Raw genomic sequence first — 230493 nt, 5'->3', positions numbered from 1 at the left:
ATAATTTTCCGACGAGTCCTGCATCATACAGCTAATTAGTCAGTAATATGATTCATAAGTAATTTTGCACGATAGATGGTAATGACGTTGAACGAGTCATTATAATTTGTACATACAGTTACATTCTGAACAATTCTAATTACTCATGTGAGTTAGTAATTCCCAACCATATACTTTTACATTTTACATTTATAGAAATTCTTCTACAGACTAAAAAAGTTTCAAGGAGAAACTTTCTCATTTTATCATCAAATTTTACTTTTACATCTGTCAGACATTTTATATCACTGGGTAAATGACGAAAAATTTTTGTTCCGGCATTGTGCATCCCTTTTTGTGCTAAAGACAATTGTAATGTGGAGTAATGAATGTCATTTTTCCTTCTGGTAGTTACTTTTCAACTGTAGTGGTTTATTTACAACAAACTTCATGAGGGAATAAATATACCACGAAGCAGTACTCAGAATGCCGAACTTCTTAAATAGAAGTCTATAAGATGATTGTGGGTGAGCATCACATATTATTCTCACAACACGTCTTTAGAGTAATGAAGACTTCATTTCTGAAGGATGAATTATCCAAGAACATTATTCCATATGACATTATTGAATGGAAATAGGCAAAAAACGTCAACTTATTAATTTGTCTCTCCCCAAGTTTTGCAATGATTCTAAAGGCAAAAGTGGCTGAAGTGAGTTTTTTATGAGTTCCAAAATGTGATTTTTCCAATTTAAATTCTCATCAATATGGACTCCAAAAAAGTTTGAAGTTTCCGCCTTATTTATTATTTCCTCACTGTGTGTTCAACTTGTCATTGGTGTAGCACCTCTATATGTGCAGTACTGAGTATGTTGAGCCTTTTTAAAATTGAGGGCGAAAGCAAGATATTAATGCTAATACAAGACAAAATAAAGAAACAAAATATGTTAATGAGAGAGGCAATCGGTGTTGACAAGAGATTAGGAGTAACTTTGACATTTATGCTGACAGGCAGATCTTTCGAATGCTGGAAGTATTGTTCTGTAATGTCAGAATACACAATCAGTAAAATTCTATAGAAACCTGTGCAGCAGTTATATCTGTTTGGCAAGGTTTTGTTCAGGCACTTAACGTAAATCCTTTATTTATTTTATTTTTTGTATGGAAATAGTTTGGGGAACTGACTTACTTTTCTCTCACCTCTTGGCTCTGAGCACTATGGGACTTAACTACTCCGGTCATCAGTCCCCTAGAACTTAGAACTACTTAAACCTAACTAACCTAAAGACATCACACACATCCATGCCCAAGGCAGGATTCGAACCTGCGACTGTAGCAGTCACGCGGTTCCGGACTGCACGCCTAGAACCGCTAGACCACCGCGGCTGGCTCTCACCTCTTACTAGTCACTGTAGATATATGACCTTTTTTTTCAAGCGGAAGTAGTTTTTGCAGACTGATATGTAATTCACCAATCTATATTATATTTTCAAATTAATAACGTTAGCAGTGTCATAGAGAATCCATAACTGACCATCCTCAAATTCTACATACCATGAGGACCCTCGCACTATTATTTCAAAAGCTGCTTGAAAAATTAAACTTGATGTAGGATATGCATGAAGGTGAACTGGAAACATAAACAATGTACCAGGTGGGTGGATCATGAATCTCTGTCAACATGTGAAAGGAGAATACTGTTGAACCATAAATACTACACCTCACACCTTCAGTAAGTATTGATAATACTGACACTATTTTGAGGACTATCAATACTGCTTATCAATATTCCTAATACTACTGACAACACGTCAATACGCGCCCTTTGACAATAAATTCATTGACAGTTTGACAGTATTATTGAATGAGTGTGGGTTCCTTTTTTATGCAGCATTCAACATGATGGAAAGTGAAATTATTTGTATGGGAGTTGCACACATTATAGTTGAATAGCTTATAGTGAATTCAGTGAAGAAAAAACGGACCTCAGATGTCAGATATGGAAATGGGCATCTTGAAGGAATTGTTTGGGAGCATCAAATATGCTAATAACGGGGCATCTAAAGAGGAAGAGATTTTTAGAATGAGTACAATCAATTTTGAAATATTTGGGAGACATATTTATTGGTCTGTACAAACGTCTAAGGTAAGACTGTGAGATGCAGATCCCAACAAACATACACTACCCCCCCCCCCCCCTCCAACAAATAGGAATCCTGGATTTAAAAATTCTGAGAAATAGAGTGGACTATATATGAAGTGATGAAGAAACAGTCAGTCTTGCTTGCAGTAATATATTTATTATTTATTTACCAGTGACGAATTTCACCTGATTCGGGCATTTTCACAATGGCTGACTATAAGGTGGTGTTAGGCACATAGGATACCAAGCATACAGAACATCATAGCAAATAACTGCCAAGCATCCTTGTTAAGTTACACTATGCAGTCAAATGAATGCAAAACAGTGATTACCCCGGACATGAGCAACTACACATTTGACAAGTTTGCGTGGCGGCAGATCTATGTAGGCCTAATTCTGTGGTTCATTCGCTGGATTATGTCCCATGCCTCAAGAATGATACTGTGCAATGTTGTTAGACTCTTGACGAAGATAATTATTTATGGGACTTTATGTATACAAGGTATTCAATATTTAGCCAATGTGAAGATCCCTTAGCGACGTGAAGAGCGTTAGTTGCAAATAAATAATAAATATATCCCTGCAAACAAGACTGACTGTTTCTTCATCATTGATGTACCATCCCTTCCATGTGTTGGGAAACGTTTTATAAATAGAACGATCATGTTCTGCAGTTACATTGTCAGTTAAAATATACATATTTTTTTAGATTAACCATACCTTATGAAACATCTCTTCTTTTCATTATTCTTAGAGGAAAATCGAGTGTAGGGCAAGAGAGAATTTTAAAATAGAGTGATAGAATGCTGTTCCTTCCCAACCCAAAATCGCCAGACAGATAATCCCGAATTTATACTCAACGTAGCTGTAATTCTGCATATATATAAGACTTTTCGCGTGCTTCACTGAAAATAGAGGTCAACTGGCAATTATAATGAGACTGTAAAACCACCTGTGATTCACTATCCGTTTTTCAAGACTCCTCAATTAATTGATAACCTTTACGAACCACTTAGAAGGGTCGATATTGAGAAGGCTACGCTTACAGTCAAAATGTGCTTAATTCATTAGACAAAAAAAAATGCAGGCAACTGGTATATTTTGTGATCTGTCAAAGGTATTTGACTGTATAAATCGCAATATCCTTTTAAGTAAATTAGTATATTGTTGCATAACAGGAAATACTACAAAATGGTTCAAATCTTAAATCTCTAACAGGAAACATAGGGTGTTATTAGGAAAGAGACATGTCTTAAGCTATCAGGCATCATCCAACTGGGAACTAATTACATGTGGGGTCCCACAAGGTTCCATTTTAGGGCCCCTGCTTTTTCTTGTGTATATTAATGACCTTTCATCAGTAACATTACCAGATGCAAAGTTCGTTTTGTTTGCCGATGATACAAACATTGCAATAAATAGCAAATGAAGTGTAGTCTTAGTAAGATCGGCAAATAAAATAATTGTGGACATTAATCTCTGCTTCCTAGCCAATTATTTGTCACTAAACTTTGAAAAAACAGACTACATGCAGTTCAGAAATTGTAAGGGGTGCCCCACGAGTATATGCCTAACATACATTACAAGCAGATAGAAGAAGCAGACAGTGTTACATTCTTGGGATTACGGCTTGATAATAAATTCAAGCACACCACAGACACGCTGAAGCCTCTTAACAAATCTCTATTTGCAATGCGAATTCTGTCAGGCATAGGGGATATAAAAATGAAAAAGTTGGCATGCTATGCTTACTTTCCTTCCATAATGTCATATGGGATTATCTTTTCATGCAATTCATCAAGCCAAGCTTAAGTTCTCCAGACACAAAAACGTGCAGTAAGAGTTATATGTGGTGTGAATTCAAGAATATCCTGCAGAAGTCTGTTTAGGGGACTAGGGATACTAACTACTGCTCCCCAATATTTTTATTCCTTAATGAAATTTGTCATTAAAAATACAACGCTTTTTCTAACCAACAACTTAATTCATGGAAACAGTACTAGAAATAAGAATAATCTTCACAAGGATTTAAAGTCACTTACTCTTGTACAAACAGTAGTGTATTATTCAGGAACACACATTTTCAATAACTTACTAGCGGCCATAAAAAGCTTAACAACCAACAACTCCTACACCATTGATGAATTTCTCAGTAGAACCCAGTGATTTGTACATACATATGAGTACAGTATTACTTCTGCACCTTTTCAGTGCAGTACTGTATTCATTGTATTGTAAATAAGTGTGTGTGTGTTACGGAATTTGAAAGGTGCTCTACTTTATTGCATGGTGTCGATTCTCCGACCATTGTCTGTGAGCTTCAGCAACTGCCGATAGATGGATCTACTCTTATTCTGCTCTGCTTTGTGGCAACTGGGTAGATCTAGAATCGTCTGTTTATGTACATGCAAAAAATGAGATAAGTCTTCAAATAAGCAAATAAATAGTTCTTAAATGACAAATTGTTCTTAAACACTGCAATAAGAATATCATTCTAGTGTTCAGCAACTTTTTATAATCTCTTTTAATACAATGACATAACATTGTCTGAAGTCACAGAATGAATGAAGAAGTGTTGAAACTGAGAGTGTGAACTTGCTGAGGTTCATATTACTGCAGGACAGTAATTACTGTAAATATATAATGATAATAATTTCTTGCTTTAATGTTTGAGCGTAAATATTACCTTGAAATGGAAATTTACTAGTGGCTTTAAAGGTTGAAAACAACTCCTAATACCCACTAGAATCTTATGTGAATAAAAGGGTTCGTATTGCCACTATGATTTAGTAATGACTATTTTTCTCAGTAGTACAAATTTTGTTTACTAAATTAAGATCTGCATTGGCGATATAGATGTATATTTGCAGCAACTGTGTTCTACCAGCACCTTGACTAACTCGAACTGAAAATAAAAACAAAGCTGAACTGTTGACCCAAAAATTCTGCTTTATGGTGTACCTTCAGTGTGTTATAGGCAAAAATTTAGAAATAGTGCTTTTCAGAATAAAATATGTATATTATGGCAACTCCAGCTGCCTGATATCCGAATGTTACTTGTAATTTAATGCTAGTTGGCATGGCTCCTTGCATACTTGTATTAGTCTGTTGTACGGAGTCAGAAATATTGCTCAAAAAGATTCCGAAATTGATTTTTCCTTCAAAAATGATTTCGAATGAAACCTAATCCTCATCAGATAACTGTCTTATTAGCATATCTGTTATTCCCAAACAATTCCTACTAGATGCCAATTTCAGCTTGTCTCCAATTATACAGACGTTTAACATATTCAGCACATTTCATTTTTAGTTTGTTATTAACACACAAGAAGTACCCAGTTCCATTACTTTCTATTTTTTGTACATTCAATGACAGTATGTTGTTTGTTGTAATTGATTTTATTCTGTAGTGATGATCACTTCATATAATCAAAATATCAGGTTCAGTTGTACTGTACGTATTTATTTCACAATATATCGCATTAGTCATATGGCATTATCAATGTAACCAGTGGTATATATTCTCTTCCACTGTAAATAATTGTAGAAAAGGTTGAATAGCAAGTATACTGTTTCTGACCTACTAATTTTATTTATTTCAGCCTAGTTTTTATCTTATTGGGCATCTTCCTGAAGATAGACCAATAAGCCAAAAATTAGTTTGAAATAAACTAAACTCAGTAGAACAAAAACAGTGTACTTGCTATTCAATCTTAAATATGGAATTTTTCTACCAAGAAGTAATGGAAGTAGCCATAAATAAAATTGTAGCTAATGTGTGATCGTTCTGTGAGATTATAAATACTGTTCCTGACTAATTTTACAAAATTATTTTGCAACTGTATTTTATAATTATTCACTTACTATCATTACTGTCAAATGATGATGTAGTTTCGAGTAAGTACTGTCACCTGTTCTCTTGTTATTGTGCATAATTGTGTTGTTAACTTTCATTCGATTCTATTTTTCAGTTGTTTGGATTAATTGCATGATCTTTAATTTCAGCTTTGTACTAAGGGTTTTGACATTGCTTGTAATGATAACACAGTCGACTCACGCACTCGGGAGATGTTTACATGCTTACGTTCATCGCGGAGCAGCCGTGTCTAGGAAGTGAGTTGTACACAGCAAGCTGTCTCTGCTCGCCATTCTTCCACCAACGGTCAGGAGATAGATTTTGATCAGTGCTCTTTGATTTGGGCTTGAACTTTACATAAGGCAGACCATCTGTGTCATGACTTTCGCACAGTTCGGTGAGGATTTAGTATATTGCTACTACCAGTGTGAGCAACCTATTTTATTTATTAAGAAGCTGTAGCTTTAACGTAATTTACTGTTTTGTTGAAGTGCAGACAATTTGGAAAAAAAAGAAATTGAGGTAACACAGTAAATGTGTAATAATACATTGGTTCGATAAAAGGTAGTGGCAACACTGTTATAATTCATATCAGATTTTATTAACAGACATTCACCATATTAATTGTCCTTAGTATAATCGCCCCCATCTCGATCGTATTCCTCCACACAGCTGAAAGACTTCATACACTGACAGCATGTTCATCTCTGTAGATATCTCATGAGGACCACCACATAGCACTGATTATGTCTTCTGTTGCATTGTGCATGCCACAAAGAGGTTCCTTTGTTTTGTTGAACATACTGTAATAGCACATACCCATATCAGTTGAGTACGGTGGATGTTCCAGCATCTCTAATCTCAACATAACCAGGAGCTCCTGTGCGGGGTTTGCTGTGTGGCATCATGGATTAATGGTGATGGGATGCTGTGGCAGAACGCACCATCGCTTTCATCTCAGAATGGGACCAAGGTGTTGCTGCAAGAAATTGCAGTAGTAGGTTGTAGTAACAATCTCCACGTGAAGTGCAATGTGATGTAGGATTAACATATAGGTATTTCAAGCTATAATAACCATCACTTTTGTACCAGCTGGTTCACGGCGCACGTTCTGTGGGTGAGGAGAGGGCGTTTCCAATCATTGGACTGCTGCTTTAATCGCAGATTATACGACAATTCTGTAGTGACAATTCTTCCAAGGATGTCTTCATCTTCCTGTAGTTGCGATTAAGCAATTCCTCTGCAAGCAAATTGTGCTTTTTGGCCACTTGCCACTTCAGTTTTGATCCACACATGTTGTTCGTGTTTCTTAACAATACTGATAGGGCGCTTGAACTCGCCTTGCGCTATTTCAGACAGTACTCACTGCAGCTGACTCGAACATAGTCGCTGCCTCTCACAGCAATACTTAAACTGATCTTTTGCTATCAGCTACAGACAAAGAGCTTGCCAGTTCATGCACACCTTTCACTAACGGCACTATTGCCACTACTTTGTATTCAAACTTTGTATAACTGAGATGGTTTTCATTAATAATTAGCAGAAATGGACTTATTTTCTACAGTCTATAAGAGAAGCGATACAACAAAGTCTAATCTATTTCTCAATGCAAGATAATCCTTCAAAGGTCTTGCAAATTTAGGTGGGAATATTTACATAGTTTGGACTATTTTAAGAGGTTCATTTTGTAAATCTTGTCAGCTAAATTCAAAATTTCCATCTGGAGTAAAGATGTAGGAGGAATTGCGTATTTCTCAATTTTTGATGTTCTGAGAAAATTGACTTACACGAACTTTCACTATCTTTGTTGAGCAGACATGGAGGACATTTAAGACCAACTTTTGTGAGTAGTTGTTAAACAAAGATAGTGAAAGAACACAGAACATCTTAAAATCGAGAAACAAATTCTTCCTCCTCCATCTTTGCTTAAGATGGAAAATTTACACATAGTTGACAAGTCATATAAAATGCACCTCATAGAAGAGTTCGAAATATTAAAAATTCTTACCTACATTCCAAAGATTTATTGAACAATAATCTTGCACTGAAATATAGCTACAATTTCGATTGTATTCCATCTCTTCTAAAACAATGAAAATTAGTCTGTTTCTTTTATAAATTAATATCAACAGTAACTTAAGTGGAATTATTTGTCATGCTTTTCATATGTATTATATATAAGCTCTTTCATATACCTTAGTTATACTTCATGTATTCTCTTATATGGGGTATCCCTCCCAAGAGACTTCAGGCGCACTTTCACTAGTGTTTCGGCAGATACACACAATTTAAGTTTTTGCAATGTGTAGTTGGAGTCAGCCCAACAACTATTGCTCATCTGTCCACCACGTGATGCCTATTGGCGGTTTGCTTCCTAATACAAACAATATACAGTATAGCTTGGTGTTGTCCGTGAGTTACCACAATAGTTCTGTCATGGATGTAGTATTTTACTTATTTATTTAGTCGTCTTCAGATCATTCAGTACAACAGTAGTCGACATGACAGACACAGTACATAATACATACATAAAAACATATACAAAGTACTGCACAAAATAGAACAACTTTAAGCGAGGATAGGCAGGAAGTCGGCATACATAGACTGGTCTTCTTAGTCAACAGAAAAATTATAAACTACAGTTGTGTCTACAGTGTCGAGCAATGGATGGATAACTTGGAGCATGTTTATCATGGGCATCAAACTGCCCCTTCCTACAACTTGATAACTGATGTATGAGGAATCGACACTGGAGATTATATTTCAGCAAATGTCTGTAAAAGATCACATCTGCCACGACTGAAAAACTATAGTGTTAGTAACAAAATTACATAGCTTAACATGAACAGCCTGATATACCAAAGTTCTGTAGTAACTTCTAAAGCCACACTATTTCCCATTCCATTAAGTGATGCTTATAGTTTCAGTTCAGTCACAGACAATCATTTGTAGAATACAGCGAAAATTCTGTAATGAATCTACTCACTGTTGAGAGGAATGTCGTTACATGTATTGCCAAATGCATTGATTTTGACAGACATCATTTTCAGCATTTATTGCATTAATGTGGCATTTACACCCTGTAACATCATGCATTCTGAGAAATGATAAGTTCCCAAAGGTACATATATCACATTGTAACAACCGAAATAAAATGTTCGAACATACCTACGTTCTGTATTTTAATTAAAAAAACCTACCTGTTACCAACTGTTTGTCTAAAATGGTGAGCCATATGCTTGTGACTATTACAGCAACATCTGTCACAAAGCGAAAAAAGTGGTCCAACTGAAACATTCATATTTCGTTACATAGAACAAGAATATGTAATAAAAATGGGGGTTCCTATTTAAAAAAACGCAGTTGATATCCGTTTGACCTATGGCAGCGCCATCTAGCGGGCCAACCATACTGCCATCTGGTTTCCCCCTTCAAGCTAGACAAGTTTCATTCTTTATAGTTTTTTTCGTTTGACGCTTGTTTCGTTAAGTAATTTGGCCTGGTAACAGTAAATGTACCATCCTATATATATGTATATATCACTATTTATTTCAATCAAAAACATTCCAACACATGTACCAGGTGCAGCACAACATATATGGGGGCCACACTGCCTTCCTGTTTCCTTCCAGTAAACAGAAATGTATTATATTGCTTTCCAGCTTCCTTGAAATAATCAGTCGAGTTATGTAGCTATCAGATGTTTTGTTCAATTCGCTATAAATTAATCAGAAAATAAAAAAATCTTAAAATGAATATCAAGTGAAGGTCAGATGTTATGAAAGAGTGGGAACAAAAAACAAGCAGTATCTAGCTTGTCTGGGTGGCCCTCTGAACGGGTAGAGAAACTTTCGATTTACATAACTGTTTGAAATGATACCACAAATGCTGTTGTAATGTTGAAGAGCCAAGACTTTGCATATACATTAATTTTTTAAAGATAATTATGTGCAAACATATCGAAACCTTCCAGTGGAAAATAGGGTAGCACACGCAAACATATACATGCACTTATGCTGTGATGATGTGCACATATACGCACTATATATATATATATATATATATATATATATATATATATATATATATAGTGCGTATATGTGCACATCATATATATATATATATATATATATATATATATATATATATATAGTTGGCCGTTGAATGGCGCTAGCTGCGCAGCATTTGTGCACCGCCGCCGTCAGTGTCAGCCAGTTTGCCGTGGCATACGGAGCTCCATCGCAGTCTTTAACACTGCTAGCATGCCGCGACAGCGTGGACGTGAACTGTATGTGCAGTTGACGGACTTTGAGCGAGGGCGTATAGTGGGCATGCGGGAGGCCGGTTGGACATACCGCCGAATTGCTCAACACGTGGGGCTTGAGGTCTCCACAGTACATCGATGTTGTCGCCAGTGGTCGGCGGAAGGTGCACGTGCCCGTCGACCTGGAACCGGACCGCAGCGACGCACGGATGCACGCCAAGACCGTAGGATCCTACGCAGTGCCGTAGGGGACTGCACCACCACTTCCCAGCAAATTAGGGACACTGTTGCTCCTGGGGTATCGGCGAGGACCATTCGCAACCGTCTCCATGAAGCTGGGCTACGGTCCCTCACACCATTAGGCCGTCTTCCGCTCACGCCCCAACATCGTGCAGCCCGCCTCCAGTGGTGTCGCGACAGGCGTGAATGGAGGGACGAATGGAGACGTGTCGTCTTCAGCGATGAGAGTCGCTTCTGCCTTGGTGCCAATGATGGTCGTATGCGTGTTTGGCGCCGTGCAGGTGAGCGCCACAATCAGGACTGCATACGACCGAGGCACACAGGGCCAACACCCGGCATCATGGTGTGGGGAGCGATCTCCTACACTGGCCGTACACCTCTGGTGATCGTCAAGGGGACACTGAATAGTGCACGGTACATCCAAACCGTCATCGAACCCACTGTTCTACCATTCCTAGACCGGCAAGGGAACTTGCTGTTCCAACAGGACAGTGCACGTCCACATGTATCCCGTGCCACCCAACGTGCTCTAGAAGGTGTAAGTCAACTACCCTGGCCAGCAAGATCTCCGGATCTGTCCCCCATTGAGCATGTTTGGGACTGGATGAAGCGTCGTCTCACGCGGTCTGCACGTCCAGCACGAACGCTGGTCCAACTGAGGCGCCAGGTGGAAATGGCATGGCAAGCCGTTCCACAGGACTACATCCAGCATCTCTACGATCGTCTCCATGGGAGAATAGCAGCCTGCATTGCTGCGAAAGGTGGATATACACTGTACTAGTGCCGACATTGTGCATGCTCTGTTGCCTGTGTCTATGTGCCTGTGGTTCTGTCAGTGTGATCATGTGATGTATCTGACCCCAGGAATGTGTCAATAAAGTTTCCCCTACCTGGGACAATGAATTCATGGTGTTCTTATTTCAATTTCCAGGAGTGTATATATATGCACAAAACAAATTTCAACGACAGCACAAATATGCTACTCCAGTGTCTCCACATCTGGAATGGGCTCTCCATACACAGTACTTTTGAGATGGCCCCATAACCAGAAATCGCAAATGTTGAGATCTAGTGATGGAGCTAGACATGCAACTGGATCCCCTCGTCAGATCCATCAACCAGATATAACACAATTTAGATGCATCTGGAGGTTACTGGAGAAGTGTGCTGGAACAGCCACATAACGCTTCGAATTATCAATGGCACTTCTTCCAGCTTGGGAGGCAAAGTCACTCATGAGAAACGCTGATAACTCTGGCCTGTTAGACGACATGGAAAGAAGAGGTAACGGCCGATGCATGGTCCAGCTGCAAGGCTGGGAATTCCATTGTGATGCTGTATCGATCAAGGGTATACACTGGGAGTACCAAAGATGGTGGACTTTGCGAAACCTTAATGGCAGACATTTCACAGTTTGTATACAAATTAATAGTAGCCAGATGAATTGCGATACCTCAAAAAGAAACATGTACATAATTTTTATATGCTTGTCGATTCTGATGGTGTAATCAGATTTTCAATACCTTTATTAGTTTAAAGTTTAGTATCTGAGAGTAAATTATACAAGTAACACCCAGCAACGAATTTTCGAAATTAAACGCTTCATCCGATTAGGTCGATCGCCATGTCTTTAGAAAGCTATTAGTGTAAACCTAAATTGGTATGAATAACAGGTGTGTAACTTGAATAGTACATGAGTTATGGGAGGTCAAAGTGGCTGATTACTACCGATCGCGTCAGGCCATAAATACTCCACAGTTACACGAAAACACTGCTTATATATATATATATATATATATATATATATATATATATATATATATATATATATATATATATATTGATCTATGTCTTTGTTTATATCTGATATGTACTATTCATGAAGAAATTGGATAAATATTTACTACATTTTAGAAAGCACAGAGACATTAGGCTACTGGCCTATGTTTTGTTGCTATGCTTTGAAATATTTTTATTTAATTTGTTTATATATTTAATAATGGATGTTAGACTGTGTTTATGGTCCAGCTGTAGTAATATTTATTTAATTTCAAGTTATTTAAATGTAAATCCAGTATTTCTATGTGTTTCAATACGTTTGTGAGTCCACATTGGCTTGGAGACATGGACGGAGCGCTCTAGCCAATCACAGCGCTCGTTACTAAGGGAGACGTGTGGACGTTTGGGAGGAGCATTGTTTCCAGAGAGGACATGGGGCAGTTCTGGAAGGTACGGTACAGGACACAGGAGTACTGGACGCAACGACGTGAAGGCACACGGTCGCGAGAGAGACAGGGAGTGTGGTGCAGTTTGCGTTTGGTCGTGAGAGATGGAAATACTTCGGATTGTGGACTTGTGAACTTGTGAGATTTCCGAGGTTTCTACAGTGAAGACGTAGTATGCGTATAGAAGTGAGTATTTCGTGAGCTGTGTTGTCGTTTATAACTAATTACGTGCAGTAGGAATCTATTGTATCCTTGTTATTCAACTCATATTTTATTTAATTGCTGGACTATCAACACCAATAAGTGTTCTGTAGAATTACTGCTTTCTCAAAAGTACTTCTACTGTCGTACTCATCATTTAAAATCGTTAAAATAATACCTGCAAATTGTGTTTATTAAAATCTTTCATTTATAAATTTATATGTTACATTCATAATTCGCAATTGCCGAGTGATAGGAACCTTTGACCATTCGATTCATGTGTGTATTCATATTTTATACTGTAGACTCAGTAGTATTTGGCTTGTAATGTGGCAACTACTTATTCCAGTCCCTAGACAACGAAACCAGCCAAAACTTTTAGTATTTCGACTCTGAGTCTGTGGGCGCGTAGTTGAAGGCCACCACACCATTTCATTTTATATAATTTGAATATCCGCAATTAGGGGCTCGTCTGGGATTTGTGCCCTGCAAAGTGGTAATTCCTTTGCTCTCTGTTATTCAGCATATTATGCGAAATGTAAAAAATCTTTGCAAAACCAGTAGAGATTTCTGTAGAGTGAACCTCTCACAAAACACCCTGTGAGATCGATTTTTTTCCGATAATAAGTGTCTGTAAACAGTGAAATTTCGCAGTAATTTTTACAACTAACATATGCTATCCATAGAGGTCCTAATCGATCACATTAAAGGCAATTTGCGTGGGTGCTCAGAGTCTAAATAAGTTGAGTGTAGGGAACAGTAGCGGTTAGCGCGCTTAACGGACAGTGGTATCGGAGATGGTTGGAACATGAGGTAACCGGCAGCAGCTACAACTACATCAGGCGACTTCTCGAGTGGCGGATGCAGACCAACTGCAGTACCACAACAGCTTCTTCGAGTACTCCAGGGCAGTCTTCAATGTCGACTTCCACTACAACCGACGGAATCACCATGCCTGCGCAAATAGAGAGATAGTGCCCTCTGCAGTTCAAGCTCCACTTATAGGTCTCACGAATATAAAACAGTTACATAGTATGTGTAATTCTCAAAACGGAAGTGAGCCAGTTAGTCCGAAATCTGAGCGCGAAAGTGTAACTAGTAGGAATTCAGGCAAGGGGAATGAACGTGGGGGAGATATAATGTCTCAGCTAATGCGAGTGATCCAGGGAATGGCAAATAATATCAGTACAATTCGAACAGATATGGGTACAATGCGAACTGAAATAGGTTCCGCTTTGAAAGAGGAAGTTGAAATAACTATGGGTATCCTTGAAAGGCAATTCATTATAAATTAAAATGTGTCCGAGTGGATATGGGAAAAATAACAGATGAAGTTGTAATAGTAAAATCTAAAATTGAAGCAATGGAGGAAGATCTTGGGGTAAAAATGGATGAGATACAGACGGAGCTTGGGGGCAAGGTAAGTGACTTGATAAAAGAGCAAGATGCTTATGAAAGCGATATAAATTTAGCAATTAGTGACTTTGACAATCGTGTAGGTGAGGGGGAGAAAGAAGTGCGCAAAATTAGAGATAAAATAGAGTCCAGTATCACTAGGGAAAATGAATTTAAAAAACAAATGCAACGGATAAAAAGTTATTTAAATTCGTTAGCTTTCCAACAGGCCACCTCGGTTATAAATATCCCTTGGGCAAAATACCGGATCTGTGAAATGTTACATAGATGACAGAAGACATCACCCAGTAAATTTCTTGGCTGCGTGTAGGAACGCTTTTGTTCACGGTATGTCGGACGAAGCGAAAATAAGATACATTAATCGGCATTTGGAGGGAGACCCACAGTCTTGGGCAAATGTTAGATGTAGTTCGTGCGAATGGTATGAAGAGTACCACAGGGGTTCTGCACATTATCTCACAGATGACTGTTATGAAAGCTGAAGATACCCTTTCATGTCTACGTCTATGTGATTACTCTGCTATTCACAATTAAGTGCCTGGCAGAGGGTTCAAGAACTACCTTCAAGCTGTCTCTCTACCTTTCTACTCTCGAAAGACACGTGGGAAAAACGAACACCTAAATTTTTCTGTGCAAGCCCCGATTTCTCCTATTTTATCGTGATGATCATTTCTCCCTATGTAGGTGGGTGCCAACAGAATGTTTTCGCAACCGAAGGCGAAAACTGGTGATTGAAATTTCATGAGAAGATCTCGTCGCAACGAAAAACGACTTTGTTTTAATGATTGCCACTCCAATACAAAACGAGCTGCCCTTCTTTGTACTTTTTCGATGTCTTCTGTCAGTCCCACCTGATGCGAATCCCACACCGCACAGCAATACTCCACAATAGGGTGGACAAGTGTGGCGTAAGCAGTCTCTTTAGTAGACCTGTTGCACCTTCTAAGTGTTTTGGCAATGAATCGCAGTCTATGGTTTGCTTTACCCACAATATTACCTTTGTGATCGTTCCAATTTAGGTTATTTGTTATTATAATCCCTAAGTATTTAGCTGAATTTACAGCCTTCAGATTCATGTGACTTATCGCATAATCAAAAATTAGCTAATTTCTTTTAGTACTCATGTGAATAACTTCACACTTTTCTTTATTCTGGGTCAATTGCGTCTTTTCACACCATACAGATATCTTATCTAAATCATTTTCCACGTCGTTTTGATCATCTGATGACTTTACAAGATGGAAAATGACAGCATCATATGCAAAAAATCTAAGACAGCTACTCAGATTGTCTCCTATGTCGTTAATATAGATCAGGAACAACAGAGGGCCTATAACACTTCCTTGTGGAACGCCGGATATTACTCCTGTTTTACTCAATGATTTCCGTATGTTACTACGAACTGTGACCTTTCTGTAAAGGTGGCGTAATCTATAAATAGGATGGGTGACACAAACCCCGGAATTGTGGTTGCCTGGTGAAGAAACCAGTGACAAAACTGCATCCTACGTGGAAAGTCTGTCACTACTAAGTCCTGAAACCGCTGTCATAAGGGTAGTAACAATTGTCATGGAGTATGCTCCACACAGTCATCTACCATACCCTGTCTAGTGGGCCAACTGCCTGGTTCTGACAAGGCAGTCGCCTTCCACACATTTCCCTCCAAATCTAGTGCTCGAACATTTCAGGTACTGGAATGAGATTTTCACTCTGCAGTAGAGTGTGCGCTGATATGAAACTTCCTGGCAGATGGCAGATGGTAGAGCACTTGCCCGAGAAAGGCAAAGGTCCCGAGGTCGAGTCTCGGTCCGGCACACAGTTTTAATCTGCCAGGAAGTTTAATTTCAGGTACTCCTTTATGATTTTCTGCTTCCTGAAACGACCCTGTCTCAGACAAACGGCGAAATACTGTTGCAGACATTGAATGCTGTGTTGTCGGTAGGGATAGAAATCCTGATATAACCTTCTGCCTGCCGCACGTTGTCAATTGCCTTTCTGTAAGTAAACACCATGTTGGCAAGCTCTCGCTCTCGATTTGAATATGAAACCAATGCGTACAACGCTGTATCACATCTGTTACAAAATGAGTCAGCAAGAGAAGTGAATTGGACACAGCAGTACAAATTACGATGGTAAGTCAGTTATTACCCGTAAAGTAGTTATAAATTTTTATCGTAATGAAGTAGGAAACTTACAAGAACATCATTTTCTGACAGTCTCATTGCATTTCAACGCACTTGGTCAATCGTTGTATAAACGTCCTGATGTCCTTATAAAAGAAGGTTCTCGGTTGAGCTGCGACCAAGAACTGCGTCGCTTCTTTCACTGATTCGTCCAAGGCAAATCGACGGCCCCTAAATGCCTGTTTGAGTGGACCACACAAGTGTTAGTCAGAAGGGGGAATATCGGGACTATATGGAGGATGATTCAGTACTTCGAATTTGAGTTTCTGGAGCGATTCAGCAGTCTGGGCAGCAGTATGCGGACGGGCATTGTCATGCAACAACACAACACCTTTTCACAGCAATCCTTGGCGTTTGCTTCGAATTGCAAGCTTTAGCCTGGCAGTAAGCATCTCACTGTAACGTACAATGTTTAATGTTGTGCCCCTTTCCCTGTAATGTTCCAGTACTGGACCTTGTCTAAAAAAAAACCGTAAGCATCAGTTTTCCTGCAATTTGGATGTTGCCATTCCATACTCTGTTGTTTACTCCCCAGCTCGTAATGATGGATACATGTTTCGTCAGCAGTAATGATCCTGTCTAAGGTGGTGTTCCTCTCGTTACCGTAGCGATCCAAATGTTTTTTGCAGATGTCTTTGCACGTTTGTTTATGCAACTGTGTGAGTTGTTTTGGGACCCATCTTGAACAGATTTTTTGAAACCCAAGTCTGTTGTAGATGATTTCGCGGGCAGTACCGTTACTAATTTGCAGACAATGTGCCACTTCATCAACTCTATCTAAGAGAATCATTTCACGTGAACACTCAATGGTTTCTTCATTTGTGGCAGTAAACAGTCGTCCGGATCCTTCATTGTGCATAACACTTGTGAGACCACGTCTGAATTTTTCAATCCATTCTTAGACACTCCGTTGTGGTAAAACACTGTTCCCGTACTGTACCGAAAGTCTTCGATGAATTTCGGCACCTGATACACCGTCCCACCACAAAAAACGGATGACTGGACTTTGCTCTTCTTTGTTGCAAATAGACAGCGGAGCAGCCATGATTAACAGCATGGCAGCGATAATGGCACTAACCTAGGAGCTTGAAAATTGCAAAGATATAATAACAAATAAACAAAGCATGTGTTGTTGTCAACCTAAAAAGACAGTACTACCAGAATAAACAAAAATATAACTAAATATCGGATAATAATTGACTTACCCTTGTACGATGGCAGGAAAGGGGGCTAGGGTATGATGTATGAGGAATGGTACAACCCTCTAGGAGGAAGTAGTGCACACTGTAACTGATGCTGCATGGTACAACATGTATTAGACCACAGTCCATGTAACAAAGTACAATTGAATAAATGGTCTCTAGCATGGAACCATGCATTTCAGAACGTAAGCTCATTAGACCTTTTTTGGTCTGTATCCTCCAATCAATCAAATCCTACGGTTTGTACACAGTGGAAAATACACATTGTATATATGGTATATTTCTAACAGGCGCAGGTGCATTTTCTATGGCTTTCCAGTAGTTATTTGAAATTTGGTTTTGCGTTGTACACAATCCTCACACAAATAATATTCAACACATCTCTTATTACAAATAAAATGAATTTTAGAGTGCAATTTTTTCCCAGATTCTATAGAGGGGTCCCAGATTAGTCTAATGCGGTATTTGTTTTATCGACATGTATTAACAAGGAGTGTAAAACTCGAAGAATAGCGACTAGTCTGGCAGCAACTCAGTAGTTCTGCATACTTGGCAGTAGCAGTCACCATGGATCAGGACAGTGCTGTCGCTGCTCAATGCTTGTTATTATTCGATTTTTACTATCCCTGTTAACAGGTGCCTAAAAGAATAATCTGGGACCGCTTTCTTGAAGGGCATGGAAAACTATGCTTTCAAAATTATTTTGTTTGTGATGAGGAAAGCAAATTGATGTTTTCTATCGACATTGAGCGTTTCATGAAAGACATGATGATCATGTGGGCTAACTACAGCTAAACAATACAAACACGAAATTACAAATACCTGCTGGAACACCAGAAAAAATGCGCCTGACGACTCTTAGGAGAGATACTCTGTATATACATGGGGTGAAGCAAAACAGCATCGACATACTTTCAGAAGTGGTTGTATTTACCAAAACATAAAAAAGTTTAGTAAACATGGCCTTTAAAATATACACCTTAAGAGCTATGTGCACTTGTTCACTTTTGATAGTGCAAAAGAAACTTAAGCTATATGTTTGTCATATTTTGAAGGTGGTAGTGTGGACCAATGCAAGAAAAAATTCTTTTGACTATGGGCTAAAGGTGCAAACCTGAAGAAACATGAGCAGTAGAAGAGATGTGTTTAACATTAGCGAAGATGAAATAGTGCTCATCGATCTCAAATTATGATCTTTAGTGCCAATGTTTACTGGAAGTTTGTTTCTTCAGTTGACCCATTCTACACCCTTCAAAATATTGAAAGCAAAATGTTCAATAGAAGAGGTATATCTCACTGTACCAAAGACAAACTCTTAAGGCATGCATATTTGAGCACTTGTTTACCAGAACGTCTTCCTTGTTTTGGCCCATACTACCAATGCTGAAAATTAACCAGTGGAGTTCATCATACACTCCGGGAAATTGAAATAAGAACACCGTGAATTCATTGTCCCAGGAAGGGGAAACTTTATTGACACATTCCTGGGGTCAGATACATCACATGAACACACTGACAGAACCACAGGCACATAGACACAGGCAACAGAGCATGCACAATGTCGGCACTAGTACAGTGTATATCCACCTTTCGCAGCAATGCAGGCTGCTATTCTCCCATGGAGACGATCGTAGAGATGCTGGATGTAGTCCTGTGGAACGGCTTGCCATGCCATTTCCACCTGGCGCCTCAGTTGGACCAGCGTTCGTGCTGGACGTGCAGATCGCGTGAGACGACGCTTCATCCAGTCCCAAACATGCTCAATGGGGGACAGATCCGGAGATCTTGCTGGCCAGGGTAGTTGACTTACACCTTCTAGAGCACGTTGGGTGGCACGGGATACATGTGGACGTGCACTGTCCTGTTGGAACAGCAAGTTCCCTTGCCGGTCTAGGAATGGTAGAACAATGGGTTCGATGACGGTTTGGATGTACCGTGCACTATTCAGTGTCCCCTCGACGATCACCAGAGGTGTACGGCCAGTGTAGGAGATCGCTCCCCACACCATGATGCCGGGTGTTGGCCCTGTGTGCCTCGGTCGTATGCAGTCCTGATTGTGGCGCTCACCTGCACGGCGCCAAACACGCATATGACCATCATTGGCACCAAGACAGAGGCGACTCTCATCGCTGAAGACGACACGTCTCCATTCGTCCCTCCATTCACGCCTGTCGCGACACCACTGGAGGCGGGCTGCACGATGTTGGGGCGTGAGCGGAAGACGGCCTAACGGTGTGCGGGACCGTAGCCCAGCTTCATGGAGACGGTTGCGAATGGTCCTCGCCGATACCCCAGGAGCAACAGTGTCCATAATTTGCTGGGAAGTGGCGGTGCGGTCCCCTACGGCACTGCGTACGATCCTACGGTCTTGGCGTGCATCCGTGCGTCGCTGCGGTCCGGTCCCAGGTCGACGGGCACGTGCACCTTCCGCCGACCACTGGCGACAACATCGATGTACTGTGGAGACCTCAAGCCCCACGTGTTGAGCAATTCGGCGGTATGTCCACCCGGCCTCCCGCATGCCCACTATACGCCCTCGCTCAAAGTCCGTCAACTGCACATACGGTTCACGTCCACGCTGTCGCGGCATGCTAGCAGTGTTAAAGACTGCGATGGAGCTCCGTATGCCACAGCAAACTGGCTGACACTGACGGCGGCGGTGCACAAATGCTGCGCAGCTAGCGCCATTCGACGGCCAACACCGCGGTCCCTGGTGTGTCCGCTGTGCCGTGCGTGTTATCATTGCTTATACAGCCCTCTCGCAGTGTCCGGAGCAAGTATGGTGGGTCTGACACACCGGTGTCAATGTGTTCTTTTTTCCATTTCCAGGAGTGTAGATATATACAAACATTAATAAAAAACTCCGCACCCTTGAGGAGTTACCCGAATTGGACCAAAATCAGTATGTATGATCTAAATGTACAGAAAATGGGTGATTGATTCAAGAAAAAGTGTTTCACTTATTGAACAATTCAATAACATGTTGTTCCACCTCTGGTCCTTATGCAAGCAGTTATTCAGCTTGGTTTTGATTGTTAGAGTTTCTGGATGTCCTCCTGAGGAATATCATGCCAAATTCTATCCAATTTTCTCGTTAGAGCGCCAGAATGCCTTGCTGATTGAAGGACCATGTCCATAAGGCTCCAAAATTTCTCAACTGGGGCAAGATCTGACGATCTTGCTGGCCAAGGTGGTATTTGGCAATCATGTAGACAAGCAGTAGAACCTCTCCACATCTGTGGGCAGGCATTATCTTGCTGAAATGTGAGCACCGGATGGGTAGCCATGAAGGACCACAAACAGGATGTAGACTTTCGTCTATCTAAGAGTGTGTGGTAAGGGTGCCGTAGATCACAAACAAAGGGATCCTGCTATCAAATGAAATGGCTCCCCAGACCATCACTTCTTGCTGTCGGGCTGTATGGTCAGGTTGGTATCTCACTACTGTTGGGGGCGTCTCCAGACACGTCTTCGGGCTACAATCTCATTGACTGTAGTAGAACTGTCTTCAGTGATGAGTCCCACTTCGAATTAAGCCGCGACAAACACAAAAGGCGTGTCTTTTGTTGCAGTGGGATACCAACCTGGCTGTCGCCTTCGACATGGTCCAACAAGCTGGAGTGATAATCTATCATTTCATTTCATAGCAGGACGCTTTTGGTTGTCATATTTTGTACCCTTACAGCACAGCAGTATGTAGACGATATCTTACACCCTCTTTTGATGCCCTTCATGACAATCCATCCTGTGCTTAAATTTCAGCAAAATAATGCCCATGTACAGATAGTTTTAGTTTCTACTGATTGTCTTTGTGCTTGCCAAATACTATCTTGCCCAGTAAGGTCGTTAGATCTCTTCCCTACTGAGAACGTATGGTGCACTATGGGCAGGTTCCAGCAACCAACTCGAGGTTTTGATGATCTAATGAGCCAGATGGATAGAATGTGGCATCAAACAATTCTGTCAGTCAATTACAAACCAAATAACTGCTTAAATGAGAACCAGAGATGTACCAATGAGCAGATGACTTACTCAATTTGAGAAGCTATTTTACTTCAATAAATCATCCAATTTTTTCTGAAATTGTGATCATTTGCTTGTTTCTTCATGTATGTCACATCTACCAATTTTCTATCCATTTTGGTAATTCCATCTTGTGTGACAGGTTTTTTTGTTAGAGAGTGTGTACAAGATCTCCCAGAAATGCTAAAACGAACTCTAGGGGAGATGAGGCTCACCATAAGGACTAGAAATTGCATAGATACCCAAAAATTTCGTTATTGTACTGTAAAAATGGACTCAGCCCAAACCACTACCGCTCATTATGTGTTTCATGCAACGCACATTACAGACGGAAGTGTTGGTTTGTTTCCCGGTAAAAAAAATGTTTTGAAAGCGAAATTTCATGCCCCCATTCAACAGAGCTTGTACAGTACTCGTTTAACTGATGTTTATAATAAATAACATTACAATGAGAAGAATAAACAGTACTACATAAGCTACTTACATGTTGCCCTGGTCCAGACTGACTGCTACCACCATGGTCAGTGCTGCTCATTTGCTGGTAGAGTACAGGCCATTTTTCGTATTTTCATGTTTCTGTTAATAAACATCAGTAAAACGAATATCACACTAAACTACCTTCAGATCACTCTACATAATGGGTATGTAAAATTAACTTTAAAAAGAATTCAGTCTATAACTAGAAAGAAAACAAACGAAATGTAAAGCGTTTGTTTTGGCTGAATGAAGCTACATATTGCGAAAGCGAAATGGCAAATATCTGTCAAAACACTTGAGGAACTACATGAGATGGCTCTTAGACGTTGACACTAAGCTAAGAGTAGTCAGGCGCATTTTCTCTGGTGTTTTGGCATATATGTGCAATTTACTTTTTGTGATGTGGTATCTGGAGTCACACCAAACAAATACTACTCATTACATCTTCCACGCAGCGCCCTGGTCATTGGGAAGCGTCCATTTGTTTGCCATTAAGGAAAAAATGGTTTTGAAATTATAATTTTATGTCCCCATTCGACAGGGTCCTCGCAAATTAATGTAGTACATAGTGGCATAGCAAACATGACTGGCACGCATGGGGATAACACTTTATAAGCACCCCTCCCTTTTTTACATATAGTAAAATAGTATAAACATTTAGTCTTAATAACAAGATAATACAAACAATATTAGACTGTAGTACAAACATCAAAAATTTATAAAATACTGTTAATATCCACTAAGTATCTACACTTTTACAAAATACTGTACTTGTTTTGATGTAAATAAGTGCGCATTCTCTGCTTTGGTCTTAAATTTGGGACAGAAATCTATTTAAAAAATGGATGATTGGATGCAGAAATGTGACTGTGTCTGTCGAAAACTCTATCATCTAGAGTTAGTGAACAAGATATTTTAGAGATTTATATGAATTAAATTATAAAACATACAGTTTTTAAACTATGTATATATATGTTAATACAACTAAGTACTAAGTATACATTTTTCTTACTTTTGTTGATGCTAATTTATCAATTACTCCAAAAACGACGATCATTTCTAATTTTTCAGTACTAAGTGAATATTTTGAGCATACTGGGCATGTTTTCAATGCACAACATATTACAAATTAATTATATTATGTCAAATTTACAAAGAATTTGTAAAAAGATTTTTTATGAGATAAAAAATTTTTATAAGATAAAACTCTTCTCTTATGAAAAACCTTTATTGCAAACTTTCTTTATAAATGTAGTATAATATAATTAATTTAATTAATTCATAGAATTGTTATACATTAAATATTAACACTACAGACAAAAATCCAACCCAATTTTAGCACACAGAATGAACAGACTGAAATAAAATTTTAACAGACGATAATGAGAATTTTGAGTGCACCAAAATTAATTTAAGAAATTCATTTTAGTGGTTCAAATTCAGTGGAGGATACGCATCCTCCATGAGATTATTGAATAAATTGAGTTTAATATTTTATGTTTTATTCTTTGTTGGATGGTCACCCAACACTAAATTATCACGAAAAAAATCATAGCAGAAATTCCAGATTATGAAATTCATTACTATTTTTTTTAAGTTGCTTCACTAATTTATATCTCAGTTTAATATCCCCTCCTTCAAAAAGCTGATAATCCTAACTGCTAAGCAATTTCGTATATGTCTGGTAAAATAATTATAAATCCATTATTCAGTTCCAAGTAGGTTTTATCTCCTTGTATAGTATTCAAATGTTCTAAACCGGTAGTATTATATAAAAAATTACTTGTGGATGACTAATCTTTCTTAACAAGTTAGTACTATTAGTGTTGCTGAGCTCCAACAGTAAGGGTTCCATTTATGTAGAATAAAAGTTTAATAAAACATAAAAACTGTATGGTACTCAAACATGATTTTTTAGAACTATTCTTTTATCAGAATGATATGAGTGTTCTTTCTTAACTGTTTTGTTTACTAAAGTTCTGGTATTTGCATCTATTGTTATTTTGTTGTTCTCTAATTATATCTTTTCTTTCCATTGATCCTCATATTATCTTACCATAGATTCGCCATTCAGCTTTTGAATATACTTATAGTTTAATGTGCATTCCTTTATTTTCATCTATGTATTTTTTGAAATTCTCAAAATAATAACTTTCAGGTCCAGTTGAACCCCAATGTGTAATCCAGGTACGGCAGGCGATGTTTTTCGTCGCCCTTAACGTCGTTCGTCTCCTATCAATTGTTCACTTACCTGAATGTGGTTTCCTTACGACGTCCTTTCACTCTCCAGCAGTAGATGCTAGGTTGTGTAAAGCAGCATTGATGAAACCACCACTTAATAGCTACTACACAGAGTCCACATAACTCAAGTTGCGAATCAGTTCCTGTAAGTTCATTTTAACAAATTTCGGGTGGTGGGAAAATGCAGTTCACCTGCAGTAAGGCTTCAGAAATTTTAGAAAAGTGGTTTTTATTCTTAAGGAAGCACATAAATGTGCTATCAATTCCGAATTTACTATTTTAACTGCTCTACTATTCCCATCTCACAGTCTGTGCTAAATGTTCTCACATACAAAAAATGAATATCTACCAGTCTGACCCAATTAATGTTCGATCTGACAGTCACTGACCCACTACTATAGCGAGTTGAAACTTCGGTCGTATCAGTGATCTTTAAAGTTAGAAGTGCTCGCCCAAGTATTCCATAAAGTGTGCGGAATACACTGAATTTTATCACATGCTGTTAACACAACAATCAATTAAACAAGTTGTCCTCAAAATGTTGTAACTTAAACTGAGTCACGAAACTTCCTATCAGCGATGAACCCGAGAGTTCTACATTATACAAGTTATTTTTTCGGTGACATTCAGCATGATGTTACACATACTAAGGTTGACGAGCGACTCTCTCGATGCCACCCCACTCTCTGCCTATCTCCCTTTCTGTGCATGCGAACAGCTTAATTCTGATTGGCTGATGGGTCTGAATAGAGCAATCAGAATTATCCTTCCATATCATTCTCAGGGCAAAACTTGTTTCAGCCAAGTACTAATCAGAAAGTCATTGACATTATTCGAATATGAATTTCTAATATAATTAATAAAATAGACTGAAATATAAAATAATCATTAACTTAATTTACAAACTAATTCCACTTCCGACTTCTATTCTGACTGCTCGCTTACAAAATCAAGTACACATTGATATACATCATCAGCTTCATGGTTACAACACGATTTTCCCATGATTCAATTTTATCATATTTTACATAAAATAATATTTCATTTTTATGTATGTCCCACAGACACTCTCTCATTCATTCCTATGAACACACTCAACAAAATAATAAGCAGTTAATAAATTTGATTTTTTATGCTACAAAATGCAGAGTAATTAAAGTTTTGAAAAAAAAATCCAGTTGAATAATTTTGTAACCGATAACACTGTTATAACTTTGGATTTTAATAAAAGACAAACTGATATTGTTCCTAACTGAGTTTTGAAACATAAGTGTCGGTTTTTGGACATTTAAAAAAATTTCTCAATCTCCAGAACCGTAAGTGATAAATGTATTAAATTTTTCCATATCATCCTTTACATAATAACAAAAAATTGTGTACCAACTTTAAGCAAATTCGGATAATATTTACTATAGCTTATTTAGTTTCTTAGGTTGTATGAATTTACATTCCTACGAGATGGTACTGGAGACCGTTCTCACTGCCGGTAGTGTCAGATGTGCTGTGACCCTTAGCAGCGACACAATTCTACTGCCACTGTGACACACAGCTGCTTGCTATAGTGCAATAAATGTTATCTTGTAATAACATACAACATTATAAGGTCTTCAATAATTCATCAGTCCATTCACCTAGCATACAACCTGTATTTTCACCATTATCAAAATATACTACATTGTATGTATCAAAACAGCTTTTTCTACCTTACCTAACATATTATATAACCAGAGTCTTGCATTTGATGTAGTGAATGCTGCTATCAAAATATTTGTAGCTGTGTTATTTTCCACATAATAATCCTTGAAACTGAACTTCATCTGAACCATACTGTCATTAATAGAATATATATCCATGTTATCTAATCGATCATCCAACGCTATCTCATTAAATTGTTATAAATCTTTAACATAATCAGTTTTACACATATTTTGTCACTCTCCAAATATTTCCCATGATGAATTTAGGTATATCTTAGCAACAGTTGTTCTAGTGGATTTTCTTTTATCTTATCAAGATTACCTCAATACTTATTTTCTCTTTTAAATACTTTATATACATTGTATCAGTTTCAAGCTTATAGGTGCTAGTTTCTAATTTTATATTCATAAACTCTTTCATTTTAGTTGTAAAATTTCACAAATGGTAGCTACCTACAATTTTATATCCTTTTTCTATACATTTATGTACTTCATCTGTTGTACATGTTCCAATAAAAATTCTTTCATCGTCACTGTGATTACTTTTATTTATTCTCTCTCCTGCACATTTTACACACAAAGGAAACAACAGTTTTTCATACAGGTAAAACAGTAAAACAAGATGATACAATCCACCAGAGGCCACTGCTATATATATTATAAGCCCATAGCATATTTTAGAATAGCATAATCCGATACATTTTCGTTGAATGACCTGTAGGATAATAATTATAATATTGTTCAATTGGTTAGAGACTACACAAATCAATATTTTTGTCTTAGTACTATTCTATTCCTGAATTTTAAAAGAAGCAAAACAATTCAAAAAATGGGATACATACCAATTATTGCCATCAATTCATAAACAGGGAGAATATAAAATTAAAAATGAAATGAAATACATGTATTAAGGTCAAATACCTCACTTGGAAAATATGAACAAAATTAAGGATGAGCACATAAATTTACATGAAATAATTGATAATGCTTCAATAAGAGTATAAGAAAAAACAGGAGTAGATCACATATTACCTGGTGTTGTTCCAGAAACACTCAATCCTAATTTAAGACCAGATTTTCGACTTTTAAAATTATTTCATGAAAACTTTTAATATAATTATTATGTCATTAGAACACAACAAAACACTGACAAAGGCAATTGTATAGAATCAAAGATATACATTGAGATTGTGAAGAAATGTTAAAACTTATTTATAATCCTAATTCAGTAAATCTGTACCAAAGAAATAAAGAAACTTCAAGAATTTTTGTTAGCATAATTATTCCAATAGTTTAAATGATTATTCACATGAGAAATTGATTAATGGTGTAATTGGTTTTTATCAAAATTGTATCATAACACAAAAATAATAACAACACTTGTAGATACTGAACAAGAAGAATGATCAGCTGATCATTTATCAATACAGCCTTTTGAAAAATTTGATTACATTTTATTTGATGACTTTGCACAGATAAAAATTAAGAACAACCCTTATCTTCAGAAAGATCTATTATTTCATACATTCTATTATTTTTTGTATTAATGATTCACACAAATTTTGACTGCTTAAAATTTTTTCACCTGAACTTTATATTTCATAATAAAACCCTGAGACAACACTTGATCACTTTATATACTATCTCAACACATTTTGTATTGAAATTGTCTCGTAAAATATTCTGATAAATTGTGAAACTGTGATTCATTCTCCTCATTTATCTAATTTGCAATTCTTTCATAATGTTTTGGGATAGTCATTGTCTATCCAATATTTTATACCAATCTATTTTTTTATGAAATTCTATGATAAAATGTTAACTTAATATTGATTTCCCTGATACATTAATCCAATTAATTTAATCTTCTACTTCTCTCATCAACTCTCTACTTAATTTTTAATCATGTGGTTCATATGACCAATTTAATTAATTCTAAAATTCTCTTATAAAGTTTTCTGATTTTTTTTATAGATTTGTTAAAGTTTACTTTATCTGGCAATTCTGTTCTATAATCTTCAGAGAATCTCTGATACAGTGATACAGCTATAACCAGTATACTTTATCTAGATATTCTCTCACAAACTCTTGACGTAATTTTTGATACCATGATATATTACTCCAAACCAATTTAAATTGTCTCACATAAACTTCAGATAATTTTTCTTTCATTCATACGTCCAATCAGATTCAGTAAATGGATTTTCGTTTTTAATATGATCAACAACCGTACCTGCACATGTTACATTTATTAATACAATTCATGTAATGGCTCAAAAATTTAAATTTGCTCATATAAGTCATGTAACTAAGTTTAGCTTTTACTTGATTCAGCTCATTATTATCTTTATTGTTAATACTAGTATTCTCAATGTTAGAATAATAAAAATATTGATGTTAATATTATGTCTGTTATTGATTTTTGAGATCATTAAGTTGTTTTGTAAGCTTAGACTAATCTCTCATTCCTGTTTGTTTTGCTCTACCTTTAAATTTTCTTACTTTTAGGCTCTCCTTTTATATTATTTATTTTTTATAAGCCAATATAATTCGGTATATTTCCAGAAGAGACACGTTTGGAAAAATGTGTTACTTACCAATGATATTTTATATTTTATTCGTTGGGGGTTAACCAATAATACTGGTCCATTGTACGTATTGCTAGGCACTGAAAAACTGCCTAGCAATATGGACAATGGACTAGTATTATTGGTTAACCCACAATGAATAATAGAAATATCTTTAAATAAGTGTAATTTTGACTGCACTGAGACAAACAGATAAAAATAAATTAATGGTTAATCTTACTAAAGGACTACTTGGGAATAGGGTGGAAAACAAATGTTAACTCTGTTTTCTAAAGTTCATAGACTATATATATTACTTCTCCATTTAGACTGTGTAAATAATTCACATTCTTGTCCATCTAAGTTATATCTGAATGAGGATACATCATCATGAGGATAAAAAATGTATAGAAAATGTGAAAGTTTTATTTTCTCATTCTTATTGTATGATATATTTATATAAAAAAATTTATTATAGAAGTAATAAATCTAAAAAAATTGATTTTTATTAAATGGTGCCAACTTCAAGTACATCTGCACAAGCTGTCACACTACTAATGAATATATTTCAGAATAACAACAGGTTGTTTACGACAGTAAAGAAGTGTTTTTGACAATTGATCAAGAGGATAATCTATGGTTTAATGCTAAGGATGTAACAGGAATATTGGAATTTGCCAATTCTAGAAAACCAATCAGAGAGCATGTAAGAGAAAAAAATCAAAGAATCTATGATAATATGGATAGGAACGAATCGTTACCCCATTCAAATATGCAGCCACACACTATATTAATTAATTTACCAGGGTTATATTCATTAATTATCAAATCAAAAATGAGATTAGTTGAACAATTTTTAGATTGTGATTATGTAGAACTTTTTCCATTAAGTAGAAACATGGTCAGAATAAACTGCAAGCAACAATTGACAATTTACAAGAACAATTTGAAGATTTAAACATTCATAAAAAAATTTCTATGTGTGTGCTGGAGAAATCAAAAGAAGAAATTAAGAACTTAAAAAGTTGTAGAACAAAATTATGTGTTATGTGTAATTGAATATAGACATCCAAGTAATGAACAAATTGTAAGAATACCACATAATCCTAACTCGATTAACTTGTACAATAAAAGGAAAGCACAATTGAATCAAATAATGGATAAACTGAGCGACAGCTTTTACAAGATATAGGATATCTTTACAAAATAATGTTGTCCTTATTAACTCAAATATTTTGTCAATGGCAACCATTAAACATATAGTTGGTTGGTTGGTTGGTTGGTTTGTGGGATTAAAGGGACCAGACTGCAACAGTCATCGGCCCCTTTTTCCAAAAACTTAAAACCACCCAAAGAGAATAAAAACGAACAGCAGGAAAAATGTCAGATGACACAGGACAAGAAATACTCCGACAGAGATCAGACAAAGCAAGTTAAAATCACACAGAGTGTGACAGTGGTTGGCCAACCGTAGAGAAAAAAAAGGAAAAGCCAACCACCGAGAACACATTAAAAACACAGTTTAAAATCAGAGGCCAAAAGCCAGAATCAACACTAAAAAACATAAACACTCAGATTGAATGATAAAAACCCCCTGCCCGAATAAAATGCAAAACTAAGTCCGCCATGGCAGAGTCCTCTGTTAAAAGGGCAGGGAGCGTATCAAGCAGCGCTAACGTCTGCCTGAGCACAGCTAAAAGGCGCCACTCCAACAAAATGTGAACCACAGATAAAACGGAGCCGCAGCGTCATAGAGGTGGGTCCTCACGGTGCAATAAGTGTCCGTGCGTCAGCCGAGTGTGCCCAATGTGCAGCCGGCAGAGGACAACAGACTCCTGGCGGGAGACCTGCATGGACGACCTCCACTCGGTCGTCGTCGCCTTGATAGTGTGAAGTTAGTTTGGCATGGGCAGTTTGCGCCATTCAGTGCCCCAGAGGTCGGAAATTTTGCGACGTAATAGTGCCCGCAAATCAGTCGCCAGGAGGCCAATGTCCAGAGATGATGTACTGGTGGCCTCTTTCGCCAGGTGGTCAACATTTTCATTGCCGGGTATCCCAACATGGCCTACATCTACATCTACATGACTACTCTGCAATTCACATTTAAGTGCTTGGCAGAGGGTTCATCGAACCACAATCATACTATCTCTCTACTATTCCACTCCCGAACAGCGAGCGGGAAAAACGAACACCTAAACCTTTCTGTTCGAGCTCTGATTTCTCTTATTTTATTTTGATGATCATTCCTACCTATGTAGGTTGGGCTCAACAAAATATTTTCGCATTCGGAAGAGAAAGTTGGTGACTGAAATTTCGTAAAAAGGTCTCGCCGCGACGAAAAACGTCTATGCTGTAATGACTTCCATCCCAACTCGTGTATCATATCTGCCACACTCTCTCCCCTATAACGCGATAATACAAAACGAGCTGCCCTTCTTTGCACCCTCTCGATGTCCTCCGTCAATCCCACCTGGTAAGGATCCCACACCGCGCAGCAATATTCTAACAGAGGACGAACGAGTGTAGTGTAAGCTGTCTCTTTAGTGGACTTGTTGCATCTTCTAAGTGTCCTGCCAATGAAACGCAACCTTTGGCTCGCCTTCCCGACAATATTATCTATGTGGTCCTTCCAACTGAAGTTGTTTGTAATTTTAACACCCAGGTACTTAGTTGAATTGACAGCCTTGAGAATTGTACTATTTATCGAGTAATCGAATTCCAACGGATTTCTTTTGGAACTCATGTGGATCATCTCACACTTTTCGTTATTTAGCGTCAACTGCCACCTGACACACCATACAGCAATCTTTTCTAAATCGCTTTGCAGCTGATACTGGTCTTCGGATGACCTTACTAGACGGTAAATTACAGCATCATCTGCGAACAACCTAAGAGAACTGCTCAGATTGTCACCCAGGTCATTTATATAGATCAGGAACAGTAGAGGTCCCAGGACGCTTCCCTGGGGAACACCTGATATCACTTCAGTTTTACTCGATGATTTGCCGTCTATTACTACGAACTGCGACCTTCCTGACAGGAAATCACGAATCCAGTCGCACAACTGAGACGATACCCCATAGCTCCGCAGCTTGATTAGAAGTTGCTTGTGAGGAACGGTGTCAAAAGCTTTCCGGAAATCTAGAAATACGGAATCAACTTGAGATCCCCTGTCGATAGCGGCCATTACTTCGTGCGAATAAAGAGCTAGCTGCGTTGCACAAGAGCGATGTTTTCTGAAGCCATGCTGATTACGTGTCAATAGATCGTTCCCTTCGAGGTGATTCATAATGTTTGAATACAGTATATGCTCCAAAACCCTACTGCAAACCGACGTCAATGATATAGGTCTGTAGTTAAATGGATTACTCCTACTACCCTTCTTGAACACTGGTGCGACCTGCGCAATTTTCCAATCTGTAGGTACAGATCTATCGGTGAGCGAGCGGTTGTATATGAGTGCTAAGTAGGGAGCTATAGTATCAGCGTAATCTGAAAGGAACCTAATCGGTATACAATCTGGACCTGAAGACTTGCCCGTATCAAGCGATTTGAGTTGCTTCGCAACCCCTAAGGTATCTACTTCTAAGAAACTCATGCTAGCAGATGTTCGTGTTTCAAATTCTGGAATATTCCATTCGTCTTCCCTGGTGAAGGAATTTCGGAAAACTGCGTTCAATAACTCCGCTTTAGCGGCGCAGTCGTCGATAACAGTACCATCGGCACTGCGCAGCGAAGGTATTGACTGCGTCTTGCCGCTTGTGTACTTTACATACGACCAGAATTTCTTCGGATTTTCTACCAAATTTCGAGACAATGTTTCGTTGTGGAACCTATTAAAGGCATCTCGCATCGAAGTACGTGCCAAATTTCGCGCGTCTGTAAATTTTAGCCCATCTTCAGGATTTCGCGTTCTTCTGAACTTCGCATGCTTTTTCCGTTGCCTCTGCAACAGCGTTCGGACCTTTTTTGTGTACCACGGGGGATCCGTTCCATCTCTTACCAATTTATGAGGTATGAATATCTCAATTGCTGTTGCTACTATATCTTTGAATTTGAGCCACATCTCGTCTACATTCGCATAGTCAGTTCGGAAGGAATGGAAATTGTCTTTTAGGAAGGCTTCTAGTGGTACTTTATCAGCTTTTTTAAATAAAATTATTTTGCGTTTGTTTCTGATGGATTTGGAAGAAATGGTATTGAGCCTAGCTACAATGACCTTGTGATCACTAATCCCTGTATCAGTCATGATGCTCTCTATCAGCTCTGGATTGTTTGTGGCCAAGAGGTCAAGTGTGTTTTCGCAACCATTTACAATTCGCGTGGGTTCGTGGACTAACTGCTCTAAATAATTTTCGGAGAATGCATTAAGGACAATCTCGGAAGACGTTTTGTGCCTACCACCGGTTTTGAACAAGTATTTTTGCCAACATACCGAGGGTAGGTTGAAGTCCCCACCAACTATAACCGTATGAGTGGGGTATTTATTTGTTACGAGACTCAAACTTTCTCTGAACTGTTCCGCAACTGTATCATCGGAGTCTGGGGGTCGGTAGAAGGAGCCAATTATTAACTTAATTCGGCTGTTAAGTATAACCTCCACCCACACCAATTCGCACAGAGTATCTACTTCGACTTCACTACAAGATAAACCACTACTGACAGACACCAACACTCCACCACCAATTCTGCCTAATCTATCTTTCCTGAACACCGTCTGAGACTTCGTAAAAATTTCTGCAGAACTTATTTCAGGCTTTAGCCAGCTTTCTGTACCTATAACGATATCCGCTTCTGTGCTTTCTATTAGCGCTTGAAGCTCAGGGACTTTTCCAGCACAACTACAACAGTTTACAACTATAATTCCGACTGTTCCTTGATCCAAGCACGTCCTGTAATTGCCAAGCACCCTTTGACATTGCAGCCCATCCCGCACTTTCCCGAGGCCTTCTAACCTAAAAAACCGCCCAGTCCACGCCACACAGCCTCCGCTACCCGTGTAGCCGCCAGCTGAGTGTAGTGAACTCCTGACCTATTCAGCGGAACCCGAAACCCCACCACCCTATGGCGCAAGTCAAGGAATCTGCAGCCAATACGGTCGCAAAACCGTCTGAGCCTCTGATTCAGACCCTCCACCCGGCTCTGCACCAAAGGTCCGCAGTCGGTTCTGTCAACGATGCTGCAGATGGTGAGCTCTGCCTTCATCTCGTAAGCAAGACCGGCAGCCTTCACCAAATCAGATAGCCGCTGGAATCCAGAGAGAATTTCCTCAGATCCAAAGCGACACACGTCATTAGTGCCGACATGTGCCACCACCTGCAGCTGGCTGCACCCTGTGCTCTTCATGGCATCCGGAAGGACCCTTTCCACATCAGGAATGACTCCTCCCGGAATGCACACGGAGTGCACACTGGATTTCTTCCCCTCCTTAGCCGCCATATCCCTAAGGGGCCCCATTACGCGCCTAACATTGGAGCTCCCAACTACCAGTAAGCCCAACCTCTGCGATTGCCCGGACCTTGAAGGCTGAGAATGATCCTCTGAAACAGGGCAGGCAGCTGCATCTGGCTCAGCCAGAGACAGTGCCTGAAACCGGTTTGTCAGACGCACCGGGGAGGCTTTCTGGTCAGCTTCCGGGGACGCCTTTCGCTGCCTGCCACGCCTTGGAACGACCTCCCAATCAACCACAGGCGAGGGCTCAGCTCCACTGCGGGCAGCAACCGGGGCAACCACAGCGGCAGACCGATCTGGGGACAGACGGGATGAGGTTGACATCCCCGTGATACCCGAGTCCGGCTCCCCACAGTGGTGCCCATTGGCAACAGCCTCAAGCTGCGCGACCGAAGTCAGCGCCGATTGCAGCTGTGAGCGAAGGGATGCCAAGTCAGCCCTCATCCGAACACAGCAATCGCAGTCCCTGTCCATTCTAATCGATGTTTAACAACAGTTACTGAAACACGAGTCGGTGCCTAGATAACGCAAGCGGAACACGCAAAGAATGTATCAACTAACCTGTACAAATGCCTAACGACTGCGCTACAATCTGCTGAATTTACGATTACAGTAACTAATCTCGAAATTGCACCTCCTATACGAAACTCACACGCAATTTAAATAAGAATCTACGAAGTAAACACTAAAGCACGATGCTTCAACTGACCAATACTATAATACGCCCTAAATATATGAATTAAACAATGCAAGTACCCAAAAACACGCAAAGAAATTAAACTATGTAACAAATAAGAAGCTAGGGTTATACGGCTTGCTGCTGCAGCTGCTTATCCAACGGCGGCAGGGAGCACACTGACTGGCCAACCGACTCTGGCCGTTCACAACAAAAACAGAAGACAGACGACTACGCAAATTTGCACTATTCAGGTACTAAGGCGCGATGCTACAACCCTCAAATACTATAATACGCCCGAAATATACGAATTAAACAATGCAAGTACCCAAAAACACGCAAAGAAATTAAACTATGTAACAAATAAGAAGCTAGGGTTATACGGCTTGCTGCTGCAGCTGCTTATCCAACGGCGGCAGGGAGCACACTGACTGGCCAACCGACTCTGGCCGTTCACAACAAAAACAGAAGACAGACGACTACGCAAATTTGCACTATTCAGGTACTAAGGCGCGATGCTACAACCCTCAAATACTATTATACGCCCGAAATATACGAATTAAACAATGCAAGTACCCAAAAACACGCAAAGAAATTAAACTATGTAACAAATAAGAAGCTAGGGTTATACGGCTTGCTGCTGCAGCTGCTTATCCAACGGCGGCAGGGAGCACACTGACTGGCCAACCGACTCTGGCCGTTCACAACAAAAACAGAAGACAGACGACTACGCAAATTTGCACTATTCAGGTACTAAGGCGCGATGCTACAACCCTCAAATACTATTATACGCCCGAAATATACGAATTAAACAATGCAAGTACCCAAAAACACGCAAAGAAATTAAACTATGTAACAAATAAGAAGCTAGGGTTATACGGCATGCTGCTGCAGCTGCTTATCCAACGGCGGCAGGGAGCACACTGCCTAAGGGTCCACACAAAGACCACAGAGCGGCCGCAACGGGCAAGAGTATGCAGGGACACCTGGATTGCCATTACCAGACGAGAACGAGGGAAACACTGGTCGAGAGCTCGTAAACCGCTCAGGGAATCGCTACATGTGATGTACTGGTGGCCTCTTTCGCCAGCTGGTCAACATTTTCATTGGCGGGTATCCCAACATGGCCTAAGGGTCCACACAAAGACCACAGAGCGGCCGCAACGGGCAAGAGTATGCAGGGACACCTGGATTGCCATCACCAGACGAGAACGAGGGAAACACTGGTCGAGAGCTCGTAAACCGCTCAGGGAATCGCTACAGATAACGAAGGACTCACCTGAGCAGGAGCAGATATACTCTAGGGCTCGAAAGATGGCGACCAGCTCAGCAGTGTAAACGCTGCAGCCAGCCGGCAAGGAACGTTGCTCGGAATGGTCCCCTAAAGTTAGCGCATAACTGAAATGACAAGCAACCATCGTGCCGTCAATGTAAACAATGCCAGAGCCCTGATACGTTGCGAGGATGGTAAGAAAGTGGCGGCGGAAGGCGTTCGGAGGGACTGAGTCCTTTGGGCCCTGTTACAGTTCCAGCTGAAGGCGTGGGCGAGGCAGGCACCATGGAGGTGTATGCAGAGGTGCCTGGAAAGGAGGCGGAAGAGGTAAAGCCCCAAGCCCGGAGAGAAGCTCTCAGACGCGGACCGCGATCGTACATCCAGCCCTGGGCCGACGTTCTGGAAGATGGATGTGCGACTGTGGGAATAGTAGCCGATAGTTAGGATGCCCGGGCAAGCTGAAAATATGGGCAGCATAAGCGGCCAGCAAACGTTGGCGCCGTAACCGCAGTGGAGGAACACCTGCCTCCAGTAGTATGCTGTCCACAGGGCTGGTACGGAAAGCACCAAAGGCAAGGCGTATCCCGCTGTGGAGGATTGGGTTCAGCACCCGCAACGCAGATGGGGATGCTGAGCCATAAGCCAGGCTCCCATAAACCAGATGGGACTGGATTAACGCCTGGTAGAGCCAGAACAGGGTAGATCGGTCCTCGCCCCAGCGGGTGTGGCTCAAGCATCTCTGAGCATTTAGATGCCGCCAACACGTCTGTTTAAGCTGCCGAATATGAGGCAGCCAAGTCAACCAGGCATCAAAAACTACACCCTAAACCTGTGGGTCTCCACCACAGCAAGACGTTCGTCGTCAAGATAAAGCCACGGCTCAGGATGGACTGTTCGGCGCCGGCAGAAATGCATAACGTGGGTCTTGGCAGCCGAAAACTGAAAACCATCCGCTACAGCCCAAGACTCCGCCTTGCGGATAGCGCCCTGTAGCTGACACTCAGCAGTTGCAATGCCAGTAGAGCTGTAGTAAATGCAGAAGTCGTCAGCATACAGAGAGGCGGAGACAGAATTTCACACCGCTGCAGCGAGCCCATTTATTGCGATTAAAAACAGGCAGACACTGAGGACAGATCCTTGTGGTACCCCGTTCTCCTGGACTCTGTAGGAACTATAAGAGGCCGCGACTTGCACACGGAAGGTACGATACGACAGAAAATTTCGGATAAAGATCGGCAGAGGGCCTCAAAGACCCCATCCATGAAGAGTAGAAAGTATATGATGACGCCATGTCGTATTGTACGCCTTCCGCACGTCGAAAAAGACAGCGACCAGGTGCTGACGGCGGGCAATGGCAGTACGGATGGCCGACTCCAGACTCACCAGATTGTCGGTGGTGGTGCGGCCTTTATGGAACCCACCCTGAGACGGAGCCAGAAGGCCCCAAGACTCCAGTACCCAGTTCAAGCACTGGCTCACCATCTGTTCGAGAAGCTTGTAAAGAACGTTGGTGAGGCTAATGGGGCGGTAGCTGTCCACCTCCAGAGAGTTCTTGCCCGGTTTCAAAAAGAGGATGACAATGCTTTCCCGCCATTGCGACGGAAACTCACCCTCGACCCAGAGACGGTTGTAATGATCGAGGAGGCGTCACTTGCAGTCCACTGAAAGGTGTTTCAGCATCTGACAGTGGATGCGATCTGACCCAAGAGCGGTATCAGGGCAAGCGGCAAGGGCACTGTGAAATTCCCACTCACTGAATAGAGCATTGTAGGATTCAGAATGGTGGGTGCGAAAAGAAAGGCTCCGACGTTCCATCTGTTCTTTAATGGAGCGGAAGGCCAGTGGGTAATTGGAAGAAGCGGAACTCGAGCAAAATGCTCTGCCAAGCTGTTGGCAATTACGTCGGTGTCTGTACAAACTGCTCCGTTCAGTGAGAGCGCAGGGACGCTGACAGGGGTCCGATAGCCATAGACGCGTCGGATCTTGGCCCAGGCCTGCGATGGAGAGACATGGAGGCCAATGGTGGACACATACCGCTTCGATTACTCTTGCTTGCTGTGGCGGATAAGGCGGTGGGCCCGCGCACGCAGCTGTTTGAAGGTAATGAGGATGTCGCTTGTGACGCTGTAGCTCCCGCCGGAGATCTTTAATCGCCTCAGCGATCTCAGGCGACCACCAAGGCACAGTCCGCCGCCGAGGGGACCCAGAAGAACGGGCAATGGCAGATTCGGCGGCAGTAACGATGCCGGTGATGACCGATTGAACCACCGCATCAGTCTCATCACTAGAGAGAGGCTCAATGGCGGCAGTGGAGGAAAACAAGTCCCAGTGAGCCTTATTCATGGCCCACCTACAAGGCTGCCCAGACGACTGACGCTGTGGCAGTGACAGAAAGATCGGAAAGTGGTCACTACCACACAGGTCGTCATGCACACTCCAGTCGACAGACTGTAAGAGGCTAGGGTTGCAGATCGAAAGATCGATGGCAGAGTACGTGCCATGCACCATGCTGAAGTGTGTGAAGGAACCATCATTTAAAAGCGAAAGATCGAGCTGTGCCAATAAATGCTCAATGGTGGCGCCTCGACCTGTCGCCACCGACCCACTGCACAGAGGGTTATGGGTGTTGAAGTCGCCCAGTAACAGGAAAGGGGGAAGCAATTGGGCTATCAGCGCAGCCAGGACATGCTGCGCAACATCATCATCCGGTGGAAGGTAAAGACTGCAGATGGTAACAGCCTGTGGCGTCCGCACCTGAACAGCGACAACCTCTAAATGTGTTTGTAGAGGGACAGACTCGCTGTGAAGAGAGTTAAGGACATAGATGCAGACGCCACCAGACATCCTTTCATAAGCTGCCTGATTCTTATAATAACCCCAATAGCCAGGGAGGGCGGGGGTTCGCATTGCTGGAAACCAAGTTTCCTGAATAGCAATGCAGAAGAGTTGTCGGAGCTCAGCTAGATGGTGGAAAAAACCGCTGCAGTTCCACTGGAGTACGAAATTGTCCATGGCTGAGAAGGTGTGAAGGGACTAGGAAGGCAATTTACGCCGTTTGTTTACTTGCTGCCCCCAATTCAGAACCCGCACGAATGACATCCATGGCGTCTGAGGGACCGGCGAGAGCCAGGTCTGCAGCAGACGCCAGAATATCGACCTCGTCCTCAGACTCTGAGCTTGTTGGAAGCGGTGGAACGGGTGCCACCGCAATGTCGGGGTTCTTGAGTACCTTTTTCTTTTAAAGCTCTGCCTTCGGTGGTTCAGGCTGGGAGGGCTTCACTGGGTCAGTCTCAGGGACGGACGACGACTGTGAGGCCTTACGACCACGGACCGGTGGCTGTTTGAGCCACTTGCGACTGTCTGCTTTTGTACCGGTCGGAACTTGCGAAGGGAGGTCCCCAAGGGACCCCTTCCTGGCGAGAGGAGCCGAAGAAGTCGTACACTTCTCCAGCTGGGAAGGGGGAACTGATGTCCCCGATGGTTGGGGGAGCATTGCTCCTGAAGTAGATGGAGCAGGAGCAACAGGGAGTGTAGTACCCTCCCACCATCAAGGGGGCAGGTGTGGTTCTCTGGCTCTGAGAGCTAACTGTCTGTGGTGCAGCTATAGGAACTGTAACAGGAGCGACAATGGTGGCATAAGTGGACATCATTCGTACTGGATGCAGTAGTTCAAACTTACGCTGAGTCTGAGTGTAGGTCAGCCTATCCAGGGTCCTGTATTCTATTATTTTCCGCTCCTTCTGGAGAATCTTACAGTCTGGCGAGCAAGGGGGATGGTGCTCCCCACAGTTGACACAGATGGGAGGCAGGGCAGATGGAGTATCAGGATAGGATGGTCGACCACAATCGCGACATACGAGGCTGTGAGCACAGCGAGAAGACATATGGCCGAACTTCCAACACTTGAAGCACCACATCGGGGGAGGGATATATGGCTTGACATCACAACGGTATACCATCACCTTGACCTTCTCAGGTAACGTGTCACCCTCGAAGGCCAAGATGAAGGCACCGGTGGCAACTTGGTGATCCTCGGACCCCGGTGGACGCACCGGACGAAATGGACCCCTCGTCGCTGTTAGTTGGCCCGCAGCTCATCATCAGACTGTAAAAGGAGATCTCTGTGAAAAAGAATTCCCTGGATCATATTTAAGCTTTTATGTGGGGTGATAGTAACAGAAACATCCCCCAGATTCGTACAAGCGAGCAAGGCTCGTGACTGGGCAGAGGATGCTGTTTTTGTTAAGACTTACTCTGACCGCATTTTGGACAAGCCCCCCACCTCCCCGAACTTGTCCTCTAAATGTTCTACAAAGAAATGAGGCTTCACAGACACAAACGATTCCGCGTCAGCTGTGGTACAGACGAGATACCGGGGCGAATACTTTCGCTCTCATTCATAGCCTTTCGTTCCTCCCATGGTGTGGCCAGGGAGGGGAACGTTTTGCTGTCATACACATTAGCCTTAAAGTGAGCTTTGGAACGCTTACAGACTGCTGACGGCTGGCCACCAGCGAGAGATGTTGTACCACGCTTCATTGCGGGTCATCCGCCCTGATGCCACCTACTCCGACCAAGGCCCCTCCTCATGGGTGCCACCCAGCCACAGCAAAGGCCACCTGGCAGGACGGCCATTGCCGGGAGTCCCGATGCCCCAGGGAGATGGGCATCTACTCCTTGGCATAAGTGGGGAGTTAACGGCCCAGGCATCAGTAGAGCAATCCCTGTGTTGTGAGGGGGCTACAACCGAAAGGGTACATGGCAGCCCCACCACAACGGACTGGCCTATCGTGCTGGATTTTAGGTGACATGTCGTCCATGGTTTTCATCTGTGCAGAAACTGGCACTGCTGATCATATGGAGGAAAGTACACGCAGGAACAGATACACGCCCAAGAGATGGAGAGCGGGCAGGACTGCAATGCAACGACGAATAAGCTGGCGAAAGTTCTCAATGCAAGATGGACACAATGCACCAAGTAAGGCGGCCTTCCCCAATTGGCTCGCTCTTGAGAAAAATTTTGAGATTTGGAGGTCAAACCCGACAGGGGACCATCACATAAGGCCGAAACGTTTGAGACTCCTTTTAGCCGCCTTTTACGACAGGCAGGAATACCGCGGGCCTATTCTAACCCCTGAACCCGCAGGGGGGTATTAAACATATAGTTGATCGCCTTTATTCCTTAAAACTTCCTGAAGTGGATATACAACTGGATATTGTGTCTTCTGTAGTTTGACGTTTTATTCCATGGATGTTACAAAAATAATGAGGAGGGAGAAAGAGACAGAGGAGAGAGAGGGGAGAGCAAAAGAGAGAGAGAGAGAGAGAGAGAGAGAGAGAGAGACACACTATACTGTCAGTGAAGACTCTGACACTATTACACTGTTGCATGTCTAGCATGGTAATCATAGGAATACGATAAAGGAGATCAGGACCTGTACAAAAAGAACAATTGGATGTTTACAGACTGTCATTTGGTATCGATGAAATGTATGTGTTTTTATCCAGAATTTCTTCGTATAGTCCATGTATACTGTGCATTCTTGTCAATTTTCTCCTGTAGTTAGTGTGCTGTTTTCTTCGTCGTGATAGCTCTCTATCTAGTCTGTGAGAGCTACATGACCAGACAGGGTTCTAACTACCGAAGAGGCCTGTCAGAACATAAAGGGATTTCGAAAGAATTGGCAAGTGTCTGTGACTTTACTGGGGGTATCAGTTCCTCCTGCTCCGAACAACGCAAGTTATCATGCAAGAATGTATGTAACTTAAAAGATTCAAAGGGTCTTTAATTGTAATTGCGCCCTTTATTCCTAGACAAATACATGGCGATGTGGCAGGAGGTGTTCACTGCTGGGAAACTGTGGAAGGCCATCTGAAACGACACTGAGGTGGTGTGAGTATGGACTTACCATAATTTTTCAGTCGCTGTTCACCTATAAATAATAGTCACGCTACTCGCCTGGAATGTTATGGTGTTGGAACATTACATTACTGTGGTCAGTGTTCCAGCATATGCAAAGAAAACGACTGCCCATTTGTAAGGGTGGTACAGATTTAAAGTGGGAAACTGTGATTTCAAAGTGTCGATAGCTGTAAGGGGTACGAAAGATTTTACATGGAAAATTATATCCAGTCATAACGAGGATATAGATTTTCGTGGGAAATTGATATTTCCAGAGCCACAGTCGTCAGGAGGAGGTGTTTCCGAAATTTCGTTCATTGTCGAATGCCACCAGATTAGTTCTGCAATCATAATATTGAACTGTAATGAAACTGTTAAATATGTGGCTGCTTGGCTTGTGGGCTGCATAGTGGAGGAAGCTGACTGTCAAACGAATGGACATTTCTGCCATAAGGCACGAGCCACTGCTGAGCCTCCTCAACCAATCAGTTGGGCAATGGTGATACAGTTGACCTAAATGTGACAACCGCTGGGCAGGTGAATAGCGAACTAATACTCCGTATGTGTTTGGCAGGCTTCGTGATGGTGTATGTTGCAAGTGTTCTCCGATTTCTACTTGAAATTTGACAAGATTCAATATGGCAAGTGTTTGCAGTGGACAATTATTCCCCATCCATGTAAACTGACCGGTTGACTACTTGTACTCGTATTCTACACATTTCACATCTTTATTTGGTTGAGAGAACATAGATTGTTTGCATTGAAGTGATGAAACACAGGGGAAAGAGACATTTTCTCAGTCTCTGGATGTAAGAAACTCATATGATTATGTGTATTAACTGCTTAATTAACTATGGACAGTACAAGGATGATCTAGAATCTGTTATATCAATGACATCGGTATTCATTTAAAAAAATATGGATGGAACCACCAGTTTTCTCTATTTTCGAGCTTTCACATAAAAATATTTGCCGACAAGATAACTTTCTAGTTACTCATTGATTTGCAGCACATCCCACATAATGGCCTCACTAAAATTTTGTCTTTCTAGAGATATAAATTGCCCTGTATATTCGCGGAATTATACGGTGCAAGCGATCGATGGCACACTGCTGTGTGGTTGATATCGAGCACATTCGCCTAAATGGTATGATATTCAGACAAACCATGTGGAAATACATGAAACTTTTGAAAGTTTTCATATGCTACTCTATGATTTCAGCACAAAAGCGTCACAATTACGTCGTTTTTTGGCATGTAAAATCGGATATTGCAGCTGATATTGGTTTCGAGACAGCTAAGTTAATTCGCGGTTGATGAAACATTTACCATCGACAGAGCTCAGAAAGTAAATGTTCTTGTATGCCCAGAGCTTAGAGATGGTCACAGCAAGCAAGCCGACCAGAAACAGTACCGTTAGCGGACGCCTTTGTCCCAGGAGAACCAGCCTAACTTTTATACACCAGTTTGGAGAGCGGCCGCTACCCGCGGAAGGCGCTCTGATCGCACAGCAGGTCAGCGTGCATGGGAGATGTTGTCTCGTGAGCACTAGCCATGGTAGATGACCAACCGACCTCGTAGGGAAATCTAGTGCTGCGACTACATATTGTGCATATGTTTGTGTTTTTGGAGGAGGAACAGATAAATTTTTCACGACCCGTCGACAATGAGGTAGTTAGGCATGGAGCACCAGCTCAGATTAGGGAATGATGGGGAAGGAAGTCAGCCATGCTCTTTCAAAGGACCATCCCAGTATGTGATTTAGTGAAATCACGGAAAACATGGAACTTAGAACCACTGCCAAGGAAGCTCGATTGCAACTACAGAGGGCTACGACCTACCGCCCACCAGCTTGGAAAGGAGTTGTTAAAGCTTTACCTGCAGGTCATGACGTGGAATGGACAACTTGGAAGTCCGTGAATAGACTGAGATCTGGAGTTGGAAGATAAAAAGTTAACTTGACAGGATGAGGATACACTGATCCAAACGATATTCAGTGTGACAGTGGAGAAGAACAGACAGTTTGGCACATGCTTCGGTGTTGATTGTGCCCAGTACCTGTACAGAAGATGATCTTCAACAAGCAACAGAAAATGAACTGAAAGTGGCCAAGTATATGGTCAAAAGTAATTTAATCATAACTCTTAAAAATATATGTACATGTACCTGTATGTTTCTGATAAGAGAATAAAAAAATGGCAAACTTAAATCAGGATGGCCAGATGTGGGTTTGAAACGTGGTCCTCCTGAATGTGAGCTGTAATTGGTCACCCTCCTACAACATATAACCCCCTGTCTAACTGAATGAACTTCATATGATTTTGTTTATGATGTGCTAAGGTTTGGGCTAAAATATGAGAAAAGAAATCAATTCGTTAGTACTCTGTATGTACAGTTAAAATTATTCTTCTTTTAAAAATATTTAAAATTACAAAATATCTCTCATCTTTAAAATTCATTTTATTAATTGGTCAATCTAAGAGTAATTATTAAATTTACTTCTGGACTCACTTATAAAATAATGATATAACTTGGAGATTTTTCTTTTGTCATGAAATTTTGTAAACTCTTTTGCTTTGTAAACTTTTTAGAATATAGTTAGCACTGCAGAATGTTAGTAGTTGTGGGTATGCCTCTGATGGAAGTAGACGAATTTCTAATCTTGTCAATAACACTGTGAATTCATGTTCTGAAGTGTTGTTGTAAAGTCATTGTGATAGAAAAGATTGGGATAAAGTAAAAAGACATTCATAACAACAGGCAAATATTCATGAGTGATTTAGTTCAACAAGAACCCGCAACATTATAAAAATAACAGAATCGAGAATGTACCCTAGATGGAGGACTTGAAGCCAACAACAAACAAGATAATGAAGATAAGTAAAATTTTTTTCCTTTGTGTATCTTACCCCTCTCGAAGCTTTTGAAAATAATGAAGAGACGAAGAGGATTTTAGTGGTGACATGTGGGAGGGTAAGTTAGCAGAGTCCAGTGTACTAACCACTGCGCAACCTTACTTGGTTATCTTTTTGGAATCTGTGTGTTTGTGGTGTATGTATGAGAGTGTGGCAGTCGATAGTAATATGCAGGATGCAGAAGTGATGATTTTGTACGGTGCAGGATACGAATTGTGTTTACTACAACGACATGGTACGGTGGTACTATTGTTTGTGGTGATACAGCCTGGTTGGAGATCGGTTTCACGCTGAAAAATTCCAGCTTTCCTCGATAGTAGCAGAGCCATGCAATTGATGAAGCTTCTTTGCCCATAGTTTGCCTTTGAAATTCTCTTAATTTATCTGTCTAGAGAAAGTGGGGGACAGTGCTCCCCCACCAGCAGCAGTAATTTGGCAAGTAAATTCAGAAAGAACCAATCAGCATGTTCCATTCGTAAGAAATTCCATGACTTCAGAGAGCCACAAGACGTCCTTTGTGGTGGCATAGGAGTCTCTACAGACTGGTTCGAACAAGACTGGAGCAGAATAAGGTATCTAATGTGACACCAGACATTCATGCGATGTCTTCTTTGTTCGAGTGGCCAGAGACCGGACCAGGCAGATCAGCCTCCTCTGGTTCGGACAGGTGGGATTTGTTCTCCACCCGCCATCTTGGCTTCAGAACCAGGTGTTATAGGCGATCGAAAATTCCACACATTTTTCTCGTCTGTTGGACAACGCATCGAATTCTAGAAGAATCTTTTAGACATCTGATCTACTGTGTGTCTTTGTTTTTTCACTATTGTGGGCGTTCGAACTCTTAGATATACTATCTTTCTGATTTTCCTGTCTGAGCCTAGAAACTAGTATGCTGGTGAAGAAAATAAAAAATAATTGCCGTAACATCCCTGACTCTGGCAGCAAATATAAGGTAAGCCTACTCAGCATTTCAGAGAGTTGATTAACACCACAGCAGCTGCAGGACTCAGAATTTTTTTTCTCTCTGACAGTGAATTCAAACAAGCAGCTAAAACTCAAAAATGGTGAGTGTTCATTTAGAGTTACAGAGATATTAATTTATTTATTTCGAGTTGCAGGTGAAGGGAGTGTTTGAGTCTGCCTGCTACTACACTGGTATGGAAAATGAAAGCAACCAACTGTTGTTTCCCTGCCCTGTGTCTAATTCACTATATAATCATACAGACTGTTAACAGATGTCCATACAATAATGTTCTGCATGGAAGATGGTATTTCAGGCAGCAGAAAACCACACCAATGATGATGTCAGAGTACATATCAAACGGAGTAGTGTTTGTCAGGTAGGCATACATCCACAATCACTGTGTACACAGCCACCGATTGTGCAACATGGCACAGAGAAGACGTCTAGCAGATACTCTGTGGTGGAGGGCCATGGGAAGAGTGGAAGCAGGGCAATCCCAACCACATGTGAATCACTCTGTTGTTTCTCAGTTGTGATGAAAGTTTATACAGACCGAATATGTATCCAGAGGACAAGGACCAGGCCAACGTCCTGTGACATTGGTAATAGAGGACAGTTATTTGGCTGTAGGGGCACAACAGTACCACCTTAGTACTGCACAGCAACCATCATCAGACCTCACAGCATCTACTGTTGTATCAACACAATCGGTGTGGAGAAGCTTTTGACAGAGTGGCCTTTATTGTAAGAGACCTGTTGTATGTGTGCCTCTGATGTTTCTGCACAGGAGGGAACGTCTAGAGTGGAGTCGTCAACATGCCACCTGAACAGTTGAATAGTGTGCCAATGTTCTTCCCACGGATGTGTCCCAATTTGGTCTGGAGAGTGTTTAACTGCTGTGACGAGATCTTGGGACCTCATGCATGGCGTTGCAAGGTGCTGTGCCCCCAGACTTCATACTGATGGAGGATAGTGCTCGACTTCTACAGAGCAAGTGGTTGTTTATGTTCTGCATTCTTCTCGTTGTTCCTACTTTCTATCACTTGTTTCGAATGGTACAGTGAATTTCTTTCCAGCAGGATAATACCAGTCATGTGACATCGTCAGTTTCGAGCTGTATTGTGATTTTAGCAATAAATAAGCTGCTTGGTATCTATCCTTGCAAATTGTTGAATTGAATAATATTCTGCATTGCCTTGGTTCCTGCATATTGTTTGAATAAATAATGTGTCTGAAAATTATTTACACAATATTCCAATGTCTTAAATTATTCAATGAAATGTGATTGTCGATAATTAGCCTACTGTCATGAGACGCTCCCAGTCCAATAGTCCATCACTGACTGAGTGATTTTCCTACTATTTCCAGGGGTGGTGTGATAGGTGAGGGGGGGGTGAGTGATGTCATAGGAGCGGGAGGTGAGGTACGTTTGTGGAGATAACCCAATTGCCCTATTTTGACGTTAAAATTTGAATTTTCAGCCATTTTTTCTGGGTATGGGGAGACGAAGAGGAGGGGTTGGGCAGGAATTTTCTAGGGGATTGGGGGGAAAGGGGCACATGCCGGATGGGGAAAAGCCATGACATCATCAGGGGATGGGGTAATTAATTGATCACATAATTGATTTGCATAATTAAATTCATATCAAAAGTGCCCACGTTTCTCCTTTGCGCTACTACTCATTCATTTCCTGGTTAGTGCTTTGAGATGTTCCTGTTTCTATCATGTCGCTTCGAAGGTCTGAATGTTCACTTCAAGATTTACTGTTAAATAACTAAACTGCCTGTTTGTCGTCAGATCCATAAAATACGATTGGAAGAAAAGCTAACATAAAGATGCATGCTCCCATCAACACCTGTTCTGTCATCTCACAGAAAATGATGTCTGGGGTGTAATAACAATACTGAAGAATAGTCTTGGATATGAAAATAAGTGACAGAATGAATTGTCCTCTCTCTCAGTCTTATGCCTTGCTATTTGTTGGAGATTAGTGTTTAATATCTCGCCAACAGTGATGTCATTAGAGACAGAACAATGAAATTGGGGAAGAATAGAGAAGGAAATCAGCCATGACCTTTTATAGGAACTGTTATAGCATTTGTTTTAAGTTATTTAGGGAAATTCTCGAAAATCTGAATCAGGATGGCCAGACAAGGGTTTGAATCACCATCCTCTCCCATGTGAGCCAATTGTGCTAGGTACTGCACCACCTCACTTGGTCTGCTATTTCTTCCTGATATGTAGGGTATGCCGGCCACTAGCGGAAAATGCATACACAACCAATATCTTAGCGTAATGTGGTTATCTTCGAAGGCCTCTCTCTATAACATGGAAAAGGGGCTCTCTCCAGTTGCTAGAGTCATCTCCCAACCTCATTTCGGCTACTGGGCAGAACTAGGTTGTAAAATACACAGTAGCCTGCTCCCCACGTCCTATGGCTGGCTTTGGGGTCCTGACTTCCATAGAGACAACACATGAGGCTCCACCCTGAGATGATGGCAACTGGTCACTTTTTTCGCTGTATTCTCTGCTTTGTCACAAATCAAGTGAGGTGTGCCTTTCCACGCAGACCGCAATCATCCAGAAAACAAGGCAGTTCAGCACCACATTAAACATAAAGGAAAGACACTAGAGAGAGCTCAGTATGTACAGTAACTGTGACCCAGTATATTTTAACAAAAACATCAGTATTGAAATCCACACCTTTAATACCATCCAGTTACTGACTCCTCTTCATACTAAATGAAGAAGGTTTGCAAAATTTCTTGCCACGTTTCAAACGAATTCTAAATCATTATTGAAGCAATTGCCACTTCTTTAATTAATGATAAACAATATTCTTCTCTCAGCACCCTTGCTATCAAATAATAGAAAATGTTTTGTGGTACACATGATGTTTCCTTCTCAAACCATTTCTCACTCTGTACCTTATCACAAAAAGACTGAATTGGACAGGGATTTAATGTATAGACTTGTGAGACGTGCATCTACCTTGCACTTCTTTCACTTACTTACGATTTACAGCATTATAGTCATATTATTACATATTATTATCGTTACTAATATGGCAGTATCATGCTTGCTAGTCTGCTGATTTTTTTCGCTACGACAGCATAATGAAACTTGAGAGAGGATTGGAGCAAGGTACTTTTATTTTATTTTCATAATCACTAGTCTCCATCAGCTAGCCATATTGGCTTTCCTTTTCCCGGACTTACCTTTGAGCTTGGAAGCATAGACTGGTAGTCTGAATGACTTGGAGAAGGTAAGGTAGTCTTTCTTCTTCTTCTTCTTCTTCTTCTTCTTCTAAGTAGTAAACCAACCTAAAACCTAGTTTCTCCTGCACATTTGGCTCTGTATAGAGGCCTCCCTGACGACTCTCTGACTAAATTCTATCCAATCACGAGTCACTCAGCCAAGTCAGGAATGTCTGCTTGAACGGTAGCTAGTTCGGCGACAGATCCGTGCCCCCTGATTTGCCAGCGAAAAGTGCGCCGATTCCCATCCCCTCAAGGCCCAGCTCCGATGGAGCAACGGCCAGTAGGCGGTTAGCAGTCGTGGGGAGTCGGTGGCGAGATCTAGAAGAAGGCAGTTGCAAGCTGGTAAGCATGCGTGCTCTTGCTAGGTTCAGAAGTTGGTTTACTTGCGACTACATATTAAAGCTTTAGGTGATCTTTAATTTCAGGAAGATTTGCCCCTCATTGCTTTTACTTCTTCCTCATTTTGCAATATTGTTCTTGGTTCGGCGTCAGAGCTTGGTCGGGTGCAGTATGCAAAGTACACGTGGGACTCTCAGTCACCACGTTCGGTATAATTCAAACCACCTCGTAACTACTTTGCCTTCAGCGAATGTATTTCCTTCTCCAATGGTATTAGTGAACATTTCATAACAGCCTTTGTGTGTTTGGTTTTCTCTTCTTTGTCGCCCATGTGTGAACACGTGACGAGTGGTTCTGCACACGATATCTAAACTAAACCAGAAGTAGCATGGCCCGCTTTTCTTGTTATTTGCACTCGTAAATCAAGGTGTTGCAGAATGAGTGTTATGAATTATAGTAGTTTACGGACGGGAGGTCGCTTTAATAACGCGCATCCACAAGTAGTATTATTCTTCATTTGTACAAGTGTAATTTCGATTTAAAATAAATTGTTGTCCTTTTAATCCGACTTTCAATGAAAAATGTTAACCCCATTTATAGAGATATCAAGGAAATGCTAGCATTGCAAGGCCCCCTACTGAAAATGCTTCTCTTAAGATTATAAAATTAATTGTAAAGACAATGAGTAGTTTTTGTTTGATCGTGGTGGATTTTTCTTATGCAGTCAGATAGACGATCCTAGCGCCAGGCCATAACTCTTTCTGATGCCTCGACAACTATTGCATGTGGTGATCTGTATGAAATTCAACCCCAGTCCTCCCTTCTAGATCAGAGAAAGTCACACTGATAAAGCGGTTGTAAGCAAAATCCACGTTATGTGGTGAAAGGGGAGGCCCTGCATTCCTGATCCCTTATATTGGAGCAAAGCACCTCTTTTAGATTGTGTGTTGACAGCATCTGCTCGAAGAGTCTCTGAAAGATCAAGATTGAGAAGCATAGTGAGATCACTTTCCATTATTATCCATATACATAAATGATCTAATGGACAGGGTGAGCAGAAATCTGCAGCTGTTTGCTGATGATACTGTGGTGTATGTAGAGGTATCGTCGTTGTTGAGTGACTATAGGATACAAGATGACTAAATTTCTAGTTGGTGTGATGAATGGTAGCTAGCTATAAATGCAGAACACTACGTGTTGATGCTGACATGTAGGATATACAATCCCATAATGTTTGAATACAGCTTAGTAATGAGCTTCCTGAGAGAGTCAGGACGATAAAATATCTAGGTGCACTGTTGCAAAGTGATATGAAATGGAATAAGCATGTAAGGACTACAGTGGGAAAGGCGAATGGTCGTCTTTTGTTTATTGGGAGAGTTTAAGGAAATGTGGCTCATCATTTGAGTACTGTTCGAATTTCTGGGATCCTCACTAGGTCGGATTACAGGAAGATATCTAAGGCTGTTATATTCATTACCAATACATTCGATCAACATATAGGTATTACAGAGATGCTTTGGGAATTCAAATGAAAAAGGCGACGTTCTTTCCTAGGAAAATTGTTGGGAAATTTTAGAGAACTGGCATTTGAAGCTGACTGCAGAACGACCCTACTGCCGCCATGTACATTTCGCAACAGGGCCATCAACATTAGAGAAATTAGGGCTCATACGGAGGGATATGGACAGTTGTTTTTCCCTCGCTCTATTTCCGAGTGGAACAAAAAAGTAAATGGGCAGTAGTGGTACAACATATGCTCAGACTTGTTCGATATTATGGGTTTCATAGTATATATGTAGATGTAGACTACTCTAATTTCACGTTCAGTTTTACCATTCTGCTGAGGTGGATATGGTGAATTAGTTTCATAGCTCGCCTTCTTGTAATAATTATGAAGTTGATCATTAAGAAACTCTGACCCATTTTCAATCTTAATAGCTGTAAGTCTGTTCCATGTCTGCCCTTGCAACAACACTCACAATAACAAAATGATTGGTTCCCCTTTAGAATGTATATGGCATCCTTCCATATAGAGCACCCATGAATAAATTCTCATGGAGCAAGGGAAAGATCTGAAAATTTGTTTAAATCCCTTCACCATGTTGATGTGTCGCACAAAACAACTTGATTAAGCATTTGATTTCGAATTTGGAATCGGACTGCGGTCCACATTTTATTCAAATTGTCGAAGTTTACATTCCAATTCCTTTGTGCTACAACTGGGCTGGGTCAAATGATGGTCAATTTGCAGCCATCCACTGTGGCTGAGCAGTTCTAGGCCCTTCAGTCGGGAACCGCGCTGTTGCTACGGTCGCAGGTTCAAATCCTGCCTAGGGTATGAATGTGTGTGATGTCCTTAGGTTAGATAGGTTTGCGTAGGTTTAAGTCTAAGGGACTGATGATCTCAGATGTTAAGTCCCATAGTGCTTATAGCCATTTGAACAATTTTTTGCTCAATTTGCTTGTTCAACATTTTCTATAACATCAATATATTGTAACACTAAGCCATACCGTACCTAGGGCAAAAGTCATGCAGAACAGTTACTACTTTCTCGTAGAATTCATCGAAATGACAGGTCATTAAAAAATCTCGCAGCAAAATCACCTCCAAAAAATCAGAAAAGCAATAACATTAATTTAAAACGTCTATAACAAAAAATCCATGTTAAGACAGACAAAAATTCGGCACTACAAGACAGTCGTAAAACCAACAGTCCTCTAAGCAAGTGAAACTCTTAACAGAAAATGCAAATTTTAAGAGATCAGTAAAGGAGGGGGAAAGATCATTAGGAAAATATTAGGGGCAACACATACCCAAGATGGTTAAGGCTACAAACATTCAAACTAAAAGTTTTCAAACATCGATACTGACATTCCGAAAAAACAAATGAAATTCCATGGTATCTCAACAGAGTACAAGATAAGTGATTGACAAAAAGCATAACAGTCTCTGTAACATCACTTAAGAACTCAACAGCTTGGCTGAACTAAATTAGAAAGGTCCTCCAAAGCCCAAACTTAAGACCAACAGACATTTTAGACAAAGACATCTTTAGCCATGAAGTAGAGAAATGGGAAGTTGCATCAGAACAAGCAAACCAAAACAATAGAGAACAAAGTGCTGAGAAGAAAGTAAACAAGTATTGTCAGAAGGAATGAAAGCTTATTGCAACAACAAGAAGAAATTAAAGAAATGCTGTTCTATAAGATTTTGGGAGAACTGCTGGATACCTGTTACTTGCTGGTATGATATTTCGTCAATGAGTCTTCTGCCCATCTTTAAGTGAATACTGAGGGGCTATACACTAAGCTCCACTATCTAATATTCCATCAGCACATGCTTCATGTCCTGGTTGGCACTGTGCATATATTACTTCAGCATTAATTGACATCTTCCTTTTCTTGAGAGAATTAGTTACTAATAATAAAAAACAAAAAAAGCTTATAAATCTTCAGCATTTTAGTCATACTTACAAATTAATTTGCAATGTGTATGAAAAATGATTTATACCATATTATTATGATTTATTGCGCAATGAGGTATGGAATATGAAACTAACTAACCACCTATTTTAGCATATGAAACTAACCACCTAATTTCAGTATAGACAACTGAATTAGCTTCTGCTTTGATGCGACCTAATAACTTCGCTAGTGGTTTAAACATTGAAAACCATGCTCTGTGTGGAGTCATGTATTTTGCTATAGCACTATCATAAAGCCAAACATTAACACAATTTGTTGCTAAAGTGAGTCTAATTTCTACAGTTAGATCACTTTTCGTTTTAATAGATCCATACCAAAGAGATTCTCCAGGTTTTAGAACATGTCAGAAAAGCAAGAATTCACTATAAATATATACAAAGACGAACAAATATGTTAATGTAATTTAATAGATTCCAATTTAAATCGTCCTCATGGATGTGGTATAAATCAAAAAATCTTAAACAGATATTCATTTATCCACTGATAGATAACTTGTTACAAAACACATAAATGTTCAATACAGTAAGGCCAGAATGATACACGCATTATGTTATAGTATTAGCAACCTATACATATCAGTTGGTTATACTTAGCAATTCGTCAATGGGGCAGAAGGAGTTGGCCACCAATAAATACTTTACACTCCTCTCAAACAGAACTTTATTAGTGGTTAAACTTATTGTGGCTGTTGTTAAGATATTGAGAATGTGTGTTACTGAATAAACACTATCTATCACTACCAGCTTTGTTTGAAGAGCTCTGCCTTGATAGCATAAACTGTACAATTCACAGTTATTAATTTCGGATTTTGCCATTTTCAGATCTGTTACAAACAAAAATTCAGTGGAGTAACCTATTAAGTTCAATTAGTGGAAGCAAAATCTATAACAGACCAGGTAATACATAAGAAAAATAAATAAATATTTGTATGATTAACACCTATGCATGCCAATCACACATACCACAAAATATTCCGATTTAGGTATCAACAACAAAATCTATATTTCTAGGTACATATTAAGTGCTGGTGATGACCTGGATGTGTGAGTGTTCATACAAATAACTGGGGCCAGTAGGAGGCAATATGGCTTGGATACATAATTAATGAGTATTGTAAGTTCAATACTTAAAATGCAGTGTGCACAGTGATTAATTAAAATAAAGTGCCATATCATGATTGCAGATTCATTCACTTACTTGACGTTTCCAGTTGATATATATGGACCAAACTAAGTGACATTAAATAACTGTGAAGATTTTTCTCATTTCTAGTATTGGTTGCATTAACTGAGCGGTTAGTTTAAAAATGAGATATATTGTTACTAACAAATTTTTCCATTAGGAAAAGTGTATTGGAATGCAGTAGTTAGTATTCCAATTTCCTAAGCAGGCTTCTGCAGGATGTTCTTCAGTATACATAACAAATAATCCATAGTAAACGTTTTTGGACCCATATACCTTTAGCTTGGCTTGATGAGTTACCCCAGAAAAGAATCCCATATGACGTTATGGAATGAAAGCAGGCATTCTGTGCTAGTTTTTTTTCATGATATGGTCCTCTCAGTTGAATTTATTATCGAGTTCTTCTATTTATTTGTTGTCATATTTTGTGTGTATACTTGTGGGAAATCTCTTACACGTTCTAAACTGTATGTAGTATATTTTTTCAAAGTCTAGTGACAAGTAACTATTTAGGAATCATTTATTAGCACTATGCAGTCCGGCAACACCATAGTTATGTAGTGCGCGAAATAGCGGTCAACGGACGGCGACACAACAGAGGTATGGTACGCGAAATAGCGGCCAACGGCTGGTGACACCATAGTGATGTCGTGTGCATAATATAGCGCAGTGGCCAGCGACAGGACTTTAGTATATTTTGCATTCGGTTCGTGCTTTGTTTAGCTAACAATAAATTACACAGGTCAACAAGATTTTTGTTTGTATAAGTACTTCTGCCCTTCCATCATGGTAGACGAAAGAGACGATACGATTATTTACGATGAATGCGCGGACGTCTTGTCTGATGTTCCAGACGACTTGACCAATTGGGAAGAACACATTGGATATAAAAAAAAGAAAGTGAAGCAGAATCACTGGAAAATAGTGAAATAAGTCCAAGAAGAATTCGGCGACCTCTACAGTTGTCAACTGATTCGGGTGAATCAGACGAAGAAGACAGTGGACAGTGGTCAGACTTTGATTTACCAAGGACCAATAATAAATCTGAAGGATCTCAGGGTCCAAACAATTTTCCCAAAGATACATACCATGTCGAGAATGTCGTAGAATTATATATTGGGAACGATCTATTTGAATTTATTAGCAATGAAACCAACAAGTACACAGTCAAAATTGTAATAGAATGAAACTGAATTTTAAAAAATGCCAAATTTGTCTAACTTATGGGACCTGAACTTAGAAAATGGTTTGGGCTCGCTTTCCTTATGGGATTTGTAAAAAAAAGCGAGGATCAATGATTACTGGTCTACGGATCTGTTGATAGACACACTGATATTTTGCAAAACGATGTCCCGCAACAGATTGAGACAAACATTATTATGTCTGCATTTTCCCCAACAACAACAATAAACCTGATAATGCCGACCAGCTTTTCGAAGTGCGATTCATAATTGATTATTTTTCCAAGAATTTTAAAGAAACCTTTAATTCAAGTCAAAACATCTCCGTTGATGAAGGAATGATACCATGGTGTGGACAGTTCAATTTTAAAATTTACAATCCGTCGAAAATTGCAAAATATGGCATACTGAATCGGATGCTGTGAGATTCAAGTATGGGATACATTCTCTCACTGAAGATGTATTCCGGCGCTGGAAACCCATTAGCAAAAACAGTGATGGAACTATTGACGCCTTCTTATGGAAAGTGGCATCACCTATACATAGATAATTATAATAATAGTGTAGAACTTGCCGAGAAGTTACTTGAAAAGAAAAGTCGAGTTTGTGAAACGATACACAAAATAGAGGATTTCCGGAAAAATTAAAATGCGCAAGTCACTGTATTTGAAACGTGTCATCGACGGGAAGGTGAAGTACTCGTACAGCCATGCAAAGCTTAGAAAACTAGAACGATATGAATGATATCTACAATACATAATGCCACTCTCACACTCAAAGAAAATGTAGTGTGGCGATACCTGTAAGACACCGCTAGCCCACGCCTCTCGCTGTGTGCGTTTAACCCCATTTCAATGACGCGCCAAGCGCGCGCCCAGCGGCTGTACGATTAATTAAATAATCGGCGTGCTAATCACAGTTGAAATCTCTGGTCCAGAGGGACGTGAAGAGGCTGTGGTCCAGAGAGAGAGTAGAGTCAGTCGAGTCTTGTTCAGTCTTAAGAGTCAGTCGAGCTAGAAAGTGTCTTGTGAAACGATCATTCTGTGGATAATATTAGTGTGATGATTTCTTTTATATGTGTTGTGTTGTCTTCCTCGATGAATAAAAAAAAATATATAGGTAAAATAAATTTTTGTGATGTCCATCAATAAGTTCATTCCAGTAAAAATAGAACCACTTCCCTTCACCTTTATTCACCCTTTTTTCTTTCTTTCCTTCCAACAAAACAAAAAATTACCACCCTCCTTTTTTTTTTTAATTCCGGACATCACACTGGCGGCCGTTTACAGGACGCCAATCTTCGGATTTTACTGGAATGAACTTAACAAGGGCAAATTAAAGTAAAATCATACGTGTAGTAATATTTATTGTCTTGTACATTGGCTAAAAAACTGTAATTTTCTCTTTCATGCCCAATATGAAAACGAGAGCTAACGTTGTTTCAAGATTAACAAGATTTCTGCAAGCTTCAACGCAGCGCGGTGAGTAGTGCAAAAGCATTTGTTCTGCTATGCCATTATCCAGCGTGCGCCTCCCGCCTATGCTAACTTTTATTCCCATTTCCCATGCCTTTCCCTAAACAAGAATCATACCCTTTGTCAATGGAATTTCTATTATTGTAACATTGAAATTCAACAGTAAGATATGCAGAAGTCATTGTTATGAGTCAATCCTGTTTGTTACGTCATGTCACCACTTTCAGATTAGCTACGCGAATACGGTTACAACCACAATAATAATTCAGACATTTTTGGAAATTCTAACAAGTAATAGTTATTACCGACTAACTATTTAAATTTTATTTATCTTTTGTACTTTGCAAGCCATCGCCATTCTGGGTGTACTATTTGTATATTTCACGTTTGTTAATTATTGGCAAAAATGGAACAACAGCAACAGCAAACTGATAACGGTGATGCTACTGTATCATCAGCATCCCCTTTCCTAGGCTTTTCCAGCCCAGAATCTATGGAATTTACTGCAGGTGTATCACATCAAATAATACTAAGTAACAAAAGTAATTCATCAGGTGACACACCCAATAATCCTGACCCTATGGAAAACGATAGTAGACGTGTCCAACTAGGGATTTCCCACTCCGATCCTAATTTGCACAACTCTAGTGAAAGGAACAATGATCCAAACATTGATCCGAATCAGTACGGAATTTTAATACAACTTCTTACGCGAAGTATGGATAGCATCCTAAATGAAAGGTTTGATAAACTAGACACTAGATTTGATAAACAGGAGCAGAGTACAAAAGAATTAAACAGCAAAATCGATCAGTTGTCTTCTGAGGTAACATCTACTCTGGAAAAACAGGCTAACCAAATCTCAGAACTTAATTCAAAAACGACACAATTGACCGAAAGTTTCAACGAATTGTCATGTCGTGTAAACACTCACGAAAATTCCTTTGTTAAATATCGAACAGTGACAAATTCCGAAATGCAGTCATGTAAAACCAAGTTGGATCAGGTCACGAACGCTCAGGCTCAGGTCAATGATCTAGTTCAGAATTTCGTGCAAAATCAAACCACCTCACAAAATAAAATTTCGATGGATATCGAAGGTATTACTCAACAAGTTAGCGTAGTATGCTTACAACAATTAGAAGTGAAAGAAAAAATTTCCCATTTGGAGGAAAAACACAATCGCTTTCTTTAGAGTGTAACGCAAACATTGCAGAAAAATTAGTGCACGAATGTGGTATTTGCAACAAGCTCATTGAGCAAAGGGTAGAAACCGCTACAAAAGAGATTTTACACCAGGTCATGTCGCAGGTGCAAACCGAGACCAACACTTTAAAAAACCAAATTTCTCAGTTATTAATTCCCGATTCTAACGTAGTTACTGTTCCGCCTACAACCCCACTCACAACGAGTTCACCGCCTAATTTCACTGTGCAGTTTGTTCCACAGTCTAACAGCGAATCACTTGCGAGCGAAAAACATCAAACAGAGCCGCTCTCAGTGATCGCACAAAACAGCAATTCTCAACCACCCTTGTGCCATGAAGTTTCGCCAGGGAACAATAATTCAGGCCCTATAGTGCCTGCCGGTATTGTTGACGGTAACATGATTAAACATGCCTATTTTCCAACGTTCAGTTCCGATGATACCCAAGCGGTGCACCCGATTGTTTTTATTAGGTCTTTTGACGGAATGTTTCCGCACAACTGGTCAGATGCGGAAAAGATTTTTTTTGTAAGTAATCTGTTGAGGGGGCGAGCATCCAGATGGGGAGCTGAAATAAAAAGGCAAAATTTAACTTTCAAGCAATTTGAAGAGGCTTTTCTGCAGGAATTCTGGTCAGAACATGAGCAAAAACAACTTCGACGTGAAGTTCACAATCCCGAACCATACAACCCTCGTAAAGAAACTTTGCGTCAATATTTTGAAAGATACCTGGACAAAACACTTTATTGGTCAAAACCGGCCGATCTTGCCGATGTGATTAACACCTTAAAAAGTCATTTACCCCTGCATTACCGGACACAATTAATTGGTGTTCCGGAAACTAACATCAAGAAATTTCTAGATTATTTGAATGAAGTAGACCTTGTGTTTAGAGGAGATTCAGGGAACACTCCACATATTTATAATGCTAATTCCAACTCTCGCCAAAACAATTGCCATAATTTCAATCAAAATAACAACAGCGGTAACATGTGGAATGCAAACCCACTTCCTCAAAATCAGGGGCAAAAATCACAACAGCCCAACTTCACACAATATTCGCAGCAATCCTGCGATCCCCGATTCCAAAATTCCAACAATTACAACAGTTTTGGTAATGGTCAATTTTACCGAAAAAGTAATAGTAATGGCAACAGACGCAATGGTAGTTTCAACAACAATCAGTACTCCAGAGGCAACAACAACCGTAACCGAAACAACAACAATCAAAACAGACGTCAGGATGGAAGATACAACCCTGGTTATTTTGAGAGAAATTCGCCATATCAGTAGAATAATTCAAATTGTCAAAATTCTAGAGTCAGTTATCCACCCCCGCAGTGGGGAAACCCGAACTATACACCACACAACTACAATTATATGTTTCCGAATGCACGACACTTTGTACCAACAAACAATGCTAATAATCAGGACTGCGGTAATCAAACTCCACCGAATACCAAACATGTCCATGAACAAAGGATAAATATTATTGAGGTAAGTGATGACCAAAATGCGTCGCCTAATAACGCGGCGGAAAACATGAGCAGACCGGCGTAAGCGCCCAACCCCCGGTCGAGAACGTGAGCACGGGCGCAAATAATCTTGCAAATTTGTTTTTGAGATTCCAAGACGGACACACTATGGAACATGACCTTCTTGCCGAGAATAATAAGTCTAGTAATAACGACAAAGTAAAGGTAACGGTTCAGGCAACTGCTGTTTTATCGTTAGAGAAATCCATTGTAGAAGTGTTATTCGACACTGGAGCGTCAGCAAGCGTGATTTCTAGTTCCCTGTACTTGGATCTAGATAAGGTTCTAAACTTCCGACGTTTCCAGTGCAGAACTGCCGAATCATCGGTGCCACTGGAAACAAATCAAAAAATGTCAAATTACAAGCTCTTCTAACTTTTGTTGTTTCCAACGTGCATGTTCGTTATCATTTCCTTGTTGTGGATAATTTAACAGTTCCATGTCTTTTCGGCATCGATTTCTTAAATCAGTATCGAGCAGTGATTGACTTAGGGAATGGTATCTGTCAATTGACGGTTGAAAAGCAAAGAATTTTGATACCTTTATCTAAAACAATTAATAACAACAATTCTTATCGGGACGTACGTCACTTGAAAGTACAATCTGTGCCCATCACTAATTTTTCTATGACAAACAATTGCAATTCTTCTTACAATGCTGATAGTAAAACTCTGTGGGAAAAGTGTGCCGAAGCCTACCATCTAACTGATTTGCAAAAACAGAATCTGTTTCACCTTCTTCAACAATTTTCAGTAGTCTTTCAAGATAAACCTGGTATCATACGTGGGTATGTGTACAAGATGGATGTCAAACCCCACCTAACGTTTTGTCGTACACACTATAATATACCGTGGTCTAAAAAACCAGCGGTTATGCAGGAAATTAACAGAATGCTACGTTGGAAAATCATAGAAAATTCGCACTCGCCGTACTGCAACCCTTCGTTGTCAGTTTCGAAACCCGATGGAAGCGTGCGTCTTGTTCTCGATGCACGCGAAATCAACAAAATTATTATACCGGTAAATACTCGCCCTGTAAGTCTGGACGAACAACTCCTGAAATTTCACAACGCCAAATTTCTGACTAATATCGACCTACGATCGTCCTACTACCAGGTTCTTCTACATCCTGAATCACGTAAATATACCGCATTTTTGTGCGAAGGACGATCATACCAATTCCGTGTTTTGCCATTCGGGTTACGAATAAGTGCAGGAATCTTTATCGAGGCGCTTGACGACGTCCTCGGGCCAGATTTACTTTCACAAATCACTCCCTATGTGGATGATTTAGTTGTGGCGACTACCACCTGGGAAGAACATGTCGATCTTCTAAGACAAATTTTGATTAAATTCGCCGATGCAGGCGTGACAATCAATTTGGAAAAATCAAGGTTCGCCCGACAACAGATTAAGTTCCTTGGCCACATCATCACGCCGGAAGGCATCAGGCCGGACTCTAAAAAGACTGAAGCAATTCGCAACTTTTCTGCACCCCGAACCAAAAAACAACTTAAAGCATTTTTGGGTCTTTCGTCATTTTTCAGAAAGTTCGTGACACAGCAAGCTCTTAACAGCCCACATCTTCTAAATCTTTTAAAGAAAAATTCCCTTTGGCAATGGACTACAGAATGTCAAGCCGATTTTGAAAAAATTAAACAATCATTAATCCACGCACCACTCCTCTGTCATCCGGACATGTCAAAAGACTTCTGCCTATCGACCGATGCGTCATCTTATGGATTTGGGGCCTTTTTGTTTCAACTGTCTGTTGAACATGATCGAACAATAGTAAAACCTATCAGTTTTGCCAGTCGCACCTTAACTGAATGCGAGAGATCGTATTCAGTTACGGAACGCGAGACCCTTGCAATTATTTGGTCTATGCGAAAATTTCAATATTTTCTATGGGGAAAACATACACGCATCTATACAGACCACCAAGCTTTATCATTTTTACTGTCTTGCAAATTACTTCATTCCCGGCTCACTCGTTGGTGTTTGTCGTTACAAGAATACGATTTCGAAATTATTTACATCTCCGGCGAAACCAATATTGTTGCGGACGCTCTTTCTCGTCTTCCGCACGATGCGAAAAATCTTTCAGATTTGCATGAGCGAACTTCCGACTTTCAGGTGATGTTAATGTATGACGAATCCTACAACCGCTACTATCACCGAATCTGCAGGGATTTTGCACAGTTACAAGATGCCGATCCTAGGTGGTCTACAGTAAAAACAAAATTATGTCAGAATTCAAATTCTAATCTTCAAAATTACTACAAGATCAACAATGGTGTACTGTTTCATCGTTCCCATCTCGTGTCAGAGCGTTGGTTGGTATGTTTACCGGAAGCTTATGTTGACGACTTCATTTTGTTCACCCACAAAACCTGGGGACATTATGGCATTAATAAATGTGCCGCCAAGATCCTACGCTTCTGCTATTTTCCTAACATGCGACGTAGAGTCCTGCAGGTCATTCGCAAATGTATCATTTGCCAGAAGGCAAAATATTTGAACAAACATGCATCAATTGAATTGCATCCCATTCTTCCAAAGCAACCGCTTGATTTGATTTCCGTAGACATTGGCGGACCCTATCCACAATCCCGCGGTGGTGCTAAATACATTTTGGCTATATTGGACGTTTTTACTAAGTATGTGAAATTGTACGCCTTGCGCACAGCCACTGTTGCGGCTATCATTCGACGCTTTTCGGCCGACTACCTAGCCCGCGTCGGAAAACCTGTCGCTGTCCTAACGGACAATGCATCGTACTTTACGAGTGCAAAGTGGAAATCATTTCTGCAAGATATATTAAACATGTTCTTACTTCCCGATTTCACCCACAGGGTAACCCCGTTGAGCGAATTTTTAAAGAATTTAATCAATTTATGCGCATCCATTCTTCTACAAAACATTCCAAATGGATAGAATACCTCGCTCCGTTCGAGTACATTGTGAACAATTTGCCACATAGTTCAACCGGATTCTCACCTGCCGAGTTATTATCAGACGAACCAGAAAAAAACTCATGGTCAAGTCTCCTGCCTAAGTTGTCTTCGAACGATATTTCTTTGCAGGAAAACGTAAGGCAAGCTGCCATTACCCTGGCACACACTGCGGAGCTCCGGAAGAAAAAATTTGATAAACGGGTCAGACCGACACGTGTGTTCGAAATTGATGATTTGGTATTGCTCACAACCCATCCCAAATCTACGAGGCTAAAACGTTTGCTTAAGAAATGGCAATTAGTTTACTCAGGTCCATACCGGATCGTCGATATTCCTCACCCTGCATGTTATTTATTAGCATACCCTACAACACAGAAAGTTAAAGGACTTTACGCCCACCACCACTTAAAGCAGTATGTAAAGTAAGAGAAAGAGAAAGGATGTGCTAGTTACAGCTAAAATGTTAGTGTTGATTGTTAGTCAATGCAAAGAATCATAACGCATTAAACTATAGCAAATCTACGTTAAACATTACATGCAATCCAAGAACTATTTAATCTACGTTATATTTACTATGCTACGAATAATTTGACTACTAGCCAAGGAAAACGAAGTTAGCGACCAAACTTACTCCTTAAACAGGCATTTTCTAGAACAGGAAACTGTGTACAAGAAAAAAGATTTTTATTATGTTAATAACTGTGATGAATTTGAGAGCCACCAGAATGCTATACTATACGCCAGCATGAGTGAATGATTGTGCTGAAATGAGTGTGAAAGAATGAATGTGAATTTTAGTTTATAAGGTAGTTTTTATGATGATGACGAGGATTTTGTTGTGTGTGAGCAAATGATGCCACCACGTAGTATTATTTGATTATTTGCGATTTATATTGAAGCTGTTCTATGAGAAGAAAGGTGAATATTAATTATATGAAGCTGTATGAATGAAAACGATACGTGTGTATGAATACTGATAGATGTTAATGAGAAATGATTCGCCGTGTAGGCAATAAAAAAGGAGAAAGAAAAACTTATTTGGTATGTGCCCTATTTAAAAAACCATTATCTCACGCTTGGCATAAAGAGTTTGTGTGCTCTCCATCGTAACAAACGTAAATTTTGTACATAGGTCATTGTGGAGGAAAAATGTTTATCAGCCACAGCGAAATAAATAATCTGCTTACGTAGCGAATAAAAATTGCTGTCGTTATAGAATCTCATTCTTTACACAGGCTAATTGTGTAGTACCATGCATGCAGGCTGCCTTCGTAAGATTCGTATTCTACATTTACGAAGGTCGTGTTTAATGGTTACGAACTTATGAACTCACTAACATTAACACTATTTAAAAAAATGTTTTTATCCTGTGAAGTAATTTAGGTGAAATCTAGCACTCATTACTTGATACTGTGAGGTCATGGGCATATGTATTTGTGTAAGTGGGATAGTATATAAGTTATGCAATTTTATGTCGTTCTGTCTGGACCAGAGTTAAGAAAATGCGACTCTCATAAAACAATTGCTAGGATAGGAAGTCTCCCGCTCTCTGCTCATGTTTTCGACCAGGAAACAAAAACTACACGACTACCGGTACGACGTACAAATCACGATTACAAGACAACATACTTTAGTGTATGAGATTTCTCTTTCAGCAAAGTGGATAAGTTTTTGAAGATTTGTGTGTGAAGCAGTACGACGCAGCTGTCTTCGTGGACACAGCGATTTTCTTGTCTTTATGGAAACTAAAGCGCATTCACTTTCCTTTACCTACAGGAAATTCATATTTTTGTTTTACTACTTGATACTCACTAAAGTACACCTCTTATGGAAGGATCCTATAGTCATTTATTAGTACGTTTACTGACCGAATTTTTTTCAGGAATATAAACTACCGTGTCATTAAGCGCGTATTTACCTAAACATGACTGATTCAACGAGTGAATTAAACCATATACGGTACTCACATTGATTCTTGCAAAAATCTTTGACTGATTTACAGGAAGTGATTGACAATGATCATTGAATTTCTTTTTGCTTAAACAGCAATTCGGATCAACTTTAAAGGATGAAACTGAATACAACATGAATTGGCTTAAAGTCAGTGACACTTGCGCAATGGCAAAGTTTATGATGCATACATTACGCAAACAGATACACTATTCGTCGCACACATGTGTGAAAACACTACTGTATTGATGAAGATTTTGTAAATATGAATATAACCCAATCCTTCTATCTTGATCCTACTCCCACCTCCTTGCCCACTGCTGGACGATGGATAGTGGGGTAGTGAGGTTTTTGCACTATTCTTTTGTATATTTTGTCCATTCATAATTTGCAGCACTTAGGGTCTCTCGTCGAGTTTTGCAGAATTCTTGATGGCAGATGCCATAGATTTCAATATTCTGTAAAGAAGGAGATAGTACTCCGTTAGTGCACATGCACAGTAAGAAATAGACGGCACAACCTGAATTTCGTGTACATAAATATGTCATGTCACGTCTAATTGTAAAATTTTGTAAATGTAAACAACTAGCAATCTCAATATAAATCTGAATTTTGTAAAGTTTCACAGGACACGACTAGCAAAACGTGTCTAATTGTAAGTTTTTGAAGATGTAAACAACTAGTATTCTCTATATAAATATGAATTTTGGGAGAGTTTCACAGGTCACGACTAGCAAAGTATTTCAATGGCTATGTAGCAACTTAGCTACGAAGAAGTTCATTTGTATTATGTATATTGAATTTCATGTCTATAGTAGGTAATCATTTTATGTATATGTACATGTCCATTTTTTCTATGTAATTTTGAACTTGCCTATTCAAAACTTAAATGTCCTCTTGTGAAGGCTACACACAAAACAGTCTTACTATGTGCACCTAATATAAAAGGAGAAAAGATGCAAAGTGTAATTTTGCTCAAAAGTGAAGTGTCTGTGAAAATGTGTTCTCAGAAGGAACATGACGTCGAACCTCCCTTCTGAACAGTGTAAAAAAAAAATCAAGTAGTGTTGATAAAGAGAAATCAACCAGTCAAGAGTAAAAATATGATAGAAAAGTGTTTTCCGTACAAAGTGATAAGTTTAATCTCAAATTCTACGATAAAGTGCAATGATGCGTATCACAGTGATCCCTACCTTGGAAAGTGCTTGGAAGTCTGCGTTGTACGGTCTTCGGATGCGGCTACCAGTACTGTCGCGTCCGTCGTAAGGGGTGGCGCCGCCAGACGTGTCACCGCCTATTATACCTCAACAGCGGACCCGAGCGCGAGGCTGTACGCAGTGCCGCGGTGCGTGGTGGATGGACCACTTTATCAAAATTACTGCACTCGTGCACGCACAGCCGCTCTTAAACACCAACAATACTGACATGAACTTTGTTGTCATCGACAACTTAAAACCAAATTGTATGACCTTTTGTGTTCTTTTGTCGTAAGCAGATTCATTACCTATTGTCCTGATGTGCAAACTGTAAAGTAAACAAAGTTGTGGTGCTGTGACTTTTACTGTGCTTCGCACGACGCACCACACTGAACTGAGGCAAAGCATAGTGCTCACTGGTCGACACAATAAGAACTGTGAATACAGGGTAGCAGCTATTGTTTTAATAACAGGACTGCCAACGGTGCAGGCATCTCTCTAAAAAAAATGAATCATCCATTGATCAATTTCAAAGTGGCTATTTTGTAATGTGCAAAAATTTATGTATATTTACTTAAACTTTGTACTTTAGGCTATAATTCTTTATATATGTATGTACTTGTCATATGTTTGAAAATGTTGTATAATGCTGGTGCAAACACTGCACAACCTTGTTCGTCAACTCAAATCTGGTACTGCCGCGAAGTTTGAAAAACTTACGCACCAGTAGAGGGGGCCGTGTGGCGATACCTGTAAGACACCGCTAGCCCACGCCTCTCGCGGTGTGCGTTTAACCCCATTTAAATGACGCGCCAAGCGCGCGCCCAGCGGCTGTACGATTAATTAAATAATCGGCGTGCTAATCACAGTTGAAATCTCTGGTCCAGAGGGACGTGAAGAGGCTGTGGTCCAGAGAGAGAGTAGAGTCAGTCGAGTCTTGTTCAGTCTTAAGAGTCAGTCGAGCTAGAAAGTGTCTTGTGAAACGATCATTCTGTGGATAATATTAGTGTGATGATTTCTTTTATATGTGTTGTGTTGTCTTCCTCGATGAGTAAAAAAAAAAAATATAGGTAAAATAAATTTTTGTGATGTCCATCAATAAGTTCATTCCAGTAAAAATAGAACCACTTCCCTTCACCTTTATTGACCCTTTTTTCTTTCTTTCCTTCCAACAAAACAAAAAAACAAAAAATTTCCACCCTCCTTTTTTTTTTAATTCCGGACATCACAGTAGAAAAACCGATTACACACTAAAAGAACCTGAAAGGGTATTAGACTACAACAAATACATAAAAGGAGTGGATCGGGCAGACCAATATTTGAATTATTACCCTATATATAGAAAAACTATAAATTGGTCAAAAAAGGTTTGCATGTACCTCTTTAATTGCGCATTTAATGTATTCTGTACAAGTCAATATTTCAATACAGAACACAAGAGTCTCCGATTTCACGATTTTTTATTGAAAGTGTCTGATTCTTGGATAAAAGACCATGTACCTGCTTCTGAGCAAAACTTGGAGGTTGCCACTACATCCCATACATCTCATCATGATCCAGTTGTCAGATTTTACGGTCACATAAAGCCATACCAACTAATACCTATTTCCGAAACGAATAAAAGAAAACAAAGAAACTGCCATGTATGTTCCAGAAACAAAACAAGAAAGAACAACAAATTTAAAGTGCAAGACTTTCGGAGTTGTGTTACTTCTTGGAGACTGTTTTGCTGTGTACCATACGAAAGAGAAATGCTAAGTATCAAAGAGAATGCAAATAAACAAATACATGAAACGAAACATATTTTGTATTTATTTACGTATATAGAACTTCGAAATTTCACGAAAGTAGGGGAATAGGGTTAGGAACTTATGAGAAATAACGAGGAGATTAGTAAAAACTAACAATTTATAATCTCATGATAAAAACCAAGAATGGCTAGCAACAAGAGGAGAACGCAAGAGAAGAGAAGGTGTTGAAACGATGTTGGCCAATGGTGAGCTGATTAGGACTGCAGCATGACAGGGGCGGACAAGAGGAGAATGTAAGTGCTGCTCCTGCCAGACTCGGCCGCTCAATATCGTCTCAGTATTCGGACAGTATTCGCTCAGTTGTAGGCCAGCACTCGAAGAACAGTTATTAGTGATGCATATCCATTGCTTACTTGGACACTATATATAGCAGAGGGCACGGATTTATGTTGCATGTCAGCCATCGCTTGCAACACCAATGCAAAATACAAGCTAAGTATTGTCAATCTTCTTATTTGTAATAAAAACTATTAATGTGATTTTGCTTGAATTGTTGGATAACATTCCGAGAACATAGCATCCTTTAGGCACACTACACGAGATGAGTGGGCAAGACCCCACATTTGGCGACGAGTATCCTCGAAAACCAGTGCCAGACGTCCACGGAATTTTTTTTTATCTAATGTGGCGCCTTAATTCTCTCTTGTCTTTACTTTGCAAGGGCGCTTATTGCTTTAACAGTTTCTTGCCGTTTTTGCTAATGGGCGTTTTCAGGTGGACATTGCTGAAATTTCCTTTGCTTTTTTTGTGTGTTTGTTGTATTAGCGTCTTCCAACATGCCCACCCCACCTGTCCTGAACCCTGCTCAGGCGCTACAGCCGCAACCGTTAGATGCCACACAGCTAATGCGGACGTTTCAGTTCCAGACACAGCAGACTTCTGTACTACTCAAAGCGGTGCAGCAGCTACTGGCCAAAGTTGTGCGCCCAACGGAACAACCTCTACCTGCAGCAGCACCTACTGCTATACCGCCTTTACTGCAGGTGAACTTGATTAGGACACAGCAGACTTCTGTACTACTCAAAGCGGTGCAGCAGCTACTGGCCAAAGTTGTGCGCCCAACGGAACAACCTCTACCTGCAGCAGCACCTACTGCTATACCGCCTTTACTGCAGGTGAACTTGTTTATGACTCAGTGGTAGATTCACTATCAAACTACACTCCTGGAACTGGAAACAAGAACACATTGACACCGGTGTGTCAGACCCACCATACTTGCTCCGGACAGTGCGAGAGGGTTGTACAAGCAATGATCACACGCACGGCACAGTGGACACACCAGGAACCGCTGTGTTGGCCGTCGAATGGCGCTAGCTGCGCAGCATTTGTGCACCGCCGCCGTCAGTGTCAGCCAGTTTGCCGTGGCATACGGAGCTCCATCGCAGTCTTTAACACTGCTAGCATGCCGCGACAGCGTGGACGTGAACCGTATGTGCAGTTGACGGACTTTGAGCGAGGGCGTATAGTGGGCATGCGGGAGGCCGGGTGGACGTACCGCCGAATTGCTCAACACGTGGGGCTTGAGGTCTCCACAGTACATCGATGTTGTTGCCAGTGGTCGGCGGAAGGTGCACGTGCCCGTCGACCTGGGACCGGACCGCAGCGACGCACGGATGCACGCCAAGACTGTAGGATCCTACGCAGTGCCGTAGGGGACCGCACCGCCACTTCCCAGCAAATTAGGGACACTGTTGCTCCTGGGGTATCGGCGAGGACCATTCGCAACCGTCTCCATGAAGCTGGGCTACGGTCTCGCACACCGTTAGGCCGTCTTCCGCTCACGCCCCAACATCGTGCAGCCCGCCTCCAGTGGTGTCGCGACAGGCGTGAATGGAGGGACGAATGGAGACGAGTCGTCTTCAGCGATGAGAGTCGCTTCTGCCTTGGTGCCAATGATGGTCGTATGCGTGTTTGGCGACGTGCAGGTGAGCGCCACAATCAGGACTGCATACGACCGAGGCACACAGGGCCAACACCCGGCATCATGGTGTGGGGAGCGATATCCTACACTGGCCGTACACCTCTGGTGATCGTCGAGGGGACATTGAATAGTGCACGGTACATCCAAACCGTCATCGAACCCATCGTTCTACCATTCCTTGACCGGCAAGGGAACTTGCTGCTCCAACAGGACAATGCACGTCCGCATGTATCCCGTGCCACCCAACGTGCCCTAGAAGGTGTAAGTCAACTACCCTGGCCAGCAAGATCTCCGGATCTGTCCCCCATTGAGCATGTTTGGGACTGGATGAAGCGTCGTCTCACGCGGTCTGCACGTCCAGCACGAACGCTGGTCCAACAGAGGCGCCAGGTGGAAATGGCATGGCAAGCCGTTCCACAGGACTACATCCAGCATCTCTACGATCGTCTCCATGGGAGAATAGCAGCCTGCATTGCTGCGAAAGGTGGATATACACTGTACTAGTGCCGACATTGTGCATGCTCTGTTGCCTGTGTCTATGTGCCTGTGGTTCTGTCAGTGTGATCATGTGATGTATCTGACCCCAGGAATGTGTCAATAAAGTTTCCCCTTCCTGGGCCAATTAATTCACGGTGTTCTTATTTCAATTTCCAGGAGTGTATTATGAACAACAAGTGAATGTGGTAGCAGCTAGGTATCAATTCTTTAATTGCAAAAAACGGTCAGAACAATATAATCGCGAGTGGGTAACAGATTTGCAGGGTATGACAAGGAAATGCTAATTAAAATGTGCTTGCAGTGCTTTATATTCAAATGTCATGTTGCATGATGTGATCGTGTACAATTTACCTGATGTAAAACTCAGAGATCAAATTTTGAAACAGTCTAATCAATCACTTCAGTACATAGTGCAAATACTATATCAGTACGATTCTGGTGCCTTGTTGGATATACTTCTGAGCAGCTGGCTATTTGCCAGGTTGAGTACCTTGCTTGCCTTTGCTCCATTCTGCACTGCCTACTTGCACTACCCAAGCCGAGTAAAAAACAACTCTCCCCACCACGAAAGCAGATCGCTAAACAGGCGATTACGTAGGTGAACAGAATTAAGTCTTGCCCTCGGTGTTATTCAGGTCACATATGCCAAGACTACCCCTCTCGACAAGCTCAGTGTTACATCTGTGGTAGGAAAAGACATGTACAATCCATCTGTTTGCAATAGAACAAACATAAGAATTCGGTCTACCCACAAAAATCTAGTAGCAAGACCCATGTCATTAATGTAGAATATACAAAATCTGCAATTGGCATTAGCAAAACTAGCAAGCGTTCGGTTTCTACAGTGATACGCCAGTCAAACAAACTTTTCGTTCATTTACTTATTTGTGGGAAACGTGTGAAATTTCAGTTGGACACAGATGCCTCTGTCACATTCCTCAGTCATCACACATATGAACTGTAGAGTACAAGGGGTTATTTGTAGGAAATATGGTGCGAAATTGTGATTTAGTGTGTTCCCGTGCGTGATGCGCCAGCCTCACAGCAGAAAGGGCACTAGAGGTGGTCGTCGGCATCGGTTCGACCGATTGGGCGTTCGGTCGCTGTTACGTCGTCGCCATCAGTGACGCTGTCCCCTAGGACTGGCGACTCACGGCGTCGTCACGAGCTGCCACGTCTGCAGGAGGCTATCTGAGTCAGGCCTAGCGCTGCTAACCTCCTACCACCTGCACAGGTGCTGACCGAGCATGGCATCACGTTGCCCTGGCAGCCTGCATCAGCACGTCTCCACCACAACACAAGCGGTGGGGCTGAGCTACCAGAAAATGTATTGGAAGAACCAACAATAAAGAGGAAGATTGTTAAAAACAGCTACCTTCTTCTACCCAGCCACGTCTTACAACCCGGACCACGTTACCCGCTCCGGTCATCATATTACAAGAGGTGTCAGTCGGGCAACCTGCGCATCACACACTCCTGTTACAATCGGTGACAGTAGTGGTTTTCTCCCTGGGTTTGGAGGAAATTGTGGATGGTAATCGGCGAGGATATATGGCACCTGAGAAGGGCAGCAATGGATTAGCAACTCCTGCAACATGACAAGTAAGTGCCAATTTTTCTTTTGGTGGTTTGTCTGAACCTGTAGCATAGTCCATCTTCCCTTCCTGTTCTTCTTTCTGGGCTTACTGTAGTTTTGATTCGATTGCTGGTAGTGATGGAGCAGTCTGTGTCAGCCGAGGTGGCTATTCAACAGCTACTTGAGTGAGTGTCCGAATTAGAGATAAAGCTTGCTCAGTCTAAAGAAACGAGCAAGGAGCGGTTTCCTGTTAAAGCAGTAATTCTTGACACTAACACTGCGTCTTTGCTCACCCCTTTCTCGGGAAAAACTGGGGAGGATGTTATGATTTTTTTTTTTTTGAGAACCTTAGCACTGCCGCTAAATTGGGAAATTGGAGCGCAGAAACACTTTTGCATGTGGGTAAGTTGAAAGTAACTGAGGATGGCAGAGAGTACGTTACATGCCATGAAGAATTAAGGGATGCTCGGACATTTGAATTATTCAAAAAAGGATTGCTGGAAAGGTTTCGGGAGGAAAATACGTCCAGATATTATCGGGAACAATTGAATAGAATGTATCAAAGGAATGGGGAATCAATAGAAGCTTTTGTAGATCGAATTCGAAAAATTAATGTTAATTCTTATGAACTAACAGATTCCGATAGGGTTAATGAAGCCATTCTACAAATAGCTCAGCAGAGGGCACTAGACGCATTTTTGTGGGGAATACAAGCAGAAACCTCCCACAAGATTTGGGTGGAATTCCCTAAGACTCTCAATGAGGCAGTCGGAATCACTGTGGCATTTGAGGAAGTTGAAGCAGTAACAAGGACACGGGACAGGAAAGCAGTGTTAAATGCAGAAATAAAATGTTTCAGATGTTGACGGATGGGACACATTAGACGTGACTGCAAGGAAGTGCGGTGCAGGAAATGCAGATGTTGGGGTCATCGGGAGAATCATAGCAGTGGGTCCTGGCAGGAACATGATAGGAAACCGCAAGGTGGGCCTCACCCCCCTCAGTTAAATGGGGCAGGGGGTGGTGTGTCCACTGTGCAACACCCCCGGTAAGGATTAATGCTAGTGCTGAATCAGTGGCAGACTTTTTTCTGACTGGCTTTGTCAGGGGCAGACCGTGCAAATTTTTATTGGATACCGGATCTCAGGTATCTGTGGGGAGTAGAAATGTACTCGGTAAAGTAGAATTAAAACTACCACACTGGGCGTTAAGTGGCGTGGGTGGGGGACAAGTAAAGTCACTCAGATCAGCGGTGTTAAACATCCAAGTAGAAATGACGAAGTTCCAGGTGAAGGTAGAAGTTCTTCCAGTTGTTGGCAGCAGCTATGATGTCATACTCGGATTGGATTTCCTGGTTGCGCATCACGCAAACGTTAACCTGGTATGGTGTACAGTAGGTATATTCCAAAATTACAGAAATTGCAAGGCCCCTCAACTAGTTGTTGAAGAAGGGAGCAAAATTTCACTAGTCAGCAGAGTGCAAAGAGACTTTTCAAAACTTAGAAAATCTGTTAACGTCTAGTCCAGTTTTGGCTTTTCCAGATTTTAATAAACAGTTTACGTTATCTTGTGACTCTAGTAGTTTTGCTTTGGGTATTGTATTATCTCAGGAACTAAATGGGCAGGAACACTCGATAGCTTATGCTTCTAGACAGCTAAACAATGCAGAAACAATTACTCGACAACCAAGAAGGAATTATTGGCATTAGTTTTCGGAATAGCCTATTTCTGGTGTTATTTGTATGGATGACGTTTCAAGGTGATTTCTGACCATGCAGCACTTAGGTGGTTGTTAGGGATTAAAGACCGAACCAGTAGATTAACTAAGTGTGCTTTGCATCTTAGTGAACGCGATTTTGACTGAGTCGTAAAACATGCGCCATGGAATGCACAGGAACAAATGAGAACGAATGGGAGGAGGCACAAAGCCCTGATGCAGATGTCAACAATTTACTTTGGAGCGACAGTTCGTCGTGGAAGACGGGATATTGTACTGTAAAACTAGGAATGGTCCACGAATAGCCGTACCAGAAAAATTGCGATGCGAAATTTTAAGGGAAGCACTTGATTCAATGTTTTCTTGTCATTAGGGTCGAAGAGCAATGGAAAGGAGGGTAGCACAGAGTTATTGGTGGTCAACGCGCAGGCAGGATGTCAATCAGTATATGAAGAATTGCATTCCGTGTGCTCAATGGGAGGAATTGATTTATCGGAAAATTGTGTTGCTACGACTACCGGAGGCGGATAGACTTCTTCAATTACTTGGCTTACACGTCTTGGGACCGTTTGTGCAAACACCAGCGGGTAATCGCTATGTTTTAACAATAATAGATCATTTTTCGCGCTATGTGTCTATGACAGCTATTCCGGACCAGCGAGCCGAAACAACGGCTCATGTCATGGTACATCAATGGATATTGAAATTTGGAACACCTGAAACTATAATTACAGATCAAGGGACAAACTTTATGTCCGATTTGATGAAACAGTTATGCAAGTTGTTGCATGTAAAGAAATTGAGAACGAGCACGTTACACCCGTAGGCTAATGGTCGGACCAAGAGAGTTCATTGTACAATAGCTAACATTTAAGTTATTTTGTCAATTTGCAACACAACAATCAGTATACCCTATTGGTGTTTGTAACCGCTGTGTATAACTCAAAAGTGCCTGAAAGGACAGGATTGTCTCCGTATGAAGTACTGTTCGGTCGGAAGATGCCAACTCTGTTTGAATTGCTCAAGACTCCACCAGGAACCGATATTTCGGCTGTTAAGGATTTATCCACAAAGTTGAAAACAATCTGGTGGCAGGTGAAAAAAATGCACACTAAAGCGTTTGAGACACAGGACAAAGTTCACAATAGAAAGGCGGCTTTGCCCAAATATCATGTAGGACAATGGGTGATGATGACTAATCCGTATGCGTCAAATGGCAGAAAGAAAATATTTGTATCCCATAGTCAAGGTCCTTTCCAGATGATCGAGATGACATCGACAGTGAATTCAAAATTACAGCTTCCAACTCGCCCTACTATTGTGCATGTGAGCTGAATTAGGCCTTTCAAGGGAAATTTTGAGGAACTTCTTTCATTGTCTGCAGTAACTTTAGTGAAGAGAAAGATGATCTAATAAAAAGAATACGAAAGGAATAGATAAACAAGAGAACCAAGTTAATTGTGAAGCGATCAGACATGCTATTATGCTCTTAGGCCATGTGTCAAAAGGAAGAGATAATGTGAGTCGTTTTTCCTTTGTTTCTCAGGAGGCGTGACGTTCTGGTAAGACCAGTAGTTCCAGGGTCATGGGTTGCGCTGAAGAGGGAAGAGGGAAGGTGTGCACTATCTCTCAGCATAGTCATTCTGTTTTACTGTTGTAACTTACCTGAAGGCTTGATGGGACCTCCTATATCAAGTGGTGTTTTATTCTCGCGACAAGCGGACGTAATTATGCCTGGACATCACTGGACCTTAAGGGTGGACTGTAATATTTGGGCGATTGAAGACGAAATCTGTAAATTAGAGGATACATTTAATGAACTTCATTCCATGGTGGCTAATCAGCCAAGGTTTAATGACACAGGGGGAATATCAGCTACTACGATCAGCTATTGCACGCTTACAAGCTCAGTTGCGGCAAACTGCAGGGTTAATCCAGCACGTCTGTAGGAAAGAGGATGGTTAGACACAAGTGGCCATATCCTAACAACTGTTTTGGGATTGCTGAAGTGGAAGATTTTAAAAGTATTAATGAAACGCTACGGCAGGTACAGGATAATGTGAATAGCAACCAGGGAATGATAGATCTTCACACAACCCAATTAGAGAGTTTGGAGAAAGATAAAGTTAATAATACGCGCTAATTGTGAGCTTTGGCCGCGACCTTGATGTTCCACATTAAGGCCACAGCTGACACAGCCAATCACGACTTGGGTATAATCAAGTACCAGTTGGATAACATGGATTCACATATGATAATCGCTAACCTGCTCCATTTTGTTGCTGATAGTATTACAGAAGGACGTATAGAAGCCACAGAACTACAGGAGTCTTTGTTGCACACAATGCACATGCACCTAACCCTGGTACTGTTACCTTCGGAACAGCTCTGGGAAGGATTACGGAAAGTTCAGTCGGAATTGCTCGCATCCCTGGAGCTACTGACGACATAAACAGACGAACACTTATCTCCGTACTACAAAATGGCCACTGTTACCAGTATGCGGACGGGTACACTGCTGAGAATTCATATCATAATACCATTAACATGTAAGGATTGTAAATTTGAATGTTACTCCTTGCATACGTATGCAGTGAAGTGGGAAATTTTACAAAAATTCGTACAATCAACTGTATGGGGAATATTGTTAGTGGCACGTAACAGACAAGCTCATGCATTCGTCACTGCACAAGACTTGCTGCGTTGTCGAACAGGTTCAGTTACCATCTGCCCCTTGAAATTGTTACACACTATTTCCAAATCTTGTGAGTATTCTCTATTCCGCTCTCAATAACCGGTCGCGGATTGCCCTACGGAAATTATAGCAGGCTTGGTGCAGTTCTTTCAGCAAGTGGGTCCACATTGGGTATTTTCAGTAATGGAAAACACAGTCGTTATTTGTGTTTGTTACGAGCAGGGTAAGCAAGGAAGTACGCTAAGAATAGAATTGCAGGGGCAGGGACTGTTAATTAACAGCACACAGTATGACATTTCAGGGCCAACTTTCCGTTCACCAGCCGTGATTACTGGAGCTACAATCATGAACATAACACACACACATTGATCTATTTACCCGACAAACCGGTGCAATTCATCAAGAAAGAAAGTCTCACTCTTTTGAATAGCGTGTTAGGCTCGACTTCGCTCGCCTCTTTGGACCGGATGCTAGCAGCTCAGGATGGCATATAAGTATGGAACATCTTTTTCAACGACTGCCTGAGTACTATAATAAGCATAAGCAACTCTTACTAGTTATTGGATCATCAACCACCGCCACCTGTATTTTTATCTTCGTCGTAGGATTAGTGTACTATCGGCTGAAGAGGAAGGTAGCCCAAGTCCCGCCCCTTCCAACCTTTAACCTAAGGGTCCAGACAAAATCACTGAACAGTTGTGAGGCGCTGCAGCAGAACACTGAGTAATGTTTATGAACAAAGTTCAGACTGAGGATTGAAATGAATGAACACAGTGTAAATAGCTAATCAATTGCATTTTGTGGTGTTTGTGAAATTAACTTCAGTTGTTCTGACTTTTTGGTTGAATTCGGGGACGAATTCTTTTCGTACGAGGGAGGAATTGTAGAGGACAAGGGGTTATTTTTAGGAAATATGGTGCGAAATCGTGATTTAGTGTGTTTCAGTCCGCGACGCGCCAGCCTCACGGCAGAAGGCGGACGAAGCCTGGCCGGCGCGTTATGCAGGTACTCAGTTTTTCAACGAGCGTCGGTATGTTTGTGCGTGCGCGGCAGCCATCAAGTGGCGTGGTTGCGTTAGCCAATACATCGAGAATGTTCTAAAAAAAAGGCGCCGCGTAACCGTCGGATTCAGCAGCGGTCTGCACTATTTAAGGGCATCAGAGGTGGGCGTCGGCATCGGTTCGACGGATTGGGCGTTCTGTCGCTGTTACGTCGTCGTCATAAGTGACGCTGTCACCTAGGACCGGCCGGCGGAGGGCGTTGCCCGCTGGTGCACCGGCGAATCCTGGCGTCGTCACGATCCGCTGCGTCTGCAGGAGGCGAGCTGGGCCGGGCCTCGTGAGGCTAACCTCCTACCGTCTGCGTAGCCGCCGACCGAGCACGGCGTCGCGTTCCCTGGGCTCCTTGCATCAGCAAGTCTCCACCATGACATGAGCGGTGGGGCTGAGTTACCGGAAAATATATTGGAAGAACCAACAATAAAGAGGAAGATTGCTAAAAACATCCACCTTCTTCTACCCAGCCACACCCTACAACCCCGACCATATCATCCGCTCCAGTCGTCCTATTACAGAATTGTTAGGTCCCCAGGCCTGCCTAAAACTAGCACGCAACCGACGGCTTATAATGGACAAAACATTCTCGTTCTCGGAACATGTACTTCGCCTGTCATGCAATGCTCGCACACTCTAATAGTGACTTTTACAGTGCTACAATCACGCGATTGTGAGAGTATATTTGGTCTTGATTCTTTTGATTTGTTTGGCTTAACATTCAGGACAGTGTGTTGCCAGTGTCTGCATTCGACGTAAAAGACAGTGTAGTGCTAAACGAATTCCAGGAATTCTTTTCTGAAGTTTTAGGCAAAGCTAGCAATTATGTTGCGTATATTACCCTGAAAGACAATGCTCAGCCGAAATTTTTCCAGGCCAGAACTGTTCACACAGCATTACGGGACAAAGTTGCTGCTGAACTTGTAAGATATCTGAGTTTTGCGCTCATATCATCTAGTCAATGGTTTTGCTCCCAAAACCTTCAGGTCGCATTTGCCTCTGTGTGGACTTGCCTAAGTCTGCAGTAAACTCACATAGTGTCATTGATACCCATCCATTGCCTAGCCTAGAGGATCTCATGGACAAATTATTCGCTGGACGCTACTTTTCAAAAACTGATTTGCGCGATGCAGGCCTTTTTATATTTGTGGCAATATATTTGCGCTCATCTGCTAAATCATTACATGCTGAAATGAAATCAAACGGCTTTTTGTCCCAGATTCGTGATGGAGGATGGACGAATCGTAGTATCCCAGGAATTGGATGCTGTGAGCTTGATAATTTCTCCACTGTTTATTGTTCCATGAGATTATACCTTTCTATACGGAGAGGCATCTCTTGTGCTGTATTTGTTGGTGTGGATTTCATCCCTCCTAGGAAGTGCATGTCTGGCGGTACTGCGATCTATTCAGCTTGTCTAACAGTTTGCAAGTCGTATGTTTGTCATATATACAACCATAATCCAATCTGGATACAACGAAGGAGCAATAGAGGAGCAGCAGTACTGAAGGATGCGCTCTTCCATCATGTTGCAGTTAGTGATTGAACAATATTAAGCATTTGCTTACTGGTTTCAGTTAAGGTATTAATAGGTGCTGTCCAAGTTAGCGTGCTGTCCAGTGTCATTCCTAAGAACCAAATAGGTTCTTTAACTTGATTATTTTATCTCCCACATGTATTAAAAAATTCTTGTTTCGTAACCATTCCTAGTGAATATGACTTCGAGATATTTTCGTGGTGGCATCATCAGGCCATTTCCACTAATACACCAACTTAGGTTCTTTATCGATGACAAAGTAGTTCATCGTCTCCTGTAACACTATATGGGAAGTAAACACACATATATTTTGATCACAGACTGTATAGTCCGAACTGGTTGAGTTATTGTTCTTTCCATGTCATAAGTATCCACTGCATGAATTAATGGGCTGAGAACTGATTCTTGTGGTAGGACATTGGCCACCATCTGTGGGCACTTTAATCCAGTATCCATTTTAAGATACACAATTCTGCTTCTGATTAATGATGTCATTCCTTCTAAAAACTGAGGTGGAGCTCCTAAAAGCAGTCATTTACCTAGTAATATTTTTGTCTAAATATTATCATATTCTTTTTCAGTATTCGAAAATAGTGCTGCTGTGTATTTGCTCTCACCAAAATCAGCTAACATTGAGAAGACTAATACTGAAATGTTGTCAAAGCTACTTCTACTCGTACTTATATGGAACCCGAAATATGATCCAGCTAGTAAGGATAAAGATTCTGCCCACCAATCCAATCGCCTTTTTTATTAGTTTTTCCAATGTTTTAGTAATACATGACGATAGTTCAATCAGTCTGTAAGAAAGTGTTAAAATGTAAGAAAATGTTTATATGTGGGGACAATGAACTGTATCTTCCATTCTGGGACTAATTATTGATACATTCAAATTTATTTATAATTTTGAAGAAGTAATTCTACAGCATTGTCAGGCACATTTTGTGTCATGGAAAACATGATCCGATCCATTCCTTGGGCAATTTTTGGGGCTTCTTTTGATGACTAGTGTCATCAATTCTGAACTGTGTAGTTAACGCATGTTGCGCTGCAGGAGTTTCTTTGTCTCCTGAATGACTTACAGTGGACAATTGGTGTTGCAATAAGATTACAGAATTCTATCCACTGATGCGATTCTATGTTAATGAGTGAAGGGGCGATATTCCTAAATCTGTTAACCTTTTGCCACATCACTGATGATAGCCACTCTTCTTGATGGGTTCCAGTATTTTCTTGGTTCCAGCTCCTATTTGTGTATACAGCAAGAAGCAGTTCAGATTAAATTGTTTGACATAGTCATATAATGCTGACCTTCCGTCTTGTATTGCTTTAGTGCACTTTTCATTCCACTTTGGATTACCCAGTAGCCTTCTTTTTGTTGATAAATATCATTTTGGGATGGATTCATTTGTGGCGTGATACATGCTGCTCTGTAGCTGTGTATGCGCTCTGTGTGAGGCTTGTTTTTTCTGGTTGATTTTGTCTCTAATTCAAGGATTTGATGATATTTATACCATATTAATGGACTGAGATCCGCCTCGATTGCGAAAAAACACCTAGTGTTTACCTAGGTTTCGGTGTAGATAACTACACCTTCTTCAGAACAATAAACTCAAAAGTGTCTATAAAGACCTTTGTCAATAATTAAAAGCTCAGCATAGCTATATATTCATAAAAAAAAGATGACACATAAAAGTGCAGGTGAACAAAGTCAAAAGAATAACTTAACTTAATGGTGTACACTCCACCTCACATCAGCATGTGTTCGATGGGCCGTGTCCCGTCGCAAACTGCGGCAACCAAACGGTAGCTCGCTTACCAGCTAGACACGCTATCGATGCACATGCGCAAGAAATAGGAAGTTACTTAATGCGCATGCGCATAAAAATACGAGAAAGCCCGTATATTCCCAAACGTGGATCAACATATACCAAAATTAAAATGGACATAAACCGAGACGAGCTAAATACAAGATAAAACCTAAAGATCAGCACACAGGGTTACTGTATCTCGGAAGAGTAACATACATGATTGTTGATTATGACAAATTTTTTATTTATTTATTTATTTATTTTTTTATTTTTATTTTTTATTTTTAGAAGCTGTATGAAAAGTCAGTAGTTAGTCAAATGAGGGGTGGGGGGGTGCTTTGAGGGGACGTAGTCTAAAGACGTCGTGGAGATAAGGATATAGGGATAAAACGTGAGATGTTCACCGGGCTAAAACCACCTACATCGTAAAAAGAATAAAAAGATAAAAAGTAGATGAACAGCTTGACCAACCGCGCTCGCCATATCATCAAAACTACGAATGAAAAGAATGAAGTAACGGCGCAAAACCATCAAAAAAATTTTTATTTCTTAGTAGGAGTTGGTCATTGAGGATATTGTCACTATCATGTTGCAGATGCTTAAAGATCTGCATTTCTTCTAAGATATCTAATTTTAAGCCCTTGAACTCAGCATGAAGTAGCTCAATGTTAACTGGAGTGCTCGGCGCATGAGCCGCTTGCACAAGATGTTCCGCATAAGTAGAGCCTTTAGTACCATCACCGCTTCGCGTAGGAATATGCTCTTTATATCTGAGACCCAGAGCTCGCCCTGTTTGCCCGATGTAAAATTTTGGACAATCCCCGCATGTAATTTTATATACTCCTGATTTGGAAAGTTTATCGCTGTTACTCTGCAAGGAGTGAATTAAATTCCTATGTAGACTGTTGTTAGTAGAATAGGCGATTCTGAAATTATGGGCTCTGAGTAAACGCCCCAATTTGTAACTTATATTGCCTATGTAAGGGATAGATATTGTTGCCACCTGTTTGTCATCTACCGCATCCCCTAGGGTGGAAGACGTAATATTTTTTCCCCTTACTTTCTTATTATACATCTGTCTTACCAAGTGAGGTCTATAGCCATTATTTATAGCAATATTCTCAAGTGTGACAAGTTCAGTTTCTACCGCATCTGGTGCAAGAGGGATAGCTGTAACGCTATGAATACTAGAATGAAAAAAGGCCATCTTATGGGCGTACGGATGGGCCGAGTCTGCAGGTATAATATTGTCGGAAAACGTGTTTTTCCGAAAAATACTAAATTCAATGTGGTTGTCAACTACTGTTAATGTGAGGTCCAGAAAATTTAAGGACCTAGTATCGGATTCTCGCTCAATTGAAAAACTGACATTAGGGTGACGCTCATTAAAAATCGAAAAAATACGATCTACGTCACTTCGAGAACCATCAATGATTAGTAAAATGTCATCAACATATCTCTTGTAAAATTTTATTCTCCTAAGAATCTCTCTGTCGCTGGCAAAAAAACTGGACTCTAAGTAGTTCATAAAAATTTCTGATAAAATCCCAGCTAGGGGGCTTCCCATAGCCAAACCTGCTGGTTGTAAGTAAAATCTCCCATTAAATGTGAAGTAGTTGTGTTTCAAACCGATCCGTAGCAGCATCATCAACTCATCGATCTCATTATCCAACAGTTTCTTATGGTGACGTAATTGCACTCTAATATTTGCAGTGTCTGGTCTACCGGTACATTAGTGTACAAACTTGTTACGTCAAATGATACTAGTTTAGACTCTTCAGAACAAGATACCTCGCGTAAACTAGTAGCTAGCTGAATGGAATTTTTAACGTAATAGTTTTTACTGAAAACGAAATTTTCTTTAATCTTAATATGCAAGTATTTCGCCAGCTTATGATAGGCACTTCCCGTACTGTCCACGATAGGGCGAATAGGGTGATTTAACTTATGAACTTTAAACTGGCTTCTCAATTTAGGGGGCTTGGGATTCATGTTTATCAGCCCCTTCTTTCGAAATTCTCCTATCAAATTTTTGGTGTTTTGGAGCCCGGTTCTAATTTCTTTTTGAAGAGTAACGGTGGGGTCTTTGTTAAGCATAACTATCCCGTTGTCATTGAAAAAAGCTTCGGTCTCGTCTATGTATTCTTGCTTTGTGGATATAACTACGGAGTTTCCCTTATCGGCTTTAGTAACAATAGCATCAGTTTGCGTTAGTTTGCGGTTAATATTCCTTAAAACCTTTGTATTATCCTGTTTGTGTGTGCTGTGTGCGACCTTACTCATAATTTTATAGGCATCGTAAGCAAATCGGGTTTGTTTATCATTAGGCATTTTGGCATAATCTAGACCGACTTTCAAGTCAACTATTGTGTCTTCTAGAATTTTCGGATTTGCGGTGCTAGGCTCAAAATTAAATTTTAATCCTTTAGAGAGGAGAGACTCCTCTTGGGGCGAAAATACAATGTCTGTTTTATTAATGACCTGGTCAAAGAATTTTTTAGGTTCAGCTATAAAATCACTGTGAGTCATTTTTTTAACAGGTTCCTGCTTCCCAAGTAAGTTAGCAATTTTTCTGTCATGTCTGTTGGCAATCTCTTTCATTTGTAGAGCCAACCACTCATTTGCCCTAAGGCAAAACGCGTCTATTTGAAAGTTAAAGTGAACAGAATAAAACTTCGAAATTTCTAAGTACATCATATAAGCTCTTTCATTCAACTTATCTTTCTTGGCATATAAATCAGAGATTCTAGCATTGAATACCTGGTAATGCTGGTTCTTTCTAAGGATTGGCATTTTTCGGCAGGATTTACCTGAACTTGTCACACTTGAGAATATTGCTATAAATAATGGCTATAGACCTCACTTGGTAAGACAGATGTATAATAAGAAAGTAAGGGGAAAAAATATTACGTCTTCCACCCTAGGGGATGCGGTAGATGACAAACAGGTGGCAACAATATCTATCCCTTACATAGGCAATATAAGTTACAAATTGGGGCGTTTACTCAGAGCCCATAATTTCAGAATCGCCTATTCTACTAACAACAGTCTACATAGGAATTTAATTCACTCCTTGCAGAGTAACAGCGATAAACTTTCCAAATCAGGAGTATATAAAATTACATGCGGGGATTGTCCAAAATTTTACATCGGGCAAACAGGGCGAGCTCTGGGTCTCAGATATAAAGAGCATATTCCTACGCGAAGCGGTGACGGTACTAAAGGCTCTACTTATGCGGAACATCTTGTGCAAGCGGCTCATGCGCCGAGCCCTCCAGTTAACATTGAGCTACTTCATGCTGAGGTCAAGGGCTTAAAATTAGATATCTTAGAAGAAATGCAGATCTTTAAGCATCTGCAACATGATAGAGACAATATCCTCAATGACCAACTCCTACTAAGAAATTATAAATTTTTTGATGGTTTTGCGCCGTTACTTCGTTCTTTTCACTCGTAGTTTTGATGATATGGCGAGCGCGGTTGGTCAAGCTGTTCATCTACTTTTTATCTTTTTATTGTTTTTACGATGTAGGTGGTTTTAGCCCGGTGAACATCTCACGTTTTATCCCTATATCCTTATCTCCACGACGTCTTTAGACTACGTCCCCTCAAAGCACCCCCCCCCCTCATTTGACTAACTACTGACTTTTCATACAGCTTCTAAAAATAAAAAAAAAAAAAAAAATAAATAAATAAAAAATTTGTCATAATCAACAATCATGTATGTTACTCTTCCGAGATACAGTAACCCTGTGTGCTGATCTTTAGGTTTTATCTTGTATTTAGCTCGTCTCGGGTTATGTCCATTTTAATTTTGGTATACGTTGATCCACGTTTGGGAATATACGGGCTTTCTCGTATTTTTATGCGCATGCGCATTAAGTAACTTCCTATTTCTTGCGCATGTGCATAGATAGCGTGTCTAGCTGGTAAGCGAGCTACCGTTTGGTTGCCGCAGTTTGCGATGGGACACGGCCCATCGAACACATGCTGATGTGAGGTGGAGTGTACACCATTAAGTTAAGTTATTCTTTTGACTTTGTTCACATGTACTTTTATGTGTTATCTTTTTCTTTTATAAATATATAGCTATGCTGAGCTTTTAATTATTGACAAAGGTCTTTATAGACACTTTTGAGTTTATTGTTCTGAAGAAGGTGTAGTTATCTACACCGAAACCTAGGTAAACACTAGGTGTTTTTTCGCAATCGAGGCGGATCTCAGTCCATTAATATATTAACAAACGATTGCTGACGTGCTGCAATGTTGAAGGTTCTTAAATTCGTACCAGCCGAGGTGTCAGATGCAGCAAGTAGATACTTAGATGTTACTTTGAAAAGAGCTAAGGCAAGCATGGCTATTGACTTTATTAAACAGTGTAGAGTGCTCAACCTCTCCCCAAGTTTTATAGATGGTTTCGTAGGTAAATCCTGTCGAAAAATGCCAATCCTTAGAAAGAACCAGCGTTACCAGGTATTCAATGCTAGAATCTCCGATTTATATGCCAAGAAAGATAAGTTGAATGAAAGAGCTTATATGATGTACTTAGAAATTTCGAAGTTTTATTCTGTTCACTTTAACTTTCAAATAGACGCGTTTTGCCTTAGGGCAAATGAGTGGTTGGCTCTACAAATGAAAGAGATTGCCAACAGACATGACAGAAAAATTGCTAACTTACTTGGGAAGCAGGAAGCTGTTAAAAAAATGACTCACAGTGATTTTATAGCTGAACCTAAAAAATTCTTTGACCAGGTCATTAATAAAACAGACATTGTATTTTCGCCCCAAGAGGAGTCTCTCCTCTCTAAAGGATTAAAATTTAATTTTGAGCCTAGCACCGCAAATCCGAAAATTCTAGAAGACACAATAGTTGACTTGAAAGTCGGTCTAGATTATGCCAAAATGCCTAATGATAAACAAACCCGATTTGCTTACGATGCCTATAAAATTATGAGTAAGGTCGCACACAGCACACACAAACAGGATAATACAAAGGTTTTAAGGAATATTAACCGCAAACTAACGCAAACTGATGCTATTGTTACTAAAGCCGATAAGGGAAACTCCGTAGTTATATCCACAAAGCAAGAATACATAGACGAGACCGAAGCTTTTTTCAATGACAACGGGATAGTTATGCTTAACAAAGACCCCACCGTTACTCTTCAAAAAGAAATTAGAACCGGGCTCCAAAACACCAAAAATTTGATAGGAGAATTTCGAAAGAAGGGGCTGATAAACATGAATCCCAAGCCCCCTAAATTGAGAAGCCAGTTTAAAGTTCATAAGTTAAATCACCCTATTCGCCCTATCGTGGACAGTACGGGAAGTGCCTATCATAAGCTGGCGAAATACTTGCATATTAAGATTAAAGAAAATTTCGTTTTCAGTAAAAACTATTACGTTAAAAATTCCATTCAGCTAGCTACTAGTTTACGCGAGGTATCTTGTTCTGAAGAGTCTAAACTAGTATCATTTGACGTAACAAGTTTGTACACTAATGTACCGGTAGACCAGACACTGCAAATATTAGAGTGCAATTACGTCACCATAAGAAACTGTTGGATAATGAGATCGATGAGTTGATGATGCTGCTACGGATCGGTTTGAAACACAACTACTTCACATTTAATGGGAGATTTTACTTACAACCAGCAGGTTTGGCTATGGGAAGCCCCCTAGCTGGGATTTTATCAGAAATTTTTATGAACTACTTAGAGTCCAGTTTTTTTGCCAGCGACAGAGAGATTCTTAGGAGAATAAAATTTTACAAGAGATATGTTGATGACATTTTACTAATCATTGATGGTTCTCGAAGTGACGTAGATCGTATTTTTTCGATTTTTAATGAGCTTCACCCTAATGTCAGTTTTACAATTGAGCGAGAATCCGATACTAGGTCCTTAAATTTTCTGGACCTCACATTAACAGTAGTTGACAACCACATTGAATTTAGTATTTTTCGGAAAAACACGTTTTCCGACAATATTATACCTGCAGACTCGGCCCATCCGTACGCCCATAAGATGGCCTTTTTTCATTCTAGTATTCATAGCGTTACAGCTATCCCTCTTGCACCAGATGCGGTAGAAACTGAACTTGTCACACTTGAGAATATTGCTATAAATAATGGCTATAGACCTCACTTGGTAAGACAGATGTATAATAAGAAAGTAAGGGGAAAAAATATTACGTCTTCCACCCTAGGGGATGCGGTAGATGACAAACAGGTGGCAACAATATCTATCCCTTACATAGGCAATATAAGTTACAAATTGGGGCGTTTACTCAGAGCCCATAATTTCAGAATCGCCTATTCTACTAACAACAGTCTACATAGGAATTTAATTCACTCCTTGCAGAGTAACAGCGATAAACTTTCCAAATCAGGAGTATATAAAATTACATGCGGGGATTGTCCAAAATTTTACATCGGGCAAACAGGGCGAGCTCTGGGTCTCAGATATAAAGAGCATATTCCTACGCGAAGCGGTGACGGTACTAAAGGCTCTACTTATGCGGAACATCTTGTGCAAGCGGCTCATGCGCCGAGCCCTCCAGTTAACATTGAGCTACTTCATGCTGAGGTCAAGGGCTTAAAATTAGATATCTTAGAAGAAATACAGATCTTTAAGCATCTGCAACATGATAGAGACAATATCCTCAATGACCAAATCCTATTAAGAAATAAAAATTTTTTTGATGGTTTTGCGCCGTTACTTCGTTCTTTTCACTCGTAGTTTTGATGATATGGCGAGCGCGGTTGGTCAAGCTGTTCATCTACTTTTTATCTTTTTATTCTTTTTACGATGTAGGTGGTTTTAGCCCGGTGAACATCTCACGTTTTATCCCTATATCCTTATCTCCACGACGTCTTTAGACTACGTCCCCTCAAAGCAACCCCCCCCCCCCCCTCATTTGACTAACTACTGACTTTTCATACAGCTTCTAAAAATAAAAAAAAAAAAATAAAAAAAAAATAAATAAATAAAAAATTTGTCATAATCAACAATCATGTATGTTACTCTTCCGAGATACAGTAACCCTGTGTGCTGATCTTTAGGTTTTATCTTGTATTTAGCTCATCTCGGTTTATGTCCATTTTAATTTTGGTATATGTTGATCCACGTTTGGGAATATACGGGCTTTCTCGTATTTTTATGCGCATGCGCATTAAGTAACTTCCTATTTCTTGCGCATGTGCATCGATAGCGTGTCTAGCTGGTAAGCGAGCTACCGTTTGGTTGCCGCAGTTTGCGACGGGACACGGCCCATCGAACACATGCTGATGTGAGGTGGAGTGTACACCATTAAGTTAAGTTATGCTTTTCGCTTTGTTCACATGTACTTTTATGTGTCATCTTTTTTTTATGAATATATAGCTATGCTGAGCTTTTAATTATTGACAAAGGTCTTTATAGACACTTTTGAGTTTATTGTTCTGAAGAAGGTGTAGTTATCTACACCGAAACCTAGGTAAACACTAGGTGTTTTTTCGCAATCGAGGCGGATCTCAGTCCATTAATATATTAACAAATGATTGCTGACGCGCTGCAATGTTGAAGGTTCTTATATTTATACCAATCTGCATTGTTTGTGTTCCAAGCGAAATTGTTGCTAAAATGTTTGCAGTTATTTTCCTTGCATTGTATATTCATAGTTATAGGGAAAGTACCTGCTCCCATGGCATCCTGCAGAACCGCCTACTCTGTGATTTGGTTCATGCAGGGAGAAGATAATGTTATATCCACTGCAGTTAGTTTAGTGTTACATTATACACACATCAAAAAAAGTTTTGTATCACCTCGGTTCCGGAACCTGTATAGAAAATTAAAATAGAGATCAACATAAACATCATTTCCGCCCTTTTTATTGCTCATGAAAACCATACATTGCATGTTGTATCACCATACAGAGAAACCTTCAAAGGTGGTGGTCCAGATTGCTGTACACACTGGTACCTGTAATACCCAGTAGCACGCCATCTTGCATTGGTGGATGCCTGTATGGGGAACATGCTGGCCACTCTAATCGAGCGATGTCGTTATTCTGAAGGAAGTCATTCAGAAGATGTGCATGATGGGCTCGCAAATTGTCGTCCATGAAGACGAATGCCTCACCAATATGCTGCCTTTATTGTTGCATTATCGTTTGGAGGATGGCATTCACGCTTTGTACAGCCATTATGGCGCTTTTCGATGACTACCGGCAGCATATGTTGGCCCCACATAATTCCACCCCAAAACAGTAGGGAACCTCCACCTTGCTGCGCTCGCTGGACAGTTTGTCGAAGGCTTTCAGCGTGACTGTTCAAACACGTCTCCGACGATTGTCTGCTTGAAGGCATAAGCGAACTTATTGGTGCAGAGTACGTGATGCCAATCCTGAGCGATCCATTCGGCATGTTGTTGGGCCCATCTGTACCGCTTTGCATGGTGTCGTGGTTGCAGAGATGGACCTCATCAGGGACGTCGGCAGTGAAGTTTCGCATCATGCAGCCTTTGCACACAGTTTGAGTCGTAACATGATGTCCTGTGGCTGCACGAAAAGCATTATTCAACATGGTGGCGTTGCTGTAAGGGTTCCTCCGAGCCATAATCCGTAGGTAGCCGTCATCCACTGCCATAGTAGCCCTTGGGTGGCCTGAGCGAGGCATGTCAGCTACAGTGCCTCCTCCATGCCCGAACAACATCGCTTTGGTTCACTCCGAGACACCTGGACACTTCCCTTGTTGAGAGCCCTTCCTGGCATGAAGTAACAATGCGGACGCGATCGAACTGCGATATGGACTCTCTAGGCATGGTTGAACTACAGACAACACGAACTGTGTACCTTCTTCCTGGTGGAATGACTGGAACTGATCGGCTGTCAGACCCCTTCCGTCTAATAGGCGCTGCTCATGAATGGTTGGTTACATCTTTGGGCGGGTTTAGTGACATCTCTGAACATAAGGCAGTATGGAAAATTGTAAAGCAGGAAACTGGTACCAGGAAAGTGAATCTGTCAAACCTGAAAATCAAAGAGGAAGGGACTGTAATAAAAGACCCAATATATTTGGCAAACTATATAAATGATTATTTTAGTAGCATAGGAAAAAAATTACAGGAAAATTTTTTAACAGCCCCTCAGGTCAAAAAGCCAAATAATGGTGTATCACACTCGATGGTGTTATTCCCTACAACACAGGAAGAAGTCTACAAAGCAGTCAGCAAACTGAAAAACAAAAACTCAGCTGGTCTGGATGAAGTCCCCATTTTTATAATTAAGGACTGTATCAAGAGCCTACTTCCACCTTTAGTTGATATTATAAATCAATCTTTCAAGCAGGGCTACTTTCCAGACTATTTAAAATATGCTAAATTACTACCTCTCTTCAAAAAAGGTGATGCAGGAAAAATTGAAAATTATAGGCCAATTTCTCTACTCTCATGCTTTGCAAAAATATTAGAAACTATTATGAAAGATAGGCTAATGAATTATTTAAATATATACAACTTACTGTCTGTTGACCAGTTTGGATTTCGATCAGGGAAAAGCACAGAATCAGCAACAGCACACCTCACAAAACACATTCTAGAAGCGTTAGATAAAGGGAACTACACAACAGGTATATTTCTTGATCTAACTAAAGCGTTTGATACAGTAGACCACAACATATTGTTAAATAAGTTAGATGAACTGGGAATAAGGGTACTTGTGAAAAAGTGGTTCCAGTCATATCTAAAAAATAGAAGACATATAACTGAAATCTCACATATTTCAAGTCGCTCAAACTATATTGTAAAGTATACTTCAGACCCAAATTATGTAAATATAGGTATCCCACAGGGTAGTGTCCTTGGCCCAATACTATTCCTCATTTACATAAATGACTTCCCACAGAGCATCAAGCATGGACAAACAATATTGTTTGCAGATGACTCAAATGTACTAATCAATGACAAATCACCAGATGCACTGAAAGAAAAAGCCGAACAAACACTAAACAGTGTATGTGAGTGGGCATCCAATAATAAACTAACACTAAATTTTAAAAAAACAAATGCTGTAAACTTCTATGTCTACAAAAAACCACACTATAACAACTTTAAGTTAAACGATGAATCTATAGAATGTGTAGACTACACAAAATTTCTTGGTATGCATGTTGATGATCAGTTAAAGTGGGAGGAACATATTAAAATACTTAGTAACAGAATTGCTACAGCATGCTATGCTCTTAGAATTCTGACTGCAGTGTGTGATACTACATGTGTCAGATCTGTATATTTTTCTTATATCCACTCTGTTATTACCTATGGAATAATATTTTGGGGAGTCAACAGTAAAAATATTCAAATAGTTTTCAAATTACAGAAAAGAGCAATTCGTATAATAACCAAGAATGACAGTAGGGCTCACTGCCTTGAACATTTCCAAAAGCTGGAAATCCTAACTGTCCCCTGTGAATACATTTTTCAAATTATTATGTATGTAAAGAAAAATATTGACTGCTAAGTTAAAAATTCTTTAGTACACAGCTATGGAACCAGAAACCAATACAATATGCATCTAGAGAGAAAAAATAAAGTTAAAACGCAGCAGAGCTTGTTGTACAATGCTGTTAAATTGTATAATAAATTACCCCAAAATATAAAAGATATTGACACAATTGGACAGTTCAAAACAAAACTAAAAAAAAATTTTATTAAATAAAAGTTATTATGCAGTAACGGACTATCTGAATTAAAACATGTAGTGAAATTAAAGTAGCCTGCATTGTAATACATGAGGAAATAATTAAAATATGAAATCCAAAATTTTACAGTACTATAAGAAAATTGCATAAGGATATAAAACTAATGTAACATACTTTAAAAATTTGTGTGAATATTAATCTTATGTGCATAATTTGTAGGTGTATTGTATTGTATATGATTTTGCTGACGAAATCCACACAATGTAAATTGTTACATGGATTAATAAAGAAATCAAATCAAATCAAATCATTCAAAGGGACTGTGTCTGTGGTTCAATATCCCGTCAATGCCTATCTTCAGGAGCTCTGGGAACTGGGGTGATGCAAACCTATTTTTGATGTACGTATATGATAATGTTATAATGATTAGTGCAAGATATTATGTACTGCCCTGCCTTATCGTTTATATGACATCTCCATCTTGTGTGGTGGGGACTGAAGTCCCCCACAGATTAGGAAGGGTTTAGGTATGTTTGCAACATTGTGTGCATGTGTTACTTAAAATTCCTACAAGAATGGGAACGATATACAGATGCAATGGAGAATGGGCGTTTGATAATATTTACTTTTACTGCTATTGTTTGAAATTCAAGGTAGTGGCGTGGTAATTGGTTCACAGGTTAGTTTTGTACTAATCAGTACACCTACGGCACCTTGCCTATCCTCTTGATCTGATCTTATTACCCGGTACCCTAATCTAGCAGATATGTTTGGTTCAATCCAGGTTTCAATTATAGCACCAGTAAACTAGTATAAAATTTGTGTGTGAATGACTGTCTATTAGCATATAATGATCTGGCTTTCCACTGGAGAACTTTAATATCTGTTATGCTATTTATGTGAGTAGAGCACAAGTATGACCTTTTTCTGTCCTGGTCCATAGTTATTTTTTCAATGCTATTGAAGCAACCATATTCTATGTATTTGCTTGATCCAAACATCTTTGCTTAATGAGGTAAGCTGTGTCATTAGGTTTGTTATTCCAGCCACCAACTCTTCTACTATTGCCATATTCTTATCCTCTGCTCCTGACATAATTGCCTGTTGTGGGTGAGGAGTATGTGGTCACGGTGCATATGGACCCTCTTTAACAGGAGATATTCGTAAATTTATATTTTCAAAAAGAGGGCTAGGAGATGGTGTAGTCTTTATTAGTTTTGGTCCACTGTGGTGAACCATTGTTGTCAAGCTGTGCTGAATGGAGGAAACTCCTTCTCACATTCTGATTTACTCCTACCAAGATTCCCTGCCACAGAAGCATAAGGTATTTGGTTTAGATATTCTTCAGCTTCCTTGATGGTTATATTGTACATAGTTGGTGCTTTCTTAATCTCTTGTTGTTTGAGATACATTGGACGAAGCTTATCCCTCAATGTATGGTGCCTTTTACAGTGGACACAGCACATTACTTGACTTGTGCACTGAGCTGTCTCATGATTTCTGCCACATTGACTGCATTGAGTTTCTGGCTGACATTGGTTACTAAGATAATCATACTAAGGTCATCTAAAATACTGCCTCACTAAGGATACGTAAGACTGCAGTTCATGCCATATATTGTCACATATTCTGGTAGAAACTGCGGTGGAAGTGTGACCACACACGTTCTCCAGGGTGCTTAACTCGTCGTTTCTGAATTACTTATTCTTTTGATCACTCTGTGTACAGGATGACTGTTATTGTAGACTGGATAGTTCCTTACCTCCTTCGTTATTTGTTTCTGGTGTTTTTGAACGGTGAATGCTCGCTTCTCCCCTTTCATTCCCCCTTTCGCTCTAAAAAATGTGCGTTTAGCAACAGGGCATGTCTTGTACACGGAATCCGTATTCGTATTCGACCCATAGCTCCAGAGACTTTTATCCTTCATCAGTGATGGCAAAGATTGTGTTTACATGAAAAGTGCTGTGGTTGTTTGACAGATGCGTAGTAACAAGGTATGTTGTCTTCGATTGTTTAGCGGTGTAAGTGTTGATTTTCATTGTTGTTACTATTGTTGTTTGTTGTCGGTAGGTGAGTTCCTTACACTAGTTTGTTTTTTCATATATCTATGTGTGTGTGTGTGTGGCTATAATATTTACTGCTGTTCAGTAATTTGGGAACTATTTCGACTATCTGTTAAATGTTCCCAATTTTTTTTTCAGATCAGCAATGGATACACTAGGAATTATATTTGAGCTCCAGTGGAAGAAGAAACAAGGTGTTGCAGGCAGTGGAGAAGATATCGCAAGTATTGGAATATGGGATATGCCAGATGCATCACTCGACTGGATGAGTTTCAAATCTTATTTGGTAATTTTCTGTAATCGCCTTTATTGGCTGCGGAATAGCGTCGATTTCATTTTTGCTATTTTATTTTCATTGGTTTTAATTAATAAAATACGTTGAAAGCCGTGTTTAATAATTTTCAAATTTATGTTTGTGATATTACCCTTTTTGGAATGTTCTGCTGTCACATATGAGCGCGTTTACACGAAAACGTTCCGAACTTGTTAACGTATATGAAGGGTGCTGTAAAGTAGTGTAACCGAAGTGAAGTTGAAATACAGAAAGCATTATAAAAACGCGATCAGTTATTTATTGGATAGTAAATTTTAGATGTCTTATTACTGATTTGAAGAATAAAAGTAGTACACTCAAGAATGGTAATAAGAAATGGATGACATTTGATAGGAAAACGTCAAAAAAAGTGGTGTTCATTTATTGATTTGCACATCATGTTTGTATTCACAGTTAGATTGTAGAGCATATGAAATGGATGACTACAGATATGAAATATAAGTTAATGAACTTGTACCTTACACAACATGCCATTATTTGCTCATTATATCTTATTCTAAGAGGGTTATGAAAAAGTAAAGTTTTCTTTGACACAGAGATATAGACTCTATCCATTGCATTTCAAATTATTTTGATTTTTGGTAGATTGCTTACGTTGTGTATCAAGGACATTTACTATATGCTGTTTATGCTTTTGAAGGTTCTAGAGCTATACTGAAAATGAATATGCTTTTGATTTTGAAGTGTTTGGGCAAGTCAAATGGTAGTCTCTTTGTAGGAATTGCTTCACCTTCTCCCTGCACCCCATGGTTCCCACCCATAGTGTATCTCTGGCATGATTGAAGGCTATATGCATTCCACCCCCCCCCCCTAAAAAAAACCCTCTTCAGTAAAAGTGGTCATGCATTCATAGTTTCATGATGTATATTTCAAATTTCTCAGCTATCTTTCAAGAATAAAGTAGCATGGAGAACAAGAGTGTCAAAAGTGCTAAGGGCATCTAGATATCACAAGCTTTTTGCGTGATGACCTGCTGAGGTAGATGAGCTGGACCAGTAACATTCCAGTCAGGAAGATATGCCCATTCACAAGCTTACTGGACCTACTGTTAACGAATAAGACATAGTTAATGAGCCCAGATATGGAGCTGGAAAACCACAAACTTGGTTAAGTTAAAAGACAGAAATGGGATGACCCTCTGCAAGGGGTGGAGAGGGAAGGGAAGACTTCATGAACTTAGTCAGAAATGCTGAAAGCAATTGTACACTGCTCCCTTACAAGTCAGATAGCCATAAAGTGCAGATATGTTCACAGTCACAGTGTTCAGTGAAAGACTAGTAATGGTAGTGCACACTTTAGTTTTATGTTGTATAAATTATGATCTAGTTTTGAGGGTTTGTTGCCATTATACTTGTTTTTTATTTTTTTATTTTTTTTAAAAAAAAAAAACCTTGCCAAATAATTTATAGGAGTTACATATAATAGGAGGTGTGTGGGCTTATGTTTCGTTATAATATCGAGAAGCTGCCAGTATTTCTTTGAATAGATGTGGAAGTCTGAAGCACAGTGCTTTTGCTACTAATGTTTGTGGGTAATACAAGCCATCGGATACCATCTATCAGCTTCCACCAGTGCTATCTTACCACGCCCCAAGATGCAGCATACATGTAATTTTAAAATGGTGGTCAATACCCTAAACATTTCCATGACACTCAAATATATGTATGAAGCATAGAATTGTGCAAATTGTTAATATGGAATATTAAGCTAACAGGAAATTGTGGGAAAATAGGGGATATTGAGTGGAGAGGAAACAAATATCTAAAATAACAATGGCAAAATCACAATAGTAGTAAATAAAAGTAAGTTCTATAAGAGCAAAAACCAAGTAACTGGTATTGGAAACATGAGTTGTACTGTATAGCAGAACTGGAAAGACCAATGGCAATAAAGATATCCTGAAATAAATTGCACCCTGCACACAGAGAAAACTTAAGAAAATATGTTATGGACAGCATCCGTAAACCTGTTCATTGTATCACAAAACCAAAACTATACCTACCTCACCACTGTGGGTAGAACGAACTTCACAATACCTGTCACTCAATTCAAGATGATGACCAACAATTAACAACACAGCCAAGGAAATTTATAAAATATTCTATTAACATCAATATTTAAATGCAATAAACACACAATCATGCACATAAACACACATACCATGCACACTACTGTGATAAAATAAAACAAAACCATAAAAATGTACTTGCCAGCCAATGTCACCTTACACAAATCTAGTGATGACAATAATGCCATCAGCAGTATCTCCTGAGTAGAAAAACTTGAAACTTCTCAAACCAGAATCCTTCTGGACAGAACACCATACATAATTGTACCACCAACAATGAATGCTACATATTCTGGTTGCTGGTCCAAGATGCAGAAACTTTGGTCAATCTCGTGTTTACTCACCAACTGTAATGTCTCACATTCTCGGCAATCATAGCAAATAACTACAGGAATTTAAATGTGCTCAACATGTCATCCCTCACGGACCTACTCATGCACTTTGGTGGCTCTTCCATTACCAAAACATAAAATTAAATCTCCAACAATAAGCAAGACACCTCGCTAATAATTCCAAACCTGAAAACATGTCTGTTGCCTATATCTGCCGGTATCAAAATAACGCACTAATAACCATCACAGTGTCTTCAATATTATTATCACAAACAGCACTCAAAGAGTCCATGAGTAGCAAGATTCATAAACAATTTATAGACAAACATGCTGCACTAGAGTGTGCCACCAAACACTCCAACATGCCCGCTGCAAACCTGATACATTTCAAATATTCTGCGCCATCGTGATGTTATGCAACAGAACACACTTATGTCACAGGTGAATGCTCAAGTTTACCTATTGTGCTAATGAAACTTATGCAAAATTTAGGAAATGTTTACTTGATATTAAGCACACAGTTTCCTTGATTTCATAAAGTTCATTATTGATCTATCATGGGAGCCACTTTAATTTTAGCCAAATCTGAGACAGTCAGCCCCTGGTTAAGGGGAGTTAGAATGGAAACTTTAAAATTTTTTTTTTTATTTTTCGGGTTTTCATCTCATTACCAAATTTGTGATTTTCCGTGTGTGTGTGTGTGTGTGTGTGTGTGAGAGAGAGAGAGAGAGAGAGAGAGAGAGAGAGAGAGACTTATAAATTCACATTCGAAGTATTTTATTTTTTTCTACACCAGTGGAAACTGTCAAAATTTTTACATTCATTACTTTAAGATGTAATAAAATCAGTAAATTTTTATATAGAAGGCTGTGGATTGCTGTGTTATAAAGGTCATATCCAGAAGAGGATGGGTGCCAGGCTGAGGAAGTTGAAACAAGAGACAAGAAACTTTCTCATGGTAAAACCATAAGAGGCGGGCTGACAGACAAAATGATTGATGAACTACAGCAGTATTATATGATGGCCATTATACATAATACTGAGGATTTGTTGAAAGTGGAGCAGGTAGTGTGGGTTACCTTCTTCCACAGACTGTCAATTGATGAAAAACCAGTATTCCATCTTTGCCCTTCTGGACCTGATTCATAGTGCAATTACCACTATGCCCAGTACTCAAGCAGTTCATACAGCCATAAACATTCCATCCCAGTCGCAGTCATGGATATCATAAAACCTTTTTACAGAGACCTGCCAAAATCCTGAATTACTGAAGAAATGTCTGCATGGTCAGACTCAAAATCCCAATGATTTGAACGCAGGGTGCCCTTGAGTGACTAAAAACAAAAAATTAAGCATATATTAAGTGAGTTACAGTCGCTTTGAAACTTTAGAAGCCGTTCCTGAAAATTTGCATTTTCTGTTGCATTTTTCCCGAATTCTCAGAAACCACTTCAAGTGGAGTATTCAAATTTTCAGGGAGTAATACATACATATCCTTATTCTACTGAACTAAAAGAAGAACATAATCTTATGTATAATTAAAATTATTTAGTGTGATGTACAAAAAAGTACATACAATTTTAACCGTGTAATTAAAAAATTGTATTTTCGAAAGCTGTGGCTGAAATGCAATTATTGTAGTTCAGTAGACTCGGAACATACAGTTTAATGTCCTGTAAAAGTTTCATTTCAGAGGCTACAGTGGTTCCTGAAATACACGGAAGCCAAGTCACTAAAGTTAACATTGTTGGGACTGGGTGTTCCAGCTCCCATTAAATAAAGGTTGGCAGTCTCATATTGTAATCTCGAAAGAAGTTGGGCGTTTTCCATTGCTTGTCATTTCTGCCCATTATTTATGTAATAACAGATGAGTGGCACTACTGAAAATGCTGGAGTGCTGATACTACACATCTGCTTTTACCCATGACATCATCAAAACAGTTGATATAAACCATTAAAGTATTGTACAATATGTGTAAAATTCAAGCTATGACAAAAAAACTTCCAGTACCTCGTGACCTGGATCATACAGTTTGTTCTGTCTCTGTTTATTTGTGTATGACACAACATGCAACAGCATCATCATGTCAGTGGTCAAAGTTGATATCCGGTATCAAGAGATTCAACCTACCTCTGCTGCTTTCAGATGGTCGTTGACAAAACCTATTCCTTACGCCAATTTAAGATTTGGTTCATTGCACAGCAGGTAGATCAGTTTGAATGTAATTTTGCCCACATGGTGAGGAATCTGGAGCGTACACTGTCGCAGATTCCTCTGAGCCTCTGATTTAGTACTCTCCATTCGACTCCATATCTGAGATCCTGTTGATGAAGCTACAGATGGGAGGTCTGCCTTCATCTCACAAGCAAGACTGGCAGTCTTTACCAATTCAGATAAGCCCTGGGAACCAGAGAGAATCTCTTCCAGTTCAAAGCAAAACACATCTTCAGTACCAGAGTGAGCTGCCACCTGCACTTCGATACTTTCTGTGCTCTTCATAGCATCCAGAAGGACCTGTGCCACATCTGGGGTGATCCTCACTGGTACACACACAGATAGCAAACTGAACTTCTTACCCACATTGGTACCCAAATCCCTAAGGGGCTCTTTTACATGCCTAAGATGAGAGCTCCCAACTACCAGAGTTATAATTTGAAGTTGGTTTTTGAAACTTTTTCTGTCGTCCATTGTCAATTTATTGTCTTGAATACGATATTCATTGCTAGAACTGAGAAAACTGAATGTAGTATACACTCTTTCAGTTCAAATAACTGCACAGATTTTGTTTCAGGTAGATAACTGCGCTGTTAAACTGATAGCACATTACACTTCTTTAGACAACACAGGTGTGTCAAGAAAGGCAAGAAAAAGCTGACAGCTGTATTGAAATTATGGACATGTGGCTTACTTAAGGGTGACACTTAACAGTGTGTCCAAGTAATCAGTAACAGGCTTGAATTATAAACCCCACATCTTCCGGTAGTTTGTTTAAATTTCTTCCAGGCTTACATCAAGTCATTGTTCCACTCGAGATAGTGCTACATCTCTACTTTGTCCTCTGCAAACACTGTATGAAAACCCAGCCTAAGAAAATTTAACACACTCAGATTACCACCACCATTGTCCTGACAACTCAGCATAACCTAAATGAATCTGAAATGAGGCTGCCTTAGTCTCACTGACCACTTTTCAAGTGTTGTTTTCACAGTATCCTACCAGGTACTGCTTGCTGGCTTTACAAGTTAGAGCAGATATTGTTTCCCTGGTCCCAATTGACAGTTTAATTGGTAGGTAACAGGTTTTCAGTTAGTTTGAAATTGCACTTTTAATGTTAATTTCCATTGTGTTTACTGGCTTTGATGGATGAGGCGGCTGGGATGATCTTAATGAATTGAGTGCTGGAAGCAGTGCTTTGCTTAAATTGAAATCGTAACGTTCAGGTCATGAAGGGTTGCCATAAAAATTATAAACCTTCTAAGTACGAGTATTAGTGGTAAGCCTTGTAAATTAGATTGAACCATATAGTGGCAGGAGATGATGCAATTTATTTCTGCCAGCTTGGTTTGTCATCCTTTAAATTAAGAAAGCATTGATATCATGTGATGCTCGCTGATTACAAATCGGATGCAAAATTTGACACAGTCACCCACCATCTCTAAGCATACAGGTCAGAATGCAGTATATAGAGATCATCATTCGACCAGCTGAGCAGAGCTAAGCTGGAGCAGCCTGACATACAGCAAGAGATCTGGGATGGCTGTCCAGGTGTGTAGTGTCAGTCCTATTCTTAAAGCCTGTGCTGTGTTGGTTAGCCTCATCTTTTCAGTAATTCCCTTGATGTAGTAGGCCTATAAATGTAGAGTTCTCCAGAATTAGTAGTACACCTGACCATCTCTTTCCCTGTTTAGATGTAAAGATGTGCTTTTGAATTTGTACAAAGAACTCATTTTCCTAGTTATTTAATTTTCATGGGTTAGCATTTATTTATTGTTGTTCTAGATTAAAAAGTCCTGCTTCACTTGCTCTTTTCTTCTTTTTTTAAGATCTTCCCAGATCACTCGAGAACATTGTAAAAATGAACATTGAAAAATTCATAAGAATATTAGTATTTCACACTCAAAAATACTCTTCAGTGCTCAAAAATACTCTTAAAGACTCTTATATCCACAGTATTCAACAGTACTCTAATTTGAAGGCATAGTCCATAACAATTCAGGTAGGCTAGGAAAAAGTCTGACCTTCATGGTCTCGGATGTTATTGAATTTAGCATATGTTAAAATGAAGAACTAAGTGAGGAATACGTGTTTTCGTTTTCTCCAAAAAAATTCCTGCTCCGAGATACAGCCCTCCAAAGAGATGACACTGCACATACAGTTTTGAAGATGTGAATTTTGGGAAAAAATTTAAAATGCTGTATATCTGGAACAGTTCTAGATATTTTGTTGGTTTTTTTTTTTTTTTTTTAAAAAAAAACTTGAAAAGTAATTGCTTTATGATTACAAAGAAATCCTCCATTTGGATTTATCTGTCAAAGTTCTTTGACTATAACATTCTGAACTTTTTTGTAATTTATGGACAAAATATTTTCAAAAATACCAATCCATAAAATTTTGATTTTTTGTTCCTGTTGATTAGTACCATGTAGTTCTACATTCCCTGAGAAGGAGAGCTTCCATTTTTAGGTTGAACAGGTTTTATAAACAACTGAAAGTTTTTCCATACAAAAATTCCTGTTTTATTACCACATAACAGGCTCATAAAAATCAAAACCTAGCTGTATTTAACATAATTTTAGTTGTGAGAGATGAGTAACAGACTCATTTTTCAAGTCATTTTAAATTGTTCCAAAATCTATGTGGAAAGTCCAAAGGCTTAAAGGTTTCAATTTATACAACTTCTGCGCACTCTGTTTTGTACTGAAATTAGCCAGTCAATGAACTAAAAATGTGTTACACTGCTTCAGTATCTTTCTTTATATAGAGTGATGCCTTCCTGTTCAACCAATAGGAACTGGAGCACTTAACAATCTTCAAAATATTGTGAACAGGAAGTGGGCACTGATGGCATTGTTGCATCCTTCAGGTGGAAACCTATACCCAGCAGCTGGTCCATGTAGTAGCATAAAGTTCACTACAGTTTTGTTTTACTCATAACTGGTGTCTATAATCTCTGCGATCCACCAGTCACAGTCATACGCACATGCCACAAACATCCCCCTTCTCAGGTTGTGAATTTGAATATTAACCTGCTGTTTCTGAGGTGTAGGCCGAACAAACAAAATTTCTTCTTTCTTGCTCTTTAAAGTGTGTGCCGTATGAGTTTGCCCATCACTATGAGTCCAAAAATGTGTCTTCTGAATTCCTTTCACAGGAGTAGTTTGTTTGGACCATTCTTTTTTTCTGCTCATGGAATTCTTTGATTTCCTCTTTCGACAAAAGAATGAGGGCTGTGGATATGTAACATTTCATGACTCATAAAATCCTCAGCATTCTGAATCACAGTTGTATTTGGTCTAGAAAGATTATGTTTTGTAAATGGTGCTTCAGCAGGCCTCCTACACCTTCACAAGCCCCCTTCCCTTGACCAGTAGCACTGTATACACAGTCAGTTGGCACAAGCGACTTACTCAATTCAAACAGCTGGTAACAATTTTTAAAATGACTAAGGGCACCATCAGAAATAATGATGATCTTCTCTGCCCCTGTTTGCAGTTGAAGAATTTTGTGCATTGCTAGCAAAGCATGTGCTGAGTCATGTCCTGTGTCATCACTTATAAGTGCAACTCTTGTGTCCTTGTTTTGAAAATATATCACTCGTGTAAAAATTGAAACCTGGTCATTATTGAAAAATCACAGTGAAGCACTAAACATAGTTCTTTACCTGTACACACCCTTTCACTTCTGCCATGTGTTGTTATTGTAATTTCTTCATATGCTGGTGTGTTACTGTTTTCACTGACCATTCACCAAGTTCATCAATGAAATTGTAAAGGGCAACAGTTTTCTTAATTACTTTATTTTCCTTCCATGTTGCATATGTAATTTCTACAATCTTCCCTTTCCAGGGCAGTCACCACAGTCTTGAAACAAACAAGTCTCTCGCTTTACGTCACAGGCTGCTGATAATTTCACACGCCCAACCAAGGGCGTGCTCCAGTAAGTTCTTCAAAGCTACCCCACAGAGTTCAAAATTCGGGCAGTACACACATAAACAGGCATCACTGGATGGGTGTGTAGTGCATAAAACTTTGATCGTCCAACATGTGAAGTTGTATAGTTGCTCTTATAAAGCGTAAAAGTTTATTTAATACTGCAAGTCATGTATCTTTTCACTTTCACATTTTTGTGACCTTCCAGCTGTTACAGTTATAGTGTCTTTTTGTTGGCACTCTGGTAAGAACAGTCCCATTTATCTTCCAGATAAAATGACTGCACTGTTTGACTTGATCTGCTTCTACAGGATGACCATAATAGGGATCTGGTCTCCCAAAGACTCCTTTTACAGACCTCACGTTTCTTGATTTGTCTGTTGGAATATAGTTCTAAATTGTTTTCTTTGAAAATGTTTATGGAATTATAGTTAAAACTTGCATTTTTCACTGTAGGGTGCACAATATTTAACAGCTGAATTGATATTTGTGAAAAATTACTGGCAAGAGGTGCAAGAGTGCTTTGATTCATTTTCTTCTGAAGATAGAATTTTCACTTTGAAGATTGTAGTCAGTTTTTCTGTAGTGTATTCATCCATAGCTATAGTAATTCCTCTGTGCTTTCTTGATGCATAGAGGTTATGACTCGACTTCTCTGACCATGGTTTCTTAACAGGACTAACACCTACCTCTGTAATTTACTGATTCAGGGTATATAATTCTTCCTCTATTGATGTAAAGTCTGCATCATCTGCACCATGGGAGGCTTCACATGGTTCAGATACTATCATTGTTGTTATTCTGTCAAAGCATTCAGAACACCCACTGGAAACATATTCACTTTGAAACAGTCTTCAAATGAGAACACTTATTCCCAACCTGAACAAAGTCTGTTTTTTTGTTTGTCCTACATATCAATCTCTTATGGATATACAAATAGTCTGCACACTTCACTCTCCTGTGACCCCAGCCAGAAGATATTTCAAACAGTCCTTTTCACAAAGCACACTGCAACTGTGCCAACTGACATATTCCGCACGAAAACAAAGAACTCACTGGATGGTCTCAGATTATTTAGAAGCCTCTTCAGTAAACAAATTAACACTGAACAATTACAATACAGAAACCTGCAGTGAACAACCACGACAAAGAAACTACAACAAAGTGTAAGAAATATCTGCAACAATGAAATTGAAAAGAAACAACTGCAACAAAGAAAGTAATAAGAAATAACTGCCAAAAAGACAATAGAAATAAACATTGTAACAAAGATATTAGTAATTAACAACTTCGGTGAAGACATGAAGATTTTTTTAGAATAAAGCATGTCTAACTTAAAAGTGGAAGCTTTCCTTTATAGAGAATAGAGTACTACATTGTATTAATTAACAGAAAAAAATTAACTTTTGTAGATTGGTATTTTCGAAAAAAAAGTTTTTTCTGTAAATTATAAAAAAATTTCAAAAGGCGGCAGCAAAAGATATATCCAAATGGAGGATACCATTATAACCATAAAGCAATTATCTTTCAAATTAAAAGCTCTAACAAAAATCTAGAACTGTTACAGAGGTATAGCATTTTTTAAAAATTTCTGAAATTCGCATCTTCAAAATTGGGTTCGCGGTGTCATCTTTGGAGGCCTGTAGCTCGGGCAGGAATTTTTTTGGAGAGAACAAAAAAATATCTGTTTCTTACTTACTCCTGAATTTTAACATATGCTAAATTCAATAACATCTGAGACTGTGAAGGTAATCTCTGTGCCTGAAGTGATATGGATTATGCCTTAAATAAAGTAGTCTGACACACGCTTATTCATTTCTTTGTAGTACACTGAGACACTCCAAATCATTTGAGAAGACTTTAAAACATTCATAAATTTTCACGAACATTAAAGAAAACTGAAACTTTCTAAAACATTCGTGAGAATTCTGGAGTGAACATTCTGGCCAGTCTTGGCCACTTCAGCACTTGAGTTCCAGGTGTTTCACTGACTTCCCATACGAAGTATGTTAGTGTGATGCCGTCTTTTGACACCCACGTCTTCAAACTCAGCCCCTGCAGTTTCAAACCTTCTTCATGGATGAGGAATGGAGGGCTACCATACCATATAACCCTTATGCAGCTGTGGGAGTTGGATGAGGAGTTATAGCGGCGTACACGGACATACTGTGCTTACATTTATTATATATATGTATTACCGGACTTTCACAAACATTGTTGATCTATGTAATTTTTTGTTTCAGTCTCAAAACTTAGGAACAGCAGAGGACATCAATTTCTCTTACGTAGACAGTGAAGGAGATGAGGTAAGATAATCATTGCAGGAGTGATTTTTTTAGATTTTGGCTTCACATTATTCACTATTGATTGGGTGCATAATTTTTATTTTTTTTTCAGATTCCAATACAAAGTGAATGTGAATTCCAAGAGGCATTAAAGGTAAGATTAATATGAACAACATCACACATTATTTCATGTATTATGTGAGTGCAGGGTGTATACGACCTGGGAGATCCAGGAAAAACCCGGGAATTTTTTCATCCGGGAAAAACCCGGGAATTGTTTAGAATTCTGGGAATTGAAGTATACTCTTTTGTCTTGTTTCTTTTATGACATAATGTTAAGATCTTTTAATGTTTTACACGTACGAACATAAGGGCTTCCTGCGTCATCGTAGCTGCGCAAGTGCGGTGACGCCTATTATCTGGCGATCTGTTGCAACTGCTGAACTGAACCTATGTCTAACAGGTCGCGGGAAAATATTGCGAATGGCGTTTTGAAAAGCGCTACATTCAAAGCAGATTTACTTATACGCAAGATGAACTATATGCGAGAATGTACGATGAATTTCTTAAATCACAATGCGTTTCACTGTCATTTAAAAATCAACTCTTTCAGGACAACCATTTAGAACAATTTCAAGTCCAGAAGATCAGACATTTACGTCGTCATTAAAAATTTTACTGGCACATTTGTATGATGTATCTTAAAGTGTAACACACGCAAAAAAGATCAACATTATATGTGGAAACTTAGCTTCTCTTTCAGCTTATTAAGCTTCGAGACCAATATTATATGTGAGTGCTATGTATGTTTATTTAAACCATTAACTTTCATTATTTGTGTGTTCGCGCTGCTTAAGAGTGATATTGCTATTGGATGACTACATCACGTGTCCTATGCTGTCATCAGCTGGCGAGATCACGCTTACAAAAGCGTATCACAATCTCGATTTCAGTGCTTTGGAAAGTGCCATGCGGTTTCTGGTGGAATTCAAATTTATACCTTCGTAAGACGAAAATATGCAGCGTACATGTTGCTGCACATCAAAGGTGTTTTTCTCCCCTGAGATTCATTTTGTAAAGTGCTTGGAAATTCTATGTTGGTATATAAAACAATAAACATTCAAAGGATTGATGAGTTTTACAGTGCGGAGGAAGAGTATACTGTCACTTACCATAGAAAAAGTGTACTTTCGCCCGGGAGAAAGTGTATTTTTAATCGGGAAATCTGGGAAAAATCCGGGAATTGTCTTTCCTTGTCCACATATACTTCCTGGAGTGGCTGTTCCTCAGCTTTCGTGCATTCTAAATAATAAGAATGGAAATCCTATCCTGCTTGTTCCAGTTCAAGCATCAAACGTTTTTGGTGTTTGAAAAGACCAGAAAATGGGTCATGGCTATAAATTGCTGTAGATAACAGCTACAGCTTGTGTACTGGATTTGCAAGTTATAAGGAGAAGACCCTATTTTTACTTTCTTTTTTTGAATAGATTCATGATCTCTTGTGATACACTTTTCATTTACAGGATGCTAGTTATACAGATACATTTTTCTTTATGTTCTTTTGTGTAAATGGTCCCTATTTATTTATTTTGCTCAACACTGTATTCACCATGGAAGTGAACAATATGATCTTTTTTCCACGTTTGGGAAAGAAAGAGAGAGAGTGTACACTATTATGTCATTTATGTCTAAAAACAAAGATGATGTGACTTACAAAACGAAAGCACTGGTAGGTCGATAGACACACTAACATACACACAAAATTCAAGCTTTCACAACCAACGGTTGCTTCATCAGGAAAGAGGGAAGGAGAGGGAAAGACAAAAGGATGTGGGTTTTAAGGGAGAAGGTAAGGAGTCATTCGAATCCTGGGAGCAGAAAGACTTAAGGGGAAAAAAAGACAGGTATACACACACACACACACACACACACACACACACACACACACACACACATATCCATCCGAACATACACAGACACAAGCAGACATTTGTAAAGGCAAAGAGTTTGGGCAGAGATGTCAGTCGAGGCGGAAGTACAGAGGCAAAGATGTTGTTGAAAGACAGGTGAGGTATGAGCGGCGGCAACTTGAAATTATTGGAGGTTGAGACCTGGCGGATAACGAGAAGAGAGGATTTACTGAAGGGCAAGTTCCCATCTCCGGAGTTCTGACAGGTTGGTGTTAGTGAGAAGTATCCAGATAACCCGGACGGTGTAACACTGTGCCAAGATGTGCTGGCCATGCACCAAGGCATGTTTAGCCACAGGGTGATCCTCATTACCAACAAGAACCACACAGAAGAACCACAAAAGTGCCCCACTTGTGACAGAATACTTTTCAGGACTGGATCAGACTCTGAATGTGGCTCTCCAGCATGGATGCGACTTCCTCAAATCCTGCCCTGAAATGAGATCCATCCTTCATGAAATACTCCCCAGTCCACCAAGAGTGTCTTTCCGCCGTCAACCTAACCTTCATAACCCCTTAGTTCATCCCTATGAAATCCCCAAACCACCTTCCCTACCCTCTGGCCCCTACCCTTGTAACCGCCCCCGGTGTAAAAACTGTCCCATGCACCCTCCCACCACCACTTACTCCAGTCCTGTAACCTGGAAGGTGTACACGATCAAAGGCAGAGCCACGTGTGAAAGCACCCACGTGATTTACCAACTGACCTGCCTACACTGTGACGCTTTCTATGTGGGAATGACCAGCAACAAACTGTCCATTCGCATGAATGGACACAGGCAGACAGTGTTTGTTGGTAATGAGGATCACCCTGTGGCTAAACATGCCTTGGTGCATGGCCAGCACATCTTGGCACAGTGTTACACCGTCCGGGTTATCTGGATACTTCCCACTAACACCAACCTGTCAGAACTCTGGAGATGGGAACTTGCCCTTCAGTATATCCTCTCTTCTCGTTATCCGCCAGGCCTCAACCTCTGCTAATTTCAAGTTGCCGCTGCCCATACCTTACCTGTCTTTCAACAACATCTTTGCCTCTGTACTTCCGCCTCGACTGAATATCTCTGCCCAAACTCTTTGCCTTTACAAATGTCTGCTTGTGTCTGTGTATGTGCGGATGGATGTGTGTGTGTGCGAGTGTATACCTGTCCTTTTTTACACTTAAGGTAAGTCTTTCCGCTCCCGGGATTGGAATGACTCCTTACCCTCTCCCTTAAAACCCACATCCTTTCGTCTTTCTCTCTCCTTCCCTCTTTCCTGATGAAGGAACCATTGGTTGCGAAAGCTTGAATTTTGTGTGTATGTTAGTGTTTGCATGTGTGTCTATCGACCTGCCAGTGCTTTCGTTTGGTAAGTCACATCATCTTTGTTTTTAGATATATTTTTCGCACGTGGAATGTTTCCCTCTATTATATTCCTATTATGTCATTTGAAATATATAGCCAAGTAAGTTAGTGCTTTTTGTGTTCACAGTTGAATAATTTTTTATTATATTGACTTACTGATTTACTGACTTCACCACTGACTTAACTTAATGTTATCATCTACATGTGCTATCTTGTGGACAAGATTCTTACTCTTATGAGGAACTTCTGTTTGTGTTACAAAGAGTATCGGCAGAGTAGGTTGTTTTTGTAATTTATGTTGTAGTTCTGTTTCCATCACAAGAGTGATCAAGTGTGCTGTAGCACTGATAACTATTGACAGGATGGAAACATTAGTATTAGTGATGGCAGTAACTTAGACTCTGGATAGTGAGCTGTGGTTATGGTGAAAGATGTAGGTATGCTTGCCATGTGTTCAGAGCTAGTCATAGGAGTCCTAAGTAAACATAATCTGTCAGTTGCTGACATTCACCTTATTTAAATTAGTGAATTTTGTAATGGATATGCCATAACTACCTTAGTAGTGCAGGGACTGTGATAATAGTTGAATAAAGGGTAGACTAATGTTCCCAAAGAGGAATACAGTAGATTACTTTCTGCTACGATAGTCAAATAATTCAGGCAGTGAGTAGAAGATGGGAAACTGATGATTTACCATAACACTTTTGAATGCAATTTCCAGTCACCAGTTGGTGAAAATGCCCCCAAAATCCCACATTTCAAAACAGAATGTGACACAAAGTGCAAAATTAGGATTGGAATACTGTTTTTGACACAGTAGTTTGATAAGGGTGATAACATTTTAAATCTCATAAAGATGGATGATGTGTATGAGTTTGCTATGAGAGGTTATGACATTCCTTGGAGTCCAGGCACATACCACAGAACACCAAAATTAAACGAATTCTAATGAGTTAACAGCTAATATGTGCAGTGCTTCAGTGCAAACAAAGTTTATTGCTGATAGAAACTTTGGAGTGCAGTGCAGCTTTGTATGGAAATAGGTGTTCGCTGCATGCCAAAAATTATGCTATACAGTCTAGAATAAGTATGATGATCAGTTTGATGTGAATTTGTTCTCATACATAAACATGCTTATCCCTTTATGGCGGATGCAACACACAATCCATAATTGATTTCAGCTGGTAAATAATTAGTCGCCGTCTTCACAGCACTGATATGGCCGTATTGGATTTTTGTCTACTTGTGCACCCATTACCTTTTGTACCTTCTGAAATTCCAGAAAGATGACACTGTCAAACAAGTTTATGCCTCATGGTTAACGTGAACGGCAGCATCATTCTTTGATGTTGTTGTTCAAAATATATCACAGCTGCGGAACAGGTACCATACATTCATATAACAAAATATATTATATTGAAATACAGTCAGATGCTCTTACTTCAATTCCGAATAAAGTATTTGTGCTCTTTTAAGTGGTCAGGTAAACACACTTTCTGGGTACACCTTGTACGCATTATATGAAATATACAGGATACCATTGCTAGTCTGTCAATCTGCTTATAAATGTTATCATTAAATGAATAGTACTTGTGACTGAATACTAGCTCGCAGAATTCTGTGAATCTGTGGAGTGGTAACCTTGGCGCATATGAGTCGATAGTATATATTCAGAACCTCATCACACACACACACACACACACACACACACACACACACACAGGACTAGCAAATGTGATACATGAACTCAATACCAAGGATGCATTTGAAAACATTTGCTATAGTGTAAAATATCACTTTGTTAAAATGATGTTTTGCACAGGGTATGTAGGACAGACGAATGACAATAGTCGAGTACTTAAGCACATTTGTGTAATGTAGTTTGGAAAATGAGACATCATGTTGAGTCGGGGTTTTTCTGTATGCACTTGTTGATTGAATTGTAGGGGAGGTGGCATTGCTACTGGACGGGGTGACAGTAGTGGTGGCTCCTGTGTGGCTGCAGTTGCTGTTCTTAATGTTTTCTGTGTGCAGCAGATCCCTGCCTATCTAGCAAGTGTCTTGATGTTTTTTGATTCCCCCTTTGCCTAGCAAGTGTCTCATATATTGTTGATTGGGCTGCAGAAGATATGGAGAGAAGGGATTTTCCTGCCAATTGTGAGTGCCCGCTTCTTCTGAAAATTGCTTAAAAGTCTGCACCGAGTCATATAGTGATAAAGTTCCGAAAGTGACAGCATGTGAGCACATGAAATGAAGCAATGCAAACAGGAACAGCAGTGTGTTGCCATTCACTGAATTGGCTAACAGTGGCTCTTTGCCAAGAGTGACAGAAGTCAATTTTGTATATGGACGGTGTAGTTACAAATTGAGGCTTGAGCATATTCATGTCCCCTCTTTAAATGAGTAGTAATATATAAGCAGTCTCTGATTTCATCCTTTTTATTTTCCAGTTTGCTCGTCAGAGGGCTCGCCGAGGGAGAGGAATTGTCTTGAAGCTAGACAGACCGAATGTAACAGAAAATACCATTCAAAACACCCAGACAGAAACTTCAGTGCATGGTGTCACAGCAAAATTTTCAAAACTTGGTGTTGTACGTCGACATGAAAAACCAAAATCTGCTAAGCCAGCCAACACACGACCAGCTGCTAAAATACTTGCACCCGTAGAAAAAGCAAAGCGCATAGTTGCAGCTGTAGGGTCAACACAGCCACTAAAGAGCAACAAAATTAACTCAGAGGAGGTCAAGGATGATATTCCACCCTTGTGGTTCAAAAGGTACATGCACAAGGTAAGTAGCTTACAAAGCAATATTTTTTTATTATCTTATATTTTCAGTTTGTGGTATTCTAGTTCGATAGTTCACCAAAGAAAGTAATTTAGTATCTATGACAAGTCATAGTATTTAACACTGGGTGTGGGTTATATTATATTTTGTGACAACCTAGTGAGGCTGTGAATCCCTTGTGCATGAGGTCTGTGGTGCAAGTCAGTGGATTTGTTAGTATGGTCCAAGGCATTCTTGATCCCAAGTGCCCACTGAGAAGACCAAAACGAATGTGATGTGTCCACCACAATATCCCTGACCCTGCGTTTCTGTGATTATATTCCATTTTATTCCACATGCCAATAGCATCTCTCAAGGTACTGTGTGCTCAATGACAGCACATGTCTTACTATATTACTGACTGTGAATAATGTCATTTGCATCATTATTTATCGAGGCTTGATTTGGGCTTTCCAAGCCTGTCCCTCGTCCTTGAAAATTTAATTAAAATAGTAAATAACTTGAAATTCTCTGCAGCTTCATGAAAATGCATGTGGTTTTTTAAAATTATATTATCTCTCACATGTCAAGTAAATTAAATAATGTGACAAGTGATGAAAAACATATAGATTAAAAAAATAAGTGATCTTGGGAATCAAACCTTCACCTCATCGTCGATTCTCTTGCAATGCCCAAACACTAACCACTTGACAACAATAGCCCGTAATGGCTTGCACTTCCATACAGATACATCAGTTACTTAATAGATGCTTAAAACTTCTCGTGTAATTTTCTTGGAATTGCTACAATAGTGCACCTTACTATTTGCACATTATATTGTTTTAATGACCTACTAAAGATGTACAAAGTTTGAAGTAAATCTGTGGTCCCAACATAGTGGCCTCCCCCTGTTGGTAAGAACTAGTCTCATAATGCTATTTCTTGTGTTTGTGAATGCACCATATGCTGTTGTTCGCGTCATGTAAGAAGGTGGCCCAATATTCAGCCGTTCTGCGCATCCCCCTCCACTAGCCACTGGTGGTCAATAATATTCATTCTCTTTCTGAGTGGCTAGCAGAGTGTTACAGCTAGAGAGCGAGAATCTACATGCTACGCACTATTGCCACACTTCGTGAAACCGAATTATTCATTCAACTATAAATTTTTTTGCTTCCTTTTTTTTTTCTTGCAGCTGTATAACTGTGAATGTATATCTTGTAAATGTTTAAAGTGTGATTAAAAAAAAGGTCAGGTGATGGAAATAAACGTGACGTGCTCCACAAGCAGGCATGGCAGATTATTTACCACATTTATAACTTTTTCAAATGTGAATTTAAAAGCAGGTCTCGTGCTGTTGACAGTGGATAACACAAGAATGGACTCCAGAACCACATGGTGTCAGCCAAGAGAACCCCAAAGAGAATTGTAAAGGAAAGTGTCAGAGCTGTAGAAACAGTTGGTTTCGTGTCGCCTGGAAAGCATCGAAATCGCAAGGAACCTGTAATGCAAGTCGGTAGTTTTAACAATGATGTTTTAAAGTGCTCCATGTGAATGATGAATGCTCGACATAACAAAAACATGTTACAACTATGCAGGCTTCAATGGTAAGCGCTTTGCCAAGGTAAAGAATTTTAAAAGACGTTGGTTCCAGATATGTTAAGAAGAGAGTTTATAGTTCAAAGAAGTGACCTAGGTGCAGCATCAACTATATCCCACATAAAGATTCACGATACAAGAGAAGGAGGTAGTTCAACAGTATATTACTTTGATGAAACATGGGTCAGTAAGAATCATTCCAAGATGATGTGCTGGAAAATGAGTGATGGTACTGGCAGTTTTAAAGTTTTCATAGGGATAGGTTCTCTTATTCTGCATGCTGACTCTTCTTCTGGTTTTATTTCTGAGAATAAACTTGTATTTACGTGCAAGAAAAACAGCAGCGAATAGCATTCGTAATGAACACTGTCAGTTTCGTGACGTGATTCACAATTCTTGTCATACCTTGCTTCGAAGTTGCTCATTGTCAATTATAATTCACATCTTATAGAGAAAAAAAAATCAAGTACAAACACTAGAAAAGTGGATTTATTTCCCTGGCTTAAATAGAAATATTAGGCATCATATAAATCAGACTTATGCCGATCTTCTGCAGCTCGTTAATTTATACTGTACAATTCACGTGACAGAAAATACAAACTTGACTTCCTTGCAGGTGAACGGGATCACTTAAGTTTTGCATTTACCCACATGTCACTGTCATTGTAGACCCATGGAATTAATTTGGGCAAAGGGTTTTGAGGCTATGTGGGAGAAAAAAACAAAACATTCAAGATAACATGCAATGAATCGCTTGTGCATGAGGCAATAGACAATGAGGCAACAGACAACAGCCCACCTGTAGCATGGGCACAGGCTGTGTGGAATGCTGAAAAGCTTCAGAAAGAATAATTTGGCAGGGAAGTGATGATGGATATAAGCCTTGAACTATCATCGTACTTTTAAACAGACTCAAATAGAAGTGATGATGGTATTATGATGTAGACTTTGGAACAAAGTAATAATATTTCTTAGTTTTAACGACTTGTTTAAAAAATGTGTTTGTCAACATATCAGTTGCATACATAATAATGAGAACTTTCTAGCCTTCTGAAGAGAACATTGTATCCTTTTAATTATGCAATATTCAGCATATTGCCCAAGGAGAAGTTAAGCTTCTCCAATTATGTTGTAAACCTCTGTCATTTTCAACACACAAACTAGATAAGGCCCTAAAATGACAGTAACTGTTACTTGTAAAGATATCTGTGGTTTTCGATATTATTGGTCAGATTCCCTGGAGTTAGTGGCAGATGATGGTTAATTGTTTGCTTGTCCAATGGATTATAAATGTGGTCTCTCACTGTAATAGCGAACGTGTTAGTTTACATGCATAATGCCCATTAACAATGAAAAATATAACAACTTACTAGCCATTTTTACGATAGTCTTTTGCATTAGTCTTTTCTATCACTAATGCTTTTTTATACACAGTGATTACACTTAAAACTATTATCAAACACACACACACACACACACACACACACACACACACACACACACACACCTTGTACATTTTTAAAAATTCTATTGATCAGAAGCAGTTGTCAAGCAAATATAATGATTTTGGTTTGTGCTTGAAGTTAATTGTTTGTGTATTAAATTTTTAATTATAAAATCAGTTCAAATCACAATAAATGGTAATTATTGCAAGCAGCTTCAGTGTTGTTTAGAGAAAAATTGTACTTCACATCTTCACAAAGCTGTGTCAGCTGTTCTCACCTCCCGGTGTCATGCAGAGTAAATCTGTGGAGCATTGGACATGAATTAATATTTCTCTCATGACGATTGATAGAAATTGGTTTTAATATTTGTTATCCCCTCATAGATTTGAACGTATAATATAATCTATCACATGCAAATGAGCCTGACTGTTATCTGCAGCAATGCAGTTCAGCAACATGGACTTTGTTTGCCCGCTCTCTGCTGGTGCGCATGTGCAGTTCTCTTTCCCCCATGCTTCCTTTCCACTCCGCCTCTATGTGCGGAAGCGCCATCCTAGGTGACGCAGGCTTTGGTAACAGGTAGTTCCATTTGTACTGCAAAAAATTCTGTCTAGTAAATAAACTGTTTTGTATTATGGTATTTAAGTTCTTGTCTTTGAATTTAATCAAGATGTCACATGGAGTAACTCAAAGTGACGTTTTCACAGGTCATTTCTCCAGTCTCTTCAATTATTCCAGTTCAATTTTATTTTTGTGATTTTTGCAGTGGGTACAACATATGACTTGTGCAGACTAAACACCTAAGGCACACTACTGTAGCTGTTTGTAATACATCAGAAGGGAAGTTATTATTAACAGTGAAAAATTTATTGTTCTGTGGCTCCTCTTGGTCTAACCATCTATAAACTAATTGTTTGAAATTCTCTTCCATACACTGTAGAACTTCTGGAAGCCTATGTTTGGGTTGTATTGCATTTGTGACGTAGGTGACCTGTTGCATGCAAGTAATAACCACACAGTCTTCATTAATGAAACTAAAATACATGATAAAAATCATGCATATTACACTAGACACGATATTAACTTTTGGTCCGTGGGTACTTTGCCTTCTATAGTGTCTAGCTACTTAAAACTACATCATGAGTTTAATATCCAAATTAGGCTCTTATGCATCCAACTTCATTGCACAAACTTCCACTTTAAATGCATAATTGCCTCTAGTCTCAGTACCAAGCCACAACATATATATATAAAAAAAGGAAATCTTTAATTTTAACATCACTCTTTATAACAATTTGCCTAACCGAAGGGCAATCATGTGTGGCTGACAGTAGGGCAATTGTGTACAGAAGTGACCATAGTCATGGGATAGCGATGTGCAAGTATACAAGTGGCAGTAGTATCATATACAAAAGGGCAGTGCGTTGGCGGAGCTGCGATTTGTCAGATGTTTCATGTGAAAAGATTCCCGACATGACTGTGGCTGTATGGTGTAAATTAACAGACTTTTAACTTGGAATGGTAGTTGGAGCTAGCTGCATTTAACATTACGCTTCGGAAATCATTAGGGAATTCAGTATTCTGAGAAGCGTGTGCCAAGAAAATTTCAGGCATCAGCTTTTACCGTTCACTTATGCCTGAGAACAGTGGCATTTGCATAGAGTTGTCACTGCTAAAAGAGAAGCAGCACTTCCTGAAATAACTGCAGGAATTAATGTGGGATGTACAACGAATCTATCTGCTAGAACAGTGCAGCAAAATTTGGCATTAATGGGATACGGCAGCAAACAATCGATGTGAGAGCCACTGCTAACATCACGACATTGCCTGCAGCAACTTTTGTGGACTTGTGACCATATTGGTTGACCTCTGGATCACTGGAAATCTGTGGCTTGGTCAAATAAGTGCCAATTTCAGTTTGTAAGAACGGATGGTACGATTCCAGCATGGTGAAGATCCCAAGAAACAGTGGACCTAGGTTGTCAGTGACGGTGGCCCCATAATGGTGTGGGCTATGTTAACGTGGAATGGACTGGGTCCTCTAGTCCAACTGAACCGATTATTGACTGAAAGTAGTTATGTTTATCTACTTGGAAATCATTTGCAGCCATTCGTGGACTTCATGTTCCCAAACGGTTATGGATTTTTTATGGATGTGAATGCACCATGGCACCTGGCCACAATTGTTCGCAACTGGCTTGAAGAACATTCTGAACAATTTGATCGAATGACCCAGATCGCCGGATATGAATCCCATCGATCATTTATGAGACATAAACGAAAGGTCAGTTTGTGCTCAAAATCCTGCACCAGCAACACTTTCGCAGTTATGGCTGGCTATAGAGGCAAAGTGTCTCAATTTCTGCAGGAGACTTCCAATGCATTGTTGAGTCCATACCACATCGAGTTGCTGCACTACACCACAATATTGGTAGGAATCCCATGACTTTTGTGACATCAGTGTAAATATCAGCTGCTTGATATGGCTCTTGAGTCTTCCGCCAGACCATGTTTTATGCCTACCCCAATATTCCATTGAGGAAACTGCTCATAATCGCCAGGTGGTGGCTGTTTGGTACTACTGGCAATTAGAACTTCCTGTGTTGCTATTGTGGCAGTCTGTATGGAGTCCGTATCTGAGCATGTGCATTTGGAGTCCCCCAGCTAAGCTGTGGGCTTCTGTGCTGGAGTGTAACAGGTTGGATTTTTTTGCCGTGGTGTGCTCCACTCCATGCACAATCTGTCCTCTGATTGATATGTTTGTTAGCTTGTGCCTTTCCAATATCTTGCAGTCACCGTTCTTGAAGTTACTTGCTTTAGTGGCCCTGCTTATGCAGTGCCTCTAGAAATGAGTGACATCTTCACCTTCTCCAGTGACAAATGCTGGAAGAGAGTTCCAGTCTATTCAAGCTACTGAAATGATGTGATCAGTCTTGCGACAGCTCTTCTGTATTATAATTGCAACATTTCCACTGAGCAACTTCATTTACAATTGTGACTGAACAGATTGTTCTTAGCTTATAGCTCATATAGATCACAGTGAGTATTCCAGTACTGATATAATGTTGCACAATGGCAGTTTTCATAAATTCTTAAGTTGTTCTGGTGTTGACATCATTGCCTGAGTCTATTCCACTGTGACTTCCAAGGCCCCCCCAAGCCACGATGCCAAAGCATAATCAACATTCCACAGTTGTCAGAAATGCTCACTTGCTGCCATGCCTTGTCAGTGTTCTGAGCTGTTGCCTCTTACATCCCATCTGTACTTAGGGCAAACCGAAGTGCGCACAGGTTGATGTTCCACACTTAACAACTACCTGAACAATGTTTGTGGTTTGCCACAAACATCTTTCGCCAGCCTGAGTGGTGGGAAGCAACAATTTGTTATTCCGTAGAATTGACATGTTACATCACAGCACATGCACCAGTTTCAAAATGATGCTGTAAGTGGGTGTTAAATTAGAATTGTTGCTAGACAGAACTTCCTCAGTGTTGCTACATAACTGTCGTGGGATGTTCTTGTTTCCCTCTGCATCTGATGGTGGCAAGTGCAGTGTTCCAGGATGTACTTAATTGGGAACCTGAGTCATATTGTGGAGGGTGGTGACAACTTGTAGCCTCCAAATATAACGTCATGAGCATACTTGCAGTACTCACTATGACCCAGCTTTCTGTTGGCTTTTGTTTGTGCCAAAATGTCTTGGAAGGGTAATGTGCCTTCTTCTGCATCTCCATCATAAACTGAGTATTTGATGATAGAGAAATGAGGCAACACCCCAAACATGTCATCCACATACTGCCAAAAGTAAGATTGTTTTAAAGTGGCTGACTGTTGCGCATTCTCTTCAAAATCTTCAGTAAAATATTTGTGCCACATTTAGAGACAGGAGTTTTATATGGTGACTATCTGATTGTTCAAAGTACTTGTTGTTGATTAAACTTTCAAATGAGAACAGTATACAGATTTTTACTGTGTGAGCAGTGGTAGTTTAGCAGAAACAAAAGCCACCACATGAGGCTGTTGAGCATTTGCTTCAGGGGAATATTGTGGGAAACTTAAAACATGACTGGACCGAGAGCCAAAAAGGCATACACGATCTCTAGTGCTCTTGCAGCAGTGATTCTGATAGGTACTCAATGCAGCAGAATAGATAATGCAAATATAATTTGATGTTTTAGGTGTCGGTGAATACGAGGTCCACTCGAAAAATTCTTGAACATCCGTAATATCGTGCCAATGGTTTGTTGGAACAAAATGTGTTTGGCATCCCTGCACATGACTGTGCTAAACATGGAACTGCCAGAAGTTTCATTGTTGTATGTCTGGCAGTTGTTGTTCAGTGCTGTATTGAGTAGAAATTTGTGTCACACAGTTTGTGACTTTCGAGATGGCAGAGTTAGAGGAGCAATGAGCCTCTATTAAATTTTGTGTGAAACTCACAAAAACCTTTACAGAGACACACCAAATGATGCAGGAAGCCTATGGTGACGAGTGCTTAAACTTTGCTCGGTGTTATAAGTGGTTCACATGGCTTAAAACTAACCAGATGGAAGTTAAAAATGACCCTTGTTCAGGACACACTTTGACGTCTACCGACAATGCTCATGTCAGGAACATCAATGAAATTGTGCATGTTAGTCTTTGCATGGCAATTGATGACTGACTGTCCAAGAGACTACAAAATAATGTAATATCTCGGTTGGATCATGTCATGAAATCATGACCCAGCATCTTGGAATGCACTGTGGTGCCACCAAGTTCGTCCCATAGCTCAAGAGTCAAAACCGGAAAGACCTTGGTTACCTCGTAGCTTTTGGGTGACGCAAATGAGAACGAGACATTCCTTAGGAGAATTGTAGCTGCTGTTGAAACGTGGATACAGTTACGATGTTGAGATCAAGGTACAATCTTCACAGTGGGTCAGAATTGTTTTTCCAGCACCGAAAAAGCCCATCAGGCCAGGTCAAATGTCAAAGCCGTGATGATGATAGTTTTCTTTGACTTTGAAGGATTAGTTCATTGTGAATTCGTGCCATAAGGACAACCAGTTAATCGATGGTAGTATCAGGACGTGTCTTGTGCCTGTCTGCAACTTTTGACATTTCTTCTTTACGGTAAGTAACAATCTGTCTTTTCCTGTTTATATTCCTACCGGGAATTTCCTTTGTTTGAGAACTGTAAGTTGATGGAAATGAGTAGGAAAAACAGTCCTATAATGTTCAAACACAACATCAGAAGTGTGCAGCTTGACAAAATCATGTCGATTAAATATCAAGGCGTAATGTTGCAAAGTGATATGAAATGGAACGAGCACATAAGGATGGTAGTAGGGGAGGCTAATTGTTGACTGTGGTTTATTGGGAGAAGTTCAGTAAAGAGTAGTTAATCTACAAAGGAAACCATGTATAGAACACTGTTCGAGCGTTGGGGTCCCTACAGGTGAGATTAATGGAAGACATCAAAGCAATTCAGATGTGTGCCGCTAAAGTTGTTAGTGGTACATCCAGTCAGTATGTGAGTATTACAGTGGTGCTTTATAAACTGAAATAGGAAGCCATGGAAGAAGACTATGTCCTTTGCATGAAGCACTATTGAGAAAATTAAGAGAACAGCTATTTGCTGCTGACTACAGAACAGTTGTACTACTGCCAACATAAACATGTAATGTAAGGATCATGAAGGCAAAGTAAGAGAAGTCAGGGCTTGTACTGAAGCATACAATTGTTTTTCTCTCACTCCTTTTGCAAGTGAAATAGGAAATGAAGTAATTAATAGTGGTATGTGGTACCTTTTGCTACATACCATACAGAGACTTGTGGAATATGTGCGAAGTGCTGTCTTCTTTTATCTTGCCTATCATTGCAAGTCTCCTTCCTCTCAACAGGGTTTTCAACTTTGAAAATTAAAAAAAAGTTCACCCGGGCCAGGCCTGGAGAGTACAGAGGATGAGGCAGCACAAGGATTTTATTTTTTGTGCTCTAGTAACGAGCTAACAGGGATGAATGTGCAGGTGCGTTATCGTGATGAAACAGCCATGAATGGTGTCGTCACATTTCGGGGCATTTCCTTCTCACATTCTCCCTCGGGCATCGCAACATGTGCTGATAGTACCATCAGTTAACAATTTGTCCCTGTGGCACGAATTTGTATTGAACTAATCCTTCAAAATGTCTTTTAATTGTTCCTGTTTGCAACTTGATGTATCTTTTATATGGTAAGTAGCGATCAGTCTTTTCCTACATTGTTGAACTTAAAATTTTTCTACATGTGGAGCAAGCTTCCATTCACCACACCACAGAAATTCTGTCTGAAGTCATTCTGTATATACTATAGTGTCAGCAGTCTCAGTTTGCTGCTCAGCTTATCCAACACATAATTTTAAATATGTGGAGGACAAAAATGGTCATGTCACACCTCTTTTGGGCCCTCCTGATGATACCCTTGTCTGTGATGCACACTCGCCATTGAGGACATCATTTTGGCTTCTATTATTTAAGAAGTCTTCTAGCCGCTTGCATATCTGGGAAGCAATTCTGTGTGCTCGGTCCTTCATTAGCACTTTCTGAAAATCTAGGGACATGGAATGTGCCTGTTGCTATTCATCTGTGGTTTGCAGGCCAAGCTAAGTTTTGCATGAGCAATGCTTTCTAAGTCAGTGCTCATTTGTGCTTTTCTGTCTCAAGGATATTTATTATGTTCTAACATCTTTTCAGTCTCATGGTTTGCACTGCGTGAGAGATTTGTGATAAATGCAGGCTAAGTAAAGAGCCAATGCCATAGAGTATATCAGGTGCGCAGCTAGCTGCACTGCACTGTTGATGCTTCATAGGTGGGCTAAGTGACATAGTGATGAGCCATTGTGCAGTTGTTGCATAGCATAAAATAGAGTTGGGATACCATCCAAACCTGGTGATTTACTTGGTTGGAACTCTTTCTGTTGCTGTTCTATGTCTGTGATGCCCATTACTATGTCCTCCATATGGTGGTTGTTTGATCCTCCTGTGTGAATGATTTATTGAATGCGAAATTTAAATCTTCATCTTTCCTTTTGCTGTGTTCTATTGCCACCCCAGAGTGCTCAATAAATGGACGGAAACCTTTGACCCACTTAGTGATTTTATGTAGGACCAGAACTTTCTTGTGTTCTCAGCACTTTTGCTGAGGCATGATGGTGGAAGTTGGTTGGGTGATGTGGAGGAGGAACAGTTGTACTACTGCCAACATACATGTGACGGAAGGACCAAGAAGGCAAAGTAAGAGAAGTTAGGGTGCTTGTACAGAAGCATACAATTGTTTTTCACTCCCTCCTTTTGCAAGTTGAATAGGAAATGAAGTAATTAAAGTGGTATATGGTACCCAAACAGCGAGATCATCGGACCCATTGGATCAGGGGAGGATGGGGAAGGGAGTTAGCTGTGCTCTTTCAAAGGACTCGTTCTGGCATTTGCCTGAAGAGATTTAGGGAAATCACGGAAACCTAAATCAGGGTGCTGGGTATGGATTTGAACAGTCGTCCTCCTGAAAGTGAGTCCAGTGTGCTAGCAACTACACCACTTCGCTTTGTAACAGTGGAAGTTATTGTATGCTTTGTGCATTGATTTTTTTACAGGTGCTTGAATTTATGGTAACTTTTGCCTGTCATTTACACGCCCTTTTCTGAATCGAAAGTGCAATGGTCTTTGTTTCCTCGGAATTTTCTGAATTTTGTTAGTGAACCACAGTGGGTCTTTTCTGTTCTAAATCCTCTTGGCAAATTCTTCTGCAGAGCGTGATTTACAATTGATTGAAACTTTGCCCATAATTCCTCTATATCCATAATATTGGAACTTTTCGTGTTCATTCGCTGTCTAAGTAAGATGCTAACACCTGCTTCTGTTTTCTTTCCAGTATAAATACTCTCCTAGTCTTCTCGATGGATTTGTTAACTTTAGTGGCCATCACTGCTGTGATATCATAAACACTAACTCTGTCTTTGTGCTGACACTGTCAGTAAAGTCAGGTCTGTCTGCATGCCCCATTCCCAATTACTTTTGAAACAGATCCATAGCAAACATGTACATGAATGAATCCCTCTCACATATAAAATTATAGAATCCTCAAATGTCTTAAAAGAAACATTATAGAATACGATGTGATTCTTGAGTTTCTCCTGGCGTATTTGATAATCAAAATATCCACGGGTGTACTGCCGGTCTATAGTGTCCAACGGGCACAATATTTCGGCGATCAAACATGTCGCCATCATCAGGTGAACTGACGGACTGAGCTCCTGTGAACGCGCCGGCACGGAGATCCGTACGCTATGGCTGCTCAGCCATAGCGTACGGATCTCCGTGCCGTCGCGTTCAAAGGAGCTCAGTCCGTCAGTTCACCTGATGATGGCGACATGTTTGATCGCCGAAATATTGTGCCCGTTGGACACTATAGACCGGCAGTACACCCGTGGATATTTTGATTATTATAGAATAGTCAATCCCGTACTATAAAATTTTAATTGGGCTGTACCTAATACTTCATATCCACATTGATGACTACACAAGCACCAGAAAATGTGTGTTCTGTATATACTACATCATGTGACAGTAGGTTGAAGTAACATCCTACATCTCCCCTAAACATGCCCTACGATGTTTATACACCATATTTCCACCTTGCCCTGTCTTGCTTAGAAACTTTTCACACACTATCACTCCAATTCCTATATTTAATTTGCTTTGTTGGAGCCACATTCGTACTATTACTCATTCCTGCAAAGCACTAGCTATCAATTCTGGGGGAAAAAAAAAAAAAAAGAAGAAGACCGCTTATCCTTGATGTACAGCATGTCTCCACTATACAACTGTAGTGTGATTCCTTTCCACTATAACTGCTGTTGTTTGCTCACCAGTTATAGATTGTTGTTAGAGTTTCCATGTTCTCGCTTACATTACTTTTTAAAAAAACTCCATTTTAGTTTTTTAACTAGTTGTGAAGTTCCCACCAGATTGTATCTCTAGTTGTTACTAGATAGTTATAACCCAACTTCCACTACCCATGATTTAGAAAAAGAAAATAGTTTAACTGAATTTCAAGTCATTGCATCCCTGCTGTCAAAATACTTATGACTGTGTGCCCACGTGCATTCCACGTTGTTGATGAGACATTATATTTGATAACTTTAATAACTCTTTTCCTTTAAAAAATGTGCAGACACCTAAGTAGTACTAATAAGCAACTGATTTAGATAGTTAGTATTAGAATACCATGTAGGAAGAAACGGGAGCGTATCATAATATGATCAGTTAAAGCCTGAAAGCAGAATTTTACTACAGACAATAACGCAAAGTGCTGAGGGATGTCATCAGACGGGTTAAAACAGTGGATCATGCGAAGAGGATAGAACACACTCAGCAAAAATTTAAATTATGTGTTCAAATGTGAAAGTGGTATAGGGCAAAGTATGTGTCTTCAACATATTACACCTCTCTTGTATGGGAATGAAACTATTAATGATCCATCCAAGTTCTGCAAAATATTTAATAATCACTACTTGTCAGTGGCTGGTAAGTTGAATAAAAATTTTATTGGCACAGGTGGATATGTAGAACTCTTGAATGCTGGTATTCTGAGACAACTACATCACATGCAGCTACAGGAACAAGCAAAGATGAAATTGAATCAATTATTACACCATTGAAGAGTAAAGAATCTTGTGACTGTGTGCAATTTTAAGTAGCGTTGCAATGAATCTTCCAGATTGTGACAAAGCAGGTTTGGCCCCCACCGTCTTACTTTGTCTTTTATACTGGTAACTGCAGTAGCTATGATCTGTACAAGTTCTTCTTATTTTCATGCTGTTTTCCTTCTCAATATTGGATGATTTCAGTCAGCCCAAACCGTGACCAAACCACTATAAATTTCTGGAATATGTTAACATACTATTGATAGACTAAATTGTCTGAACTCAACAACACTGGTAACAAAGATGTAATTGGCATAATGAAGAATTTCATAATTTTCAATATCCAAATTTTAATAAATCAATATGGGTGCCATACCTAAAAGCCAAACAATGGAAACTCCAAGTAATAACATCAACAATGTAGGAAAAGACTAAAGAAGACACATCAGGTTGCAGACAGGCACAGTTAAAATACTCTCACGTATAGCTTTTAGTCACAGCCTTCATCAGCAACACACACACACACACACACACACACACACACACATGTATATAATAGAGGGAAAAATATATCTAAAAACAAAGATGATGTGACTTACCAAACGAAAGCACTGGCAGGTCGATAGACACACGAACATACACACAAAATTCAAGCTTTCACAACCAACGGTTGCTTCATCAGGAAAGAGGGAAGGAGAGGGAAAGACGAAAGGATGTGGTTTTAAGGGAGAGGGTAAGGAGTCATTCGAATCCCGGGAGCGGAAAGACTTACCTTAGGGGAAAAAAAGGACAGGTATACACTCGCACACACACACACACATATCCATCCGCACATACACAGACACAACTAGACAATTGTAAAGGTAAAGAGTTTGGGCAGAGAGGGGGCCATCCTGGTACCCATGGCTGTTCCCTTTAATTGTTGGTATGTCTGGCCTTCAAAAGTGAAGAAGTTGTGGGTCAGGATGAAGCTGGCTAAGGTGACGAGGAAAGACGTTTTAGGTAGGGTGGCAGGTGATCGGCGTGAAAGGAAGTGCTCCATTGCAGCGAGGCCCTGGACGTGTGGGATATTTGTGTATAGGGAAGTGGCATCAATGGTTACAAGGATGGTTTCCGGGGGTAACAGACTGGGTAATGATTCCAGGCGTTCGAGAAAATGGTTGGTGTCTTTGATGAAGGATGGGAGACTGCATGTAATGGGTTGAAGGTGTTGATCTACGTACGCAGAGTACACTCTGCTGGGGCTTGGTAACCAGCTGCAATGGGGCAGCCGGGATGTTTGGGTTTGTGAATTTTAGGAAGTAGGTAGAAGGTAGGAGTGCGAGGTGTCGGTGGGGTCAGGAGTTTGATGGAGTCAGGTGAAAGGTTTTGTAGGGGACCTAAGGTTCTGAGGATTCCTTGAAGCTCCGCCTGGACATCAGGAATGGGATTACCTTGGCAAACTTTGTATGTAGAGTTGTCTGAAAGCTGAGGCAGTCCCTCAGCTACATACTCCCGACGATCAAGTACCACGGTCGTGGAACCCTTGTCAGCCGGAAGAATGATCTGCCTACGTAGATCAACACCTTCAACCCATTACATGCAGTCTCCCATCCTTCATCAAAGACACCAACCATTTTCTCGAACGCCTGGAATCCTTACCCAGTCTGTTACCCCCGGAAACCATCCTTGTAACCATTGATGCCACTTCCCTATACACAAATATCCTGCACGTCCAGGGCCTCGCTGCAATGGAGCACTTCCTTTCACGCCGATCACCTGTCACCCTACCTAAAACGTCTTTCCTCGTCACTTTAACCAGCTTCATCCTGACCCACAACTTCTTCACTTTTGAAGGCCAGACATACCAACAATTAAAGGGAACAGCCATGGGTATCAGGATGGCCCCCTCGTATGCCAACCTATATATGGGTCGCTTAGAGGAAGCCTTCTTGGTTACCCAAGCCTGCCAACCCAAAGTTTGGTACATATTTATTTATGACATTTTCAATATCTTGACTCACAGTGAAGAACAACTCCTGAATTTCCTCTCCAACCTCAACTCCTTTGGTTCCATCAGATTCACCTGGTCCTACTCCAAATCCCATGCCACTTTCCTTGACGTTGACCTCCATTTGTCCTCCAATGGCCAGCTTCACACATCTGTCCACATCAAACCCACCAACAAGCAACAGTACCTCCATTATGACAGCTGCCACCCATTCCATATCAAACGGTCCCTTCCCTACAGCCTAGGCCTTCATGGCAAACGAATCTGCTCCAGTCCTGAATCCCTGAACCATTACACCAACAACCTGAAAACAGCTATCGCATCCCGCAGCTATCCTCCCAACCTGGTACAGAAACAAATTACCAGAGCCACTTCCTCATCCCCTCAAACCCAGAACCTCTCACAGAAGAACCCTAAAAGTGCCCCACTTGTGACAGGATACTTCCCGGGACTGGATCAGACTTTGAATGTGGCTCTCCAGCAGGGATACTACTTCCTAAAAACCTGCCCCGAAATGAGATCCATCCATCATGAAATCCTCCCCACTCTACCAAGAGTGTCTTTCCACCGTCCACCTAACCTTCGTAACCTCTTGGTTCATCCCTACGAAATCGCCAAACCACCTTCCCTACCCTCTGGCTCCTACCCTTGTAACCGCCCCCGATGTAAAACCTGTTCCACCTGTCCCACCACCACCTACTCCATTCCTGTAACCCGGAAGGTGTAGACGATCAAAGGCAGAGCCACATGTGAAAGCACCCACGTGATTTACCAACTGACCTGCCTACACTGTGACGCTTTCTATGTGGGAATGACCAGCAACAAACTGTCCATTCACATGAATGGACACAGGCAGACAGTGTTTGTTGGTAATGAGGATCACTCTGTGGCTAAACATGCCTTGGTGCACGGCCAGCACATCTTGGCACAGTGTTACACCGTCCGGGGTGTCTGGATACTTCCCACCAACACCAACCTATCCGAACTCCGGAGATGGGAACTTGCCCTTCAGTATATCCTCTCTTCTTGATATCCGCCAGGCCTCAACCTCCGCTAATTTCAAGTTGCCGCCACTCATACCTCACCTGTCTTTCAACAACATCTTTGCCTCTGTACTTCCACCTCGACTGACATCTCTGCCCAAACTCTTTGCCTTTACAAATGTCTGCTTGTGTCTGTGTATGTGCAGATGGATATGTGTGTGTGTGCGAGTGTACACCTGTCCTTTTTTCCCCCTAAGGTAAGTCTTTCCGCTCCCGGGATTGGAATGACTCCTTACCCTCTCCCTTAAAACCCACATCCTATAAAGAAACTTCCACATGGGAAAAATATATTAAAAACAAAGATTCCAAGACTTACCAAGCGGGAAAGCGCCGGTAGATAGGCACAATAAATAAAACACACACACAGAATTTCAATGTGTTTTATTTATTGTGCCTATCTACCGGCGCTTTCCCACTTGGTAAGTCTTGGAATCTTTGTTTTTAATATATATACACACACACACACACACACACACACACACACACACACACACACACACACACACACACATCATGTTTATATTTGTATTATTCTTATGCCTAATAGTGATACAGTCAGAAATGAAGCACGGCAATTGACTAGATTTTTAAATCTAAGATGACTCTAATTTCTGTGCAGAATGTAATGTTAGTACATTAAATGTACTAAAGAGGTGGTTGCGTCTATTATTTGGTTCTTGTTGATCATTATCAAAGAAAGCAGCAGTGTAGTTAACAACGCAACAAACAATGCATGATACAGTACAATAGGGGCCTAATACATTTTCAGCTTAGAGTGATGTAAACACCTATAACAAAGAGAACGGCACTTATCAGATCAAAGAAAAATAAGCAATCAATTCAAACCAGACGAAGCACGTGAAAAAGGAAGGGTACCCATATAAATACGGACGGAGCGCCTGATGCATAGCAATGGCTACCTGGTAAATCTTAACTGCTAAGCTTACGACTTGAACCAAACTGCTGTAGCTGTATCATCATTCACTAGACCTAAATTGTGTCTCATATTACAGTGGACCAACTTTGTTTCGATTTGGAAGTGCGGACTAAAACTTTTCTCACCCCTTGAATTTCGAGTCTCAAATTTCAGGTGCGGCTTAGATTCGGGAATTTTTGTAATTTTTTTTATTTTTATGTATTTTATTTTATTTTTTATTTTTATTTCGAGTCTCATATTTCAGGTGCAGCTTAGATTCGAGTAAATATGGTAGTGTACGGGTGGGGAGAGAGTCAAACACAGTCTGTTGGAGTGTGCAGAGACTAGACTGCCGACAGGCACAGCGTCAGGAGATTGTGGGGCAGGGAGGTGGTGAAAAAAAAAGGAGAGAAGCAGGGAAAGATGGGCAGAAGTGTTAGCAGAGGGCTGCAAATATAATGATAATGGGGAGGAGATGATAGGACAGAGTGGAGGGCATGGAGCCATATGTTACCATAGGTTGAGGTCAGGATAATTATGGGAGTGGAGAAAGTGTTGTAAGAATAACTCCCATTTACACAGTTCAGAAATGATGATGGTGGAGGGAGGGATCCAGATGGATTGGATTGAAATCAAGTGTGTTATGTTCAGCTACATGCTGTGCATCTTGGTGGTCTGCTTTGCTCTTGGCCACTGTTTGGTGGTGTCCTGTTCATCTTGGTGTACGTCACATTGGTAGTCATACCAGTACAGAAAGCTGCAATGATTGTAGTGGAGCTGATAAATGAGATGGCTGTTTTCACAGGTGGCCCGTCCCCTGATGGGGTAGGATAAACTTGTGACAGGTGTGGAATAGGAAGTGCTGGGTGGGTGGATGGGCAAGTTTTGCACCTCAGTCTTCCACAGTGATTTGATCCTTGTGGCAAGGGGCTGGGATTGGCGTAGGGATGGAGTAGAGTGTTGTGGAGGCTGGGTGGGTGTCAGAACTTCATTTTAGAATGGGTGGGAAGTGTCTCGGGTAGGTTGTCCCTCATTTCATGGTGCAATGATAGGTAATCAAAGCCCTGGCGAAGGATGTGGTTCAGTTGTTCCAACCCAGGATGGTACTGGGTGATGAAGGGCACACTCCTTTGTGGCTGATTCTTGGGGGAGGTGGGAGAATTGTGGGTGTTAGGGGAAATGGCACGGGAGATCTTTTTGTGGGCTAGGTCTGGGGGATAGTGTCTGCCTGTGATGGCCTTGATGAAACCCTCAGCATACTGAACATTGGAGTTTTTGTCACTGCAGATACGTCGTCCCCGGGTAGCCAGGCTATATGGCAGAGATTTTTTCATGTGAATGGGATGACAGCTGTCAAAATGCAGGTACGTTGGTGGTTGGTGGGTTTAACATGGACTGAAGTGCGGATTGAGCCATCAGAGAGAAGGAGGTCGATACTAGGAAGGTGGCATGCTTCATCGAGGTGGACCACATGAAGCGGATTGGAGAGAATGTGTTGAGATTGTGAAGAAGTAAAGACCCCCCTACCCACACCTTTGTCCACATTAAACTCACCAACCTCCAAAAATACCTGCAGTTTGACAGCTATTATCCCTTTCACACCAAAGAAATCTCTGCCACATAGCCTGGCTACCCAGGGATGACGTATCTGCAGTGACAAAAAACTCCCTTGTTCAGAATGCTGACGGACTCACCAGGGCCTTGACAGACAGGCATTATTCCCCAGAACTAGTCTGCAAGCATATTTCCCATGCCATTTCTCCTCACACCCCTCATCCCACCATCACCCTCAAGAACCAGACACAAAAGAGTGTTCCCTTCGTCACCCAGTACCATCTCAGACTGGAACAACTGAACCACATCCTTCGCAAGGCTTTGATTACTTATCATCGTGCCCTGAAATCAGGGACATCCTCCTCGAGATGCTTCAACCCCTCCTAAAGTGGTATTCCGTCACCCACGCAACCTCCACAACATCCTAGTCCATTCCTATGCCTCTCTCAATCCCAACCCCTGTCACAAGTTTAACCTACCCCATCAGGGTTCGGGCCACTGAAAACAGCCATGTCATTCATCAGGTCAGCTGTAGTCATTGCACAGCATTTTATATTGGTAAGACTACCACCAACCAACTGTCGTTCAGGATGAAGGTCACCGACAAACTGTTGCCAAGAGCAAAGCAGACCACCCTGTGACACAACACACAGGTGAACATAACACACTTGATTTCAATGGCTGCTTCACTACCTGAGTCTTGTGGATTCTTCCCTTCACCACCAGCTTTTCTAAACTGCACAGATGGGAGTTATCGTTACAACACTTTCTCCGCTCCCATAATTATCCTGGCCTCAACCCGTGCTAACATATTGTCCCCACACCCTTCACCAAACAGTTTCCACTCTTTCTGTCCATCATCTTCTCCCCATTCTCATCTCCCACCCTGGTTATTTGCAGCCCTGTGCCAATGCATCCTTATGTCTCTCCCCACGTGTCTCGTTTTTTCCCATACCTCCTTGCTCCACAACCTTCTGACGCTGCGCCTGTTGGCAGTCTAGTCCCTGCACAGTCCACCAGACAGCGTTCATATCTCTCCCCACGCATACACTACTATCCCTTCCCCTTCACCATCCCCTCCAAATTGCTGCTTGCATCCCAAGTGATGTTGCAGTCCAGCCCAAGATGCTAGAGTTGGCTTTCGTGTGTGCATGAGGTGTGCTTGCTTGTATGTGTGTGTGAATGGTGTGTCTCACTGATGAAGGCTGTAGCCGAAAGCTATATGTGAGTGTCTTTTAATCGTGCCTGTCTGCAACTTGATGTGTCTTCTTTACAGTAAGTAGCAATCTGTATTTCCCTGCATTGTTGATATACCTAAAAGTCTGGAATTCCCATAGTATAAGCATAGCTTGGTTCTTTATATTTTAATAGCTACTGCTCATATTGGTAATTTGATAAAGTCTGACAGTCATTGTCACATATATTTAAAAAGGAATAATTTGACCAAGGGGAATATCAAATACACTGAAGTGCCAAAGAAACTGATATAGGCATGTGTATTCAAATACAAAGATATGTAAACAAGCAGAATACGGTGCTGCTGTCGACAACTCCTATATAAGACAGTAAGAGTCTGATGCTGTTGTTACGAGGCTAATCCTAAAAGTAAGGTCTCCTATTTTGTTAAAGTACATAGACCTGTTTATTTTTACAATGGTTTACATCATTTACAGCTTAAATATGTAGTTATTTTTTGACATAATCACCATGTCGGTTGATGCATTTTTGTAGACGCTTTGGCAGTTTTTGTATGCCCATGTCGTATCAGCTCACCACCATGCTGTTCAGAAAGTTATGAACCTCTTCTTTTACCTCATCATCGGAGCTGAATCGCTTGGACCACAATTAACGCTGACAGGTACTGTGAGATTGAAAAAACTCAAACGGGCAATTCAGAACCGGAGAAGAGGAATGTTGAGCAAGGACGTACACATTCTCTATGACAATGCTCGCCCACACATTGCTCGGCAAACCGTTGCTCTCCTGCAGCAGTTTCAGTGGAACATAATCACCCACCCACCCTATAGTCCTGACTTGGCACCCAGTGACTATCGCCTGTTCCCTAGGTTAAAAGAAGCGATATATATTTTCCATCGTGGATTATGTTGTTAACAATAGTGCTGCTTTCAGAAGTAACTGTGACATTCATTCAGTGAATGCTAGATGGAAAAATGATTTACACTTGTATATCACTTACTTAAGAATTTTACAGAATAAAAACCAAAGGCACTCGGAAAATACTTCCTTAAACATTTTATAGGAAAGTCTGTAGGTCTCCAGCAGAAGTAAAATAATTCAGTTCTAAACCCTACATATTCTACTACAGGTTGAAAGTTTACATATGGCACATGCCATCTGTTCTGTACAAAAGTTCATCATAATAGTTGAAACTTTTCTCTGTAATGTACTTATTCCTACTCTCTATTTTTTCGTGTCTTGTTAATTATTTAATTCTTTGTTTATGGGATTTTATGAACAGCATTCTGTAAACTATGTACTGATTCGTTCCATGACAAAATAGCTGTGGCTTGCAAGGTTCTGCATGACATCGTAAGTAAAAACAGTGCATCTTGTAGATCTTATTACAAAAATTGGGACTGTTACACAGTTATTCACTTTCTTGCTAGTTGTTCTGTAAATCTACAGAAACTTGACGTGCCGTATGGCACATGAGTAAGCGAGCTTACAACTTTTAATAAAGTTTTGATAAGCACTAAAACTGTATTTCATAATCTGTTCTGTTGTAGTTGTTTCTCATAATTTTTGGTGGTTTATCTGTGATTGATCACCTTAATTATTGCTCTGCTCTTGTTGTAAGATTTATGTGATGGACAACAACTTTACTTTTCTTTATGACGTTACATTTTCTTTTGCAGTAGATACTATAAGTAATTCTGTTAATTTGGTTTTTATCATGAAGATCTTTTTTTTTCAGATGAAAGGTGAAATAGTAGCAGAAGTTACTTCACAGGTAACATATGAACTTCATCAAGCTATAGTTGACCTGAAGAAAACCTGGTACAGTTCAGAAAAAACATCAACTTCTATAGATGCATCGTGCACAAAGAAGAAGAAAAAGAAGATCTCTGATGAAGAATCATCAGATGCAAATGTTGTTGAGCAGAGGTATAAGTGTAAAATAATACTACTTGGCTATCTGTCTACATAATTGATATGAATGTAATAGAGGGAAACATTCCACAAGGATATATGTCTACATAATTGGAATTATTAAGCGATATACTGTTGTAACACATCTGATGCTGTGACATATGACACCGTGATTTTTTATTTCTCCTTTGACCATGGTAGACTACAGTGTTAATTAAAAAACCCACTTGTAATGTTTCTGTTATCCTTTTGTAGCCAGATTAATTTTCACTGTGAATCGTAACAGTTGTGGTGCCAAAGTCAACAAAACTATGTCGGCTGACTCTGAGAGAATATGGAAAAAACCTTGCTCCGTGCTGTACAGTTCTACAAAACACACTGTTACTGTAGGCGGCAGTTTCCAACGGTGGGAGACACGATCTTGGTATTGAAGTATCTGCTGGTACTGCATCTTTGAAAGCTATAAGTGGACTCTAGCTTTTCCAACACTTGTGCTAATTCGGCTTTCATTTTGCCATCAAGACATTGTTACTTAACGTCCACTCAAATCACTTATCTATTTTCTGACTCTTATTGTCTATATATCTCCTAATATGTGACTTTAGGTTAGTGTCATTGCACTTTGCTGTGTACATGCATTGCTCAGCTGCCACACTTTGCACACTCTATTTCCTACTGTCGTCTCTATCCACTTTGTCACATGCTTGTCACTTTATATGGTGGACATAATTGGGAAGTGAGTCTATTCTTCACTTTGAAGTGTACCGTATGGGACGACAATGGCAGTCAAAACATGCACATCCAAAAATGTTGGAATATTTTCGTATACATAATTTGTATTATTTGTGCCGAAAACTTCACATATTGTGTTACCACGAACATCATTACTTAAAGTTTGATATGATTTTACTTCTAATCGCACCATTTTGACTGCAACTCTGGTTATAATCCAGATAAAGCAATGAAACTTATATTATTGAAAAGCTAATAATTAGAGCCTTACATTGATATGTAACATGGCAGATTTTTAAGAATTTTCGCATTCATGGTCATTGACCTCAGCCTTTGATCTTGAATATCTCAAAATTTAAGGCATTCATGGTCATTGACCTCAACCTTTGACCTTGAATATATCAAAATTAAAGAAATATATTGCTGCAAAGTGTTGCTAAAAGCATGTTAAATATCAAGGTGGCACAGTAACGACATCGCGGCCAAAAGTTTATCTTGTGAACAGCAGTACACTACCAAAATGCAGAAGAAAAGTGCAGTTCATAAGTAATGTTGTATAAAAATATGATTTATATTTCTGTAGGGGTATTATGAACCACTTACAGTGTAACTTGAATGAAAAGGTAATAAAGCATGGTAAAATCTCATATCATAAGTCTCTAGTTAAATTGTTAAATGTTCACCGGATCTAATGCAGGGAGACTATATTTCCTCCAGTTGGTGTCACAGGTTCCAGCCTCGTGAGAACTTCATATCTTACACTTGCAAAGACACTTAAGAGACAATTGCATTTTCTGATAACACAAGTGTCGGGTATGGCAGAAAACACAGATAATGATGATGGTCCATGTGGATGTAAGAAGCTGGCCTGTACTTCATCTGTTTCTTCTTAAGTTTGCAACACATTTTTGTGTCTCAGTGGCTGAATAGTAACCTGTGAATTTTTCCATTCAAATTCCTGCACTTCATCCTGCATGGTAAAAGAGTAATTCTCTGCAGGATCCCCAGAAAAAGACATTCACTTTAAGTTCTTTGTTAGTGGGTTAAAAGGGCTGTTACTGCTGCTGAGTGTTGAAGGAGCTGTTGTAAACTTGATGCAAACACCTCCGTGAAATCATCTATTGTTTTTGTTACGGCCTCTAGAACTATCCTGCTTTTTGTTAACAAAAACTTATGCGGAGTTTTGTCAGTACAGTTCATACCAAACAATTCAAACAAGTGATCATTCAGTATTGTCACAATTGGACAGTAGGGCCTTGAACCTAAGAATAATGCTGGAAGTGCAGGATTGCATTTAACAAATACTACACGCATGTATACTGGTAATGTGTGTTCTTCACACTTCATTAGTGCTTTCAGTTTACATTAACTTCAATTTCTGATGTGACACACACACACACAGACATGCAGACACACGACAAGGGTCCCACTGGCATTGGCAAGAACACAGTGCTTTGGTTGCAACTCTCAAAATTTTGAGTATCCAGTATTTATGTCTGATACATATCTTTGAAAGATTGTGCAAGACTACCTGCTTCTGCTTATGTCCTCATAATTCCATTTTCTTTCACTGACATGTAGTCTTTTTCTAATGTTTCTAACTTAAAGTACCACCTTCCACTTCTTTATGAAGTGACTTACTTGTAATTTGCAGGCACTCTTCTTTACTGTATAGTCGGTTGCTCAAAATCCTCTTGACTTCTTCTCCATCGTATAATGCTAGGTAGAGGAATTTGTAGACTCTTTCTACTTATGAAATAAGTAGACATACAAACTTTGCCTTACGTCAGTTAATGATGTATTAGACTTTCATACACAATAATACTCTCACTTTCAACATAAATAAATAATTTCCAGTAACTCCCTTGTCCAGTTGAACATCAGAAACAAATTAAATTACAGTTAAAAGAAAGTTGGCTTTGATACCATAACTTTTCTTAACATAAATCAGAAAATAAGTCTTGCGTATAGCAAGGTTATGTCAGGAGTTTTCAAGAGTTCTTTTTCAACTGCCTTTGTTTTAATAACAATAGTCAGTGACCCAATAAGCACAGAGCTGCATATTAACTGCATGGTTCTTCCTTACACACTCACTAAAACGTCTGTGGATTGCCCGACAGGTACTTGTCGGTGCCATTCGTCCGCCACGTCTACTTTCATCCTGCGATTGTTTTTAAACCTGCATACACAAACATATGATGTGCAGTAGGTAGGATTCTACCATCCCACACTCATATCCAGAATATCGTGTGTTCAAGATGGTAGAAGGCTGAGTGGTACTAGAATTTACACAGATATTCCTGAATCACTACATTTTCTTCATGGCATTGCACTGCTCACATTATGAGCACAGTAAAAATAATGTATACGTTGTACTGTTTTTGCACACACTGTCTTAACCTATCTTAGGATTCGGTGTCACTAGTATACCATGTTCTTCTACCAGCTGGTTTTGCTATTCGAACCATGTAATTTGTAGTGGAAAATTCTTTCATTGTACTGCAAGGTGAGTACACCATGAAACAAGCTAATGATGATTGGTTGAAATAAATCTCTCGGATTGGCTGTTCACAACAAGAAATGCTCATCAACTGGTCAGAATAATAATGACTGCTATTGGCTGCTGTTCTGGAAAAAAAGGGGGAGGGGGGGGGGGGAGAGAAGAAGAAGAACAACAACAGAAAAGAAAAAAAGAAATGGATATTACCTGCTTACTGCATTTTGTTATCTTAATGGTGTATGTGAAGTAAATTTCGGGCAGGGTGACTGTGGCGTGCCTTCTTGAAATTTACCAAGTCTGTATTAAAATGTTGGAGAAATACAGTATATCTAAAACAACTGAAAGTGGGGTGTTTTGATATGTACCAGGTAAAAGGTTAAGGTCAATGACCTTGAACATGAAGACATTAAACAATAGAAAATCCAGGATGGACTAACAGTATTATAAAAAGGATAATTGCTGCTCACCATATGTAGGCACAACACAAAGACTCTAAAATAGTGAGCTTTTGACCAACAAAATCTTCATCGAAAATAGACAACACACACACACACACACACACACACACACACACACACCACACCACACCACACCACACCACACCACACCACACCACACCACACCACAGTCCCTAGTAGCTGAATCCGGACTGAGCAGCAGCACATGATGGGAGAGACAGCCGGGTTGTGAGGGTAAGGAGGAGGCTGGGGCAGGGAGGGGGAGGGATAGCAGGATAGGGGTGGGGGCAGTAAAGTGCTGCTTGTGGGAACATAAAGGACGAGGTGGAGAAAGGGTAGGGTAGCAAGGTGCAGACGGAAGGCTAGATGTAGGGGGGTGCGGAGAAAAAAGACTGAGGGTGCATTGGTGGAATAAAGGGCTGTGCAGTGCTGGAATGGAAATAGGGAAGGGGCTTATGGGTAAGGACAATGACTAACGAAGGTTGAGGCCAGGAGAGTTATGGAAACGTAGGATATATTGTAGGGAGAGCTCCCACCTGCACAATTCAGAAAAGCTGGTGTTGGTGGGAAGAATCTCAATGGCACAGGCTTGAAGCAAGTCATTTCAATAAAGAACATTGTGTTGAGCAATGTGCTCAGCAATAGAGTGGTTCATCTATTTCTTGGCCACAGTTTGTCGGTGGTCATTCATTCAGAAAGACAGCTTGTTCATTGTCATGCCCACATAGAATGCAGCACAGTGGTAGACCACATGACTGGTTTTTCAAATAGCCCTGCCTTTGATGGGATAGGTGAGATGCTTGTGACTGGATTGGAGTAGGTGGTGGTGGTGAGAGGATGTATGGTGACAAGTCTTGAGTCTAGGTTTATTACAGGGATATGAGCCAAGAGGCAAGAGGTTGGGAGAAGGGTTTATATAGGAATGGATGAAGATCTTGTGTAGGTTTGGTGGGTGGTGGAATACCACTGTGGGAGGAGTGGGAAGAATAATAGGTAGGATATTCCTCATATCAGGGCATACCAAGAGGTAGTCGAAACCCCGCCGGGGGGGGGGGGGGGGTGTGTGGTACTGAGTCACATGGGGAATGCTCCTCTATGGCCAGACGGTGGGACTTAGGAAGGTGGTGTGTGACTGGAGAGAGAAGACATGGGAGATCTCTTTTTGTATGAGTTTGGGAGGGTAATTATGGCGTGTGAAGGCCTCAGTGGGATCCTTGGTATATTTCAAGAGGGCCTGCTTGTCACTACAGATGCGACGGCCACAGGTGGCTAGGCTTTATGGAAGGGACTTCTTGGTATGGGATGAGTGGCAGCTGTAGATGCTGGTGGTTAGTAGGTTTGATATGGTCAGAGATACTGATGTAGCCATCTTTGAGGTGGAGGTCGGCATCAAGGGAGGGGGCTTGTTGGGTTGAGTAGGTCCAGGTGGAGCAAAGATGGGAGAAGATGTTATGGTTGAGGAGGAATGTGATAGGGTGTCCTGACACTCAATCCACATGATGAAGTGTCATCAGAGAATCTGAATCAGGAAAGGGATTTGGGATTCTGGGTGAATGATTTCTTTAGATGGACCATGAATAGGTTGGCATAGGGTTGTGCCATGAGGGTGCTGGATTTGTTTCTAGGCATTGCCTTCAGAGGAGAAGTAATTGTGGATGAGGTTGTTTGTTTGGAATCCATTGGGCATGGGGAAAGTTAGTGTTCAATAGTTGTAAGGCCATGGGCATTAAGGGGTGTTAGTGTAAAGGGAGGTCGCATCAATAATAACGAGCAGGGCATTGTGTGGGAAAGGGACAATAACTGTGGAGAGTCACTGGCAGAAGTGATTGGTACCTTTTATGTAGGAGGGTATAGGCTGAAGGTGTTGGTCTGTGAGAGCAGAAATTCTCTCAGTGGGGACATAGTAACCAGCCACAATGGGGTATCCTGGGTGGTTGGACTTTAGGAAGCATATAGAAGGTAGGAGTGCAGGGAGTGGTAGGAGTGAGGGCAGTGTGTTTGTTGTGCGTATATGTCTGTATAATACTCTTTATGTAATATCTGTAGCTGGGCTAGAACCAGAGTTATAATTGTTTATGATGAGACAGAAATTTCAAACAATTCCCAAACTTTGCAGACCTATAGCTTTCTTCGTAATTGTCCTATACCTCGGAAAACTGGTAGTTTTCCATGTCTTTTCTAGATCATTGAATACGCCAAATTTGAAAGAAATCAGAGTGTGTCATGTTCAGTGCTGTATTGAATTGACATGGAATTACCCTTATAGTGTGTACATCATAGCAACGCCTCAAGTCCTACTTCTGCATTTGCACATTTTTCAGCTTGTTAAAACACCTTCAACCATTTAATTTTGAACCATATTCCCAGACTTTTTCATACATTCTGTCCTCCATTTATGCTGGTCATATATTGATTTAGTTATATTCATCCTTTGGTACTTCAGCATTTGAAACAACCATACATACATTACAACTATCTTCTTAAACTTACTTGTCGTATTTGAACATCGTCATTCGGGCCACCAGCTTGACTCAAATCTCCTTTCTTTTACTTTGGCCTCAAGTCAAAATTGATTACAAAGTGAGAAACTGCTTCCATTTCTAAAATCAAAAGATGTAAGACAGATCACAGAAGCGAGAACCAGAAAGGGAGAATGGCTCTAGACAGCCGAGGTATGCACAGTTGTGATGCTGTGATGTCTCTTACAGAGTGTGAGGCCCCCTACGCTTTTCCATCACAATCTTAATTGTATGTATGCCTTTAAATTTAGGACATTCCTTAACTCAAAAACAGTTGTTTACTTTGGGTACACCAAGTTCACGTTCGGAGAACTCTCCGTGAGAAATGGGCCACGATACACCAGTAAGAACCTCTTAATTTCTTGTGACACTTTCTTATATCTCTCTTTTACCTTTACTAAGTCACTTGGTTGAAACACTGTTGGCTTAGCCTTCTCATTGTGACGGTTTTCCCTCTCTTTGCCCTCTTTAACATTCGTTCCTTAGCCAATTTCTCACTCTCATCTTGAGGTACAACACTTCTCACAGGAAAGACCACTTCTTCCTCAATTATGTTTCTAGGTTTATGACCAAATGTGAGTTCACAAGGGGTGAAACCTTAAGTTGCATAAAGTCATAATAAAATTGATCCAGATAGTGTTGCACCTGTGACAATTTCCTGCACAGCCGATTCAACTCTTTTATCACTTGCTCACTTACGTTCCCTTGAGGAAATTTTCTCATGTCTAACCCCGTTCCTCTCTAATGTTCCTTCAAAGCCATGAGTGGTTCACTGGGGACCATTGTCTGGCAGCAATATATCTGATTACCTATTTGTACTAAAGTATCTTTCTGCAGCTTATCTATGGAAATTTTAACCTGTGTCCTTCTGATAGGGGAGAATGCATCCAATACTATAAAAATATATGTACACTCCTCTGGATGCCAGCAAAAATCCAAATAAATCCACTGCCATTAATTATCTAGAGGGTTGACTTGGAGATTCCTGACACAGGCACTGAATAGGAACAGCAGCTACCCTCACATTCTTATGCTGCTAACAAACATTGAGCCTCTCTCTGCACTCACCTCCACATTTTCTTGAAAACCAGTTGCCTGTAATTTCGCTGTACATTTGCGGCTCATAAAGTCCATAACTGTCATGAATAAGTCAATCAATTCACTTACATTTTGATTCAGAAAACACAATGTCCACTCCTCCTGGTTTTTCTTCCTCCTTCATAAAAGTACTCCTTGGCATGTTCACCTTTGGATTACTATTTGAACTCAAAATCTGTTTAACATGCTTTAGATGTTCTGTTCTGTATGCATTTCCTTACATGCTCACCAAATTGCATCCTCATTCATGGTTGCTTTTATAAATAATACTTTCAAACCTTCCAAATTTACCAGTTGCTCCACTATTTCTCCTTCTGCTGGCAAGCTGAACGAGGCATCTGCTATGACATTTTCCCTGCTGTTTTATGTAGCTCACCTCCACATCAAATTGCTGAAGATACATTCCCCAATGTGCTAAGTGAGGATGTCTGAGATGACTTCTCTTCATAAAACTCACTCTTTATGATATGTTAGCACTATTGTGCAGCGGCCTAACAGATACCCTCAAATTTCTGGAAACCATAAATCACAATATCACAGTGACCCCTGCTTGGCCACACTATAATTACGTTCTACCAGTGTCAGCATCTTGCTTGCGACAATATGTATACTATTGAGACTCAGCCTGCAGTTAATCTGTTTGGCAGATCTCTACACCAATTTCTTACCCATGTGGATCCACAGACAAATAAAAAGGTTTCGTAAAATTGGGGTGACATAAAATTTGATTTCACTGCAATTGTGCCTTCAATTTCCTAAATGTGACTTCCACGGTACATTCTTCTTGAGTATTTGTTTCACCGCCCAACAGTTAAAGGTCTAAGGAAAAACAAACAGATGATAAAACCCGAAAAATCTATACATGAACCTAAGTTCCTTTTTGTTTCTTGGATGGGTGTGTTCGCGCTGTGGCCTTGAGCTTTCTATTTTCAGGCTAATGCCCTCTGCATCTTTTATAAGCCCTAAAAATTTGCTTCTACTCTTCAGCAATTCTGTCTGAATGATTTTTAACTTCATGCTCCCTTGTTGCATAGTGATTAAAACCCTGTCCATTCTTTCCTATGTCAATGACGTAAACACCAAGCTGTTCCATCGATTACAACTCAGCGGTTCATGCGTTGCCTTGCCGAGTACACACACTGAAAAATGTTCAGCAAAAATGGCAAAACATAAAAAATGGTAACACAGACTTTTGTGAAGAAATGGCATATATATCCGCATCAAATTTGCTAATCGAGTATTCAGGTAACTACACAGCACATCCATGGACAACAAAAATTTGCACTCTGAAATCGGAGTAACTCATCGGTCAACACTGGTTTATTGGTTTCTCTCTTAAGTTTTTTGTTTGAGTTGCACACATCCAAAACCAAGCATACATTACAGTCCTTACTCAGAACAACAAATAAAGAGTGTGGTTTCAGTCGCCTGAGACTGCAGTCGTGTGTTTGAGTTGCGTTAGCTTGAGTGTCTTTGCATATGTGTGTCCATTGTTGACAAAGGCCATCGGCCGAAAGGTTTAAGTGTGAAAATCTTCTTGTTGTGCCTATCGGCAACTCAGCATCTCTGCTATATGGTGAGTAGCAACTTTTCTTCTCATAATATTGTTACATTTCATCCTGGATTTTCCTTTGTTTGAAATAAAGGGCTTATATATTCAGTGTCTCAATCACACACTAAGATATTCTATTTATGTTACCCTACACCGCTTAACAATGCACAAAAGGCACTGCAGATTTCTTATATGGGATTTTATTGTTCTGCTTGGTTTCCAATCAACATTCCAAGTCCTTCGCCAGTACAAGGGAATCAGAAAACACATCACTGTTCTACAATAGTATCATCTTTAAATTTTCTTTCTGGAGCTCTGACAACACGTACAGACATAAGCTCTCCATTATCTGTTTCCTAATTTTCTTCTGTCCTCTTATGCTTATGTCCTGATGTTTATATTCTTGACTGATTATCTGTATCAGAATTACTATATCCTGCGACTCATTATCTTCAGCACCTGGATTGAGCTACCTATACCTCCCTCGCCGAACCTTTTTTATTTGTAAATGGTACCCATACTGACATACCATCCACATGCTACTTCATGACAAAATTAATTTTACAATTGTCAAGGTGCCTATGTCCTGGGACAACTGGGAAGAAACTAGGAATTTTTTCATCCAGGAGAAAACTGGGGAAAACCAAGGAATTTTTCAGTGTTCTAGTTTTCAGTTAAATTTTAATAATTTTGTCTGTTAAGAACTGATACTCTAACAAAGAATTTTACTGTTTCCTGCTACTGCAGAATAATATTGCAACAATAATACAAAACCGAGAGAGAGAGAGAGAGAGAGAGAGAGAGAGAGAGAGAGAGAGAGAGAGAATAATAAAACGTAAGTTGTAAAGGAAATGTGCCATTTACAGCAACAAAACACAGTGCACACACTAGCATCTGCCAACGGCAAAATGTGTCAAAGGATATAGGACGAAGATTATGCAATACTTCATAACTAACTACTTCCGATGTGTGTGACATCACAATTGTTTATGTTGGTTTGTTTGAGCAGTTGGCAGTGGGCTCGTGCGCATCTGCAGTTGAGTCGCGTGTATGAGCATTCTGGCTACTTAAAGTGTGGCTGTTAGTGATATTGTTATTTTCTCTTCATTTCAGGCTCTCATGCCAAATGAAAACAAAATGGATTTCTGTGGTTGGGAGCTATCAAGTGAATTAAAATACATTATCATAGTTATGGAATTCTACAATATGTTATTAGTTTCAGTTTTCTGATTTTGTTTTATTTCCACGTTTTGGGTTGGTTGGCCAACTTGTGTGTGTGTGTGTGGGGGGACCAAACAGCAATGTCATCAGTCCCATCAGATTACGTAAGGATGGGGAAGGAAGTCGGCTGTGTCATTTCAAATGACCATCCCGGGTTCTGCATGAACCGATTTAGGGAAATCACAGAGAACCTGAATCGGGACAACGATGTTGGTTTAAACTGCTGTCCTCCCGAATGCAAGTGAAGTGGGCTAATGTTGTGCCACCTCGCTGCTCGGTTCCCCATTTTTGGTTGTCAAGCATTAAGCACCTTGAAGAACAATGAAGTTACTTTTGTCAATTTGCTGAAGAAATTTTGCTTTCATTATTCTTTTCCACTGAGGCAGTCAATTTATTTGAAACGAAGTGTTTCATTCCACACAAGTGGCTGGTTTCAACTCTTTGCTGAATTTCAAGTGCATGTTTTCATCTTTTGGCACGTATGACATTGTGCTGTAATAAAGAATGTACCATGAGATAATTCATTACTGGTACTCCAAGAAAATCTACATCCCAAAAACCACACTGAAAAGCTTAATGCCGGCCGCGGTGGTCTCGCGGTTCTAGGCGCGCAGTTCGGAACCGTGAGACTGCTACGGTCGCAGGTTCGAATCCTGCCTCGGGCATGGCTGTGTGTGATGTCCTTAGGTTAGTTAGGTTTAAGTAGTTCTAAGTTCTAGGGGACTGATGACCACAGCAGTTGAGTCCCATAGTGCTCAGAGCCATTTGAACCATTTTTGAAAAGCTTAATATCAGGTTGGGGCCTACATCATTGTGAATCTGGACGTAGGAATGTGCATTTTGAGCCAAATTAAGCATTTTAGTATGGTGTACAAAATTATGATGCTCTGGAGTAGCCTCTGATGTCCTGTTTCTTTTATTACGTAATGTAAGTTAATGCTTTTATGTAACAATGTATGGACTTCCTACGTCATTGTAGCTGATGCGCAGTAATGCCTGTTTTTTGCCGCTCTGTGGCAACTGGTGAAACGAACCTATTTCTAATAGGTTGTGGGGAAATATTGCGAATAGTGGTTTGAAAAGCATTACTTTCAAAGTAATTTTCCTTTTACACAATGAATTATGTTATGTGTGAGAATGTTGAATGAATTTTTTACATCACAGAGTATTTGACTCTCATTTAAAACTTTCCCCTTTGAGGACCAGCCACTTAGAAAAATTTTGAGCCCAGAAGACCAGACATTTATGTCATTATTTTAAAATATTACTGGCTCATTTGTGTGATGTATCTTAAAGTGTAACACATGCAAAAAACGACCAATAATATATGTGAAATCTCAGCTTTTCTTGTGTGTACACATAACATAATAATATACGCTTGCTGACTCAGTGAATCTTTACCATTTCTGTTTCCAGTGCCATGGGTGTTTGCTCTTCAAACAGTCTCATGGTTCCAAACATATTCCCACCTCCAGAACTTCATATTACTTCCTCATGTCAGCTGCATTGGCCATGCTGCCTATGTTTTACCTGCTCTCTTCTCTTGTTTCATGACAACTTATGTCTAGGCTGTCTTTCCCCACTTTTGCTCCCAGACTGCTTGCATATCCTGGTAACTGCTCCAGCATGCTGGTCAGCTGGGACTACTACCCCACCAATGTCTGCACCTCGCCTCCAAGGTCGCATACAGCTGCTGCTGGCTAATTTGTGAACACTCACCTTCTGTACTGAGTCCTTGCCAAACTTCCATTACCTAATGGGGCCTAGGGATCTTCTACCTCTGCCTGGTCCCAGACCAAGACATTCCTTAGTTTAACTAGTATTCAGGAGCAGGCTGATCACAATATTCTGATATTTTCTCATGTGATACTGTATTCTGTCAAACGTTACTTGTGTTACATAAGCACCTGCTGTCGCGTGTCCTCTTGTTGTGGCTACATTTTTTCTGAGTCACTGTCTCTGACATGCAAGTGTTCCAGGAACATCGCATATCTCCCATAATTGTTTCTTGGCACTGCTATCAATTCACAGCAGACATAGAATGCTGATATTCGATCTATGCCTGCTGCGAACAATTCAATAACCATTCCAGAGTCAAGATGTTTTATTTTCTTCCACCAAAATTCACAAAATTCATTCATGATGTTGTGGTCTACTTTATATTTGCTACCACTCCAGAAATCCACTAGCAACTTCTGTTGAATTTTTGATGGCCATTATTCTTTTAAAAAGTTGTCCTTAAATTCTGATAGGCTAATGTGATATCTAGTATTTGTAATGACCTATCTAACAGGTTCCCTCTTAACTTTGGGTGCACATTTCCGTGTGGATGGAAGTAATTAAGTTTACTTCACCAAATGAAAGCTGCATCTGCTGAAGCGACGGACGAAGCTTGCACACCCCTTTTTGACAATTTAGCGATTGACTTTTCATTTTCGATCAGTTGCACATCCAGTGTCTGATGATGCACAATCCGTTTTCTTGTAACAGTTCATGCTGTTCATTCTGCAACCAGTGCCTGAGTTATATCTGTCACATGACTTACTTTACTTAATTACTTCGGCCCCTATACCCTTAAAATTGTTGCACTGTTCCATACTTCACTGTTTCAAACTTATGTTATTGCTTATGCTAGTAAACTTATTATCAGTCTTACTTTCATATTCAGTTTGTCTTAGCTCCATCGCTTAGGCGAAAGTGCGATAGCCAGTCTCATTCTATTCCATTGTTTTCGAGATATTTGATATTGATTGTTTGTATCATTCATCACAATTACTGCATACTGCATCAGTTTCATTATCTACCTTAGTAACAATATTTTTCTATTGTCTCTCCACCGAGAGTTGCAGCGAACTTATATTTTGTAAACTGTTCATCAACATCACACTTTACTTCAGTTTTTAATCTCGTCATTCCTGGGGACATGTTAGAAGTTACCACTTGCACATTGTCATTTATTTTCTTGATTTAAATTTGTGCTACTTTGATGAATTAGTCAGTCAGTTCTGTCTTCTGATTCCCTAACATTGCAGTTACTGAAATCAACAAGACATTTTGCCTATCAGACTTTACTCTTGGGGCTATTTGCTTTGTCACATCATCTGTCATTACTTCAGTCTCATCATTGCCTGCTTGCACTGAATTGTGCAAATTAATTTCCAGTGCATATACTTTCACTTGCGCTAACTCTACAATCTCGGTAGATTCTGGACTCAAAATTGCTGTACTACTTAATTCTCTCTTATTAGTATCCATAGTAATTGGCTCAAATTTGGTAACTGGGTATCTACTTGATCTTTAATTTAATCTTGAATCTTGCATTTTGCATTGAGGCATTACCAATGTGCCCAACAGTCGATAAAGAATATGAGGGCTTAACATTTGTTGCCGTTGACGTCACGTCGTTTGCCACTGAACTGCCAGCTGTTTTGCTGTGATGCATTGAACCTGTGCCACAACACTCCACCCATATGCCAAAAAACTGTGTATCTCCAACACAACTGTTTTACTCAAGCACTGCTTCCTCCTGTCTTCTTATGCTTGGAGAATACCTGACAAAACCTGTATGCCCTTTTATTAATTATTCTGTAATTTTTTTTACTGATTTTCTTCATCTGTATACACTAACTTGAAAGAGTTTTACTGTTTATTTGGCCTTATTCCAAACCATTTCCCAGCTACCCATGCACTATTTTGTAACATTTCCAATATCAGGGTGTATACGACCCGGGACAACCGGGAGAAACCCAGGAATTTTTTCATCCGGGAGAAAACCGGGGAAAACCCGGGAATTGTTTAGAATTCTGTGAATTTTTCATTGTTTTAGCTTTCAGTTACATTTTTGTGATTCTGGCTGGTAAGAACCAATACTCTAACAAAGGATATTACTGTATCCCGCTGCTGCAGAATAATACTGCAGCAACAAATCATGAACGAGAGAAAAAAGAAAACGAAAATAAAACTTAAGTTTGCAAAGGAAATGCGCCGTATACAACAACAAAACGGCTCATAGAAGCTCTGCCAACAGCAAAGTGTGTCAAAGGCTTAAGAAGACTATGCAATGCTTTATAACAACAAACTGCCTCCAATGCTTTATAACAACAAACTGCCTCCGATGAACGTGACGTGACAACTGTTTAAATTAGATTCGTTTGAGCTGTTGCGGGTGGGCTCTTGAGCATGCGCAGTTGAGTCCCATATGAGTTGTACCTTCTCCCGCTTCTGGTCACAGAAGTGTGGCTGGGCGCCACTGCTTAATATTGCCTCGGTTCGGAAATGTAGTAAATCTGGGGCTGATGCACAGAGCAATCTGAGTTGTGGGGGGGAGGTGGGCAGCGTCCACGTGACCTGTGTTTACGTTCAGTGATTTTGTTGTGTCCTCTTCGTTTATTGCTCTCAAGTTAAATTATAACAGAACGGATATTTGTGGCCGGGAGCTATTAAATGAATTAATATACGTTCGCATAATTACAGAAGGCTAAAATATGTTATTAGTTTCAGATTTTATTTCCACCTTCCTGAATTTTTTTTTTTGCCAGTTTGGTAAAGATATTTGGATTAAAGTTAATCTTTTCTGCTGAGGCAGTCAGTTTATTTGAAACGAAGTGTTTAATTTCACACTATTGGCTAGTTGCAACTGTTCACAGCATTTCAAGTGCACGTATGGCATTACGCCATAATAAAGAACCAAACATGAGATAATACAGTACTGGTACTCCAAGAACATTTACATACGAATGTACATTTTAAGCCAAATTATGCATTTTAGTATGGTTCACGAAATTTCGACGCTCTTGAAGTATCATCTAATGTATTGTTTCTTTTATGCCATACGTAAGATCTTTTAATGTTTTACACGTACGAACATATAGGCTTCCTGCGGCTTTGTAGCTGCGCAAGCGCGGTGACGCCTTTTATTTGGCGTTTTCTTGCAACTGCTGAAACGAACCTAATTCTAACAGGTCAGGGGAAAATATTGCGATGGTGGTTTTGAAAAGCGTTACATTCAAAGCAGATTTCCTTTTTATGCAAGATAAATTATGTGCGAGAATGTACGATGAATTTCTTAAATCACAAAGCGTTTGACTCTCATTTAAAAATCAACTCTTTGAGGATGACCATTTAGAAGAATTTCGAGCCCAAAAGATCAGACATTTACGTCTTTTTCTGGCACATTTGTGTGATGTATCTTAAAGTGTAACACACGCAAAAAAGATCGACATTATGTGTGGAAGCTTAGCTTCTTTTCCAGCTTCTTAATCTTCAAGACCAATATTATATGTGAATGCTGTGTATATTAATTTAAACCATGAACTTTTCTTATTTGTGTGTTCGCGCTACTTAAGAGTGATCTTGCTATTGGCTCAGTACATCATGTGTCCTATGCTGCCGTCAGCTGGCGAGATCACGTGACAGGAGCTATGACTGTCTTACAAAAGCGCATCGCAATCTCGATTTCAATGTTTCGTAAAGTAGCATGCGGTGTTTGGTGGAATTCAAATTTATACCATCGTAATATATGCAGCGCACATGTTGCTGAACATCAAAGGTCTTTCAAAACGTGTTTGCCACCCCCCCCCCCCCCCCCCCTCTTGACTTTCGTTTTCTGAAGTGCCAGGAAATTCTACTCCCGCATGGGCCTGATGAGTTTTACAGTGCCGAGGAAGAGTATACTGTCACTTAACACGGAAAAAGTGTATTTTCATCCGGGAGAAAGTGTTTTTTTAACCGGGAAATCTGGGAAAAACCTGGGATTTTTTTTCCTTGTCCACGTATACACCCTGAATATCCTCTCGTGGTCAGATTAATTTTCATTGTGAATCTAGTAGTTGTGTTGGTGCCAATCACAACAAAATTACAGCGGCCAACTCTAAGAGGATATGGAATAACAATACCCTACTTGACAACTTACTGTTGGACACAAGTCTTTGCTACGAGAGGCAGTAGTTTCCAGTGGTGTGTGGCACTTTCTTGTTACTGACCTACCTGCTTCAACCTGTGAAGCTAACCTGACCTTACATTTGGTGCAGTTACGAGATCTCTGTGCTCCAGCGTGTGAATTCTATATAATTAACTACAATAACACTTGATGAAATTGCATAAAACTACCAATGAAGGGAAAGTAATTCTGATAGGAGTGAACTATATTATATAGATCCCATGTCCTCAAATTAAGTGGTTGTACGTTCATCATTACATCGAAACAAATTCAAAGTTTTTACATTTTATAGATATCACAAGATAGCTAGTTCTGTGTTGGGAAGATGCAGTTAATGCTCTTTGCCACACTGGTCTGAATTGTAGTGGAGCTAATGCCCTGTATATATGTTAAGTTGCCTAAAGCAACTCACTTGCTGTATTTAGTTGTTGATCTCCATACGAGGTTACACTTCAGCTTCTATGAAGCTGATCAGGATCACATTTCTAAATATGTTATGAAGCATGTACAACCTTAAGCCTTGGACAGTGGTAATTGGTGTGTGTCTTAATTGCCCTAGTAGGTTGTTGGTTCTAGTCTTTGACTTGTATGTTGTAATTGGAGACTGTTTCAGAATCATGAAAGGGATAAATCCCAGCTCTCCACTCGGGTATTGCTCTTTGACTGAGCAGGGGTTTCAGTGCTCAGTTTCAGTAAACTTATATGATAGTGCTTACTTATCAGTGGATCACTTGATTAGTCAACAGCAAAAGCTGCATTTGCATTATAAGCATCTTTTTAAAATGTCTGCTCTTCACAATTTCACATGTTTAGTAGTCCATATTTAGTACAAATATTTCTTTTTGTACCACCCAATGTTCATTGACCAGTTAAGCATTTACAATACAATTTAAATCATCTAAATTTAAATTTTTACTTGTTATTCTAATAATGTGCTCCATTTGTTTTATCACCTGCACATTGCCCTTTCATAAAGTCAGGTTTTTGGAAAATCAGAACTCCCATTTTTATCTTTGATGTCCTTGTTTCCTTTAGCTTCTAAAGAAAGTAAATCTGATTTTTGAGTGCAGTTTCATTTTTTTTAAGCAATGGAAAGTTCTGGATTGGCTAACACCAATATGGAAGGGATAGGTTTCTATTCACCACTGCTCTTTCTTTAACATCCCCCCCTTTTTTTTTAATGATAGTTGTTACCAAACCCTTACTAATATTGTGTGTTTTGACAATTAATGTTTTTCATTTAATTAAGTTGCTAGCAGTAAAATCTTTTCAGTACTTGCGACATAAGATCTTCATGTACCCTGCGTAATGTGATAGAAAAGGAATACTTTTGCAGTGATCTAAAAGAAGAATAAAACATTGTTTTCAGAGAATACAAGCTTCTGAGAAAAATTGAAAAACTCCAAAAAAGAGAGAAAAGGCTTGAGAAGAAATTGGATGCAAAATTAGAAAAGCTGGAAAATAGAACAAAACGAATGCTTGAAAAAAAGTCACATTCAAAATCACGCAGCGAAACTTTACCTGAGAAGAAATCATTAAACAGGAAACGAGTGGATGTTCCAGTTGGTACATACTTAATGGATGCTGTTCTGTTAAATGTTGGATCAAAACCAGATTTACACATCAAGCTTGGAGAATCTTTTACAAAAGTTTGGGAGATCATGAACACCGGCACACTGCCATGGACAGATAAGGTAAATAATAGTGTGTTGTCATGTTTCAGAACTGTTCTTGTGCGTGAATTTGTAATATGATGCATTACTGCATTACTGTAATGAAAGAAAATTTTGCCTTTTAGTTTGGAAAGGAGAATAATTTCTGTGGGCATTAACTATGTGTGCTTGTATGTAATTTTTTCTTGTTTATTTGGAATTAAGGGAGAAGAGAGAGAGTTAAAGTGACAGAAACGTGGTGATGTTGAGGAACTGATCAAAAAATGCTCACTTATCTTACGATTTTTAATTTGAGTTTAGAATTTTGCAAAACTGATGAGAAAGAGGTGTCACAGAATGAGATAAATAATAAATAGATCAATTACATACAGAGAAGTTATTCAACACTGTGCAGACTGCAAATTAAAGTAGAAATAAAGGTTTTATTTCTGTAATACTTTTTCTTTACATTCCTTTCATTCCTGCCTGTATTAGGTTTCTTGTGATCTTGATTGTGGACAATTGGCATCCTCTTTTCCACATATTATGGCAGCTCGTGTCCATTTGTTACTGCTGAAGAACAGTGCAAAAAATAATGAACCTTATTTTATTCCTATATTTTTATGTCCAGTTTTCTACTAGTGAATTCGTACAGTGTGACTTGGGTTTTACATATGCTTTTATGTTGTAGCTACTAAGAATATTTATGTTGTATTATATCAAATGTACATTTATTTACGTAGTCAGTCATTCATTCATCCAGGAATCACCTTACAATGATACAGGATTTGCATCCAAATTCACTGCAAAATAATAGCTCAGAACATATACAGACACACTGCTTTAAGAAAATAGGACAGGTGATCATCTGTGGGCTTGATGAGGGAACCATCTTGGCATTTGCCTGAAGTGACTTAGAGAAACCGAGGAAAACCTAAATCAAGATGGCCAAACGCAGTAGGCTCCATCCTACTGAAAATAAGGTCAGTATCTGTTACAACTGCACTACCTCATTTGGTTGGTCCCTATTGTGCAGTGATTCTTGGTATATACACACTCTTTATCACTGCATACATCAAGGACCCCCACTGATGACTCCAGAACCATTAACTTGCTGCTATTACTCCTTGCACTGACTCCAGTCCACTCGGAAAACTGTCTTCATGTCCCCCCATCAGTCCACCTGAAAAATTGAATCAGCATCCAACTTCACATGATGAGTAAGTCGTTGAACTCAGGAAAATGACAAGATGTTGCTCTCATATGCTTTAGATCTTGGCACATGATTTTCTTATAAAAGTATTACAGTATTGCTGCTCTGAATCCTCTAAGTAATATTTGTTTTTGAAGTATTCAACATTTCAGCTGCCTTTTAAACAGATGTATTTTAATAACTTTTTTCACCTCCCTTTGGGATTTTATGCAAATTTATTCTAGGCTAGAAAATGCTGTATTGAATCTTTTGTTTGTGTTCCCTTGGTAAATAATAAGTCCAAACTGGCTCTTGTTCCTTGATTACGTATAGCACTATTAGTGAAATAATTTGTAATGTCTTCCCTGATATACACAACTGATTGGTAGACATACTTACTTGCTGGAGTAAGACAACTCAGTTTTTTTAAACAATGTTATGAAAGGATAGTTGCTGCTCACTATATAGAAGAGATGTTGAGTGTGTGTGGCCTTAGCAGCCAGAGACTGCAGTCATGCGTGTGAGCTGTGTTTGTGTGCACATGCGCTCGTGTATGCGGGCGCATGAGCGCTTGTCCTACCTCTGATGAAGGCCTTGTTGGCCAAAAGCTCTTTTTCTGACAGTCTTTTTGTTGTGCCTGTCTGCAGCTCAGCATATCTGCTACATGGTGAGCAGCGACTATCCATTTCATAATATTGTTACATTTCATCCTGGATTTTCCATTGTTTAGTTTTTTAAAACAGTTCTTTACAGTGTGCCTGATAACTGCTTCTAGTTATTATTATGATCCCACTTTTCCACATTTTAAAAATTGTATCCATGTTTTGCACATTCGATTCCCAGAAAAAATGTCATTGCTAAGAATTGAGTATAAGACTAGTATGTCACCACAAGACATTGGCTGTTACAATCACATGATAGAATCCTAAAGAGCAAAACATGCAGATACCAATCTTTTTGCCAGAATCTTTTTGTCTTTTTCCATTTTAATTAATAATCAATATTCATCCATAAAACCTTGTGCTAGTTGCACAATCTACAAATTTATCAGTTATGCCTAATGCAACAGAATTGTCTTCCTCTTTATGCTGAAGTGCATACTGTTTTCTTTATGTGCTGCATTATAACAACTCATTGCTCAATCATAAACATCCTACAGAATTTCATTTGGTTTCTCTAATAGGAGTTCTGGTGTTTTCTCAGTGACTATGATTTTGTCATCACCAGCAAAGAGAACTTTTTTCCATGTCTTATAGTGCCTGGAAAGTCATTGTATATGTGTCCAAAAAAAAAAAAAAAGGAAAAAAAATAGTAGCTTGGCCGCCTGAGTAAAATTTTCTATTTACTGGGTGAAGTCCCTGATGTTCAGTGGACTAAAAAATATTTTTAAAAATTTTGTATTGTGTATCATTTAGAAGTTGTGGCCATTTTTGTTTTAGGCTGCAAGCTGTGTTTTACTTTTGCAAGCATCTGCATTTTTAAAATTATTAAGTAATTAATTGCCATAGGCCTTTCACATAAAAAAGTGTTTAGTTCAGTGTGTTCTAGCCTACAAAATATAACTGTTATCATCTAGCTGAATCTATTCCTTAATATATTTGTAATAGCTAAAAGTTATTGTCCACAAATTAAAAGATCTCAATTTTTGAACAGTGGTTTCTCACAGGAGAAGTAATTTCTCAGCCTTAATAATTTTTTGTGCTAATACATCATGTAGTTTGGTTACTTCTTATAGAGTATCAATGGTGAGAAGATCACTCATAAAAAATAACTAGAAAATAAAACATATTTTTTTTGAATTTTTAAATTTTTTATCCTGCAATATCTTTGTTGGGGGACCAAATAAAAGTCTGAAAATTACAAACTTAACAGACATTTATGATATCAAACTTCAGTACAAATTTCAGTTTTAAGATCCAATTGGAAGTTATGAAAAAAATTGCAAATATGAGCTGAAAATACATTTTTTAACATTTCCAATATCTAGATGAAGCAATAAAATACATCAGTTGCATAATTTAAATTTGCCAACTAAATACATTATCGTGTTCTCATCTTATTTCTTTTCACTACAACATTCATTGAACATCTGGAAAATTTCTTTGCTCAGTTTGGGCATTAGGTTAAAAGTTAGTCCAGTCACAGTTGTGAATTCCAGGGGGGAGAGCTTTTTTTAGTACATTTTTAACTGGTATTGAAACTTCATCTTTATTTAGCTTTTTTGAATGAGGTCCTTGGTCCTGGTGGATGGTAAAATATAACATGCACATCCTAGTATTGACAATCAAAATATGAACTTCAACAATCCACCATTATAAATTGGGGGATGTTGATGTAAACTTACACTTAAACAAGTTGTATGACTGGGGTATAAAACAATGAAAAGATCAAGTGCCTTTAATCTTCTGACAGCCACTGAATCTTTCCTCCAACACTTTAGTATAGAGTTCATGTATTTCCTCACATTTTACAAAACCATAGGTAATCCCTATTACCTGTTCATTACATAATATAAACATTCTATGAGGTGTAAAGATATGATTCCCGTAGGTCCTCTGCAGTCTAGCTTTCGTGACAACTTGCTTAGTTGTACCTCGAACGTCATCACACGCGTTCTCCTCATGGCATGATGGAAAAAGTGCCATTCTTCATCAAGTGCACAGTCTTCTTTGTCAAAGGAGATGTCAGTAATTTGTTTTTTAAATTTTTATATTGGCTTGCATTGTCATCAGGGAAGTAGATCAGTTTGTTTATGGAAGTGTATTGCTGTGGTGTGTGGTTTGTTAATTGCAGTTGAAAAGCGAGCACATTGTGTTCACTTATGACACAAAAACTGTGACTTTTATCTTGTCTTGAACTTTATAATAAAACACAAATGGATGAACTCTGGCGTGTTTGTTTACCTAATGGTGCCATTGTACTTAATTTTGAACAACAAAGGAATAAAGTTCGTTAGAGTCTGCAAGAACTAAGGATTCCTCTACTACAGAGGTTTGCATTTTGTCTTTCAGAAATTTACCCTGGCAATAAAATGATGCATGTTGGGTTTTCAAGGTTAGCTTCAAACACATGAAAAAAGTGATTGTCACTGTTTACATTCTGTCTTGTGCCACCCTTTGTTTTTATTCTATATTGTCAGGCATCCAATTCTTCAAAAATGTCAAGTGCACATTGTCTGCCTGGACAATTTTGACATTTTCCCATGATCATACAACTGTAACTGTCAATATTGCATGTCACACCTTGCTAAAAGGTCTTTAGAGTCAACTCTGAGATTGGTCCCATCTATCATCAACTTTTACTTTTTGCTGATACAAACAAATGCAAACAGTATGCTGCCAGATGCTCCTGCAACAATAAGTCACTTCAATCTCAACTTGCAAAATTTCAATCTTCCAATTTCAGTGTCAGATTTTTCTTTTTTGAATTCAGTGAATAGTTTATTTAAATCACTCAGTATTAACCTTTTTTGTCTTTGAATGTTAGTAGCGTCTACCCCCCCCCCCCCCCCCCCCTCCACTTCCTCCACAGTAACACAGTCTTTTTTGCCAGGATCTTTTAGTCGTCTTTATAAAAGGTAATAACCTTTTTGGTAGTGTTTGCATCTATCAAAGTAGGTGAATCTTTGATTTGTAATGCAAGTAAAATTCTCTGTTCTTCCAGTAAATGCCTTGTTAATTTAACCAAACATTGTGACACTTTAAATTCATCACTAACTTTTACTCAAGCAAGAATTTGGCAGTAAACCGATAGTTTAATTTTATCCTCTTTGTTTGAAATATGCATTAAGTTTTTAGCTTTTCTATCAAATCATCAAATTTGGTTGGTGAGATTTTAGAACTTCCATCTGGTTTAGTACAAATTTTCTTTTGAAATGAAACTTCCAAATTATTTTTACAGCAAGTTGAATCTATTTTTAATAATTTCTGAATTACAAAAATCCTCAGAATTTTGTGACCCAGAACTTCTAAGCCGTCTTTCTCCCTGTATTTGTTAATTACAAATATCTTAGGATAACATGTTGGACATAATGGTTTTCCTGGTGGTATTAATAAAAGGGCTTTTATTTTTAGTATAATGATCTACCATTATTTCTCTCAGACCTTTTGTTATTGTTTCTGAAAAGGGCCGAAGCAAGACTGACCATAAAGGTGATAGATTTTTTTTTAAGTATTTCATTTCATGGTATTTCCAAATTAATTTAACCTTTTAGCCAAATCTTAAGAAAAACAACATGTTTTCATCTTTGTTGTAATCTTCCATTAAAGTAATGGCTTTGGGAAACACTATATATGCACTTTTGTGTTAACCTTTATTAACAAGAACACAGATAGAACACTTAGACTCAATTTTTTAACTGCACACTTCAAGACTTCGTAGTTAACTGAGTATGAGTGGATGGATGTTGGTGGAAGGAAGCAGACAACACATCGACTTTTACAGACTTTTCTGGAGCCTGTAAATAATTGCATACGCTGGTTCCTAGCCTGCTGAAACTTTGGGTGTAGCTAAATATTGTCTACATTTGTGTACAAAGCTTAATAATGTACATTTTGGGAAGAGATCTGATACGGATACCACAAGGCAGTGCACTCACCAGCACTGCAAGTAGCTGCATTTGGTCCACAACATAGTGTTCTTGAAACACCACCATCTGATAATGAGCCTGTGGTGACCCGAAAACATGTTCAGTTGAATAAATCATAAAAAAAGCGACTGGTTGCATAATTATTATCAGATAAATTGCCAATTTAAATTGCAGTCACAGTTCATCATCCACGCTGGATATGCTGAAATTATTTAATTGAAGATTGTAGATAAGAATATCAAGTGTTGTCTTACTCATGAGTTGGGTCATAGGTTAACTCAACTTGCATGTACCAAAAAATTAAACACATACAGAAGTTTCATCACCTTTTTACCCAGTCTTGCTTGGACCTTTTTAAAAAAATTAAGAAACCTATAACGAAACATCTGAGAGAAGTAACATTTGATCATTATTATAAAATAAAAGGCTTTTTATCAATACAATACCAGGAAAGTCATTGTGTTCAACATGTTATTCCCAGATATTTGTCATAAACAAAGAAATGGATAGTGGTATTTCAGATAAAGAATTTTGTAACTCTTCAGAAACTATGAAAAAAGTGGATTTAGCTTGTGAAATCCAAGGTGTATCGCCTGCTACTAAAATTAGAAAACAAAGTGAAGAAAAAATACCTTTCGGATTGAGTGCAAAAACTGAGAAAATGACAATACTGTCAAAAAAATAATTTGAAAGTTTCGTTTCAAAAGAAAAGTTGCACTAAACCAGATGAAAGTTCTAAACATTCTCCAACCAAATATGATGATTTGACTGCTAAAAACTAAATGTTTTATTTCAAATGGGGAGGATAAAGTCAAGATTTTCAGTTTACTACCAATTCTTGGAGTTGAGCAAAGATTGGTGATGAATGTAACGTGCCAGAATGTAGACTAATTTAAACTATTAATTTTCCCTGTTTGTGTGTTCCTGCTACTTAACAGTGATGTTGCTGTTGGCTGACTACATCAAGTGTCTTACGCTCTGAATACAACTCTGTCATTGGCTGGCGAGATCATGTGACATGAGCTATAACTGGCTTATAGAAGTGCATCTCAATCTCAATTTCAATGATTCGTAAAGTAACATGCGGTGTTTGGTGTAATTACGATGTATACTTTCATAATAAGAAAATACGCAGCATACATGTTGCTGCACATCAAAGATATTTCCAAAACATGTCTTTTTTTCTCTGAGTTTCGTTTCCTAAAGTGCCGGGAAATTCAACGCCCTTGTATAAAATCATAACCATTCAAAGCATTGATAAGTTTCACATGGGAAATATAATGTCACTTAACATGGAAAAAGTGTGTTTTCACCTGGGAGAAAGTGTATTTTTAACTGGGAATACTGGGAAACTTTTTTCCTTGTCCACGTATACACCCCACCCTGTTCTAATTTTTTCCCGATAACTTCCAATTGAGTCTCAGATTTGTCATTTATACTGAAGTTTGATCATAAAGGTCTAGTAAGAGCGTAATTTTCAGATTTTTATCTGGTCCCCCACCAAAGATATTACAAATAAAAAATTGAAAAAAAATTTAAAAACCTGCTTTTTAAAATAGTTTATTCTTTATGTGTAAGCTTCTCGCCATTGATACTATATAAAAAGTACCTGTACTATATAGTGGACTACATAGTGTAATAGCGCAAAAGATGTTTATGCCAAGAAATTACTCCTGTGGAAAACTACTGTTCAGAAATAGAGGTGTTTTTTTAAGACAATAAAGGCCAATATTTGTGTAATTTCAATGAGCTATTTACAAATTCAAAAAAGAAAATTCTGCCATTAAAGTTGGAACCAAATTTTGTGAGTTGGGACCGAAATGATTTATTGTTGCAGGGACACCTGGCACCATAACATTTGCTTTTGTTTGTATCAACAGAATGTAAAAGTTGATGATAGATGTGGCCAATATTAGAGTTGACTGTAAAGACTGTTTGGAAGGTCTGGCACAAAGTATTGGCTGTTACAGATGTATAGTCGTGGTAAAAGTCGAGATTATCTAGGCAGCCAAGCTTTACGTGACATGTTTGAAGAAACAGAACAAGACAATGTTATGCCTGAGAGTAGGGAATATAAACAAAGGATGACACAGGACAGGACAGGAATGGTGACAATCATAAAACCACGAGAAGAGTTCTTTAAACTGTTTGTAGCTAATCTTGAAAATAACTTTGACTGTTAAAAATATATTAATGAATACATTCAGCTAGGTGATAAAAAGCAAATGCAAAAAATTGCTTGCAGCCCCGAACAAAAATGGCCGTAATTTTCAAATGATAAAACAATAAAAAAAAATTAAAAATGTTTTTGAGTCCACGGAACGTTCGGGTATTCACCCAGTAGAAATGAGTCCCCCCCCCCCCCCCCCCCCCCCCTTCTTCTGGGATGGTCAAGCGACCTGTGCTGGACAATAGGGTATTGATTGACCCATATATTCAGAACAGAATTGGACCCAGTACACTACTTTGAAAACGCCTATGTTTACATGTTTCTTGTCTGACAGTTGTTTTACTAAAATTTTATCATTAGCAGGTGAGTGAACAATCTTTACTTTCTGCTCTCTGTTTCTTTTCAGAGAAGACTAAACTACTCATTTGCTATTCCTTATACACCTAGTGTTTCTGGCTTGATTAGTAATATTTTATAATCAGCAGTGTCAAAAGCCTTGAACGAGTCTAAGAATATAAAAGTCTTGGACAGGTCTAAGAATATGCCTGTGTCACAATCGTCCTTAACAGGTGCTTCAAGTAGTACTTCTATGAACTTCATAATGGCCGATATTGTACTTGTCCCACTTTGGAAACCAACTTGTGCTTCGTTATTAATATTTTATTTATTCATTTAACTCATTAGTCTATCCTGTAAGAGTAATTCGATAATCTTTGAGAACGCAGACAGTAGTGGAACTGGCCTGTAGTTTTCAGTACTTTACACATAACCGTTCTTATTAGTACGGGCACAATTTGTACATGCTTTAGGTACTCTGGAAAAATGTATGAATGAAAGGACTTTGTTATGTTTGTTAATGGGTCTTGTATGCTCTCAACACATACCTTCAGAACAGGGAATGATATCTCATCTCTACCTGTTGGCTTCTTATTTTTTTAATTTCTGTGTAGTCTTTATGATTTCAAGCTCTTTTGTAGGGAGCGTTATTATTGTGCGTACTGTGTAACTTATTGTGAGAGCTAAGTGCTACATTTGCTTTAGCGAAATTTTGTTGCAACTTCTTCACAATACCAGAGAAATAGTCACTTAAAAAATTTGTGTTCCTGAGAATTTTCTATTATTCTGCTTCTATCTTTGATTTGTGTGTTATTAAACTAGTCTGCCTTTTACAGTGTCTTAACATAATCTCAAACTACTTTGCTTTTATTTCCTGCATTGTATATTATTTTGTCATTGAAAGATTTTTTTTCAGCATGCAATACGCTCCTGTATATTTTCTAATAGCTGCCATAGTAAACTAGGAACTGTGGATTAGTGTAGCACTTTCGCAAATAACTTAGAAATTTAAGTATTTGAGAGGACTATCTAATACATGATGTTATCCATCTATTTTCCTTAGCTGCTGCTCTAGAAATGGCTATTTTTGAAAAATTAATTTAAACAATGTGAAGAATTTAGAAAACAGCATATACATTATTTTCATATGTCAGATGTCAGTTAATTTAAGAGATTAATTAATGACTTAAATAACTCACTATTCGTGATTTTTAATGTTTCTTTTCCTTGTACCGAGTGTGCAAATTTTCCCTGTTTGTTTGTCTTTCATGATTGTAAGGGGAAAAGGAGAGAACATAGCCACAGAAAGGGGAAGTGGCATAGTACCCACTAATAACTTGTTTACACAGCAGCCTTCTCTCAGGTGAAATTGCACTTTGTTTAAGGCTCTGGTCCAATATTGAAGAAGAACAGAATTGAAACTCCATCTTATCAAATAAATTTCGGTTTTTCCCTAAATCAATTTTATGTATTTAGCCAGTGTCAGTTTATTTACATTCCTTGTGGCTGTACTAGCACTCAGTTGCTAATTAGAAGTTGAATTCTACCCCTATATGTATCATTTAAATTTGTTCATGCTTATACACTAGTTCACCACTTTCAAATTTGGATGTATCCTTTCTGTAATCCAGTTATCTAGTCCTGGTAATGACAATGGTGCAGTTTTATCCCTTGTGAGAGCCACTATGATCGCTACTAACTGTACTAAAATTATTGCTCACCACGAAGAAGCCAGGCGTAAGAAAGAACTAGTAAGACATCGAAGTTTACCTAAGACAGAAATGTATGACAGATAGAAGGGAAACATGGAACAGAGCAGAAGAAATAACTCAGGAGAAAATTTAACAAAGGAAGTTGCAGCTTACAAATGTGAGGAAGTAAGTAAATCTAAACTTGGATGACTACAGCAGAACGAATTGTAGTGAAAAGGATAAAGACTTCATATGCAGAGATTAATATGAACTCAGGCAAAGTGTGTGGTAAAAACAAATATTTCCTGTAAAATGGTTGCCCATTATGAGTCTCTGAGTTGCTGTTATTGGGATGAAGATTTCAAGTAGTCTTTGTGATGATACCAATGTTGTGTCCTTCGTATGATAGTGTGTGCTTTGTAGCAGACCTTTGTCATTAGTATAGACATGCTATGGCCATATTCCCAGTATAGAGTTGAGTGTTGTACCTGTGTGTTGTACATTATAATCCACGTCTATTGCTACTTTGAGATTGAAACGGTCTGGATGTGTCAATATAAAAATGTTGTTGCTTGTCTGCAAATATTGTGATTTGACTGTAGTCTTAAAATATGGGGCATTACCAATGTTGGCTCTTCTGACTTGCACACGACACACTCCGGCTGTTCTCTCAACTGGTAATGCAGGGATACACTTCATATGAGGAAACTCTTTTTCCCTTATGACTCTATCTCAAAAGGTTTTTATGCTCTGAAAACAGTAGTCATTTTCTTGTAATAATTGTTCTGTTTTCTGGACTGTAAAGATGACACATTGACTTGCAGACAGATGCAACAAAAGATATTAGACATTTAGCTTTTGGCCAAAGCTTTCTTCAGAAAAAAGGGGGAAAAAAGATAAAACCTACATTACACAAGCAAACATTCCTCACGCACATATGACTGCAATCTCTGGCAGCTCGAACCAGAATGCAACTGTCACGTTGCACAAAAGGAACTGTCAGGTTGAACAAAAGCAGCAGTGTGAAGTGGGGCAGGGAAAGGGGAGGGATAGCCGGGCACGACTGGGAGGAGAGAACAGCAATGTGTGACGGAGCATGCAGGAACTAGATGGAGGCATGACAAGACTGTCAGCCACAGTCTGGAGGTTGTGGGAAAAGGGGAGGGCAGGGAACAGAAAAAGAGATGAGGAGGAATGGGAAAAAATGGGCAGGTGCATTGGCAAAGGGGGGCACACAGTAAGGGTGAGGGAAGGTGGTGATAGGACATGGGGGGGGGGGGGGGGGGGGACTGTTGGATGGAGAGTGTGGGGATAGTAGGTTACTGTAGGTTGAGGCTGGGATAATTTCAGGAGTGGAGAGTGGAGGATACAGATATCCTGGGTTGTAAAGCAGCCATTGAAATCAAGCATGTTATGTTCAGGTGCATGTTGTGTTACAGGGTGGTCAACCACACTCTTGGCCACATTTTGACTGCTTTCCCATGTGGCCCAGCCTCTGATGTGGTAGGATGAATCTGTGACAGGACTGGAACAAGAAATGCTGGTAGGGTGGATTGAGCAGGTCTTACAACTGGATCTTCCAAGGGGATGTGATCGTTGTGGCAGGGGGTTGGGATTGGAAATGGCATAAGGATGGACTAGGATGCTGTGAAGGTCAGGGGGTAACAGAACACCACTCTAGGAGGAGTGCCAAGTACCTTGGATAGGATACCCTCATTCCAGGGCATGATTATAGGTAATAAAAGCTCTGATGAATGATATGGTTCAGTTGTCGGGGTGGTATTGTGTGACAAAGTGGGGGCACTTCTTTGTAGCTGGTTCTCTGCAGTGACTTCTACCTTTTCAGATACTACTAGTCTGTGGCCTTCACAAACCTGGTACTGTAAAAACACATGGCTCAGGCACCTCAGAACCACCACTACTCCCTCCACAAGGTACTGCTAATGTGCAATCCCTACTATATACATTACATATCTGAAATTGAATCCCTTGCTCTCCAGCACGTGGAAGAGCATTCCATGTCCATAAATTATCCATCCTGCTGACATCTTACTGCCACCATAAGGCACCACTATCTGATCCCTGTCTTACATACGGTGTTCCTCTTTGTCAGTCCCTAATAGTACCCAGATCCTGCCTAATTGGCCTTTTCATTTTGCTGCAACTCCCAGATTTCCCTACCAACATTTCACTAAATCCAGAGCTGAAACATTCCCAGAATGCTTTTGTTAACCTTCCCACCAAAATCCTCAACCACACAGAAGTTTGTTCTATCCAAAGGCCTTACCTTCAGTTGTACACCCAAATTTAACCATGTTGGACATACCTAAAACTCTCCTTTTCCTAACCCCAGCAATGAAATCACTTCCTTGCCATCAGTTGTTGCATTCAAAGCCAACCTAATATCCCACATTGGACCCTGCCTCTCCCATTTTATACCACCATCCAGTTGTGACAGCCCCCCCCTCCAACTAACCACTTCCCGATCATCTTCCAGGAATTCCATACCACCAACCATCAACATGGCCTCACCATCCTTCAGCAAATCCCTTCCGAGAACACCAACCTTTCAGCAGAAAAAAGGACAGTGATACACAACTTGAAAACAGATTCTAATCTTACCATCCTACTTGCAGACAAAGGTTCTATCACTGTTGTTATGAATAGCAGTGTCTACGTGGTGGAAGGGCCTCTGCTAATTATCTGACTCCGTCACCTTAAATACTGCCAGAGTGATTCCATCCCAGAAGTTAAACATAACCTCCAATCCCTGCCTAAAGGCTTAGGCCCGTCCCTTCAACCCATTTGCCTCCTCATCCCTATAACACCCCTCACACCCACCTTCTACATGCTAACCAAAATATACAAACCCTACAATCCGGATTACTCCATTGCAGCTGATTATTGTGCTACAACTGAAAGGATTTCAGCACTCATTGAAGATCATCTCTAGCCAATTTCCCAAAATCTAGCCTTGCACATGAAAGGTACCAATCACTTTCTTCACCGACTTTCCACCATCTCCACCTCTTTACCTGCAGGATCCCTCCTGATCACTGTTGATACTACTTGCCTATACACCAACACCCTTCACACCCTTGGTTCTGCCACTATTGAACACTACCATTCCCGACATCCTTCAGATTACAAACCCGCTACATTGTTCCTCATGCACCTTAGTAAGTTTATCCTAACACACAACTACTCCTTTGAAGGAAGGTACACAAACAGATCCGTGGCACAGCCATGGGCACTCGCGTGGCACACTCCTGTGCTATGTTTATGGGCTTTGTAGAGGAAACTTTCCTAGTCTCCCATAAAACAAAACTCCTAGTCTGGTTTAGGTTCATTAATGATGTTTCATGATCTGGACTCAGGGCCAATACACCTTATCCTAATTCCTTCACAACCTCAATACCATCTCTCGTATCCACTTCACCCAGTAATCCTCTACTCAGCATTCAACCGTCCTGGAGATTGACTTCTTCCTCTCTGATGGCTCCATTCACACCTCTGTCCACATTCAACCCACCAATCAACAACACTATCTGCATTTCTACAGCTGTCTTCCTTTCCATATGTATAAAAAAAATCCCTCGCATACTTCCTGGCATATCTACAGTGACAAGAACTCTCTTGCACACTATGCTGAAGGTGGTCTCACCAAGATGTTCACAGACAGGCACTATCACTCAGACCTAGTCGCATACAAATCTCTTGTGCCATTTCCCCAGCCCCAAGAACCAGCTACAAAGAAGTGACCCCTTCCGCACCCAATACTACCCCGGACCAGAATAACTGAACCGTGTCCTTTGTCAAGGCTTTATTACCTACTATCATGCCCTGGAATGAGGGACATCCTACCCAAGATCCTGCCCATCCCTCCTGTTACCCACCCAACCTCCACAACATCCTAGTCAGTCCCTATGCCACTCTCTGTTCCATCCCCTTGACACATGGAAGATTGCCCTATGGAAGATCCCGGTGCAAGACCTGACCAATTTACTTGTGCAACACTTGGTATTGCATTCCTGTCACAAGCTTATCCTCTTCAATTAAAGGCCAGGCCCCATGGGAAGTGGCCATACTGTGGCCAAGTGTGTGGTTGACCACCCTGTAGCGCAACATGCACCCGAACATAACATACTTGATTTCAATGGCTACTTCACAACCTGGGCCATCTGGATCCTCCATTCTACCAGCACCGCCAGCTTTTCTGAACTGGGATGGGAGTTATCCTTACAAGCTATTTTCCGCTTTCAAAATTACTCCAGCCTCAAACCAATGGTAACCAACTGTCTCTGCACTTTCCACCCAACATTTCCTGACCCTCTGTCCTATCACCTCCTCAATATTCACATCCTCTCACCTTTATTGCATGCCGTCCTCTGCCCATACACTTCCCCATTTTTCCCCTTCGTGTTCCTCTCTTTTGCTTTCCCACCTTCCCAACCACTCTACATGCGTCCCTCAACCTGCCTGTGACCCGTGTTTACATCTAGTGATTTTGCTGTTTCCTCTTCATTTATTGCTCTTATGTCAAAGGAAAACAAAATGGATTTCTGTGGTCAGGACCTATAAAGTCAATAAAAAAACATTCACGTAATTACAGAAGGCTAAAATATGTTATTGGTTTCAGATTTTATGTCCACCTTTCTCACAGTGAAGCATTAATTGCCTTGCAGAACAATGAAGTTATTTTTATCAGTTTGCTAAAGAAATTTGGCTTATGTTGATCTTTCTGCTGAAGCTGTCAATTTATTTGAAACGAAGTGTTTAATTGCACACTATTGGCTAGTTTCAACTGTTCACTGCATTTCAAGTGCACCTGTTCATCTTCTAGCACATATGGCATTATGCCAAAATAAAAAGCCAAACATTACATAATGCAGTACTGGTACTCCAAGAAAATTTACATCTGAATCTGGACATACAAATGTGCGTTTTGTTTCTTTTAAGACGTATTGTAAGATCTTTTAACGTTTTACACGTACAATCATGCAGGCTTCCTGTGTCGCTGTAGCTGCGCAACTGCGGTGATGCCTGTTATATGGTGCTCTCTGCCAACTGCTGAAACGAATATTTGATTGAGAAGCATTACTTTCAAAGTAAATTTCCTATTATGCAAGATGAACTATGTACGAGAACGAATGATGAATTTGTTAAATCACTGACTGTTTTACTCTCATTTAAAAATCAACTCTTTTCAGGGCAACCATATAGAAGAATTTCGAGCACAGAAGATCAGACATTTATGCCATTGTTAAAAATTTTACTGGCACCTTTGTGTGATGCATCTTAAGCTGTAACAAATGCAAAAAAGATCAACTTTATATGTGAAAGCTTATCTTCTCTTGTAGCTTATTAATCTTTGAGACCAATATTATATGTGAAGGCTTCTCTTTTCTCGTACCAACACTACGTATATTAATTCAAACCATTAACTTTTCTATTTGTGTGTTTGCGCTACTTAAGTGATGTCGCTATTGGCTGACTACATCACATGTCCTATGCTCGGAATATCTGCGGACATCAGCTGGTGAGATCACGTGACATGAGCTATGACCGACTTACAAAAGCGCTTCGCAATCTTGATTTCAATGCTTTGGAATGTAACATGTGGTGTTTGGTGGAATTCTAATTTATGCTTTTGTAATACGAAAATATGCAGTGTACATGTTGCTGCACATCAGACATCTTTGCAAAATGTGTTTTTTCTCACCAAGTTTCATTTTCTAAAGTTCCAGGAAATTCTACACTGATGTATAAAACCATAACCATTTAACGGATTGATAAGTTTTACAGTTCCGAGGAAAAGTGTACTGGCACTTAACATGGAAAAAGTGTATTTTCACCTGGGAGAAAGTGTATTTTTAACCAGGAAAAACAGGGAAAAATTGGGGAATTTATTTTTCCTTGTCCTTGTATACATCTTGTCTCAATTCTGCGCCTGGCAGCCCTATCCTGTTGCCACCACATCTCTGTATGCTCTCACTCCGACCCTGCTATCCCTGCCCCTCCTCACCTCATGCTTCCTTCTTACCCCACCCCAGATTGCTGCTCACATTAGACTCAGTCTGTAGTCAGGCTACAGAGGACAGAGACAGTGGCCGTGTGTGTGTGTGTGTGTGTGTGTGTGTGTGTGTGTGTGTGTGTGTGTGTGTTTCATTCATTTTTGAAGGCCTTTTTGTTTGAAAGCTTAAATGTGGAGCAGTCTTTTCATCATGCATGTGTGTGACTCAAACATCACATCTGTGTAATGAGCAGCAGTCTGCCCTTTTTCATAATGCAGTCAAACCTTGATATAACAAATTTAATTGGACCATGAAAATTAAATTGTTGCACCAGGGTTATTGCTATAATGAGGTTTTGTTATCGTAACTTGGAGGTAGGAGCCATGTTTTCATGGCTGGAAAGTACATTACTGTAGTACTTTTCTGATGAAAAATTAACATTAAAATAACAAATAATGAAACACATTTTGTTCACTAATTTATTAATATTTTATTAGTATTTTATTAATACTGTACATGTAGAATATCTTACTTTTGTGTACACAAAAATTCACTTATTTTCCTTTGTTTCTTTTTTCTTAAAGAGTCTCTTGTGAATATTGTCTTTATCTCCCCAAACGCAATCAATTGCTGTGCTGAAACACTGGAAATTGAAGAAGCTACTTGCTGAATGGTTTCCAACTGACCTATTAGCTTCATCAGAGGAGGGGAATTCACACTTGTCACATCACTGTCATTGTCTGAATCTTCGACAGGCAAATTATCCTTTAATCCTTCATGATAGATTCATCGGTATACATTTCAAACACCAATGCATCATCCACTGACAAGTATTCATTACTGGAGCATCTATGGTTTTACCAGTAACTGCTGAATAAATCCCCAGATCACTTTGAAAATCATTCTGTGTTATTTCATCCACCACAACATTCTCACAAACATCTTCACTTTCAAAAATTCTTGCATTTTCCAGCAGTTCACAATCACATTCGGCTGTACACTGTTCCAGGAACTAGCAGTCATGTCACAATCCTGTTTCACATTGAAACTGTAGGGATTGCTCACCTTTCTTCCAATATTTGCGATCATGTGATGAGCTAAATGATGTTTGCGATCATGTGTTGAACTAAACGTGAACGGCATTTTGTCTTAATTATCCCCATATCCAGTGGCTGAAGAATCAAAGTACGAGGTGCATTCAAGTGCTAAGGCCTCCGATTTTTTTTTTCCGGGCTGGAAAGAGGTAGAAACATGCGCATTGTTTTAAAATGAGGCCGCGTTCATTGTCAATACGTCCCAGAGATGGCAGCACCGTACGGCAGATGGAATTTTACCGCCAGCGGCGAGAATGAGAACTGTTTTAAATACTTAAAATGGTGACGTTTTCCTTACTTGAACAGCGTGCAATCATTCGTTTTCTGAATTTGCATGGTGTGAAACCAATTGAAATTCATCGACAGTTGAAGGAGATTGTGGTGATGGAGTTATGGATGTGTCGAAAGTGTGTTCGTGGGTGCGACAGTTTAATGAAGGCAGAACATCGTGTGACAGCAAACCGAAACAACCTCAGGCTCGCACAAGCCGGTCTGACGACATGATCAAGAAAGTGGAGAGAATTGTTTTGGGGGATCGCCGAATGACTGTTGAACAGATCGCTTCCAGAGTTGGCATTTCTGTGGGTTCTGTGCACACAATCCTGCATAACGACCTGAAAATGCGAAAAGTGTCATCCATGTGGGTGCCATGAATGCTGACGGACGACCACATGGCTGCCCGTGTGGCATTTTGCCAAGCAATGTTGACGTGCAACGACAGCATGAATGGGACTTTCTTTTCGTTGGTTGTGACAATGGATGAGACGTGGATGCCATTTTTCAATCCAGAAACAAAGCGCCAGTCAGCTCAATGGAGGCACACAGATTCACCGCCACCTAAAAAATTTCGAGTAACCGCCAATGCAGAAAAAATGGTGGTGTCCATGTTCTGGGACAGCGAGGGCGTAATCCTTACCCATTACGTTCCAAAGGGCACTACGGTAACAGGTGCATCCTACGAAAATGTTTTGAAGAACAAATGCCTTCCTGCACTGCAACAAAAACGTCCGGGAAGGGCTGCACGTGTGCTGTTTCACCAAGACAACGCACCCGCACATCGAGCTAACGTTGCGCAACAGTTTCTTCGTGATAACAACTTTGAAGTGATTCCTCAGGCTCCCTACTCACCTGACCTGGCTCCTAGTGACTTTTGGCTTTTTCCAACAATGAAAGACACTCACCGTGGCCGCACATTCACCAGCCATGCTGCTATTGCCTCAGCGATTTTCCAGTGGTCAAAACAGACTCCTAAAGAAGCCTTTGCTGCTGCCATAGAATCATGGCGTTAGCGTTGTGAAAAATGTGTACGTCTGCAGGGCGATTACGTCGAGAAGTAACGCCAGTTTCATCGATTTCGGGTGAGTAGTTAATTAGAAAAAAAATCGGAGGCCTTAGAACTTGAATGCCCCTCGTACAATTCGGAGTGGGGAGAGTTGTATAGTTCAACGTTCTTTATTGCTGCCACGTTGTTATGCACACTACAATTATCCATCAGCAATGCAATTTTCTTATTCTTCATTGACATCTGCTTATCAAGCGAAAACAGCCACTCACTAAAAAGAGTAGAAGTCATCCATGCTTTTTGATTTGCCATGTAATTGACTGCAATAAAAGAATTCACATTTACAATACGACTGTAGCAAAACATTACAGCTGAAGCCATATTGTACTGAATTAATTGACAAATTAAAGGAAGGTAAAATAAAATATACGTATCCTCTTACCTGATAAGTTTCTCACATTTTTGAAGCACTATGGGTTTGCAGATCGTGCAATCACCAGTGGTGTCAATTTGTGTGTCCCTGATGCGTTGCTGCACAGAAGAACTGTTAGGCATACTTTAGACTGCTTCCATTCTTTACATTTTTCTCCTCTGATGGTCATTTTCTTCTCTGGCATCAGTTGATAAAACAATCCTGTCTCATTAGCGTTGTACAAGTTTTCAGGATTGTATTTTTCTAAGAGTTTACACATGGTGTTTTTTCTCCAAAATTCTGCATCACCTAAAGGTGCTGATTTTTCTTCTCCTGAAATGACTTTAAAGTTGATCCCATGCCTGACCTTAAATCTTTGCAACCATGTGTTACTTACCTTAAAATTAGAATCGTCCGGCAACTTAGCGGAATCTAAAGCTTTTTGATATATCAATGGACCATTAATTGGTATGTTATGCGCACGCATCTCGTTAAACAGCTGCAGTGTAACACTGTCCACATCGTCAGATCGTCAGCAGCAGCTGTCTTCATTCTCTCTCTCTCTCTCTCTCTCTCTCTCTCTCTCTCTCTCTCTCTCTCTCTTTTACGGGTTAAATTTTCCACCTACAAAACTTTCTTCCATTTCTGTTTGTTTTTTAAGGAATGTAGCTAACATTGATTGTGCAAGTCCATCCTTCCTTGCCACATTTACTTGTTTTATTACCGAGTGAGGTGGCGCAGTGGTTAGACACTGGACTCGCATTTGGGAGGACGGCGGTTCAATCCTGCGTCCGGCCATCCTGATTTAGGTTTTCCGTGATTTCCCTAAATCACTCCAGACAAATGCTGGGATGGTTCCTTTGAAAGGGCACGGCCGGCTTCCTTCCCCGTCCTTCGCTAATCCGATCAGACCAATGACCTCGCTGTCTGGTCTCCTTCCCCAAACAACCGAACCCAACTTATGTTATTCCATTATCAGTGTCTTTGAAAGCCTCAATTTTTGTCTCCAACCTTATTTGTTTCCGAGTTCCAGCCATTGTCCAAATCTTAGTGAAGTCCAAAACGTTTACATCGACTAAAAACATTCACAGGTTGCAAAAATCACTGAGATAAGCCTGCATATGAGCCCAACAAAACACTTCTGGCTGCTACTGAAGCTCAACAATGGACAAACTAAACACTTGTTCAAACAAAGGAGCTGTTTTGTCTCATTTGCCACTCAGCACAGCTCACCTGTAGCTGTATGCTACTCTCATTACCTAGAATAAATACAGTACTGTAGTATGTAGTGAAGCTTCTGGAAATAAAGTGCCGAAAGTCTAGTACCTAAATAAACAATATCTACCACTATAGTGAGCTTCTTAGAAGTAGGAAATTATAAATTCCTTGAAATTTTGTCTTCGTTATAAGAGGGTGTTCCTAAATTTACTTCATTGTTCTAATGAGGGAGTACTAATCGTAGTACATGTAGGAAATCAGCTGGGGCCATATAAAATTATCGCTGTACCGTGGTTTATTGTTATGTTGATAATGATTATTCAGAGGTTTGACTATACTGCATATACTTTTTTATGTATTTAATCAGCCTTAAGATGATCCTCCTAATTGACTTCCCTTTTTGTATACTGACGAAGGCCTTCAACACATTATTTGCACCACCCTGTAGCAATTCCAACAACTAACATAATTTTGTTTAGTTTTCACTGGATACCCTTTGATCATTCATTTATGAATTTCTATTTTAAAATATGTGCTATTGACATAATTATGTGTCTTGTTGTTCTTTATTATTTTACTTTTATTGACTTGTAATTGTATCTGTCTTATGATAGACGGAGTTGAGATTGGCTTGGGGAACAACTGGATTGGAACCGCAAGTAACTACTGTTAAATGTCCTGCTCTTGAGCCTGGGGAACGTGGACAGATATGTGTTACATTTAAAGCACCAGGTATATTTATAACTCATGTTAATGTTCGTTGGTGTACTGTCACAGTACTCCTTGAACTTAAAGACTAAAAATTTTAATAATATAGTTTTATGACCTTCTTAAGCTGATTTATAATAATACATTTTTGAGATGATTTACTAATGCACTTAAAGTTTATATTCAATAACATGCCTTTGTGCAGCTAAGCTCAGTTTTGTATATTTCATTTTGGCATGTTCATATTTTCCTGGATTGTTTAAACTTGTAAAATCATACAGCAGGTTCTAATATTTCCTCATTGTGCTCAACATTAACTTCAACTTACTTTCAGTGTTGCTGCTCAGTATGTTTACCATAGTTTTAGATGAACTAAGCTACAGACACTGTAGAAGAATTACTTTCTCAAAAGTTCCCAGTACTTTCACATTTAATCTAAAAATTATGTAGCACTCTTCTTTAATTCTTTGGAATTTTGTTTCATTGTTACTTGCTCTAGGGAGTTACCTGTTATACACTTTCCTCCGGAGGTATTTGTTTCACAGGACTGTAGATAAACTCTACAGAGTTTGGAAGGAAAGGTAAGGAGCCTGTGACAAGCTGAAGCTTCGACTCAGCCTGTAAGGGGTGCTTTGATGGTATTATTAGTAGGGCACTGCCTGTGAAAGGCTGTCCGGTCCAGAGTACTGTTTCAATTCGTCACATATAATTTAAGTTAAGATTTATTCTCAATTAGTTAGATTTATCTTCAGTGTATTTATTACATTAAATGATAAAAGGAGAGATACCAATATTCATACATTCCAAGTATGCGTTTGTTTCCATGATTGTGTCACACTTGTACATGCAGTGGATCATATGTACATGTCATTCGACGACTTAGCAGATTCCCTGAAATTTTATCATTACACACTAATTGCTTTATTGTTTTCTGAAATTCCATTGAGGACACTGAAATGGTATACTGTACATTTATGCAATATTAGTTGATGTGACCATGATAACTGTCGTGTGGTTTAAAAGTATAAGTCTAAAAAATGCTATTGTACTTCTGTAAAGTTTGGAAGGTAGGAGACGGATACTGGCAGAAGTAAAGCTGTGAGTACCGGGCGTGAGTCGTGCTTCGGTAGCTCAGATGGTAGAGCACTTGCAAGCGAAAGGCAAAGGTCCCGAGTTCGAGTCTCGGTCAGGCACACAGTTGTAATCTGTCAGGAAGTTTCAGAAAAAGTTATGTTGCTGGCAGGGCAGGTGTGATAGAATATAGCACTCAGTGAACTGCTCTACCAATGTGTGTCAGTGCCAAAACCTTTCTGTTTGGATCCTGCGATGTCAAGTATTTGCGAAAGAGAAAAAAATCCAGAGGATAAAAGTTACTTCAAAGTATCTGTTTACTGCGAGACAAAGAAGGCATTTAAGGTTACACACCCTCCTGCTTCAGTGAAGTCATTTGTCTTGGGATTGATGCAACCTGTACCGAAGACCAGTGTTGGCACTTAAGAAGAAGTCATCGACTTTTTTGAGAAGTAAAAAGTACGCTTGCAAGATATCAAGCCCAGTAGTAGATTCCGTGTGAAAATCTGGGCCATAATTCCGATGGTACGCAGTCATGATCTGAAAGTGCAGGTCTTAAACTTTCATGTGCACTAACCGGTTTTCTCCCTCTCCACCCCACTACAGCACCTAATGATGAAGCATAGAGCACTGTACAGTTGCATGACAACCAGATTCATCCTCCCTCCCTCTCTCTCTCTATCTCTCTCTCTCTCTCTCTCTCTCTCTCTCTCTCTCTCTCTCTCTCTCTCCTTTTTTTTTGCAGGATGTTGAAAGCAAGGTATGAGAGGTTGGAGATTGACATATCAGCTCATTGTGTTTTGAAATCTTATTCAAGGCCACAATATTCCATGAGTACATTATTGTTCAACCTCACACACACATTTGTTCAATGTTACTAACACGTTTTTGGTAGGTTGTTTCTGTGTGTGTCTGTTTGGTACAAACTTTGCAATTGATTGTAAACTAACAACCCAGTGAGCTAGGGACTTAAACTTTCAATTTAGCTCACAACTGGATGATAAAGCAACATTAACTCACTTCCTTTTATGTTTTGGGGCGGAGGGTACTTTTTTTACCTCTATTCTTTCCCTATTAGGGTCCAAATTGTCACGTGGGATCGACGCCTGAGGCGGGTACCTTGCAAGTGTGCTTTTCTCCTCTTAAAATATGTGGTAAAGTTGGTGCTGTTTCCTTGTTAGTGGAGGAGGAGGAGGAGGAGGAGGAGGAGGAGGAGGAGGAGGAGAAGAAGAAGAAGAATTCGAGTACACTCTTGAGATCAAAATATTAGGAATATGTTTCTTTTAAAATGGCCATGACACTGTCACCAAAATCCAAACTAGAGAATAAATCAAGAGGCCAGCATATGGCCATGGTCTTACCTGATGGATCAGTGGCCATACTTATGATGTTGTGGATGTCTTATGTCTGCTTGAGAGAAGCAGCAAGTCCTTCAAGTAAACTCCCCACCCTCAACTTGTGCTGAAAATTGTTGAACAAGGATGCAGGGCAGAGGGAAAAACAGAGAAAACCTCACTGCTAAGATAGCTCTTACAGTGCAGTGGAACATCAGTTGTTTTAGGATGCATATGGAGCATCTGAGGAACTTTATCTTTCAGTTCAGGAATGACCAATGTCTACAGCTTTCTCGTTTTGAACTATCCGATACCCATGAGAGACGTGGCTACAGGCTCCACAAATAGCATGACTCTAATGGATGGCTACAGGCTCCACAAATAGCATGACTCTAATGGAGAGCGAGCTACGTGTTGGATGGTTATTGGTCAGATGTTTGACTAGAGCAGAAACATGACTCCCTATAAATCAAACAATGGTTTTGTGTCTGAATTTTCATAGCTGAACAAAGAGTGAGGAATTGGTATATGAGTTATCGAACAGACAAATGTGGGGTCTAGTTCTACAAAAAATGTTTAATTGGTGAGGTCTAGTTCTACAAAAAATGTTTAATTGATAAAAAGTAATCAGGAGAACCATTGGGTTTTTTTTGTCTGGGAAAAACCCAGGAATTTTTTAGAATTCCAGGAATTCTTCATTGTTTTAGTTTTCAGATAAATTTAAAAAAAAAATGTAAGGACAAGATAGATTGCTACTTATCATAAAGATGACACGTAAGTAGCAGACAGGCACCACTAACAGACACTTACTCCTAACCTTTCGGCCAATGTCTTTGTCAGAAAAATTTACACATACATACATTCATTTACACAAGAAAGCACACCACGCGCACACTTGTCCGCCCTCTCTGGCAGCTCGGACCAGAATGCAACTGTCACGTGGAATGGAAAAAGCAATCTGAGGGGCTGCGGAAGGGGAAGGGCCTAGCACTGTATGGGAGGAGGAGAGATGAGCACTGTGTGACAGTGTGTATGCAGTGACTAGAATGCGAACATGTGCAACCTCGGAAAGCTGTGGGGCAGTGAGGGCCCTGTGGCAGGAGAGTGGCAGGGAAAGATGGGCTGCTGCGTTGACAAGAGGTCAGCACTAGTGATGTAAAATGCCTGCGAATTTATAAATTGGGGCAAATGCCTGGGAAAATGCCCAAAATTTGTAAATACCTAGGCATTTATGCATTTTAAAGATTAATTGACAAGCAGCGCTTGTGAAATGATTTTAAAATTATGTTTTATATTGGATAACATGTTTCCCATGACTGCTTCTGTAGTAGTTGGGTAACAAAGTTGAAAAAGCTGCTGGAGAGCCAGGGAAGAATTATTAAGGGAAATAAATTCTGCTGTAAACATAACTGTACATTTTAATGAAGTCAGTTTTTAGGGCAGCAAATAATAAAAAAAGGAAACAAAATTAAAGTTTAGAAGTAATCCTTGAAATGAAGTGTAGTTTACAATAAGTAGGTAGCCTGTAGGAGTATTTTTACTTGTACTATACCAAAAAATTAAAGTAAAAAAAGTTTATCCATAATGATTTTAATTAGGGTTGAGTAACATGCTGATTCCCATTCTGCAAGTCCAATAATCGCCGATTCTCTAGGAATCCATGGTTCAAGCGTCATGGGCATCAATTCTTTGTTATTAAATCTTTTTTATGTTAGTATTCTCTTTTGCTCTGTACAGCAGTGGAGCCACATGAAAATAGATTAAGTAATGAGCAGAAAACTGTAGTCTGTCTCAAATGTTGCTATATCTGACGATAAAACTCCCCCCCCCCCCCCCCCCCCCCAGAAAATAATTTCACATTTAAGAATGCATTTATTTTCAAGAAACGCATGCTAGCTGTTTATTACTACATTCAGTAATAATTTTGCTCTCAATAACCATTATTTGGTAATATTCAGAGATTTGACTTAGATTATAAAGAATGTTACATTACATTACAAAGTGATGACCTATGGACTGCAGAGAACCTCACAGTCTTTCAGGTTATTAGATCGAAATACTGCCATATTATTAGGGAGACTGAGAAGACAGGTTGGCAACAGTTCCTGAACACCGTAAGCAATGACACTAAAAGAATATTTCTATCGGAGTTCACATCAGGAAGATTATTGGGAGAGGTGGACATGGTCCAGTGGTTGCTGTAATGTGGAACAGAAGTCTCCAGACCAGTGCATAAAACATTGTTCAGACTATGATTGAATATTTTGTGTAAGGTACCACCTCTATAAGAGTCCAGATTTCCGAAAGAGCCACTGAAAGTGATAGTAGGGACCTCAGTTCCTCGTTTGATAAAGACTACAACTGCCCCTTTCCCATGTGGGTGCTGGATTCTGCATTATCTGTACCTTGTAACACACATCCTAGCTACAATAGAGTCCATTAGAGCATGTTCCACTGCAGCACAGTGTGAAGCAAAGATAGCCTCCTTGTCTTTTGTAACTTTATTTGGAAGTCAGATTACTTGTACAATTCACAGAGAGAAGCCGTTTAATTCACTCATGAAACAATGGACGAACTTAATGTGCTTGATTACTTATTGTACATTTGTAAAATGAAGAAACCGTACAATAGCTGCTTAATCCACAATCGTTTATTGTTTGTGCACACGTGGTTTTTGAACGCTTACAGTCCCATCATCAGGTGAAAATATTGTGTTACATGAAAATAGGAGGGGACCCTCGAGTCTGAAATATCAGATAAGGAACTACGCGGCTAAAATTTGTAAATTAAAAGAGAGAACAGGATGTTACTAACTGATAAGATCACTTAACCAATGGATGTCATGCCCACCCTAATGTTATCATGGAAACAAAGATTCTGTGTCAAAAGGATAAAAGGAACTTAATGAAAAAATGGACATCATGACCAGACACCAAAGGTTACAAGAATATCTAAACATGTAAAATTCAGTAAAAAAGAGTGGGGATGAGAAATCACATATTGCATGGAATTACTTACAAAATATTTAAATATGGCTAATGCAGTGTCAGCTGTTCAAGACAAATGAATCACTTCACTTTTCACCTTAAGCTTAGCTATCCCTGATCAGTGTTAGAGAGGTTCATTAATGAACTGTTATTTAAAAAGATTGTCACATGGAATTTCCATTTTATTATAATTCTTGTTGAAATTTTACTGTTCTGTAAGTTTTATCTGCACTCAGCTGATAAAGATATCAGTACTACAGCTAAAGATCTTGCTCTCACACACCCAAACCAACCTTTCATCATCATCATCATCATCATCATCTTCTTCTTCTTCTTCTTCTTCTTCTTCTTCTTCTTCATCACCACCACCACTGGATACTCATAAGGATTTCCGTGTCTCTAGTCCGTTATGTGCCTCACTGATAATAGCCACTTATTTGCAATACATATATTTACTGTCATGATCCCATTTTAAAGCCAAAACAGATCCTACATAACAGGAGAAGGAGTTGTGTGTATAGAAGTTCATTGCTAAACTGCAAAAGGTTTCAGTGTTTTCCTAGTGGCTACAACCTTGATGGTAAAACTCTGCAATTTAAGAGCCAACTAAAGGAATATCTTCTTGCAAGATCGTTTTTCTCAGTTGATGAATTTGTTGACGTGAATAATGAGATGTAGATTGCCAGTTTTATACAGGAATGTTGTGTTAGCACAGTGCTACTAGTTTTGGTATTTATTTCTAAGGTATAAGTTAATTTTAAAAAGCTTCAAAAATAATAGTTTTGTTACCCAGATCACAGTTGGTACATATCCTGATTACTAGTTTCAGCAAATTTACATTGCCATCTTCAGATAATTGGGTATGTGAATTTAAAGTCCCTATGTGTGGCACATTGCCATCTGGCCATTGCCAAATTGGAGGTGAACTCATAGAAAAGACACTACAGTGCAACACTGAAGTATCTCGTGGCTCCACACAGAACAACTAATGTGAGCGGTAAAAACTATAACAACACAACGAGAATCAATTAGCGCTGCTCCATGCGTTAATAGGTGGCAGGCCAAAGGGAGATGGCACGACAGAACAGCATGTTGTATGCACGCTTCCTGCCGGCAGGTTCTAGTGGCTGGCCTGCTCTGATGTGGTTGGTGATTCAGTGGAATACACACAAGCGGTGACACTATACTCGGTGCACTCACACTCACTTGCACAAGTAACAGTATACGGCATACCTTGGTGTGCCCAGGTTATGGAGGAGATGCTGGCACCCCAACGAGAAACACATCCATTGGATTCAGAGTGGCAGCAGCCGATGCTGATGGTGGAGGTGAGACTATGTACCGGGCGGGCACTAGAGCATAAGGCTGGAATGCACAGGGGCACAGGCTGACCCAAGAGCGGTGGGCCTACATGGCACCTGATGACAGTTCTAGGTACGAGGGTGCCTTCGCCTCTCTGCATTGTCATTGGCAGGCAGGTCTCAGTGCGGAGAAGAGTGGGTTGGACCCACCAGCGATAATGTCTCAGGCGATGGTGACGAAGGATCCAGTGGAGGTGGCCCAATTGGAACAGCAGGATGCAGCAGTGGACTCGAGGCCGGAGACAGACCGGCGCCTGGTGCCAGAAAGCTGGAACCCCAGGCAACATGCATGTAGGAGGCAGCCAATGGGATGGCGGTGGTCTACAGCAGATGATGACAGGCTCGAGGCAGTGGGTGACAGGGCAGGGCAGGCTGTGGCGATAGAGCGTGCACCCATGAAGCAGTAGCTTCTGGTGGCAAGTGGGGACGCAACTGATCAAAATGGCACTCCGTCAGCCTTTCGACCTTATGGACATCACAAAGATGGTGCCCTTGGTAGTGGACAACAGTGGCCAGTGTCCGCTAGAGCTGGTGACCAAGCCCTTATGCCCAAACCAGCGATTCCAGCTTGAAGTGGTGGGACGAGCCCGACTGCTGCAGGTGTGGTGCTGGTCACAGGAAGTGGAGGAGTGTATGTGGCTGTCGGCCATGAACTCAGTTGGAATCCGCTTCCCCATAGGTGTGAAGTGATAGGTGCTCATAAAACGGATAAGGGCACTGTCCCGCAAATAATCCACAACAATTTTTTTCATTTAAAGCTTGAACATACACATTAGTTGCTACACCTTGCCATTTGATTGAGGGTGGGATGTTACAGCCATAACATGATGAATGCTATAATGGGAACAAAAGAGTTGAAAGGTACGATAGATAAACTGGGGCTCATTGTCAGAAACTAAGGTACAAAGCAACCCTCCAATAGGAAAACCCTCAAAAGTGTATGAATTGTGACCTCAGCCGATGTCGAAGCTCACCTCAGAATGTAAGGAAACTGGGAAGATGCATCCACAACCAAGAGCCAATAGGAATTCAGGAAGGGACCCGCTAAGTCCATGTGATTGCAATTCGATGGCTGGTATGGAGGAGGCTAAGGAGACAGAGATGCCCAGGGAGCTCCCTGTTCTGAAGCACATTGCCCATAAGCCATGGCAAAACAGACAATTTCCTATAAATCTGTGGCCAAAAAACATGTCTACTAGCTAACAGTTTAGTATACAAAACTCCCCAATGGCTGTGGTGAAGAAGGTGTAGAACCTCGTGTCATAATGTGTCGGGAATGACCGCTCTGGGAGGGAGGTCTTCCGTGGACAACAGCAAAACACCATCTAAAATATAGGAAATACTGTAAGGAAAAATAGTTGTGCAGTGGGTCCGAAGCATGACCTGGCAATTTATCAGGCATTCCTGTTAAACAAAATGAATCACCTGCTGAAGAACTGGGTCAGCAGCAATGGCAGCTGTTATGCGCCAGAGCGATTCTTCATGATCAAAGTCAGGAACAGAACAGACAAGAAGGTGGGATGAGGTGTCTGTGTTGGCATGTTTAGACATAGGTTGAAAGTGGATTTCGTAATGTAACGAGACAAGAACAGCGCCCTTTGTTGTAGATAGTGTGCTGCCTGACAACACAAGGAAGTGTGAGGGTTAAACAAGGAAACCATGGGTTTATGGTCAGTAATAAGGTTAAACTTGGAAACATACAAAAAAAAAAAAAAAAACAAGAAATCTCTTTTTCCATTTGACAGTAAAGCTGTAGAGTGAGAGATTTAATGGTGGGTTGGCAAAACTATGTGCTGTTCTGGAGAGAACATAGTTAAACAGTGGGCCGAAAGTAGTCTCTATTTCAGCAGTTGCAAAGATTTTAACATCTGAAAACCACGTTCGCAATCCAGGCTCCGGCGGAATGGTACAGTCTTGCATGACAAGGCATTGCAGTTGCCCCAGCAGTAATTTATGGTAGTTGGCTATCTTCCCTAGGAAAGCCTGAAGCTCCTTTGTAGACGAGGTGCGACGCATAGACATAACAGTTGTGGGGATGGCGATCATTAGAGATAGTGAGGAGAACAGGAGCATGGTCACTGCCAATAAGGTCAAGGACATCTGCGGTGTAAGTCTACATTGTTGGCAGTTCTGTGTAGGTGGCAGTTACGTGATTTTATTTCGGTGATTACAAAATATAGTCGAAGGTATGTACTGGGTAGCCGAGACAGCTAGTGCATGGCGATTCGGTCAATCAAGTAAATGAATTGACTGAACATGCTGCAATTTACTACACAGAGCCTGTGTGTCAGAATGCCCATCCAGTGTGGCGCAACGGCGTTACGATAGGAAAATGAGTTAAACTTGGAAACATACAAAAAAACAAGAAATCTCTTTTTCCACTTGACAGTAATGCTGTAGAGTGAGAGATTTAATGGTGGGTTGGCAAAACTATGTGCTGTTCTGGAGAGAACATAGTTAAACAGTGGGCCAAGAGTAGTCTCTATTTCAACAGTTGCAAAGATTTCAACATCTGAAAACCACATTCGCAATCCAGGCTCTGGCGGAATGGTACAGTCTTGCATAACAAGGCATTGCAGTTGCCCCAGCAGTAATTTATGGTAGTTGGCTATCTTCCCTAGGAAAGCCTGATGCTCCTTTGTAGACGAGGTGCGACACATAGACATAACAGGGGAGATGTGGTCTGGCAGAGGGTGAACCCCATACTGCGAGACCTTGAACCCCAGATAAACAATATAAGGTTGAAAAAACAGATTTAGTGAGGCTACACTGTAAGTCTGCAGGCTGTATGACAGAAAACAAAGTGTGCAAATTTCTCAAGTGATGGGTAGCGCTGCATCGGTATCATCAAGATAATTGATGTAACCTGGGGCAGGCATAGTCCATTACTCTAAAAATCATAGGAAAATAGCAGTAACACTAGTCACACTAAAATGAAGGCGCAAATATTGAAGAGACCAAAAGGAGTATTCAAAACCAGAACTCTCAGAGACCCTTTGTTCACAGGAACCTGCAGGTACGCTTCAGAAAAATTAATTTTAGAAAATTATTGGCCACCCAGTATTTTCGCCAACAGTTCCTCCTGGCATGGGAGAGGGTACGCATCCACAGTTGACTGCATGTTGAAAGTATTGCTGAAGTCACCACAAAAGCAAATTTTCCCAAACAGCTTCCGAACTACAACCAGCAGAGATGACCATTCCATAGCCATAACAGGTTGCATCACCTCTTAGAGACAGAAGTCTGTCTAATTCTGCTTTCACTTGAACTTTCAGGGTTACAGGAATAGGATGTCCACGACAAAAGTGAGGTTGAGCCGTGGATTTCAAGAAAATATGAGAAGAAAAATTCGTAGCACACCCTGTACCCTCTGAAAACAAGTCCAAAAACTCCTCACACAATGTGTCCAGTTGATAATGTGGTACCTGATTGAACACAAACTGAACTGTTTCTGTGATAGAAAATCCAAATGCCCGAAATTTGTCCATCCTGAAAAAGTTCTCAGCACTAGAATCAGCACCCAACAAAAATGTAATGAAAAAAACCACTGACCTACAATAGGCAGTTGATGTATATTGTCCCAGTAGCACAGCGTTCTTGTTGTTATAACTGACCAGCTTTTGCATGACCAGCGTTAATGGCGGTGAGTGTAAACTCACACAGGTTTGAGAATTCAATAACATCACCGCAGCACCTGTGTCAACCTGTAGCCAGAGCACGTGGCAAAAAGCACTCGGTAAATAACTTGGAAGAAGTCACAAGCATTGGAGTCATGTGGTTTAAGTCCATGTCCATATGCTGAGCAATCTTCAATGAACGTCACACAGAGACAATGTGGCCTTTCTTCTGCTAAGCGTTACAAGTAGCCCAGCATGCTGAACATTTGTGCTGGACAAGACAGAAAGGACAAGACAGAAACAGGGAACGCTGATGCCGGCACTGTGGCTGTTACAGCTGTTTGGGCTGACCTTGGTCAGCTCGGAATTGGGCCTGGATGTTTACTGCTGCTACTGCTGCTTCCTCATGCAAGCTACCTCTTCAAAAGATTGAGCTGTTTGCAAAACTTCTGCCCTGCCAACTTCATGGAGTAAAGAGTTCTGGCACGCTTCCTTCTCCAGAGCTAAACAGATAGTTGCGTCACACACCGTAGAGTCTGCATAACGGGCTACAGCAATGAATTGACACATACGGCTAAAGCCATGAAGTTTGTATGCCCAAACCCTGTATGACTGATGACTGGTTAGGTTTCTTATGGCATCTGTACAGTTCAGTTCATTCCGTTGTGAAGTGTTTGTTTGCGATGGTAGTTGGACAATAAACTGCACCTTTGATCAAAAGTAAGAGGTGCCAGTTCTTGTGAAGGGGCAAGCTGACACAGTAATTGATACACCTCAGTTGGAATCCAAGAGAGGAAGAAGGCTTTGCACAAATTCAAATCTGTCACACTGAAAGCCAAAAAATGCTGTGTAGGTCTTTTTTTGTAAGCTTCCCAGTTCTTGGCTGAATCATCATATAGAGGAAAAGTGAAACGGACTGGTGCAATGGTACCCAGTCTGTTAATGGAAACCAACAAAGTGGTCACAGCAGTTCAGTCAGGGCTGGTAGCACGGCAACCATAATGAATCGACCTCATGAAACCTCACTGTAAGATTGCACACAAAGAAACCTTTTCAAACTCGTCACGAGTCATGTAGTAACCAAGCAATACACGAAACCAATCCAAGTAACACAAATATGGCTTTGTTCATAACCCTCTGAACAAGAACAGAAAGAAGTCTCTTGTGGCTCCATACAGAACGACTGATGTGAGGCGTACAAACTAGAAGAACATAAGGAGAGTCAGTCATTGCTGCTCCACTCTTGTAAACGTACGGTCCGCCAGTAGACGGCGTGGTGGAGACTGCGCGGTATGCACGCTCCTACCTGTGGCCTTTAGTGGCCGGCCCTCACTTATACAGTTGGTGGTTGATTTTGGTACACACACATGCGGTGACACTGCACTTGGCACACTCAGACTCACACACACTGATAGCAGGATATTTTGGTACACACACATGCGGTGACACTGCACTTGGCGCACTCAGTCTCACACACACTGATAGCAGGATACAGAAGTTTCAAATGCATCAGACAGAGTACATCCACTGCAGTCAGTGGATGTGCTGTATCTGTCAGTGGATGACCTAAAACTGATGTTTCTGACACCTCTGTGCCTAGCTGGTACAGTTATGGCTTTTATTTAATGTACTTATTGTTGCATGGTAGTGTCTTTTCTGTGAGTTTACCAACATGTTTTCATTGGACGGATGGCAATGTGCCACACATAGGGGCTTTATTATTCATGTATCCAATGATCTGAAGATGGCAATCTAATTTCGCTGAAACTAGTAATCAGGATATGTACCAACTGCAATCTGGGCAATAAATCTTGTAATCTTTGTTACATTGCTATAGAGAACACTCTTCTTCTGACAATGACAGGAAATTGTAATAGTGTAATAATTTAAGTTGTGGCCTACAATAGAGGAAACACAGTATTCCTTTTTAAATATATTAGTAATATATGACTATTTAGAATTTTTGTTGTATGTCTTTCTGATCTCATCAGTGTAATTTTATCTTTTAATAACCTGTCATTCCACATCTGTGCATTTCAGTTGCATGTGAAATACAAAATAAAAATAAAGAAATAAAAGTGATCGTGGCCTGTATTTCACTGTGCTGATTTTACAAAATCTGGTTGATGTGAATTTGATCTCTTGTTACTGTGATAATAGCTGACCTATGCTGTTGCCTTATTTTAGCTTTTTGTAAAGTTGTGAATGCAACTAAGAGGAAAGAAATTGCTAAATGTATTATACTCAAGGAAAGTAGCAATAAAAACGGCTAAGGCCCTCCACTACACACAAGTTATTACTATAACTTGAATCAAATTCAGGACACTGTATTAAAATTTAACGTAACCAATTTTGCTTGCAGAATTTGCTGGAACTTTTGAATCTTACTGGCACTTCTACCATATGGGTGTTCGATTTGGGCACTGGATAAGCTGTGCTATTATTGTTGACCCAAATGATGAACCTCAGAATATTTACAGTGGATGCGATAGTGGTAAGCTGACTGTTCTGATGATCTGTAATACTGGATATTGCTTTTGTTAATAACTCATAACATTTTTTTGTTATAGGCCCTGCAACAGACAATTTTCTTGAAAACTTTGATAATAAATCCAGGAATGATCATGCAGTTGACCTTACAGTTCGATCAAAATGTGATGAAATATTTGAGTCTGCTTCATTGCCAAAGTGTGAAGCTGTACCTTCTAATATCATCAACAGTAATGAGAATCAGAAAAATGCTGAATATGAGAGTGATTCTGAATCCGATAATATGAGTATTGTTTCACACACCATATCAGTTACTTCAGAATCAGGAGATGAAGATAAATTTGTTGTTGTTTCCATGCCAGCTTCATCAACAACTGAAGGCAAGTGCACAACTTATAATTTTAACTTCTGTTATTATGAGAGTCAGGTAGTCTCAAACGTGCATGGCTAAACATTAAAATAAATTAAATAGTTTGTCTTATAAATAATACTGTGGTCATATTTTTTATTTATGTTTGTGACACCATATTTTTTCAAGAAGTAGTGACATATTTTTGTATGTTCTTTCAGGATGAGTAGAATATCCGACTGGTATTGATGCATATTTTTGTTTCCATTGTCTAATAATACTGCTTTGAAACTTATTTTAGATGAGTCGAACAATCGCCATGCTTCAGTGGTGTTCAACTTGAGGTTGACATGAGAAAATGTTGAACACCCTTGCAGTAGTAAGTAGTGCCACTCATTGAATAGAATTTCACAAGTTCTTTGTGTTTGTGGTGTTATTGTACCTGATGCAAGCAAATTAAATTATTTGTAGCATGAACCGAGCAGTTCAACTTGACCTCTTGTTAGTGTCAAGGCCAAAGATCACCATTATTCATTAAATGAATACCTTCTCCAGATTGTTAGTCATGTTCTGATACATTGCTGGAAGATAGAGAACTTTCTTCTTCTGTTTCTTGATCAACTTAATGTTCTATAGATGCTGTTGGTATTAGGCAACTGATGGGGTCATCTGGAATTGGTTTAGAAACTGAGATGCACTAGTTTTGTAGGAACTCAAAATACCGGATGTTTGTTCTTCTTCACATGTGCTTTGGGATATGAAATAGTGAAGGCAGCAGAGGATCAAGTAGGTAAAAAGATAAGGGCTAGTAGAAACCATTGGGTGACAGAAGAGATATTGAATTGAGTTACAAACACCCAAAAATGATATTGACAGGAAGTGCAAAATGGTGAAGCAGGTATGGCTAGAGGACTAATGTAAGCATGTAATGGCATATATCACTTGGGGTTAGGTAGACACAGCCTACAGGAAAATTTTAGAGACCTTTGGAGAAAACAGAACCAACTGTATGAATATCAAGAGCTCAGATGAAAAACCAGTTCTAAGCAAAGAAGGGAAGGCAGAATGGTGGAAGGAGTATTTAGAGGGTCTATACAAGGGCAATGTACTTGAGGGCAATATTGTTGAAACGGAAGAGGACATAGATGAAGATGATGTGGGAGATATGATACTGTGTGAAAAATCTGAACACTGAAAGACCTAAGTCGAAACAAGGCCCTGGAAGTAGACACAATTCCATTGGAACTACTGATAGCCTTGGGATAGTCAGCCCTGACAAAACTCTACCATCTGGTGAGCAAGATGTATGGAACAGGCAAAATACCCTCAGACTTCAAGAAGAATATATTAATTCCAATCCCAAAGAATGCAAGTGTTGACAGATGTGAAAATTACCGAACTATCAGTTTAATAAGTCATGAATGCAAAATACTAACACGAATTCTTTACAGATGAATGGAAAAACTATTAGAAGCCAATGTAGTGGAAGATCAGTTTGTATTATGTAGAAATGTTGGAAGATGTGAGGTAATACTGACCCTACTACTTATCTTAGAAGATAGATTAAGGACAGGCAAACCTACATTTCTAGCATTTGTAGACTTAGAGAAAGCTTTTGACAAATTCAGAAGTCGGCAGGGGTGAAATACAGGGAGTGAAAGGCTATTTACAATTTGTACAGAAACCAGATGGCAGTTACAAGAGTAGAGGAGCATGAAAGGAAAGCAGTGGTTGGGAAGGGAGTGAGACAGGGTTGTAGCATCTCCCCGATGTTATTCAATCTGTATATTGAGTAAGCAGTAAAATAAACAAAAGAAAAATGTGGATTATGAATTAAAATCCATGGAAACTTTGTGGTTTTTCAGTCCTGAGACTGGTTTGATGCAGCTCTCCATGCTACTCTATCTTGTGCAAGCTTCTTCATCTCCCAGTACCTACTGTAACCTACATCCTTCTGAATCTGCTTAGTGTAGTCATCTCTTGGTCTCCCTCTACGATTTTTACTCTCCACGCTGCCCTCTAATACTAAATTGGTGATCCCTTGATGCCCCAGAACATGTCCTACCAACCGATCCCTTCTTCTGGTCAAGTTGTGCCACAAACTTCTCTTCTCCCCAATCCTATTCAATACTTCCTCATTAGTTATGTGATCTACCCATCTAATCTTCAGCATTCTTCTGTAGCACCACATTTCGAAAGCTTCTATTCTCTTCTTGTCCAAACTAGTTATCGTCCATGTTTCACTTCCATACATGGCTACACTCCATACAAATACTTTCAGAAATGACTTCCTGACACTTAAATCTATACTCGATGTTAACAAATTTCTCCTCTTCAGAAACGCTTTCCTTGCCATTGCCAGACTACATTTTATATCGTCTCTACTTCGACCATCATCAGTTATTTTGCTCCCCAAATAGCACAACTCCTTTACTACTTTAAGTGTCTCATTTCCTAATCTAATTCCCTCAGCATCACCCGACTTAACCCGACTACATTCCATTATTCTCATTTTGCTTTTGTTGATGTTCATCTTATATCCTCCTTTCAAGACACTGTCCTTTCAACTGATCTTCCAAGCCCTTTGCTGTCTCTGACAGAATTACGATGTCATCGGCGAACCTCAACATTTTTATTTCTTCTCCATGGATTTTAATACCTACTCCCAATTTTTCTTTTGTTTCCTTCACTGCTTGCTCAATATACGGATTGAATAACATTGGGGAGAGACTACAACCCTGTCCCACTCCCTTCCCAACGACTGCTTCCCTTTCAAGTCCCTCGACTCTTATAACTGCCATCTGGTTTCTGTACAAATTGTAAATAGCCTTTCGCCCCCTGTATTTTACCCCTGCTACCTTCAGAAATTGAAAGAGAGTATTCCAATCAACATTGTGAAAAGCTTTCTCTAAGTCTACAAATGCTAGAAACGTAGGTTTGCCCTTCCTTAATCTAGTTTCTAAGGTAAGTCGTAGGGACAGTATTGCCTCACGTGTTCCAACATTTCTACGGAATCCAAACTGTTCTCCGAGGTCGGCTTCTACTAGTTTTTCCATTCGTCTGTAAAGAATTCGCGTTAGTATTTTGCAGCTGTGACTTATTAAACTGATAGTTCGGTAATTTTCACATCTGTCAACAACTGCTTTCTTTGGGATTGGAATTATTAGATTCTTCTTGAAGTCTGAGGTATTTTGCCTGTATCATACATCTTGCTTACCAGATGGTAGAGTTTTGTCAGGACTGGCTCTCCCAAGGCCGTCAGTAGTTCCAATGGAATGTTGTCTACTCCGGGGCCTTGTTTCGAATCAGGTCTTTCAGTGCTTGTCAAACTCTTCACGCAGTATCGTATCTCCCATTTCATCTTCATCTACATCCTCTTCCATTTCCATAATATTGTCCTCAAGTAAGTCACCCTTATATAGACCCTCTATATACTCCTTCCACCTCTCTGCATTTCCTTCTTTACTTAGAACTGGGTTTCCATCTGAGCTCTTGATATTCATGCAAGTGGCTCTCTTTTCTCCAAAGGTCTCTCTAATTTTCCTGTAGGCAGTATCTATTTTACCCCTAGTGAGATAAGCCTCTACATCCTTACATTTGTCCTCTAGCCATCCCTGCTTAGCCATTTTGCACTTCCTGTCGATCTCATTTTTGAGACGTTTGTATTCCTTTTTGCCTGCTTCATTTACTGCATTTTTATATTTTCTCCTTTCAGCAATTAAATTCAATATTTCTTCTGTTACCCAAGGAATTCTACTAGCCTTCGTCTTTTTACCTACTTAATCCTCTGCTGCCTTCACTACTTCATCCCTCAAAGCTACCCATTCTTCTTCTAATGTATTTCTTTCCCCAATTTCTGTCAATTGCTCCCTTATGCTCTCCCTGAAACTCTGTACAACCTCTGGTTCTTATAGTTGATCCAGGTCCCATCTCCTTAAATTCCCACCTTTTTGCAGTTTCTTTAGTTTTAATCTATAGGTCATAACCAATAGATTGTGGTCAGAGTCCACATCTGCCCCTGGAAATGTCTTACAATTTAAAACCTGGTTCCTAAATCTCTGTCTTACCATTATATAATATATCTGAAACCTGTCAGTATCTCCAGGCTGCTTCCATGTATACAGCCTTTTTTTATGGTTCTCGAACCAAGTGTTAGCTATCATTAAGTTGTGCTCTGTGCAAAATTCTACCAGGCGGCTTCCTCTTTCGTTTCTTTGCCCCGGTCCATATCCACCTACTACGTTTCTTTCTCTCCCTTTTCCTACTACCAAATTCCAGTCACCCATGACTATTAAATTTTCGTTACTCTTCACCATCTGAATAATTTCTTTTATTTGCTCATACACTTCTTCAATTTCTTCGCCATCTGCAGAGCTAGTTGGCATATAAACTTGTACTACTGTAGTAGGTGTGGGCTTCATATCTATCTTGGCTACAATAATGCGTTCACTATGCTGTTTGTAGTAGCTTACCTGCATTCCCATTTTCCTATTCATTATTAAACCTACTCCTGCATTACCACTATTTGATTTTGTGTTTATAACCCTGTAGTCACCTGACCAAATGTCTTGTTCCTCCTGCCACCGAACTTCACTAATTCCCACTATATCTAACTTTAACCTATCCATTTCCCTTTTTAAATTTTCTAACCTACGTGCCCGATTAAGGGATCTGACATTCCACCCTCCGATCCTTAGAACGACAGTTTTCTTTCTCCTGATAATGACATCCTGTTGAGTAGTCCCCGCTCGGAGATCCGAATGGGTGAATATTTTACCTCCGGAATATTTTACCCAAGAGGACACCATCATCATTTAATCATACAGTAAAGCTGCATGCCCTCGGGAAAGATTAGGCTGTAGTTTCCCCTTGCTTTCAGCTGTTCGCAGTACAAGCACAGCAAGGCTGTTTTGGTTATTGTTACAAGGCCAGATCAGTCAATCATCCAGACTGTTGCCCCTGCAACTACTGAAAAGGCTGCTGCCCCTCTTCAGGAACCACACATTTGTCTGGCCTCTCAATAGATACCCCTCCGTTGTGGTTGCACCTACGGTACGGCTATCTGTATCGCTGAGTTACGCAAGCCTCCCCACCAACGGCTAGGTCCATGGTTCATGGCGGGAGGGACTTGCAGATAGGCACAACAAAAAGACTGCCATAAACAAGCTTTCGGCCAACAAGGCCTTTGTCAATAATAGACAAAACACACACAACAGTCAACTGAAGCCATACAGCAGTGTGGCATCAGTTGCCAGAGACTGCAGTCATGCTTGTATTCAACAGTCACACAGCATATGGGACCAATAATTATAACTCATTGTTAGTTCAAAGCACATAAGGAATGACTTTCTTGCTGAAAGTAACACACAAGGCCTGACCATTTATGCAAGCTTCTTCCATCTTTAATATTTCAGTGTGTACGGTGCCAACTGGATGCAAATTTCTCGACACTAATTCAACAGTGAGTCTTCAGCTGGATGAAGGCAACTTATTGTTAATGGAATACCAGATCTTATCCAGAAAGCCTTCTCCATGCAATGCGTACTGTTTATCCATCAATTGCAAAGACATAGATTAGGATAACTGCGAGTTTAGTCTCCAGATACTACATAATTTGAGAAGATGGGATTTGAGGGGGAGGGTGGCACAGCATATTCACCATGAAACTGTAGCATTCCATTAGGTAACCATATTGTGTGCTGTACATTACTTACAGTTTGAAGTTTTTCTTTGTGCTACCCCAATAGTTGGGTTCCGTTGCACAAGAAAATGATTTGTGTGCAATTTGAACTCAGTAACAAAAAGCCTGTACATAAGAAAAATAAGCAACGAAAAAATTTCATAAAGTAGCTGATTTGCCAGTAACTTAATTGCTTTCGGTTGAAATATTAATTTTGCTGTATAAAGGTACTAAGTCCATTGTTTGTGACACCAATATGACAAAAAATGATATTTTCTGTTAAAAATTCTTATTTTTTGAGGAAGTCCCTTTTTATTTGCTGGAACTTTAGATTCCCAGGCACAGCTTGAAGCATGTTTTGCCCCCCCCCCCCCCCCCCCCCCCTCCTCTCTTCAGCTTGACATGTGTCAGCCAGATCATTTACAACTTTCAGTTTCATTACTATGTGTAGAATGTTGATGAAATCTTCATTTCATACCAGTGTGAAGGACCTACCATAAGGACCTTGTGATGCAAAACAAAATTTGGTAGAAAATACTATTCCTTTTATTAGAAACAATCTACACAGTCACATTATTGATAATTTATAGAATATGGTCAACTCCTACTTGAATGCTTTTAGTGTTTTCAACTGATGATTCTGCTCATTATTTAATACATTAACCATTTCTGGTTTTGGTTAAGTTGATTAATTAGGATTAAAGATGGTTAAAGTTACAGAATGGGAGACAGCTATCAAAAATAATTTTCAGTTTTCATAAAGACACGTGTGAGATATCAAAAGTGACAGTTTTATATTTGTAAAGGTTTGAAGTCCAAATATGATGCTTCGGTCTCAGAAGGGGCACAAGGGCTTCAGAAGTGATTTGACGTACACAGTGAAAAAGCAAGGCAAATGTAACAAATCACATTCTCTTTGTGGTCATAATGCATATATATCAGAAATATAAACATTTTCAATAGTAAACAGTTTTTATCATCTACATTACATATGGGTATCCCCAAAGTAAAAAAGAGATACTGCAGGAGAATGTCCTTGATCGAGAGAAATCACATTTAATTTTCCTTTCACTACCTACTGCCCCCCCCCCCCCCCCCCCCTTTCCCGAAGACTGTACAGCCAAACCATAGTAAATTACATGACCGACATATGTGTAAAATTAACAGCGTCGAATAGCTAGTAGATTTTTCTTTCATTATATTTTCAATTACATTTACATACCATAAATACATGATTTATCAACTGCTTGAATTTAAATTTGTACTCACTCAGATACTAGTGATTGATTCCACTCATAAACGGTGGGAGTCAACTACTTAGTGTCTTCTTTAGTAGTAATGGTTTTCGAGGTTTTAGTGTGTGATATGTCCTAAAGATTTTGGAGGGGGAGGGGGTGGGGGAGTGCAAAAATCTCTTTTACTGTTTAAGTTCTGACTATCTTTCAGCCTATTTTTGTGGCCATCTCTGTTGTTGATACGAAGCTTCTAATTTTGGTATTCTGTTTCTCAGCTCCTGTATCAGAATCTGTTTTTCCCTCTAAAAAAGAAAATAATTAACATTTGTCAGGTGGCAGTTTACCTACAGTTATTTAATGTGAATAATATCCAAGCAAATATATTATCTGACATAAGTAAACTGAACACTTTGTACTTGCTATGACTGCTATCTTCCCTCAAAAGTGGAAGACTACTAGGATGGTTTGTGTTGGGTTGGGCTAAAAACTAGATTTTTTTTGGGGGTGGGAGGTTGTCCATTAATTCTGCACCCTTGCTTTTTGTCTCGGGATCATTGTTGTATAATTATCAATGCGATAGGGTCCGCAGCTGTGATGAATTTTTGGAAGATTTCTTGATGCCTTCAACTGCCTTCCTCTTTATTTCTTGGACAATGGTACAATTTTGGCCTCAGACCATTTCCAAGTGGGCTTTGCAACAACTGCTCGAAAGTAATATGCTCCTAAAATAGCGTGAACATCTCAGATTAATTTTATGAGCATAACATAATGTCATATGAGCAGTGACATACATGACGTAATCTACTACTAAAAAATCATCCATAAAATACTCGGAAATACAATCATACATGAAAGAAAGTGAATGGTAGCTAAAGATTTTCGAAATAAGAACACATTCAGTTACAGAAATTTAAGTAAATATCTACATTAGGCAATGAGTTAATTTATCACACATATCTAATATTTGGCTAAGTTTATGATTACTTTATTTTTTCTGGATTTTCTCATTTTGGAGGTCCAGGGGAATCTTTTACCCTTTCTCTTTGTCCCGGTAAGCCCACATTTCACACAGATTAGGTATAATGGAAGTAGATTCATTGGATTGGGGTGGGGGGTTGACGAATTATTATTATTATTATTATTATTATTATTATTATTATTATTATTTTAATGCCATCCAAGTGCTATTCCTGCTTCGTCAGGAAAGAGGGAAGGAGAGGGAAAGACGAAAGGATGTGGGTTTTAAGGGAGAGGGTAAGGAGTCATTCCAATCCCGGAAGCGGAAAGGCTTACATTAGGGGGAAAAAAGGACAGGTATACACTCGCATACGCACAAGTATCCATCCGCACATACACAGACACAAGCAGACATATTTAAAGGCAAAGAGTAAGGGCAGAGATGTCAGTCGAGGCAGAAGTACAGAGGCAAAGATGTTGTTGAAAGACAGGTGAGGTATGAGCGGCGACAACTTGAAATTAGCGGAGGTTGAGGCCTGGCAGATAACAAGAAGAGAGGCTATACTGAAGGGCAAGTTCCCATCTCCGGAGTTCTGACAGGTTGGTGTTAGTGGGAAGTATCCAGATAACCCGGACGGTGTAACACTGTGCCAAGATGTGCTGGCCATGCACCAAGGCATGTTAAGCCACAGGGTGATCCTCATTACCAACAAACACTGTCTGCCTGTGTCCATTCATGTGAATGGACAGTTTGTTGCTGGTCATTCCCACATAGAAAGTATCACAGTGTAGGCAGGTCAGTTGGTAAATGACGTGGGTGCTTTCACACGTGGCTCTGCCTTTGATCGTGTACACCTTCCGGGTTACAGGACTGGAGTAAGTGGTGGTGGTGATGGGACAGGTTTTACAACGGGGGCGGTTACAAGGGTAGGAGCCAGAGGGTAGGGAAGGTGGTTTGGCGATTTCGTAGGGATGAACCAAGAGGTTACGAAGGTTAGGTGGACAGCGGAAAGACACTCTTGGTGGAGTGGGGAGGATTTCATGAAGGATGGATCTCATTTCGGGGCAGGATTTTAGGAAGTCGTATCCCTGCTGGTACAGATTTATTGATGACATCTTCATGATCTGGACTCACAGTGAAGAAGAACTCCAGAATTTCCTCTCCAACCTCAACTCCTTTGGTTCCATCAGATTCACCTGGTCCTACTCCAAATCCTATGCCACTTTCCTTGACGTTGACCTCCATCTGTCCAATGACCAGCTTCACACATCTGTCCACATCAAACCTACCAACAAGCAACAGTACCTCCATTATGACAGTTGCCACCCATTCCGCATGAAACGTTCCCTTCCCTACAGCCTAGGTCTTCGTGGCAAACGAATCTGCTCCAGTCCGTAATCCCTGAACCATTACACCAACAACCTGAAAACACCATTACACCAACAACCTGAAAACAGCTTTCGCATGGTGCCATGTCCCCTTTATTTCTGTTGCAGAATCCAGTATTATTTCTAAAAGAACTGTGAACTTTCTGTTTCCAGTGATTATACGTATATACAATGTATCATGTTGTTAACAGTGCAGGTTTCTAGTGTCTGTAAATTATTATCTTTGCTAGTATTGAACTTTGTTTCACTGAAGCAGTTTGTTCATGTGTTACTGAATGTTTTTTGCCCACGTGCTACTTATATTTGTGGAAGTACAGATACTTTAGTGTGCAGTAAATATGAACTATGCCACACATCAGAAAATTCAATAAAAGGAAATTCCGTGGTAACCATTTAACAAACAAAGCAAGCCACACTGTTGAGAGTAACCTATGTATCAGTTCTTCAGAGAAGAAACTCCCACATGGTACACCTCCTGGTGATTAAAATTTTTGTGTTAACAATGACGCTGTTCGTAAGTGGACTTTTTCTTGTGAGCATCTTATGTTCTTTGATGAAGGAAGTGGTAAAATGTAAAAAAAATGTGATGGTGTAGGCTGTCTGGAAGTAACTGAACAACCAAGTAGCAGCAAGGATTTAGTGTCAAAATTAGTTGTTCTGTGTAGATCGTACAATAAATCTACATCCAAAATGACTTCGAACATTGTGCATAATTTATACGATGTGAATTTGAAGTTAGTGTGTGCAATAGGTGCAATAGGAAAAGGAAAAAAGGCTGCTCAAACATTTTGTGGTTTGATGGACCTTCCTCCTCCTCCCAGTATGTTCAGCAAGTACATAAAAATATGTTTAGGTGCTGTGACGGTTGTGTGTAATTGAAATGTGCAGTAGAAATTGCAAATATTAGTGGAACCAGGGACATTGCTGTTGCACTTGACGGGCCATGGCAATGTTGAGGACATCATTCCTTGAATGGTCTTGTAAGTGCTACTTCTCTGGAGAATGGGAAAGTTGTCGATGTTGAGTGCTTATCTAAGTACTGCCACACCTGCCATGGGAACACTGAAAGACATATTGAACATCAGTGTTCTAAGAATTATGATGGTTATAGTGGAGGTATGGAGCTCTAAAAATGTATCAGAGGTCGGTGCCCGTTTACTACATTAGATATACGAAGTACCTAGGCGATGGGGATTCTAAAGCTTTCAATAAAATTAATAAGTTCAATGTTTATGGTGATACCTTGGTAACAAAACTGGAGTGTTGTAGACATGTGCAGAAGAAGCTACGTAGAGAAATGAAAGGAAAGTTGCTAGGTGACGGAAAATCTCTGTCTGGCTGAGGCAGATAGACAGAAATTGAAATAGACCATCTTCAGAGTTGTTATGGACTGGCCATTAGACAAACTGCACCTCTGAATGACGTTACAGCAATGAGAAGAGCTCTGTGGGCCACCTACTTTCATAAGTTATCCATAGATGACCACCCTGTTCACGGACTTTGCCCTAAAGGAGCAGATTCCTGGTGTGGTTCTCAATACGTGAAAGAAAGTGGTCAAATATACCATCATAAGCATTCTCTTCCTGAGCCTGTTATGAATGAAATAAAACCATTGTTTAGAGACCTGAGTGACCCTGTTTTGCTTGGTAAATGTCTTCATGGGGCACTCAGAATACAAATGAAAGTTTCAACCGTTGCATATGGGAAAGATTACCCAAGAATGCTTTTGTAGGACTATATACATTAAAAGTTGGTGTACTAGATGCAATGATATGTTTCAGCGATGGAGTGATAGGAAGGTTGGAAGCCCTGAGAAACTGAGGCATAAGATGTGGCTCTAATATGGAAGATCAATTGCTTGTGTGTGACAGACAACAGGTGCATGAAGCTGAAAGATTAACTCTTCAAGTTATGAAAGAAACTAGAAGCTAAAAGGAGTGCGAAGAGGAAGCTTGAAGATGAAGAAATACTGCAGGATGAAGACTATGCTTCAGGAATGTTTTGAGACACTGTTTAATTGGACTCAAATTTTCATTCGCAATTTCCCGCAAGTTGTATTTTTCAGAATTCAGGAACAAATATTTCCTAAAGTTATAAAGCATTGTTCTGATTTTTTCTGTAGCTTGCAGTAATCTATACTTATGTAGTAAATCTAAGCTTTATTGCAGAATTGACTGAATTATAGAAAAAATAACATATTTACTAGGAAAAACATTATAAAAATTAAAATGTAAGATGTGATATTTTTTAATCCTTGTAATATACGTAATATGTTTAATTAAATAGGTCTAGTACCTCAGCCATCATGTCATGCATATCTGTTAAACATTTGGTCTCTTTCAAATGTGTAACATAGGATTAAATTGTACCTCAATTTGAGGAAGCAATTTGGAAAAAATTGCATCAATTTCTTTATAATTTTTTTAATAACCCTATGGAGGTTCAAAAATATTCAAAATACTTCTAATTTGTTTAGAAAGTGTGCTGCATTACCTGATATCAACAAAAAAATTTGTAAAACATATATATAAACAGTGCCTGAAAGTAATAGGTGTTGATTTTTATGTGATATTGAACCAGAAAAGTACCCTGTATCCTTAAAATGTCTGAGCTCTCACTCAAAAGGAAAGTATTTGAGTGGCACAGTGATTGTTTTTCAAGCATTAAACACCATGCACACTTTGCTCATCTTTGCATCTGATTACAGACAATTGCTGTGCTGCCAGTGACTCAAGTGAGATGGTATTAATAAACCCTGAAAGTTCTACGATGACGACAACAGTGACAACAACAACAGCAACAACAACAGCTTCAAAAAGTATAATGTCAACTGCTAGCACTACCTCTATTGTATCAACAGCCAGTGCTGCTAGTTGTCTTCACCCAAGTAAGTATCTATCATCATCCCCAGAAATGAGGGAAATGCTAACCAAGATCCTCCCCACTCCCCTAAATTGGTATTCCATCACCCACCTAACCTACACAAAAACCTGGCCCATCCCTATGCCACTCCCATCTCCTTGTCACATATCCCGTGCAAGACCCAAATGCAAGACCTGTCGAGTCTATCCACCGAGCACTTCCGGCACAACATCCAGATGAGCACAACATCCTTGATTTCAATGGCTGCTTCAAAACCCGAGCCACATGATTCCTTCCCTCCACCATCAGCTTTTCTGAACTAACACAGATGGGAACTATCCTTGCAACACATTCCACTGTCTGCACACTTTCCAGCCAACAGTTCGCTCTTCCTCTGTCCTGTACCATCCTCCCAATCCCCGTCACCTTCATCACGCAGTGCATTCCACAGGCTTTGTCATCCATGCATCACCTGGCTAGTCCATCTGCCTGCCACCCTACCTGTCACATCCTTAGTCAGCAAATCTGCTACCTCCCGCTGAGCCAACCAGATACCCACTAACAACCTCTCTTCCTGCCTCCCATCTCTCTCTCTCTCTCTCTCTCTCTCTCTCTCTCTCTCTCTCTCTCTCTCTCTCTCTCTCTCTCTGCCTCACATTACTCATCTGTTATTAATTGTTGAAATGAAATATTTCGGACAACTTTAAAGCATTGTTTCATGGAGAACCTTTGAATAACAATCACCAGATATTGAATAGAGGAACATTGGCAGATATTGACCTGTGAGAGTGGGACATATATCACAGTTGGTCAGCTTAGTTGGGAAGAAACCATAAAAGCCGTGGTTCTGGATTCAAGTCCCAGTATAGCACACAAGTTTAATCTGTTGATGTTGAATTTTCTGTGGAATTTGCTGTGTTATTATTACAAAAGAATCGTATTCTGAACTTGGTGTACGATAATGTGTATAAATTCACCAAAACTTAAATATTAGCTAGTTGCAAAGTAGCGTGTGTGTGTGTGTGTGTGTGTGTGTGTGTGTGTGTGTGTGTGTGTTTGGGGGGGGGGGGGGGGGGGGGCAGTGGTCAAGGGAAAACTCTAAGAAATGGAGAGAATTGAGAGAAACATAGTTTCAATGCCATTCGCAGTCTGGCAGAAGTTTGTTGCAGGTCCGTGACTTCACTTCGGGCAAATTCTGTTATAATTTCGTAGATTCTTGTAAATTACATGAGAACATTGTTGTAAACTACAACAAATAGACAAAAAAGTGCAACTCAGAGTTTTCAGCAGGCAAATAGCATGTGTTGTGATTTCTTGAATGCTTAAAGAGGGATTATATGCTGACTTTAAATCTCCTCCTGAGTATGGTACTTAAGATGGGCAGAGGGAGTTTTAGCAAGTAGTATTTAGGTATTCTTTGAAGCTGACAGGTATCATGTGTTGTCTTAGTTTCATTAAGAAACTCTGTGAAACTTTTTTTTATACAAAACCTAAGAATCGTACCTAGGTCATGCATCCTAACTTCATTTAATTTTTTTGTGTAGGCGTCAGTTCGGGAGTGTTTAAGAAAAAACTATAGTAATTAAATTCTTGGTGACTGCTGAATAGCTCAACCTTTCAATGGTGGTTCTCTCCCTCTCCCTCTTCCCCTCTCCCTCTTCCCCTCCCCCTCCCCCTCCCCCTCCTCCCCCTCCTCCTCCTCCCTCCCCTCCCATTATCACTACCTATCTCTAGTTCCACTACCATTACTAACTGTTTATATACCAAAATGTGGCATCATTATTCTTGCAGATGTTACTGCAATAAGCTTCTGAACTTATATAAGGAAATAGGTGTAGCAGCAGCACACACTCATATGGGGTTTTTGGAAGTTTTGCAGTGACACGACCACACCTAGATTAACACTGTCAGCCATGTAAACAAAAAACTTGAGGGTTGCTTTTGACTGCAACAGAGTCTCATATTTCTGCTGTACTTGTTGCTGCAATTGGGAGATAGAGATAACTAAGTCGTCGCTAAGGTGGGCTAAGATAGGTGAGCTTCTTGTGTGTCCAGAAAATATGGAAAATTCTGAAGTACTAGGTGTTCTGTGCCTCTTTGAACACCAACATCATGTAACTATAGGCATGGAGAATTTAAATATCAAGGATTATAGACTGGTATCATTTTCATGTGAAGTTAGCATGGAAAAAAGAGAACATATGTAAGAGCTGGACACGAAGTCAGAAAATAGAAACAAACAGTTTTGTGTAGATCTGAACCTAGAGGCATTTGCTTGTGTGTTTTTACTGCAGAATACTTCTCTGGCAGTTCTAATGGTCTACAGTTACCCTCTACAAAACTTTCAGCTAATTATGAGAAATCTAGATGCATATCTGACAGGCAAGGAGAAACAGTATGAGGGGCGTTCAGTAAGTAATGCAACACAATTTTTTGTTCTGAAAGCAAGTTGGTTTTAGTTAGAATTCCAAATTCCAATATAACACATTATTCCCCACTATTTTGGCTATAGAACCTACTTGCAACATATTTATGTTCAGTGTGATTGTATTTACCACTTTACTGGGAGGGCCTGTATGAAGATTTGTGAGCTCCTCTCAGGTGAGGCCTTGCATTGTCATTGAGAAGGAGAAGTTCATTTGCATTTTCATGATGACAAACTTGCTGAAGTTTCATCGCCTCTGATGATGATGTTGTTGTTGTTGTTGTTGTTGTTGTTGTTGTTGTTGTTGCTTTGGTCTTCAGTCCTGAGACTGGTTTGATGCAGCTCTCCACGCTACTCTATCCTATGCAAGCATCTCCCAGTACTTACTGCAAACCTACATCCTTCTGAATCTGCTTAGTGTATTCATCTCATGGTCTCTCTCTACGATTTTTACCTTCCATGCTGCCCTCCAGTACTAAATTGGTGATCCCTTGATGCCTCAGAACATGTCCTGCCTATCGATCCCTTCTTCTAGTCAAGTTGTGCCACAAACTTCTCTTCTCCCCAGTTCTGTTTAATACCTCCTCATTAGTTATGTGATCTACCCATCTAATCTTCAGCATTCTTTTGTAGGACCACATTTCAAAAGCTTCAATTCTCTTCTTGTCCAAACTATTTGTCATCTGTGTTTCACTTCCATACATAGCTACACTCCATACAAATACTTTCAGAAACGACTTCCTGACACTTAAATCTATTCTCAATGTTAACAAATTTCTCTTCTTCAGAAACGCTTTACTTGCCATTGCCAGTCTACATTTTATATCCTCTGTACTTTGACCATCATCAGTTATGTTGCTCCCCAAATAGCAAAACTCCTCTCATTTCCTAACCTAATTCCCTTATCATCACCTGACTTAATTCGACTACATTCCATATTCCTCATTTTGCTTATGTTGATGTTCATCTTATATCCTCCTTTCAAGACTCTATCCATTCCATTCAGCTGCTCTTCCAAGTCCTTTGGCGTCTCTGACAGAATTACAATGTCATTGGAGAACCTTAAAAATTTTTATTTCTTCTCCATGGATTTTAATACCTACTTTGAATTTTTCTTTTGTTTCCTTTATTGCTTGCTCAAAATACAGATTGAATAACATCGGGGAGAGGCTACAACCCTGTCTCACTCCCTTCCCAACCACTGCTTCCCTTCCATGTCCTACAAAAATTGTCACAACCTGCCTCGTTACATGCCAGCAATTCTGCACATACGGTCCTTCGTTGCTCTTCGTCTCTCTATTGTCTTATGTTAGGCAGCGAGGAACCCAGTGGGCACACACCTTTGAGTACCCCAATTGGTGTGTGTGTGTGTGTGTGTGTGTGTGTGCGTGTGTGTGTGTGTGTGTGTGTGTGTGTGTGTGCGTGTGTGTGTGTGTGGGTGTGTGTGTCAGCACTGCCAACAGAGGCGTCCAGTTGTGCAGCGAAGCATTTGTTCTTGATCTGTCAATCACCTTGAATGAGAGTGTCTGCATGTGGCAACATTTGCAAGAGTCACAGCTGCATTCGGCTGGCTGACACACGGTATATTGCACAGGTTTGCATGACCTTGTTCTGATGACTACAGAGCCTCGTCCAACAACTCAACATGCTTTTCTTCATTGCCAGGTTTCTGTAGAAATTGTGCAAGCATCTAAGAATACCTGTGATGCTCTGGTTTTTCACCAAAAGACATTCAATGACAGCTCTCTTCTTATAATGCACCTCCTTTACAGAAAACAATTTTAAGGCTATGTATAGCACTACCACCTGTCGGAACTTCACGAAACCACAGGGGCTAAAGTAGGACTGTTCCACAATGTCCTATAAAAAATTCTGCAATTTTTTTTTTTTTTTTTTTTTTTTTTTTTTTTTTTTTTTTAAGCTGAAACTGGCTGAGAAAAAAAAGTGGGTTGCATTACTTATTAACTGCCTCCTCGCAAATAGTTTGTGAAAATTTCAATGCAGATTTTTTTAAGAAAAATGCAGACAGGAAAAAGTAACTGGAATTACTGTTGAGTGTTTCAATCTAATTTTGCTAGTTAATTTTCCAACTCCTGTCCAGCAAGATAGCAGGACCTTCATTGATAACATATTTATAGACGGTGCTCAGACTGAATCATTGTACACCCAGTTGTTAATGGACTGTCTTAGTATAAGGCACAGTTAATTAAAGTAAACAACATAGCACATTACAGACATGAGGAATGTTCATAAAAAGTAGTTAGGGTCAATAACGAGAGCAGGATGCAGTGTATTAAGACTAGTTAAAAGAAGTGGTACAGGATGAGAGAGAGATGTATAGAAAGAGATGCTAATGTCAAATTCAATTTGTTTCCTAGTAAATTTGTGTCAATATTTTGAAGTTGCTTTCCTTATCTCATATAATAGTAAGACGGAAATTTATATAAAGGCCAAAGTAAGTTAAGTTCTAACATTACTTGCACACTACAAAAAATACCATATAATTTTAAGGAATGTCATGCAAATGTCCCAAAGTCCTGGCTGAAACAAATATCCAGATAGTATGATTAAAATTGTATGAAATGTTTTTGGTATTTCATTTATTGGCATAAGGCCATGCTCCATGGCATAATTCTGTGCCTAAATTTTTGACTTATCTTGCTCGAGATTTCATCGGAGGTGTTAATGACTCAGTAAGCTCAAAATAATCCAAGCAAGCCAAACTGTTTATATGTATCCACACAACAATCAGTTTGTGATGTCATCAGATGGCTGCCTAAGATTGCAGAATCATGCTGACATATACATCCCAATGTAGTAATTGTTAGATCTTGCTTAAACCACAGTGCCAGAGAAATGAATTTGTTGATTTCCTGGCCCTAGTGTGTGATCTGCTACTGCTGATGTAGCCATCTTGCCCAGGTGACAGCTGTTCTTGTGTTTCTGGAGAGGGATGTTAATGTTTCTTTGTGTGATTCATGTATACAGTTGGCCACAAAAAGTGCATGGGATTTTATGTACTTCTGCTGTGACAAACGGTGGGCTGACATCCTTTTCGGTGTTCAGATATATGCGCACCTTTCTTCTTGGTTTAAACACAATATCAGTGCTGTGTTTTCTGTTTTTTTGCTGGTGCAATCTGTGATAATATTTACAAATGTAAGGGCTACTTTCCCTTTAGTTGGTTGCTTTTTATTAGAAACTTCAGATGAATGCAGCACCATATTTATCTCTTCGTGAGTGTAACAGTTTCTTCTAGAAGCTAATCTTAAATGACCGAGCTTGTCCTTCAAGTACTGTGGTTCTCAGATTATTTTAGCCTGGTCTACTACTGTTTCGATCATTCTTCTTTTCAGCTTGTGATGGTGATGGACATTTTTTAGAAGGTATCTATCCGTGTGAGACCTTATGCCCTAAACACTGCAAAACACCTACACCTGCCACTTGCCACAGCAAAAGTATATAAAATCTCATGCACATGTAGCCAAGTGTGCGTAGGAAATAAAAAAAGAAGCATTTCCTCTCACCTCAAGAAACACGAGCAATTGCTGTCTGGGTAGTACAGATAAATCGGCAGTAGCAGATCACGCAGTATGTGGAGAACTAAGTCACGTCTGACACTGTGGCTTTAGCAAGATTTAATAGTTACTATGCTAGGATGTATAGAGAGGCCATAGAAAATTGAAAAGCACAAAAACAGTATAAAAAGAAAAGGAGGAGGACTGAAATTAGGAAAGTTGTGTACCGTATCGCTAAACACAACAAACAGCCCCAAACTCTTCCTCTCTACAAGCTCCATAGGGTACATCGGCATGACCTCATGGTCTTAGGCAGTGGTCTGATGATGTCCTGAACTGACTATTGTGTAGATATGTATAAACAGTTTGGCTTGCTGAGATTATTTTGAGTCTGTAACAGCTTTTGGAGACGTTAACGCCTCTGATGAAGTTTACAGCAGTGAAAGACGAAATGATAGGCAGATAATTATGACTTTGATCACAGCAAAAAGCCCATTATTCAAGTATCAGCAATATCGCAAATACCGGCCATGAAAGCCTACATTGTATGATTATATGTGATATTGTCAAACAGGAGATAGGACAGTCAGTCAGTGTAAAAGGTACCATAACAATTAAACTAAATGACAATGTTCTGATGGATAGTTCATAACTTGTGAGTACTTTTAGCAACCACTATCTGAATGTAGTAGCAATAGTGGGATTAAATGGTTGAAGAAGCAAGAAATATATTAAAAATGTCAGTCCACAAAACGTTAAGCAACTAAAGATTGGACTGATGTATTTTACTGAAATTAATAGAATTATAAAAATTCTAAAAGACAAAAGCTCATATGGTGTTTAAGGAATGTCAAACAGATTTTTGAAAAGTTGCTCAAACTTAAGTAATGTCCTGAGATGTGCGTGCAATGCATCACTGGCACAGGGAATTTTTCCAGACCTTAAAATAAGCAATTGTTAAAATTCATTATAAGAAAAGTGATAAGAGAGACTTCCATTTTTCTTACTGACATCTTTTTCCAAAATATTTGAAAAAGTACTGCACTTACGAGTAGTAAGTAGAAAGTAGAGACAGTCTGTGGTTCTTAACATGTCACAGTTCAGATTCTAGAAGGATTGCTCAACTGAGAAAGCTATTTATTCTTTGGCCCAGTAAATATTACAGGTCTTAAAGAATAAAATATCACCAGTTGGCATTTTTTGTGATCTTCTGAACACGATTGATTATGTAGAACATATTACATTGTGTCATGGAATTGATGGCTTTACCCACAAATGATTTGAATCTTATATAACAAACAGAATGGTGCCAAGTAATTGAGAAACTTTTGGAAAGGTAGAAAATTTTTGTGACTGGGGAGAAATCACAAATGAAGTCCATAGGGTTCAATTTTGTGTCCACTCCTATTATGTATGTATGTGAATGACCTTCCACTCAACATTCAAAAAGCAGAATTGCCATGTTTGCAGACAGTACTAGTGTCATAACAAATCTGATTATAGAGAAAGTAACAAAGATCAATGTTAATTGTGTTTTACCAAAGAAATTGAGTGGTTCTGTGAAAATATACTCTCTCTTAATTTTGACAAGACACACTACGTTCAGTTGTATGTAACAAATAGAATCATACCAACAATGATTTAGCACATGAACATGATTCAGTAAATAGGGTAGAATGCTCAAAATTTTTGGGTGTATAGTTTTATGTATATGTCCTCCTGCCACTTGTGTGTTTGTGACCTTTAATGAATGTGTTATTGGCTCAGAAACAATTTCTTATGCAGTAACAAAAATTTTTGAGCCTTGCCCTAGTAACATAAAATGTGTGACAGGTTCCAAAGCAAGTTTTTAAATCTAACCTAAAATCATTTTTTGTGTTGTAAGACTAAAAAATAATGTGCTCACTAATGTTAACCTAATCATGTGTACGTATCCTGTATACTGACTCACTCCATATATTTTCGATAAAAGAATCATTCGATTAATCTTGGGAACTTGTAACTAACTAACTAACAAGCTTGTAGAATTGTATCTAGATCCCAATTTCAGTTTCCTGTGGTTTTCCAAATAATGAATGCTTGACAACCATGTTCATATATTCCCTCTTACATCCTGGAACTAGACTAAAGCAACATTTACAATGAACTTACTGTTAGTAGGACATAAAACCATAATAAAAGAAAGTGCTGGGAGTGAAAAACAACAGTTTACCAATATACTTACATGAACATCCCGAGAGAGGTAATTGATACTGTGTAAATCTGGAACAGTACTTTAAATCTAATAAGATGTCAATGGATTTCTAGACACCAGAGCAGAAGACAGTCATAACAAGATGCTGGAGCAGAAAACCGTTACTGCCATGATGTTTGAGCAAACAGCTGTCATTGTGATGGCATTTATTCTGTGTATGGTCTTTCCTGGTTCCCTACTCTTTGATATGTCTGGCATTTCTTTTGGTCTATTTACAGGTTTTTCAGTAAATCTATAGTGGTTGTGCTGTTGTCAAATCACTTTCTCGAATAAAACAGAAATAAATATTGTGCTATTTGTTATTACTGATAAGCCTTAGTTTTGAGCTTTTTATTTCCCTATACTAGTTGTACAGGGTACGTTCCGAAAGTAATGCAATTGAATTTCCCGCGCCGCTCCTAGTAGTCGGAGTGGGAGCGGGCCACATGGAGTAGGTGGGGGGGACGCTAAGCTTTGCCGCGAAACCGGTTTCAGTGCTCTCCGAGCTGTGGAAGCGGCAGGACGTCTGTTATTGTAAACCTCTGTGCGCCGACCGTGTCACGGAAAAAATGGGATCGAGCAACGTTACGCGATTAAGTTTTGTGCTAAACTGAACAAATCTTTTGAGGAGACTAACAAAATGATTCGTGAGGCTTACGGGGACTCTGCTCTGTCCTACTCACAAGTTTCGAGGTGGTTAAAGGCCTTTAAGCCCAAAAAGGCAAGAATGAGCAAATCAAAAGTGAAAACAATGCTCATTGTCTTTTTCGACAGCAAAGGAGTGGTCCATAAGGAGTTTGTTCCTCAAGGACAGACAGTTAACGCTGCCTACTACGTGGATGTGCTGGAAAGACTCTGCAAAAGGGTAGTCAGGACGAGAAAGGACATCTCCGTTACCTGGCAACTCCATCACGACAACGCGCCTTGCCACAACGCGCTACGAGTCCGCGAGTTCCTGGCCAAACACCAGGTGCCAACGCTGCCCCACCCCCCCTATAGTTCTGACCTCGCCCCAGCTGACTTATTTTTGTTTCCTAGGATTAAGTCAGCCCTGAAAGGAACCCGTTTTTCGTCCGTAGACGAGATCCAATCCGCCGTGACGAAGACCTTGCGAGAGGTCCCAGAAGACGCCTTCCAGGGCGCGTACCGGTCATGGCAGAGTCGCTGGAAAAAATGTGTAGAGGCCCAAGGACAGTACTTTGAAGAATTTTAAGTGTTTGTGCAAATCTGTTCAATAAATTACTTAAAAAAAAATAAATAATTGCATTACTTTCGGAACGCACCCTGTAGGTATCGGCCAATATCTCTAATTGTATACGTGCTGCAGTAGCATTCTTGTCAGAGAAACCCTGACTAACAGTGCCTGCCTTCTGTGACAGTAAGCTGTAATGCTTCCTCTCAGAAATATGTAATTCCATGTCAAAATGAATAATTTATTGCTTGAGTAACAAGATGCTTGGTCTGATTGCAGAAAAGAGTGGAACTGAAGCTATTCAGGCAAGACAGCTGAAAAAAATGCCTATGAAATACCAGTCAGCAGATTCCTCCACAAGTGAGAAACAACTCAGTGATATGGCACAAACCTCTAATGCTACTGTGAATGCAGAATGTGGTGCCTCACAGTTCAACTTTAAAAAGGAATTAATGGAGCCGTCACAGAAGTCAAAGGTTTATTCTACCTTTGATTTGCCTCATACTTTGAAAAATAATGGAAACTTGAAGAACATAATTTTTGCTGTTGATACAAGAGGAAAAACTGTACCTATTAAAGTAACAAATAGACCCAAGAAACTTAACATAAATAATAATTCATCACTATCTTCAAATGATAGTAAAGCCAGTTCAGATGAACAAGTAGCATCAATGGAGAACTGTGAAGAAGCAAATGCTGAAATGAACACGACTACCACAAATCATGTGCATGAATTCAGATATGAAGCACCACAAGCACCACTGCATCATGCATCTCAAAATGACAGTGAGCATTCCCAGCCCACAAGTCCTAAACGTGAAGCACAGAGTTCGTTAACTGAAAACAGTGCAAATATTATTCACATTTTGCCTGAGACATTAATGACTGGCGCCGTGAATGTTGCAACATCAGCATTCAGTACTGCTAAAGCCGTAATAAGCAATCTTCGCACAATTCCTGCAAGGGTGAGTTATTTTAATAAGTTTCATCATTGTTATTCAATTTTTCTCCATTTTTCCAGTCATATTTCAGGCAGTGGCTTTGTACCTAACAACAGGTCTAGCTGAATCAATGCATGTAAGTTTTGGGTTAAATAGTATTTTTGGTATAGGTGTAGGTTATGCTCAGATATTTTCACTGTGGCTTTTCTTGTTATTGAACAGGTGCATAAGACAAATAAATTGTTGCAGCAAGCAAAATACAGATGACTTTGAAACTAGATACTTTCGCTTCGACAGCTGTCACCAGCTCCACAGGCAAAAGTCTCTGTTAAAACAGCCTTGCAGTCATGATTCTTGCACTCAGTGACTAGCTGTCCCTCTCACTGAAGGGCATACCAGCATTGGAATAACAAAATCTGAATCTCTTGCAGACTTCTGCTACCTCCAATATGTTGTAATTATTAATACCCTCTGGACTAATGGTACTAGGTAGTAATCAAATTATAGTTTGCATTTTGCTACCATACTTGTTCTTTTCAAGACCTTCGAACAAAAGATGTTATACATGAATAACAAATTTACATAGAATAAAAATCACTATAGCTTGTTTGTTTATATCAAACTACTACCTCTTATGTTAATGACAAAAAACACTTAATGAATGTAAATAGCCTACATTAGACAATTTTATCTCTCTGAGACAGTTTTCTGTTGTGTGGTTCATGACCCTTGTAACAAATTCTTCTTTTAATACTAAATGACTGTACTTTAGTTATCTGCAGTGGAAAATATAAAATGCTTTGAAAAAGGCATATGTGTACAATACAGATAACTAAATGAACTTTAGGAGAACAAACCTAATATTTGCATTTAACAAGACCTTTGGAACCCTCTGTATCATTGTACATGGAAACAGTATAACTGTTGGGCCAATAAAATTCCATCTTGTAACAATGAGTATAGAAAGTCAGGTCCCTTCCTCTTCCATACTAATGCCCAGTCATTTGATGAATTTTATTTGCTGTTATTTTAAGGAATTGCAAGGGTAGGGGTGTAGATTATTGTAATAGTCTGTTTATGTTTATGATTAATTTTCTCATTAGCTGTAATCGCTGGCTGTTATTTATCTCACCCTCTTTTTTTTTTTATTTGCTTTTGTCCTCAGTTGGATAGCTGTACAGACTACTACTCCTCTTAATACTTTAGTGTAGATTATTGCTGGAAGTTGTTACTGAAAACAGTATGAAATTCTTTGAGAAAAATATGAAGAGCTGCTTAAGAGACATTTTCCTTATATTATTTGAGAACAATACAGTCAAAATACATCTTTCCCTCTCTATCCTACTCTGTTTAGGTAGGATACAGTTCAGGATCATCACACTGGCTGTTAATGCAGAGACTAGTGGAACAAACAGGCATTCGTGGAGTGAGCTGCTAACAAAAAACAAGCCCAGAGCATGGTAAAGTCATCCTAAGTGTATACAAACAGTTCAGGTAGCAATCTGAATCAAAACATAAAACAGGCAAGGCCAAAACTCCTCTGTTCAGTGGTGCATACTTCAGATATGAATGAATTAGTAAGAGACTGCCTCACAAGTATTGAGGTGTAGTATTTACCAGCACACTTGCATCAGTGGATGGGCTCACATGATATATGTCTGTGGATGTGGCAGCTCCCCTTGTACGAGCAAGCTGCAGCTGGAGTGTGACCTGTCCTCCATGTTGGTACTCAAGCTGGGTGGTGATTCAGAATCGCTATCAGATATTAAACCGTCCCCCCCCCCCCCTTTAATGACCTTGCCTATACCAGCTTCATTGAGGAATGGGGCGGCAGAGAGGGGGGGGGGGGGGGATGGGGTGAGGTGCCAGAATCCCCACCGAAGACTACTGTGGTAGTTCCTCTATGTTTATGCAGGCTGTTAATGCTGGCTGTTAATGCAGAGACTAGTGGAACAAACAGGCATTCGTGGAGTGAGCTGCTAACAAAAAACAAGCCCAGAGCATGGTAAAGTCATCCTAAGTGTATACAAGCAGTTCAGGTGCTGACACTGTCTGTGGGCATCACAGCTTGATCGATGAGTTCTGGGCTACAGCTACCTCCTGACTGCAGGGAAGTGGATGCCAGCTGTGGAGGAGATGGCTTGCATGGGCAGCACAGTTGGAAAACACTCCTTATCCATCATTTGTGTGGTGAGTGGGTCACTGGTGTTGGTGAGAGCCAAAATTGGCTAGGGGGAAGAAGTGGTTCCACATCCATTGCCTCCCATCATTGGTCATTGGTGACCCCCTGTTGACGCCAAAAATGGGATGGAGGTTGTAGTGGTAGTAGACAGGCTGTTGGCTGGGCATGTTTTGGATGTGGTAGCTTGGATCCACCCAAGAATCTAGCTGAAAGTATGAGCAATGAGGGAATCCATGCGGTTATAAGGCAATGTAGTATGTGTGTGGGCCTGCTGCATCATGCGTAACAGGTCAAAGTGAATGCAGGTTCTGTGCCTGTGTACAATTTTGTCTCAGCTACGTCCATTTATGAGTGTGGGCTGTTAGTTGGTGAGGAAGCTGATGAGTGTTTCCCTGGAGTTGGCTCTCATAGGTATTTTGCACACCTGTGTTTTGAAGGTCCTGACTATCTACATGATTTCTGAATTGGACGTTGGATAGAGAGGAGTGACGTTGATGAAAATCCTGAAACACAATGCGGTGAACTGAGGACCTTCTAATTGCAAATATGATGGATGTGGCACAGATGGTAGCTGCTGTTGTGGTAGCAGCCATCCGTGCAACAAGGGTAAGTTAGAGAGAACATTGACAACTAGCAACCACATTGCTCCTCAGAAGGGTCTGGTGAAATAAAAGTGCACTCTTTGACAGGGACGGTCAGGGTGTGGCCATGGGTTGAAATACTGGGAAGAGGCTGGTTGAGTTTGGGTGCAGGCGTGTCAGTTCGAGGTGGTGTATTTATCACAATGTCAGTACTAGACTAGTACACGTGACGCCGTGATATTGCCTCCTTTTGCATGTTCACCATGCCTCTTTCTCAGTTTTTGAATAATTTCTCAGTGCTGCATTTAATATCAATATACAAGGGCAAGTCAAAAATTATCTACACTTTTCATTCTACCATATATAAACATGAAACTAGGGGTATACAGTGCACATAATTTTTCTACGTATTCTCCCTCCTTCTCCCAACAGTCAACAAGCTTACATATTCCTTCCAAATAAAAGGGTTTTGGTTGTTCGTGAAGCCACTTTTGTACTTTATTTCGCACGTCCACACCTGAGGCAAATCAGCGACCTCGCAAAGCATCCTTGAGTGCCCCAAACAAGTGAAAGTCACTTAGAGAAAGGAGGGATGTAGGGAGGGTGTTCCAATACCTCTAATTTCAGCTTGTTCATGGTTTCAATAGTGTGACGGGCTGTGTGTGGCTGTGCATTGTCATGTGCAACAACACCTTCATCAACAGAAAACCTCGGCATTTGGTGCAAACTGCTGGCTTCAGCTTCTTTTCCAACAATTCACTATACCCTACACTATTGATAGTTGTTCCCTTTTCCATGAACTCTGCCAGTACGGGCCCATGTGAGTCCCAAAACGTGGTTAACATAACCTTTCCTGCGAATGGCCCTGTCTTGAATTTTTTCCTCATCGGTGATCCAGGGTGTTTTCACTGCAGACTCTGGCCCTTTGACTCAGGCTCGTACTGATGCAACCATGTTTCATCACCAGTTACAATTCTGCTCAAAAGTACACCACCTTCGTTGTTGAAGCGGGTGAGTAAGCATTGACAAACCCTAATACGGTGAGCTTATGGTCCTCGGTAAGCTTTCTTGGTACCCACCGTGCACTGACCTTATTGGAAACCGAGCTCGTTGTGGATGATGTGATGGGTGGAGCCGTGGCTGATGTTCAAAGCAGATGCTACCTCATTGATAGTGATTCGCCTATTCGACAGAACCATCTCTCGAGCTGGTTGAATGTTGTCATCTGCAGTGTAGGTTGATGGCCGCCCCTCCTCCTCTTCATGCATTACAATTGTTTGTCCACTTTTAAACTTCTTGATCCACAAAAACATAGTTTTATGTGATAGTGCACATCTCCCATATTGCAATGATACTCTGCAATGGGATGTCTGCCCCTTTGACACCCTCTGACCAGAGGAATCGGATCACCGCCTGTTGTTCCTACATGTTGCACACTTCTAATGGAGCTGCCGTGCTATATTTGCAAAAGAAGGAAGAACCATGGCTGAAATAAGATGAAACTTTCGGAGCATTATCACAACAGTATAACAATAACATGTGCGAGGACAGAAGACAACGTGCACAATGTAACAAATGTTACGACAAAAGTGTAGATAATTTTTGACTTAACCTCATATTTATGGGTCATGATGGACCAGTGCCAAAATCAGACGCATCATCATCAAGGATTTGCCCAGATCAAATGTTGCTAAACAAGTGGCCAACCTAAGGCACTTCTTAAGTAGCAAGAAAGCTTTCTGGTACACTTTTGATCACAAAGAATTAACACACCCTTTTTTGAAAATGAGTAAGTAGGTGCGAGATCTTGGCCATTTTGGCAGTAAATGTTGCATGATAATTTACTTTGCCAAGGAACAACTGTAGTTCTTAAAGGTTCTTAGGAGCTCGTAACCTAGTGATTGGATCCACATGATCCTATGTTGATGTGAATCCTTCATTACTTAATATATGCCCCTTGTATTTGACACTTTATTCAAAGAAGCTACATTTATCAAAGGAGCAATGCGGATCCATGGCTTCTAAGCCATAAGTCTCAGTTTTTGTCCAAGAATTGACTACAGGTAGGGTCAGTTGCCGAACCACATTTTTATACTTAGCTTGGACTACTATCTGACTCTGAAATGGGATTGAGTGCCCATTCTCACAACTAGGTGCTGCAACTGTGAGAGCCAATGCATCAGTATGTCCATGTTAATTGTAGACAGTGCTGCACCAATATACACCTGGAAATCATCTGTTGCTCCATTAATTTAAAGATGCTACATAAATGTCTGCCTTCCGTCTATTGCTGTTGTATGCACCAGCAAGATATTATGCAGTATGCTGATGATGGCTGTCTTCTTGCTTTTCCTACTATCAACTAGAAGGGGAATCATGTAATGTTTTGCTGTTTACCAGGATGAGAGACACACAGAGAGATCCAAGTCTTATATGACAACATCCAAAAATATTCCCACAGCAAACACTTGAAATTTTGAACTAAACTGTTCACAACTAATATATAAAATAATCGATGTAATCATCTATTGATACTTATGCCACGTAAATGGAAATGTCATGTGGCTATGGCCTCCCGGCAGGTAGACCGTTCGCTTGGGGCAAGTCTTTCGAGTTGACGCCACTTCGGCAACTTGCGTGTCAATGGGGATGAAATGATGGTGATAAGGATAACACAACACCCAGTCCCTGAGCAGATAAAATCTCCGACCCAGCCAGGAATCGAATCCGGCCCGTTAGGCACGACATTCCATCGCGCTGACCACTCAGCTACCAGTGTTCTGCCACATAGTCTGTGGGCATGTCTATTTTCAAAGAATTCATGACTCAGTACAGATGCATGAAGAACACACACATAGAATCCATTGTTCAGCCAGCCTGTTCTAAGTTTAGATGAATGACACAGTTCTTGAAATTGGAATTAATCAGTTCGAGGGGCATAATTAGTTTGTAAATTGTGTGCTCCAGCCAAGGCATTGATACTACAGAAGTAAGTCATGACTCTTTCACAATCGCACTGTGCAGTCACTGAGAGTGGCTGTCTATTCGCTTGCGGGATAGGCAGTGATGCTACAGTATGCTTAGAGGGTGCTCGGTAAATCGGATGATGGGATGGTGACATTGGTTGGAAGTCATCAGTTGATCATAGAATGCAATGGCGACTGCCAATACTAAGAAAGTCGACACCAGATGTTGACTCCAGAAGTTCATGAAACATAGCTTGCATTGAAGCTGTGACTTCATGAGCTATGACAATCTTTAGCACATCACTCAGAGTTGGGTCAGATGACCCTAAAACCTTTGCACAAACTGCTCTATCAAAATCATGATGTATAATAGCACAGATTAAGGATTCTGCATACAATGCACCACACTGTTCGCAGGAAAAACCACTCTTTCGTGCCAAGCCATGCAAGTCAGCAGCCCCTATTGCTTTTATTTGCGAACATTGATTAAATTTGAGCCTAGTTGCTGCAATGTGTGTTTGGAAACTGTAAGTCAGTCAGCAAACTACAAATGTCAAAAAAGCACTGTGGTTTAAGAATTGCCATTGTTTCTGCGTCACTTGGTGCAGTTTATTATTAAAAGACAGAGTGTACTCCGACGTTTGGGACAATTGTATGACTTGCCTTGCAGTGAAGAACAAAATCCCTGAAATAGAGAGTGAATCAAATATAAACGAGAATTTTTGTTTCAAATGTCATTTTGTAAACGGAGAGCAGTATGATCTCTCCTTGTTGTTGCTATTGTTTCTGGTCGTTCTCCACAGCTAGAATGTTGTCATGAACAACTCATTGTATTCAAGTTTATCATAACAGAGGATGTAAAACTGTTCGATATTTTGGAAAGACCTGCAGCACAGTTCAGGGACAGTTACCTGCGAAAGACTCAAGTGTACATGTGATACAAACAGTTTTTACAAGGATTAAAACAGTTGAGAGTGCAGTTCACTGATGCCAACTGAGGACCAGCATGACTGAGGAGAATATTTGCATTGTTAACAAAGTTATTGAAGACAATCACTGAGTAGCAGTTGTTAAATTGCTACTGAGGTTGGCATATGGTCAGAAAAGTTGCTCATTTCCAACCCAGGATCCGATTGTGCTTCATAACAGTGCTCAACCCCACACCGTTGCACGAACTCAACCAAAAATTCATGAATAGTTTGGAATGGTGCTAGAACATCCTCCCTACAGTCTGGACTTCTGACAATGATGGGTCTGTCAAAGTGTTTGTGTGCAATTGGCTGATGTGCCAGTATGTTCATTTTATGAAAATGGGATTAAGAAACTGTCTGTCCTCAGGGAAAAATGTGTTTCTCATTCAGGAGACCATATAGAATAAGTTTTGTGTGCATGAATTTTTCTGAAACTTTTTTTCTTTTTTGTGTTGTTGGTTTTTTAGCAGGTGTAACAGCAGTTTCTGCTGTTGCTTGTGGAATTTCCAGTGTTTTTCTTGTTGTTGTAACTGCAAGTACTGCTGCCACAACAGTTGAAATTTGGAATCTGTGCTTCACTGGGATAACTGCACAGTGAGAAAGTTCTCACCACTTTTCTGTCCTAACCTGCCTTTGATTTTTCCTTGCTAGATGGTCTTCTATGATTTACTCCATTTTTTTATCAAAAGTGAACTGGAAGTAGATGTGACTAACACAGGAATATAAAATCTTATGGTGCTAATTTCTATAATTGAAGCACTGGATTTCTTTCTGTCTGTGATATGCCTAACATCTTCCTTGTACACTATTTCTCAAAGGCATCAATTCAGATCTTGTCACTAGCTTTCATGGTCCCACAGCCACACAAGAACGCACAGGGGTGTCAGTGATTCCGCCAAGTGCATATTCATTGTTTCGGCTATTGCCGAGTTTTGTCAGATCTTAGTGAGTTTAACCATAGTGGCTTGGCCAAGGGCAATTGTTGTCTATTATCTTTATCACAATTTCCTGTGTCATCAATAACAGATCCTAAATAATCATAATCATTCACTGCCCCTAGATCCTTTAAGTAACCTGTAACAGTCCAAGCAACAAAGGAAAATTACAGGAAAAGAATCGTGTAATTGCAAAATTTTGCACAGTGCTAAGAGGGAGTGTCCTGAACAACGTATTAAGAATCCTGATCGATGGGGTGTGATTATTGGAGCCATGGGAGGGGGTGTTAGAACTTAACTTTTTTATTTATTTTTTCCTTGAAAACTTCAAAATCACGGCTTGTAGTGAAAATGTTTCCCAGTATGAAATTAAACTACATGAAATTACCTACGACAAAGGTATTATTAATTTTTTTCTCTAGGATTAATAGTTTCCACGTACAGGGATGTAAAAATGGTAGATTATATTAAAAATGTTGTTTCAACAGTGAAAAATTAATGTTTAATTATAAAAGAAGTGGGTTAAAAACAAATATTAAATGTGTGTACCACAACTAAGTGCAGTAGTGCTATTTTAATGGATAAATTGTGTTCCAGGAAAGCAACAGACTGGGAGGAGGGGGGTGAGTAGAATAAAAGCGCAAGGGAAGGTAGGTCACTGGATTCTGTTTGTGCCCTTTCCCCCTTCATAGGTCTGCAAACTGAAGATGAAGCAGGTGATTTCCCACTCTGTGTACTCCACTGCATCAAGAGAAACATGTACAGGGTGTCTCACAAAGGTATAACCACCTTCCATAGTGCGCCTTACGAATCACTGTCAGTACAGCTGCACACAGCTAGGGAGTAAACTTATTCTGTCATTCTGCACAGCAGCTGTAGTTTTCGTTTGGGAAAGACAACTTCTCCACTGTAAACACTCCTCACTTTTCAATTTACAGGCAGACGATACCCACACAGCATTTCCTGTCCAGTTCTCTTATGTGAGTAGCCCAATTCATTAAATTGAGTTCTTTTTGCAGGGGTTAAGTGAGCTATCATTAAAATATGTTCCTGTACACATTCTCTGAGAAGTGTTTAATTTGTGTGATGTTGTTGGTGACCTATGTAGCATTCAGGGGAAAGGGATTGGATAGGTAAGTGTGACACCTTGCTAGTGTCTATTGTTGACAATGTTTTATAAAACTGTGTAATTATCTTGTAGTCACTTGGTGGTGAATTAATGAATGAACAGAAAGTTACTGCATTTCTTATGTCATTAATTGTGTTACTGATGGATTGTGTAAATCTTTTCCATTCAGAAATTGCTGGCACTTGTAGAGTGGACTGCACTAAGTGGAACCACAGCATATCTACCAATATGGAAGTGGACATGATTGGTGGAATGGCACTGATGAGTTCAAGTTTATAAGAATTATCTGCTGTAACATATTCCTTGACTTACATTAAAGTGACAGAAGTCATGGGATACCAATATGCACACATACAGATGGTCCTGTTATTGCATACACAAGATATAAAAGCACAGTGCAGTGGTGGAGCTGTTGCCTTTAGCCAGATGATTTGTGCGAAAAGGTGTGTGACGTGATTATGACCACACGAAGGACTTTGAGCCGAGAATGGTGGTTGGAGCTAGATGCATGGAACATTCCATTTTGAATACTGTTACTGAATACAATATTCTGCAATCCATAGTGTCAAGATTATGTCAAGAATACCAAATTTCAAGTGTACCTCTCACCAAAGACAACACAGTGGCCGACAACCTTCAGTTTAAGACTGATAGCAGCAGCATGTGCGTAGTATTGTCAGTGCTCACAGACAACCAAAATTGCGTGAAATAACCAAAGAAACCAATGTGGGACCAACAGTGGATGTACCCATTAGGGCAGTGTGGTAAAATTTGGCATTAGTAGGTTATGACAACAGATGGGCGACGTGAGTGCCTTTGCTAACAGCAAGACATCACTTGTGGCATTTCTCCTGGTCTCATGACCGAATCGGGTGGACCCCAAGTGACTGAAAAACTGTGGCATGGTAACAGCTGATGGCAGGGTTCGAGTCTGGGACAGACCCCATGAAGCATTGGATCCAGGTTGCCAACAAGGCACTGTGCAAGCTGGTGGTGGCTTCATAATGGTGTGGACTGCATGTACGTGGAATGGACTGGGACCTCTGGTCCAACTGAACTGATCATTAACTGGAAACAGTTATGTTTGGTTACTTGGAGACCATTAGCAACCATTCATGGACTTCATGTCCAAACGATGATGGAATTTTATGAATGACATTGTGCCATGTCAGAACATTCTGGACAGTTTGAGTGAATGATATGGTCACCCAGATTGCTCGACATGAAACCAGTGGAACATTTATGGGACATAATCACAAGGTCAGTTTGTGCACAAAATCCTGCACCAGCAACACTTCTGGAATTATGGATAGCTATAGAGGCTCAGTATTTTTTGGGGGGAACTTCCAAAGACTCATTGAGTCCATGCTGTGTAGAGCTGCTGCATTATACCAGGGAAAAAGAGGTCTGACATGATATTAAGAGGTATCCCATGTCTTTTGTCACCTCTATGTTTGTTGAGATATCTGAAGTTCTGTAACACCTGGGCAATGTATCTCTATTGTAGAGGGATGCTGTTTAATCCTCTGGGTCCCTGCAGATGTTGGGAGATCTTAAACCAGAGTGATGCATTTGATACAGAACATGCTATGAAAAGTTTTTCAAACACTGTTAATGGAGACAATGAAATCATCATTGTGTCACAATAGGGTCAAGCACTTCAGTGCAGTAAACAGTTGACAGCTCCAGCTGTTAAACAACTGCACATAAATACTCACTTAATGAACTGTATGTACCTTCATTATAAAAACACAAGCTCAGTGAAGTTATTTTGTCTACCCACACAAGGGAAATGGTCAGCTAATCCTGGGGAAGTATAGTCTGTCTGCAAAATGGAAAGCAAACAGCACTCATGTTGGGGGAATTTTCCCTTCCTGGAAGAAAACTACAGTTGCCATACCAGAAGGCAGAATCAATTTCCCCTCTGGCAGTGTAGAACAGTGTGCAGAGATTTACGTTGTGTGCATGTTTGGACTGAGATTAGTAGTTAGGCAGGATGTGGATGTCTGAGAGAGTCAGGAAATTTGTCAACAATTCAACTCCAAAACTGTTTGGGTCACTGACTGGAGTTGATCTCTCCAGCTGCTACTACTAAGGGTAAGGGAAATTCAATCTGCTGCAGTGTATTGGCTGGAAAGAGAAGCAGGAGAACACAACTAGTTGTGATGAGAGCTGGAGGACAAGAGAACAACTCCCAGGTACCGGTGCACTCTCGCCAGCCTGCTCCATGTCCCGCACATGACCGTTTCCAGACTTCTGATTGGCTGGCAGTGGATGCTTTGGATGCATCCCTCTGTCAGCAATGCTTTGAATAGTGTCCCTTGTAAGCAGTACCTGGTATGGTAGCGCTATTCACGTGGACAAAGCGTAGGTGGATGTGTTATCTAGAGACATCTAGTATTGCACTGTCCATTCTCCACCATAGCTTGACTGTAAAACACAGTTGGCTTTTTCTTTTCATTTTTTAAAATTCCACTAAACCTCTACTCTCAGTCTGACGGCTCACCATGCACACTCCTCTCCCTTCCACAGGAGCCATTTATAGGCCTCATGTAGACTTAACCAAGACAATCGATGTAAAGTGTTGAAGGGCTCCGTTGGACAGATTATGCCAATGTTTCATCTACATCTACATAAATGTTCTGCAAATCACACTTAAGTGCACGGTAGAAGGTTCATCGAACCACTTTCACAATAATTCTCTGTTACTGCACTCTTGAATAGCACACAGAAAAAAATGAACACCTATATCTTTTTGTATGAGCTCTGATTTCCCTTACCTTATTATGACGATCATTTCTCCCTATGTAGGTCACCATTAACAAAATATTTTCACATTTGGAGGAGAAATTTGGGGATTGAAAATCTTGAAGATTCCACCGCAACGAAAAACACCTTTGTTTTAATGGTGTCCATCCCAAATCCTGTATCATGTCCATGACAATCTCTCCCTATTTCACGATAACACAAAACATGCTGCTCTTCTTTGAACTTCCTCAATGTACTCCGTTAATCCTATCTGGCAAGGATCCCAGATCTTGCAGCAGTACTCCAAAAGAGGACGGACAAACATAGTGTAGGCAGTCTCTTATAGTAGATCTGTACATTTTTTAAGTGTTCTGCCAATAAAACACAGTCCTTGGTTTGCCTTTCGCACAACATTTTCTATGTTTTCTTTCCAATTTAAATTGCTCATAAGTTTAATTCCTAGGTATTTTGTTGAATTTACAGCCTTTCGATTTTACTGATTTATCGTATAACCGAAGTTTAACGGATTCTTTTTAGCACTCATGTGTAAGACCTCACACTTTTCATTATTTAGGGTAAATTGCCAGTTTTCACACCATTCAGATATCTTTTCTAAATCATTTTGCACTTTGTTTTGATCTTCTGATGAGTTTACTAGATGATAAATGACAGCAGCATCTACAAGCAACCTAAGACAGCTGCTCAGATTGTCTTCTAAATCGTTTATCTATATAAAGAATGGCAGTGGGCATATAACTCTACCTTAGGGAACAGCAGAAATCACTTCTGTTTTACTCGATGTCTTTCCATCAGTTACTACAAACTGCGACATTTCTGTCAGGGAATCACAAATCCAATCACATAACTGAGATGATATTCCATAAGCACGCATTTTCACTACAAGTTGCTCGTGTGGTACAGTGTCAAAAGCTTTTTGGAATCCTAGAAATACAGAATCAATTTTAAATCCCTTGTCAGTGGCACGGAGCACTTTGTGTGTGTAAAGAGCTAGTTGTGTTTCACAAGAATGATGTTTTCTAAATCCGTTGACTGTGTGTCAATAGACCATTGTCTTCAATATAATTCATAATGTTCAAACAGAGTACATTTTCCAAAATCATGCTGCATATTGGCATTAATGATATGGGCCTGTAATTTAGTGGACAACTACTACTACCCCTCTCGAATACTGAAGTGACTTATGCAACTTTCCAGTCTTTGGGTGCAGATTTTACATCGAGAGAGCAGTTGTATATGATTGTTAACTATGGAACTATTGCATCAGCATATTCTGAAATGAACCTTATTGGTATACAGTCTAGACCTGAAGAGTTGCTTTTATTAAGTGATTTAAGTTGATTCACTACTCTGGGGATATCTACTTCTAAATTACTCATATTGGCAGCTGTTCTTGATTCAAATTCTGGAATGTTTACTTTGTCTTCTTTGGTGAAGCAATTTCGAAAGGCTGTGTGTAGTTACTGCACTTTCGCCGATAGTATGTCCACAGCTGTTGTGCAGAGAAGGCATTGACTGTGGCTTACCGCTTACATACTTTACATACGACCAGAATCTCTTTGGATTGTCTGTCAGGTTTAGTGATAATGTTTCGTTTTGGAAACTATTATCAGCATCTTGGCATTGATGTGCGCACTAAATTTTGAGCTTCCATAAAAGATTGCCAATCTTGGAAATTTTGCATTCATTTAAATTTGGCATGCTTCTTTCGTGGTTTTAAAATGGGGTTGTAATCTATTGATGGGTACTTTTAAGAAAGAAAAATCTTTGAAATGACATAAGGGGCACAGATTTTGGCATTATCAGTTGACTTTAACAAAATGTGTTTACGCGAATTGTATTCGGGTTGGCCATTTCGAAGGATCTGTGGGTGCGCCAATGGTAGGCTGTGACCGTAACCAACAATATTGTCTCTACTGGACGAGGCTCAGGGATGTGGTAGGTTAAAGGTCCAGCAAGGGTATGCATCAGCACTTATAGAGAGGTATCACAAAAGGGGGTTACTGATGTTGTTGGTGGCATAGATGTTACAAATTGGCCCTAGCATTAAGTAGCTTTCTTAGATGTAATAAAAGTAGACTGCTTTGACTACTAACACTTGGCAGTGTGACTTATTGTACTGCACTGTGCACTGTAAGACAGCATGAGCCACTTCCTATCAAACAAAACAGAAAGTGAAACAGCAGTTTGCTTTTACTGAGACTAACTCTACCACCCTTACAAACTTTATCTGCGCATATAGAATGCAGAATACCAAGTGACCAACTGGATCACAAAAATAGCAACCTCAAAACATTATCACTTCCCATCATACCTGCAAATATATCATTTCTCAGCATCTTCAAAAATCTAACAAGAGAAATATCTACACTAGTTAGTCTCTTAATCTCAGGGCGTAAGGATGCTTGTTCCTTAAAGCATACCTAGGGTGTGCTGGCCATAACTTAACCTTTTTTCCTTCCTGACCTTCTTTACGACAGTGTCTTTACTCTGCTGTGAAGCATGTGGAGCAGGACTTTGTAGTACCTTAGGGGGCAGCATAGCTGGGCCCTGATATGACTAACTGATCAGAACGTACTGCCACAGTATGATCAGAAAATTTTTCATTCACAGGAGAAGTCACCCATATAACAGGGTATGGGCCCTCATCCAAGGGCGAGAATTTCTTAGTTTTTCCTTTCTTGGGCACAGGATTTCGAAGTAGAACTGGGTCTCCTGGTGTGTAGTAGTGAAGCATAGTCCATTTTTTGCTACACACTGTAGTTACTTCTGAGTAGCTCTGGAATTATTTTGTTTAACCTGTTTCTAAATAGGTTTAAGGCAGTGGGCCAGTCCCTTCACTTCAGCCATATCAACACCGGGTGGTAGCTTATCAAGTTTGAATGGAGAGTTCATAGGTTTTCCATAAACTACCTTGTAGGGTATGTACCCAGTTGATTTGTGCATATGAGTGTTGCTTGCTGAAGCAACGTGCTGGTCTCAGTCTGAGTGTGGTTTGTTCTAGTAGTAGGACAGCATTCGAACAGTTTTCTTCCAGACGCGTTCTAGGTGACCACTGTTAGCTTTCGATTGAAAAGGTAAGGTCCACTATTTTTTGATCTGCAACAATTAGCATACATGTATGAACAAGGGAGTCATAAAATTAGTTCCTTCATCAGTCAAGATAGTGTCAGGACTTTGTATGTTAGAGGTAAATGATTAGCAAATGTATGTGCAACAGTTTATGCAGTCATGTCTGCAAACGGTACTAGAATTGGGTATCTGGAAAAGTGATTAGTGATGGATAAGATGTATTTGTTATTCTGTGTGCTTTGTAGGCCAGCAATATCCAGAGTGACATTTTGAAATGGTCTAGTAGCTTCTGGGAGATCCTTGGTGGGGGTGCTCTTTGAGCACAAGCCAAGCAGTTGTGTATATATTTCCAAAAATAGTCTGTCTATCATTCCACCAGAAGTAGGAAGCTACCCTAGCACTTTTGCCACATTGTGGAATGTCCGCAAACTGTCATGACATTGTGCTCTGATGCTCTGTTGTTCTTTAGGTATCACTACCGTATTATGCTATGGGGTCTTATGGTGAGAGATACCATATTCTGTAACAAAAGAGAAACGTACTGGGGAGTTTCTACATCTCTTTCCTGTGTTTCATTTAGTTCTTCTATTAAAAGACCATTTGCCAGAACAACCCTAACTTTACAACTTAATGCATCAGTGTTCTGGTGTAAACAGTCTGGCTTGTAGCATACATCATAGTCATATTCTGATAATTTCAGTGCCCACCAAGTTAAGCCACTACTAGGGTTCTTTAAGTTCAACACTCACACAAGAGCAGTGTGGTCAGTGACCACAGTAAATTTTCACCCACAAAAATAGCATTTCAAATACTTTACTGCAAAATCAAGGGATAATGACTCATTTTCAGTAGTACTATAATGTATCTGTGCTGAGTTCATCTGCTTGGAAGCATAACCACTAGGACTATCTTCACCGTTATTCTTGCCTAACAACAATTCCAATAGCACCATCTGAAGCATCCATGGAAAAAAGAAAGGGTTCTCAATATCTGGATAGACCAACAAAGGTAAACCTGTCAAAACATTTAATTTTTCTCATCTCTGCATCACACTTCTATGTCTACACAAACACTGCACCGTTCTTCAACTGTTTTGTTAATGGTTTAGCAACCATGACATAATCCTTCCCAAAATGACAGTAATAATTAGCAATACCAAGAAGAGTTTGCAACTCTTTTATCTTAGTAGGAACTGGAAAATTCTCTACTGCTTCTGTTAGTCTTGGATCGGGCTTAACTCCACATGCACTGTGTCCCAGTTACTGAACCAGTGATTTTGGAAAAGATCACTTCTCTATTTTAAAGATTAAATGTGCTCTTTGTAACCTTGACAACACACTTGTTAATCTCTCTGTGTGTTCCTCAGTTATTCTTGAAAAAAATATGGTATTACTTAAATACGAGGTATATTTCATAAATAGTGCAAAATGTTATTTTTTCTTACATGTTCACTTTTTTTCAGTATCACTTTACAGACCTTCAGTATAGTCTCCCTGCTTCTCTATAACTGAATCCCATCTCAGAAGCTCTGTTATTCCATGCAGAACACCACTTCTGTTCATCTGTCAAAAGACTCGGCAATGGTGGTAGAAAGCTCTTCCAGAGAAAGATGATGATCTCTATGCCTAAGTTTTTTTGTCTTTAAGAACGAGTCGAAGTTGGGTGGACTCATGTCCTGGCTGTAGGGAGGATGCGGCAACACTTACCATCATGTGCAGTTTTTGTGGCTAAAACATTGCTGGTATTTGGGTGAACATTGTCGTGAAGAACGAGTGACTCCACCTGGATAAACTGAGTTTGGGTTTTGCGCATTTTTCTGCACAGGTTTTGCATGAAGTTATGATAATACACTGCCATGGGACTTGTTCCACAGAGACTCTATCTGTCATGATTATTTCTTGGTGATCATAAAAAGCAAAAATCATGATTTGCGTGAGCTTTGATGGAACACATTGGAATTTTTTTGGACATGGAGAAGCTCAGAAGCTCTCCACTCATTGGACTGTGAATTCAACTCCAGTTCAGTCTCTAGTCCACGTTTCGTCAATAGTGACAATTTGATGCAATAATCTGTGACCTTCAAGATCAAATAGTTGTGTGAGCAATGTTGCAATGCCCAGGTGTTTCCGCTTCTTTTCTGCAGTCAAGCGGTGGGAGACTCATCTCACAGAAACTTTTATCTTCTTCAAATCATTTGTCAGAATACAAAATACTGATATTGGCATGAATGACAGTTTTGGTCTTCCAGGTCTTCGATTATCGACTATATACTCCTACAACCACCATGAAAATGATTCATACAACGTGAAACTGTACTACGGTCCACTGTGAAGTTACCACAAAATTCACTTCATGTACTGTGGATTTCTGTTGGCTTTTTGCAGCAGAAAGTTTCGATCTTGATGTACAACCTGTGGTCTTAAACAGTAACAGTACATGAGACCCCTACAGGGTTCATTTCTACCTCTTGCCCAATTTGTGTTAGAGTGCAGGGCGATAAAGCAAAAAAAACGTGCATCTTCTTCAAGCTCCCAATGACATATGACGTAATTTTCATTGAGTCGTTTGATCAGACAGTCCACAGTAATACCAACCTATGCATTATTTATGAAATGTCCATTATATACAAGACACATAATGACTTTCATACCTCACAACAGCAGGTCAGCAAATCTTTGTAAATGACAGGTTCATTCCTGAGATAAAAAGACTTGTGTAAAAGCTCATACATTCTGTAAGGAACCACAAAAGCTGTCTTTGGGTGATCATGTGGTGCATTCGGAATTTGATGATGACCAGAGCACATGCCAAACGTGGTCAAATAACTGCATTTCTCTAATCTATCCTGTGTTTTGTTGATATGGAAATGGAGGGTAAGCACCAGGTGTCGTGATCTTATTACTGGCATCCGTTTCTTTTTGCTATGTTTAAACTGTCATTCACACTAAACTTATGCTTTCATTATTTCCTCACCACTTGCAAGTATAGTTCCACATGGAACTACTATACCTCTTTGGCCAAAATTGTCAACATGTATTGCTCCATGAAACTTTTCCCCCATCACTTCTCCCTTGCTTATATTCCTTTTGACATGAATTTGCAACCTGTTGAGAATGTCGTTCTCGCTGAGCAGATCAACCAGAAAGTCCGATCCCAGCGGTATCCTGGTTTTTACTTCAATCTAGAGAATTTTTTTCCATACGTCTGCTTATTTTAACAGGGTGGTACATTTAATGCCCACATACGCTGTTCTGTCGGAGCCTGTGGAGGCGGCCTCACACAACAGGTTTCTTGCAAGCAAAGTGCACACTTACTGTCATAACAGTGAGTTGTGGCACTGAATTGCACAGTTCACATCCCTGCCTAAAACCTGGATAGGAAATCTGTACCGAAAATGACTTTGAACCCCCATCTGTGTTTTCCTACTGCTTCCACATCAAAACCATACTTTTTCCCTTCAATCTTTAGATTTATGAAATAAGTCTCTGCAGGACACAACACAGTTATTTCCTCTATTAATCCACGTATATTATAACATGGCAGTTTAATCTGAGCTTCTGTATCAGGGATGGCCAAGAATGACATTTGATATTATTAAGTTCTGTACAACACATAATGTTGAGCAATACTGAATCTTTGTTGGCTGTTGGTACACCTACAGAAAAATAACAATAATGCTGGGTTTGAAACTGCATTACACCAACAGTATCATGCTGCTCACATTGTCACTTGTAAATTTCTTACAACATTTAAGCTGAGATATAGAACGGACATAAAAGTAGTCTGCAGCATGCAGTATAATGTGGAATAAGTGATTCCAACTACATGTGAAACAAGCAAATTTTATTATCTGGAACTACTGTACAGAATTTGCAATCACTACAATTATCACCATTAATTTAATTATTTTTGGTTCGCTGTAGACATAATAAAGTTCATATAGGGCACAAACTGACGGCACACGGATAAACGTAGACAGTTTCTCATATTTTCGTCACTCAGTTTGCCATGTAATCGTGACTTATTTAGTTTCATAATTAAAAAAAAAAAAAAACCTTTCGCACATGTATGTCGATCCAAACATTGATATAACTTTTGCAGCCTCATTGTGGAGACAGGGAAACTCCTCCCGAGAGAGCGTAAGGAAATGGACAGTATTCTTTGTCACGAGTTGTTCTGTCCAAAATTCGAGTTTCTTAATAAATGCATCCACTTTTTTCATCAGATCAGAAATAAGCTCCTTCTCACCTTGCAAAGTCTTATTGAGAGCATTCAAGTGTGCAGTCAGATCAACTGAAAAGGCGAGGTCTGCAATCCATTTTGGATCTTCTAATTTTGACTCTGCCTTTCCTTTTTCCTTCAGGAGCTCAGCAATTGAAAAATCTCTCAAGGCATGACCCTTCAGTTAACCAACATATTTCCCAGTGGTAAATAACGTCTCTGTACTCTTAGTTCAGTTTCATGAGAAACTGTTGAAACTGACGGTGTACTAAGCCAGGCAACCTCAAAAAATTTACTATGGTGACTACCAACTTCATCACGTGCTCCAAATTTGCATATTTAGCACAAAGAGCTTCTTGGTGTACAAAAAAATGATTCCATACAAATCTTACGGCGATCGTCCTAGCTTTTTATGCAACAATGAGACAAGCCTATTTTGAGCCCTCGAATTGCTGGCACTCCTTCCGTGGTGACTGAAACAAACATTTTCCAGTTCAGATCAACGGCTTCAACTGCCTCTTCAACTGCTTTTAGTAAGTCGGTACCCCTCATTGTTTCTTTCATTGGTACTAAATCTAACAGTCCTTCCGTCACGTGCAAGTTTGTGTCGACTCCACGAACATAAATCGCTAGTTGTGCTGTGTCCGAAATGTCCGCTACTGTCCGTCTGGAAAGACTAATTTCACTAAACTTCTTTACTCCCATTGGCATCAAGAGTTCGCCACCTCAACAATATACTCCTTGATGAAATCACCATGACTGAAAGGCTTATTCGGGCTTGCAATTTTGAGCGCTATTTTGTAGCTTGCTCTTAAAGACAAGTTCGGTTGCAACTTAAAAAAAAAAAAAAATGAGTGAACTCTAAATTCGAATTCTAATGTACGAATACAAACATCAGAAACACAAAGATTTGTAAGGGGGACTTACGTTTGGTCTGTCTCGCTGCATAACACTATGTTTAATTAATTCCGTCAACTTGTTTGATCTATCAGCCCCAACTAAATCATTAAGTTCTTTGTGTTTGGTGTTATAATGCCGTTCTATTGCAAATTTGGAGTGCTCGGCGAGTATGCGACTGCATAATAGATATTGAGAATTTTCATCTTCTCTTCGAAAAAATATTGCAATTCCCATTCAGTTCTGAAGGCTCGTGGCGTTGTGTCACTACCCCGCCTCTTTATGAGTGTGTGTTCCATAGCAACAACCACTGTACAGTACTTATAAACTTCCTACGAATCGCTACCAAATAGTGAGGAATAAACATGGCTGCCACTACGAATCAACTAATGCACCCCATGCTGGATGAAAAGATGTCGCATCGCACAGCTAGTCCGAGCAGTGTCACGAAAGACCAAGGAAAGCTGAGTAATGGCGTGGCGGACCGAGCCCTGGACGACACGCGTGCAGCACATCTGTACACGCGTGCAGTTTGGCACGCCGTGGCCATCCCTGTTCTGTATCTACAAACTTACTGACTGTCTTTCCCCTGAGCTTGCCTTCGTAAACTACATTTGTCACTTCGTCAGCTACTCCTTTTCTTATGGGATTTATTGTTATTGCAGGGGCCTTGGGTGGGTGGCAGCACCTGCCCTAATCTCATTTTACCACTGCGACCTTTGTTTTGCCTGTTATCTTGTGGAGTGTTCTGCTATGGATAACTTTGCCTCTGATTTTGTGGGCAGCCACCGCTTGTGTGTCCTATTGTATGACATTTCGTCCTACACAGTGTGTGCCAGTGCTCAGCCATGTGATTTGGTTTTTCTGCAGCATTATTTCCCTTCTATGCTGTAAGCTTATATTTCCACTGTCCCTTTCTCCCTCTGCCTCTCCATCAGATGGTTTTCTCGGTGCACACCCTGCTTGAACCTAGTTTATGATCGGGAGACAAGTTTCCATTTCCGGTGATCTCTGCAACATTTCATTAAATAAATACTTGGTCCTTTTGTTGGGTTTGACCTGCCACCAATTTTCAAAATCCTCCAGAAATGAGAATTGTGTAGGGAAGGTCGCCCAATGCGGTGTATTCTCCACCTTTGCGCCTTTCAATCTTTGCACCCTTCCTTTTCATAAGGTAATACACCCACAACCCAGCTTGGTAGCCATTCAGGTGGGAGGTGGGGGTGTTGTTCTCAAGTATCTGCATGGTTGTAGCCCCCTGACCATGCAGGAATCACACTGTTGGCACCCGAGCTGAAAACTTCCATGTAAGCCAAGGAATATGCGCCTATCTTGACTGAGGCTCGGGTCTCCAAGCAACAGATTACTGGCCAGCTAGCCATTGCTCATGGGTGGTGCTCATGGGAAGAACTCCCCAATATTTAGTTTGCGCAAAGACTGATGGGTATTCCTTCTTGGTCACAAAGCCGTTATTCTTTATGGAAAACTTCAGGTTGGAGGAAGTGACAGAATACAAGTTTGGAGAAGTGGCAGCTATCTCTAAAATGAAAAGTCATGGTTGCTGCTTGATTGTAACAAGTTGGTGACTGCCAATAATAGACTTAATATGATTCAGGGCATCATTTTTCACAGAAATGGAAATGAGTGTACAACATTGTGGGCCGGGAGTCCTCCATTTGGGGGAGTTTGGACACCGAGGGCAAGTGCTTATTGCATTCGACGCCACATTGGGCGACTTGTGTGCCGGAGATGGGGATGCATCTCTGCATCTCTTTTTAAGCAACACTTTGCAATAGAGTCCCCTCTCAGCAGTACTTGGTGTGGGAACACTATCACATGAACTGAGCGTGGTTAGGTGTGGCATCGAAAGATGTGTTATTACACCAGCCTAGGCTCAGCCATAGCATTGTTGGCTATGCAAGAAATCCAAAGAAAGAAAGAAAATGAAATTAAAAAAAAAATAAATTCCTCTTAATCTTTCCACTTAATCTGACTGCTTACAACACACAGTAGGTTTTCTCTATATGTATTTATTGTGTTAGTATTATTAGTAACTCATATGTGGATTCCATGTAGTGTTAATGCAGTTTGTGGAAAATAAACACTGCCACAGACATGTCTGCACACTGCATCGCCAGTGATTTATAAGGCAAGCTGTGAAGGATTGGCATAAATTTGGGAGACATCCTGTAGTTGCTTCTTGTGATGTACTGGGATAGACAGTGTGGGGAATCATTTACTCGATATTCAATTTATGGAGCTATGAAGGAGGGAAGTGCACAAACACAATCCGGTGATTGGGGGGGGACTTACTCTGGAATGTAAATTTGAGTAAAATCATGAAGTGGACTTGTTTAAGAACTAAAGGGAACTCACTCATTGAATTCTTATAATGGAGATTACCTTAACTTAAATTTGTATAATAATAAGGCCTTCCTGAAGGCTAAACAGTGTGATGGACCCCTTTATTTGTCAAAGAAAGAAAATAAAGTCAGAAAATTTTTGTTGGCATTACATATCTACGTATACATGCATACTTAACAAGCCACCTTACAGTATGTCACTTCCCCCTTTTCCCACTCCTGTTGCATATATTTTCTGTGTGGAAAACTGCAGAGTTCAGATCATGTACAGCGTAGTCATCCGTATCACAGTGCCCATAAAACAGTATAAATTGCTGAATTCATAGACAACAGGAAATCAAGATCATAAACTGTTAATTTGAGAACCTTCTGTTGGCAGGTGACAGTGACTGGATATGTTCACAATATTAAATAATTAATATTTTTGTGTACAATGTATTAAGGGAAATTAAATTATTACTTATGTTTTGAATTTTCATATAGACTGCGAACAATGCATCCTGGGAAGCAGCGGCACCAGCTCATTCTTCAGATACTGGCCTCACCACTTCACAGTGCATGGCAACACTTACTGAAATGGGCTTCACCAACAAGGAACTAAATCTTTCACTATTGAATCGCTGTGACAATGATATTTCCCGAGTAATAAGCGTGCTTCTCTCATATGGTGAGGAGAACAACAGTATAGATTAAAACTTGAGTTTTTTTTAAATGAGTTATTGAATTTTTTGTAAGTATAGCTTTGACTTTATTTATGTATGGCAGTAAATAGTTATGCCTAAGTATAGTAAAACGTGTGTAAACATGTATGTTTCAAACTTTGAAACTTTCTTGAAGTGAAAGTAATTGTATATGCCATGTTCCCTTTAAAACAGAATATTTACTTCTAATGTAAATCGTATGTAGTGGTGGTTTCTTTGCCTTCTATGATGATCTTTGATGTGTATTGAAACTTGTATATTGATTGGTAGTGTAGCAACACTCAAAATAATATCATAAATATTTCCTTCTCCTTCTGAAATCCCTGTGTTACTGCAGTTCTTTTTTCATCAGCTGCAGTTCGTTTGTTTTTGCCTCTATGTGTAGTCAGTATTTACAGGAAAGAAATGTATTAAAAATGTGTGTCAAGTAGTTTGTATGTGAGGATATATCATTTCTCTTCATGCGGAACAGCCAAGCAGTGGATAGGTTTGTAGAAGGCTCATAAAATGCTCAGCTTTTGGACAAAGCCCTTCTTCAGAGAGAGCAGCTTTATTTTCTTCCAGTGTTACAGCCAGACTGATATCTCCTAAGCGTTAATTTCCATTTGAACTTGTGCCTGTGTGCTTTTCACCCATTGCTGGTTTTATTTTCTGCTCTTTGTAAAGAATCAAGTTAGTTACAATCATTACTGCCAGAGTGGACATAATTTCATATGAAAAATTTATCTGCTGTACTGTTGTTTATAACAGTTTATATGACTGGAATGAAAGCTGCAACAAATGTTACAGTTAATTTTTAATATTTTGTACTTGCCTACAGGTCAATAAAATATCTTTTATCATCTCTCTGTAAGACCAGGAGGGAACGAAAGGTGTAATATATGGAAGATATTTTCAAAGAAAAATGTTATGATCTTATTCATGTATTTGTAGATGGTGTGCAGTACTTCTGATTGTATGTTATGCAAACGTCATCAGCATTTGAAAATTTTATGATTAAGGTTGGTTGTGTAGCTGTTAATAATTTTTTTGTGGATTTTATGGTTATCTATTGAAATTTGTGATGATCTGACTTTTAATAGTTGATATTCTGTGATAATTCTTGATTACTTTTCTTGTCATAGTAGTAGTTTGTAGTCTATAACAGCTGGACTGTAGGTACTTTATCATAATGCTTTCTGTAAATTAAATGGTCGTAACTGAAGTAAATATGAAAAATTCAGACATCAAATTCTCTGTCTATTATTTTATTAATACAATGAAGTATTCAAAATAGTCCAATTAGAGCTATTAACACTAAGGTAGGACAATTCCAGTTGTAGTAGACTTATTTCCAACAGTTAGTAGTTGTTGCAACTAATAATCATATCCATTACTTAGAATGAAACCATTTCATTTGCATATTATAATTTAACAGTATTGCACTTAAAATTGACATACAATTTGCTATCCTTCTGCAATATTCATTTGGATTAGTGTCAGCATACATAGTTTTAGCAAATAGTTTAACACCCTGCAGGCATCAGTACCAATTCCGAGAAACACAACATGTAGAGTAACTTTTACTTACAAATTATCAATGTATGTGAATTGTAGTATGAATTAAATTGTATCATTAGATAGTATAATGTAGATATTTTCTTTTACAGCTAAAAGTTTCAAAAATAAAAAAATAAAAATTCTTTTGTTTTTGCGTAACAGCTGCCAGAAAAGATTTGATAAATTATAATCCAGAATTAGGGATTAACTATATAGACACTAGATTGGCTTTATGAAGTATTGAAGTGTTTTATTCTCAATATAATACTCTTCAAAGTATTATTTTGGAAATAAATTTCTTGATACCTATTTTAAATTTATCAATGAACCACTGAAACACAATATGAATTAGCTCTGTGGGTTTATAACACATATTTTCAACTATAAATACACACACACACACACACACACACACACACACACACACACACACACAGAGAGAGAGAGAGAGAGAGAGAGAGAGAGAGAGAGAGAGAGATATTAATGGTAAAAAGGAAATGTGTGCAAATTGTAAGGATGAAATATGGAAACTAAATGAACATGTGTCTAGTCTATAGTTTACCT

At 39.9% G+C, this 230493-nt stretch overlaps 1 protein-coding gene across 3 annotated transcripts; it reads left to right on the top strand.

Annotated features, from left to right (window-relative positions):
* The first annotated feature begins 92876 nt into the window (after positions 1 to 92876).
* On the top strand, positions 92877 to 230072 carry LOC126267085 (uncharacterized). Of its 3 annotated transcripts, none has more exons than XM_049971948.1 (13): positions 92877 to 92955; positions 93163 to 93310; positions 104152 to 104214; positions 104306 to 104347; positions 109959 to 110297; positions 131415 to 131605; positions 148978 to 149302; positions 169872 to 169989; positions 182698 to 182829; positions 182906 to 183205; positions 195143 to 195322; positions 204945 to 205630; positions 228173 to 230072. In XM_049971948.1, exons 2-13 carry the CDS (start codon positions 93170 to 93172, stop codon positions 228380 to 228382), a joined length of 2727 nt encoding a protein of 908 aa, XP_049827905.1. In that variant the 5' UTR covers positions 92877 to 92955; positions 93163 to 93169; the 3' UTR covers positions 228383 to 230072. The 3 variants fall into 3 exon arrangements, with proteins under 3 accessions (XP_049827905.1, XP_049827908.1, XP_049827906.1); XM_049971951.1 differs by having other exon boundaries at positions 92929 to 93031; XM_049971949.1 differs by having other exon boundaries at positions 92934 to 92982.
* The last annotated feature ends 421 nt before the right edge of the window (positions 230073 to 230493 follow it).

Source organism: Schistocerca gregaria, chromosome 4, assembly GCF_023897955.1.
Source record: "Schistocerca gregaria isolate iqSchGreg1 chromosome 4, iqSchGreg1.2, whole genome shotgun sequence".
NCBI classification, from domain to species: domain Eukaryota; kingdom Metazoa; phylum Arthropoda; class Insecta; order Orthoptera; family Acrididae; genus Schistocerca; species Schistocerca gregaria.
This window is presented reverse-complemented; position numbering and strand designations above follow the sequence as displayed.

Coding starts and splice junctions, on each gene's coding strand:
- LOC126267085 (XM_049971948.1), top strand. CDS start 93,170: ATGGATACACTAGGAATTATATTTGAGCTCCAGTGGAAGAAGAAACAA. Junction 169,990..182,697: donor TGTTACATTTAAAGCACCAG/GTATATTTATAA, acceptor TTTTGCTTGCAG/AATTTGCTGGAACTTTTGAA. Junction 195,323..204,944: donor TGCTAGTTGTCTTCACCCAA/GTAAGTATCTAT, acceptor GTCTGATTGCAG/AAAAGAGTGGAACTGAAGCT.